The 278,994-nt window shown below is 47.5% G+C and overlaps 3 protein-coding genes, 2 long non-coding RNA genes, 2 other non-coding genes and 2 pseudogenes across 25 annotated transcripts, besides 39 other annotated features; 3 read left to right on the top strand and 6 right to left on the bottom strand.

Annotated features, from left to right (window-relative positions):
• Positions 1-17,026: 17,026 nt before the first annotated feature.
• On the bottom strand, positions 17,027-39,188 carry PARD6B (par-6 family cell polarity regulator beta). The gene is made up of 3 exons (NM_032521.3): positions 38,916-39,188; positions 32,689-32,911; positions 17,027-21,109 (listed from the first exon to the last, which is right to left on the bottom strand). Exons 1-3 carry the CDS (start codon positions 38,979-38,981, stop codon positions 20,280-20,282), a joined length of 1,119 nt encoding a protein of 372 aa, NP_115910.1. The 5' UTR covers positions 38,982-39,188; the 3' UTR covers positions 17,027-20,279.
• Positions 32,771-33,446: an enhancer, noted in NCBI's record as "NANOG-H3K27ac hESC enhancer chr20:49353859-49354534 (GRCh37/hg19 assembly coordinates)". NCBI's record gives its function as "activates a minimal SCP1, AML or CMV promoter by ChIP-STARR-seq in primed H9 embryonic stem cells {active_cell/tissue: H9 hESC(primed)}" and the evidence as "EXISTENCE:reporter gene assay evidence [ECO:0000049][PMID:30033119]".
• Positions 38,746-39,535: a silencer, noted in NCBI's record as "silent region_13025". NCBI's record gives its function as "represses an Ori minimal core promoter by ATAC-STARR-seq in GM12878 lymphoblastoid cells {active_cell/tissue: GM12878}" and the evidence as "EXISTENCE:reporter gene assay evidence [ECO:0000049][PMID:35858748]".
• Positions 39,636-39,845: a silencer, noted in NCBI's record as "silent region_13024". NCBI's record gives its function as "represses an Ori minimal core promoter by ATAC-STARR-seq in GM12878 lymphoblastoid cells {active_cell/tissue: GM12878}" and the evidence as "EXISTENCE:reporter gene assay evidence [ECO:0000049][PMID:35858748]".
• Positions 40,036-40,085: an enhancer, noted in NCBI's record as "active region_18094". NCBI's record gives its function as "activates an Ori minimal core promoter by ATAC-STARR-seq in GM12878 lymphoblastoid cells {active_cell/tissue: GM12878}" and the evidence as "EXISTENCE:reporter gene assay evidence [ECO:0000049][PMID:35858748]".
• Positions 41,038-42,237: an enhancer, noted in NCBI's record as "P300/CBP strongly-dependent group 1 enhancer chr20:49345068-49346267 (GRCh37/hg19 assembly coordinates)". NCBI's record gives its function as "activates an origin of replication core promoter dependent on BRD2, BRD4, P300/CBP, MED14 and CDK7 cofactors, with strong dependence on P300/CBP, by STARR-seq in HCT116 cells {active_cell/tissue: HCT116}" and the evidence as "EXISTENCE:reporter gene assay evidence [ECO:0000049][PMID:35650434]".
• Positions 43,194-43,303: a silencer, noted in NCBI's record as "silent region_13023". NCBI's record gives its function as "represses an Ori minimal core promoter by ATAC-STARR-seq in GM12878 lymphoblastoid cells {active_cell/tissue: GM12878}" and the evidence as "EXISTENCE:reporter gene assay evidence [ECO:0000049][PMID:35858748]".
• Positions 59,384-59,572: a transcriptional cis regulatory region, noted in NCBI's record as "candidate enhancer chr20.2420 targeted for multiplex CRISPR interference". NCBI's record gives its function as "positively regulates PARD6B gene expression with high confidence in K562 cells {active_cell/tissue: K562}" and the evidence as "EXISTENCE:mutant phenotype evidence [ECO:0000015][PMID:30612741]".
• Positions 66,061-66,560: an enhancer, noted in NCBI's record as "H3K4me1 hESC enhancer chr20:49320745-49321244 (GRCh37/hg19 assembly coordinates)". NCBI's record gives its function as "activates a minimal SCP1, AML or CMV promoter by ChIP-STARR-seq in naive H9 embryonic stem cells {active_cell/tissue: H9 hESC(naive)}" and the evidence as "EXISTENCE:reporter gene assay evidence [ECO:0000049][PMID:30033119]".
• Positions 66,561-67,062: an enhancer, noted in NCBI's record as "H3K4me1 hESC enhancer chr20:49320243-49320744 (GRCh37/hg19 assembly coordinates)". NCBI's record gives its function as "activates a minimal SCP1, AML or CMV promoter by ChIP-STARR-seq in naive H9 embryonic stem cells {active_cell/tissue: H9 hESC(naive)}" and the evidence as "EXISTENCE:reporter gene assay evidence [ECO:0000049][PMID:30033119]".
• Positions 73,380-73,541: a silencer, noted in NCBI's record as "fragment chr20:49313764-49313925 (GRCh37/hg19 assembly coordinates)". NCBI's record gives its function as "represses an EF-1alpha promoter that drives an FKBP-Casp9 reporter gene in an ReSE screen in K562 erythroleukemia cells {active_cell/tissue: K562}" and the evidence as "EXISTENCE:reporter gene assay evidence [ECO:0000049][PMID:32094911]".
• Positions 78,143-80,998: an enhancer, noted in NCBI's record as "VISTA enhancer hs1860". NCBI's record gives its function as "enhancer in: midbrain (mesencephalon)[5/5]" and the evidence as "EXISTENCE:transgenic organism evidence [ECO:0001131][PMID:17130149]".
• RIPOR3 (RIPOR family member 3) lies at positions 79,226-184,660 on the top strand. Of its 14 annotated transcripts, XM_011528579.3 has the most exons (23): positions 79,226-79,642; positions 80,945-81,047; positions 139,912-140,030; positions 150,636-150,782; positions 154,688-154,766; positions 159,564-159,587; positions 159,862-159,915; positions 161,046-161,195; positions 161,412-161,475; positions 161,813-161,856; positions 162,030-162,155; positions 162,234-162,379; positions 165,994-166,123; positions 168,124-168,696; positions 173,058-173,188; positions 174,505-174,628; positions 175,264-175,399; positions 176,054-176,215; positions 177,572-177,733; positions 178,222-178,424; positions 180,999-181,082; positions 182,876-182,966; positions 183,436-184,660. In XM_011528579.3, exons 3-23 carry the CDS (start codon positions 139,921-139,923, stop codon positions 183,534-183,536), a joined length of 2,841 nt encoding a protein of 946 aa, XP_011526881.1. In that variant the 5' UTR covers positions 79,226-79,642; positions 80,945-81,047; positions 139,912-139,920; the 3' UTR covers positions 183,537-184,660. The 14 variants fall into 14 exon arrangements, 11 of the variants coding, with proteins under 11 accessions (XP_011526881.1, XP_006723776.1, NP_001277197.1 ...); NR_110890.2 differs by lacking the exon at positions 80,945-81,047 and having other exon boundaries at positions 79,226-79,827; positions 175,290-175,399; XM_006723713.5 differs by lacking the exon at positions 80,945-81,047 and having other exon boundaries at positions 150,651-150,782.
• LOC105372659 (uncharacterized) lies at positions 96,348-103,555 on the bottom strand. 5 transcript variants are annotated; one of them, XR_007067644.1, is made up of 5 exons: positions 103,509-103,555; positions 102,914-103,008; positions 100,185-100,256; positions 97,660-97,867; positions 96,348-96,851 (listed from the first exon to the last, which is right to left on the bottom strand). It is a non-coding gene; the product is annotated as an uncharacterized LOC105372659 (long non-coding RNA). The 5 variants fall into 5 exon arrangements; XR_007067643.1 differs by lacking the exon at positions 103,509-103,555 and adding an exon at positions 103,132-103,248; XR_002958581.2 differs by lacking the exon at positions 103,509-103,555 and having other exon boundaries at positions 102,914-103,248.
• Positions 103,874-104,374: an enhancer, noted in NCBI's record as "H3K4me1 hESC enhancer chr20:49282931-49283431 (GRCh37/hg19 assembly coordinates)". NCBI's record gives its function as "activates a minimal SCP1, AML or CMV promoter by ChIP-STARR-seq in primed H9 embryonic stem cells {active_cell/tissue: H9 hESC(primed)}" and the evidence as "EXISTENCE:reporter gene assay evidence [ECO:0000049][PMID:30033119]".
• Positions 104,375-104,875: an enhancer, noted in NCBI's record as "H3K4me1 hESC enhancer chr20:49282430-49282930 (GRCh37/hg19 assembly coordinates)". NCBI's record gives its function as "activates a minimal SCP1, AML or CMV promoter by ChIP-STARR-seq in primed H9 embryonic stem cells {active_cell/tissue: H9 hESC(primed)}" and the evidence as "EXISTENCE:reporter gene assay evidence [ECO:0000049][PMID:30033119]".
• On the bottom strand, positions 110,477-125,297 carry RIPOR3-AS1 (RIPOR3 antisense RNA 1). The gene is made up of 3 exons (NR_111906.1): positions 125,275-125,297; positions 124,882-125,070; positions 110,477-110,902 (listed from the first exon to the last, which is right to left on the bottom strand). It is a non-coding gene; the product is annotated as an RIPOR3 antisense RNA 1 (long non-coding RNA).
• Positions 125,689-126,270: an enhancer, noted in NCBI's record as "NANOG-H3K27ac-H3K4me1 hESC enhancer chr20:49261035-49261616 (GRCh37/hg19 assembly coordinates)". NCBI's record gives its function as "activates a minimal SCP1, AML or CMV promoter by ChIP-STARR-seq in naive H9 embryonic stem cells {active_cell/tissue: H9 hESC(naive)}" and the evidence as "EXISTENCE:reporter gene assay evidence [ECO:0000049][PMID:30033119]".
• Positions 129,865-130,560: an enhancer, noted in NCBI's record as "H3K27ac-H3K4me1 hESC enhancer chr20:49256745-49257440 (GRCh37/hg19 assembly coordinates)". NCBI's record gives its function as "activates a minimal SCP1, AML or CMV promoter by ChIP-STARR-seq in naive H9 embryonic stem cells {active_cell/tissue: H9 hESC(naive)}" and the evidence as "EXISTENCE:reporter gene assay evidence [ECO:0000049][PMID:30033119]".
• Positions 141,330-141,927: an enhancer, noted in NCBI's record as "H3K4me1 hESC enhancer chr20:49245378-49245975 (GRCh37/hg19 assembly coordinates)". NCBI's record gives its function as "activates a minimal SCP1, AML or CMV promoter by ChIP-STARR-seq in primed H9 embryonic stem cells {active_cell/tissue: H9 hESC(primed)}" and the evidence as "EXISTENCE:reporter gene assay evidence [ECO:0000049][PMID:30033119]".
• Positions 144,803-145,764: an enhancer, noted in NCBI's record as "H3K27ac-H3K4me1 hESC enhancer chr20:49241541-49242502 (GRCh37/hg19 assembly coordinates)". NCBI's record gives its function as "activates a minimal SCP1, AML or CMV promoter by ChIP-STARR-seq in naive H9 embryonic stem cells {active_cell/tissue: H9 hESC(naive)}" and the evidence as "EXISTENCE:reporter gene assay evidence [ECO:0000049][PMID:30033119]".
• Positions 149,644-150,042, bottom strand: RPL36P2 (ribosomal protein L36 pseudogene 2; annotated as a pseudogene).
• Positions 153,268-153,768: an enhancer, noted in NCBI's record as "H3K4me1 hESC enhancer chr20:49233537-49234037 (GRCh37/hg19 assembly coordinates)". NCBI's record gives its function as "activates a minimal SCP1, AML or CMV promoter by ChIP-STARR-seq in primed H9 embryonic stem cells {active_cell/tissue: H9 hESC(primed)}" and the evidence as "EXISTENCE:reporter gene assay evidence [ECO:0000049][PMID:30033119]".
• On the top strand, positions 155,983-156,132 carry MIR1302-5 (microRNA 1302-5). The gene has a single exon (NR_031634.1). It is a non-coding gene; the product is annotated as a microRNA 1302-5 (primary transcript).
• Positions 159,741-160,241: an enhancer, noted in NCBI's record as "H3K4me1 hESC enhancer chr20:49227064-49227564 (GRCh37/hg19 assembly coordinates)". NCBI's record gives its function as "activates a minimal SCP1, AML or CMV promoter by ChIP-STARR-seq in primed H9 embryonic stem cells {active_cell/tissue: H9 hESC(primed)}" and the evidence as "EXISTENCE:reporter gene assay evidence [ECO:0000049][PMID:30033119]".
• Positions 168,314-168,814: an enhancer, noted in NCBI's record as "H3K4me1 hESC enhancer chr20:49218491-49218991 (GRCh37/hg19 assembly coordinates)". NCBI's record gives its function as "activates a minimal SCP1, AML or CMV promoter by ChIP-STARR-seq in naive H9 embryonic stem cells {active_cell/tissue: H9 hESC(naive)}" and the evidence as "EXISTENCE:reporter gene assay evidence [ECO:0000049][PMID:30033119]".
• Positions 182,342-182,636: a silencer, noted in NCBI's record as "tiled region #3633; K562 Repressive non-DNase unmatched - State 12:CtcfO". NCBI's record gives its function as "represses a minimal TATA promoter and a strong SV40 promoter by Sharpr-MPRA in K562 cells {active_cell/tissue: K562}" and the evidence as "EXISTENCE:reporter gene assay evidence [ECO:0000049][PMID:27701403]".
• Positions 182,545-182,604: an enhancer, noted in NCBI's record as "active region_18093". NCBI's record gives its function as "activates an Ori minimal core promoter by ATAC-STARR-seq in GM12878 lymphoblastoid cells {active_cell/tissue: GM12878}" and the evidence as "EXISTENCE:reporter gene assay evidence [ECO:0000049][PMID:35858748]".
• Positions 183,421-183,933: an enhancer, noted in NCBI's record as "H3K27ac-H3K4me1 hESC enhancer chr20:49203372-49203884 (GRCh37/hg19 assembly coordinates)". NCBI's record gives its function as "activates a minimal SCP1, AML or CMV promoter by ChIP-STARR-seq in primed H9 embryonic stem cells {active_cell/tissue: H9 hESC(primed)}" and the evidence as "EXISTENCE:reporter gene assay evidence [ECO:0000049][PMID:30033119]".
• Positions 183,934-184,447: an enhancer, noted in NCBI's record as "H3K27ac-H3K4me1 hESC enhancer chr20:49202858-49203371 (GRCh37/hg19 assembly coordinates)". NCBI's record gives its function as "activates a minimal SCP1, AML or CMV promoter by ChIP-STARR-seq in primed H9 embryonic stem cells {active_cell/tissue: H9 hESC(primed)}" and the evidence as "EXISTENCE:reporter gene assay evidence [ECO:0000049][PMID:30033119]".
• Positions 184,889-184,982, bottom strand: MIR645 (microRNA 645). The gene has a single exon (NR_030375.1). It is a non-coding gene; the product is annotated as a microRNA 645 (primary transcript).
• On the bottom strand, positions 185,527-260,385 carry PTPN1 (protein tyrosine phosphatase non-receptor type 1). 2 transcript variants are annotated; one of them, NM_002827.4, is made up of 10 exons: positions 260,178-260,385; positions 209,315-209,405; positions 205,699-205,799; positions 202,290-202,388; positions 196,114-196,251; positions 192,139-192,348; positions 191,439-191,600; positions 190,842-191,065; positions 189,308-189,503; positions 185,527-188,076 (listed from the first exon to the last, which is right to left on the bottom strand). In NM_002827.4, the coding sequence occupies exons 1-10, from the start codon at positions 260,238-260,240 to the stop codon at positions 188,053-188,055; spliced, it is 1,308 nt and encodes a 435-aa protein (NP_002818.1). In that variant the 5' UTR covers positions 260,241-260,385; the 3' UTR covers positions 185,527-188,052. The 2 variants fall into 2 exon arrangements, with proteins under 2 accessions (NP_002818.1, NP_001265547.1); NM_001278618.2 differs by lacking the exon at positions 209,315-209,405.
• Positions 208,496-209,695: an enhancer, noted in NCBI's record as "MED14-independent group 3 enhancer chr20:49177610-49178809 (GRCh37/hg19 assembly coordinates)". NCBI's record gives its function as "activates an origin of replication core promoter dependent on BRD2, BRD4, P300/CBP and CDK7 cofactors, and independent of MED14, by STARR-seq in HCT116 cells {active_cell/tissue: HCT116}" and the evidence as "EXISTENCE:reporter gene assay evidence [ECO:0000049][PMID:35650434]".
• RN7SL672P (RNA, 7SL, cytoplasmic 672, pseudogene) lies at positions 212,771-213,086 on the top strand (annotated as a pseudogene).
• Positions 216,262-216,556: a silencer, noted in NCBI's record as "tiled region #13607; HepG2 Repressive non-DNase unmatched - State 15:Elon". NCBI's record gives its function as "represses a minimal TATA promoter and a strong SV40 promoter by Sharpr-MPRA in HepG2 cells {active_cell/tissue: HepG2}" and the evidence as "EXISTENCE:reporter gene assay evidence [ECO:0000049][PMID:27701403]".
• Positions 228,686-229,186: an enhancer, noted in NCBI's record as "H3K27ac hESC enhancer chr20:49158119-49158619 (GRCh37/hg19 assembly coordinates)". NCBI's record gives its function as "activates a minimal SCP1, AML or CMV promoter by ChIP-STARR-seq in primed H9 embryonic stem cells {active_cell/tissue: H9 hESC(primed)}" and the evidence as "EXISTENCE:reporter gene assay evidence [ECO:0000049][PMID:30033119]".
• Positions 228,686-230,233: a biological region, named in NCBI's record as "BRD4-independent group 4 enhancer GRCh37_chr20:49157072-49158271".
• Positions 228,717-228,766: an enhancer, noted in NCBI's record as "active region_18092". NCBI's record gives its function as "activates an Ori minimal core promoter by ATAC-STARR-seq in GM12878 lymphoblastoid cells {active_cell/tissue: GM12878}" and the evidence as "EXISTENCE:reporter gene assay evidence [ECO:0000049][PMID:35858748]".
• Positions 229,034-230,233: an enhancer, noted in NCBI's record as "BRD4-independent group 4 enhancer chr20:49157072-49158271 (GRCh37/hg19 assembly coordinates)". NCBI's record gives its function as "activates an origin of replication core promoter dependent on BRD2, P300/CBP, MED14 and CDK7 cofactors, and independent of BRD4, by STARR-seq in HCT116 cells {active_cell/tissue: HCT116}" and the evidence as "EXISTENCE:reporter gene assay evidence [ECO:0000049][PMID:35650434]".
• Positions 229,187-229,687: an enhancer, noted in NCBI's record as "H3K27ac hESC enhancer chr20:49157618-49158118 (GRCh37/hg19 assembly coordinates)". NCBI's record gives its function as "activates a minimal SCP1, AML or CMV promoter by ChIP-STARR-seq in primed H9 embryonic stem cells {active_cell/tissue: H9 hESC(primed)}" and the evidence as "EXISTENCE:reporter gene assay evidence [ECO:0000049][PMID:30033119]".
• Positions 250,093-250,142: a silencer, noted in NCBI's record as "silent region_13022". NCBI's record gives its function as "represses an Ori minimal core promoter by ATAC-STARR-seq in GM12878 lymphoblastoid cells {active_cell/tissue: GM12878}" and the evidence as "EXISTENCE:reporter gene assay evidence [ECO:0000049][PMID:35858748]".
• Positions 260,312-260,411: an enhancer, noted in NCBI's record as "active region_18091". NCBI's record gives its function as "activates an Ori minimal core promoter by ATAC-STARR-seq in GM12878 lymphoblastoid cells {active_cell/tissue: GM12878}" and the evidence as "EXISTENCE:reporter gene assay evidence [ECO:0000049][PMID:35858748]".
• Positions 260,522-260,751: a silencer, noted in NCBI's record as "silent region_13021". NCBI's record gives its function as "represses an Ori minimal core promoter by ATAC-STARR-seq in GM12878 lymphoblastoid cells {active_cell/tissue: GM12878}" and the evidence as "EXISTENCE:reporter gene assay evidence [ECO:0000049][PMID:35858748]".
• Positions 260,522-261,211: a biological region, named in NCBI's record as "H3K27ac-H3K4me1 hESC enhancer GRCh37_chr20:49126094-49126681".
• Positions 260,624-261,211: an enhancer, noted in NCBI's record as "H3K27ac-H3K4me1 hESC enhancer chr20:49126094-49126681 (GRCh37/hg19 assembly coordinates)". NCBI's record gives its function as "activates a minimal SCP1, AML or CMV promoter by ChIP-STARR-seq in naive H9 embryonic stem cells {active_cell/tissue: H9 hESC(naive)}" and the evidence as "EXISTENCE:reporter gene assay evidence [ECO:0000049][PMID:30033119]".
• Positions 266,182-266,476: an enhancer, noted in NCBI's record as "tiled region #4283; K562 Activating DNase matched - State 5:Enh". NCBI's record gives its function as "activates a minimal TATA promoter and a strong SV40 promoter by Sharpr-MPRA in K562 cells {active_cell/tissue: K562}" and the evidence as "EXISTENCE:reporter gene assay evidence [ECO:0000049][PMID:27701403]".
• Positions 270,856-271,085: an enhancer, noted in NCBI's record as "active region_18090". NCBI's record gives its function as "activates an Ori minimal core promoter by ATAC-STARR-seq in GM12878 lymphoblastoid cells {active_cell/tissue: GM12878}" and the evidence as "EXISTENCE:reporter gene assay evidence [ECO:0000049][PMID:35858748]".
• Positions 272,248-272,317: an enhancer, noted in NCBI's record as "active region_18089". NCBI's record gives its function as "activates an Ori minimal core promoter by ATAC-STARR-seq in GM12878 lymphoblastoid cells {active_cell/tissue: GM12878}" and the evidence as "EXISTENCE:reporter gene assay evidence [ECO:0000049][PMID:35858748]".

Genomic DNA, 278,994 nt, shown 5'->3' with positions numbered 1-278,994 from the left:
GAGGCCGAGGTGGGTGGATAACTTGAGGTCAGGAGTTCAAGACCAGCCTGGTCAGTATGGTGAAACCCCATCTCTACTAAAAACACAGAAATTAGCCAGGTGTCGTGGTGCATGCCTGTAATCCCAGCTACTCGGGAAGCTGAGGCAGGAGAATTGTTTGAACCCAGGAGGCGGAGGTTGCGGTGAGCCAAGATGGCGCCACTGCACTCCATCCTGGGTGACAGAGCGAGGCTCTGACTCAAAAAACAAACAAACAAACAAACAAACAAACCTGAAAACAGCAATAATGTCAGTGGTACCCAACACGGCCACAGGACTTGTGCAGTGCCAGGCATTGCTCAAAGAATTCACTCATTGAATTGCTGGTACCCAGGAAGTCTGGCCTCAAGCCTGTGCTCTGCCCCCGCTGAGCAGACACCACTCTTTCTGAGTGACCCCGGACACTGGGCTGGACACACAGCCTCTCACTCACCCCCACAGCTCCCCGGGGGCAGGGCACTGTTACCATTGTACAGACCAGGAGGCTGAGGCTCTTCAGGATGGAGCCACCTGAAGTGGCAAGTTGGTAGCATTGTACCTCCAATGACTCACCTAAAATACCTGCATAAAAATCCAGGTGCAGTGGCACTCGCTTATAGTCCCAGATACCTGGGAGGCTGAGGCAGGAGGAGCACTTGAGCCCAGGAAGTTTGAGGCCAGCTTGGGCAACACAGTGAGCCAAAAATAAATAAATACAATACAGGTAAAGTGCTTGTATATAGGCAGTGTGGTGCAGGTGTGTGTACGCCTGACCTAGGTCCCAGGAGTGACTAAGGGACACGCAGAGTGGGGCTCTCCAATCAGAAGCCCTCACTCTGGAATTGGTTATGGGAGGGTCCCTGGACCTCAGCATGTAACGCTTTGCTGTGGAGGCTGTCCTGTGGGTTCAGCAGTGTCCCCACACCAGGAGCACAGCCTGTGACAGCCTGGCACATCTCCAGACACTGCCACACGTCCCTGTGCTAAAGGCATCTCTTCGGACCTGGGCTGGAGCGTTCATTAACCCGTATGGTGGCTTAGGCATAATTTTCCATGGGCGAAATGAGTAGTATTGAAGACACTATGGTATTTGGTTGGCTACAGTATTGCTCGGGCACCTTCCCCTCACACGAACAGGTGTGGGACTCTGGCAGACCACACAGCCTGACACCTATGGAGCGGCCCTGGGTCTGCGGCTCCCACAGGGCCTCTGCCACTCCAGCCGTGACACACACACATGCTGTCACCAGCCTAGGATGTGCACAAAGCCTGTAGGTCTGAGACCAAGGACATGAGCTTGGAGGAGCTGGCTGGATTCCTCAGACCTCTGGGGCCCGTTTGCCAGAGCAGAGCCGAGACCTGCCTGAGACCTGCCTTCATTGCAACCCTGGCCCTGTGGCACGGCTGCAAGGGAGGAGAGAGCGGGTGAAGGGCTGCTTCCCCTTTCCATCCAAAAACACACAAACAAAGACGCCTGAGCTTGGTGAACACACGCACTGGTCAGGCTCAGCTCCACACAGGGAGGATGTAGATTCAAACCCAGGTGGGCTGAACTCCAAAGCACTCTTCGGCCAACCACTGGTCACTGGAGTGAACTCTCCCCAACCCTCTGTCATCTTGGGGACACAGACCCTGCCCCCCTCCGCAGGGCTGGACAGCAGAGCAGCTTCCCTCTACAAAATGGTCAAAAAGGCAAAGAAAGACTTCCACACCCTGCCGCTGCCTGGGAGAACCCTGAGCTTCCTTTCTGCAGTGACCTCTCCATTAGACGCACAGGCCCACGCATGCGCCCACGAACACATGTGAATTACTTCTAGGATCAGAAGGCAAAAAAATGTTCTTTAGGTCAAATAAAATGTGTTATTATATAATAGTAATTATTCATTATTATACCAAGTTGTAATCTGCACTTCTTTTTTTTCTGAGAGAGAGACAGGGTCTTGCTCTATCACCCAGGCTGGAGTGCAGTTGTGGGATCACAGCTCACTGCAGCCTTGACTTCCTGGGTTCAAGCAATCCTCCCATCTCAGCCTCCTGAGTAGCTGGAACTACTCTGGCACTGCACCCGGCTAATTTTTTTTTTTTTAAGACGGAGTTTCGCTCTTGTTGCTCAGGCTGGAGTGCAATGGCGAGATCTCGGCTCACAGCAAACTCCGCCTCCCGGGTTCAAGCCATTCTCTTGCCTCAGCCTCCCAAGTAGCTGGGATTACAGGCATGCGCCACCATGCCCGGCTAATTTTGTATTTTTAGAAGAGACGGGGTTTCTCCATGTTGGTCAGGCTGGTCTCAAACTCCTGACCTCAGGTGATCCACCCGCCTCGGCCTCCCAAAGTGCTGGGATTACAGGCGTGAGCCACCGTGCCCGGCCGCACCCAGGTAATTTTTAAAAAATTTCTTTAGAGACAGGGTCTCTCTATGTGGCCCAGGCCAGGGTGCAGTGGTGTGATCATAGCTCACTGCAGCCTCCAACTCCTGGACTGAAGCAGTCCTCCCACCTCAGCCTCGTGAATAGCTGGGACTACAGGTGTGAGCCACCACACCAGGTCCTATTTCTTATTGGAAGGGCCCCTGCAGGCCAAGATGCTCACTGCCCAGGGAAGTTATAGCGCAGCCCTGCCCTTGACCCCTTCCAGCCCTCCTGAGAATCTGTCCCTAGCCACCTCCAGGCCACAGGCTACTTCCCCATCTCTTCCCCACCCAGGAGCTGTGTTACACAGATCACTTTAGCATTTCCCACGCTAAACCACTGAAACAGGGTTTTATCTCCCACTCTCCTTGCTCCCAGTTCCGCATGGCCACTGGGCCGGCTGAGACAGAGCCGCTGGAAGTGCCCTGCAGGACCTCGCACTTGACCTTCAGCCTCTTACTTAACCCTCGCAATGCAGGACGGTAGCCTCCACTGGGTCCTGTTCAGCCCCTACTCCTAGAAATGGTCTGGGGGGTAAGGGTGGGGCCCCCTGCAGAGCCCTTGGATGTGTGTTTGCGCCATGGCAGTAGTACACCCACCCCCTTCTGCTTCCGCAGAACCTGGCCGGCTCCTCCCCATCCCAGGGGGAGAGGCTCCTCCTGCTCCCACTTCCCTCCTTTACATTTGGCTACTACTCTTAGGGGTGGGCCTTTGTTTACTTTGCATTTTCCTGATTCCTAATGAGATTAAGCATATTGCCTTAGGTTTACCGGTTTCCCAGTCTCCTCTTCTGGGAATTATCAGTTCCTATTCCTTTGTGCAGTTATCTGTCTTCTTCTTCTTGATTGCTGGGAGCGGCTGATAAATCCTAGATGACCATCCTTTCTCAGTTTTCTCCCAGCCCCTCACCTTTTAATCTTAAATTGTTCTGTGTGTGTGTGTTTGTGTGTGTGTGTGTGAGAGACAGAGGGGAGGGGCGGGGGAGAGGGACAGAGAGAGAGAGAGAGAGAGAGAGAGAGAGAGACAGATACAAGCTTTAAATACTTATGTGGCCAAATCTGTCACGGGTTTTCCTTCTGTGTTTTAGAGTTTGGAAACCGCTTTCTCGTCTCTAAGTTGCTAATCTGTTAACCACTGGTGTTTAATTCCCTGGGGAAGAAGCTTGTCTTACCAGCCAGGCTGCAAAGTCCCTCAGGACAGGGCTCCATCTCCCTGCTGAAGAAGGCCTTGGTCAAGAGATTCCACTGCTCCTCAGAAATACCTTGAATTTGTCCACTCCTTCCCGCCTCCACCCCTGCTTGCCAGGACTAATCCCTGCCTCCCCCTCACCCTCTGCCCCACATGAATACCACAGTGATTTTTTTAAAAATATCCATCAGAGACCAGGCGCTGTGGCTCACGCCTGTTCCCAACACTTTGGGAGGCTGAGGCCGGTGGATCACTTGAGGTCAGGAGTTGGAAACCAGCCTGACCAACATGGAGAAACCCTGTCTCTACTAAAAATAAAAAATTAGCAGGGTGTGGTGACACATGCCTGTAATCCCAGCTACTCGGGAGGCTGAGGCAGGAGAATCGCTTGAACCCTGGAGGCAGAGGTTGCGGTTAGCTGAGATGTTGCCACTGCACTCCAGTCTGGGCGACGAGTGAAACTCCATCTCAAAACAGAAAACCAAACAGAAAAAACCTGATATAACCCAAAGGTCCAACAATAGGGGGTTGTTAAATAAATTAAATTGGTTACATATTATGAAGCTGTAACAAAGAATGGGTATGAAATGCGATGCAGTATTCTGGATTAGGTCTTGGGCCAGAAGAAGGACATTAGTGGAAAACTGGTGCTATCTAAATAAAGTCTAAAATGTAATCAATGGTGCGCTGGGCACAGTGGTTCACGCTTGTGATCCCAGCACTTTGGGAGGCTGAAGGGGAGGATCACTTGAAACCCAGAGTTAGAGACCACCCAGAGCAAAATGGCAAAACCCTGTCTCTACAAAAAAAGTTAGCTGGGTGTGTTGCTGCATGCCTGTAGTCTCAGCTGCTTGGGAGGCTGAGGTGGGAGGATCGCTTGAGCCAGAGAGGTCGAGGCTGCAGTGAACTGTGACTGTACTACTGCACTCCAGCCTGGGTGATGGAGCTGGATTATTTTGATGTCTCAAAATAATAATAGTAATAATAATAATAATAATAATAATAATAATAAAATCTGGTGTTTTCAAGGAGAAAAAGACACACATATCCCTGTAAGTGTGTACATTAGAGCAACGTTTCTGGAAGGAAATTGGATATATTCATAAACCACCCCCTCCCTTTCCAAAAAAATGTGTACACCTTGACCAAAGATTCCTTTTATCCTAAGGAAATAATTGGACAAGGAACAAAAGGATGTATTTACAAAGTTGTTCACCACAGCACTGTTCATAATGGCGAATGAATGAAAACAGCTCAGAATAAGGAATTGGTTTTACAAAATAATGGTGCATCTATACAGTGAAATACGATGAAGCCATTATAAATGATGCAGAGCCATACTGACAGAGAAAGGATAGGTGCAATATATTGTCCTCTAAAAAAAGCAAACTACAGAATAATTTTATAGGTCTAATATGAATATACATTTGATGTGCGCATATGCTGAAAAACTTGAGTGGTTATCTCTGAATAGTAATTATTTTTTCTAAAATTTCTCCTAAAATCACATATTACTTCTGTGGGCACACAGCTTCCTTAACTGATTTACTTTTCTTACACAATATTTATATGTACAAATATACATTTTTCCTTCCCAGTTATGTCTCTGAAGCTCTGAGTTAAACCTTAAGGCCCAGACATGAATACAAAAAGCCCTGGCCGGGCGCGGTGACTCACAGCTGTAATCCCAGCACTTTGGGAGGCTGAGGCAGGTGGATCACGAGGTCAGGAGTTCAAGACCAGCCTGGCCAAGATGGTGAAACACGATCTCTACTAAAAATACAAAAAATTGGCCAGGTGCAGTGGCTCACGCTTGTAATCTCAGCACTTTGGGAGGCCGGGGCGGGCAGATAATGAGGTCAGGAGTTCGAGACCAGCCTGACCAACACTGTGAAACCCCGTCTCTATTAAAAAATACAAAAATTAGCTAGGCATGGTAGTGGATGCCTGTAATCCCAGCTACTCGGGAGGCTGAGGCAAGAGAATCACTTGAACCTGGGAGGTGGAGGTTGCAGTGAGCCAAGATTGTGCCATTGCACTCCAGCCTGGGCAATAAGAGTGAAACTCCATCTAAAAAAAAAAAAAAAAAATTAGCCGGGCATGGTGGTGGGCACCTGTAGTAGTCCCAGCTACTTGGGAGGCTGAGGCAGAGAACTGTTTGAACCCGGGAGGTGGAGGTTGCAGTGAGCCGAGATGGCGCCACTGCACTCCAGCCTGGGCGACAGAGCGAGACTTCGTCTCAAAAAACGTACAAACAAAAAAAGTCCTGCCTATAATTTTTATTTTTGTTGCCTTTGATAAAAACATCTAGGAATGAGTACTCAACAAGGAAAAGGTAAAAACAATTAGCCTTAGGAAGAAAAGAGTAAAAATAAGCACAATGGCAGTCTACCAAGGAGACACGGTGGTTCCGTGTTCTGAGAACCCCTAATTGAGAGCGAACTGCTGGCCTGGAAATGGGTGTCGACTCAGGAATGAATTATGTATGACCACTGTTAAATATTTTATCCATCCTTTTTTTTGAGACTGAGTCTCGCTCTGTCACCCAGGCTGGAGTGCAATGGCGCGATCTCGGCTCACTGCAACCTCCGCCTCCCAGGTTCTAGCGATTCTCCTGCCTCAGCCTCTTGAGTAGCTAGGATTACAGGCATGCACCACCACACCCGGTTAATTTTATCTATCCTTAACCATTATTTGTCTTCACAAAGCAAATAAGGAAAGAAAAAGAAAATACCCACACCATAAGCATTATCAGCTTTGTCATCTCTCCTCCACTGCAAAACAGCCACACAAACTCTCCTGAAGAGGACAAACTCTAACCAGGTTTGAAATACGAGACCACTGTGGCACTACGACTGAGGAATGTCAAGGTGGCGTTGCCTCCTCTGTCAGGTTTGTCATCCTTCAAAATCATGAACATTTTGCTCTACAGAACCTGCTGGTCTAAAAACCACATGGGCAGGCACCGTGGCTTAAGCCTGTAATCCTAGCCTTTTGGGAAGCTTGAGCGCAGGAGTTCAAGACCAGCATAGGCAACATGGTGAGACCTGGTCTCTACAAAAAATTTAAAAATTAACCAGGCGGCCGGGCACGGTGACTCATACCTGTAATCCCAGCACTTTGGGAGGCCAAGGCTGGTGGATCACCTGAGGTCAGGAGTTCAAAACCAGCCTGACCAACAAGACGAAACCCCGTCTCTACTAAAAATACAAAAATTAGTCAGGCGTGGTGGCATGCGCCTGTAATCCCAGTTACTCGGGAGGCTGAGACAGAGAATTGCTTGAACCTAAGAGGCGGAGGTTGCAGTGATCTGAGATAGTGCCACTGCATTCCAGCCTGGGCAACAGAGTAAGACTCCATCTCCAAAAAAAAAAAAAAAAATTAGCCAGGCAGGGTGGCACATGCCTGTGGCACACGGCTACTCAGTAGGCTGAGGAGGAAAGATCGCTTGAGCGCAGGAGGTCGAGGCTGCAATGAGCCGTGTTATTTGTGCTGCACCCAGCCTGGGTGACAAAGCAAGACTATTTCAAAAAATAAAAATAGGCCAGGCACAGTGGCTCACGCCTCTAATTCCAGCACTTTGGGAGGCTGAGGTGAGTGGATTGCTTGAGCACAGGAGTTTGAGACCAGCCTGGCCAACATGGTGAAACCCCATCTCTACTAAAAATACAAAAATTAGCCGGGTGTGGTGGCAGGTGCCTGTAATCCCAGCTACTTGGGAGACTGAGGCGCGAGAATCACTTGAGCCCAGGAGGTGGACGCTGCAATGAGCCAAGGTCACGCCAGTGCACTCCAGCCTGGGCGACAGAGTGAGACTATCTAAAAAAATAAAATTAAATAAAAATAAAAATAAACTGCGTGGTTTATGGATTCTTGGTGACGCCCAGGCAAAGGGGGCTTGTATCCTCCTGGTATCCACACAGTGAGTGGTGAAGGACAGCTGGGATAGCTGAGGCCTGGTCAAGGGCTGATGTCGCCCATTCAGCCTCTCCCGTTTGGCCAGCTTCCCGGCCATTCTGCCTGCTCTCCTGGCGCGTCTCCCTTTACCGTTTATTTTCTCCCTCTCTGCTGGCCCTGTCTGCTCGGCTGTTGGAAACACATGCCAGCCCTACTGGGCATGGGCCCTGTGAACATGAGCCAAGGCACCCTGGGGGTGGAGGAAGGACACTGAGGCCAGCTCACCAGAAGAACCCTGATGTGTTGCAATTGAATTGCAGAGGTTTATAAACCTCTTGCCTTCAAAAGGGGACTGAAAAATTATTACAGTTTGTCATTTTCTAGTGGGATTTGTTTGTAATCACTGTTCCCATATTGTCTGGCGTTGTGTATATGCGTGTGCTCTAGAAGTTTAATTTCACATCTAGGCAGATCAGGTGTGTGTGTGTGTGTGTGTGTGTGTGTGTAAATGCATATGCCCAGTTTAAAATCAACTAGTAGAAAGTCATGTGGAGGCCAGGCACAGTGACTCACGCCTGTAATCCCAGCACTTTTGGGAGGCTGAGCCAGGCAGATTGCTTGAGCCCAGGAGTTTGAGACCAGACTGGGCAACATAGTGAAACCTCACCTTTACAAAAAATACAAAAATTAGCCAGGCGTGGTGACACATACCTGTAGTCCCAGCTACTCAGGAGGCTAAGGTGTGAGGTCACTTGGACTCAGGAGTTTGAGGCTGCAGTGAGCCATAATCACACCACTGCACTCCAGCCTGGGCGACAGAGCAGGACCTTATCTCAAAAAAAAAAAAAAAAAAATTGGGGTGAGGGGAAGAAAAGAAAAAAAGAAAATTAGCCGGGTGTGATGGCTCATGCCTGTAGTCCCAGCTACTTGGGAAGCTGAGGTGGGAGGATTGCCAGAATCCTTGAGTTCGAGGTTGCAGTGAGCCATGATCGCACCACCGCCCACGAGCCTGTGTGGGAGACGGCAAGCCCTTGTCCCTTTAAAAAAAAAAAAGTGTGTGGGTGTGTATTTTTAAAGTCAAGGAGCTTTTTCCACATTTTCTTGTTTCACCAGGTAAGGATTCAAACAATTGAAATCAGCATTCTTTGTAAATTACCCTATGTGGATTGTTGCTCCTGAGAATGACTGATTTGAGATTCTTGGTGATTCTAGGGTTCGTCACTGGTCCACCTGAGAAGTGACACCGTTCAGCGTTGCTGTACTCAGGCAGTCATCATCAGTGGCATTACTGGAAGGCCTATGTTCTAAGTCTCTCCTTGAATTCCTCCTTACCCGTGCATGTACTTACCAAGTTAATGATTTAGTTTCTGAGTCACTAAGCATACACATTTTTGCCTGAGTCATTTTGGGTTCATACCTGAGACAGCAGCTGAAGCCCTCTGGGAATGCAGGAGAAAACCTGATATGCAACTTACCTACCATTTATTGAAGGGTATCACATGCTGGCAGAGAAGCAGCCTGGGAACAAAACTCTTATGTTCTATAAGAACAGTGCTGGGTTTGAATGTAACCTGCTTCAGGTCTTAGAAACAATGGTATGAATGCTGTTTCCTTGTAGTTGCAAGCATTGCTAAGAGACTGAGTGAAAGAGGAATGCTGTGCTGATACAATCTGGGGGGTGGAACCATTAGTCAAATTCTAGCCTTTCTTGTCCTTTCTTCTGGTAGATAACCTAGCGCAAAAACTCCGCCTGGAGTTTTCAGACGCTCACTTTCTGCACACATAGAAGGATTTGTGTGAGGAGTTACTGGCTTTGATCAAAATTGCAATTCTGATGAATCAGATTTTACCAATTTAGGAAGGGGGATTCTCGGCCAGGAGCGGTGGCTCATGCCTGTAATCCCAGCACTTTGGGAGGCCGAGGTGGACGGATCACGAGATCAAGAGATTGAGACCATCCTGGCCAACATGGTGAAAGCCCGTCTCTACTAAAAATACAAAAATTAGCTGGGCGTGGTGGCACGTGCCTGTAGTCCCAGCTACTCGGGAGGCTGAGGCAGGAGAAGTGCTTGAACCCAGGAGGCAGAGGTTGCAGTGAGCCCAAGATCTTGCCACTGCACTCCAGCCAGGGCAGAAGAACGAGACTCCGTCTCAAAAAAAAAAAAAAAAAAAAAAAAGGACATTTCTTATGAAAATCTGGATAAGCAGGGCCGGGCGTGGTGGCTCACGCCTGTAATCCCAGCACTTTGGTAGGCTGAGGCAGGTGGATCACCTCAGGTCAGGAGTTCAAGACCAGCCTGGCCAACATGGTGAAATTCCATCTCTACTAAAAATACAAAAAATTAGCCGGGCATGGTTGCAGATGCCTGTAATCCCAGCTACTTGGGAGGCTGAGGCAGGAGAATCGCTTGAAGCTGGGAGGCAGAGGTTGCGGTGAGCCAAGATTGTGCCATTGCACTCCAGCCTGGGCAACAAGAGCAAAACTCAGTCTCAAAAAAAAAAAAAAAAAAGTTATAAGAGCTGACAACACTGGGCCCACACATACCCAAATGACAACCATCGAATGTGGTGGCCCCTGCCTTGCTGGGGGCGGGCATCTCCTGTTTACCAGCCCCACCTGCCCTGCCCCACTCTGGCCCTTTGGGCATTTGAATTTGCAACCTCCTCTCTGAGACCCATGGTCCTATCATTTCTATACTTTGAAAGTAATAGGATTTGAAACTGCCATTTCAGATTGAAGTTTATATTGCATTTATATATTCTTTATATATTCAATTTATGTCAGATTTATTTCATATATATATATTTTTTTCTTTTCTTTTCTTTTCTGTTTTTTAGAGACAAATCTTGCTCTGGCCCAGGCTGGATTGCAGTGGCATGATCATAGCTCACTGCAGCCTCAAACTCCAAGGCTCAAGCAATCCTCCTGTCTCAGTCAGCCTCCTGAGTAGCTGGGACTACAGGTGTGCACCACCATGCCTGGCTAATTTAAGAAATTTTTTGTAGAGATGAGGTCTTGCTATGTTGCTCAAACTCCTGGGCTCAAGTGATCTGCCCATCTCAGCAGATGTATTTAAAATAGAATCAAAATAAGCAATAACACTTGAAAACAGAAGTCCTAGTATAGTCGCTGTCAGGAGTTTTAAGTTTTTCCTTTAAAGGTAGAACACTGCCACTGGTCTCTGTATTTAATTTCCACCATTTTCCTTTGATAGAGCACTGCTCTCTGTCCCCAATTTACTTTGTGCAGGACATTTTATAAAAAATGTGTTCCCAAATACTCTAAATCTACAAGGCAGCAGGAGCATTGCTTGAGGCCAGGAGTTCGAGACTAGCCCAGGCAACATAGTGAGACCCTGTCTCTCCGAAAAATATTAGCTGAGTGTGGCGGCACGCATCCATAGTCCCAGATACTCAGGAGGCTGAGGTGGGAGGATTGCTTGAGCCCAGGAGTTTGAGGCTGCAGTGAGTTATGATTGCACCACTATACTTCAGCCTGGTAACAGAGCGAAGAAAAAAGAAAAAAAGCTGCAAGTGATACCCACTGTGTTCCCTCCCCTGTAGTTCTTCCTCTTTCTTGTGGTAACAGAACCCTGATCCCTGATTTTTTTTTTTTTTTTTTTTTGAGATGGAGTTTTGCTCTTGTTGCCCAGGCTGTAGGGCAGTGCTGCAATCTCGGCTCACTGCAAACTCTGCCTCCCGGGTTCAAACGATTCTCCTCCCTCAGCATCCCAAGTAGTTCGGATTACAGGCGTCCGCCACCATGCCTGACTAATTTTTGTATTTTTAGTAGAGACAGGATTTCACCATATTGGCCAGGCTGGTCTCAAACCCCTGACCTCAGGTGATCCACCTGCCTCAGCCTCCCAAAGTGCCGGGATTATAAGCGTGAGCCACTGCACCTGGCTGATCCCTGATTTTTCTTTAGGGGACCATCCCTCCCTCAATAGGTCCAGAATTGGGCCCATGACCCAGACTAGGACAATTAGGAGTTATAGGGATTGGGTTAGGGATGGGCACATGACTGAGACAGGGTCAGTGAGGGTGGTCTCTGGGCTTTGGCTGTCACCATGGGGGAAGACAGGCTCCCTGCCAGGTGGTTGGTAATGTGACGGAATGTTGCCAGGGTTGCTGGAGGCCATCTTTGCCACCATAAGGAGGGACTTGGCCTAAGGGAAAAAAGGTAACAGGGGAAAACAAAAGCAAGAAATGGAGAGGGATTCCAGTTTGTGCTGTAAAATAATACAGTAGCCACTGTCTACATGTGGCTATTAACATTTAAATTAATTAAAATGACATGTAATTTGAAATCCAGTTTCTCAGTTGCACTAGCCACACCTCAAGTATGCAGCAGCCACATGGGGGCTAGTGACTCCCCTCTGGACAAAGCAGAAAATTCTATCAGATGGCACTGTGTCCGATCTGTGCTGAAATCTTAGCCCTGATTTTTCAGTTACACGAGCCAATCCATTCCTTTGAATCTAAGTTAGACGTCAATTGGAGTTAGGTGTATTCACAAGCCAAAGAATCCCAAGGCAACATCCTCCCACTCTGAACACTCTGACTACTGACCAGCCCCATTAGTCACAGATTTAGGTATCATTTGGGTGCTTTCTTTTCATTCAGACCAATGCCAGAGAAAGTCATTACTGAGTTCAGAAATGTGGTTAAGCAAAGGACATTCGAGAATACTGGTGCCAGGTCACCATTTTCTATTGTTTCTTCAAAAGGAAAACAATCAAAGATGCGGAACACATGGATATAGAAAACACATGTCTTTCATCTGGATCCATTCAGGTTTTCTTTTTCTTTTTCTTTTTTTTTTTTGAGACAGAATCTAGCTCTGTCATCCAGGCTGGAGTGCGGTGGCACGATCTCGGCTCACTGCAACCTCCACATCCTGGGTTCAAGCAATTCTCCTACCTCAGCCTCTTGAGTAGCTGGGATTACAGAGGGCTGCCACCACAACCCAGCTAATTTTTCTATTTTAAGTAGAGACAGGGTTTCGCCGTGTTGGCCAGGCTGGTCTGGAACTCCTGACCTCAAGTGATCTGCCCCCCTCAGCCTCCCAAAGTGCTAGGATTACAGGTGTGAGTCACTGTACCTGGCTCCATTCACGTTTTTAATGAGCACAAGAATAATTAGAACATCTCATTTATTTTTTGAGACAGGGCTTTCTCTGTCACCCAGGCTGGAGTGCAGTGGCACTCATAGCTCACAGCTCACTGTAGCCTCGACCTCCTGGGCCCAAGCGATCCTCCCACCTCAGCCTCCTCAGTAGCTGGGACCACAGGTGCATGCCACCATGCCCAGCTAGTTTTTGTATTTTTTGTAGAGACGGGGTCTCCCTATGTTGCCCAGGCTGCTCTCGAACTTCTAGGCTCAAATGATCCTTCCACCTCAGCCTCCCGAAGTGCTGGGGTTACAAGCATGAGCCACCAGACCTGGCAATATATTTTATTTTATTTTTTCCAAATCACTTCTCACTTGATAAACCAATATTGAATCAAACTGATATGATGTACCTGTTGACATGGTGAAATAAAGATATAACATCACCTATGTAATATTCCTGATAAAAACGCATAACTTAAATCTATTTTTTTTTTTTCTTTGAGATGGAGTCTTGCTCTGTCATCCAGGCTGGAGTGCAGTGGTGTGATCCTGGCTCACTGCAATCTCCGCCTCCCGGGTTCAAGTGATTCTCCTGCCCCAGCCTCCCGAGTAGCTGGGATTACAGATGTCCACCACCAAGCCCAACTAAATTTTTTGTATTTTTAGTAGAGATGGGGTTTCACCATGTTGGGCAGGCTTTTCAACTCCCGACCTCAAGTGATCCACCCGCCCCGGCCTCCCAAAGTGCTGGGATTACAGGTGTGAACCACCACGCCCAGCCACTTGAATCTAATTATGAGGAAACAGATAAACCCCAACTGAGGGACAGTCTATGAAACAATTTATCTTTACTGTTCAGAAATGTCAATATTATGAAAGGCAAAGAAAAGCTGAAGAACTGCTCCAGATTAAAGGGGCCAAAAGAGATGAGACAACTCAATGTCTTATTCTGGGTTGGATCCTGGATAAAAGGAAAAAATTTCTGTAAAGGACATCACTAGGTCAATTGATGAGATTCTAGTATTGCTTATATATTAGATAATATTGTAGCAATGTTAACTTTTTTGAATTTGATAATTGGGGTTGTATAAGAAAAAATATAAGAGAATGTCCTTGTTCTTAGAAAATATATGCCTAAGTCTAAAGGGGATAAAAGGGGAGAATCTCTTTAACTAATTCTGAAGTGGTTCAGGAAAAAATACACAGATAGCAAATGAGGATATAACCTGGACAAAGGTTATGCTTTTCATGCAGCTCTTTTCTACGTTGGAAATTATTTCAAAACAAACAAACAAACAAAAAAGCTAGCAAGCAGATAATACAGTACCTTTATTCTCCTTTAGGGAAAAATATGATAGTCTTTCCCATGGCAAATATCTCAAGTGAAAAGTAAAGCACTTCACAGTGTTTTCAAACAGGGCATCCTGACATTGTTTTTGGAATGTTCCAATACACATCCTACAAAAGTGAAATAGAAAATCAGAGCATTTTTCATTACTGTATGAAAACATAGTGTGTGTGTCCTGGATTATAGTGTTCAATGCATTTCTTACTGTGTATTGCAGTTTTTTAAAAAAAATTTTGAGAGACCCTATAACAGGGTGACCCATATTGCAGTCTACCTGAGACAGATCTGGTCCGAGCCTGTTCTACTGGCATAGTTCGTGGCAAACCCATTCATTCTCAAAAGTGTCCCAATTTGGATTATAAATTATAGTCACTCTTATTTTAAGCCACAATTCCTTTTTGTAACAGAATATGGTATGGATAAATGTGCATGGTACTGCCAAAAGACTTTAGCTTTTTCTGTACTTTTTTTTAAATATGGAGAACGAATTTGCACATTATTTATATGACTGAAAATTATTTTTAAAAAGTTATCTTTACTTATGCTGTATTATCTTGTTATCCATCCCTTGGGATTATAATGAACTAGATAATAAGGGTATTAAATTTTCTTTATTTTCTATTACACAGAGAATACTGCTTTCAGAGTAAACTTAATTCCCAAAAGAGAGCTTTTATAAGTGGAAAAACACCTATAGTTTGTAAATAAAATACAAACTCCATTGAATTTTAATATTAACTTATAAAATACAATTGTGTTGTAAAGCAACTGGATAAACACATTAGCTTTTAAAATATTATCTAAGTCTTGTTTTTAGGGAAGAATTTGGTAGACATATTAAGGATCTTTTTTTTTTCTGAGATGGAGTCTCACTTTGTCACCCAGGCTGGGGTGCAGTGGCGCGATCTCGGCTCACTGCAAGCTCCGCCACCCAGGTTCACGCCATTCTCCTGCCTCAGCCTCCCGAGTAGCTGGGACTACAGGCGCCCGCCACCATGCCCGGCTAATATTTTTGTGTGTGTGTTTTTAGTAGAGACGGGGTTTCACCGTGTTAGCCAGGATGGTCTTGATCTCCTGACCTCGTGATCCGCCCGCCTCGGCCTCCCAAAGTGCTGGGATTACAGGCGTGAGCCACCACGCCCGGCATTAAGGATCTTTTAACCGATTAATTTCCTTTATATTTACCTTCTAATGCCCAGTTATCCACCCAATGACAGTCATTTGACTGCACATATACTTCGTTTGGGCAATGAAGACTTATTTTGGTTTCCAAAATATCTTTTCTGAGAGTACTTAAGTATTTAGCATGTTATGTGATCATAGCTAGGAGGCACTGGGTTTTGCTTTACCCTACAGATAACAGCCATCATCATCACGTGATATGCCATCACAAGATAAAAACAAAGGCTTTCCATGTTTAACAGCAAAACACTCCCAAAACTGTGCTTAGAACTCAGCTGCCAAGTCGCTGGTATACATACTTCCAATTTAAACCCCACATCAAACTAAAAGAAGGGAAACACAATCAGAAGTGGTTCTGTCAGTTGCTGTTAAACACTTGAGCACCTAAAGGCAGAACAGAGAGGTCTGGTTTTTGGTAAATTTTTGTAACTTTAGTTTTTCCTCAAAATCAAATTTAATCAAGCTCTTACTCAGCACTGGAAACTAGGAAGCAACAGTGATTTAAGATGCAAATTGCAAGGCTGGGCGCGGTGGCTCACGCCTGTAATCCCAGCACTTTGGGAGGCCAAGACGGGCGGATCACGAGGTCAGGAGATCGAGACCATCCTGGCTATCCTGGCTAACACGGTGAAACCCCGTCTCTACTAAAAATACAAACAAAATTAGCAGGGCGTGGTGGCGGGCGCCTGTAGTCCCAGCTTCTCGGGAGGCTGAGGCAGGAGAATGGCGAGAACCTGGGAGGCGGAGCTTGCAGTGAGCCGAGATAGTGCCACTGCACTCCAGCCTGGGCAACAGAGTGAGACTCCATCTCAAAAAAAGAAAAAAAACAAAGATGCAAATTGCATTGGGGTCATTTTTTGGGAATGAAAGGGATGTTTTAATTCTGCACCATTGTTTCACGGACTCAAAACCCAGAGATGAATATCGGGTACTGAATGCAACCCAATCAAAGGTGTGAAGAGTTCTGTGTGCACGATGTTCCATTTATACTCGGGATTTTTAGTGTTTTTAACTTGGAGGGAAGGAATTAGGATTGTCCTATTGTCCTCTAAACTTGTTGGCAGAAGAGTTAGTGCAATGACCAACTAAGCTGATGACAGGGTGGCTAATTTGGAATTAGAAATGGCTCAGGAAAGGTTGTTCTTTCTCTCAGACCTTTTTTTTTCTTTTTTTGAGATGGAGTCTCACCCTGTTGCCCAGGCTGGAGTGCAGTGGCGTGATCCTAGCTCACCAAAACCCTCGCCTCCCCGGTTCAAGCGATTCTCCTGCCTCAGCCTCCCAAGTAGCTGGGACTACAGGTGTGCGCCACCAAGCTCAGCTAATTTTTTTTTTATTTTTAGTAGAGACAGGGTTTCACTATGTTGGCCAGGCTGGTCTCCAACTCCTGACCTCATGATCCGCCTGCCTCAGACTCCCAAAGTGCTGGGATTACAGGCATGAGCCACCATGCCTGGCCTTTTTCTCAGACATTTTAAGTTTTTCAGTATAAATTGAATTCAATCAACATAGGCCATACTAGATAGATGGTAATATTAATTAAGTATAACTAAGTGAATTTGAATTTCAGAAGATAAGCTGTCACATTACAAACTAGTTTCAAATAATCTTAAAGATAACTTTGGGTGAATAGCTTGCATAACCTTTCACACTATCAGAATTAACCACATTTTAAAAGTTACCATCCAGCCCATAGCCATATGGTCATACACAGTTGCAAAAAGTGCACATACAATTTGGGGTCCATCTTTTAACAATTAAAAGTTAAGGAAGCAAGGATCTTGTTAAAACTCAAGGGTTTTCTCCCTACCTATTTTATATAATGGGCACCTGGTATTTGTGGGCAACTTTTCATATAATTTCAAACAAGAAAGTAGCCTTTATACAAGTCTATCTTTATTTGTAAAAAATAATATACAACTAAAGCTAATTTGATTTTTAAAATCGAAGTTCATTTAGTGATAATGTACACTTTATAATAAAATTGTAGTAAAATACTGACATTTGATAGTTATAAACAAAGTATCATTCATGTAAAAATCATGTTATAGCATGTAAAATTTAATTAGAAAATTCATAGCTCACAAAAGTACATATATTTTGTTGATAGCTCGAGAACATTATCATAAATTTACTTAAGATACAGAACAAAATTCACAGTTAGGCTTGACATTTAGTACTATAAAATTTTATGTTGGATCCACTGATACTTTTGTTAATAAGGTGCACTTGAAATAATTGATTCAGCCTACCAATGAGCTGATATTTTATCGTATAACCAGGATCTATTGGTTTTACAATATATCTAGTAATCAATTATTTCACCAATAATTTAAGAAACAGAGATCTACTTGAAAATACCATTGATAGATACCCTTAACAGGATAATTAAAATAAAAAGCAATAGCAGCTTTGATTTCCATTTCCATGAATGCGTACAAGATAAATCTGTATTTTACAGTTAAAATTTGTACAAAAAGTCAAGCCCTGAAGTAGTTTTTCCCCCAAAAGTTCTGATGTTAAAACTTTAAAAAAAAAAAGAGAGAGGTAGTGTGTAAAAATATTTTTACTTAAAATGTTGAACCCCTGCACCACTTATATTATAAATGAAAGTTAACCTTCTACATACTAACATTATTTTGCCATTCAAGAGTCAAATTTGTAAGACTCACAGAATGTTAAAGCCGGAATGCCATTAAAAATAGCATATAAATGGAAGAACTTCGGTGAATTCAACAAAAAGTACAACGTATTACATAATGTGCAGTCAGTTAATAGTTTACTGATAATATGCTTAGTGGTAATGTGAACAAAATACATTGAAGTATTCTGAGTCAAGTGATCTTCACGTAATCAAGACTTCTTCATATATATTTTACCATATAGAGAAAACATCCTTCAAAGCGGAGTCATTTGAATCTTCATTGTTGTAATAGCACACAATTGTTAAAAAGGTATTCATACTAGCCCTACCATAAAGTTAATTAATAAATAACTCTCCATAAGCCATAGGGAACTTATGTACTTCATAGTATTTTTAGTTTCTATATACAAGCATACCATTGTGCTTGTGCACACTGTACAATAAAATCAGGCAAGGAATTAAAGTTAGCAGCCTTACTCTTAGCTTGTTCTAAGTGGATGCATTGGAAAGTAATAAATAGCCTCATAAAATTAATAGTGATAAACTCTACCTGTCACAGGTGAATACTATGTAGTTTTCATAAAGTGTAGGCAGTGTTTCTAGAAATCCCATGAAGGAAAACCCAATTTTTTTTTTTTTTGGCATAAAAAGTGCACAAGTTTGTCCTATGTGTTAAAACATCTTAATTTGGATGTATTTTTTATCCAAAATGATGCATACTTGGATGCATTAAAAGCACACCAACAAAAATACACACACTAACAATAAAAGGAATGATTTCAAATGAGACTGGGAATGGGAACAAGAATAGGTTAAAGGAGAGACTTCCATATTTCCAAAGTCAAGAGAATTGCCTTTTAAAACATAAATTATATAGCCATACAGAATTAATTTGAAAATATGAAAGCTATAGGAAGGACAAACACCAATTTGAACAACTGTTGCAAAGTTTCATAACTCAAGAAAAGATAGCTTCCTGGCTAGGCGCTCATGCCTGCAATCCAGCACTTTGGGAGGAGATGGGCGGATCACTTGAGGTCAGGAGTTTGAGACCCACCTGACCAACATGGTGAAACTCCATCTCTACTAAAAATACAAAAAAATAAGCCAGACGTGTTGGCGCACACCTGTAATCTTAGCTACTCAGAAGGCTGAGGCAGGAGAATTGCTTGAACCCGGGAGCTGAGATTGCACCACTGCACTCCAGCCTGGGTGACAGAGACTCTGTCTCAAAAAAAAAAAAAAAAAGCTTCCTCAGCTTTATAACATGGGAAGTAACTCCTAAAAACAGCCAAGTGGTTTGATTCTTAGAAACCAGAAATGCACAACTGGGCGCGGTGGCTCACGCCTGTAATCCCAGCACTTTGGGAGGCCGAGGCGGGCGGATCAGGAGGTCAGGAGATTGAGACCTTCCTGGCTAACACTGCGAAACCCCGTCTCTACTAAAAATTAGCCAGGCATGGTGGCAGGCGCCTGTAGTCCCAGCTACTTGGGAGGCTGAGGCAGGAGAATGGTGTGAACCCAGGAGGTAGAGCTTGCAGTGAGCCAAGATCGCGCCACTGCACTCCAGCCTGGGCGATAGAGCGAGACTCCATCTCAAAAAAAAAAAAAAAAAAAAAAAGAAAGAAAAGAAAAGAAACTGGAAATGTACTTGAGAACATCATTTGTTACAATTTATTAGAAAGGAACATAAAAAAACAAAAATCAAAATAGGCTGGGCATGGTGGCTCTAATCCTAGCATTTTGGGAAGCCGAGGCAGGACTGCTTAAGCCCAGGAGTTCAAGACCAACTTGGGCAACATGGCGAAACCCTGTCTCTACAAAAAATACAAAAAGTAGACAGATGTGGTGGTATGTGCCTATGGTCCCAGCTACTCAGGAGGCTGAGGTGGGAGGACTGCTTGAGCCCAGGGGATTGAGGCTGCAGAGAGCTGTGATCATGCCACTGCATTCCAGTGTGGGCAACAGAGTGAGACCCAGTCACTAAAAAAAAAAAAAAAAAAAAAAAAAAAAAAAATCAAAATAAAATATTGGGAACATGAGACCTTTAAGAGCTGAGGTCCCCAATGTACCACAAGAGAGAATCAGACTTCACATTAGAATTTTAAAAATACAGTTAAAGGAAAAATTAACTGGGCTCTGCACAGCAGGTTAAATATGCAACCACTTCCAACAGAAATGATCTAGTCTTCTCACATAGTTCCAAGAATGTGCTTTAACATCTGATTCTCCACAGACAAAACAGCAAAAGCACGTAACTTCATCAGCAAAGGCCCCTTTGTTTTGGACTTAAATTCACCTCTGATCCACCAAAGTTTATATTAACAATTATCAAACTACTACTTTAATAATATTGTAAGCTTGCAACGTTACTCGTCTCATGCCTATTCCACGTCACTGGTCAGAGGTATATATGCTTTTAAACTAGCCAAATGTACAAGTCCTCATGGCATCCTCACTCTGAAAACATTCAAACCACGGTTTCATAATGTTATGATTGTTCCATCTTCTTCTAAGAGTTTTTGATCTGGAGCATGTGTTTCAAATTCCGTGTTTGAGCTGCTTGCTATGGCTGCTAAGCTCACTTCATTAGAGGGAATAAAGCCATTCTGTCCAGACTCAAAGCTTAGCTCTATCTGTGTTAATGACTCCAGGCTCTCAGTATTAGGAACAGCTTTTGGAATCTGCTGTGGCACTCCATTGTCTTCAATGATAATGTCATCTTCTTCGCTGTCTTCATCCTCTGGCTCAAAGCTTGGTTCAATCTGCTGTGGGTAGCCAAGAAGGCTGTTATCAGTAGACTGACCGGAACTGCCAGAAGTCCGACTGTTCCTCACAACATTATTCCTCTGGTTTGCCGGTCTCACTGTTATGATGAGGTTACGGCTATTTGCAATCATCATGTCTGTTACTTGATCAAGGCTCTTCCCTGAAACTTCTATGCCATTAACTTCTAAAACTTCATCATTAACAGCTAATAGTCCTGTACTTTGAGCCAGACCTCCTGGGACAAGCCTGGATATAAAGATCCCTGGAACCTTTTCTAAGCCATGTGGTGTTACCCTGACACTGGAGCCATCCCGGATGTAGAATCCTAGGGGTTTCTCCGTGCCGTATTTGTAAAGACGTACCCTACGATGCGTTTCTGGGAGAATATCCACGTCTATAATAGAAGACACAGGTCTAAAGTCTTGGGGCATACTAATGACTATATGTGGCTTTTTTCTATGGTTGTCAGGACGCAATACGTTGGTTAAAACATTCTTCTTCTTTATTAGCGTGTCTGTACCAAAGGCACTGTAGTCTGCTTCTTCTGTTTAAAAATAAAACAAAATAATTATAGAAATGCTGTAAAAATATCTATTCACTTGCAGCTGAATCTGTACAGAAAGGATAACTCAAAATATATTTGGTATATAAACAAACTAGCTAATAAGCTTATTCTAATCAGATCATAATCTAGTACAGTAGTAAAATGCCATACCAGAAAAAACCACTAGGTGGCCATCTCAAATACACATCACAAAATAAACCAATGTTGAAGTTAAATTTGATAGAGCTCATTCACTTTTAAACATTAAATATGGCAAATGAAACTATGATAGATCTTACATATTTTTTTTTTTTTTGAGATGGAGTCTCGCTCTGTCGACCAGGCTGGAGTGCAGTGGCGTGACCTCGGCTCACTGCAACCTCCGCCTCCCGGGTTCAAGCAATTCTCCTGCCTCACCCTCCCGAGTAGCTGGGACTACAGGTGTGTGCCACCAGGCCTGGCTAACTTTTTGTATTTTTAGTACAGATGGGGTTTCACCGTGTTAGCCAGGATGGTCTCGATTTCCTGACCTCATGATCCACCCACCTCGGCCTCCCAAAGTGCTGGAATTATAGGCGTGAGCCACCGCACCTGGCCAGATCTTACATATTCTTAAACATCATTAAATATATATGTATTTTTACTTTTTTTTGAATAGGGTCTTGCTATGTTGCCCAGGCTGGTTTTGAACTCCTGGCCTCAGGAGATCCTCCCGCCTCAGCCTCTCAATGTGCTAGGAGTACAGGTGAGAGCTACTGTGTCCGGCCTTAAAACATCATTTTAAACCAGTTACTTAAAATACATTTTTCCTTCACTTGTTTAAAAAACTTGTAATGTGGTTGGGCGTGGTGCCTCACGTCTATAATCCCAGTGCTTTTTTGGGAGGCCATGGTGAGTGGATCACTTGAGCCCAGCCTGGGCAACAGCGTGAGACCCTGTCTTTATGAAAAGTAAAAAAAAATTAGCCAGGTGTGGTAGGTAGCGTCTGCCTGGAGTCCCGGCTACTTGGGAGGCTGAGATGGGAGGATGGCTTCACTCCAGGATTCAGGTCTGCAGCGCACTATGATCACTGCACTCCAGCCTCGGTAACAAAACAAAAACACGCCTGCAATTTGCATGTTTATCATATTCAACTCAAATACTTGAAGTGGGATATTTGATTCTCAAGGTAAATCAGAGAGTAAAATCATATACCAATATCAGAGGCTGAGTGGGCAGATAATGTAATTGATGCTGATGCATATCAAACAAACACTTCGGAATTTTGGTATTCTGCAAATAAACACTCTCCCTCAGTTTTCTGTTGCTATTGTTTGAGACGGAGTCTCGCTCTGTCGTCCTGGCTGGAGTGCAGAGGCATGATCTCAGCTCACTGCCACCCCCGCCTCCCAGGTTCAAGCGATTCTCCTGCCTTAGCCTCCCAAGTGGCTTGGGATTACAGGCATGCGCCACTATGCCCAGATAATTTTTGTATTTTCAGTAGAGATGCGGTTTCACTATGTTGGCCAGGCTGGTCTTGATGGAACTCTTGACCTCAGGTGATCCACCTGCCTCAGCTTCCCAAAGTGCTGGGATTACAGGTGTGAGCCACCTCGCCCAGCAGGAATTCTTGATCTCTCATTTTCATTTTGAAAGAGGCAAAGGTGGAGTTTTAACTTTTTTCTTTACTGTGTGAAAAACTATGCATAAAGTTCAATGGTATTTTGTCCTCAGTGGTGGTGACACAGACAATAGGAAGTAGTAGGACTCTGGCAAACTGGAGAGCTCCTGCCTCATTTAGATGGCATAGCTGCTTCTCAGTTCCTCGCAGATTTTCTTCATGCCAGAAAGTCTTGTTTTTAGGCAAAATCTTGCGATCTTTAAATACTGCCGCCTAATTAAATAATAAACTAAAAGGGAAAACAGAACACCTAACACCAGATATGGTTAAATTATATGGCTGAAGGAAGATAGTCTATAAACAAAACATTTCATCAGAGAATGAGAGGTAAAACAGAAAATGAAACTAACAGCAGAAACAAAAGTTAAAATAGTATTTTCAAAAATAACTACAATGAGGATAAACTAAAAAGTGAAATTTACATGAATTAAAAAAAAAACACAACAACTTCAATAATGCCTCTCCCTGGTTTTCCAGTGGCTAGGCAAAAAAAAAAAAAAAAAAAAAAAGAAAGAAAGAAAAAAAGAAAAAGAAAAGAAAAGACAACAACAAAAAATAAATGGCTTCCCTCCTCCTCCACAAAATAGTTGAAAATCCTAGTCTCAGCTGCTGCCACAGAAAACACCAATCTCACCATCTTGCGTTTGTATAGCGCTTCAACTCATATTCTCTTGTTTAATCCTAAACCCCCTCATTGCTAAACTATTATCATCTTCACTTTATAACCAATAAATTAAGGGTACAACGTAAGTTACACAGAAAGAACTAGAGCCCAGGTTTTCTTACGAGGCTAGTATCTTCCAAGTCACAATAATGAATGCCAAGTATCAATTATGTCAGAGTATGGGGAGCTTTAGTATTCTTTTCTGATGCTGCGTGAACACTCTTCAAAACCTAGTTTCAGATAAATATATAAGGTTACGGGTATCTTATTTTTTTGGCATTTTTTTCCCCTTGGGGACACTTGTAATCATTTATAAGTATTTGCATTGGGCTCTTACAGAGACAGAAATGTATTTATAATATGGCTTTGGATATAAATCCATTGGTACAACAATCTTTTTGGCAAAAAAACCTATCAAGAATAGTCTTCTGGTAATGTGTTTTCTCAAAATCATACATATTTGTGTTTTAAAACAATCAATAAGGAAAGCCTATATAACATTTATAAGGGAAATTCCAGACCATATAAACTGAGAACAGTATTACGTTGCCTACATACCTACTCATGGGAAACCTAACCAAAATAAACTCCAAATCTGCATAATTTGGCATCACATCCAGACTCCATTTGAATGCTCTCTGCTAAATTCTCAAAAGCAATATGCCCCAGTACAAAGCCACCTTTGTTCTCCCATCTAGCTAATCAGTTTCCAGCCACTGGGAAAGAAAATATTTTGGCAGAAAGCCAGGGTTCAGGGTGTTAAAGTGTAAAGGTGAATGTCCACAAGGAATTGGAGTTGACTTTCTACCTGAACACTATCAGAGCATTAAACTCAGAATGAGATGGAAAGTTTGAAAACTTGATCATAGCAACTGTCCACTTGTATAAATTCACTTATGCAACAGTACATGATATGGGCTGATACAGCAGCACCGCATTTATCCCAAGCCTTTTCTTCAGCCAATGATCTCGGCTAACTGAACAGACAAGGATCCACCTAGAAGGCCTCCAAATAGTCAAACTGGATGTCTTACTTTCTTACACACAAATAGTGGCTGTTCTTCACTTATCCTGCAGGGCTTCCCTCTGAACCTCTTACTCTTTAAACATTAATTCTGAAAAGCCTAGTAATCTCATTCCTTTGCTCATAGAGGGTCATAAACCACACATTCAGAGCAAAGGGTAAGGATCCATTTGTGGGTGGCAGGCAGATGTAAGACATAAAAGCTTCACAGTGAGTAAAAAGCAAATCTAGAAAAAAAAAAAAACTTCTACATAAGCTCCATCAGTATCCCCATACAGTAACAAAACAGCAACCATTATAGTACAGCCATCAACAAAGTTCAAGATTATGCCCCACTTGAAGATCAGAGGAAGAAATCAAATAATGAAATAATGTTTTAAAATGTTCTAATCCAGGGGTTGACAACCGTTTTCTGTCAAGAGTCAGACAGTAAATGTCTAGGTATTACAGGCTATATAATCACTCTTGTAAAAGCAGCCACAGACAATCCATAAAATATTATGTGGCCAGGCATGATGGCTCATGCCTGTAATCCCAGCACTTTGGAAGGGCGAGGTGAGAGGACTGCTTCAGCTTAGTAGTTTAAGACCAGCCTGGGTAACATAGCAGGACCCTGTCTCTACAAAAATAATTTTAAAAATTAGCTGGGCATGGTGGTTTGTTTGTGCCTGTAGTCCAAGCTACTTGGGAGGCTGAAGTGGGAGGATCACTTGAGCCTGAGAGGTCGAAGCTGAAGTACGCTAAGATGGCACCACTGCACTCCAATCTGGGCAATGGTGAGACCCTGTTCCAAGAAAATTTTATATGCAAAAGCAGCCAACAGGCCTTAGTTTGCCAACTCTTGCTCTAATATAAAATGGTTAAATGAGATAGATCTGGCAACTTTTTTTTTTTTTTTTGAGACGGAGTTTCGCTCTAGAGTGCAATGACACGATCTCGGCTCACTGCAACCTCCACCTCCTGGGTTCAAGCGATTCTCCTTCCTCAGCCTCCCGAGTAGCTGGGATTACAAGCATGCACCACCATGCCCGGCTAATTTTTGTATTAGAGACAGGGTTTCACCATGTTGGTCAGGCTGGTGGCGAACTCCTGACGTTGGGCGATCCGCCCACCTTGGCCTCCCAAAGTGCTGGGATTACAGGCGTGAGCCACTGCGCCCAGCCAGATCTGGCAACTTTAAAAAGATTAAATATCACTTAAAGCAAATTAGATATTCAAATTTTGCAGACCCCTTCATTCCTAATACAGAAAAATTAATCACCAAATATTTAACGAACACTGACTATGTGCCAGGAATTGTGCTCTGTGGTACAGATTTGGTGAATAAAATAGGTATGGTGTCTACTTTCGTGGTGCTTACAATCTAAAAGAGGAGATGGCAACTAACAAATAATTTCAAATACTCTAAGTAAATTATAACAAAGGTGCTGAGAGCTATAAGCACACCATGCTGGGGAAGTATGTAAAGGGGACCTGGCCTGGCTTGTAGGAGTAAGGCAAGGCTTCTCCAGGGAAGTGATTCTGTGAGGAAAACCAGCCAGGGGCTAATAGTAGAAGGCAAGAAGAATGTTCCAGGCACAGGACTCGACAATATCCAGAAGAGGGAGGGCCAGACAAAGAAATCCAATACAGCTAGAACAGAGGGTGAAAAGCAGGAGGGAGGGAGGGAGGGAGGGAGTCAGGAGCTGAGTCAGAGGCAGCCAGGGGCCAAACAGACAAACAGGGCCTCCTGGGAAGTACCAAAGTTTACAGACTTTAGCCTAAGGGCAAAGGGAAGAAAATCAAGGATTTTAAGGGAAGACAGTGATAGTGAACTCATTTGGTTTTTCTACAAAGCTCACTCCGGCTGCAGGCTGGAGAAGGACGTGGAGGGGGAGGACAAGAAGCTACTGCAGCCAGCGCAGTGCAGTGGGTCACACTTGTAATCCCAGCACTTTGGCAGGCCGAGGTGGGCGGATTACCAGAGGTCGGGAGTTCGCAAGCAGCCTGACCAACATGGAGAAACCCCATCTCTACTAAAAATACACAATTAGCCAGGCATGGTGGCGCATGCCTGTAATCCCACCTACTCGGGAGGATGAGGCAGGAGACTCACTTGAACCCAGGAGGCGGAGGTTGCCGTGAGACGAGATCACGCCATTGCACTCCAGCCTGGGCAACAAGAGCGAGACTGCTTCTCAGAAAAAAAAAAAAAAAAAAAAAAAAGAAGCTACTTCAGTAAATTTGGATGGCACCTGGCCTGGAGCAGAGGACATGGAAATGGGGAGACAAATCTGAAAAATAACTAGAACACAGTTTTAATAGGCTTGGTGACTGACTAAAAAATAGGTATGTGTCAAAGGTGACACCCACGTTTCTGTTGTGAGTAACTGGTGTCACATACTGAGATGTTACTCCACAATTTCTTTTTTTTTTTTTTTTTGAGACGGAGTCTCGCTCTGTCGCCCAGGCTGGAGTGCAGTGGCGCGATCTAGGCTCACTGCAAGCTCCGCCTCCTGGGTTCATGCCATTCTCCTGCCTCAGCCTTCCGAGTAGCTGGGACTACAGGCGCCCACCACCAAGCCCGGCTAATTTTTTTGTATTTTTAGTAGAGACACGGTTTCACCATGCTAGCCAGGATGGTCTCGATCTCCTGATCTTGTGATTCGCCCGCCTCGGCCACCAAAAATGCTGGGATTACAGGCTGTAATTTATTTTTTTCATTTCTGGGCCATATCTTTTGTTAAAACTATAATTTACAATTTACTACTAAAATGTATATTCCTTAGACAACTTTAAACCCTGATTCATAAAAATGTAACCTTAAAAGACACCTACAAAATAATGTCCAATGCACAAAATCTAAGAGATGATTTAGATGCCCAGTTACCAGCATCTGGGCCACAAAGTCACATCTGTGTAAGGGCATGCCCTATGAGAGACAAAGTTTAAAGCAAAGCCTTTCTAGTGTTCCTAATAAAACGAGAATAAATCGAAGAGGTAAACATATGTGTCTGGTGTCAATCAAAAACAGACGGTGTTATAGCAAGAAGTCTGGATGTAGAGATTCTGACTAGATCTGGAGAGGGGTCTGTTCTGTAGCACATCAACAGATCCTCCACCTGGCTGATTATCAGGACTGGCTGGGAAGCTTTTAAAAATACACATTTCCCTGGCTGAATTCCAAACTGACAGGAATGACCTGAGTATTTTTAAAAGGCGCAAGCTTTAAATATTTTTTTAAAAATTTTTAGTGCACAGCAATAACCTCAACAATGAGAGCAGAAAGTCTATTCTGTACCTTCTCTTCCCCATCTCCCGAATCAATTAGGATAAACTCTAATACTCTTAACAGGGAATGGGGGATTGGGATCCTCTGCATGAAAATAACTTTTAAGATACCAGGTTTCTTGTGCTTTGTTTTTGCTCCCATGATAACTGCTCTAGGAATAGAGTATGGGGTTTTTCTTCTAACAATAAATTGTTATAAAAATTTTTCAAGATATCCAACAACACTATCTTAAACTTCAGACTATAAAGTAGTTTACACATTGAATTGTAAGCTTTCACTTTAAAGAAATTTTAGTAGAGTATCAGATGTTAAAAGATCACATAGTTTTAAATTTTAAAATGGTTTTGCAATTTGCTTTTCAAAAATCACTTGGGGGCCAGGCGCAGTGGCTCACACCTGTAATCCCAGCACTATGAGAGGCTGAGGAGGGTGGATCACCTGAGGTCAGGAGTTTGAGACCAGCCTGGCTAACGTCGTGAAACCGTGTCTCTACTGAAAACACAAAAATTAGCCGGGCATGGTAGCACACGCTTGTAGTCCCAGCTACTTGGGAGACTGAGGCAGGAGAATCGCTTGAGCCCAGGAGGTAGAGGCTGCAGTGAGCCGAGATCACACCACTGCACTCTAGCCTGGGCAACAGAGTAAGACTCTGTCTCAAAAAAAATAAAATAAAATAAAATAAAATAAATCACTTGGGGCCAGGCACGGCGGCTCCCACCTGTAAACCCAGCACTTTGGGAGGCCGAGGTGGGCGGATCACTTGAGGTCAGGAGTTTGAGAACAGTCTGGCCAACATGGCAAAACCCTGTCTCTACTAAAAATACAAAAATTAGCTGGGCGTGGTGGCACGCATCTGTAGTCCCAGCCACTCTGGAAGCTGAGGCACAAGAACCTGGGAGGCGGAGGTTGCAGTGAGTGGAGGTCACGCCCCTGCATTCCAGCCTGGGTGACAGAGCAAGACTTAAAACAAAACAAAACAAAACACCAGTACATATTAAGTGTAACTTCTGCCTTACTGATGCCTAACTGAAATCAAAAAGCAAACAGAAAATGTGCTGTAATCAAGCAGTAAAATGTAACTATACTTAATGTCATACTTTATATTAGTTCCTTGAATTAAATGTTCATTAAGGTTTACATAAAATCAGATTTCTAGTTAAGCATCTGCTCAACTTTGCTTAAAAGACAGAGTGCGGCCGGGCGCGGTGGCTCACGCCTGTAATCCCAGCACTTTGGGAGGCCGAGACGGGCGGATCACGAAGTCAGGAGATCGAGACCATCCTGGCTAACACAGTGAAATCCCGTCTCTACTAACAATACAAAAAAAAAAATTAGCCGGGTGTGTTGGCGGGCTCCTGTAGTCCCAGCTACTCAGAGGCTGAGGCAGGAGAATGGTGTGGAGCTTGCAGTGAGCCGAGATCGCGCCACTGCACTCCAGCCTGGGGGACAGAGCTAGACTCCGTCCCCACTCCACAAAAAAAAGAGTGCATGCATTATAGTACACTAAGTAAGTCTGCCAGATTTAGATGCTGCGACCTGATGGTAAACCAGACAGACAGGAAACAAGTTAACATATTCTTAAATAAGATATTTCCAGGTCTTCAGAGGATGATGTGGTAAAGGTGGGAAGGTGGAGGGCTTTAGTTAGGGTAGTCAGAAGAGACTCCTCTGACAAACTTATCTGAGCTAAGCAGGAGGAGGCAGACGTGGGAAGAACCGAGGGTGAAGTGTCCTTAAGAATAACCAAGCATAAGAGCACAGAAACAGAAACAAGCTAACGGCTGGGTGCAGTGGCTCACACCTGTAATCCCAGAACACTTCGAGGCCAAGACGGGTGGATCACCTGAGGTCAGGAGTTCGAGACCAGCCTGGCCAACATGGTGACACCCCATCTCTACTAAAAATACAAAAATTAGCCAGGCATGGTGGCATGCACCTGTAGTCTCAGCTACTCAGGAGGCTGAGGCAGGACAATCACTTGAACCTGGGAAGCAGAGGTTGCAGTGAGCCGAGATTGCACCACTGCACTCCAGCCTGGGTGACAGAGCAAGACTCCATCTCAAAAAAAAAAAAAAAAAGAAACAAGCTCATCAAGTCTGAGGAACAGGAAGGAAGCCAGTGTGGCTGACTGTGATGAGGGAGTGAGAGAATGAGGGAAGATGAGGTTGGGAAGTCCAAATCAGAAGGGATTTTATTCTGGTTGCAATGGGAAATCATCAGAGGGTTTTAAGCAGGAATGAACTGACTACCTACTTTCATTTTTGCTAAAGTCATATTTGTATTAAATTTATATTTTTAAAATCTAAAATATTTCTGTTGAATTGCCTATTTCTAAATCAAATTCTAAGGGCTATCAATTATATTGGACATTTTACCATTAATAAATAGAAAACATTTGCACATAGAAACATATTTCTAAGTTGTAATTCCTATGACAACAATAAAAACCATCAAAGGTCTCAATAAAAATTATACCACCAATAAATAAAAACTTAGAAAGGAAATAAAAGATAACTACCCTTAAAAGATGTTAGGATTAATTCCATAATCATGCAAGAGTATAATTCCATTAACAAAACATGTGGTGGTATAACTCAACTGTCATAATCTTTCTACCAAAGGGGATAATCCAACAAAATTCTGTCACATGGCAATACTTTAAAAACCCACTCTATATTTGAATGCACATCCAAACAGCAACTAACTTTTTAAAGAAAATTACAATTGCTAACAAGAAAGGCCTATTATTCAACCATAATTATTTAAATTCTTCCTCCTTTTCCAGCACTCTATATATAGCTTTCCAAGGTTCTATCCATGGTCTTCATCTCAGATAGCCTTTATGTCTACTCCCAAAATTTTAACTATCACTTTTCAAAAAGCTTGCAAATCTAACTAGTTTTTGGATTTCTACCCTGAACTTTTGTCTACCATTTCTAATCTTCTGAATGACTGGTTAAGATTATTTGTCCTAAGACAAAATTCATAATTTTCTTTTCCAAATCAATCTACTCTGCTTGTTCATGACACTGTCCCAGCTGTCAGACTCAAACCATCAAGATATGCTCTGCTGGACTCTCCTTCACTGCAAAGCAGCCACAGTGAGTGCAATGACTCCCAAGTATTTCCCCTCCTACCTTCCCGCCACTGCCTTCTCCCCTCCCCCCACCCTTCCCCTCTACTTCTAGGCCAGTCTCCTCACTTCTTTACCGCCTGCTCCTGGCTCTCTACTGTAAGACTGCTGCCCACTCCAATTCATCCTGAACAGCCAACTGAATCTTCCTAAGGTCATACTCTCATTATATCGCATTCCTGTTAATTACCTTTGAGATCCATCTCAGGAAACTTTGGGAACATTAATTTGTGTGTGAAAGTATTTTGTAAAATAGTCAAGTGATATAGGCAGAGGTTATCCTTGGAGGTTTATTTTGTTGGTGGACTTTAGTTCCTCCAAACCCAGGAAAGCAAAGATACATAATCAGTGGAATTCCAGAGCCCTGGGAGTGGTCTAATGCTTATCAACTGATTAGAAATAGTTTTCACCTTCAAAGATAATCCCCACCCATTCTCTCAAGCTACTTTCTTTTCAAAAAAATTTTTTTGAGGAGTCTTGCTCTGTTGCCCAGGCTGGAGTGCAGTGGTACGATCTCGGCTCACTGCAACCTCCACCTCCTGGCTGATTCTCCTGCCTCAGCCTCCTGAATAGCTGGGATTACAGACATGTGCCACCATGCCCAGCTAATTTTTGTATTTTTAGTAGAGATGGGGTTTCACCATGTTAGCCATGCTAGTCATGAACTTCTGACCTCAGATGATCCGCCCGCCTCCACCTCCCAAAGTGCTGGGATTACACACGTGAGCCACCAAGCCTGGCCGCTCTCAAGCTACTTTCTGGGTTGGCTTATAAATACCGTAAGTCTTTAATTTATCCCAATACCAGGCTTGATGCTCTCATGCTGGCTTCCCAAACCACTTCATTTACAATTGAGAAAGGAAAAAATGGTACATACCATAATAAGCCCTACCCTGCCTATCTGCAGACACACATACATACACACACAAAGGCTACGAGATTAAAAAAAAAAAGTTTTAGGACTCAAAATACATTTGAAAATTCTTGGCTGAGCATGGTGGCTCATGCCTATAATCCCAGCACTTTGAGAGGCAGGGACTGGAGGATCACCGGAGACCAGGCAACATAGTAAGACCCAGTCTTTACAAAAAAAGAAAGAAAGAAAGTTATTGCCAAATAGTGATTTCAATTTTTTTGGAAGACTAATTAATATCAGTGTTTACATCCTTCCACAATAGTAACTTCCCACCTCATTTTCCAGATAATTAACTAGTTTTATACAATTTCTTTAAAAAGTATCCTAAAAGTAAAAGAAAGAAAGTATTTACTGGGTGCTTACTATAAGCCAGGGCACTGCACTTAGCTCATTTAATCCTCATAGTAATTCTACAAAATATTATAATCTTTCTATAGGTGCAGACATTGAGACTCAGGAAGATTAAATGGCTTTGTTTCTGGTATTTATTAACTGGTAAATACAGCCTTTGAAAGTTGGTTGCCACCAAAAAACAGGAATGCTTTGGATTCCAAAGTCACACTCTTTTCACATTTTTCTGAGTGGAGAATAATCCATTTGATAAAGTGAAGATTCAATAAATTCCCAATATTCAATAAATTCCCAATTTCTACTTAAGGAAAAATAAAACCAAAGAGGTTAACACAAAAGTAACTAGAAATATAAATTTTCTAAAGTACACTTAGTGAAGCATAAAGATATTAATTAAACCAACAATATCACAAATGTTTTAACCCACATGTTAGTTAACATAAGAAGATTCACACAAAATGTTTATTCACTAAGTTTGTGGCAAAGTCTGGGTATCCTTTCAGTGGGGAAAATACACTATTTCTATTTCTAACACAATTTTTCTAAACAGTGATACTTACCCTTCTTTTGTATAAATATCCTAAGCAGTGGATTGGCCGTTGAAACAGCTTTGTGATAATTATCATCATTATTTATAGGTAGTAAGTCTCCATGGATGTCTGCATAGCCTACCAAAACGTCAACATTGGGGATCTTATGAACATGTTGTAGTAATCCATAAAACTCCTCAAATTTTCCAGGTTTTGATCTTTCCAGCGAAAACCGACGAAATTCAGCTCCAAACTATAAACGTAACAAACATATTACTTAAAAAAAAAAAAAAAAGTAAAAGGACCCAATTTGAAAATGCATGCCATAGAAAAATTAACGAGCAGAGCAAGTATTTTTAATTAAGGAAAGATTGTCTATTGTGAAGAACCTTACTATCAGGGATTTTAAAAAGCCTAAGAAAGGCACAAGAATGTGCCTCCTGACTGCTGTGTCTCTGAAGAGCATTCCTTTCAAGAGAGGCAGGCTCAACTCTATCTATCCCTGGGGTACCTAGGCCTTACTGCGGACTGTTCTGCATAGTGACTCAGCTCAAACCCTGTCTGGAGCCCAGACTCTGACGGCAATGCTCTCCTCAGGTGCATCATGGGGTACCAAAGACTTGTCCAAGTCCTTATTTTGACCAAAGGAAAGCATTTAAGTGTCCTCCCCCATAAATGGAACTAGGATTTCATGGTATGTGGTAAGAATCAACAGCAAAATATACAAAAAGAACTGTGAGCTACGTGGCGTTAAGGTATGATCTTCCCTATGTTAATGCAGAAAAAAATAAGCTTCAGTAATACATCAAATGTATGTCCTATAACTATCCAATTAACGCACAAAGTGTTTATGTGTTTGGCACAGTGCTAGGCCCTAGAGATTGAAAGCCTCGAGCCTGCTCCAGAAGCTCACCAATTAGTGGGTAAAGAGAATAATTACTTCAGGGAGGTATTAAGAGATCACACAAATGGGGCGGAATGGGGAGGAAGACAGCCTCCATCATGCCCAATACTTACCTTCACAGTTCTGATTCTGAAGTCTGTTTCCCTACACCTCTGTTTTCCCAATGTCAAATAATTAAAAGTGACTCTTATTCAACACTAAGAACTGAGGCCAGGCGCGATGGCTCACATCTGTAATCCCAGCACTTTGAGAGGCTGAGGCGGGAGGATCACAAGGTCAGGAGTTCAAAACCAGCCTAGCCAACATGGCAAAACCCGTCTCTACTAAAAATACAAAAATTAGCCAGGTGTGGTGGCACATGCCTGTAGTCCCAACTACTCAGGAGGCTGAGGCAGGAGACTCTCTTGAATCTGGGAGGCAGAGGTTGCAGTGAGTCGAGATCATGCCACTGTACTCCAGCCTGGGCAACAGAGCAAGACTCCGTCTCAAAAAAGAAAAAAAAAAAAAAAACCAAAACACTAAGGACTGGCTTCATCTAGTCCATGATAAACAGGATTTATAACACTGTGGGAATAACATGGCATTTCCTCAAACGTGGAAACCTAAGAAAAGTTAATCTGCCTTCCTCAAAAAGTGTCCCAGTCATGTAAGTTTGAGAAACGCTACATAATTATGCTCTTGGGAATCACTGCGGAGACCAGCACTTTAAAGGCTCATTTAAGCCCTATGTTGGTTTTTAAAAATATTTAAACGAACGTTTGCCTAATGTGTTTAACCACTGAACTCATATTTCTTCCACCTATCTATTACTAGCAAGAAATACTAATGTAAAAATATTATGTCCCAGAGAAAAAAGGAAAAGAGAAATACTGTTGGTACAGCCTTAAGCATCATGTAGAGAAAGCCCCTACCATAATAATTTGAGTTTACAAATATGTCACTTCATTTTCCCAAAGGTCCCATGGGACATCTGGATTCACTGGTTTTGCTCTATCTAAAGTTCACCTGCTCTGCTTACACCCATACTCCTCAGTGGTTTTAACATCAAAACTCACTAAAAACACCTCTTACCTCTAACAAAAATTAAAATAGTTCCCAAAACACATTCCTGAAACATAAACACTAACATCTGTCAAGAAAATAAGGTGACTCATACCTAAGGCTCTCAAAAAGTTTAGTCACACCTTCACATTTCAAAGTAAATAAAAACTCAGGGAACACCCTTCATATCAGTTAGTCTCATGATGTTATCAAAAGTCACAGTTTCTCCTCCATTTTCTTTATTCTGGTATCACAACATGAAGTTGCTAGTGCTTGCTGATTCATCCACAGGGTTTATCACTTCCCCTGATGTATGAATGGGAATAACATCTGATCATTTAACATTTTAGGGCTTCAATGTTTTTGTTAAAGCTTTTGGATGAAATTTCTTCGCTCAATATTTTCTCTTGCTTAACTGTTATGATAAAAACAATAAAAAATTGTATGGCTTCATGGTATATTTGCACTTTTGCCAATATTGGCATGGGAAAAAAAAACCCAAGAGAAATTGTTATGCTTCTTGCAACACAACAATAGGATTAAGGGAACTTTTTACATGAACAAAAACACTAAGAGACAAAATTAAGATTCAATCAGCAATTATTCACTTGTGAACCATTTACAACTGTTTCATAGCCTAGTTTGCCCTAGCCATCCAGAATGTGTATGGACTCCCTTCCCCCAGTGTCTGTTGGTACATTCTAGAAATGCAAACTTAATTTTCATAGTCTATTTGCCTATGAATAATAATTAGGAAATTTTATGACTCAAAGACTGTTCCAGGGTTATTAAAGGACATCATCAAGATTATTGATTAAGAATCTTCCCAACACTAGAGATACAATTAGGAAGATAAAACAGTTACCAAAGAAAAGTCACATACTAGCTGGTACCACAAATTGAACTATAGGTATATTTACATTCTCCATTCTTTTATCATTACTATTTTTCCCTTCCACGTGTGAAGATAATAATGTTGACACTACTGCTTTATTGCATTTTTTTATTTTTTTGAGACAGAGTCTCCCTCTGTCACCCAGGCTCTGAAGTGCAGTGGCGCAATCTCGGCTCACTGCAACCTCCGCCTCCCAGGTTCAAGCAATTCTCCTGCATCAGCCTCCGGAGTAGCTGGGATTACAGGCATATGCCATCACGCCCCACTAATTTTTATATTTTTAGTAGATACAGGGTTTCACCGTGTTGGCCAGGCTGGTCTTGAACTCCTGACCTCAGGTGATCCGCCCACCTTGCCCTCCCAAAGTGCTAGGATTACAGGTGTGAGCCACCATGCCTGGCCAACATTACTGTTTATATGAAGAAAAAGAGATCCTAAAAATGGACCGGAACCCAGTGTGGTGGCTAATGCCTATAATCCAAACACTTTGGGAGGCCTAGGTGGGAATATCACTTGAGCTCAGGAGTTAGAGACCAACATGACCAACATGGCAAAACCCTGTCTCTAAAAAGATAAAAAAAAATTGAAAATAGTAAGAGAAAAATGGACCAGCTAGGTGCAGTGGCTCACGCCTGTAGTCCCAGTACTTTGAGAGGTAGAGACGGGCGGATCACTAGAGCTCAGGTGTTCAAGATCAGACTGGGCAACATGGAGAGACCCCATCTCTACAAAATAAATAAATAAATAAATAAATAAATAAGCTGGGTGTAGTGGTGCACGCCTGTAGTCTTGCTACTCAGGAGGCTGAAATCGGAGAATCGCTTGAGCTCAGGAGGTTGAGGCTGCAGTGAGCCGTGATCGTGCCATTGTACTCCAGCCCGGGTGACAGAGCAAGATCCTGTCTCAAAAAAAAAAGGACCGGCACACTACCTAGTTTTGGTTATAAACTCTTAGCAATCAGTTTTGTAAAAAGCTGTGGTATCACTAAAGCAATGTCAAAGAAAATACTGTTTCAAAAACCCTTCCAAATATTTTTTAAATGGTTAAGGTGACAAATGTTTCAATCTACTGAAAATAAATGTATCAGCAATATATATTTGAAACATATAAGGTGTCATAGACATACTAGAAACACTCACTACCTATATCTTGCCTATTTGTCAACAGCTAGAATAGTGGGACCGACTTCATTCAGCACATGTTCCTAGAATCAGTGTATGATTCTATTTAAAAGACACAGTTAGCTGAAAGTGCAGTATGGCAGTTCAAATATACAACATGTAGTTTAGACAGAAGTAAGTGAAAGATTCACAAATCAGTTGACAAGAGAAAGGCAAAAAGCCTGAAATTCCAGTTTTAAAGCACTCAAGGTTTCTTAGTACTAGAGATAAATTACTATTTGATTGTATTTATCAGTATACTTAGAATTCCTACTCATTTTTTTCTGTGGAAAAAAATTAAAGACTTGCTACCAAGATTAGGGCTATAAACTTAAAATTTTAAGATTATGCAATATCACAAGTGTTTTTCTTTCCATAACCTCAACTCCCACAAATCCAAACTAAACTTATAACAAAAATGCCATAAGAAGGTTCAACCACTGGGCATGGAACCTCTACTGCCACCATACCGCTAAAGGAAAAGTTCTGCTATGTATTTTGGGTCATCTTAACGCTATAGCTCAAGCAAGTCACTTCAATTTGCTATGCTGTGCACAGAGGACACATGGACATGCACATTCCTTAAATTGCTGTAACTACACGTCTTTTCTTACTAATTCTGAAACTAGTGCCAATCCTCATGTAAGTGCCAAGCCGTTTTTGTTTTTGTTTTGTTTTGTTTTTTGAGATGGAGTTTTGCTCTTGTTGCCCAGGCTGGAGTGCAATGGTGCAAACTTGGCTCACTGCAACCTCCACCTCCCGGATTCAAGCGATTCTCCTGCCTCAGCCTCTCAAGTAGCTGGGATTACAGGCATGTGCCACCACGGCCGGCTAAAAATTTTTTGTATTTTTAGTAGAGATGGGGTTTCATCATGTTGGCCAGGCTGGTCTGGCACTCCTGACCTCAGGTGATCCACCCGCCTCGGCCTCCCAAAGTGCTGGGGTTACAGGCGTGAGCCACCGCGCCCAGACTCAAATCACATTTTTTAATGATGTTACAAACGAATGTCGATTTTCTCGATGTGATTCTCAGTTACAGAAACTTACAGAACTTTGCTTATCAACCCTAGACAATAAAACTATTCTACCTAGAGGCTCTAGGAAGCTTTCCTTACTCCACTGTACCTCACTCAAATCACTCCTTGATTTTACATACTCCTTAGTAGTCTTACCATCTATGATGCTCCATTACTTTTTTTTTTTGAAATTGATATACTTTCAATTTTCTCCTTTTCTGTGTTTTGGCCTTCTCAATTCTATTTTAAATGTTCTCAGGGCCCAGCCAGTGTCCTGTTTTGTATTCTGCAATGTCTAGAAGTTATTAAAAAGGCATGAAGGCTTTGCAAAAAAACAGCTTGAGGAAGTCATAACCTTTCTAAGCCTCAGTCTTCTCAGAGAATTGGGCTAGATTATCTAAGCTCCTTTTAACTCTTCAACTCAAGAAACGCTTGCTGAAAGTGTTCCCTTGGCTGCCGATCACCTTCAAATTCCAGCTCAAAACCCCCTTTGGAAGGCATTCCCTAACTAATCCCTCCCTACAGACTACCCTGCTCACTGAGCCTTGAGATTTAGAAATTCAGTGAATACCGAAGTAATTATCAGCAGATTGGCATACCGTTGGTCAAGGGGAAAAGCACTTGATGTGAGTAGGTAGCAGGATGGAATGAAAAGAGCATCTAGAGTCAAACTGTAAAGTGCTACTCCAACGTAAGGTGATAGTACTAATTTTACAGATTAAATGCATACCAAAGTTAGTGCTAGAAAGAGCGCCAGCAGGAAGCAAAGCGAACTTTTAAAGGGCTGTTTAGTTCACTGGGCTCTCTCCTTCGCCACTCGATGCGCCCCTTAACCACAGAAAGTGGGAACAACGGGGTGGTCCAGGGCCCTTTACTCACAGCCCAGCAGGCAGGATTCTCCTACACCTTTTGAGCAGCCTCGCATTTCACTCAGTGTGCGCCATCCTTGGATATACCTTGGCCCCTACTCCCGTCCGTGAACACGGGAATGAGATTTACGGAATGAGATTAAATGCTGGACTAGGTCTTCTTCCTGCCCGGGCCAGGGGCGGACACTAGCGCCCCCTGACCCCCGCCACCCCCTCCTCGGCAAGTTTATTACCCACAGTCTCCCGACCGCACCGTCCAGACCCCGGGGCAGCTCAGCCCGTCGCCTCCCCCGGCGCTCCGAGCCTGGCCCGGCCTCTCCCAGGCCCCGGCCCCCCAGGCCCGCCGCTCCGCCCAGCCCGGGCCCCGCGCACCTTGCTCTTCACCTCCATAGTGCCCAGGCAGCCGCTGCCCGCCCCGTGCCGGTGGCTGCGGTTCATGCTGAACGCCGAGCCCCGCGACGGCCTCCTCCGGCCGGGCGGCCCCTCAGGAGCGCGGGGAGCGAGTGCGCGACTGGGGATCTCGGAAAGCGGTTGCGGCCCGGGCGCCTCCTCACAGGCACCTGCAGAGGGGGCGGCCGCAGCTCCGGCGTCCGCGCTGAGCTCCACTCCACCAGCTGCTCACACGGCGGGACCGAGGGTCGGACTGGTGGCGCGGCAGGCGGGGAAGCAGCTCCCTCCCTCCGGGCCCCGGCGGCGACGGCGACAGCGCTGGAGGAGAGGAGGGGGCGGAGCGGAGGCCACAAGCGCCGCAACCTCTCCCTCTGCCGCCTCCCCCGCGAGCCCGCGCGCGCGCACCCGAGCGGACCACAGCCGCGGCGCGTGCGCGCGCTCACCTGCAGCCCCCGAAGATGCCGCAATCCCTCGCGTTCCGCCCACACCCAATAGAAAGCGCGCACCTGCGCCCGCGGCGCCAACCAATCGATACACGCCTCGCGCGGTGCGTGGGCGGGCTGCCTCCTCAAAACCCCGCCTACCACCGCACGATTGGTCCTGCGCTACGAGGGAGGGGCGGGATCACCTGAAGCCATGGCCCTCCGCCCCGCTTCAGGCCGGAGAGCCAGAAGGCGCATGCGCGGGTGCTGGAGTTTCCGCCCCGGGAAGGCACGCGGGGAGGCCGGCCGGAAGCGCGAGCGCACCTGAAGAAGGGCTCGGCTGGGTGGGCCTTTTGCGCACGCGCGAGCGCGCGCCTGGTTGCCCGGCTCCGCCGGGGCTCGCGCCGCTTAGCGCGCGCCAGTCACACGCACGGTCCAGGGGATTGGATGCGCCGCCCGTCCGGTTGCCGAGGCGCTGCGGGGCTATTCGGTTCCAGCCGGGCCCCCTTCCCGCTTCCACTTTGGGATGCTGCAGCCCCCAACGACGCCCCTCCACCGCCCCTTATCGTTGCTTAGGCGTCCCGCTGCAACTCTTGGTTGCAAAATTCAAGTTTTCCCGCCTCTGCAGCGGTTGCTGGGGGAGAAGCTTAGGGCTCTCTTGGCTTCATTTTGTCCGAAGAGACTCTGCACGCCTTAAGTCCGTCAGGTCGAGAGGGAAGGAAAGTGGGCTGAGGCGCGGGAAGGCTCCTTGCAGGCCCAGCCTCCCTGAGGATTTCTAGTCCAGTCTTTCAGGGCTTTTTTTTTTTTTCTTTAAAAGTCTTCCTTTTCCCTCCTCCCGCCATTCCTTGGCCATTCGCTGTTTCTACAAATGACAGCCTCTAGGTTGTGTTCGTTTCCCGGAGTGACCAAGCTGTGTCCCAGAGCAACAAAACGCTGAATCCTCCTCTCTGAACGTCCCAGAGCCCGGCCTCTCTTCACACAGACCCTGTGGGTCATGGGGAGGAGAGGAGAAGACTGAAGCTTTTGGCTGGAGGAGATTCCCAGGTCCCAAGGTCTCCCTGTGGGACCCGGGAATCCAAGAGCTGTTGAAACCTGCAAGCCAGGAAGGGGGCAGGGGAATGGAGGTGGAGGGGAAGGTCCAACCTGAGATTTGGCAAGAAGAGTGGTTAGGGTACCTTCCTCCCCTCATCTCCCTGCCCACCTCGGAGGCCTCCTAACACTTGTACCCCTGTTGCCCAGCACTTGTTACAAGTTACAGGTTTCCCATTTTTGTGTGCATCTGAGTTTTGTGAGTAATCTGCCACCAGCCTAGAATGAAAGCTCCCGAAGGCGCAGGGACGGCTTGTGCTTTGCTGGCATTGAGTGGCACAGAACCCGACTCCCAGCGGGTACTCAGATGGGTCTTTGCTGGGTGCTGCCACTGAGGGTGTCCCTTCTGCAGGCTCTTTGCCCCACTTGGGTTCAAAGGCGAGAAGCTCATTTTTTTCCCTCTGGAGGATTCAGGTAACCAGACGTTTTGTGGGAGGATTTAAGGTTTTTCTGGCCACCTGTGGCAGCACAGGTGGAAAGGACACCAATCCAAGCTGTATAATAAATAAGCAAGCTGCCTCCACCCCCTGTTTGAAAGCACATAGGAGGTGACTCAAGTTCAGCCGGAAATAAAGTGCATGTCAGGGCCTGTAACTCCCCTGTTTGGACTAGCACAGCAGTTCCCAACCTTTTTGTTTTCAAGACCCCTTTACACTATTAAAAATCATGGAGGACCCCAAAGTACTTTGTTTATGTGTAATGTCTTTCAATATTTATCTTAGAATTAAAACGGATGTGTCCAAAACATGGGAGTACACAAGCATGCATTCCAACAGTCATCAGAGTGATGATGTCATCACATGTCTTGTCCCTTCTGGAAAACTCCATTGTATACTCGTGAGACAATGGGAATGATGAGAACAAATGACATCTTAGTTTTGTGAAAGCAGTTTTGGCCTTGCAGAGACCCCCGTAAAGGGGTCTCAGGGACTCCCAGAGACCACACTCTGATCATGGCTGGACTAGATACCATGTCACCACCTTTAGAGAGCTCCGTTCTTAGGTCTCCTCCTCCTCTCCCTGATTGGCAAGGCCACACCCTGGGAGCAGCACCCCAGCTCTGTGTGAGTGAGTGTTGGGTGGTTGAGTTTTACTCCTGTTATCGGTACTGATTTATCAGGAAGTTCGTGGGTGCCAGTGCACCTGCGTGGGCCCTGCATTCCTGGAGGTGTCGTCACATCCTCTCTCCCTTCCCCAGGTGTGGCATCCCTCTTTACTTGGACTTTCCTTTCTAGAGGGAGGGCCAGGCCAGAGCTTCCTGGATTTCTTAAGGAAAATTATTTCAACCCGTGCGCCTGGGTTGTATAAGGAAGAAAAGTAGAAAATAGTTGGAATTTGATAAAGGTATTGTGAAGGAAGAAAATCCTTTCATTCTGAGAGATGTTAAGGCCACAAGTGTGTTCACTGGGCCTGAATTTCAGCCTTTCTTGAGAAGCATGATCAGCACAGACGAGGATTTTATATTCCCGTTTCTTCCATTTGAAGGCTAACCCTAACCTTATTTCTGTCCATCATCCCTCCCCACCCCCAAATCCTCAAGCTAAAGCTGATCAAGACTTACAAGTGGCCTAAAAAGCTAGTCCCCTGCCTGGGAGAATTAATACTCAGTGGGTTAGGGAGATAAGTAAGGTGAACATATGACATTATGGACTCTCTAAATTATAGGTTCACAGAATCGTTAGTCCAGAATGGGCTACCAGAGATAATCACGCCCATACACTGTCAGGCCTCTCCACTCTCTGAAAGAAGTTAGTGAAGGTTACACTCCTGCTTTCTGCTCCTTTTCAATACTGTCTGTGTCTTTAGGTTCTACAAATACCCTGTTGTGTTTGTTTGAAAGCTACCTTGTGAGGTGAAAGGAGTTTGTAATTTTCCACAATTAGTTTTCTTAATTCATTATTGTGTAATGATTCTTCTTCCTTTCCTTCTTCCTCTAACTCTTAGGAAAAAAAAAAAAGGTGGCAAGAAGTCATCTGTAATGCTGGTAAAAATTTTTTCAATAAATTTCTCTTGCCAGCTCTTTTTCTCCTTGATTGCACAAGTTCCAATTCTGATGGAGCTGGTTAATCATTCTTTGAGAAATAGTTGAAGTGTATATTTACGAATATCAGACTACTCACTGAAGCATTTTAAGCCCTTTAGCAGAGGTGGAATTAAGTCACATGATCTGTTTTCTGGTTAATAGCTTATAATACTGTACTGCTTTTTGCGCGGAGCTGGGGTGGTGGTGCTCACAGACAGAGAGACGAATGAATTGTTTTCTGTAGCCTTTAGGACGTGAGAGCCCTTTTAGGTAAAAACTCAGCTTTGCAGGAGGCAGTATGTGCCAGGCACGGTGCCTAAGCCTTGCCCTTGGCTTGGTCTGCCACGGGTTTGCTTTCTGACCCCTCTCTCGGACTCAATTTCTCCATCTGTAAATGCAGGACCTGATGAGATCATCTCCACAACCCCTTCCAGCTCATAACATTCTATGGTACTCCAGGGATAATGGAGATTGATCATTATTTCAACATTACCAGGGATGAACTGGAATGAAAATAATAATCTTTCCATCAGGGTCAACAGACAGGCTGCAGTCATCAGCCAAACTATTCCACTTCCCAGGAGGTGTTGATGAAGATAGTTGATAGTTAACATTTATGAGACCTACCAGGTGCCAGAAACTGGCTAAGCTGCTATTTACTTATTTGATTTTAAGTTGCATGAAATAACTTCATATTTGGAGGCATCAGATCTTTGTTTTTTAAACTGATAGACATTTATTTGAGTCGTTGCTCTGCTCCTTGCTGTCTGGGTGACCTTGACCCTGTTCACTTAACCACTCAGAGCCTCAGATTTCTCCTCTGTTCCTCTATAAACAGAAGTAGACAGCAATGCCTACCTCACCAGATTGTTGCAGGGCTCAGATGAGGAACCATACATGAAACTGCTCTGCAAACCATCAAGTCTGGTACAGATATTACTGGGTTTCATTTAGCAAATAATGTTGCCTACCAAAGCCTTTGAAAGGAGTTCCTTGAAATAAAATGGAAATGTGTAATAAATAAATGCTTCTTTTTGTTTTCACACCGGGTAACCTCTCAGTAGACATCCCTCAGAGAGGCCAAGAGCAATCATTAAGAGCATGACTCAAGCCAGATACATACAGTTGAGTCCTGCCTCTGCCATTTTCTAACTATGTGACCTTAGGCAAGTTCTTAACTTCTTTGAGCCTCTGTCTTCTCATCCGTAAAATGAGCATAATAAGACAATGAATTGTTTTAATTCATATACAAAGCACTTAGGATAGTGCCCAACGGAGAGTAAGGATGCCCTAAGTGTTACATATTATTGTCATTATTGCTGTCTAATTATTTTTATTACCTACTGTCATAATATAATTCATTAATGTAGCATGTATGTAATGAGCCCCAACTGTATGTATAACATTGTGCATGGAGATAAAGGAAAACAACAACGAAAGAATGACACTGTGATTGATTCCTGCCGTTGAGCACTGCACCTTCCATGGACAGACTGCTCCAACAAACGTTCCTGGAGCACCTACCATGGATCAGACAAAGAAACAGACATGAACGCGACAGAGTGCTTGCCTCCAAGGAACTCAGGGTCGAGCTGAGAAGTCAGACTCATGGAGAGGGAACCATAAACTCCCCTGGAGATGGTGGGCACAGCAGCTAAGGAGGCGGGCACTAGACTTGACCATTCAGGGGTCACATGCGGTTCTGCCACCACCCCGCTGTGGAACCCTGGACACTTGTCTCTCAATCTTTGTTTCCTCAGGTAAAATGAAGGTAGTAATAGTATCTACCTTCTTTGATTTAATTATTATTGATTGAGGCTGGGCGTGATGATTCATGCCTGTTTCCTAGCTCTTTGGGAGGCCGAGGCATGAGGATTGCTTCAGCTCAGTAGTTCGAGACCAGCCTGGGCAACATAGTGAGACTCTGTCTCTATTCTTTTTTTAAAACAAATTATTATTATAAGGCTTGGAGCAGTGGCTCACGCCTGTAATCCCAGCACTTTGGGAGGCCGAGGCGGGTGGATCACCTTAGGTCGGGGGTTCGAGACCAGCCTGACCAACATGGAGAAACCCCGTCTCCACTAAAAAATACAAAATTAGCCGGGTGTGGTGTTGCATGCCTGTAATCCCAGCTACTCGGAGGGCTGAGGCAGGAGAATTGCTTGAACCCGGGAGGCAGAGGTTTCAGTGAGCTGAGATCATACCATTGCACTCCAGCCTGGGCAACAAGAGTGAAACTCCATCTAAAAAAAAAAAAAATTATTACTGATTGAGTATCTATTATGTGCCAGGTACTAGTCTATTTTTTTTTCTTTTTTTTTTGAGACAGAGCCTCATTCTGTTGTCCAGGTTAGAGTGCCGTGGCATGATCACAGCTCACTGCAACCTCTGCCTCCCGGGCTCAAGTGATCCTCCTACCTCCAGCAAACGTTCCAGCTTCCCAAGTAGCTGGGACTACAGGTTCGCACCACTGCTCCTGGCTAATTTTTAAATTTTTGTAAAGACAGGGTCTCACTGAATGGCGTGAACCCGGGAGGCGGAGCTTGCGGTGAGCCGAGATGGCGCCACTGCACTCCAGCCGGGGGGACAGAGCAAGACTCCGTCTCAAAAAACAAAACAAAACACAACAAAACAAAAAAAGACAGGGTCTCACTATGTTGCCCAGACTGTTCTCGAACTCCTGGACTCAAGCAGTCCTCCCACCTTGGCTTCCCAAAGTGTTGGGATTACAGGCACGAGCCACTGCACCCGGCCCCATGTAGTATTCCAGATGTTAAGGAAATTGTAGTGTTAAAAAAAGACAAAATCCTGGAGCTGACATTTGCAAATAAATGAATTTAAGTATATAGTGTGTAAGTGATAAGAGCCATGGAGGAAAATAAAGCTGGGAAGTGGGATGGGAGGCCTGAGGTGGTGGAGTGAGGAGTGGAGGGAGAAAGAAAATTTAAAATAGGGTAGCAAGATGGCTTCTCTGGGACATTGGAGGTGAGAAAGTGATCCTTGTGTTTCTGCAGGTTTAGGGGGCCGGGACTCAGGATGGGGCGTGAGGATTAAGGGAGATAAAGCTCACTTGGTGCCTGGCACACAACAGGGCTCAGAAAGCACCAGCTGCTATTTTAAGCTATTACTCAGTGCTAAGGCCAGGGGATGAAAGGAGAAGAGTGGGAGCAGCAGAGAGAGAATGACTAAGTCAGCCCCGGGGCAGGGGGGGTCTGGAGTGTTTCACGGGTGAAGTGACTTAGTGCTAGGGCTGAAGAATGAGTAGGAGTTTGCTAGAGGCACGGAGGGGAGGAGGCATTCCAGGAGACAGAGCTTCACAGGCAGTGGTGTGGGGGCAGGGAAAGAACATGGTGTATTCCCCAGCCAGCGCGTAGAGCGTGGGTGTGCGCTGGGTGGGGGCCCTCTCTGGAGATTGGGACTGGAAAAGTAGGTGGGAAGCAGATTGAGAAGGGCCTCGGAGGCCATGGTGCAGAGTTTATGCTGGGAGACTCCACACATTTAAAACTGGGGAATGAAAGAATCAGATTTGTGTTTTAATAACATCTACTGAGGAGGCAGGCAGTGGGGCAGCAAATTAGTGAGACTTGCAAGGAAGGCTGTGATTAAATGGCCAAATAAGTGGTGTGGCCTGGGGGGTTTAGGGAGGAGGGAAGGCATCCATTCATGTATTTTTTCATTCATTCAGCACATATTTATTAAGGTGTAGCTAAGAGCCAGGCACAGGCTAAATGCCCAGGTTACAAGGGTGAGAGACAGTCAGCAAGTGCACCAATGTGGGGTGGAAGGAGAGGCTGGGTGGGGACTGCAGGGGACCAGAGCTTCCGCCCCGCAGAAGGGACTCACCTCCAGTCCATATGGCTCCAGCTGCGTGGGAAGGAGGGCTTTGAAGTGGGCAGATCTGATTCTTTAAGAGAGGCTGGATGGTTTTTGTTTGTTTTTTTCAGAGACAGGGTCTTGCTCTATTGCCCAGGCTGGAGTACAGCGGTGCAATCATAGCTCACTGCAGCCTTGAAACCCTGAACTCAAGCAATTCTCCCACCTCAGCTTCCTGAGCAGCCAGGACTACAGGCGTGTGCCACCATAACTGGCTAGTTTTTTATATTTTTTTGTAGAGATGAGATCTCACTATGTTGCCCAGGCTGGTCTGGAACTCCTGAGCTCAAGCGATCCTCCCTCCTCGGTCTCCCAAAATGCTGGCATTACAGGTATGAGCCACTGCATCCAGTTAGAGACTGGACGTTTTTATGTGAAACTTCTTGATTTTTAAATGTTGGCAACTAATCAAACAGGGTACAGTGAGTGAAATGAGTGGAGCAAGTGTGTGTGTGTGTGTGTTGTGTGTGTGCTTGTGTGTGTGCATCCATGCACGTGTACATGCCTTTGCTTAGACAGAGGCATGAGCCACTGTACCCGACCAGGCCTGGAGCTTGGAGTGAAGGAGAAGAATGGCTTAAAATGAGACTGAGGCCAGACATGGTGGCTTACGCCTATAATCCCAGCACTTTTGAGAGGCCGAGGAGGGCAGATCACTTGAGGTCAGGAGTTCGAGACCACCCTGGCCAACATGGTGAAACCCCATCTTTGCTAAAAATACAAAAATTAGCCGAGCGCGGTGGCACACACCTGTAATCCCAGCTTCTTGGGAGGCTGAGGTGGGAGGATTGCTTGAACCCGGGAGGTGGAGGTTGCAGTGAGCCGAGATTGTGCCACTGCACTCCAGCCTGGGTGACAGAGCAAGACTCCATCTCAAAAAAAAAAAAAAAAGAGAGAGAGAGAGACCGACCATGGCCAGATCATGCAGCCTCTTGCAGGCTATGACAAGGACATTGAATTTTATTCTGAGGTCATTGAGAAGCTATCTTGGAACAATTAGAAATAATTTTAAGATCTGTGGCATCTGAATCAGACCTAGATGATGGGAGAAAAGGAAGAGGTGTTCTGGGCAGGAGAATGGCAAGAACAAAGGTTTGAGCAGAGGTTGATCAAGGTGAGGACAGTGAGGCAGGCTGTTCACATGGAGGGATGTAAAGACAGTGGGAAGCCTTGGGAGATGACATTTGAATGGGGAGGCTGGCGCCATTTTATAGAGATCATCGAGGCAAGATCTTTAGTCTCTTCCAGATTTTATCTTGTAGGCCAGAGTGTCCCAAATGTGACTGAGGAAAAGAATTGTCTTGGGTGCTTATTAAAAATGCAGATTCCAAGCGCCTCTTCTGTGATCTCATGTCTGGTAGTCTGGAGCGGGGCCCAGGAAACCTATAATTATTATTATTTTTTGAGACAAGGTCTCACTCTGTCACCCAGGCTGGAGTGCAGTTGCACAATCACTACTCACTACAGTCTCGCCCTCCCAGGTTCAAGCAAGCCTCCTACCTCAGCCTCCTGAGTAGCTAGGACTACAGGTGTGCGCCTCCACACCGGGCTAATATTTTGTATTTTTTGTACAGATGGGGTTTCACCTTCTTGCCTAGGCTGGTCTCAAACCCGTGGGCTCAAGCAATCCACCTGCCTTGGCCTCCCAAAGTGTTAGAATTACAGACGTGAGCCACCACACCTAGCAGGGAACCTGTAATTTGGACTGTCATCCTGGTGATCCTTATCTCAAGCAACTTTAGGAAATACTGATGTAAGTATTCAGGTGTCATCGCAGGTTTTTGACCCGGGAGTCAGAAATTGGTGTGTTAAGACAGATTTGAGGAAAGAGAGCTGCAGGCAGGCCTGCATTTGAAGAGGCCCTTGGAAGAGGAACTTGCACAGAATGTGAAGGTCTGGACTTAGGCTGTGGAAGGGAACTGTATTTGTTTTTTGTGTGTGTTTTGTTTTGTTTTTGAGACAGAGTCTTGCTTTGTCGCACAAGCTGGAGTGCAGTGGCTTGATCTCAGCTCACTGGAACCTCTGCCTCCTGGGTTCAAGCAATTCTTGTGCCTCAGCCTCCTGAGTCGCTGGGATTACAGGCGTGCACCACCGCGCCTGACTAATTTTTGTATTTTTCGTAGAGAGAGTTTCACCATGTTGGCCAGGCTAGTCTCGAACTCCTGACCTCAAGTGATCTGCCTGCCTCGGCCCCGCAAAGTGCTGGGATTACAGACGTGAGCCACTGCGCCTGGCCAGGAAGTGTATTTGTTCACAAAGTACCACACGCTGGGTGGCTTAACACAACACAATTTTGCTGTCTCACAGTTCTGGAGGCCAGAAGTCTGAAATCTATGTATTGGCAAGGTTGGTTCCTTCTGGAGGCTCTGAGGGACAGGCTGTTCCGTGCCTCTCTCCCAGCCTCTGTGGCTGCCAGCAATCACTAGTGTTCCTTGACTGGCAGCCGAATCACTCTGAGCTCTGCCTCCATCATCACATGCATCACGTGGTGTTCTCTCTGTGTGTGTGTGTCTGTCTGTCTGTCTGTTTCTGTGTCTATTTTTATAAGGGCACCAGCGATTGGATTTAGGACTACTCTAATGACCTAATTTTAATTTTTTTTTTTTTTTTGAGGTGAAGTCTTGCTCTGTCGCCCAGGCTGGAATGCAGTGGCATGATCTCGGCTCACTGCAACCTCCACCTCCTGGGTTCAAGTGATTCTCCTGCCTCAGCCTCCTAAGTAGCTGGGACTGCAGGTGCTTGCTACCACACCCAGCTAAATTTTTGTGCTTTTAGTAGAGATGGGGTTTCGCCATGTTGGCCAGGCTGGTCTCGAACTCCTGACCTCAGGTGACCTACCCACCTTGGCCTCCCAAAGTGCTGGAATTACAGGTGTAAGCCACCATGCCAGGCCTGACCTCATTTTAGTTTTATTACATCTGCAAAGGCCCTATGTCCTAATAAGTTCTCACTCCCAGGTACTGGAGATTAAGACTTTAACCTATCTTTTTGGGGAACACAATTCAGTCTACAACAGGAACATACTGATGGAGTAATAATCAAAATTCTTCTATAATACTGATCACAGTGGCTGGGAACACTGTGCTATGCATTTCACAAGCGTTCCATCCTCACAACTATTTGGTGTTAATACACCATGTTTATATTGTTCAAAAAAAAGAAGAGCAGGCCGGGCACGGTGGCTCACGCCTGCAATCCCAGCACTTTGGGAGGCCAAGGCAGGCGGATCACGAGGTCAGGAGATCTAGACCATCCTGGCTAACACAGTGAAACCCCGTCTCCACTAAAAATACAAAACATTAGCTGGGCGTGGTGGCGGGCGCCTGCAGACCCAGCTACTCGGGAGGCTGAGGCAGGAGAATGGTGTGAACCCAGGAGGTGGAGCTTGTGGTGAGTCGAGATGGTGCCACTGTACTCCAGCCTGGGCAACAGAGCAAGACTCCATCTCAAAAAAAAAAAAAAAAAAAAAAGAAGAGCAGACTGAGTCTTGAAGAGGTGAGGCTTCCTGCTCAGAGCCTTGTCATCAAGGCAGAAACTTGTCCAGAAAGCACAGTTGAGGCAGGAGAAGGAAGAGGAAACAGAATAGTGAAATGCTTGGAGCAAGGACTCTGGAGTCATACTTGGGTTCAAGTCCTGATTCTGCCACTAGGGGAAGTGAGCTGGCCTTCCTGACTCAGTTTCTTCATCTGTAAAATGGGGATAATAATGGTACCTATTCCTTGGATTTTTCATAAGGATCCAATGAGATATTTTTAAGGGGTTTGATATAGTGCCTAGTATTATACATAGTAAGCTCTCAAAAAATTGTCACTATAATTCATATTATTCAACTATTTGGGTGTTTTTTTTTTTTTTTTTTTTTTAGAGACAGTCTCACTCTGTTGCCCAGACAGGAGTGCAGTGGCACAATCACAGCTCACTGCAGCCTTGACTTCCCAGGCCCAAGCGATCCTCTCACCTCAGCCCCCCAAAGTAGCTGGGACCCCAGGCATGTGCCACCATGTCCACCTAATTTTATTTATTTTTTTGTAGAGATGGAGTCTCACTATGTTGCCCAGGCTGGCCTCAGCTCCTGGGTTCAAGCGATCCACCTGCCTCTGCCTCCCACAGTGCTGGGATTACAGGCAGGAGCCACCACACCAGGCTCTTCAACTATTAAGAGACAGAGGAGGAGTGGACAGATAAGCAAAAACCATTGTGGGCATTCACGCAAGGGGAGGAGACTATTATCATCCCCATTTTAACCTTTAAGTTACGTGTCGCCTGAAAATTGAGGAAGAAGAAAAGTCTGAAGGATTTGTTGAAAAGCTCTTTGCCTGGCACTTAATAAATTCTCTTAATGGCTGTCCCGTGACTGGCCAGGACATGTATTTGGAACTTTGGGAAACAAGTCAGTGTAGTGATAGGAATAAAAGGCATATCATGGGCCCCTGCAGAGTGGATATTGAGGAAATGAGGACCATAGTTACAAATGGCAAGGAATCAACCATGGCTGGAGGCAGCCACGAATAGAAACAGAAAAGATGAAGGAGCATTAAAATGTGCAGGTGTTGGCCAGTCGTGGTGGCTCATACCTGTAATCCCAGCACTTTGGGAGGCTGAAGCAAGCAGATCACAAGGTCAGGAGTTCAAGACCAGCCTGGCCAATACAGTGAAACCCCGTCTGTACCAAAAATACAAAAAATTAGCCGGGCATGGTGGCAGGAGCCTGTAATCCCAGCTACTTGGGAGGCTGAGACAGGAGAATTATTTGAACCTGGGAGGTGGAGGTTGCAGTGAGCCAAGATCATGCCCGGGCGACAGTGGGAGACTCCGTCTAAAAAAAAAAAATGTGCAGGTGTTGTTTCTAAAGGTACATGTAGGCTGGGCTTGGTGGCTCATGCTTGTAATCCCAACACTTTGAGAGGCCAAAGTGGGAGGACTCCTTGAGCCTAGAGGTTCGAGACCAGCCTGGGCAACACAGTGAGACCCCATCTTAATTAATAAATAAAAAATTATTTTAAAATTAAAAACAGATAAATAAAATAAAGGTACATATACACTCTCATTTCATCTTTTTTTTTTTTTTTTTGAGATGGAGTCTAACTGTCACCCAGGCTGGAGTGCAGTAGTGCCATGTCGGCTCACTGCAACTCCCGCCTCCTAGGTTAAAGTGATTATTGTGCCTCAGCCTCCTGAGTAGCTGGGATTACAGGCACGTACCACCATGCCTAGCTAATTTTTATATTTTTTGGTAGAGACAGAGTTTCACTATGTTGGCCAGGCTGGTCTCGAACTCTTGACCTCAAGTGATCCGCCCACCTCGGCCTCCCAAAGTGCTGGGATTACAGGCACGAGCCACCACACCCGGCCTCTCATTTCATCTTAAGGTGATGGGCACATATCAGTTTGCTTGTGACTTTCCCAGTTATAGTCCTGAGAGTCCCAAGAAACCTTCCAGTCCCTTGTATACCCTATTTTATCTTCATCAAAACATATGGATTTAGGTACTGTTATCATCCTCAATTTATAGATTGGAAATAAAGGCACAGAGACGTTAAATAGCTTGGCCAGCATCACACAGATAAGTGGCAGAGCTGTGTGGTATTGAAACCCAAGCAGTTGGGTTCCAGAGTCCTTACCCTTTTATATTGCCTTTTTTATGGTCAAATGAATTTCTATTATTAGTTTAAAACTTTCTTCCTTCACGAAATACATCATTTTATTTGGGACCAGAAAGCTTGCCTGTGTCTTTTTCCTCCTGCCCCGAGATAATCCTACAGGTAAAAAGTCAGTTAAGAGTCAGGTTGCAATGCTTGTTGGCTTCCAGGAGCCTTCTAGAAACATGATATCCTCCCGGGGATCTGCCCCACAGCCCCAGCGTCTGATCCGAATTCCTCATGGGAATTTTTAAGGAGGAGGAAGAGTGGTTAACCATGGAGAAGAGTTTCCAAAATGAAAATAAACCAATAAACAACATGACTTGTTAACGGAGATCCAGTGACTTCGCCTTTTTAAGTTCAACACGAAGGCGGGGAGAACGAAATCATTTATAGAACTCTTATCTCCCCCAGGAGATATTTAAGAAGTGAACATATTTTCTGAAATTTAAAGGAATGCCAAGTTTATGTAAAATTATACCAATGATGACAGAAGCTTGAGAACAACAACAAAGCCAGCCAGAGTTGATGCCCACGCTTTCAGGCTGAGAAACACAGAAGAGGACAGAAGAGGGCAGCATGAACGTCATGCAAGTGGGGTGATGGGGAGCAAGGCAGGGAGTCTCTCTGAGCTGGGAGAGCTTGGACAGGGGACCTCACCTTTCTGGCTCTCTAAAATTAGATGCAGGGCCAGGCACAGTGGCTCACACCTGGAATCCCAGCACTCTGGGAGGTCAAGGTGGAAGGATCACTTGAGCCCAGGCGTTTGAGACTAGCCTAGGCCACATAGTGAGACCTCATCTCTGCAAAATTAGCCAGGTGTGGTAACACACACTTGTATTCCAAGCTCTTCGGGAAGCTTAGGTGGGAGGATCACTTGAGCTTGGGAGGTCGAGGCTGCAGTGAGCTGTGATCATGTCACTGCACTCCAGCGTGGGTGACAAGAGGGAGAGCCTGTCTCAAAAATAAATAAATAAAAAGTAAAATAAAATGAGACACTGAGAGTAGCTACTCCAAAGAGTTGTACTAAGAATTCTACCAAACTGGGTGTGGCGGCTCACACCTGGAATCCCAGCACTTTGGGAAGCTGAGGAGAGGATTGCTTGAGTTCAGGAGTTTGAGACCAGCCTGGGCAACATGGTGAAATCCCATCCCTACAAAAGATACAAAAATTAGCCAGGCGTGGTGTTGCATGACTGTAGTCCCAGCTAACTGGGAGGCTGAGGAAGGAGGATCACTTAAACCCAGGAGGTTGAGGCCACAGTGAGCTATGTTTGTGCCACTGCACTCCAGCCTGGACAACACAGTGAGACCCTGTCTCAAACAAACAAACAAAAAACACACACAGGAAAAAAAGAAAAAATGGAATTCCACTAGCGCTGGGCATGCTGGCTCATGTGTGTAATCCCAGCACTTTGAGGGGCTGGTGTGGGAGGATTGCTTGAGCCCAGAATTTTGAGGCTGCAGTGAGCTATGATTGTGCCACTGTAGTCCAGCCTGGGTGACAGAGCAAGACCCTGTTTCTTTCTTTCTCTTCCTTTCTTTCTTTCTTTTCTTTTCTTTCTCTTCTTTCCTTTCTTTCCTTTTTCTTTCTTTCTTTTTTTTTTTTTTTTTGAGACAGAATTTTGCTCTTGTCGCCCAGGCTGGAGTGTAATGGCACAATCTCTGCTCACTGCAACCTCTGCCTCCTGGGTTCAAGTGATTCTTCTGCCTCAGCCTCCCTAGTAGCTGGGATTACAGGTGCCTGCTACCACTCCCAGCTAATTTTTATATTTTTAGTAGAGATGGGGTTTCACCATGTTGGCCAGACTAGTCTCAAACTCCTGACCTCAAGTGATCCACCCACCTCAGCCTCCCAAAGTGCTGGGATTACAGGCATGAGCCACCACGCCCAGCCAACCCTGTTTCTTAAAAAAAAAAAAAAAGAAAAAAGAAAAGCATCCCAACAGCTAATAAAGATCTTAACACTGTTTCTGGCACATGGCACATGCTGAATAAATGGTATCTGTCACTGGTCCAGACTTCTCTGGGTTTCTATTTTGGCTTGTGATTAGAGACAGCCCCAAGCTTGTGTTCATCAAAGGCTCACTGTGTCAGGCCCAAGCTAAGGGTTCTACACACATTTTGCTATTTAATCCTCACCTTAATCCAGGTACTATTATTATTATGATCCCATTTGCAGATGTGAAATTGACACTTTAGAGGGGAGAATAAATAGGTTTGCCTAAAAGATTTATGCCAAGAAGAATGGGAGTAGCCTGGGATGAGGACTGAGGGCTACTCTGACATTGCTTTCTACTGCACAACTTTGCAGGAAAAAAAAATGCAATTTTCATATTCCAGGTGCCTTTTTTTTTTTTTTTTTTTGAGATGGAGTCTCACTCTGTCACCCAGGCTGGAGTGCAGTGGCACCATCTCGGCTCACTGCAATCTCCTCCTCCTGGGTTCAAGCGATTCTCCTGCCTCAACCTCCTAAGTAGCTGGGATTACAGGTGCGCACCACCATGCCCGGCTAATTTTTGTATTTTTACTAGAGACGGGGTTTCGCCATGTTGACCAGGCTGGTCTCAAACTCCTGACCTCAGGTGATCCGCCTGCCTCAGCCTCCTAAAGTGCTGGGATTACAGGCGTGAGCCACCGCACCTGGCCCCAGGTGCCTTTAAGTTTAAAGGGACCTACTTGTTTCTGGAAAGTGCCAGTGGGAATTTCCAAAACGGAGCAAGGTGTGCCTGGAACTTTTCTTGAGTGGGGCATCTTTGCTCCTGTTTAGAGGCAGAAACTTTAGGTGGAAGGTGTTTCCTGCACAGTTGAAGCACTTCAAGGTAGTTGAGGAACTTGTACCCTAGGGCTAAATCCTGCTCACTCTTCAGTTTCATCATCCCAGGGTAAGTGTGTTCAAAAGCCTCCACTTCAAACAGTAGTCCTTGACTGGATGTGGTGACTCACACCTGTAATCCCAATACTTTGGGAGGCTGAGGCAAGAGTGCAAGACCAGCCTGGGCAACCCCCTGTCTCTACAAAAAATTAAAAAATTAGCCAGGTGTGGTGGCATTCGACTGTCGTCCCAGCTACTCAGGAGGCTGAGATGGGAGGATTGCTTGAGCCAGGGAGGTTGAGGCTGCAATGAGCCATGACCGCACCACTGTACTCCAGTGAGACCCTGTCTCAAAACAAAACCCAAAAACCAGCAGTCCTTAAAATAGGATGTTTGTGCATATGGGCTGTGTTTTTCCTGTTACTTGGTGAAAATGGTAAGGAGAATGTTTATCTTAGTCTACTAACCTAGTCTGAGTTTTAAAATCACGAGCAGTAAATATTGCTTGTTATTTATATGTGGCTCTTTTTGGTATTTTTTTTTCTTTGTTGATCAGTTCTATGACTTGGGGGAGAAAGGTCTCCCACCTCCATCTTTAAAATCAGAAGGGTGCAGGTTTAGTGATGTGCATATCAAGTCTGGTGATGAACTTGACATCCTAAGCTCTCACCCTTTGAATGGCTCTAAATGAGAAACCTGGATTCTGGGCATTTTTCTTCATGTGGCTGATTCTCTCACACTCATACGTCATTCCTTCAGTGATGTATTCATTCATACACCAAACATGGAGGACCTGCCACACCTTATTTTTTCTTTAAATTCTTCTTTATTTAAACTTAAATAGAGATGGGGTTTTGCTATATTGTCCAGGCTGGTCTCGAACTCCTGGGCTCAAGCGATCTGCCCTCTTGGCCTCCCAAAGTGCTGGGATCCCAGGCGTGAGCCACCGCGCCTGGCTACCTTCCTCAGTTTAGACAACTCTTCTCTCTCCGGCAGCCCCGTGCCTCTCAGAGTGCTAAAGTACTGGTTTTTTAAATTGTCCAACTGTTGCAGGTGGATACTGCTGTAAAATATAATAAAAATAAATTACCAGAAAAATAAGATTTTAAAACCTCAAAGACATACAAAATACACACTTTAATTTTTTAGTTTAAGATTCGACAGAGGCTGGGCACGGTGGCTGATGCCTATAATCCCAGCACTTTGGGAGGCTGAGGCGGGTGGATCACTTGAGGTCAGGAGTTGGAGACCAGCCTGGCCAAGGTCTGGTGAAACCTCGTCTCTACTAAAGATACAAGAATTAGCCAGGCGTGGTGGCATGTGCCTGTAGTACCAGCTACTAGGGAGGCTGAGGCAAGAGAATTGCTTGAACCCAGGAGATGGAGGTTGCAGTGAGCTGAGGTCGGGACACTGCGCTCCAGCCTGAGCAACAGAGCGAGACTCTGTCTCAAAAACCAACCAACCAACCAACAAAAAAGAATCAACAGTAGCCGGGCGCGGTGGCTCACACCTATAATCCCAGTACTTTGGGAGGCCAAGGCGGGCTGATCACGCGGTCAGGAGATCGAGACCATCCTGGCTAACACGGTGAAACCCCGTCTTTACTAAAAATACAAAAAAAATTAGCCAGGCATGGTGGCGGGCACCTGTAGTCCCAGCTACTCAGGAGGCTGAGGCAGGAGAATGGTGTGAACCCGGGAGGCAGAGCTTGCAGTGAGCCGAGATCGCACCATTGCACTCCAGCCTGGGTGACTGAGCGAGACTCTATCTCAAAACAAAAAAACAAAAAAAAACAAACCTCTGTCCTTGAGATTGTATCTTCAAGTCCCTTGTCAAATCATCCTACAGCTACAGCTAGGTAGAGGGAGTGAAGCACAAGCTTTGAAGGCAGCCGCCTTGAGTTCCGATCTCAGCTCCGCTCTGGCTGTGATTGGGGCAGCTGCCTCAGTTTGCCCAGGTTGGACACAGTAACCTCACCAAGCAACTGCAAGGATAAAATGAGAACAATGTGTGTGAAAGGCTCCTGGGAGGTGTTTGTTTCCTTCTAGGTCCTTCTCGCCATGGAGTCGAGGACGGGGATTTGTGGTTGAGGTTTCCAACAGAGGGCACTGTCTGAGCTGCAAGTGGGGAATCAGAGACAGAGAAAGGAGCGTTAGTAAGAAACTCCAAAGGAGCTGGTGTATTCCTAGAATTTTGATTTAATTGAGGTCAGAGTCATTTTACTCATCACTGCTGCACAGTCTTTAGGGTGATATGGAAAGATAATGTTTCTGTGGGTTTGGAGGCTATTTAAGGACAAGAAGTGGCCATGTACCAAAATTCCATGGACACTCCCTACACTTTAATCCCTCTCTGAACTCTTTGTGTCCTAAGTATTATCATTTGTCTTCCACTGCTCTATCTCCCATGTAATCCATCTCTGATAACAGCACCACTATCTCTCCAGTCATCCAGGACTCTAACTTTATTTTGAACCCTCTTTCTCCGTCACTGTCCATATTCAAGTGGCTGCCTGATTCTAAACCTCTAACACAGGCAGGCGCAGTGGCTCATGCCTGTAATCCTGGCACTTTGAGAGGCTGAGGCAGGCGGATAGTTTGAGACCAGCCTGGGCAACATGGCGAAACCCTGTCTCTACAAAAAATACAAAAATTAACCAGCATGGTGGTGGATGCCTGCAGTCCCAGCTACTTGGGAGGCTGAGGCAGGAGGATCTCTTGAGCCCAGGGGGTGGAGGCTGCAATGAGCTATGATCATGCCACTGCACTCTAGCCTGGGCGATAGAGTGAGACCATGTCTCAAAACAACAAAACAAAGCAAAACAAAAAAACAACCTCTAACATGCTGGTCTTCCCCTGTTAGCATGTAACAGCATCCCCAGGTCAGACACTCATCACCTCCTGCCAGAACTAAAAGCCACATCCAGAGGAGTTACAGGAGGCCTCTGCTGAGGGCTACAGGGGCAGCAACCTGCCCTGCCCCCTCCCTTCCCCCTCCCTTAGCATAGTACTCAGTTCTTTCCAAGGTCTCCAGGCTCTGGCCCCAACCCCCCACCTTTGGTTTCCACAGCATTTCCCAAGAGGTGAAATGCTGTGCTTAGGGTCCCACAGTAAATGACAGAGGGCAGGTCTTTTGGACGTAAATCCAGTTCTCTTTCCGCTCTCCTCCACTCTCAGCACACCAAAGGAGGTCCAGAGATTGGTGACTAAATTGATCACGTTCAGATCCCCCATCTGTGGAGTGAAGTTTTGTTTTTTTTTTAGAGACCGGGTCTCACTAGTTGCCCTGGCTGGAGTGCAATGGCATGATCATGGCTTACTGCAACCTCAACTTCCCAGGCTTAAACGATCCTCCCACCTCAACTTGCAAGGTAGTTTGGACTATAGGCACATGCCACCATGCCTGGCTAATTTTTAAATTTTTTTTGTAGAGATACTATCTTGCTATGTTGCCCATGCTGGTCTTCAACTCTTGGATTCAAACGATCCTCCCACATCAGCCTCCCAAAGTGCTGGGATTACAAGCGTGAGCCATAGTGCCCAGCCAAGGAGTGAAGCTGTGATTGGCCCCCACTTCTGAATGCTGAGGACCTCCTTGTCCAAGCACCTCTTCTCTTCTTTGACTTCTTTTCCAGGTGATCTCATCCAGGTCATGGCTTTCAATACCACCTGTGTGCTGGTGGCCTTCACACTGATATTTCTGTCCCCAGCCTCTCCCCTGAACTCCATTCGTGCATATATAGTTGCCTACTCGGCCCTTCCATTATTTCTGTCTAGTAGGCATCTCACACTTAACATGGTCCACACTGAACTCCCCACCTCCCTCTTCATCAAGAAGCAGATCACAGCTCCATCTTTGCAGTTGTATCTTGCAGATGACTACCATTAGAATTATCCCCAGGCTGGGTGTGGTGGCTCACACCCCATAATCCCAACACTTTGGAAGGAGGATCACTTGAGCTCAAGAGTTCGAGACCAGCCTGGGTAGCATATGGAGGCCCTGTCTCAAAATCAATCAATCAATCAATCAGGCCTGGTGTGGCGGCTCATGCCTGTAATCCTAGCACTTTGGGAGGCCGAGGCAGGCAGATCACTTGAGGTCAGGAGTTTGAAACCGGCCTGGCCAACATGGTGAAACCCCGTCTCTACTGAAAATATAAAAAATTAGCCGGGCATGGTGGCAGGTGCCTGTAATCCCAGCTACCCAGGCAGGATAATCGCTTGAACCCGGGAGGCAGAGGTTGCAGTGAGCCGAGGTCATGCCATTGCACTCCAGCCTGGGCAATAAGAGCGAAACTCCGTCTCAAAAATAAATAAATAAATAAAATAAAATAAATAAAAATAAGTAAATAAATAAATCATAAAAATAATAAAGGAATTATCCCTGACTCCTTCACTTCTCTCAACCCTCAACATCCAGTCCTGTTGGCTTGACCTCCAAAATATACCGAGAATCCAACTATTTCTCACCACGTCCACATCTTCTACCCTGTTCCAAGCCACCACCATCTCACGCTTGGACTATTATAGTAGACTCTTCTCTGGTCTCTCCACATCTACCCTCCCCTCTCCAGTTGATTCTGCACAAGCCAGAAAGGATTCTGGTAAAACCTGTCTGATGGTGTCCCTCATCCGGTCAAAGCTTTTTGAAAGCTTCTTATCGCATTCAGAGTCAATGCTAAATTTACAATAGCCTTCCATCTCCTGTGATCTTTCCTCCTTTATGCAATCTAGCTCCCACACCCTTTCCCTCCTTCAGGTCCTTCGAAGTTGCCTCTGCCACTCCCTCAAGCCCCCAGCTCTCTGCTTCAGGACAGATTCTGGACATATTTACTTGCTTTGTCTGTCTTCCCCGCTAGAACCTAAGTTCCCCGAAGCCCTCTGTGAAAGACATACACTTAGTTTTTTTCCTGCTTTATTTCCAGTATCTAAAATAGTTTTGGTTGGGCTCAGTGGCTCACTCCTATAATCCCAGCACTTTGGGACCCCGAGGTGGGAGCATTGCTTGAGCCCAGGATTTCAAGACCAGCCTAAACAACTTAGAGGGACTCAGTCTCTGCAAAAAAATACAAAAATTAGCCACGCATGGTGGCATGCATCTGTAGTCCCAGCTACCCCGGAAGCTGAGGCAGGAGGATTGCTTAAGCCCAGGAGGTTGAGACAGCAGTGAGCCAAGGTTGTGTCACTGCTCTCCAGCCTGGGTGACACGACGAGCCCCTGTTTCAAAACAAAAACAAAATAGTTCTGGCATGTAGTCTGCACTTATGAGTGAATGGGGTGATCAGTCAAAATCTATATGGTTCTAAGAGGCCGAGACTACCTTGGCCCAGACCCAAGGCAGCACGACACAACTTTACCTTTATCTGGCAAAGAGGGAACCAACAAATGGCACTGGTGGTGTCAGCCACAAAAATAACACAGATTCCATGTTAAGGTTTGGTCAGGATGCAGAGTAGCCTGGGCGCCGTGGTTCATGGCTCTAATCCTAGCACTTTGGGAGGCTGAGACGAGAGGATCGCTTAAGCCCAGGAGGTCCAGGCTGCAGAAAGCCATATTCGAGCCACTTCATCCAGCCTGGGCAACAGAACAAGACCCTGTCTCAAAAAAACAAAAACAAAAACAAAACAACGACAACAAGAAACACAACAATCTCTCCTGGACATTTGGATTCACTGGGCCTGGGATGGGGCCCTTAAATCAGCCTTTTTATCTATTATTTTTTAAATTTATTTATTTATTTATTTATTTATCTATTTTTGAGACACAGTCTCACTCTGTCGCCCAGGCTGGAGGGCAGTGGCGAGTTCTTGGCTCACTGCAACCTCCACCTCCCGGGTTCAAGCAATTCCCTGCCTCAACCTCCCAAGAGTAGCTGGGATCACAGGGGAGTGCCACCACACCTGGCTAATTTTTTATTTTGGTATCTTTAGTAAAGACAGGGTTTCACCATGTTGGCCAGGCTGGTCTCGAACTCCTGACCTCAGGTGATCTGCCTGCCTCAGCCTCCCAAAGTGCTGGGATTACAGGTGTGAGCCGCCCACCCCCCGGCCTATTATTTATTTTTATTTTTTGAGACAAAGGTCTCACTCTATTGCCTACTAGAGTGCAGTGGTGCAAACATGGCTTACTGCAGCCCCTACCTCCTGGGCTCAAGCAATCCTGTCACCTCAGCCTCTTAAGTAGCTAGGACCACAAGTGTGTGCCACCACACCCAGCTAATTTTTAAATATTTTGTAGACACCAGGGAGGTCTCACCATGTTGCCCAGGCAGGTCTCGAACTCCTGAGCTCAAGTGATCCGCCTGTCTTGGCCTCCCAACGTGTTAGGATTGCAGGCATTAAGCCAACTGCACCCAGCCAGGACTTTTTCCATGGCTGTTAAAACCACAAGGTAAAGATTCAAATATTTTTTTAAAATGTATTATATAAAAAGGATTATATCTCAACAGCTGGAATGCAAACAGAATGAAACAAAAATTCAACGAATATGTATTTGTTTTTGATGGTTATTGCTCAGAGCAAAGTAAGGGAGGTTAAGCAGCAGAAAGAACCCACATCTCGTATTTAATATTAAGCAGCTGTCATCACCCCAATTGATATATTGTTCACAGATTATGGTTTCTCTGGCACCTAAAATATACATACTCTCCATCCCTACATATAAGTGTCAAGAGTCCTTAATCATCTCCTGTGTAGAGCAGATTACATTTCCCAAACAGTGAACACAATTTCTCCCTCAAGAAAACGTATTGAAAGATGAGAGAGATTGGAATGTGTAATACAAAACAGAGATGCAGAGAAGAGTGTTTTCTAGTTCAAGAGGAAGAATGACTTTATTAACTGTAAAAATAAGGTCTGCAAGCCACAAGTTGGCATGAACTCACCTGTGTACCTATTTTTCAAACAGACCTGAGATTAAAAACTGGCCAGCAGCCAGGTGCGGTGGCTCACGTTTGTAATCGCAGCACTTTGGGAGGCTAAGGCTGGAGGATCTCTTGATCCCAGGAGTTCGAGACCATCCTGGGCGACAGAGCCAGACTTCATCTCAAAAAAAAAAAAAAATTTTTTTTTGTGGAGATGGAATCTTGCTGTGTCACCCAGGTTGGAGTACAGTGGTGTGATCTCCAGCTGCCTCCTGGGTTCAAGCGATTCTCCTGCCTCAGCCTCCTGAGTAGCTGGGACTACAGGCGCATGCCACCATGCCTGGCTAATTTTTGTATTTTTGGTAGAGACAGGGTTTCACCAGGTTGTCCAGGCTGGTCTCAAATTCCTGACCTCAGGTGATCCACCTGTGTAGGCCTCCTAAAGTGTGGAGATTACAGCCATGAGCCACCGTGCCCAGCCCATCTTTACAAAAAAATTTTTTTAAACATTAGCTGGTGTTGTGGTGCATGCCTGTAATCCCTCTCCTCGTGAGGCTGAGGTGAGAAGATCACGTGAGCCTGGGGGGGTTGAGGCTGCAGTGAGTTATGATTACACCACTGTACTCCAGCATGGCCAAAAGAGCAAAACCGTGTCTCTTTTGTTTTTGAGACAGAGCCTTGCTCTGTTGCCCAGGTTAGAGTGCAGTGGTGCAATATCGGCTCACTGCAACCTCTGCCTCCTGGGTTCAAGCGATTCTCTTGTCTCAGCCTCCCGAGTAGCTGGTGTTACAGGCACCCACCATGACACCCGGGAAATTTTTGTATTTTTGTAGAGACAGGGTTTCGCCATGTTGGCCAGGCTGGTCTCGAACTCCTGACCTCAAGTGATCCACCCGCCTCGAGGAGAATAAATGGAAAGTGCTGGGATTACAGGCATGAGCCACTGCGCCCAGCCAACCCTGTCTCTTAAAATGGACAAATAAACAAAACTGGCCAGCCCCTTCATAGTTGTGTAACCTTAGGTATGTCACCTGGACTCCTTTGAATCTTGGCTCCTATTAAAAGATGCTACTGCCTCACAGAGAGGTTGTGAAAAATGGAAGGATATGCTTTTTGGTTAGTTTTGTTATCATAATTGTTGTTTCTCATCTTACCTGGCCAAACAATCCCAGCAGACCTGGGCATTTCCTAGCCCCCATACCTATGCTGGTGCAACTCATTCTTCCTAGGCTGCCCTTCGAATTTTTGTATGCCCTATGCTGACCTGCAAAGTTCTGCTTAAATGCCACCTCTTCCAAATGCCTTCCCGGATGCCAAAAGTCAGAAGTAATTTCTCCCAGCCGCAGCTCTTATCTTATCAACCCTGTATGTGATTGCACCTCTGTTACAGAAGTTAGTGCAAACTGCTCCCAACACGATGCTGCCAACATTCCTGTGAATGGCACCGCCTCCACCAGCTGCTCAAGCCCAAAGCCGGGCTTGTTCCAAATGCCTCACCCTTCATCACCATTTTTTTTTTTTTTTTTTGGTGGAGTCTCGCTCTGTCGCGCAGGCTGGAGTGCAATGGCGCGATCTCCGCTCACTGCAAGCTCCGCCTCCCGGGTTCACGCCATTCTCCTGCCCCAGCCTCCAGAGTAGCTGGGGCTACATGCGCCCGCCAACACGCCCGGCTAATTTTTTTGTATTTTTAGTAGAGACGGGGTTTCACCGTGTTAGCCAGAATGGTCTCGATCTCCTGACCTCATGATCTGCCCACCTCGGCCTCCCAAAGTGCTGGGATTACAGGCGTGAGCCACCTTGCCCGGCCCCCTTCGTCACCTTTTAAAGCTGTCTGTTTTTGCCCATCTCCAGTTCATCCTCCACAGTGATCCTTCTAAAACGCAAACCTGTATTGCCACTGTGATGCCTAAAGCCCTCAATGGCTCCAGATTAGCCTAGGTGTGCCCTCCTTATCTCTGCAGCTTCATCTTTGCTTTTTGACATATCATTCACGTGCCATAAAATTCACCCCTTTAAATTGTACAGTTCAGTGATTCCTCTTTTTTGTTTTCCTTTTTTTACAATTTTTTAAATTTACAGATGCACTTTTTGGTTTCGTATGTGTTTTTTTTTTTTTTTTTTTTTTTTTGAGACGGAGTCTCGCTCTGTCGCCCAGGCTGGAGTGCAGTGGTGCGATCTCCACTCACTGCAAGCTCTGCCTCCCAAGTTCACGCCATTTCCTATTTCCTGCCTCAGCTTCCCGAGTAGCTGGGACTACAGGTGACTGCCACCTTGCCCGGCTAATTTTTTTGTATTTTTAGTAGAGACGGGGTTTCACCGTGTTGGCCAGGATGGTCTTGATCTCCTGACCTCGTGATCCGCCTGCCTCGGCCTCCCAAAGTGCTGGGATTACAGGTGTGAGCTGTTTGTTCGTTTTAAGAGAGGATTTTGCTTTATTGCCCAGGCTGGGGTATAGTGGCTCGATAATGGCTCACTGCAGCCTCAACCTCCTAGACTCAAGTGATCCTCCCACCTCAGCCTCCCAAGTAGGTGGGACTACAGGTGCATGCCACCACACTCAGCTAATTTTTTAATTTTTTTGTAGAGATGGGGTCTTACTCTGTTGCCCAGGCTGGTTTCAAGGGATCCTCCCACCTCAGCCTCCCAAAGTGCTGGGATTAAAGGCATGAACCACCACGCCCAGCTTTGGATGTGGTTTTTAGATTCACAGAGTCCTACAACTATCATCACTATTTAATTCCAGAACATTTTCGTAACTTACAAAAGATGCCCCAGACCCACTGGCTATCATTCCCCACTATCCCCAGCCCTAGCCCCCGGCAGCCACCCCTCTACATTCTGTCTCTCTAGATTTGCCTATTCTGGACATTTCATATAATTGGAGTCTTACAAGAGGTGGACTTTTGTGTCTGGCTTCTGTTCTTACCAAAATGTTTTCAAGATTCATCCCCATTCATTGTAGCATGTATTAGTAGTTCATACTTTTTTTGTTGTTCGTTTGAGACACAGTCTCGTTCCCTCACCCAGGGTGGAGTGCAATGGCATGATCTCGGCTCACTTCAACCTCCGCCTCCCAGGTTCAAGTGATTCTTCTGCCTCAGCCTCCCAAGTAGCTGGAATTATAGGCACCTGCCATCATGCCTGGCTCATTTTTGTACTTTTGTAGAGACAGGGTTTCACCATGTTGGCCAGCCTGGTCTCAAACTCCTGACTTCAGGTGATCCACCCGCCTCAGCCTCCCAAAGTGCTGAGATTATACATGAGCCACCGTGCCCGGCCAGTAGTTCATACTTTGATGGCTGAATCACATCACATTGTACGGATGGACCATATTTTGTTTATTCGTTCCCTAGTTGATGAAGATTTTGGTTGTTTCCACTTTTTGGCTATTATGACTATGCTGCTATGAACATTTGTGTTCAAGCTTTTATGTGAACATATATTTTCATTTCTCTGGGGTATATACCTAGGAGTAGAATTGCTGGTTCAAACTGTATTCTATGGGCCGGGCGCAGTGGCTCACGCCTGTAATCCCAGCACTTTGGGAGACTGAGGCGGGTGGATCGCCTGAAGTCAGGAATTTGAGACCAGCCTGGCCAACATGGCAAAACCCCATCTCTACTAAAACAAAATACAAAAATTAGCTGGATGTGGTGGCAGATGCCTGTAATCCCCGCTACTCAGGAGGCTGAGGCAGGAGAATCACTTGAACCCGGGAGGCAGAGGTTGCAATGAGTGGAGACTGTCACTGCACTCCAGCCTGGGCGACAGCATGAGACTGTCTCAAAAAAAAAAAAAATTGTATTCTATGTTTAAACTTTTGAAAATCTGGAGACTATTTTTCATGGTGGCTGCATGGTTTTGCATCCCCACCAGCAGTGCATGAGGGCTCTGATTTCCCCACATCCTCCTCTGACATCATCTCCTGGCCCTCTGAGCTCTAACTCCATACCTCTTGTTAGTTCTTATGTCAGCCTGGTTCATCTTCTCACACAGCCAAAGGAGGTGCTTGAAGATGCCTGTGGTTTCAGCCCTACCAGACCTAGTGCCTCCTTGTCTACCCTGAAATGAAATTCATAAATAATATAACCTACATACTCAGATCATGAAAACATCTATGTGTAATTCTCAAACTATAAAATCGAGGAGATTAAATGGTAGGTCACTTATAATCAAATCAGATGTACTTTAATGCTGGAAGTTCTAATGAAGTATCCAGGTGCTTGAACTCACAGGTGGAAACACTTTGCAGGTGACAGCGACCATTGCAGAAAGATCCAGGTGTGGGGCATTGCGGCTGGGTGGAGTTGCTGCCAGGACTGTTACTCCAGAGCAGTGAACAGTGCTTGGTGAATTCCTGAACGAAGTTAAGCACAGGCCTCTCTCAATTTACATGGTCACTGCATTCCAGGAAAATTTAGTGTTTGTTAAAACTATGCAAAAAGTGCTCTGTATTTATATGTAAAATGGAGCCAGATTCTAGATTCCCCTAACCCCTCCTGGTAAGAACCACCTGTGCAGGTTCTTCCCCTCAGCCTCAAGCATTCTTCCCTCCTCTTGCAATGGGTCACTTCACCGGCTCTTTCAGCTCACACTTTTTTTTTTTTTTTTTTTTTTTTTTTTTTAGACAGAGTCTCGCTCTGTTGCCTAGGCTGGAGTGCAGTGGCTCAATCTCAGCTCAGTGCAACCTCCACCTCCCGAGTTCAAGTGATTCTCCTGCCTCAGCCTCCCAAGTAGCTTGGACCACAGGCATGCACCACCATGCCCGACTAATTTTTGTATTTTTAGTAGATATGGGGTTTCACCATGTTGGCCAGGCTGGTCTTGAACCCCTGGCCTCAGGTGAACTGCCTGCCTCGGCCTCCCAAAGCGCTGGGATTACAGGTGTGAGCCACCGTGCCCAGCCGGGCTTCCACCTTCCAGGAGGCTAGCCCAGCTTCTTTCCCATTTGTGGTCTTGAAGTTCCAATAAACAGGCCAGGCATGGTAGCTAATGCACTTTGGGAGGCTGAGGCAGGTGGATTGCTTGAGGCCAGGAGTTTGAGGCTGTAGTGAGCCATGGTCATGCCACTGCACTCCAGCCTGGGCAACAGAGCAATACCCCATCTGAAAAAAAAAAAAGAAAGAAAAAGAAAAGAAGAAATTCCAAAAAAAGTAAAAACAGAGGTGGAAGGTGCAAAGTGGAGGCCTGGTTCCAAAGTGGTGCACAGTCACTTCCACCTCATCTGTGTGTCAAAGCATGTCACAGTGCCAACCTGCTGCAGGTGGTTGGAGAGATAGGCTCACCTTTGATGAGAGAGGCAGCACTGGCACATGCACGGGTTCCAGGAGGCCTGTTTACTGGGACGCTGCTTGTAGTGATTCAGGCAGCAAGCTCCCTGGAATACGCTCTTCTGCCCCTTGTCCTGAAACCTGTGGCTCTTTCTTACAGATGGAGGATCCTCTGGGAGCCTGAGCCTCCCCTCTGGTCTTGGCATCTCTTTGTCTGGGCCTGAAGATGGAGGTGAAGAAGGTGAAGAAGATTAGGGTTTTGATGTTGTTGTTGTTTGTTTGTTTTTTTGAGCTGGAGTCTTGCTCTGTCACCCAGGCTGGAGTGCAGTGGCTCGATCCTGGCTCACTGCAACTTCTGTCTCCTGGGTTCAAGTGATTCTCCTGCCTCAGCATCTGAGTAGTTGGGACTGTAGTTGCATGTCACCATGCCCAGCTAATTTTTTGTATTTGTAGCAGAGATGGGGTTTCACCGTGTTGCCCAGGCTGGTGTTGAACTTCTGAGCTCAGGCGATCCGCCTGCCTCGGCCTCCCAAAGTGCTGGGATTACAGGTGTGTAATCCCACCGCGCCCGGCCCTTTTGGTTTTTTTTTGAGACAGAGTCTCTCTCTGTTGGCCAGGCTGGAGTGCAGTGATGCGATGACGGCTCACTGCAGCCTTGACCTTCTGGGCTCAAGCAACCCTCCTGCCTTAGCCTCTCAAATAGCTGGGACTACAGGCATGTGCCACCATGCCTGGCTAATTTTTAAATTTTTTGTAGAGATGGGGGTCTTGTTATGTTACCTGGGCTGGTCTCAAACTCCTGGCCTCAAGCAATCTCCTGCCTTGGCCTCCCCAAGTGCTAGGATTACAGGTGTGTGAGCCACTGCACTCAGGTGAATATGTTCTGTTCCAGATTTTGTTTTGGTCTTGTTTGGTTTCGTTTGGGAAGCATGATCTCATTTTGCTTTAGTGGTTATGATATTTTATTTTAAGCATGATATTTTATTTTCTTGCCACTTGCCTTATTTCTCTTCCAACTCAACTGCAATGAAAAGTCAAGGCAATGGAGCAATCCAGCTACTTATTCTGTAGATTTTGCTGCAAAAGCACCTAAGATTTGAGAGCATGGATTCTAGAGCAAGACCCTTTGAGTTAGAATCCTGGCTCTGTCACTTATAAGCTGTGGGACCTTGGGAAAGTGCCTCAGTTTCATCCTGATCATGGAGGAATCCCTGATCATGGGGATGCCATTGCTTGGGAGGGTGGTGAGGATGGAGTGAGGTAGTTGATGCAAGCCACTAAGAACAGTGGCTGGCCCCCCCGGGAAGCCCCCAAATGTTGGGTACCAGGACTATGCACAAAGTAGGCCCCTCCACAGGGCAGCAGGGAAAAGAGCCAGATCAGAGTGCTTGTGTAGAGGGCAGGCAGGCAGGCAGGGCACGGCCCCTGCCGCAGATGTTTCTCAGGGATGGAGGCGGCGGGTTGCGTGGGGGAATAAAGAGGATGGCTTAAATATTATAAAAAGCAGTTTGTCGGCTGGGCGCGGTGGCTCACGCCTGTAATCCCAGAACTTTGGGAGGTCAAGTTGGGCAGATCACTTGAGGTCAGGAGTTCCAGACCACCCTGACCAACATGGCAAAACGTCTCTACTAAAAATAAAAAAAAAAAAAAAAAAAAAAGCCGGGCGTGGTGGTATACACCTCTGTAATCCCAGCTACTCAGGAGGCTGAGACAGGAGAATTGCTTGAACCCAGGAGGCAGAGGTTGCAGTGAGCTGAGATTGTGCCACTGCACTCCAGCCTGGGTGACAGAGTGAGACTCCGTCTCCAAAAAAAAAAAGGCAGTTTGTAATCTCTTAGTGCATTCATGAAAGAACAAAGCCAGCATATATGGTGACTCCTGCCCATAACTGGGTCTCATTCTAGCCCTATTATGAGGTATTTGTGCTTTCAATATAAATTATAAATCTAAACAGATGCAGAGTTTGTTTTCCCCCCAAAGCAGATTCCAACCAGCATGAAACCAGCCAACACAAATAAATTGTGTGCTTAAGTCCATTGTTTCCAGCAACATGTAAACTGTTGGGTTACAGAAAGTCGCTTTGAAGGGGCGTCCCATTAGTGCTCCCAGCATGAGGGTTCAATTTAGGTGGTACATATTTGAACAGTGTGCTGGAAATTTGTGGCAAAGAAAGACACACATGGGATGGGGGCAGTGGGGCCAAGAGGCCCTTATCAAATCATACAGGATGCATTTAGGGGCTGTTGTCATAAAAGCACACAATAAATAAAGTGGCAGCCTTGAACTCAAGAAGAATTGTAGAATTCCTCAGCTGGCGGAATCATTTTGGGAATGCAAAGATCGCTTTCAATGTTGTGTTTGTAAGGAAATGACAGTCACCAAGTGGAGAATGTCAGGTCCTCTGAGGAACCCTGTGGGCACTCATGTGCAGAAACTATTTACTTAACTGGAATTGGTTTCTGAAAAAATTTGACTTTGCAGAGTCCCAAAGGGAGTGTGGCGAGTGTCTGGGATTTTCTTTCAGGTCAGGACTCGGCCTTTGCTAATCTCCAAAACTGATAAGGCCCCCAGATTTCAGGGCAGATTCATTCCTCGGCTGAACCAAGGTTTACGGTCCTTGTTGAGGCCAGAGGGAGAGCTTGTCATTCCAAAGGCCTCACCAGCTCCACAGAACCGACTTCTATCTGATAGATTAGTCACATGGGATCAAAGGGGCCTGAAATGAGGCTCAGGATGGGTGAAGATGAGAGTAGCGGAGACGCCTAGTAGTGATGGATTAGAATATTTATCTCCAGAAAGACTCCAGCAATCTGACCATTCTCATCAGGGCAGAAGGTAGATGGGGTTGATCATGGGGGAGAATTTTTGTGCCATTATCCTTAGGCAAATGATGGATTTTACCAAGTAGAATAGGTTTGGAGACTCTTCCTTCTGTTAAGCACCATCCCCTAATCCTCTCCCCAAACTCAGGCTCTGTCTCTGCTCTTCATCCAAAGGATGCTTGAGCATTGGGAAGTAATGAGTCCAAAAGGGCTCAGCCAAGAGTGATGTTGCCTGGTTCCAGTCTGGCTTTTCCATGTGAATTAGACAAATGACTTAAAATCACGCAGCGTTTATCAAGCTCCCCCTCCACTCTAGGCACAAGGATGCCGTGGTGCCCATGGCAGTCGTGACACAGAGTACTGTAGCCCTTGGTGGCAAGGTTTGCAGGCATTCATGTTCAGACCACTGGGATTGGTGATTCTCCTCTGACTAGGGCTGGCTTAAATGCTCCCTCTGTGGTCTTTCCTCTCAGGTGGAGGAGGATGAGAAAACAGGCAATACTGTGGGATGATGATGATGATGATGATAACAACAACATACATTTAATAGGAGCCAAGTATGTGTCAGGCAGTCTCAGTATTTTACATATAATGTTTCAGTGCTTGTCACATTTAACATGTATGTGAATCACTTAGAGATCCTGAGAAAATGCAGACGTCGGGCACAGCGGCTCATGCCTTTAATCCCAGCACTTTGGGAGGCTGAGGCGGGCAGATCACCTGAGGTCAGGAGTTTGAGACCAGCCTAACCAACATGGTGAAACTCTGTCTCTACTAAAAATACAAAAAAATTAGCCAGGCATGGTGGCATGTGCCTGTAATCCCAGCTACTCCTTGAGAGCTGAGACAGGAGAATTGCTTGAAGCTGGGAGGCAGAGGGTTGCAGTGAGCTGAGATCGCACCACTGCATTCTAGCCTGGGCAACAGAGTCAGACTCTGTCTCCAAAAAAAAAAAAAAAAATTGCAGAATCTGGTTCTGTAGTTCCGGGGTGGGGCCTGGGATGCTGCACCAGCAACCTCCCAGGGGATGCCCAATCTGCTGGTCTGTATACACATCGAGAAGCCAAGTATTATTTCACCTAATGCTCACAGCAGCGCAATGCGGCACTGTTGTCATCCCCATTTTACAGATGAGGAAATGGAGGCCCAGAGAGGCCAAGTTACTTGCCCAAAGTCATGCAGCTCAGAAGCGGAGAAGCCAGGATGGAACTCCAGGGTCCATGTGCTCACCCAGTTCTGCCCTGATGGGGCAGCCAGGATGCTTGGTAGAGGAGCACTGTGCCCAGAGTGGGGGCTTGGAGAAGGCTGTGGGAGATTGAGACTCCTTAGCTGGATTCCAGCGGGTTGAGTTAAGGTATTAACCAGGTGAAAGGCAAGGTGGGTGGGACCTACAGAGATCCAGGCTGGGGGAACCACAGGACACAGGAGAGAGGCTGGCACCTTAAAAGGACTGAGATTGTTCCAGTGGATTTGGGGTCAGAGACCAAAAGGCTCTGCAGGACCCTTAAGCTGCCGGGCATGGCCCTCCCTTGAGGGCCAGGTCAGAGTATCAATCTAGAAAGATCGGGGAAGCTTTCTGTTTTCTCATCCTTCAAGACCCTGTTGACATAATTTCCTGCGATACCCCCTTGGTCCTCAAAGGCAGAGGTCCATCCCCCTGCCTCTACTGCTCTGCCCCTGCACTGAGCACTTGGTTTTGTGGGTCCCTATTTTTTTTCTTTTTTTTTTGAGACAGGGTCTCACTCTGTTGTCCAGACTGGAGTGCAGTGGCGTGATCTCGGCTCACTGCAACCTTCGCCTCCTGGTTTCAAGCGATTCTCCTGCCCCAGCCTCCCAGTAGCTGGGATTACAGGCGCACACCACCACTGCCCGGCTAATTTTTATATTTTTTTAAGTAGAGACAGGGTTTCACCATGTTGGCCAGGCTGGTCTTGAACTCCTGACCTCAAATGATCCACCCGCCTCAGCCTCCCAAAGTGCTGGGATTACAGGTGTGAGACACTACACCTGGCCGTGGGTCCTTATTTATATGTCTGTCTCCCACTGGAGTATTTCTTCCTTTAAAAAATTTTTTTTGAGACGGGGTTTTGCCGTCACCCAGGCTACAGTGCATGGTTCCATCACAGCTCACTGCAGGCTCCACTCCTCAGGCTCAAGATTCTCTCACTTCAGCCTCCTGAGTAGCTGGGACCATAGGCACGTGCCACCATGCCTGGCTAATTTTTTTTTTTTTTTTTTTTTTTTGAGATGGAGTTTCCCTCATGTTGTCCAAACTGGAGTGCAGTGGCACGATCTCGGCTCACTGCAACCTCTGCCTCCCAGGTTCAAGCAATTCTGCCTCAGCCTCCCGAGTAACTGGGATTACAGGTGCGTGCCACCACCCCAGCTAAGTTTTTGTATTTTTAGTAGAAACGGGGTTTCACCATGTTAACCAGGCTGGCCTCGAACTCCCGACCTCACATGATCTGCCTGCCTCGGCCTCCCAAAGTGCTGGAATTACAGGTGTGAGCCACCGTGCTTGGCTGCCCGGCTAATTTTTAAAAAGTATTTGTTGAGATGGGGGTCTTGCTATGTTGCCCAGGCTGGTCTCAAACTCCTGGGCTCAAGTAATCTTCCTGCCTTGGCTTCCCAAAGTGCTGGGATTACAGGTGTTGGCCACTCTTGAGTATTTCTTCCTTGTTCTAGACTCTGGGATGAATATTCCTGCCCTCTTAACAGGATGAGAATGCTCTAGGATGAATAGAGGTGCAGAAATCATTTGACAGTGTGAGAAATGCTGCAGCATTTGGAGAGTGTATGCATGTGGAGGCTTGGGAGAGGGAGAGGGACTCTCTGGTTGTCAAGGGGTGGGAGATGAAAGTTGGTCCCTCGACTCACTACAAGGCTTACAGATGCTTTGAGCTCTTGAAATGCCCTCTGCACTCTCCAAGGACACCTATGTGGGGGAACCCTCATGGATGGTGAAGCTTCTGGGGTAATGGAGAGTGGGTGTGGGTGCTCAGGGACTTGCGAGGTCGTTTAATATCATCCCAGGCCAGGCACCACCTGTAATCCCAGCACTTTGGGAGGCCGAGGCAGAAGGATCACTTGAGGCCAGGAGTTTGAGACCAACTTGGGCAACATGGTGAGACTTCATCTCTAAAATATATATATAGTCCGGCCGGGGTGGCTCATGCCTGTAATCCCAACATTTTGGGAGGCTGAGGCAGGTGGATCACCTGGGGTCAGAAGTTCAAGACCAGCCTAGCCAACATGGCAAAACCCCGTCTCTACTAAAAGCCGGGTGTGGTGGTGGACGCCTGTAATCCCTGCTACTCAGGAGGCTGAGGCAGGAGAATCACTTGAACCTGGGAGGCAGAGATTGCAGTGAGCCAAGATCTCACCACTGCACTTCAGCCTGGGTGACAGAGCGAGATTCTGTCTCAAAAAAATAAAAAGAAGGCCGGGTGCAGTGGCTCACGTCTGTAATCCCAGCACTTTGGGAGGCCGAGGCAGGTGGATCACCTGAGGTCAGGAGTTCGAAGCCAGCTTGGCCAACACGGTGAAACCCCATCTCTACTAAAAATACAAAAAATGGCTGGGCCTGGTGGCAGACGCCTGTAATCTCAGCTACTTAGGAGACTGAGGCAGGAGAATTGCTGGAACCTGGGAGGTGGAGGTTGCAGTGAGCCAAGATCTCACCATTGCACCCCAGCCCGGGCCGACAACAGCGAGACTCCGTCTCTCTCTCTCTCTCTTTCTCTTTCTCTTTCTCTCTCTCTGTATATATATATATGTATATTTAAAATTAGCCAGGCACGGTGGTTTCAGCCTGTAGTCCCAGCTATTCAGGAGGCTGAGATGAGAGAATTACTTGAGCCAGGAGTTCAAGGACCCTGTCTCTTTAAAAAAAAAAAAAATCATTTCAGTTGTCCCTGCTATTTGCCAGGCTATCTTGTAGCCTAGGGTCCACCAAATGCCACCAACTCAGGTCCCACCTTCACAACTTTGGCCATATTCATTTGCAACCTGGGCTCTTATGTACTTAATATTTGTATTTAAATTGATTAACGTCCTCCCCCTACAATTTTTCATTTTGACAAATTTCAAACCTACAGGAAAATTGAAAGAATAGTGTGAAAAACATCCATATAGCCCCTTAGCTAGATTCACCAATTGTTAACATTTTTGCCACAATTTGCTTTTTCTTTTCTTTCTTCTTTTTTTTTTTTTTTTGAGACAGGGTCTTGCTCCGTTGCCCAGCAGACCCTGCACAGACACTGCCCAAGCTGGAGTGCAGTGGCACAATCATGGCTCACTGCAGCCTCAACCTCCCAGGTTCAACTGATCCTCCCACCTCAGCCTCCTAAGTAGCTGGAACTACACCTAAGTTTTTGTATTTTTTTTTTTAATAGAGGCAGGGTTTTTCCATTTTGCCCAGGCTGGTCTCAAACTCCAGGGACTCAAGAGAGCCTCCCTTGGTCTCCCAAAGTGCTGGTATTACAAGTGTGAGCCACCTCGCCTAGCTTACAATTTGCTTTCTCTTTATTTCTCTCCATATATACACTTAAAAAAAAACATAGATTTATGGTAGGGGGCACTAAAGGTACTTAAATAAGCTTTCTTTCTTTCTTTTATTTTTTTTTTTGAGAGGGAGTCTTGCTGTGTCACCCAGGCTGGAGTGCAGTGGCACGATATTGGCTCACTGCAACCTCTGCCTCCCAGGCTCAAGCAATTCTGCCTCAACCTCCCAAGTAGCTGGGCCCGCGCCATCACACCCGACTAAGTATTGTATTTTAAGTAGAGATGGGGGTTTCACCATGTTGGCCAGGTTGGTCTTGAACTCCTGACCTTAGGTGATCCACCTGCCTCGGTCTCCCAAAGTGCTGGGATTACAGGGGTGGGCCACTGCAACCAGGCTTAAATAAGCTTTCTATTTCAGAATAGTTTTAGATTTACAAAAAAGTTGCAAAGATAGTACAGAGGGCTCTATCCACCCTCTACGGATTTCTTATTGTTTTTCTTAACTGTTCATCGTACATTACTATGGTACATTTGTCAAGACCAATGAACCATTATAGTTACACTATTGTTAATTTAACTTTATACTTTATTAGGATTTTGTTAGCTTTTCCCTTATCTGGTGGATTCACTTTTAAACTGGAAAAAAAACAACACCAAAAAAATAGAATGTTCATGGAAAACCATGATCAATTGCCAAACACAGTTCTAGCTAGATGCTGTTAGCAGTGGAATGACCTAAGCGTGGGGCCGGCTTTCTCTTTGTTAAAAAGGGAGATTGGCCAATGTTAGGTGTTAAAGACAGGCTAGCTCAAGCTGAGACTTTCTCCCGGCCAAATGGCATTGAACCAGCATGGTCATAGGAGGGAAATGGCTTTCTCACTATGAGATTCAGTGTTTAGTGCCCAGTCTGTGTGTCATCTAAAGTCAGCTTGGGTGGCACCCCTTCGGGAGGCCCACTTTGAGAAACACTGAAAGGTCTGGCTGTGCCACATCCGAAGAAGGCTGGAAACCCAGACCTGAGGCTGCCGGGCTCCAAACCTGGAGCTTCCTTCTGCCCTGGAAGATGGGGTCAGGGCTGGGTGCCCTGATTGGTGGTGGTTGTGGGGGATGGGGGGCTGTGGGGAATATCATTTGTCTTGTCTAGTAACTCCCCTAGCTGTTTTCCCAAAGCTGGCAGGCGTTTAACAAGTGATGGACAGAAAAGAGCACACTGCAGAATTCTATCCACAGCTCCTTGTCATGAACACAAGGGCCATTTATTTGCCCGTCCTGTCGGTGAGATGCATGTGGCCATATATTTAGTCAGTGAGGGGGTGGGAAGTGGCTGAAATGAAATGGCTTTCTCAACTGCCCTTTGCATAATGTCTGAACTTGTTCATATTCATTCCTTGAAAATGCTTCAAAGTGGTTTTTGTGTTTTATTAGTTAGAGTAGGTGATATTGCTTCCTGAAACCAAATCTTTGCTTTCCAATATATATCTGCCGACCTCATTTCCAGGAGACTTCAGCCCACTACAAACTAACTCGATGGCTCTCCTACCCTGAAGGAATTTCACTCTGGAATAAGTCACTGTTGGCTCATGGGTCTGGACATCTAACCGGAGGTGATTCAAACTAGAATGTTTGCAGAATTTCTGGGTTCACCCCTAAGGATTGCTCTTTCTTCCTTATTTCCTTCCTTTCATTTTTTTCTTTTCTTTTCTTTTTTGTCTCTCGCTCTCTTTCTTTTCTTCCTTCCTTTCTTTCTTTCTTTCTTTTCTCTTTCTTTCTTTCTTTTTGGTGGGGGCTGGGGGTGTTCTTTGTTTTTTTTTTTGGGACGGGGTCTCACTCTGTCACCTAGGTTGGAGTATGGTGGTGGGATCTCACTGTGCCTGTAATCCCAGCTGTTCAGGAGGCTGAGCGGGGAGAATCGCTTGAACCCGGGAGGCAGATGTTGCAATGAGCTGAGATTGCACCACTGTACTCTGCCTCCTGAGCTCAAACAATCCTCCCACCTCAGCCCCCTCAAGTAGCTGGAGCTACAGGTGAAAGCCACCACGCTCAGCTAATTATTGCTTTGTACTTTTTTTTTTTTTTTTTGAGATGGAGTTTTGCTCCTGTTGCCCAGGCTGGAGTGCAATGGTGCAATCTCAGCATACTGCATCCCCCACCTCCTGGGTTCAAGAGATTCTCCTGCCTCAGCCTCCTGAGTAGCTGGGATTACAGGCATGTGCCACCACTCCCGGCTAATTTTGTATTTTTAGTAGAGACAGGGTTTCTCCATGTTGGCCAGGCTGATCTCGAACTCCCAACCTCAGGTGATCTGCCCTCCTCGGCCTCCCAAAGTGCTGGGATTACAGGCGTGAGCCACTGCGCCCGGCCTTTTTTTTGTACTTTTATTAAATATGGGGTTTCACCATGTTGCCCAGGCTGGTCTTGAACTCTTGAGGTTAAGCGATCCGTCTGCCTTGGCCTCCGAAAGTGCTAGGATTACAGGTGTGAGCCCCCATGCTCAGCCTGTTTCTTTCTTTCTTTTAATTATTATTATTTTATTTTATTAATTTAAAAAATAGAGACAGGGTCTCACTATGTTGCCCAGGCTGGTTTCAAACTCCTGCCCTCAAGCAGCCCTCTCACCTCAGGCTCCCAAAGTGCTGAGATTACAGGAGCATGAGCCACTGCTTCCTGCAGAATGCTGTTTATTTCTGACCTGACCTATGGTAGAATTATTTTAGTCCAAGGAAGCAAACGGTTGGGATGAAATTTTCTCCACATAGGGGTGCAATGTCCCCAAAGAAGATAGATGGGTCGGGTGCGGTGGCTTATGCCTGTAATCCCAGCACTTTGGGAGGCCAAGACAGGCAGATCACTTTAGGTCAGGGGTTAGAGACCAGCCTGGCCAACATGGTGAAAAGCAGTCTCTACTAAAAATACAAAAATTAGCCAGGCGTGGTGGCAGGCACCTGTAATCCCAGCTACTTGGGAAGCTGAGGCAGGAGAATTGCTTGAACCTGGGAGGTGGAGGTTGCAGTGAGCCAAGATCGTGCCACTGCACTCCAGCCTGGGAAACAGAGCGAGACTCCGTTTAAATAAAAAATAAAACACATTTTTTAAAAAGAAGGAAGATGGCTGGGACAAAAGTAACAGACCAATCTATTCTCACTTTTAGAAATGAAAGGATTACAGGTAAAAGCGTCACTCCCAAACTCTTTTCCCAGAGGTAGCAACTCAGTTTGGTTTACATCCTTCCAGCCTGTCTTGCTGTCTAAGTGTTTCCACAGTGTTTCATTTTATGTGTGTAAAGGGGGAATGTTACACAATCAGCATTCTACCAAATGTATCATGCTGACCCCCTTTTCACTCAGTAATATGTCTTGGAGATCCACCTCTGCTCTTCAATACAGACATAGCTCTTTTAAAACTGCTGGCTAAGCTGACACAGTGGCTCATGCCTGTAATCCTAGCACTTTAGGAGAACAAGATGAGAGGATCACATGAGGCCAAGAGTTTGAGTCCAGCCTGGTCAACATAGTGAGACACCATCTTTATTTTTAAAAATAAAAAAATAAGAAAAAAAAGTACCTTGCTGCCTCATCCCAACCTGGGAAACATGGCAAGACCCTGACTCTACAAAAAATGTTTTAAAAAAATTAGCCAGGCATGGTGGGTCACGTCTCTGGTCCCAGCTGCTTGGGAGGCTGAGGCAGGAGGATTGCTTGAGCCCAGCAGATGGAGGTTGCAGTGAGCTGAGATCACACCACTGTACTTCAGCCTGGATGACAGACAAGGCCCATTGTCAGGAAACAAAAAACAAAAAACCGCTGCCTGATGTACCATATCTTTCACATCTTGTTCAAGCAGTCATTATTGGATGAGCATTTCAGTTATTTCCCATCATTTCCTATGATAAGCAGCTCTCAGCAAGCATCTCTGTGCCTGTCTCCTGTGCACAGGCATAAGTAGTAGGAGACCCTCATCTCTGGTTTTCAGAGGTCTTTGCCAAATTACCCTTCAGAGTCTGTGTGTGTGCTTTAATGGGGAGGGGTGTCCGTTCCTGTTCTTTGGTGCTGTTTATTTCTGGTTTCTTTTCCACACTAGCTGCAGAGTGGAAAGGAGCCAAGGCGAGGGAGAGAAATCTGTCTCTAGGTGTTCCAAGGCCCTGGATGTGCCACAGGGCTGGCCTCCCCTCCGGAGGCGGTAAATGGCTGCTTTGTTCTTGGGTCCGTCCCTGAGCAGAATCAGGACGCAGAGATGTGTCAAGTGGACAAAAGAAATTGTGCACATCACCAAGCCTGGATCCCACCCCTTGACCTGGAGAAACTGTTAACTTTGTAGGAGTCGCACACACACCAGTGTGACTGGGCAAGGGGCGAGCGCCCACCCCGAACCCTGAAATAATTAAGTTATACAAAAGAAAAAAAAACATAACAAAAGAGCCTGACCCTCACTAATGGATGTAAAGGAAAGAACCAAGCTGACTCTCAATCTAGGAGAAGTGGGAGGCGCAAAGGGGGAAAGGGGCTTGGGGGAAACCCAGGACGGAAGGAAGGGGTGTGCAATGGATCAGATCTGGACTGAAGAGGCGGACAGATGGGAAAGGGGAAAGAAAGGAGGGAAAGGAGAAAGAGTGAGGAAGGGGCTGGAGGAAAGTGACAAGGTAAGAAGAGGAAGGAGAGGGCTGGAGGAGGGAGGGGGTGGCCAAGAGCAGTTTAGGAGGGGTAGGCTGCGTCCCAGTCTGTTTGTGATTAGCACGCAGCCTGGTGCAGAATGGAGTAAACAGAAACTTCCAGGCGTCCCCTCCGCCCCTCTCTGAGGCAAAGCAGAAATCAGATGCTCTGTGATTAATCGTGGAGGATTCAGGACACGACCACAAACGCTGTGCGGACTTGAAATTAGCTGCCTTTTCCCAGTCCCCTTGCCAAAATGGGAGTGGGGGGTGGGACGTGAAGGGGTGGGGGCCCCGCCTGCTGGGGGCCAGCATGGAATTCCCCCCGGCAGAGCTGGGAGTGACACTGACAAGCAATCGGCCGCGTCCAGAGCAGCAGGCGGCATCCGGGGGGAGCGGGGCCGGCTGGGGGGCCCCAGGAGGGCTTCCTGGAACCCCAGCTCCATGGCCGCCTGCACCCTGACACAGGCCAGATAAGAGTCCCGGCTGCATTATCAGAGCCCGGCAGGGCACCGGCCTCCCTGCACCAGAAGGAAGACTCGGGGCGCAGCAGGTCCTCAAGGCGATCTTCCCAGAGAGCGGGACCAGCGGCTGGTGGCCAGTGTGGATGGAATTTGCAGAGCCCTAGCTCGAGTCCGGGAGTCCCGGGCCAGATGGGAGCAGACGCTTGCTGGCGGCAATAGGGAAAGTGAGGCAGCTGCAAGGAGGGCGGCGGGACTGCACTCGAGTGTCCAGACCTGCTCGATGGTGAGTGTGAAGTGACTGCTCCCCATGTGTGCCGTGACGCCGCCTTGTGTGGACAGACTTCTGGAGCTGGGGGTGACAGGAGGAGGCAGCCGTTCCTCACAGGCCACCTGGAGCTCCCAAGGCCGGAGGAGGGAACCTGGGTTGAGGCTGAGATGGGATGGCGGTATCGTGCTGTGTGGCCTTAGGCAAGTTATTTGCCCTCTGCAGGCCTCCATTTGTCCGTTTCTAAAACAGTGGTTGAACTAGGTGATCTTTAAGAGATTCTCATGATGACAGCTATTCCTTGTGTATCTGCTATACGCCAGGCACTGTGTAGGCATTTTTGAAGCGTCGGCTCGGGAAATCCCGGTAAGCCCCCTGCAGGGTAAGTATTATTGGTGTCCTCATTGTACCCTGAGGAAACAGCAGCTGGGCGAAGTGAAGTGACTTGCTGAGGTCACACAGCCGGTCAGTGGCAGAAACGAAAAAAGACCTAGGTTTTTCTGACTTGCTTTGGCTAAACTCTCCTGTACACCCCCAGTATTCTGTATTCTGTGCTCCATGGTTCTGCAATTATCCCAAGCAGCAGGGGTGAAGGAGAAGGAGGTATGGATGGAGCATTACCTGCAGGAAGGAGGCAGAGGTGGGACAGAAGGAGTGACAGGCTGACACTGGCAAGCAGCCTTTTACTCTCTAAAGGATGTGTCAGCCCAGGGTGGAGGCTGGCTGCCCTGGGATGGGGCAGGGGCTCCAGGCTTGAACGAAGAGTGCCCAGTGCAATTTCCTAGATTTGCTGCCTTGTCGTAGGAGGCTCCTGGGGGCATGAGAGAAGAGGGTTAATATGTCAGAGGTGGAGAGAGCTGGGGGCAGGGAGACTGGCATATGCCTCAACTAGGTTTTGTTCCAATTTTATTTTGCCTTTGCAGAAAATCTGTTTCGAATCACTCTGGGCCCGTGCAGTGTTTTTGGATGAAACAGAATTGTGAAACGCATACAGCGCTTTCCACATGCCTCCCCTGGGGGGAATCACATATTAATATTATCGTAAGCTATTTGCATATATATCCCTGCAGCTGTGGCTGGCAGCAGCCAAGAGATAAGAGACAGATAAAGTCAGCTCGTGTCTCCCTGGCACGGAAAGGGAGGGTGCAGGTTACACTCAAGGGCCAGGAAACACACAGCAGGTGGGGAATCCCTGGGGTTCCAGGCATCGGGCCAGAGTGAAAGGTCCCAGCACCCAGATGTGGCCTTTTCTTTTTTCTTCCCTTGGAAAATTCCATCCCAAAGCAGCTCTGTACTGATCCAGGCCTCCTTTCCTTTCAGGGACTGGCTGTGAACCCCCCACCACCCACCTTGGGGACAAGTCAGCCCTGAGTTGTGGTCTCAGATCTGGGAGCAACTTGTCCAGAAGCCCCCCCAGTCCCAGGTAAACTGGGACAATTGGTCACCCTACCCAGTTCCACCCTGGATTTTCTCTGTGACCTTGAGCAAGTCACTTCCCTTCTCTCAGCTTCCTCGTCTTTAAAACAAAGGGACTATTTCAGGAAACCTCTAAAATCTCTCCGCAACCCTGAGATTCCATGAGTCTGGTTGAAGAGCGCTTAAGTTCCGAACTGAGAACTTAAGCGTCTGAGAGTAAGATGTCTGAGAGTAAGATCAAGTTTGGAGTGAGGCTGGGCGCGGTGGCTCACGCCTGTAATCTCAGCACTTTGAGAGGCCAAGGCAGGCGGATCACCTGAAGTCAGGTGTTTGAGACTAGCCTGGCCAACATGGTGAAACCTCATCTCTATTAAAAATACAAAAATTAGCTGGCCGTGGTGGTGCGTGCCTATAGTCCCAGCTACTTGGGAGGCTGAGGCAGGAGAATCACTTGAACTGGGGAGGGAGAGGTGCAGTGAGCTGAGATCGTGCCACTGCACTCCAGCCTGGCCAACAGAACGAGACTTCGTCTCAAAAAAAAAAAAAAAAAAAAAAGAAGTTTGGAGAGGAGTAAATCTCCCCACCACTTCCCTAGAGAAGTCCAGGATGGTACTGGAGGAGGCGGGAATGAAGGTGGACTTGGGGAAAAGGACTGATGGCCTGTGGTACCACCTGCATGGGTGTCGGTTGTAACAACCCTATGGCCCTGCAGCTTCTGAGGTGCCTAATGGGTTGTTGAAAGCGTATCATGATTTTGTGGCTCAGCGTTTGTGCTAAGTGATTTGGCCCAGATGCCCACTGGTTGCTGAGGTTTTCCCCATCAGAACCTCAGTGCTCCCCCCAGGGTCCCCCAGTTCATCCTGGGGAGCTCCAAAGGGGTATTTCGAGTGCCTTTGTGAACCAGTCTCTAGTTTTATTCATCCTTCCTGCTTCCTCTTTCCTCTGAGGCCATTTGGAGATGCTTCCCTGCCCAGCACAGCAGCGTCCATGGTGCCATCTCTGTAAACTCCCAAAGCTTCCCGCTGTTTAGTGCTTGAGATACCCTGGGTTCTGGGCAGATGTGAAGAGAATGGCTTCCTCCTCAGTTCGGTGATATTCTTTGCCATGTTGTCCCCAGACAGAGGTGTGCTGGAGGCAGCTTGTGCCAGCTTGTGAAAGCTGATTGTCAGATTTTCAGGAATTAGGTGAACGGGTTGCTAAACACACCATTGTTAAAAATTAAATTATATGAACTTACAATTCAATAAATTCTATGAAAAACAAAGGTAGTCAAGGCTGAGTGTGGTGACTCATGCATGTAATTCCAGCATTTTGGGAGGCTGAGACAGGAGGATCATTTGAGCCCAAGAGTTTGAGACCAGCCTGGGCAACATAACAAGACCCCATTTCTACAAATAATTTGAGAAAAAACTAGCCGAGTGTGGTGGTGCGTGCCTGTAGTCCTAGCTACTCAGGAGGCTGAGGTGGGAGGATTGCTTGAGCCCAAGAGGTTGAGGCTGCCATGAGCTGTGATCTCACCATTGCACTCCAGCCTGGGCCACAGAGCAAGACACTGTCTCAAAAAAATAAAAATACATAAACAAATAATTAGAAATTTTTTAGAAAGGAAAATATTAACTGGTATTTCTGAAGAATTACACTCCTTCATCAATTGTAACCATAGGTTGATTACAGATTTTGCTGGGGGCAAAAATCAACAAAACTGCTACCTGTGAGTGAAATGATTATATTACATTTATAAAAGAAAAGGTATTGTAAGTTTTATTTTTATTTGTAAATTGTGTGCTGCACATCATTTACATCAAAACAATTTTTTTTTTTTTTTGAGATGGAGTCACACTCTGTTGCCTAGGCTGGAGGACAGTGGCGTAATCATGGCTCACTGCAACTTCCGCCTCCCAGGTTCAAGCAATTCTCCTGTCTCACCTTCCCAAATAGCTAGGATTACAGGCACCCGCTACCATGCCTGGCTAGTTTTTTATATTTTTGGCAGAGACAGGGTTTCACCATGCTGGCCAGGCTGGTCTCGAACTCCTAACCTCAAGTGATCCACCTACCTCAGCCTCCCAAAGTGTTGGGATTACAGGCACGAGCCACTGCGCCCAGCCTACGTCAATACAATTTATAATAAACCGAAGTATATGTGTGTGTGGATATGCAAATATATGTACTCGCCCATGCACACTTGTGCACCACACACTCACTTTCCCTTGGAGAGCTGGTTGCTAAACCTTTGCCAGCATACCACTGGTTCCACAGCATCTATGGTTGTGTCTGGATTGTCAAAAATCGTCTCCTGAACAGTCCTCAGTCCTCTTCCAAAGGAATTCAGACCCCAGGCATGGGCCTTGGATGCAAATCTTTCAATTTCCCCATCTCACTTAAACCAGCAGCCAAACTCCTCTCTCTTGCCCGAAGCACTGGAGTGGATGCAGAGAGATCGGGTGGAGTAGAGATCCTGTCTACACTAGCGGCATGTGGGCCCCAGCTCCACCAGCGACACAGGCCCTGGTATGCACTCTCCATTGCGTCCACTGTGTCTGCATTTGCAGGGCATTTCTGGATTCTGTCCGCAGCGGCTCCCGATTAGTCCTCTTCCGTTTCTAGTCTGTCTCCTGCCATCCTTTGTTTTCATGCACAGCGAATGATGCCCTAACAGAAATGGCATCTTGGAACAAGTCAGAGGAACGGCTAAGCCAAACCTATAGGAAAAGTTCAGATAGCTTGCTATTTTTAGAAACTCTAGGAGCCAGGTGGGCCCTTTCCAGTTTTAAGGGCCTAAGCCAGCAAGCACGAGAGGAAAATATTTCTCATTCTCAAGTTCCGCTCTCTTATAGTCCAGGCCAAGGACAAGGCCCAGGTGGGACATTAGCTAAGAGAAACGCAACTGCAATACAAGAGGAGAACCATGCCCACAGCAGTTTAAAAGAGAACTAAAAAACGTGCACTTTTTTTTCTTTCTTTCTTTTTTTTTTTTTTAACAGAGTCTCGCTCTGTCGCCCAGGCTGGAGTGCAGTGGTGCGATCTCAGCTCACTGCAACCTCCGCCTCCTGGGTTCAAGTGATTCTCCTGTCTCAGGAGCTCCTGAGTAGCTGGGACTACAGGTGCCCACCACCACACCTGGCTAATTGTTGTATTTTTAGTAGAGATGGGGTTTCACCATATTGGTCAGGCTGGTCTCGAACTCCTGACCTCAGGTGATCTACCCGCGTAGGCCTCCAAAAGTGCTGGAATTACAGGCATGAACCACCATGCCCGGCCCCAAGCATGCGTGTTTTATTGTTTTGCGAGGTAGGAAGGGCGCGCCTGAGTTTAAACCTCAGTAGCTCCTATACTCACCCTGGGCCACCCCTGTTAAGAGCCCGTTGTCTTGGCCGGGCGCAGTGGCTCACACCTGTAATCCCAGCACTCTGGGAGGCCGAGGCGGGTGGATCACGAGGTCAGGAGATCGAGACCATCCTGGCTAACACAGTGAAACCCCGTCTCTACTAAAAATACAAAAAATTAGCTGGGCATGGTGGTGGGCGCCTGTAATCCCAGCCACTCGGGAGGCTGAGGCAGGAGAATGGCGTGAACCCGGGAGGCGGAGCTTGCAGTGAGCCGAGATTGCGCCACTGCACTCCAGCCTGGGGCAACAGAGCGAGACTCCTTCTTAAAAAAAACAAAGAAAGAGCCAGGCGTCTATGCTTTCAGGCCATTCATTCACTTCATTCCTATTTTTTTCTTTGTCACGTAATTTTAATTTTCAAAAATGGGATCATTCTATACATTTTATTCTGCATCTTCCTTCTTTCAACCAACAGGTGTCCTGGACATTTTTCCATGTGAGCCCATGAAGACCTAAAACATTCATTTTAATGCCCACATCACAGAAGTCCTAGAAGAGGAGGGTTTTTTTTTTTTTTTTTGAGACAGAGTCTCGTTCTGTCACCCAGGCTAGAGTGCAGTGGCGTGATCCTGCTCACTTCAACCTCTGCCTCCCAGGTTCAAGAAATTCTCCTGCCTCAGCCTCCCGAGTAGCTAGGATTACAGGCACATGCCACCATGCCTGATTTCTGTATTTTTAGTAGAGACGGGGGTTTCGCCATGTTGGCCAGGCTGGTCTCAAACTCCTGACCTCAGGTGATCCGCCCACCTTGGCCTCCCAAAATGCTGGGATTACAGGTGTGGGCCACCGTGCCCAGCCTATTTTTTAAAAAATTTTATCCCATCAGGCCAGGCGCAGTGGCTCATGCCTGTAATCCCAGCACTTTGGGAGGCCGAGGCACGTGGATCACGAGGTCAGGAGTTCAAGACAAGCCTGGCCAAGATGGTGAAACCCCGTCTCTACTAAAAATACAAAAATTAGCCAGGCGCAGTGGCGGGCTCCTGTAATCTCAGTTACTCGGGAGGCTGAGGCAGGAGAATCGCTTGAACTTGGGAGGCGGAGGTTGCAGTGAGCCGAGATCGCGCCACTGCACTGGGTGATAGAGCAAGACTCCATCTCAAAAAAAAAAAAAAAAAAATTCTATCCCATCATCAGCTCTCAAGAAGGGCTCAGTTTGGATGGCCATGTCTCTACTTTATAACCAGGTCTCAAACTTTCTTGACCCTTAAACACTTAAATAGAGCCCAGCCTCTCCCACTTTCCAGCAAAAAAGAAATTCTACACTGGACGTGGTGGCTCACACCTACAATCTCAGCACTTTGGGAGGCCAAGGCAGGAGGATCGCTTGAGACCAGGAGTTCAAGACCAGCCTGGTCAACATAGCAAGACCTTTGTCTCTACAAACATATTTTTAAAAATTAGCTGGGTGTGGTTGCATGCACCTGTGGTCCCAGGTACTCGGGAAACTGAGGTAGGAGGCTCACTTGAGCCCAGGAAGTTGAAGCTGCAATGAGCCATGTTTGTGCCACTGCAATCCAGCCTGAGTGACAGAATGAGACGCTGTCTCAAAAACAAAGAGGAACAGAAAAGAAATTCCGTTGGCTCCCCTGTCAACCTGCACCCAGAAGCTGACAGCTCTGTCACCTCCGCTCCCTCCACCCTGGTCCCAGCGGCCATGGTGTCTCTCTCTGGGCTATTGCAGTTGCCTCCCCACCAGTGTCTCTGCTTCTCCTCTTGCCTCCCTCCTGGTCTACTCTCCGTGTGCAGCCAGCAGGGTCCTGTTAAAATGAAATTAGATCCAGTTCCTTCTCTGTTCAGGACACCTCCTATCTCCAGCCCTGGTCCCACCTTGCCCAGAGCACAGGCAAAGTCCTCATCACGGCCCACAAGGCCTGCAGGGCCCAGGCCTCTCTAACCTTATCTCTCCTCCTTCCCACTCCCCACAATTGCTGTTCTTGAGGTCGGGCACAGTCCTGCCCCAGGACCTTTGCAATCGCTTTTCTCTATGCCTGGGTGCTCATTCTTCAGATATCCAAGTGGCCCACTTGTTCATATCGCGCAGGTCTTTACACAAACATCACCTTTGCAGCGAGGCCATCCTGACTCTCCATTTAAAATTACAGCTTCCTTCACTCCCTGGTCTTCTTCATCCCTTTTCTGGTTTATTTTTCTCCTTACCACACACGTCTCATCATCTAACATACATATATATTCTTATTTTCTTAAGTGTCCCCTGCTGGAATGTGAGTTTCCTGAAGGTAGGGATTTATTTTTTTTTTTGAGATGGAGCCTCACACTGTCGCCCAGGATGGAGTACAATGGTGTAATCTCGGCTCACTGCAACCTCTGCCTCCCGGGTTCAGGTGATTCTCCTGCCTCAGCCTCCCGAGTAGCTGGGATTATAGGTGCACACTACCACGCTTAACTAATTTTTGTATTTTTAGTAGAGACAGGGTTTTGCTATGTTGGCCACGTTGGTCTTGAACTACTGACTTCAGGTGATCCACCTGCCTTGGCCTCCCAAAGTTTCTGAGATTAGAGGTGTGAGACACTGCACCCGGCCTCCTCTAGAATTTTAAAAATGGACCTCAAGTAAGTAGAATTGACCAGGTGTGGTGGCTCACACCTGTAATCCCAGTACTTTGGGAGGCCGAGGCAGGTGGATCACCTGCAGTCAGGAGTTTGATACCAGTCTGACCAACAGGAGTAGAGACAGCCCGTCTCTACTAAAAATACAAAAATAAGACAGGTGTGGTGACATGAACCTGTAATCCCAGCTACTCGGGAGGCTGAGGCACAAGAATCACTTGAACCCAGGAGCTGGAGGTTGCAGCAAGCTGAGATCTCACCACTGCACTCCAACCTGGCCAATGGAGTGAGACTCCGTCTCAAAGAAAAAAAAAAAAGAAAAAGTAAGTAGGATTGAATGATTCATAATTCCATAATGACATACTGAAAGGGCACCTGAACAGCCCCACCTACACTTCCATCTAACAATCTCTTTATAGCTATTTATAAAATGATAAATGCCTGTGAACCCATGGTCCCACCTGCGTGCTGGAACTCAGACAACCATTTTATATCAACTTCCGAACTCTTTTCCCATCTTGCCTCCCTCCCTCTCTCACTGTGGTAGTAGCTGCTATCTTGAATTCTGTGTTTAGCTTTCCCTTGCCTTTCTAAAAATTGTGGATAGAATTTATCACTTTAGCCATTTTAAGGGTACAATTCAGCGGCATTACGCACATTCACAATGTTGGGCAATTATCAGCGCCATCCATTTCCAGAACATTTTCATCTTCTCAATTTCCCTTGCTTAAAAAAATAGTTTTATCACCAGGCACGGTGGCTCATGCCTGTAATCCCAGTACTTTGGGAGGCCAAGGCGGGCAGATCACCTGAGGTCAGGAGTTCGAGACCAGCCTGACCAACATGGAGAAACCCCGTCTCTACTAAAAATATAAAATTAGCCAGGTGTGGTGGTGCATGCCTGTAAACCCAGCTACTAGGGAGGCCGAGGCAGGAGAATTACTTGAACATGGCAGGCAGAGGTTGCGGTGAGCCAAGATTGCTCCACTGCACTCCAGCCTGGGCGATGAGTGCGAAACTCCGTCTCAAAAAAAAAAAAAGTTTTATCACTTACATGTATGCCAAAATAATATATCATTTACTTTTACTGCTGTTTGAACTTTACGTAAAGATATATCTTGTCTTCTGGCACATACATGCAGACACACACACACACACATATTTTGAGACAGGGTCTCACTCTGTCACCCAGGCTGGAGTGCAGTGGTGCAATCTCAGCTCACTGTAGCCTTGACTTCTTGGGCTCAGGTGATCCTCCCACCTCAGCCTCCCTGGTAGCTGGGACTACAGGCGTGCACCACCACACTTGGCTACGTTTTTGTAGAGACGGGGCTTTGCCATGTTGCATATTGCCCAGGCTGGCCTCAAACTCCTGGCCTCAAGCAATCAGCCTGCCTTAGCATCCCAAAGGGCTGGGATTACAGGTGTGAGCCATGGTGCCCAGCCCCTGCACTTACATTTTTATAAATCATTTTATTGCTAAAATTCGTTGATATAATTGCTTATCACTTGTTCATTCACTTTTCTCTGCTGTGTACTATTCCATGGCATACCAGCATTTATTTTTCCTGTCTATGACCATGTGGGTTGTTTCCATTTGTCAGTTTTGTTTGCTACATACACGGTTCTGCTTTGAGGGTTCTTGTACTGTCCTATTGCACACATACAGGAGTGTGTCTCAAGTTTGTACCTGGAAGTAGAATTGCTGGAATATGAAATCGTATGCTGAATTATCTTCTAATGGTTGTACCAATTCACAAGCCACCCTCTACACATGGCATTTGTCAAACATCTTACTTTTTGCCACCTGAATGGGTGGAATTTGCCCTAGATCTTGACTGACATCAAGGACGGGGCTGGAATGTCCAAAAGCCTTGAATGGGCTGCGTGTTTGTGACGTCCCACATCTTTGTGGCACAGCTTCTCCTGCAGGAGAGGCAAGCCTGGCAGCTGTGCTACAGAAAGGAACACATGGCGTAGGGATTACAGATCTGATAACATCAACTTTTCCTTCCTCCCCTCCACCTCCTTTTATTTGGTCTGGTTCTCAACGCGTGTGGGGAACGGTGTGGTGAGGAAGGGGCGAATCCTTGGTCCGTGACAGGCACTGTTGCATGCACTTTACAGATATTGCTGTTAATTATTTACCTCTCAGATCCTGCAAATGGAGGTGCCCTTAGAAGCCCCACTTTACAGATATGGAAACTGAGGAACAGAGAGGTTAAGTGACTTGCCTGAAATTACACAGGGAGTAAATGGCAGAACTGGGTTTGAATCCAGCTCTTCTGGCTTCGTCCAAGGTTTATGCTGCCTTTCAGTAGCGCCTGCAGTGAAGGGTTGCAAACTCCTCAGTCCTACAGACTTGGGTTCAAACCCTGGATCCCCTACCACCTCACTGTATACCTCTGAGCAGTTACATCACGTCTTTGAACCTCAATTTCTCTAAAATAAAAAGAGCTATCTTTTCCAGAAGCCTCATTATATGTTTTTTTTTTTCTAGTGCCTTATTGTTTCTTTTCTTTTCTTTTCTTTTTTTTTTTTTTTTTTGAGACAGAGTTTGGCTTTGTCGCCCAGGCTGGAGTGCAGTGGTGCAATCTTGGCTCACTGCAGCCTCCACCTCCTGGGCTCAAGCAGATCCTCCCATCTCAGCCTCCCAAGTAGCTGGGACTACAGGCATGCACCACCACGCCCAGCCAGTTTTTATTTTTTGCAGAGACTGGGGTCTCACTTTGTTGATCAGGCTGGTCTCAAACTCCTGAGCTGAAATAGATTCACCCGCCTTAGCCCCCCAAAGTCCTGGGATTAAGGTGTGAGCCACTGTGCCAGCTATTGTTTCTTGTTAGGTCATATGCCCCTTCTTGAAATTTCCCCGGAATATGTTCTTTGGCTTACGCCTGTCAGAGCTCATCTCTGGAGTTGAGGGGGTATCAATGCCACTCACACTTGTACCTGCAAATCAGGGTGCCCTCCCACCCCCCGACCCAACAAAAGCCAAAGGCTGTTCGTAGGAGCAGGAGATAGGTGCTGGGCATCAGGAAAGCAAGTGTCCACTCTGGTCTGGCTGGGCTGGTTTGGGCCACTGACCTTCATGACCATTGTATTGCGTAAGAGGCTGCTCTGGTTGAGCTGTAACCAGCACAGGCAGCCTTTGGCCAGGTCGGCGTGAGATTACCAGCCTCGCACAGGCGGCTGCACACGACACGTCTGCAATACCTATTCTGAAGGGTAATTCTCTGGGATAAAGCATGTTTATGTTTTTTAGGGAGGTGGGGAAGAAAATTCCATTTCTGTTGCCAATTAGTTCTGCTTGAGAACAGCTTTTCTCAACACCAACATATTGGCTGCCCAGACTTGAGTTCTGTTGATTAACTCAAAGTGGGGAAAAAAGTGATTTTTCTTTCCTTCCTCCACCCCCAACCGTGAAACCCGGCTGTTAGTGATGAAAGGGGTCCTGTGGATCATTTAGTTTTCCTTGTCATGACTCCAGGAAAGGCTATAAAAATAATCAGTGGGCCCCGCTGGCCGTAATTGACTGTAGAGAGAAGTTGGCTACCACAGCGCCTGAGTTATGAGAATCTGTTTCAGATGCAGGCTTCAGTTGAGCCTCGTCTAATGACACCTGCTCCCCAAGGCCAGCGGAGGGTGGGGGTGCTGACGCTTGTCTGCATGCTTCTCTTCCTTCCCGGGTTCCAGGGAGCTCCTGGCAGAGGGACCCAGGACAAAACAGAGATGCTGGGAGGAGAGGACCAAGCATGGATCTGGCCCTGCTGCTTGCACCAAATTCCAGGTCTACTGTTTGTTTGTCTGTTTGTTTTGAGACAGGATCTTACTCTGGTTGCCAGGCTGGAGCGCAGTGGTGTGATCTTGGCTCACTGCAGCCTCAACCTCCTGAGCTCGGGTGATCCTCCCACTTCAGCCTCCTGGGTAGCTGGGACTACAGGTGTATGCCGCCATGCCTGGCTAATTTTTGCAGTTTTTTAGTAGAGACGGTTTTTTTTTTTTTGAGACAGAGTCTCACTCTATTGCCCAGGCCCGAGTGCAGTGGCGCGATCTCGGCTCACTGCAACCTCTGCCTCCCAGGTTCAAGTGATTCTCCTGCCTCAGCCTCCCGAGTAGCTAGGACTACAGGTGAGCGCCACCACGCCCGGCTAATTTTTTTTTTTTTTTTTTGTATTTTTAGTAGAGACAGGGTTTCACCATGTTTGCCAGAATGGTCTCGATCTCCTGACCTTGTGATCTGCCCACCTCAGCCTCCCAAAGTGCTGGGATTACAGGCGTGAGCCACTGCACCAGTGGAGATGGGATCTTGCCATGTTGCCCAGGCTGGTCTCGAACTCCTGAACTCAAGCGATCCTCCCACCTCAGCCTCCCAAATTGCTGGGATTACAGGTGTGAGCCACCGTGCCCGGCCCAGTCCACTGTTTGTTGGCCATGAACCTGGGGCAAGAAACTTCACTTCTTGGTGCCTCTTTTTTAAATTTTATTCTTTTTTTTAACCATAAACTCAACCAAGTGGCACCCTCATTTTATATATTTTTAAATATTATATATATATTTTTTGAGGTATATATATTTTAAAATATTATATGTGTATCTCTCTCTCTCTGTGTGTGTGTGTGTGTATATATATATATATTTTTTTTTTTTTTTTTTTTTTTTTTTTTTTTGAGACAGGATCTTGCTTTGTCACCCAGGCTGGAGTGTAGTGGTGCAATCCTGGCTCACTGCAGCCTCGAATTCCTGGGCTCAAGCAATCCTCCCACCTTGGCTTCCTGAATAGCTAGTACTACAGGTGTGGATCACCAGGCTTGGCTAATTTTTTGAATTTTTTGTAGAGATGAAGTCTCACTTTGTTGCCCAGGCTGGTCTTGAACTCCTGAACTCAAGTGATCCTCCCACCTGGGCCTCCCAAAGTGCTGGGATTACAGGCATTTTAAACAGATAATAATGGTTCCTCCTCCTGGGGTGATGTAAGGATTGAATGAGTTAATAACATGCAAAGCACTTGCAAGGAGCCTCCACCATGTGCAAAGTCCTGTGTCAACGCCAGCTTTTGTTATTTATTCAAGACTCCCCCACTCTTCCTCCCTTGACACTTGAGTCGTATGTGGTTGTGCCAAAATATCTTAGTCCAGTCCCCTGATGATGGACGTGAGATCAGTTCCGATCTTTTGTGATCACGAATAGCACTGCATTGAATAACCTGTAGCTTGTGAGCCAACCCCTCCACCCACCCCTTAAGGTATGTGAACCCCATGATAACCTTGGCCTTGGACTTTCCTTCCCGGAGCCTGCAGAACGAGGAGAGATATGTGGGCATGTGGCCAACTCTGGCCTGGCATGCAAACAGGCCTGTGGGGTGGGGTGGGAGGTGGGGGTAGGCCCTCCCTGAGCCAGGTGGGACAGATTCCTGCTGTGTCCATCTGGTGAGTGAGGAGCCACAGGGTGAGTTTCAGAGGGTTGGGCCAAGGCCACCCAGCCCCCAGGTTCCTGGTGAATGCCCTTATGTGGACTGGAGAGAGGAAACCTGTACTGTGCCTTGTGGGCTCTGCCCATTTTTTGTGATCTTCCTCTAGGAAGCCCGCTGGGATCTCTGCTCCAACACACTTTGCTATATCAGCCACCGGTTTAGCACCCATGGTGGCTGGTTCTCTTCTTGGGGGGCAAAACCCATGATGATTGAGAAAATGAGATGGGGAGTCAGGAGGCTGATTTTGGTCCTGACTTCCCAGCACCTCCACCCTTGTAACTCCTGTGGCTCCGTGTCCTCATCTGAAAGCAGACTAAGAAGACGAATAATAAGGCCAGGCGCGGTGGCTCATGCCTATAATCCCAGCACTTTGGGAGGTCGGGACAGGTGCATCAGTTGAGGTTAGGAGTTCAAGACAAGCCTGGCCAACATGGTGAAACCCCGTCTCTACTAAAAATACAAAAATTAGCTGGGCGTGGTGGCACGTGCCTGTAATTCCAGGTACTTGAGAGGCTGAGGCAGGAGAATCACTTGAACCAGGGAGGCAGAGGTTGCAGTGAGCTGAGATCGCCCCACTGCACTCCAGCCTGGGTGACAGAGTGAGATCTTGTCTCAAAAAAAAAAAAAAAAGGCCAGGCGCGGTGGCTCACGCCTGTAATCCCAGCACTTTGGGAGGCCGAGGCAGGTGGATCACCTGAGGTCAGGCGTTTGAGACCAGCCTAACCAACATGGTGAAAACCCATTTTTACTAAAAATACAAAAATTAGCCAGGTGTGGTGGTGTGTGTCTGTCATCCCAGCTACTCAGGAGGCTGAGGCAGAAGAATCGCTCGAACCCGGGAGGTGGAGGTTGCATTGAGCCGAGATTGCGCCACTGCACCCAGGCCTGGGCAACAAGAGCAGAACTCGGTCTAAAAAAAAAAAAAAAAAAAAAAGTAAAACAAGAAAATAATAATAATAATGGTAACAAATTCACAGGAAGGTCTTGTGAAGTCTCAGAGACGTAATGCAAATGGGTTTGGACCCTGTGTCTGGCACAAGAAATATAAGCTGGTGTGAGAAAATGACCTATCTATGGGAATGTCTGGGCCACAGGCACTTGCAGCCACCTATGAAGGGAGTTAGTCCGAATTCCCAGGGCCTTGGCAAATCATCCACCCTCAGAACTGAGTTTTCTCTAGCAAATGAGGGTGCTAATGATATGTATCCCAAGGGTTTGATGTGAGAATTAAATGAGACCAGGCACATATTGCTTTGCATTTACACTGTGGTATTGTTGATATTATTAGTTATCTGTGTTGATAGTTGTGAGCATCCTTCCAGACATTGGCACAATGCGGTGCACGCAGCTGGTGCTTGGTGACTGCAAATGGATTGACGGACAGGGCCCAGTATCTGGGCTGGGTGTGGGTGGCTCACACCTGTAATCCTAGCACTTTGGGAGAATGAGGCAGGAGGATTGCTTGAGCCCAGGAGTTTGAAACCAGCCTGGGTATAAGCAAGACCTCTACTAAAAAAAAAAAAAAAAAAAAAGTAGAATCTGGAGGATGCACTGATAGAGAAACCCATTTCTGATGTTGTGGAGCCCTTAGGGAGAATAAAGGGGAAAAGCCTGATGTGACCTCACCTGTGGGTTTTTTTATTTTGTTTTGAGACTGAGTATTGCTCTGTGGCCCCAGCTGGAGTACAGTGGCATGATCACGGCTCACTGCAGCCTTGACCTCCTGGGCTCAAGTGATCCTCCTACCTCAGCCTCCAGAGTAGCTGGGACCACAGGCATGCACCACCATGTCTGGCTAATTTTTGTATTTTTAGTAGAGACGGGGTCTCTCTATGTTGCCCAGGATGGTCTTGAACTCTTGGGCTCCAGCGAACCTCCTGCCTTAGCATCCCAAAATTCTGGGATTACAGGCATGAGCCCCCACACCCAGCCCTCACCTGTGGTTTTATAGTCAGCTACAGCTTAATTCTGGGAGATGATGGGCCTCATCCCACACACCATGGCAAGTACGTGACACAGCAGGAGGCAGACCAACTTCCCCTGACTCTCAGGGCAGCAACCTTCACCCTGACCTTCAGCCCCATGCAGGAAGCAGCCCGTCGGGGTGAGACACAGTATCCATCTGTGGCCAGAGCCCTTGCACATTTTTGACATTTTTGTGTCTTGGGACAAAAGGCGAAGGAACTCAGATGAACTGGTTCTTGTTTCCTGGTGGAAAAACACTCCTGCCCTTATGGAATCTTCGCTGTTGTGTGGTTTTGCCTGTATTTGTGTCTCTCCCTCACTACCCTACAGTTCAGCAGTAGCTATTCTAGAAAACCCACATAAGGTAGACCCAGGAATGATTTCTGGGATTGTCTGAGGATATTTAAGGGGCCAGAGGGCTCCCTGCACCATCGATGCTGGCCCTGGATCTCCTGCCCCGTCTGCCGTTCGACTTGCCCTGAATGCGTGAACAAATGAATGAGCAGACATTTGCTGGACAGCTGCTGCCCTCCAGGCACTGGTGTGCTGGTGTTCCACAGCCCGGGGGCCGAGAGCCACTCAAAGCATTCATATTGGGAAGTTGGCAGGGATGGTCTGGTCAACAGCATGGGCGTTGGCATTGGAGTCAGATGAACCTGGCTTTGTCAGACCCTAAATAGGGTGGCCTTGGACAGACCTGCCTGAACCTGTTTCCTCAACTGCAAAATGTGAATAAAGATAGCACAGTGTGGTCGGTGAGGACTGAGCAAGGAAGTGGCTCTAGCACTTGGCATACACAGTTGGTCCTTAAAAGTGGGCTTTAGACCAGATAGACCAAATTCAAATCTAGATCCAGCTATGAGTCCCTTAACTTCTCTGAGTCTTGATCACTCTCTCTGTAACATGGTATAGTAACCTCTTACAGTTGTTGTGAGGATTTAGGTGAATTCACACATATGATGCATTTATAATGCAGAGAACCTAGTGCATGGTAACCACCTGTATTAGCTTCCTAGGACTGCTGTAATGAAGCACCTCCAACTAGGTGGCTTCAAACAACAGAAACTCGTTCTTTCACAGTTCTGGATGCTAGAAGTTTGAAATCAGGGTGTCAGCAGGGCCACTTTCCCTCTGAAGACTCTAAGGAAGAATCCTTTCTTGCCTCTTAGCTTCTGCTGGTGGTCAGGGATCCTTGTTGTTCCTCAGCTTGCGGCTGCACCATCTTTGCACCACCACTTCCTGTGTGTCCCATCTTGTTTTAGACAGGATCTCACTCTGTTGCTCAAGCTGGAGTGCAGTGGCCTGATCATAGCTCACTGCAGCCTCAAACTCCTGGGCTCAAGCAATCCTCCCACCATGGCTGGCTAATTTTTAAATTTTTTAAGTTTAATTTTATTTATTATTTATTTATTTTTTAATAGAGATGGGGTCTTGCTATGTTGCCCAGGCCGGTCTTGAACTCCTGGCCTCAAGTGATCCTCCTGTCTCAGCCTCCCAAAGTTCTAGGATTACAGATGTAAGCCACTGCACCTGGCTTTTAGTTTCTTTTTTAGAGACTGGATGGGTTTCAGTATGTTGTCCAGGCTGGTCTTGAACTTCTGGGCTCAAGCCATCCTCCTGTCTCAGCCTCCTAAAGCCCTGGGATTACAAGTGTGAACCACTGTGCCCAGCCCCTATCCTCTTCTAATAAGGACACCAGTCATTAGACTTAGGGCCTACCCTAATCTAGTATGACCTCATCTTAACTAATTACATTTGCAAAGACCCTATTTCCACAAATGGTCACATTCTGTGTCTCTGGGTGGACATGAATTTTGGGGGAACACTGTTCAACTCACAACACCACCTAATCAATAGTAGCTATTACTAATACTCCTCTTACTACGGAATTTGCTCAGTGCATACTATGTCCTGGGCACTTCTCCAAACTCCTTTTATTCCTCTTCCCATTTAATCCTCTCCATGACTGTGAAATAGGTCCCAGGATTATCTCTGTTGAGGGCCAGAGAGGTGAGCTGATTTGCCCAAGGTCACATTTGTTAGCAAATGATAAATCTGGGGTTGGGACTCTTTTCTCTCTGACTCCAAAGCTGGCAAGGTTTTGAGACCCTCCAATCCCATCCCAAGAGCTTGGAGTCGGCTGTACTTTCTGTCCTGGAATCCCAGGCATCAGACATATGCTCTTTCCTGGCCCACACCTCCTTCCAGACACATCTTACCCAGAGAGGCTATAAAAAGCGGGGGAAAAGGAATCTTGTCTTTATAATGGCCAACATGGAGTTCTGCTCCTGCCTTGGAACGCTCGTGTCCGGCTCTCCCGTGGATTGAAAGCAGCATGACTCCTGTGCATGGCAGAGCTTGCCAGGGGTGTATATTTCATGCCTGACATCTGGTAACATTTTGGGAGTCTTGACTTGGGGCTACAAATGGAAAAATGGTTCATGAAGGTGTGATTTATTCATCATCAAGATAATGCTATTAAATAAATGCTCGCAACGATTCGCTCCATTGGGTCAGAGAGCCCTGACTTCCCAGGCCGGGCCTGGCGAAGGCCCTGGCAGGACAAGGCTGTTTCTTTGACGCTGAGGAGAGCATGGAGGCGTGGTGAGGCCGGACTGGGGCCTGATAGGGGCAAACGGTCACGCTGCCAGATGATGAATGGCCGTTTACATTTTAACACGCCTGTGTCTTGGACGTGGAGTAATTGGCTTTGGCTGATCGGGGGTGGGTGCAGTTAGGAGCCTCTGACAGCCATGAGCTGGAGAAGGAAGGAGGGTCATTTCCAGAGACTGGGGCTTTGGGGCCAGGAAATAGTTGCTTTGTCAGCAGGGAGAGCCAGTGGGTGGGTTGGAGGCCCCTGAGAGAGATCAGAGGATCCTGAAGGACAAAGCCAGGCTGGCCACCTTTGCAGGGGGTAGCTGGCAAGGGTGTAGGAACCGGCCACGTGGCAGAGAGCAATGCCCCAAAGCCAGGCTGCCTGGGTTCAAATCCTACCTCCCTCACTGACCAGCTGGGCCTGGGACCGCCCCTCCCTAACGTAGGGACCATTACAGGGCCTACCTCAGAGGGGTCTGTGGGTATTGCATGGGCGCGTGGCACCTAGGGGTCTTCACTAAGTGTTAACTGCAGTTGTCATGGTGGTGATGGTATCTAGAGAAGAGTGGAGGCTGGGACGCAGACAGAAGCAGCCCTGCTGTCTTCTGGCTGTAGATCAAGGACAAGACTTACCTTGCCCTCTGCACAGCAGGTAGGAGCCTTCTCCTGGACCTGCCTCAGGGCAGTGGGGACATCCACCGGTCCAGCTCTCAGCACATTCAATGCTGGGGTTGGTTGCCACCCAGCTTGGGCAGCCCACATACTCAGCATCACTGGGTTTACCCCCAAATCTCCATGCGCTACAGGTGAGTTGCCATGGGTTGGCAAGCAGTCCCCGCACCTGTGGACATCAAGGATCTGTCTTCACATCCCCTTCTGCTCACATGGCTCCAGCCCAGGAGGAGATGGGAGGACAGGTGTGCGCCTCTATGGGCAGCCAAACCTGGGGTGGTGGGTGGGGAAGGTGTCAAGTCTGATGCATGTCTGTTAGGGTTCTGGGCACTGTGACGTGCATGCAGGTGGAAAGTCCATTCTCCTGACTTGGAGCTGGTATCTGTTACACCATGAGAGCTGGGGCCTGACCCTTCCCCTGTGTCCCTGTTGCCCCCAGGACTGGCCACTGACGGAGCCATGGTCAGGCTGTGGGACTCAGGCCAGCTGGCCGCGGCCTTCCCACAAGAGTCAGTTACTGGGGCTATCAGATGCTGTGGCTGTTGGTTGGTTTGTCTCTGTGGTGTCAAGCTGGGCCAGCTTTTGGGCAAGAGCAGCCTCATGGGGAACATAATCAATGAGAAAAGGATGGCAGAATCTAGCCTGGGGGTTGCTGGGTGGAGGGCAGAGGGTGCTGGGCTGCCTGGCCATGCCTCCTCTTCAGTACTGAGCTCAGCAGGGGGCCCCAACCCCTTTTACTGTAGGACTCTGCTGGCTTCTGACCAGAGGTAGCTCTAAGCACTGGTCCTTTGCAGCCCCAGGAGGAACGGGCTGCGGGTGAAGTGAGGACGGAGGTAGAGCTTCACCTTGGTGAGGGGCTTTCCTAGGGGGACAGCCAGGTGCTTAGCCTTGTGACAGCTGCTCAGTGAGGGTTATTCACAGCCCCATCGGGACTTACTGATTGGGCTTCACTTCCTGATTCTGTGATATTCACACGGCTCCAGCCAGTGGTTCCATCTATCCACCCATCCATCCTTCCATCCATCCAATCACCCACCCACCCACCTACCCATCCATCCATCCATCCATCCATCCATCCATCCATCCACGCACCCATCCACCTATCCACCTAACCATCTACTCATCCACCTATCCATCCATCCATCCATCCATCCATCTTTTCTTCCTTCCACCCATCCATCTATCCATCCACCAATTTACCCATCCCCACCCACTCACTCATCCACCCATCTACCCACTCATCCATCCATCCATCCATCTATCCATCCATCCATCCATCCATCCCTTCGCCCACCCATTCATCTATTCACCCACCCAACCATCCTTCCATCCATCTACCCATCTACCCATCCACCCATCCATTCATTTTCGTGGTCCTCACAATTAGCCTGTATGGTGGGGATGTGCTATTATGCCCATTTTCAGATGAGGGTACACACATACAGGTTAAGAACTGGTCTGAGGGCAGAGCTAATGAGTGGCTGTATTAGTTATCTATTGCTATTAGTTATCTATCTATTAGTGGCTGGAGGCTGATTTCAATTCTTTTCTATGTGGGTATCTCCAGCATGGCAGCTTGCTGTGTCAAAGCAAGAAAGCCAAGAAGTTATGTGTGTGTGTGTGTGTGTGTGTGTGTGTGTGCGCGCGCGCGTGCACGCGCGCGTGCTCATGTGAGAGAGAGGGAGAGAGAAAGGTGGAAGTCACTGTCTTTTATAACGTAATCTTGGAGGTGACATCCTGTCCCTTTTGCCATATTCTGCTCATTAGAAGTGCCTACCCATGGCTGGGCATGGTGGCTCATGCCTGTAATCCCAGAACTGTGGGAGGCTGAGGTGGGTGGATCACTTGAGGTCAGGAGTTTGAGATCAGCCTGGCCAACATGGTGAAACCCTAAACAACTAAAATACAACTAAAAATAACCCTAAACAACTAAAATACAACTAAAACAAATCCTAAACAACTAAAAATACAAAAATTAGCCAGGCATGGTGGTGCATGCCTTTGGTTCCAGCTACTTGGGAGGCTGAGGCAGGAGAATCACTTGAAGCCGGGAGGTGGAGGTTGCAGTGAGCGGAGATCACACCACTGCACTCCAGCCTGGGTGTCAGGGCAAGACTCTGTCTCAAAATAAATCAAATAAATAAATAAATAGCAGAAGTGTCCACCCACACTCAGGCCAGGAGGTGGGATCACTGGAGGCCATGCTAGAAGCTGCCTTGGCCAAGCCAAGGTTTGAACCCAGTCGGATCTGACTTAAAACCTGTCCTTCCAGAGGAAGCCAACTACATACAGAGCCTTGTTCTTCCCCAGTCCCAGAGACCAGCCACCTGTCTGCTGCCACGCAGGGTTGGAATTTAATCATACATTGACTCACTTCATGGGTGTTTACTGAGCGCCTACTAACACAATGCTCCACAGGACGGTGTGGTGCCTGCCTAGGGGAATGCACCGCTGGTGACGGATATCCATGCTGTACATTTACTCACCTGCCATGTGGGTCTGCAGAGAACATGTCTTTTCTTTATTTCCTGCAATGGATCTGATATTTCTCACAAAGCCTACTCATAGGGCAACAAGGAAAAAGAACTAGATTTAATTTAATCTGATCCAGTACTTTAGGCCTTTAGGTAATGCTTGGTCTCAAATTTCCTTCTGCTCCTCCCAGCTTTTCTCTAAGCTGGCACTGGGTGGGTGGGTGGGGGTGGGGGTGTCTGGGTGTTGATGACGAGACTTCCCAGGAGGAGAGGGATTTCTAGCCAAGTCCGATGCCCAAGATTGCTGCTTGGCTTTCTGGCATTTTGGCCGAAACCGGCAGTAGGTAAAACTCATGCTCTGGGCCTCCGCCTGCCTGGTTGACTTGGCTCTACCTTGGCTCAGAGCGCCCTCTTCTTTTTTTTTTTTTTTTTTTTTTGAGATGGAGTTTCTGCTCTTGTTGCCCAGGCTGGAGTGCAATGGTGCGATCTCAGCTCACTGCAACCTCCGCCTCCCGGGTTCAAGTGATTCTCTTGCTTCGGCCTCCTGAGTAGCTGGGATTACAGGCGCCTGCCACCACGCCCGGCTAATTTTTGTATTTTTAGTAGAGATGGGGTTTCGCCAGGTTGGCCAGGCTGGTCTTGAACTCCTGACCTCAGGTGATCCACCCGCCTTGGCCTCCCAAAGTACTGGGATTACAGGCATGAGCCACTGCGCCCAGCCTTTTTTTTTTTTTCAGAGCCCCCTCTTCTCTACTGCATCTGACCCCTACCTGAGCCATCTACTCCCAGACCCTTCTGCAGGTCCCTCTGCCCCTTGTCTTAATGAGGTGTCACCTACCTGAGCAAGAACACATTGAGCCCATCCTGGCCCGGAGGGGACCAGTGTGGCCAAGGAAAGCGAAACACCAGGGCTTCCTTCCTCTCAACTTGCTGCACCTCCAGGGGCCCCACCCCTAAGCTGCTGGAGGGTGGTCTCAGAGCACTTTCCTCCCAAGCCCCCAGAGGGTCAGTGCGCAGCGGTGACTTCTAAACCTACTGTCTCATAGCAAAGTCTGTGTTGATGATCAGGAACTAGATCTGCCATGGTCCTCTTTATTCCTTCTGTACAAATTCAAATATTTTCCAGGTAGCCAGGTGCCTCAGGCCTGAGAGGGGAAGGGCTACTTACCCAGAAAGGCCAAAGAGGAAAGCCCAGTAATATTTTTCGAGCTATTAATATTACCTGGTACCAAAATGATCACACATGTAATTAGTCACAATCGTGGTAAAAGTGCTGAAGAGAAAGCCTATGAGTAATGAGGGTGTCAGGAGAGTGGCCTGACCTAGCCTAGGGGTCAGGAGAGGTGGTCCTGAACCAGGGTTGGGTAAGGGGATCCAGAATGAATAGCGGGGTGGCTGGGTGAAGAGGGGAGTGTGTATGTGCATGTGTGAGCATGCATGTGTGGGTGTGTGAGTGTGCACCATGTGTGCACATGTGTGAGCATGCATGTATGGGTGTGTGCGCGCCATGTGTACATATGTGTATAATGTATATGTGAGTGTGCATGTGCATGCGTGTGTGTGCATGTGTGTGACTGTCCTGTGTGTGCATGTGAGCAGGTGCTGTGTGTGCATATGTGAACACATACATGCATGGGCATGTGTGCATGTGAATGCATGTCATGTGCATGCATGAGCCATGTGTGGTGTGTGCATGTGTGTGTGCAGCCTCATCATTTCCTGAATTTTTTTTTTTTTTTGAGATGGAGTCTCGCTCTGTTGCCCAGGCTGGAGGGCAGTGGCTTGATCTTGGCTCACTGCAACCTCTGCCATCCAGGTTCAAGTGATTCTCGCGCCTCAGCCTCCCAAGTAGCTGGGATTACAGGCACCCGCCACCACGCCCAGCTAATTTTTGTATTTTTAGGGGAGATGGAGTTTTGCCATGTTGGCCAGTCTGGCCTTGAACTCCTGACCTCAAGTGATCCGCCCGCCTTGACCTCCCAAAGTGCTGGGATTACAGGTGTGAGCCACTGTGCCCGGCCATTTCCCCTAATTTGAGGCACTCCATTCTCTGAGTCTGGATTGTTGTGTGGGTGTGTGTGGGAAAGGAACCGCACTGAGGAGGGAGAATCAGATTCTCTGAGGAGGAGGCGCAAAGGTTGGGGCCTCTGCAGGAAGCAGCTTTGCCTGTTCATGGGACTGAGAGGGGACTCAGCTTCTGGAGTCTGAGTGGTTGGCACCACCAGGGGACCACAGTGGTGGGAGCATCAGGGGCAGGAGGAGGAAGGTCACTGTGTCCCCCATTAGGAATGTCCTCCTCTCTTTCCTGCTGGTCTCAGAGCTGAGGACCAGGATACAGATGGCCAGGTGCCTCTGTCAACAGACTCAGGTGACTGGGCAGAGTCAGTTTCCCCACCTGTGCACAGCGAAAAAGAGATCTGTCTCTGCCGGGATGATGAGTGGACAGTTCTCCCGGGACTGGCAGAGCAAGCCTCAGACTGAGGGCAGCCAGGGAACAGCAGGTCATACTCCCATGGCAGAATGATGCTAAGGTTCCCAGGGTGTCCCAAACACCCTTCCCACCCCCTGCCCCAGTCTCATGAGAGGGCCATGGACGCTGACACTGTAACTATCCTCTGCTAGTCAGGCAGATGCTAGTCACAGCAGCATGGAATCTCAGAAACAGCCCTCACAGTGGGCAGTATTAGTATCCCCTTTCCACAGAAAGAGAAATGGAAGCTCAGAGAGGCTACGGAACTTACCCGTAATCACAAAGCAAGCACGTGTCCCAGGTCTATGTGATCTCAAAGCCTTTGCTACTCTGACTCCCACGGCTGCTGTGTGAATTTTCAGTTTCCTGAAGGGGAGAAGAAAACAATTTGCTCTAGGAAAAGCTTCAAGGGCCAGACTTCAGAAATGCCCAGAGCTGTGAGTTCAGTATCATGGCCCCTGCCCTCCCCTCTCTATGCAGGGGCCGTACAGTGAGCTGAGCCGCGGTGAGGACGTGTTAAGAACTTAAAGCAGCGGCCGGGCGCGGTGGCTCACGCCTGTAATCCCAGCACTTTGGGAGGCCGAGGCAGGCGGATCACGAGGTCAGGAATTTGAGACCAGCCTGACCAACATGGTGAAACCCCGTCTCTACTGAAAATACAAAAATTAGCTGGGCGTTGTGGCGGGTGCCTGTAATCACAGCTACTTGGGAGGTTGAGGCAGGAGAATCACTTGAACCCAGGAGGTGGAGGTTGCAGTGAGCCAAGATCGTGCCATTGCACTCCAGCCTGGGTAACAGAGCGAGACTCCCTCTCAAAAAAAAAAAAAAAAAAAAAAAAAGTAGTTTAAAGAACTTAAAGCAGAAACCCGATTTTGAAATGTTCAAGGACAAGGCCAGGGAGGCTCGTTTGGGGATGGGGTGGAGGTTTCAGTCCATTTAAGTGGGCTGGAGGGGAATTTTAACTTTGCCGGCTGATGGTTAATGTTCCCTTCCCAAGGTATTCATGATTTATGCTGATGCTTTAAAAAGAAAATTTAGCCAAGCTAGGTTCAGAGTCCAGGAAGCTAAGGACAAGGCATTCAGGAAAGCTTTGTTTGTAGGGGAGGTTAGGAGGGATAGAAGCATATTCCAGATACCTCGCCCGCTTTTTTACTCCACTCACCCAAAGGAGAGGTCACCTTATCACATAAGACCGTAAGATAGCTCCCCAGGAGGGATCATGCAGATAAGATGTTTCTTCCTATGTTTGAAGAAATAGGTGTCCTAGGCTGGTCGCGGTGACTCACGCCTGTAATCCCAGCACTTTGGGAGACTAAGGCAGTGGATCACTTGAGGCCAGGAGTTAGAGACCAGCCTGGCCAACATGGTGAAACCCCATTGCTACAAAAAATACAAAAATTAGCTGGGCATGGTGGCACACGCCTGTAGTCCCAGCTACTTGGGAGGCTGAGGAGGGAGAATCGCTTGAACCCAGCAGAGGTTGCAGTGAGCTGAGATGGCACCACCGCACTCCAGCCTAGGCAACAGAGTGAGACGCCGTCTCAAAAAAACAACAAACAACAACAAAAAACAAACAAAACAAACAAAGAAATGGGTGTCCTAGGCTGGGCGTGGTGACTCACGCCTGTAATCCCAGCACTTTCAGAGGTCGGGGCAGGTGGATCACCTGAGGTCAGGAATTCGAGACCAGCCTGAGCAACAGGCGAAACCCCATCTCTACTAAAAATACAAAATTTAGCTGGGTGTAGTGGCAGGCACCTGTAGTCCCAGCTACTTGGGAGGCTGAAGCAGGAGAATTGCTTGAACCCGGGAGACGGAGATTGCGGTGAGCCGAGATTGCGCCACTGCACTCCAGCAACAGAGCGTGACTCTGGGCAACAGAGCGTGACTCCGTCTCAAAAAAGAAAAGAAAAGAAAAGAAAAGAAAAGAAAAGAAAAGAAATGGGTGTCCTTTCTCTGTATTCTAGGCCTCTTGTCTTGGCTGAATTGAAGAAAAATGTATATAAGGCCCTAGATGTTCACTGTCATGTTAATAAACCCTTCCTTGGTCTTCATTCTGGGGCCTGAATGGAAAAACGAAAGGCCCAGAGTCTGGGCCTTGGGACTCAGCATTACAAGGGATGGGACCCTGATTTATACTGGCTTAAGCAAAGAAGGGAATTTACTGGCTCATAAAATTTAGATGTCTGGGATTCGGTTTGGCTTTAGGTATAGCTGGATACAGTGAGGTGCGTGGCGACGGGGGGCCTTAGGGCTGATTTTCCTTCACCTAGCTTGGAGCAGATTCCTTGGTTGAACCAGTCATGGTGGCCAAAAGAACGTGGAGGTGTGACTGTCTGTGTTCTACTCCATGTAACTACGTGCACTGAAAAGTGGTGTGGGATCATTCGCCATAAGAAACCCACCCGGCAGGCACAGTGGCTCATGCCTGTAGTCCCAGCACTTTGGGAGGCCAAGGCGGGTGGATCACAAGGTCAGGAGTTCGAGACCAGCCTGGCCAACATGAGGAAACCCCATCTCTACTAAAGATACAAAAAATTAGCCCAGTGTCGTGGTGCGTGCCTGTAATCCCAGCTACTCAGGAGGCTGAGGCAGGAGAATTGCTTGAACCCGGGAGGCGGAGGTTGCGGAGAGCCGAGATCACACCACTGCCCTCCAGCCTGGGCGACAGGGCGAGACTCCATCTCAAAAAAAAAAAAAAAAAGGAAGAGGGGGCTCTGAGCCAAGGTAGAGCCAAGTTAGCCAGACAGGCCTAGGCTCCAGCAATCTTCTTGCCTCAGCCTCCTGAGTAGCTGGGACCACAGTCACACATCACCACGTCCAGCATTTTTTTTTTTTTTTTGGTATTTTTAGTAGAGTCAGGGTTTTGCCATGTTGCTCAAGCTGGTCTTGAACTCTAGGGCTCAAGTGATCCTCCTGCCTCAGCCTCCCAAAAGGCTGGGATTACAGGCGTGAGCCACCGCACCCGGCCAGCACCATGGGGTTTTTTTGTTTGTTTTGTTTTGTTTTTTGGGTTTTATTTTTGAGACAGGGTCTCGCTCTGTCACCCAGGCTGGAATGCAGTGGCATGATCTTGGCTCACTGCAATCTCTGCCTCCTGGGTTCAAGTGATTCTCCTGTTTCAGCCTCCCAGGTAGCTGGGATTACAGGCATGCGCCACCATGCCTGGCTAATTTTTGTATTTTTAGTAGAGACAAGTTTTTGCCATGTTGGCCAGGCTGGTCTCAAACTCCTAACCTCAGGTGATCCTCCTGCCCCGGCCTCCCAAAGTGTTGGGATTACAGGTGTGAGCCACCGTGCCCAGCCGGGTTTCTTTTTTCTTCCCCCACCGATTTCCCACTTCATGGCAGACACAGCACCCTTTCCTAGTGAGCCCATACACAGCCTCAGAATCTATCTCAACACTATACCCAAAGCAACCAATATCTCCCACCTTGGCGTTGGAACCTGAGCTGAAACTCTTTGCAATTCCTGCTCCAAGCAGATGGAGATAAAAATGCGCAGCTCTGAGCGTTGAGTGATTTGCCCAATGTCACACGGGAACTCAGGCAGAGAACCCTCCTGACTCAGCCAGCCCCCTTTCCCGTGGGATCCTGCCTGATGTGAGCCTTGAAAGAAGGTCTGTCCCTCAGTGGAGATTTCCACTCCAGGCAGCGGCTGCACACACACATGGAAAAGAAATAGACTCGAGGTCAGAGCAAAGCCAACAGTGCGACTGCTGACCCAGCTCTCAGGAGTGGCGCACAGCATGGAGAGCAGACAGGCGGGAGGGCTCACAGCCTAGCAGCCACGCTGTTTGTCCACCACAGAGATCTCACTGGGCTTCACGGTGTCCTACCTTAAATATTAGGTTGGTGCAAAAGTAATTGCAGTTTTTGTCCTTGAAAGTAATATATTGGGGCCAGGTGCGGTGGCTCACGCCTATAGTGCCAGCACTTTGGGAGGTCGAGGCAGGTGGATCACCTGAAGCCAGGAGTTCGAGACCAGCCTGACCAACATGGTGAAACCCCGTCTCTACTAAAAATACAGAAATTAGCCAGGTGTAGTGGCGAGAGCCTGTAATCCCAGCAAGTCGGGAGGCTGAGGCAGGAGAATCGCTTGAAGCCGGGAGGCGGAGTTTGCAGTGAGCCGAGACCACGCCATTGCACTCCAGCCTGGGGAATAAGAATGAAACTCCATCTCAAAAAAAAAAAAAAAAAAGAGAGAGAGAGAGAAAGTAATATATTAGGTATTCAAGTATTAGATACAATTAAATCTAATAATGTGCTCGAGTTGACAGCCATTCTCAAATTGTGAGAGAGGTGAGGTGTTTTCCTTCTGGGGATGGGGATCAGGGTTGTCTTGGATGGGGGGACAAATGGCTGGCACCAATCTAGGGAAGCCAGAAAGTAGAGAGTAAATACTGATGTGGCCATTATTCTGCCAGCTCAGTCTTGCCCAATGAAGGGGAGAAAATAGGTGGCAGAGAACCAGCCGCTTGTTTGCCATAGAAAGGTACCGAAAGGCTGTCCTGACCTCTAGGGGCCTCTTGTGATATGAACTTCATCATTTTAGGGAGCTGACCTTGGGCTCATGTGCTCACAACGCCAAGACCTTCACATATGTTATCCTAATTAGTATTCACAGAATAGTCCTGTGAAGCAGGTAGAGTTATTCCCTATGATCAGACGCTGCACTGGGGCGCTTGGAGAGGTGGAGTCGCACTGCCTGACCCTGGCTAGTAGCCACTGTGCCATACTCCACGGGCTGGCAGACACTGTGAAGCCGAACAGAACAGGGTATGTGAGCCACCTGACAATCATTAAGCACGTTGTAGCCAGCAGTAGGTCTGGGTAAGGTGCTGATGGGAGGCAGCATGTGGCAGTCCCAGCCTCAGGTCACTTGCTGAAGGACAGAGGTGCACTGGAGAAAATGTGGCCTTGGAGGCAGAATCACGTCAGTGAATACCTGTGTGACTCACTCAGTTGAGCTCAGGGCCTACAAACAGGTGCAGTCAGCAGTTTGAAAACTTTTTTTTTTTTTTTTTTTTTTGAGACAGTCTCTCTCTGTCACCCGGGCTGGAGTACAGTGGTGAGATCTTGGCCCACTGCAACCTCCACCTCCCCGGTTCAAGTGATTCTCCTGGCTTCAGTCTCCCGAGTAACTGGGACTACAGGCATGCGCTATGACAATCTGGCTAATTTTTATATTTTTAGTAGAGATGAGGTTTCACCATGTTGGCCAGGCTGGTCTCGAACTCCTGACCTCAAGTGACCCACCCGCCTCGGCCTCCCCAAGTGTTGGGATTACAGGCGTGAGCCACTGTGTCCGTCCTGAAAACTTCTTGTCTAGCACAAACTCCCATTGTACAGGTGAGAAAGCTGAGGCTTGGAAAGAATTGACTTCCCCCGTGTCACCAGCCAGAGAGTGGTGGGGCCAGGACTGGGATCCTCCCTGGGGTCCTGGTCCAGTGGACACCCCTGTGGGTCCACGAGAGAAGGTATGAACTGTGATGGAAGGGCAGTGGTGGGCCACCCGAGAGGAGGGTCCTGGGTGGGCAGAGGCATCCAGGCACACCAGATGGAGAAATAGCTTAGGGCGCTGTGTCTCACTCTCTGCAACAACTCCCCATGGGAGGGATGACAGCAGTCACGGCTGCACCTATGAAGTCCACCACCTGGGCTCCAAGCTAGCCCTGCCACTCTCCAGCCAGTGGCTCTGGGTGAGTCATGTCACCTGCCTGAACCTCCCTGGACCTCAGCACCTTCCTCTGAGCGTGGCCGTAAGCCTCAAGTGACATTATCCCACAGCCCATTGCCTGGCCCTTAGTGCCCAATTTCACCAATGTGGCCAATTATGACTGCTTATTTATTTCCATTTGGAAATTGGCTTTTAATTCCTTTTGGCTTTTCCCTTCTTCTCTGAGGGCTCCTCCTTCAGAGGGTCCTGCCCTGGATAAAGACAAAAGCAGATGCTCCCAGGTAGTCTGGGTCACACCCACGCCTCCCGTGGGTCTGGAAGTGGCTGGAGGAGGAGTGAGTCTGCGGCTGATCCTTTTCCTCATCAGGAGTCAGCTCCTTGGAGCCTCCCAGGGATGTCTGGAGGGGCTGCTGATTGCAGAACCAGCTGGAAGGGAAATTCGAGGGCAGATGTGGCGACAACGGAGGCTGCAGCAGTCAGAGCTTCCCCGCACTGTAGTGGCACAGGTGCCACGCCTGGAGCCCATCAGCCCCATGTTCAAATCCCAGTGCCGCCACTGCCTGCCTGTCGAGTGAATGTGATTCCTCCCACGGTTGGCTGAACTGGCTATGGACAGCAGCTGTCCTGCGCGGGACCCCAGGGGAAATGGAAAACATATCTCTGCCCCAGGCCAGCTTCCCCTTCTCTCCCAGGCCCCGACCTGCCCTTTAGACTCAGGAGTCCTGGCTTCACCCTTTGTCCGGACCTTCAAGAGACAACACAACTCTGATAACAGCAGTTCCGAGGCTGAGAAGGGGTTGTCGTGGGGACAGCGTGTTCCTGCAGCTAAGCCTTAACCTCTTTGCCTCTCCTCAGAATGCTTCAGACCAGGAAAGGGGAACTTGTCACTTGGGACTTGCAGGGACACTGTTTTGAAAGTAAACTCTCCCAAAGAGCCTCTGCCTGCTTTAGGGAGGAATGTTTGTTTGGGTTCTATGAATCAGAAACCTACTCTACCAATTTCAGGTTAAAAAAGGATGTGTCACAAGGCTATGGAGATGTTTATTTTCTTTTGGTTATTAAAAACATGTTAGGCTGGGTGTGGTGGCTCATGCCTGTAATCCCAGCACTTTGGGAGGTAAAGACAGGAGGATTGCTTAAGCCCAGGAGTTGAAGACTGGCCTGGGCAACATAGTGAAACTGTGTCCCTACAATTTTTTTTTTTATTTTTTAAGACAGTCTCGTTCTGTTGCCCAGGCTGGAGTGCAGTGGCGTGATTTTGGCTCACTGCAACCTCCGCCTCCCGCGTTCAAGCGATTCTCCTGCCTCAGCCTCCCGAGTAGCTGGGATTACAGGCATGTGCCACCACGCCCAGCTAATTTTTGTATTTTTAATAGAGACAGGTTTTCACCATGTTGGTCAGGTTGGTCTTGTACTCCTGACCTCAGGTGATCCACTCACCTCGGCCTCCCAAAGTGCTGGGATTACAGGCATGAGACACCGCACCCGGCCTCTACAAAATTTTTTTTTTTTAATTAGCCAGGTGTGGTGGTTCCTGTAGTTCCAGCTACTTTGAGGGCATAGGTGGGGGGTGCTGAGGTGGGAGGATCCCTTGAGCCCAGGAGGTCGAGCCTACAGTGAGCTGTGTTTGTGCCACTACACTCTAGCCTGGGTGACAGAGCAAGACCCTGTCTCAAAAAAAAAAAAAAAAAAAAAAAGGTAAATCCCAGAAAACCCAATGACACTAATTTAAAGGAAGATTCTTTGGTTCGTGTAATGGAAAGTTCGGGGGTAGTGCTGTGATTTGGATAGGGGGTGTTTGTCTCCACCAAAACTCATGTTGCAATTTGATCTCCACTGTGGCAGTGTTGGGAGGCGGGGCCTAGTGGGAGGTGTTGGGCTATGGAGGTGAATCCCTCATGAATGGCTTGGAAGTGCTACCCTCTCACCAGTGAGTGAGTTCTTGCTGTCACTCTCGTGAGACTGAATTGGTTCTCCATCTAACTCATTGCTGTGAGAGTGGGTTATTATAAAGCTATGATGACCTTCAGGTTTTCCCCTTTTTTGCAGTCTCCCTTCTGTTTTCCCTTTTCCTGCGTGTGGTGATGCAACGTGCAAGCCCTTGCCAGAAGTCAAGGCCATCCCTTTAAATGTCTCAGACTGCAGAGCTATAAAATGAAATAAGTCTCTTTTCTTTATACATTACCCAGTTGCAGGTATTCTTTTATAGCAACACAAAATGGACTAAGACAAGTAGAGTGGGTTTCAGGTGAAGCTTGATCCAGCCACTTAGCTCTATCACTGGGATCCAGAATCCCACAGCACCTGCTCCTCTTTCTATATGGACGTACTCCCCAGAATGACCACCCCACATCCAGGTATCCATCACCTTTTAGCTCAAGTATCTGGACCAACAGGAACATCCTGTGTCTCTTGATTCACGTTTCTGAGGGAGGGAATCCAGTACCCAGGCTCATCCTTTTGGGGCATGTATCTGAACTCATGTTCGTGGCCAGTGAGTGAATGGTCTCTCCGGGGTCCGGTGTCCATAGCTTGTTCAGTCATCAGTGGCCAGACCATGTGGGTCACGTGCCTCCTCCACCTGATTGGAGATAGGGTGTCTGAGAAGGGGTCACAAACAGGTCAGTCACCCCAATACCTTCCCAGAGAAGTCAGGACTCAGCTGGTGATTATCCGAGGACCCCATAACTCCTCCCTGGCCTGGAAACCACCCAAAGAGGCCTATTTTGGTCTTAATTTGTAATTTTGGGAGAATTTTAAGTTTGGTTCTGGTTAGAATTTTTTTTTTTTTTTTTTTTTGAGACGGAGTTTCGCTCTTGTCACCTAGGCTGGAGTGCAATGGTGTGATCTCGGCTCACTGCAACCTCTGCTTCCAGGGTTCAAGTGATTCTTCCGCCTCAGCCTCCCGAGTAGCTGGGATTACAGGTGCCTGCCACCACGCCTGGCTAATTTTTGTATTTTTAGTAGAGATGGGGTTTTGTCATGTTAACCAGTCTGGTCTCAAACTCCTGACCTCAGGTGATCCACCCCCTTCAGCCTCCCAAAGTGCTGGGATTACAGTTGTGAGCCACCGCACCCGGCCCTGGTTAGAATTTTCATGCCTGGATATTTCCTGATGTTTTGTTTCTGGTTCATTCAGGAGGAGAAATTCAGACTTCGGTTCAGGAAATGGTTTTAATCACTGTCCCCAAGAAATCGGCCAACAAGCACATGTGTCCACCATCAGGTGGAAAACCCAGAATCATTTTCAGATGGCTGTTAACCAGCGGCAGGGTGGCTTCTGCAAGCAAATGCTGCATTATTATTTTTTTTCTTTCATACCAGGAAAAGGGTTTTATCTTCAAAACAATGTATCCACGTCACTAATCGGTCTGGAAGAACTTGTTTGGCCAAATTTAGAATCCACAATAAGGTCAGAGAGAATAAATTTAGAACTGAACTCTGAGCTCTCAGGGCCAACAGTTCCGTTTGGCACTGGGTACTTGCTAACTCCATCTGCCACCTAGAGCTTGATTGTATTTCCCCTTTACCTCCCAGGTCCACCAGAATTTGCAGGATAACGTAGCCTTGGAGAGTAAGACCTGGCATCTAAACCTGTCTTCACCATTTATAAGCTATGTGACTCTAGGAACGTGTTTCATCTCTCTGAGCCTTAGTTTCATCATCTTTTAAAGAAGGCTGGAGGGTAATAATAACATCTTATAAAATAACATGTAAAGATTGATTATAATTTTTTTTTTTTGAGACAGAATCTCGCTCTGTTTCCCAGGCTGCAGTGCAGTGGGGCAATTACAGCTCACTGTAACCTTGATCTCTTGAGTCTAATCAATCCTCCCACCTCAGCCTCCTGAGTAGTAGGCATATACCACCACACCTGGCTAATTTTTAAAAAGTTTTATTTTGTAGAGATAGGATCTCACTCTGTTGTCCAGGCTGGTCTCAAACTCCTGGGCTCGAGCGATCCTCCCACCGTGGTCTCCCAAAGTGCTGGGATTACAGGTGTGAGCCACCTCGCTCAGTCCAACCATTCTGATTTCTGTCTCTGAATTTGAGTATTCTAGGAACCTCATATAAAAGGATCATACATCACTTGTCCTTGTGTGATGGGCATATTTTCTTATCATAATGTCTTCATGGTTCATCCATGTTGTCGTATGGGTCAACATTTTCTTCCTTTTTAAGGCTGAATAATATCTCATTGCATATATACACACCACATTTTGTTTATCCATTCATCTGTCAATGGACATTTGGGTCTCTTGCACCTTTTTGCTATGATGAATAATGTGGCTATGAATATAGATGTACAAATATTTGTTAGAGTCCCTGCTTTCGCTTCTTTTGGGTACATACCCAGAAGTTTGATTAAAACATTTTATGGAGGCTGGGTATGGTGTCTCACACCTGTAATCCCAGTACTTTGGGAGGCCGAGGTAGGAGGAGCACTTGAGCCCAGGAGTTTGAGACCAGCCTGGGCAATATACCGAGGCCCTGTTACTACAAAAAAATAAAAATAAAAAAAAATTAGCCAGGCATGGTGGTGCACCTGGAGTCCTAGCTACTTAAGAGAGAGGCTGATGCAGAAAGATCCCTTGAGCCCAGGAGTTCAAGGCTGTAGTGAGGTATGATCGCATCACTGCACTCCAGCCTGGGCAACAGGCAAGACCCTGTCTCTCAAAAAAAAAAAAAAAAAAAAAAGTAAAAGACATTTACCCTATGCTTGGCATGTAGTAAACACTCAACACATTGTAGCCAATAAAACTAGTATTAGAAAAATACTGGGTGAAATTTTTTTAATGCAGATTTAAGAATGAGATGTCATTTTGCCTGTCAAATTAACAACAACTAAAAGGTAATAATCCTCAATGCAGCTGGGATGTGGTAAGATGGGTTCTCTCTCTCTTTCTCTCTTTTTTTTTCTGAGAAGAGTCTCACTCTGTTGCCCAGACTAAAGTGCAGTGGTGTGATCTCAGCTCACTGCAACCTCCACCTCCCAGGTTCAAGCAATTCTCCTGCCTCAGCCTCCCAAGTAGCTGGGATTACAGGCACATGCCACCAGGCCTGGCTAATTTTTGTATCTGTAGTAGAGATGAGGTTTTGCCATGTTGGCCAGGCTGGTCTCGAACTCCTGACCTCAAGTGATCCACCTGCCTAGGTCTCCTAAAGTGCTAGGATTATAGGTGTGAACCACCATGCCCAGCCTCTCTCTTTCTTTGTGTGTGTGGAGAGATGGGGTCTCACTATGTTGCCAAGGCTGGTCTTGAACTCCTGGGCTCAAGTGATCCTCCCACCTTGGCCTCCCAAAGTGTTGGGACTATAGGCATGAGCCACCTCGCTTGGCCACAGGGTTCTCTCATACACATCTGTAGGTAATCTTTCTCGAAAGCAACTTGCAGTGCTAAGTATGGTATATCAAGGCTCTTGGAAGTGATCATACTATTTGACCAACAATTTAACTTCTGAGAATTCATCCTAAAGACAGAGCCTCAAACATAGACCAAGATTTGAGTCTGGAGGTGTTTATCACAGCAATCTTTATAATATTTCGGAAGCAACTTCTATTTCCATCCATAGGAAACGGTTTAAAAACTAATGTAGGGATGGGCCCCCAATGGACTATTTTGCAGTCATTAGAAATGCTTGTGAGTTGGCCGGGCACGGTAGCTCACGCCTGTAATCCCAGCACTTTGGGAGGCCGAGGTGGGCGGATCATGAGGTCAGGAGTTCGAGACCAGCCTGACCAACACGATGAAACCCCGTCTCTACTAAAAGTACAAAAATTAGCCGGGCATGGTGGTGGGTGCCTGTAATCCCAGCTACTCAGGAGGCTGAGGCAGGAGGATCATTTGAGCACAGACAGGAGTTTGAGGCCAGCCTGGGCAACACAGCAAGACTCTGCCTCTAAAATGAGGCAGTGAAACAGGAAACTGTATACGCTATACTGTTTTATGAAAAAGAAGATAAAAAATTGTATATATTTCTCCTATAAAATAGGTACCATTTGCATTTATTGTTGCTGAACCTTCACTAAGCTCTATATATACTTTCTCTTGTTTACTCCTCCCAACAATCAAAGAGGCAGGCACTATTATTACACCATTTGACAGATGAGGAAACAGAGGTTCCAAGTGGTGACATGATTCTCAGGGTTACACAGCCAGCAAGTGGCAGAGCTAGGATTCAAACCCAGGCCCCTCGACTCCAAAGAGTAGAAAAGGAAAGGACAGCCTGGCCAACATGGTGAAACCCCGTCTCTACTAAAAATACAAAAATTAGCCGGGCATGGTGATGCGGGCCTGTAGTCCCAGCTGCTCAGGAGGCTGAGGCAGGAGAATCGCTTGAACCCAGGAGGTGGAGGTTGCAGTGAGCCAAGATCGCATGCTACTGCACTCCAGCCTGGGCAACAGTGAGACTCCGTCTCAAAAAAAAAGAAAAAAAGAAAAAAAAAGGAAACAATTCTGCAGTCAAGCCTAACCTAACCATAGGAGTGATTTTTACTTTCTTCTTCATACTTGTATTTTTTTCCCAAACTGGGAGGAGGTAGAGGGAGCAATTTACTAGATAAAAAGGGAAAGAAACAATTGCTAGTTTCAAGCAGGCATCTTTGAAGATAAAACATGAAGGTCTCGTGCCTCATGCCACGAACTCAGTTCGTGTTCATCTTTTTTCTGGTTAAAGAAGAGCAGAGTGTCCTGGCTGAGTCTTTTGGCTGATTGCTTAATAATGGGAGGGTGTGCTGTGGACACACACACACACACACACACACACACACACACAGCCCACGCTAACCGAGACAGGAGGGAGACAAAACCCAGCAGTAGCCAAAACTCTGCTAGATCGATGCAGACTGTTACAGGCGCAGCTTTCCAAAAAGCAGAGCTCAGTGAAATAAATATTTTTCCTGTGAGAAGAGGCTTAAGTCGGCGATCTTAACAACCCCCCAATTCATTCCAGATTCACTCGGTGCAGCTGTCGTCAGCGCGCCCATCTTGATACACTTAGGATTGCTTGGTAACTGCAGTGAGCCCGTGTGTCTGGCTGCTTTCACCCACTGGGCAGTGTGCCCTGGGGCGCTGGGCAGGGGGACAAGAAGGAGTTTGTCCCTGGGGAACCCTATTCCCACCCCGTCTCAGCTCCCCACAACTTCTGGGGGTTTGTCACTTTGTTTCCCCTTGTAAAACCACTATTTAATCTAAACTGGAGGCCTGAGAACGCAACCTCTTCTTGGCAAAAGGCTCCATTCTCTTAGTCCTGGAGACAATATGCAGGAAGAATGTACAGTCAGGGACTCAGGAAACATACAAATGAAAAGTCTGGGTTACCTCAAAAAGCGGGAGCTTCGCTACCCAGGGAGAAATTCGTTGATGAGTTCATTTACTTGCTCACTCAACAATGGTTGGCCGGGTGCAGTGGCTCACGCCCATAATCCCAGCACTCTGGGGGGCCTAGTTGGGCAAATGGATGGCTTGAGGCCAGGAGTTTGAGACCAGCCATGGCAACATGGTGAAACCCCATCTCTACTAAAAATACAAAAAGTAGCTGGTGTGGTGGTGCGTGCCTGTAGTCCCAGCTACTCGGGGAGTTGAGGTGGGAGAATCACCTGAGTTTGGGAAGTTGAGGCTGCAGTGAGTGGTGATGGCACCACTGTACACCAGCCTAGGCAAAAGATTGAGATGCTGTCTCAAAAAACAAAAAGACAAAAAAACAAAAAAACCCCACCAAACACACACAAAAAGCAATGTTTAATTGAATCACCTCCTAAGTGTAAGATGTGGAACAAAGCTGATATAAGAGAGGACAAAGCCACTGGAGATACAGATTCATTCATTCGTTCATGGATGTTTGCTGAGTGCCTCCTATGTGTTAGGTCCTGTCCTCTTAGTGCTGGGGACTTAGCAGTGAACCACGCAGACAAAAACTCTGCCTCCTGGGAGCTTGCAGTGAGCCGAGATTGCGCCACTGCACTCCAGCCTGGGTGACAGAGCAAGCCTCCATCTCAAAAAAAAAAAAAAAAAAAAAAAAAACTCTGCCTCCTGGGAGAGTCATGAGGTCAGGAGTTCGAGACCAGCCTGGCCAACGGAGTGAAACCCCATCTCTACTAAAAATACAAAAATTAGTTGGGCATGATGGCAGGCACCTGTAGTGCCAACTACTTGGGAGGCTGAGGCAGGAGAATCACTTGAACCCGGGAGGTGGAGGTTGCAGTGAACCGATATTGCGCCACTGTACTCCAGCCTGGGAGACAAGAGAGAAATTTCATCTCAAAAAAAAAGGAAAGAAAAAGAAAAAACCCTGCTTCCTAGTACTTGCCCCCTAGCACTTCTAGTTGGGGTGACAAACACCAGACAAGGACAAGGTAATGTTTGGAATGTCAGATGGTATTAAATGCTAAAGAGAAAAATAAAGCAGGAAGAGGGAATTGGGAGACGGGGTCCCGGTGGTCACACTTACAGATAAGGGGCCAGGAAAGGTCTCATGAGAGGGTATATTGAAGTCACAACCTGCAGGAGATGAGGAGAGCGCATTAAATAACAGTGACCTCTGGATCATGCAAGCCCCTTTTCAATGATCTTTCAGCACTGATTATGCCAGTGAGAAATATCCGAGGCGGATGGATTGTTTGACTCCAGGAGTTTGAGACCAGCCTGGGCAACATGGCAAAACCCTGTCTCTACAAAAAAATTCAAAAAGTAGCCAAGTGGGTGGTGCATGCCTGTAGTCCCACCTACTTGGGAGGCTGAGGTGGGAGAATTGCTCAAACCCGGGAGGCAGAGGTTTCAGTGAGCCAAGATGGCACCACTGCACTCTAGCATGGACAACAGAGGGAGACCCTGTCTCGAAAAAAAAAAAAATTAGCCAAGTGTGGTGGCATACGCCTGTAATCTCAGGAGGCTGAGGCAGGAAAATCGCTTGAACCCAGGAGGCAGAGGTTGCAGTGAGCCAAGATTGTGCCACTGCACTCCAGCCTGGGTAATAGAGGGAGGCTGTCTCAAAAAAAAAAAAAAGTATACAATTTAGTGTTTTTTTCTTTTTTTTGGCATATTCACAAAGCTGTGCAACCATCACCACTATCTAAATCCAGAGCAGTTTTACCCCAGAAAGAAACCCCATACCTATTAGTAATGACTCCCATTCTCCCCTCCCTCAACTTCTGGCAATGACTGATCCACTTTCTGTCTCTCTGGATTTGCCTGCTCTGGACTTGCTTGTCCGTGGAGCCATACCTTCTGTGGCCTGCTGGTTCTGGCTTCTTTCACTTAGCATACCGTTTTCAAGGTTCATCTGTCTCACAGCATGCATCAGGGCTTGGTCCCTTTTATATGGCCCTATAGTGTCCCTTTGTATGGCTGTCCCACATTTTGTTTACCCACTCATCAGCTGATAAATATTTGAGCTGTTTTTACTTCTTGGCTACTATGAGTAATGCTGCTCTGAATGTCTGTGTATGGGTTTTGCGTGGACATATGTTAACATTCCTCTTGGATGTATACTTAGGAGTGGAACTGCTGGGTCGTATTTACATTTAACCATTTGCTTAATTTCATACTTAACCATTTGAGGAACTGCCAAGCTGTTTTCCAAAGCAGCTGCGCCCTCTTACATGTCACCAGTAGCGTACCAGGGTTTCAGTTGCCCCACATCCTCTCCAGCGCTTGCTGTGGTCTGTCTTTTGGATGACGACCGCCCTCGTGTATGTGCAGTGGTATCTCCCCAGGGATTTGAGCTGCATGCTCAGCCGTCAGGACTTCGGTCAAGGCTGTGCTTATGGGTATAGAGAGGGCTTGGTGATTTCTTTTTTCTTTTCTTTTCTTTCTTTCTTTTCTTTTCTTTTCTTTTTTTTTTTTTTTTTTTTTTTGAGACAGAATCTCTCTCTGTCGCCCAGGCTGGAGTGCCGTGTTGCAATCTCGGCTCACTGCAACCTCCACCTCCCAGGCTCAAGCGATTCTATTGTCTCAGCCTCCCAAGTAGCTGGGATTACAGGCGCCCGCCACCACGCCTGGCTAATTTGTGTATTTTCAGTAGAGATGGGGTTTCACCATGTTGGCCAGGCTGGTCTTGAATTCCTGACCTCAAGTGATTCACCTGCCCCAGCCTCCCAAAGTGCTGGGATTATAGGCATGAACCACCATGCCCAGCCTCGGTGATTTCTTGAGTGACAGTCGGTGGGGCCTCAGGGTTTGGAGCCTGGGAGGACTTGGGGGTGGGATAGGCCTGGGGAGAGTACATGCCAGGGACAGAACTGGGAGACTGGACCCACCCTTTTCCTGGGCCCAGGGCCACCTCCTCCCTTACAGGTGTAAGGCCTTGGCCTCAGGCTTCATGTAGATCAAGAGAAAGAGGTTCCACAGCAGAACCCTAAATGCAAATGCTTCCTCAGGGAAGCCAGTGCAAAGGAAGTCTTGAGGAGGGAGCTCCACTCAGGCCTGTGCCAGACTCCGAGGGGGAGTTCAAAGACCTAAGGTCTTGTCTTTGCCCCGCCATGTCCACAATAACATAACACATGTACCATCTACTTTCCCTGAAGTTGTGGTTTTCTGTTCAGGTTCCTGATTCCCTAATTGGCCTGTAGCTCCCAGAGCAGCAGATCTGGGCTCCTCCCCCTCTTCTCTGGTGTGTAGGCAGTGCATTGAAGAACACAGGTGCATTGGTGTTAGTTCTCAGCTCGTTTCTAATGTTTAACATATACAGTGTTTCTTGAGCTATTACTATGTGTCCTTACGATGCATACCCTGCTCTGATGATTTCCATGCATTTTATTTCCACTGCTATTTCACAGATGAGGAAACCGAGGATATAAGAGGTGAGGAAGGGAGTGTGGACAACGTTCCACAGCCAGTGGATGGAATTGCCAAGATTCGAACACCGTTCCATCTGACTCCAGAGCCCTTGTCTCTAACCACCAGACTATAGTGGGAGGGTAGATTGAGTAGGGGCCTTCCATTCTCAGGCTTCCTTGACAGAGTATGTATTGGTTTTCTATTGCTGTGTAACAAATGATCCCAGACCCAGCAGCTTAAAACAATATCCATGTATGAGCTCACAGCTGTGTTGGTCCAGAGTCTGGCATGGCTGAGTTCTCTGCTCATCGCAAGGCTGAAATGCAAGATGTTGGTCCGGCTGAGTTCTTGTCTGGAGGATCTGGGGACAAATCCACTTCCAAGGTCATTCAGTTCCGTGTGGCCATAGGACTGAGGTCCCCATTTCCTTCCTAGCTGTCACTGGGGGGCTGCTTTCAGCTTCTAGAGGCCTCCTGTATTGGCCACCTTCACCTCCAAAGCCTGCAATGGAAAATCTCTCTCACGCTGAATCCCTCTCATACTTTGAATCTCCTTGGCCAGTAAGAGCCAACAGGAGGCTGAGGCAGGAGAACTGCTTGAACCCGGGAGGCAGAGGTTGCAGTGAGCTGAGATCATGCCACTGCACTCCAGTCTAGGTGACAGAGCGAGACTCGGTCTCAAAAAAAAAACAAAAAACAAAAAGCCAGTCCTGTTTGAGGGCTCTCTGATTAGGTCAGGCCCACCCAGGCTAATCTCCCTTTTGTCATATAAGGTAACCATGGCAGTCAGATCATAATATTCACAGGTTCTGCCCACAATCAAAGGGGTGGAACCTGTGAGTATTACGGGTTAGAGAAGTCGAGCGTCTTTGGGATCATCTTAATATTCCACTCACTGAGACTGGGGAAGGTCTTGGGTGCTGATAATAACAATAGCAATAGTGATATTGGTACTTCTTTTCCTTTGCTTAGAACTTTGTGGATTACAGACTGATTATACATCTGTAATCCTGCAGGAGACTGTGATGGACTGAATGTTTGGGTCACTCTAAAATTCATATGTTGAGGTTGGATGTGGTGTCTCACATCTGTAATCCCAACACTTTGGGAGGCCAACGTGGGCAAATCACTTAAGCTCAGGAGTTTGAGACCAATCTGAGCAACACGGTGAAATCTCGTCTCTACTAAAAGTACAAAAAGTTAGCCAGGTGTGGTGGTGCACACCTGTGGTCCCAGCTACTCAGGAGGCTGAGGTGGGAGGATTGTTTGAGCCCGGGAGGTGGAGGTTGCAGTGAGCAGAGATTGCGCCACTGCACTACAGCCTGGCAACACTGTGTGAGATGCCATCTCAAAAAAAAATTCCTATGTTGAACCCAAACCCCCGTGCTGTGATTAGGAGGTGGGGCCTTTGGGAGGTGAATAGATCTCGAGGGTGGAGGCCTGGTGAATGGGATTAATGGGATTAGTGCTCTTATAACTTCCAGAGTGTTCTCTTGCCTCTTCCCTCCACGTGGGGATGAAATGAGAGGACCATAGTCTGCAACCTGGAAGAGGGCCCTCACCAGAACCTTACCATGCAGTCACCCTGATCTCCAACTCCTCGCTTCCAGAACCATGAGAAATAACCCCCAGCCCCACTCCCCGACCCACCAGCTTATGGTTCTCTGTTACACACAGACTGCAGGCTATAAAGTATGTGCCTGTATCCCCATTTCACCCATGAGGGGAGTACAGCTCAGACAGGAGACTGCCTAGTTAGCCCGGCTGGGGCTGGAGCCCAGATCTTTTGACCCCAGGCCAGGGCTTTTGGCGCCCAGATCATCCCCTGCCCCCATTGGAAGCCTCAAACCTCATTACCGTCCTTGGAAGGGGGCAAAGTATCTGCTTCCAGCCAGCCTAGCCCTCAGGGAGCGCTTCCCTGTAAACTCACCCCATTGGGTCATCCAAATGGCTTTTACAGGAATTGCCACTGGGCTGAGCGAACCTCACCTCATTAAGCAGGAAAAGCAATAAAGCCTGAGGGCTGCAGAATCAGAATAGTTCCTGGGCAGGAAGGGCCCAGTCCCTGTGGGTGGGGGTGGGGGACAGGCAGGCTGGGCCAGGCCTGGCTGCATGGCCAAGACCAGGGGTCCATGCTCTCCAGAGGGAAAGTGTCAGGACTGTCACCATTGTCCCACCTCTGAGTGTGCCAGGCATCCTTCCCAGGGGCCTACATCTTTTCTTTTTTTTGAGATGGCTTGCTCTGTAGCCAGGTTGGAGTGCAATGGCATGATCTCAGCCCACTACAAACTCTGCCTCCTGGGTTTGAGCGATTCTCCTGCCTCAGCCTCCCGAGTAGCTGGGATTACAGGTACCCACCACCACCCCTGGCTAATGTTTGTATTTTTAGTAGAGACGGGGTTTCGCCATGTTGGCCAGGCTGGTCTCCAACTCCTAACCTCAGGTGATCTGTCCATCTTGGCCTCCCAAAGTGTTGGGATTACAGGTGTGAGCCATTGTGCCCTGCCTCTAATTCAATACCGTCATATCCTTATAAGAAGAGGAAGAGCTGTGAAGACAGAGACACTGGGAAGCACCATGGGACAACAGAAGCAGAGATTGGCGTCATGCAGCTACAAGACCAGAAATGCCAAGGATTGGTAGCCATCACCAGAAGCTAGGAAGAGGCAAGGAAGGATTCTTTCCTAGATCCTTTAGAGCAAGGGTTCCCAACCCCTGGGCCATGGACTTGTACTTGTCCATGGTCTGTTAGGAACTGGGCCACATAGCAGGAGGTTAGCAGCAGGCAGGTAAGCGAAGCTTCATCTGTATTTAGAACCACTCCCCATTGCTTGTGTTACCTCCTGTCTGATCAGTGGAGGCGTTCAATTCTCACAGGAGCACGAACCCTATTGTGAACTACGCATGCGAGGGATCTCGGCTGCATGCTCCTTATGAGAATCTAATGCCTGATGATCTGTCACTGTCTCCATCACCCCCAGATGGGACCATCTAGTTGCAGGAAAACAAGCTCAGGGCTCCCACTGATTCCACATTATGGAATGTGAGTTGTATAATTATTTCATTATATATTACAATGTAGTAGTAGAAATAAAGTGCACAATGAATGTAATGCACTTGAATCACCCCAAAACCACCCACCCAACCCCCACCCTGGTCAGTGGAAAAATTGTCTTCCACAAAACTTGTCCCTGGTGCCAAAAAGGTTGGGGACCGCTGCTTTAGAGGGAGCATGGCCCTGCCGACACCTTGATTTGGACTTCTAACCTCCAGAACTGCAAGACAATAAGTTTCCCTTGTTTGAAGCCACCCAGTTTGTAGTATTTTTTTTTTTTTTTACAGCAGCCCCAGGAAACCATAGAGTACCCTGGATTTTTTTCTTTCTTTTTTTTAGAGATGGAGTGTTGCTATTGTCACCCAGGCTGGAGTGCAGTGGCATGATCTCAGCTCACTGCAACCTCTGCCTCCCAGGTTCAGGCAATTCTCCTGCCTCAGTCTCCCGAGTAGCTGGGATTACAGGTGCCCACCAACACACCCAGCTAATTTTTATATTTTTAGTAGAGATGGGGTTTCTCCATGTTGGTGAGGCTGGTCTAAAACTCCTGACCTCAGGTGATCCACCCGTCTTGGCCTCCCAAAATGCTAGGATTGTAGGCATGAGCCACCGCGCCTGGCCACTACCCTGGATTTTAACCTTAGCAGCACAAAGTGGTAGGATAAGCTATAAATTATATTTTGTGTTTTCCTTTTAATGAAGAGAAAAAGAGCAAGTCCTCGCAACTGAAAGTAACTGTAAGATAATTTCAGTGGCTTCCAATGTATAGATGAGGAACTGGAGGCTCAAAGAGGATAAGTGACTTGTCCAAGGTCACATAGTGAGAATGAGGTGGCCGGGTGCGGTGGCTCATGCCTGTAATCCCAGCACTTTGGGAGGCCGAGGCGGGTGGATCACGAGGTCAGGAGATCGAGACCATCCTGGCTAACACGGTGAAACCCTGTCTCTACTAAAAATACAAAAAATTAGCCGGGCATGGTAGCGGGCGCCTGTAGTCCCAGCTACTTGGGAGGCTGAGGCAGGAGAATGGCGTGAACCCGGGAGGCGGAGCTTGCAGTGAGCCGAGATTGCGCCACTGCACTCCAGCCTGGGTGACAGAGCAAGACTCCATCTCAAAAAAAAAAAAAAAAAAAAAAGAGAATGAGGCAAAGGCTAGACTTGAACTTCTGTTGACTCCAAGGCCTCTGCTCACCTCTGTGTCAGTCTGTGGGTGTGTATCTCACAGGTTATTGGCATGTCTGCAAAGAGTCCCAAAATCCTGGTCCCCAGACGTCACTTTTCTTTTTTTTCTTTTGAGATGGAGTTTCGCTCTTGTCGCCTAGGCTGGAGTACAGTGATGCGATCCTGGCTCACTACAACCTCCGCCTCCCGGGTTCAAGTGATTCTCCTGCCTCAGCCTCCCAAGTAGCTGGGATTACAGGCGTCCGCCACCACGCCTGGCTAATTTTTGTATTTTTAATAGAGACAGGGTTTTGCCATGTTGGCCAAGCTGGTCTTGAACTCCTGACCTCAAGTGATCCGTCCGCCTCGGCCTCCGAAAGTGCGGATTACAGGTGTGAGCCACCACGCCCGGCCCCCTTTTCTTTTTCACATGAGCTCAAAACTTAGTACTGTCCTTTTTCTTATGGGAACTACCTATGCTAGCCACATTTCCTGTAATATGAGCCCCTATGAAGCAAGCCTTCTTTCCCTGGTGATCTTTATTACAAAATTGGAGATGCATTCCCAACGAAATCATCTCCCAGTAGACCCAAGCAAGAATGTTTGGCAAATAAGAAATTAATTAATAAACAGCTTGTAGTACACAAACTTTAGTGTCTGCCTGGAATATTTTGCAACACTTTTGGAAACTCTAGAATTACAATCCCAGCACAAGCTGTTTATTTCAGGCTGTTAGGCCACATACATATCTCATATGCTTGAGAATCTAGTGACTCCACTCTGAGCATCAGGAATGGAGCCCCTGTTCCTTTTGTGTGGGCATTTATAGTGGCTGGTAGAGCAGGGTTGCAATACCTGGGGAGACCAGGAGGGGGTCTGCTTCCAACAGGAAATGGATTTAAGGCTAAAGGTTCTTGAAATTCAAGGCTTTGGGTTCTAGAAAATAAGTCTGTTCCTTTGGGAGGAAATCCACTTTCCTCATGATGTAGGTTAACCATCTGACTTAAAGTTGCTCAGTCCTGGGCCACGCACAGTGGCTCCCACCTGTAATCCCAGCACTTTGGGAGGCCCAGGAGGGTGAATCGCTTGAGCTCAGGAGTTTGAGACCAGACTGGGCAACATCACAGCAAAACCCTTTCTCTAACCAAAGATACAAAAATTCCCCTGGCATGGTGGTACACACCTATGGTCCCGGCTACTCAGGAGGCTGAGGCAGGAGGATCACTGGAGCCTAGGACATTGAGGTTGCAGTGAGCTGTGACCGCACCACTGCACTCCAGCCTGGGCGACATAGTGAGAACCTGTCTATAAATAAATAAATAAATACATAAATACATGAAGTTGCTCAGTCCTGGGAATGGAACAAAGAAGATGTGAAAAAAAATCTGACTTTTCTGCCTCCCTGCATAGATCCTGCCCCAGGGAGGCGCTTTAGCTGGGGTCAGAGTGCCTGGAACAGTCTCCCTCTCCAATAGGCACCAGGATGAAAAAGAAACTGCATATTTCACTGTCAAAAGAAAAACCAGAACAGCAGGCCGGCTTGATGTGTCTCTTGTAAATTGTTTACCTCTGGAGGACCAGATGGCTCATCTCTTGTTGAACCCTTGACCACTTCCCGTGCTGTTAACAGCCTCCACTAGCAAACAGACCCGGCTCCACCGGCTCACGTGGCTGTGCGGGAGTCCCAAGGCCGGCTGGCCTGTGGGGAGTTGTGGGCATTCCAGAGGGTTGACTCAGCAGTCCTGGGCTCCGGATGCTTGAGGAAATGCAAGACAGGAAGGATCTAGGTTAGGCAAATGGTCAGGTGTGGCAGGGATGGACAGCAGCTGGAGGGAGCGGGGATGGGCTTGAACTGCGCATGCCCACAGGGTTCCCAGTGCCCTTAGGCTATGGCCCTAGCGCCTCACCCTTCTAACGTAGGGTCCTTCTAACGTAGTCCCCATTCACCTCACTCGCTCACCTCTTACCACTCAGATGCCTTTGAATGTCAGCCTCTCCCCCGGCCCCACCTCGCCCTGGCTACGTGTTGGGTGGAGTGGGAGAGGCCGCATCTCCCTGCTGCCTTACAGACCTGGGAGAATCCGCAGACACAGGATGGATTGCGAACAGGCTCTGTCCTATGACATGAGCTGGCTGTGATTTATTTTTGAGGGATAGGAACGGGACACAACGGTGCTCCTGCCTTCCTGGGCAGGGGTAGCGAGCTTTTGGCCGTCCCTGCCTGGGCTCCATCCTTAGACACCACAGAACAAGGCCTCTCTGGAGCTGGCTGCTGGGATTTTTTTGTAAACTACTGTATAATAAGAAATGGGGGCCAGGCGCAGTGGCTCATGCCTGTAATCCCAGCACTTTGGAAGGCTGAGGCAGGCGGATTGCCTGAGGTCAGGAGTTTGAGACCAGGCTGGTCAACATGATGAAACCCTGTCTCTACTAAAAATACAAAAAAATTAGCTGGGCTTGGTGGCGTGTGCTTGTAATCTCAGCTACTCGGGAGGCTGAGGCCGGGGAACTGCTTGAACCACGGAGGTGGAGGTTGCAATGAGCCAAGATTGCGCCCCTGCACTCCAGTCTGGGTGACAAGAGCGAAACTCCGTCTCAAAAAAAAAAAATAAAAAATAAAAAATAAATAAAAGGGCTGGGTGCAGTGGCTCACACCTGGAATCCCAACACTTCGGGAGGTTGAGGTTGAGGATCGCTTGAGCCCAGGAGTTTGAGAATAGTCTGGGCAACATGGTGAAACTCCGTCTCTACAAAAAAAAAAAAAAAAAAAAAAAAAAGCAAACAAAAAAAAACAAAACAGAAATTAGCCGGTCATGGTGGCACATGCCTGTAGTCCCAGCTACTCAGGAGACTGAGGTGGGAGGATTGCTTGAGCCCGGGAGGCAGAGGTAGCAGTGAGCCAAGATTGCACCACTGCACTCCAGCCTGGTGATAGGGCCAGATCTTGCCTCAAAGAAAAAAAAGAAAAGAAAAGAAATATGTACCAATCCAGGTTATAAAAAGTATTTCATGTTTATATTAAACAAATTAATGCATTTAACATGTATACATGTGCTCCTTGAGAAACTAAAGTGGTAATTTGTTTCTGTGCACAAGAAAAGACTAGAATTAACATATCTATTTTAGCAGTTATAAAATACTGTTTTTAGTGTCAAAAATGTGCCTTAAGAATTTTCGGTTGGGGTCAGGTGCAGTGGCTTATGCCTGTAATCCCGGCGCTTTGGGAGGCTGAGCTGGGAGGATTACATGAGGCCAGGAGTTCCAAACCAGCCTGGGCAATATAGTGACAAACTAAGGGACATTTTTATTTTTTATTTATTTTTAAATTTTTTTAGAGATGTGGTCTCATTCTGTTGCCCAGGCTGGAGTGCAGTGGCACAATCCTGGCTCACTGCAGCCTTGAACTCCTGGGCTCAAGAAATCCTCCTGCCTTAGCCTCCCAGCTGGGTGCGGTGGCTCACGCCTGTAATCCCAGCACCTTGGGAGGCTGAGGTGGGCGGATCACGAGGTCAGGAGATCGAGACCATCCTGGCTAACACGGTGAAACCCCATCTCTACTAAAAATACAAAAAATTAGCCGGGCACAGTGGCGGGCGCCTGTAGTCCCAGCTACTTGGGAGGCTGAGGCAGGAGAATGGCAGAATGGCGTGAACCCGGGAGGCGGAGCTTGCAGTGAGCCGAGATTGCACCACTGCACTCCAGCCTGGGCGACAGAGTGAGGCTCCATCTCAAAAAAAAAAAAAAAAAGAAAGAAAGAAAGAAATCCTCCTGCCTTAGCTGGGACTACAAGTACATACCACCATGCTCAGCTAATTTTTCAACATTTATTTTTAATTAAAACAATTTATTTATGAGTGACCATGACCCAAGACATAGCCTCAGGGGGTCCTGAGAACATGTGCCCAACTTTTTTTTTCACTTCTTGTAGAGATGGGTCTCTCTGTGTTGCCCAGGCTGGTCTCAAACTCCTGGCTTTAAGCGGTCTTCCCACCTCGGCCTCCCAAAGTGGTGGGATTTGGCCAGACATGGTGGCTCACAGCTGTAATCCCCACACTTTGGGAGGCCAAGGCGGGAGGATCACTTGAGGTCAGGAGTTTGAGACCAGCCTGGCCAAGATGGTGAAACCCCAACTCTACTAAAAAAAAAAAAAAAACACACACAAAAATTAGCCTGGCCTAGTGGTGCACACTTGTAGTCCTAGCTACTTGGGAGGCTGAGGCGGGAGAATCACTGGAGCCTGGAGGCAAAGGTTGCAGTGAGCCAAGATCCAGCCACTGCACTTCCGCCTGGGCGACAGAGCGAGACTCCATCTCAAAAAAAAAAAAAAAAGTGCTGAGATTACAGGCTTGAGCCACTGCATCCAGCCCTGATGGACATTTTTCTATTCTTTTTGGGTTTTTTTTTTGAGATGGAGTTTCGGTCTTGTTGCCCAGTCTGGAGTGCAATGGTGCAATCTCGGCTCACCGCAACCTCTGCCTCCCGGGTTCAAGCAATTCTCCTGCCTCAGCCTCCTGAGTAGCTGGGATTACAGGCATGTGCCACTACGCCCGGCTAATTTTGTATTTTTAGTAGAGACAGGGTTTCTCCATGTTGGTCAGGCTGGTCTCGAACTCCTGACCTCAGGTGATCTGCCCGCTTTGACCTCCCAAAGTGCTGGGGTTACAGGCGTGAGCCACAGCACCTGGCCTCTGATGGATTTTTTTTTTTTAAATCACTGTGGTAATCATGTGGGGCAGAGGGTGAGAGGGAGGCAGAGATTGGTCCTGGCGAGCAGGGGTGGAGGCAGGAAGGAGGGGACAAATTCACGGTATTTCTGAGGAGCAGTGGAATCTCTTGACTAAGGCCTCATGGGGGGAGGGGGGAGATGGAGACATACCCTGGGGGACTTTGCAGCCTGGCTGGGAAGACAAGCTTCTCCCCCAGGGAATTAAACACCAGTGGTTAACAGATTAGCAACTTAATCTTAGAGACCAGAAAGCAGTTTCCAAATTGTAAAACACAGAAGGAAAACCTGTGACGGATTTGGCCACATAAGTATTTGAAGCTTGTATCTCTCTCCCTGTTTCTCTCTCTCTCACACACACACACACACACACACACACACACACCCACAGAGAACAATTTAAGATTAAAAGGTGAGGGGCTGGGAGAAAACTGAGAAAGGATGGTCATCTAGGATTTATCAGCCGCTCCCAGCAATCAAGAAGAAGAAGGCAGATAACTGGACAAAGGAATAGGCACTGAAAATTCCCAGAAGAGGAGATTGGGAAGCCGGTAAACCTAAGGAAATGTGCTTAATCTCATTAGGAATCAGGAAAATGCAAAGTAAACAAAGCCCCACCCCTAAGAGTAGTAGCCAAATGTAAAGGAGGGAAGTGGGAGCAGGAGGAGCCTCTCCCCCTGGGATGGGGAGGAGCCGGCCAGGTTCTGCGGAAGCAGAAGGGGGTGGGTGTACTACTGCCATGGCGCAAACACACATCCAAGGGCTCTGCAGGGGGCCCCACCCTTACCCCCCAGACCATTTCTAGGAGTAGGGGCTGAACAGGACCCAGTGGAGGCTACCGCCCTGCATTGGGAGGGTTAAGTAAGAGGCTGAAGGTCAAGTGAGAGGTCCTGCCGGGCACTTCCAGCGGCTCTGTCTCAGCCAGGCCAGTGGCCATGCGGAACTGGGAGCAAGGAGAGTGGGAGATAAAACCCTCAGTTTCAGTGGTTTAGCGTGGGAAACGCTAAAGTGATCTGTGTAACACAGCTCCTGGGTGGGGAAGAGATGGGGAAGGAGCCTGTGGCCTGGAGGTGGCTGGGGACAGATTCCCAGGATGGCTGGAAGGGGTCAAGGGCAGGGCCGTGCTATGACTTCCCTGGGCACCGAGCATCTTGGCCTGCAGTGGCCCTTCCAATAAGAAATAGGACCAGGTGTGGGGCTCACACCTGTAGTCCCAGCTACTCATGAGGCTGAGGTGGGAGGACTGCTTCAGTCCAGGAGTTGGAGGCTGCAGTGAGCTATGATCACACCACTGCACCCTGGCCTGGGCCACATAGAGAGACCCTGTCTCTAAAGAAATTTTAAAAAAATTAGCCGGGTGCAGTGGCACATACCTGTAGTCCCAGCTACTCAGGAGGCGGAGATGGGAGGATCGCTTGAACCCAGGAGGTCAAGGCTGCAGTGAGCTGTGATCCCACCACTGCACTCCAGCCTGGGTGATAGAGTGAGCCCTGTCTCTCTCTCAGAAAAAAAAAGAAGTGAGCCGGACGTGGTGGCTCACGCCTGTAATCCCAGCACTTTGGGAGGCCGAGGCAGGCGGATTACCTGAGGTCAGGAGTTTGAGACCAGCCTGACCAACATGGAGAAAATCTGTCTCTACTAAAAATACAAAAAATTACCCAGGCGTGGTGGTGCATGCCTGTAATCCCAGCTACTCAGGAGGCTGAGGCAGGAGAATTGCTTGAACCCAGGAGGCAGATGTTGCGGTGAGCCGAGATTGCGCCATTGCACTCCAGCCTGGGCAAAAAGAGCAAAGCTCCGTCTCAAAAAAAAAAAAAAAAAAGAAGTGCATATTACAACTTGCTATAACAATGAATACATTACTCTTATATAATAACACATTTTCTTTGACCTAAAGAACATTTTTTTGCCTTCTGATCCTAGAAGTAATTCACATGTGTTCGTGGGCGCATGCGTGGGCCTGTGCGTCTAATGGAGAGGTCACTGCAGAAAGGAAGCTCAGGGTTCTCCCAGGCAGCGGCAGGGTGTGGAAGTCTTTCTTTGCCTTTTTGACCGTTTTGTAGAGGGAAGCTGCTCTGCTGTCCAGCCCTGCGGAGGGGGGCAGGGTCTGTGTCCCCGAGATGACAGAGGGTTGGGGGCAGTTCATTCCAGTGACCAGTGGTTGGCCGAAGAGTGCTTTGGAGTTCAGCCCACCTGGGTTTGAATTTACATCCTCCCCGCATGGAGCTAAGCCTGACCAGTGCGTGTGTTCACCAAGCTCAGGCGTCTTTTGTTTGTGTGTTTTTGGATGGAAAGGGGAAGCAGCCCTTCACCCGGTCTCTCCTCCCTTGCAGCCGTGCCACAGGGCCAGGGTTGCAATGAAGGCAGGTCTCAGGCAGGTCTCGGCTCTGCTCTGGCAAACGGGCCCCAGAGGTCTGAGGAATCCAGCCAGCTCCTCCAAGCTCATGTCCTTGGTCTCAGACCTACAGGCTTTGTGCACATCCTAGGCTGGTGACAGCATGTGTGTGTGTCACGGCTGGAGTGGCAGAGGCCCTGTGGGAGCCGCAGACCCAGGGCCGCTCCGTAGGTGTCAGGCTGTGTGGTCTGCCAGAGTCCCACACCTGTTCGTGTGAGGGGAAGGTGCCCGAGCAATACTGTAGCCAACCAAATACCATAGTGTCTTCAATACTACTCATTTCGCCCATGGAAAATTATGCCTAAGCCACCATACGGGTTAATGAACCCTCCAGCCCAGGTCCGAAGAGATGCCTTTAGCACAGGGACGTGTGGCAGTGTCTGGAGATGTGCCAGGCTGTCACAGGCTGTGCTCCTGGTGTGGGGACACTGCTGAACACACAGGACAGCCTCCACAGCAAAGCATTACATGCTGAGGTCCAGGGACCCTCCCATAACCAATTCCAGAGTGAGGGCTTCTGATTGGAGAGCCCCACTCTGCGTGTCCCTTAGTCACTCCTGGGACCTAGGTCAGGCGTACACACACCTGCACCACACTGCCTATACACAAGCACTTTACCTGTATTGTATTTATTTATTTTTGGCTCATGGTGTTGCCCAAGCTGGCCTCAAACTTCCTGGGCTCAAGTGCTCCTCCTGCCTCAGCCTCCCAGGTAGCTGGGACTACAGGTGAGTGCCACTGCACCTGGATTTTTATGCAGGCGTTTTGGTGAGTCATTGGAGGTACAATGCTACCAACTTGCCACTTCAGGTGGCTCCATCTCGAGCCTCAGCCTCCTGGTCTGTACAATGGTAACAGTGCCCTGCCCCCGGGGAGCTGTGGGGGTGAGTGAGAGGCTGTGTGTCCAGCCCAGTGTCCGGGGTTTAGAAAGAGGGGTTCTGCTCAGCGGGGGCAGAGCTCAGGCTTGAGGCCAGACTTCCTGGGTACCAGGAATTCAATGAGTGAATTCTTTGAGCAATGCCTGGCACTGCACAAGTCCTGTAGCCGTGTTGGGTACCACTGGCATTATTGCTGTTTTCAGGTTTTTTTTTTTTGAGTTGGAGTCTCGCTCTGTCACCCAGGCTAGAGTGCAGTGGCATAATCTTGGCTCACTGCAACCTCTGCCACCTGGGTTCAAGCAATTCTCCTGCCTCAGCTTCCCGAGTAGCTGGGATTACAGGCATGCACCACGACACCTGGCTAATTTCTGTGTTTTTAGTAGAGATGGGGTTTCACCATGTTGACCAGGCTGGTTTCAAACTCCTGACCTCAAGTTATCCACCCACCTTGGCCTCCCAAAGTGCTGGGATTATAGGCATGAGCCACTGCGCCCGGCCTGTTTCTAGTTTTTGACAGTTGAACAAAGGTGCTTGGCCTGGAATAGCCACCACCAGGTCACCTCACTCCCTCAGTGTCAGGGGTCTCTCTCCAGGCTCCAAATGCTCTCATCTCATCTCAGTCCCTCCTGCCTGTCCTCATCCTTATCACTGCTCCTACAGCTGGAGACCAGGGTGAGGCACGTTTGAGATGGGATTCCCAAGTCAGCCTGTGCTTCTTGGAGGCCCAGCTTCCCCCGCTCCCTCCCGCTACCCCATCTTTATCTTCCTTCATCCCCCACACCCCCACGCTCTCTTCCCTAGCCTGGGCAGGCCCCAGCTGCCTTCCCACCTGGCGCCCCGACACACAGCCACCCCACAGTGGCCTCAAAGGCTTCTTTCCCAAAGAGAGGCTTTGTCTTCAAGGTGACCCCTGGCTGACCCCTGGCATGGCTGGTGGGAGTGGTGACGAGGCAGTGATGGGGCCATTTGAATTAAAATGCCCTCTGGATAATTCAAAGAAATTCATGAGTCATCTTTATCTGGGAAAACCCCAATGGAGTGAGCTGGGACCCAGGGCTGCAGACTGATAGACAGAGGGAAGCGGCCTCCCTGGATCCCGGTCCTCACTCCCGTGCCTGCTGTTGACTATTCTGCGGTCAGGAGGCGTCCCTTTGCCTGCAGTCCTGGGACAGTGGAGCGCAGGGGACACTGGGGCTTCCCAAGGAGCTGCTTGTTCTTCTCTTAAATCACAAATCAGGGCACTCATTGTGTGTCTATCCGTCAGGCCGCTGTCCTCTGCAGAGACACCTTGGGTGTCCCCTCCTGGCTCCAGGTGGTTCTGGAGGATGGCAGAGCCAGGACCATGGGCTGCCCTGAAGCTGGTTCCAACCTGCTCTATTTAAACCAAGGGTCCTTTAAATTTGTCTCTTTTCATTTAAATATGCTCTTTAAAAACCAGCAGGCTGGGCATGGTGGCTCACACCATGTGGATCGCTTGAGGCCAGGAGTTTGAGACCAGCCTGGGTGACATAACAAGACCCATCTCTATAAAAATAATAATAATAATAATTTATGTATTTATTTATTTAAAAAAATTTTTTTTTGAGACGAAGTCTTGCTTTATCACCCAGGCTGGAGTGCAACGGTGTGATCTCAGCTAACTGCAACCTCCGCTTCCTGGGTTCAAGCAATTCTCCCGCTTCAGCCTCCTGAGTAGCTGGGATTACAGGAGCCCGCCACTACGCCTGGCTAATTTTTGTATTTTTAGTACAGATGGGGTTTCACCATGTTGGCCAGGCTGATCTTGAACTCCTGACCTCAGGTGATCCACCAGACTCAGCCTCCCAAAGTGCTGGGATTACAGGCGTGAGCCCATAATTATAGGAGTGTGCCTGGCCCCAAAAACTTTTTTTTAAAAAGACAGAAAAACCCCCTGCTCCCTGGAGCGAAGATTCTTGAGAAGCATACTTGATTAACTGATGAATAAGACAATCAGAACCATGAGTTATTTGAAGGATACGGGTGAGGGGCAAGTCCACGTTAGCCAAGGGGGTCAGGGAGGACCTCTCTGAGGAGGTGGCCTTGGTTGTGAGGCCTGCAAGCTGGGAGAGAGTGATAGGGAAGACCTGGGGGAAGGGAGGCGTGTGCCAGGCAGAGGACACAGCCAGGGCAAAGGCTGGAGGGGGGCTCCAGCTGAGGCCTGTGCTTTGGCAGGGAGGAGTAGTTTGGGTTCTTCTGGCTCTTCCAGTCGCCTTTGGGTGGTCCAGGCAAGTTGTGTGACCATCCTGGGCTTAGTCTTGACATCGGTAAAATGAGCGAGTTGGACTGTTGGACTCCACACTTTCTCGGGCCCCCTCTGGTACAGGCGAACTGGTTCCCAGAGAAGCCTCCTCGGGCGCCTGTCTGTCTTCTGTGTAAACTCACATTCCTCTTCCTGGGCTATTTTGCCATTTCCTTTCATGCGAAACCAAAGGAGCTATTTTGGAAACTCCTATAAACAAACTAAGCCCTAGCTGGCATTTGAGTGGATAAAAAGGAGCCCTAAGTGAGGGACTCAGGCATAAAAGCCACCCAGCCCCAAAAGCCCATAACGTTAAATTTAGATGTTTTACCTCTAAATGAGGTGAAATTGCAGGTTCCCTCTGGCTGGCGGTGGGGAGGAGACGCAGGGCAGCTTTGGCCAGCAGTGAGCGGACAGACTTAGCGGGAGTAGACTCTGCTTCCTCCAGCCACACCTTGGGGACGGAGGCCCAGGACAGTCCCCAGTGTCTGGGAGCATCTGGCTTCCTCTCCCTGCACACACCAGCCGGGTCTGAACGGCATCAGTTCTAAGTGCCAGGCCAGAGAGAGGCAGCGAGGGACACGGAGTAGAAGAGGCTGTCCTGTCTGCCACCAAAGGTTTGGGAACTGCATGACTCTGTGCCTCCCTTCTCTGCCCTGGGGCCCAGCAGGGTCTCTGCACTGTCTCTCATGCCTGCAGAGTGCTGGTTACCCAGGGCTGCCCTAAGCCACCCGAGCATTCCTCCTCTCTTCCTGATGCCTCCCCAGGGACCTCCTAGACCTGCCCACAATCCAGTAGCTAAAGGGTTAATGCCAGCCCCAGCAGGGGTGGTGACACATGGTGGGAGGGGACAGGGTCTTCAAGACCCTGCTCCAGCACCCAGCCTCCATTTGCTGCTGTGCCATTGCTTAAACATCAGGAATGTCACCCTTGGTCGCAGGTGACAAACTGGACTTGTCAGGAGCTGTCCGCTGAAGGCTCCTGAGATTGTGGGTCTCAGCCTGGCCATCCCATCCCCAATCATCCAGGGGGAGGTCTGTTTCTTTTACCACAAGAAACACTGCTTGGCTGGACTCCAAGTCAACGTCATGGATCAGCCCCACCAGGCCCAGCCGGGAGGGGGCGCAGCTGAGCTGCCTGGGAACTGTCGCGGTCCGCAGGCCCCAAGGGGGCCCACAGGGGCTGGGGCTGCAACACCCTGAAGCCAAAAGAGGTTGGGCTTGATTTTTCTCGGCCACCACCCAGGGCTATCTTTCTAGCTTGGCAGGTCCCCCTCCCAATCCTATTTCCATTCTGGGGCCTCTTCCCCGCTGGAGGAGGTCTGGCTCCTGGGAGGGGGGCGTGTCCTCAGCAGAGCTGCGGGAGCAAGCACAGCGGAGTCCCGAAGCCAGGCTTTGGAGTCCAGCGCGCCCCGGTCCAGTTTCAGCTCTGGCATTTCCTACCTGTGTGACCTCGGAGGACTCATTTCCGTCCTCTCTGAGCCTCGGTTTCCTTCTTTTCTTCCTTTCCTTTTTCCTTTCCTTCTTTCCTTCCTTTCCTTCTTTTGAGACAGGGTCTCACTGTGTTAGCCAGGCTGGAGTGGTGCAGTCTCAGCTCACTGCAGCCTCGACTTGCTGGGAGGTCTCTAATGATCCTCCCACCTCAGCCTGCCGCAGTAGCTCGACTACAGGTGCACGCCACCACATCTGGGTAATTTTTGTATTTTTTGTGGGGACCGGGTCTCACTATGAGACCCAGGCTGGTCTCGAACTCCTGGGCTCAAGTGATCCGCCCATCTCAGCCTCTCAAAGTGCTGGAATTATAGGCGTGAGTCGCCACGCCTGGCATGAGCCTCGGTTTCCTTATCTGCAAAATGGGGATAGTAATAGTACTTGTCTCATATGGTGTTGGGAGAATGAAATGAGAATTTTAAGTCCTCAGAGCAGGTAGCAGGCAGTGCTGGCTACCCAAGGGTCAGAGGCAGGGCCACCCATCATCCTCAACAGCTGCTGCAGCTTTTGTAAATAAAGTTTTACTGAAACACAGCCATGGCATAATTCCTTTACATAATGTCTGCAGCTGGTTTTGCTCTAAAATGCTAGAACTGAGTAGTTGTGACAAAAACTGTATGGCCTGAAAAACCAAAAATATCTACTATCTGGCTTTTTGTTTGTTTGTTTGTTTTTGAGATGGAGTCTAGCTCTGTTGTCCAGGCTGGAGTTTAGTGGCTTGATCTCGGCTCACTGCAACCTCTGCCTCCCGGATTCAGGTGATTCTCCTGCCTCAGCCTCCAGAGTAGCTGGGACTACAGGCATGCGCCACCACGCCCGGCTAATTTTTGTGTTTTTAGTAGAGACAGGGTTTCACCATGTTGTCCAGGCTGATCTTGAATTCTTGACCTCAGGTGATCCACCCACCTTGGCCTCCCAAAGTACTGGGATTACAGGTGTGAGCCACTGCGCTCAGCCTTTCTATCTGGCTTTTTACAGAAAACATTTGTCCATCTTTGCCTTAGAGTCTAGCACATAGTGGTTATTAGTATTAGTATTACTGTTATTATTCCAGCACCTTCCTCTTGGGCTGCACAGCCTGGTGAAGTAGGGGAAGCAGCGTCAACCTTTCCTTCATTGTTTTCTGGTTCAATAAAGATGTGTTATGAATCTTCCATGCACCTGGTCCCTGCCTGCAGGGAGCTCCCTGTCTAGGATGGAGAGATAGACAAGTCACCATTCACAGTCCACTATAACAGAGGAGGTCAGGGGCATCCAGAGGAAACACCAGACACAGCTAGGAGTGGGGAGGTGTCCAGGAAGGCTTCCTGGGGGAGGGGACATCTGGGCTGAAAGATGAGGAGGGTTTAGCCAGGAAGCCAATCCATGTGGCCATGGCACGTGGAAGAAGGAAGAGCCAGACTTCAGTTTGAAAAATGAGTGTCCTGGTCAGGCGCGGTGGCTCACGGCTATAATCCTAGCACTTTGGGAAGCTGAGGTGGGTGGATCGCTTGAGCTCAGGAGTTCGAGAACAGCCTGGACAACATGGCGAAACCCTATCTCTACAATGAATACAAAAATTAGCTGGGAATGGTGGTGTGTGCCTGTAGTCCCAGCCACGTGAAAGGCTGATGTGGGAGGATGGCTTGAGCCCAGCAGGTGGAGGTTGCAGTGAGCTGAGATCGTGTCACTGCACGCCAGCCTGGGCAATAGAGTCAGACCCTGTCTAAAAAAAAAAAAAAAAAAAAGAAAAGAAAGAAAGAAGGAAAAGGAAATAAAGAAAGAAATATGTGTGTCCCTGAGTCGCCTCTCACCTCTCAGAGCCTTTCTTTCCTCATATGAAAAATGGGGCCATTGAACCTCACAGTGCTATGAGTGATGAATCCGCTGTCAGGTTCTGCAGGTCTGCTCCGAGCCTTAGTTTCCCTCCTTCGTCGTCCTCTCTCTCACACTGAGCAGGAGGACCTGGGGCTTGTTTTGAGCTTTGCATCGGGAGGAACTGCTTAGCAATTGTCCTTCTCTCTGACCTTGAAGTGGAGTGACTGGGGTGAAGCTCCAGGAACGGCCCAGAAGGCTTCTGATGGGAAGGTGCAGAGGGAGGGGCCGGGGAAGCCCCTTCCGGCTCCAGTGCCCAGGCTGGCTCCGGAGTACGTCTCAACTACTCACCTTTGGGAATCCCTCCCTACTCCGTCCTTATTCTCTTGCCTGGCTTGGCTGGGGGGATCAAGCAGTTTGAGCAGCTTCTCAGGCCCTGCATAGGTGCTGATAGGGGTAACAGCAGTGAGGAGCTCATACGTGTTTAACAACCAGCAGACAGAAACCCTAACTTGTAGAACTTGCCGCTTTCTGTGGTGTAAATACGTTTACTGTGGCTGATTTCAAACCACCAACGTGATGTCAACAGGCTCACAAAATTCCTGAACATTTAACAATTGACTATTTTTTGTTTTTTGTTTTTTGTTTTTTTTAGTCAGAGTCTTGCTCTGTTGCCCAGGCTGGAGTGCAGTGGCATGATCTCAGCTCACTGCAACCTCCACCTCCCAGGTTCAAGTGATTCTCCTGCCTCAGCCTCCCGAGTAGCTGGGATTACAGGCGCCTGCCACCAAGCCTGGCTAATTTTTTGTATTTTAGTAGACGGGGCTTCACCATGTAGCCCAGGCTGGTCTTGAACTCCTGAGCTCAGGCAATCTGCCTGCTTCGGCCTCCCAAAGTGCTAGGATTACAGGTGTGAGCCACTGTGCCTGGCCCAGTTGACTGTTGGGAGCTGGTACAAGCTGGCTCAGCACAGCACAGGAGGGGACTGTAGGGGACCTCTTTATGGGGGCAGGGGCAAGGCCCCAGTGCAAGGCTCTCCTGACCGCAGGTAAGACAAGCTCTGACATCGGGCATCCTCGGGTTCTAAACCCAGTGCTCAGGTGCCCTGCTGGGGCTCCTGGGCTAGTCTCATCACCTCTCTGAGCCTCAGTTTCCTCATCTATGGAATTAGATCATCAAAAGCTCCTGCTCTTAAGAGGGTTGTATGGATTTCATAATTTACATAAAGCATTTAGTGCAGGGCCAGCTTAGTAATGAGCACTTGATGAATGATGCCTCAACTTCCCCATCTGTACACAGCACTGCTGGGCATGGGTTCATAGCTGTTCATGGATTCGTAGCCACTCATGGGGCACCAGGCTTGCCACACAGCGAGTGGTCAGCAAATGCTTGCCACCTTCCTCCATCCGGGCTAGAAGCCGCTCACTTCTCACTTGGCTCTCCCTGGGTCACCTGGCTTATCTGGGTCACCTGGCTCACCTGCAGAGCTGGGGTCTTAGCCAATTGCACAGAGACAGCCAGCTCTTCCGACATGTCTCTTGCACACTGTGGGCTCTCGGGACATGCTTTCCTTGGTCCTTCCAGCAGTCTCCGTGGGAGGTTCTTTCTGAATTCCCCTTTTACTCTTGTGATCACTGAGGCCCAGAGCCTGAGTGGCACAGTTGGGATTTGAGCCCAGGTCCACCTTCTTTGTTGCCAAGCTTTCCTATGTACGGCACATGTGGGGCTGTGGGGTGGGGGATATATGGGAGGAGGAGGCTTGTGGAGGCTGCACAGATCTGCCAGGAGGTGCAGTAGTAGATGCTGGGCAGATGTGGCTCGATACAGGAAGTTTTTCCAGGCAGAGACCCCCAAGTGAGCAGAGGTGTAGTGGGGTGGACTTGGCCCCTGGGGGAAAGAGATGTTGGAACATGGGGGTCTCATCGTGCAGGAAGATGAGGTGGACTGGAGCTTTTTCGTAGGTTTTGTCTGGGCAATGGGGTCCCTGGAATCCTTGGATTGACACCACCCTGGCAAAGGAGCAAAGTATGAAACTGTAGCAGCAGAGATTTAGGTTAGATATGAAGCAGAACTTTCCAGCTGCCCTTGCTGGAAGATGCTGACCTATATTCCCAAGGGATAGGGTGGCATTTTCTCAATCTAGAGATGGTTTGGAAAAAAGAGAAGACAGCCAGGGCTCGGGGTTGGCCCCATTGCAGGGCGGGTCGGAGACTGGGCAATGGATCGGGGTGGAAGCAGCCCTTGACACCAGCAGTCTGGCTTCATGTGAATTGGACTTTTCCACCCCCTGCTGAAAGCCCTCCCATGGCTCCCAGTCACCCTTGCCCCATTGTAAGGCCAAGCCCCTGCTTGGGGCTACCAATGCCTCTTGGGACCTGAGCCCTGCCGGCCTCTCTGACCTCGTCTTTAGCCCACTGAGCTTCTTGCTGTTTCTGGATGACACCAAGTCCCCTCATGCATCCTGGCCTTTGCCCAGGCTGTTCCCTCGGCCTTAGACACCCTTCCCCTTCACCCCACGTCAGCCTTCCTACTCAGCTCTTGGGCGCCTCTTCATGGCTGGGTCAGATTCCCCCTGGGACCCCCATAACTCCAGCATGGACTCTGTATCGTAACTGTTCGGCAGTAGGTGGGCCTCCCTGCTGGGCTGGAGCCCTTGAGGATGGGGGGACTTGGCCTGCCTTGCAGAGTTCACCTGTGTTAGGTGCTCAGGGAGGGCTGGAGGAGGGGAGAGGAGAAGCTCGGGGGGTGAGAGGGCTGTGTTCAGGAGGTGCTGTCCCCTTGCTCTGGGAGGCAGCATTGCCCGGCACTAAGGACCTGAGCACAGAGTGCAGAGTACAGACACCTGGGTTCGAATTCCATTCCCATCACTGTCCCCCATCAGGTCCCCTAACCTCATGGGACCTCAGCTTGCTGACCTGTGAGCTGGGCACAGTACCAGCCCCCACAACACTCTGGGGCCATTGTGAGGTCTGTAGGTGTTGGTGGAAGGTGGCTGGCCTGCGGACGGCACTCGCTGGATGGTGATGCCAGGCTGACTCTCCTGTCCTCTCCTTGCAGGTGACCACCATGTCGGTGAGGTTGCGGTTCCTGTCCCCTGGGGACACAGGGGCCGTGGGGGTCGTGGGCCGGAGCGCCTCCTTCGCAGGCTTCAGCAGTGCACAGAGCCGGAGGATCGCGTAAGTTCCCCCCGTGTCCTGTTTCGGGGTGCAGGGGTGGGGCTTGTTAATGGGCTGGGGAAGGGCAGGGTCATCCTCCTCCTGCTGCCAGAGACCCGAAGGCCCACTCTCAGGCCGGCTTGCAGCCCGAGAGAGACAGAGAGAGAGAGAGAGAGAGAGAGAGAGATTGAGATTGAGAGAGAGACAGAGAGACAGAGTTTCTTAGTGTTGGGATAAACCTATCATTTCCTTGAAACCTGAACAGTTATCATTTCAAAGTCTCCAGAAGTTGATCTGCCTGAGCTTAGCAGGTCCACTTGGCAGATAAAAAATCTGAGGCTCTGGCTGGGCACAGTGACTCACGCCTATAATCCCAGCACTTTGGGAGGCCGAGGCAGGAGGATCACTTGAGCCCAGGAACTCAAGACCAGCCTGGGCAACATAGCACAACCCAATCTCTACAAAAATTTTTTTGAAAAACCAGAAAATTGGGCTGGGCACGGTGGCTCATGCCTGTAATCCTAGCACTTTGGGAGTCCAAGGCGGGCGGATCACTTGAGGTCAGAAGTTGGAGACCACCCTGGCCAACACGGTGAAGCCCTGTCTCTACTAAAAATGCAAAAATTAGTTGGATGTGGTGGCACATGCCTGTAATCCCAGCTACTTGGAAAGCTGAGGTGGGAGGATTATTTGAACCCAGGAGGTGGAGGTTGCAGTGTACCGAGATCACACCACTGCACTCCAGCCTGGGTGACAGAGCAAGATGCCATCTCAAAAAAACCCACAAAAACACCAAAAAAGAAAAACCAAAAAACCAGAGGCTCAGATAGGTGGAGCCACTGGCCCAAGGTCACACAGCAAAACTGGCCCAGGGTTGGGTCTTCCACGGGCGGGGTTGGGAAGGAATGTTCTTCCTGTCTGGAAGACTAGGCAATGGGGCCACCTCTTCTGGCTCTGTGACCTGGGGCAAGTGACCTCACCTCTTCAGCCTTGTCTTCATCTGAACAATGGGAATTGTGGGTGCACCCTGCTCACGGGGCTGTCGGGAAGGAACCACGAGGGAGGCAGGGCCAGCAGCCGGTGCAGCTGGTGCTGTGGGGGGTTACCGGATGAGGGAGCAGGCTTGGCACAGATGGGCCTGGGGGGCAGCATTGACCCTGTGGCTGAGTTCCCTGGGGGTGCTGGCCGGGCCAGGCCCTGCCTGCTGCCCCGTCCTGTGTCTCCTCCGGCTTTAGGTACTAAGTCCCTGGGAGGAAGGTTGTTTCTGCTTCTGGAGGCCACAGCCCGATGAGCTCAGGCCTGCTGCCCCCTCGCTCCAGGGCCTCATGCCAGGCACTGTGCAAGCCCCCAGGGAACCATTTACGAGCAGGCAGGCCTGGGGACTGGGGCAGTTTATCGACATCCTGAAGGGGCCAAACCTCTGTCTGTCTGAGCCAACGGGGTGGACAGGTCGGGGTCCCCAGCCAGAGCAGAGTGCAGAACTCAGTAGGTCAGTGAGTCAGTCAACAATAAAATCCCACCATGCTCTTCCCCGACTTGAAACCCTGCAAAGATTCCCAACCTACTTAGAATAAACCCAGCGCCCTCCTGGCTAGAGGCCCCTGGGACCTGGCCCCAGCAGCCTACCTCCCTCCCCTCCCGGCCTCAGGGCCTCAGCACATGTGTGTCCTCCCGCTGGAGCTCCTACCCCACTCCTCCACCTCCAGTTCCCGTTGAATCACCTGCAGGCATTGGCTTCCTGCTAGGTCCTGGGGGAGGACCCCTGAGCTCCAGACCAGGCCAGGTCCCTCCTGTGTGTGCTCCCTGAGCTCCTTCCCAGGGGCATTTGCTGCGGGGATAGGACCCCACCTCCACCCCCCTGAGGTCAGCCCTCCCAGCTCACTAACCTTTCCCTGGGGGCTCCCTTCCCATGGGTGGTGGTGCCGGGACCCCAGGGTTAAGATCCTGGAGTGTCCCAGCTGGAAGCACCTTAGGAATCCCTGTTCACGCAGCAGATATTCACGGAGCACCTACTCTGGCCCTGTCCTGGGCTCTGGGGACAGACCCAGGCCCTGCTGTCCTGGGAGCTGATGGCAGCAAACAATAAGCCAGTGATAATTGAGACAGATCCAGCTGGTGGCAGTGCTGTGAGGGAACTGAACTGGGGGTGGGGGAGGGCACCCATGGTCTCCTGGGAGAGCCTGACGAGACAGGGGCATGGGGAGTGGAGGCAGGAAGGGACAGAAGAAGTGGATCTGCGCGTGTGCAGATGGGGGTGGGCCGGGAAGCCTTCGGCGGCGGGAGGCAGCTGCGAGTGCAGATGTCCTGGGTGGGAATGAGCTTTAAGGGACAGAAAGCAGGTGTGCGGCTGGCATGCGTGACAGCAGTCAGGGAGGGAGGAGGACCCTGCGGAGCCTCATGGGCTGCAGTGAGGCCTTGAGACACATTCTCAGTGGAGGGGAGCCTGGGAAGGGTTTAAGTTGATGCCCCAAGACGAGAAGAATTTGACCCAGGCTCCAGAGCAGTTAGTGCTCAGTGCCCCAACTCCAAGCCTCAGAGAACAGAAAGAGTGGGTGCTGCCTGAGAAAGGCACACAGCAGGCACTCCATAAGTGCTGCAAAGAGGGGGTTAAGTATAAACCGGCCAGGAAATGATGCTGTTTCTCAACTTAACCATTTCTGAGCTGCCTCTTCCTGGGCTTTATCAGAGTCCCCCACTTTCTTGCAGGGGTCTGTAATCAAGGCTGGGAAGGTCAGCTGTGCGGGTTACCTGGCCAGGGGGCCATCCGGCCCAGGTGACCCTCTCCCAGCTGTGTGCCCTGGAGTGGGGCTGGTCCACTGAAGCACTGTAGGGACCCTTGTGTGGTCTGGAAGGAGGGGTAGGGTCTGCAGACCCTGTACCCAAGGGCGGCTTCATGAGCGTGTAGCCTGTGCTCTGTACTTTGATTGAACGCTCTGCTGTTGTGCTCTAGAAATTTTTGTGGGTGTCATTCTGTCGCCCAGGTTGTAGTGCAGTGGTGCGATCTCGATTCACTGCAGCATTGACCTCCTTGGTTCAAATGATCCTCCCACCCCAGCCTCCCAAAATTTTTTTTTTTTTGAGACAGTTTCTCTCTCTCGCCCGGGCTGGAGTGCAATGGCGCGATCTTGGCTCACTGCAACCTCCGCCTCCCAGGTTCAAGTGATTCTCCTGCCTCAGCCTCCTGAGTAGCTGGGATTACAGGAGCGTGCCACCACGCCCGGCTAATTTTTGTATTTTTTTTTTTCTTTTGAGACAGAGTCTCGCTCTGTTGCCCAGGCTGGAGTGCAGTGGCATATTCTCGGCTCACTGCAACCTCCGCCTCCTGAGTTCAAGCAATTCTCCTGTCTCAGCCTCCTGAGTAGCTGGGATTACAGGTGTGCCTCACCATGCCAGTTAATTTTTTTTTTTTTTTGTATTTTTAGTAGAGACAGGGTTTCACCATATTGGTCAGGCTGGTCTCGAACTCCTGACCTCAGGTGATCCACCTGCCTCGGCCTCCCAGAATGCTGGGATTACAGGTGTGAGCCACTGTGCCTGGCACCAAATAGAAATTCTTAATACAATTTTTTTGTGTGTGTTTTGAGACAGAGTCTTGCTCTGTCACCCAGGTGTGCAGTGGTGCAATTTAGGCTCACTGCAAGCTCCACCTTCCAGGTTCAAGCAATTCTTCTGCCTCAGCCTCCTGAGTAGCTGGGACTACAGGCATGGGCCACCACACTGGCTATTTTTTTTTTTTTTTTTCTTGAGACGGACTTTTGCTCTTGTTGCCCAGGCTGGAGTGCAATGGCACAATCTCAGCTCACCATAACCTCCACTTGCCGGGTTCAAGTGATTCTCCTGCCTCAGCCTCCCGAGTAGCTGGGATCACAGGCATGTGCCACCATGCCCAGCTAATTTTTAGTAGAGACAGGGTTTCACCATGTTGGCCAGGCTGGTCTGGAACTCCTGACTTCAGGTGATCCACCCACCTCGGCCTCCCAAACTGCTGGGATTACAGACGTGAGCCACCGCGCCTGGCCCAAAATTCTTGATAAATTTTGAATAAAGAGCCTTGCATTTTTATTTCGCACTAGACCCCACAAATTTCACAACTGGCCCTGCCTGCAGCTCTCCTCCTGCCAGGCCTGTGGGGGCCTCTGAATGTCCTGCATCCATGGGACATGTCCCCTCAGGCCCTAGAGGGGAGCTCTGCCCAGAGAGTGCCCCCACGGTAGGCCTCTGCCTCTCGTTGGCCCCTTCCTGGATTCCTGGGATCAGCTCTTTGGGAGGAAGGAGGACAGAGGTGATCCATCCCCTTGACACCAGGGCTCGCTGGCCGTCAGCAAGGGTCCCACAGTGTCCAAGTCCTAGTCTAGGAAAGACAGCCCTGATGGCTCTAATATCTCAGACCCCTCCTGTCCCCCATCTGATTGTCAAGGATGCCAGAGGATGCTGGGCCTGGGCTGGTTCGGAGGTCCCTGGGCAGCCCCCACCTGGCCTTGGCCTCTGCCGCCCCCTTGTGTGAGGGCAAGGAAGAAGCTGCCCACACCGACGGGGAAGCGGTGCATCTATTTTTAACTTCCTGTCTCCGTCGAGCTCCCTGGGGTCTGAACCCTTGGAGCCAGGGCTGGAGCCTGATTGGGTTTCAGGCCCCACCTTCTGGCCTTGTTCCCTGGTAACCCGAGCAGGCCGAAGCGCAGCCGCACTGTCAAGGCAAACAACCTGGCAGGAGGGCAGGGCTCTGCATGGAGAGGGTGGGCTGATGCCCCTTCTCTTCCCATCACCACCTTGACCCCTACTCTGGCACCTTGAAACCCCTTTCACTATAGACAGGGATTTTTACTCCACAGTCAGATGGCTCACTTGGGGAAGTAACCTGGTGGGGAAATTTTATACTAAGGTGTGAATGATTGACATAATAAGGCCATTTCCCAAGAGCTGGACCTGGGGGGTGGGAGGATAGAGAGATGAGAGGATAAACAGTGAGGATGAAGGAGGAGAGGGCCAGGCCCCGATACTGTCCTACTCTGCCCCAGTTGACAGGCATGGTTGCCCTTCCCCCTTTCCTGCCCCTCCTCAGCCAGGTCTCCCTCCCCCAGGCAGTCAGGCAGGTACTCCCCGAGCCAGGAGCCACTGGGACATCCTCCTCAGCTTGGGAATTCCTCTGTTGGGATGGCTAAGAAGTGTGGGTGTGAAAACGAAATAGCAGCCATTAAGTTTCAAGGAGAGGAGGCTGGAGAAAGAGGCGGCTCATATCCAGCCCTGCCTGTGAAGCTGTCAAGCACACAGACTCTGGAGCCAGAGGCGAGTGATGCAAGTTCAGTTTCCTGGACGGTACCAGGGGGCCTGACCTCAAAGACTGTGTCAGGAGAAATGAGTCCATACATGTAAAGCACCAAGAGCAGGCCAGGCGGGCGTGGTGGCTCACGCCTGCAATCCCAGCACTTTGGGAGGCCAAGGCAGGCGGATCACTTGAGCTCAGGAATTCAAGACCAGCCTGGGCAACATGGTGAAACCCTGTCTCCACCAAAACTACAAAAAATTAGCCGAGTGTAATTGTGCACTCCTGTGGTCCCAGCTACTCAGGAGGCTGAGGTGGGAGGATCACTTGAGCCCAGGAGGCGGAGGCTACAGTGAGCTGAGATCACGCTACTGCATTCCAGCCTGGGAGACAGAGCAAGACCTTGTCTCAATTAAAAAAAAAAAAAACAAAAGCACTGAGAGCAGAATTTGAGCTTGGCAAGTGCCGAGTGCATGCCTGTCATCATCACCCAGTGGCCAGCACCGCCAGGCACCTGGGTAAATGGTTGGCTCACGTCCTTGTTGCATGGAGTCTTCACCTGAAGCCTGTGCAGTCAGTCCTATAATTGTCCCGCCTGGAGGCTGGGGGCAGGTGCAGGACTTGAGCCCGGCCCTGTCTGCCTCCAGAGCCTGCACTTGCAACAGCCGAGTACCAAGGCCTCTGCCAACCACACCAGGCAGAAGGACTGCTGTAGCAACCTCACGTGAGGGCTGGGGCCGGCAGGTTGCACGTGCCCGTCTGGAAGCTTGTCTGGCATGCCAGGGGCTGTTTAATATTTACTGAGTCCTCCCAGACCTGGTGAAACATCCGGCCCCAGAGGCTCTTCCTGCCCCGGCTTCTGTGACACCTGGGCCAGACATGCTGCCTGATTTGGCCATCTGGAGGCTGCATGTGCATCACCTTCCCCGGGTGGGCGGGCTCTCAGAGTGGCCACTGAGCCTGTCCTGTTAAACCTCACACAAGGAGCACTAGGCTCAGAGCTTTCCCGGGAGCAGGTGCATCCAGGTGTGGCTGCAGCAGCGAGGGTATAAGGTCCCCAGGTGGATGGAAGCGGGGCTGGGCCAACGGTGCACACCTGTTGGGGGCTGGAGGCAGGAGCTGGGAGTGAGCGAGCTCCTGCCCCACTGCCTGCTGCCCACCTGCCGGGGTCCCTAACCTCTCAGAAACCTGCCTTTTCCCGAGTCTGCAGCCCTGACCGTCTCTGCCAGCCTCAAGATGGCAAACTTGCGGAGGGCCCGGTTCAAGAGGTGGGTGATGGGGCCTCAGGGAGGGCAAGGGGAAGAGGGAGCACAGCCCCTGTGGGCTTTGGAAAGCATCACTTAACATTAAATATATACAAATGGCTGGGTGCAGTGGCTCATGCCTGCAATCCCAGTACTTTGGGAGGCCAAGGCGGGCAGATCACCTGAGGTCAGGAGTTCAAGACCAGCCTGGCCAACAAGGTGAAGCCCTGTCTCTACTAAAAAAAACAAAAATTACTGGACGTGGTAGCAGATGCCTGTAATCCCAGCTACTGGGTAGGCTGAGGCAGGAGAATCGCTTGAACCTGGGAGGCGGAGGTTGCAGTGAGCAGAGATCGTGCCACTGCACTCCAGCCTGTCGACAGAGCGAAATTTCATCTCAAAATAATAATAAGAATAATACCTGTCTCCTAGGGTGGTTGTGAAAGTCGAGATATTTCTATAAAGCCCTTAGCGAGCTCCTGGCGGCAGCAGGTGCCCCCAGTTACTTAGGCTCACGTGTTCTCACCAGGCTCCTGAGGCCCTTGGGCTTGTGGTGTCAGCTGTTCAGCAGCCCACTAGCCCTGGCCTGAGCTTAGTTTCTCTGCTCTACAGAGACATTACTTGTCATTGTAAAGGTGTTGGAAGCTGGACTTTCTCTGGGAGCTGCCCTTCTCCTCCTCTCACACATCCTGGGTCCCCAAAACTAGAGAGGCCCCAGGTCCAGGCCCCTCTGCAGACTCCCACTTCTGCCTGGGTCAAACCTTGCTCCTTGCATCCACTCCCAGAGCATACCAGGTCCCATTCTCCACCTTTGCTCCCTCTGTCTCCAGCTGGGAACACCCAGGGGTGCACTCGCTATCCCGCTCTGCCTGCAGGGGCCAGGTTCTCTGTTCTCTAATCCCCTTGGGATACTGTATTTTCCCCCGTTCAGCTGAGCTTAATATTTACCAAACTCCTAATATTTTCTTTTTTTTCTTTTTTTTTTTTTTTTTTTAAGGCAGAGTTTTGCTCTTGCTGCCCAGGCTGGAGTGAAGTGGCATGATCTCGGCTCACTGCAACCTCTGCCTCCCGGTTCAAGTGATTCTCCTGCCTCAGCCTCCCGAGTAGCTGGGATTACAGGTGTCCACCACCACGCCTGGCTAATTTTTTGTTTAGTAGAGACGGGGTTTCACCAGGTTGGTCAGGCTGGTCTTGAACTCCTGACCTCAGTTGATCCACCCACCTTGGCCTCCCGAAGTGCTGGGATTATAGGTGTGAGCCACAGTGCCTGGCCTGCACCTAATGTTTTCTAAGCTGTGAGCCAGGGGAAAGATACAGATAGGATGTGATGATTCTAACAACAGCTTGCATGTAAAAGGTCTCCTTTGTGCCACATTTTGGGCCTGGCATCTAATAGAATTCTCAGCACCATCCTCTGATGTATTACGTGGTCCCATTTTACCAGTGAAAAGACAGAGCCTTGGGTAGTGTGTTGTTAATGTAGAGGTGAAGTTGCTTTGATAAAAGGACCCCCAAAATGCAGGTGCTTACTTGAGATTGGTTATTCCTCTCTCTCTCTCTCTGCAGTCCAGAGCCAAGGGGTGGATGAGGGCATGTGTGTGTGTTGGGAGGTCTGCTTCACGAGGCTATTCAGGGCCTGTTCCTTCTCTCTTGTTGTTCAGCCAGCTTTTAGGGGTGGGTTGAAGCTGCTTCCAGCATACCGTTATTCCCGCCCCTGGGAAGAGGAGGAGTTGGAAGAGAAGGGCCAGTAGTCCCCTATAATAACTGATGCTGAGCCAGGCACGGTGGCTCACACCTGTAATCCTAGTACTTTGGGAGGCTGAGGCAGGTGGATCATTTGAGGTCAGGAGTTCGAGACCAGCCTGGACAACATGGTGAAACCCTGTCTCTACTAAAAATACAAAAATTATCCAGGTATGGTGGTGCATGCCTGTAATCTCAGCTACTTGGGAGGCTGAGGCAGGAGAATCGCTTGAACCCAGGAGGTGGAGGTTGCAGTGAGCCGAGATTGCACCATTGCACTCCAGGCTGGGTGACAGTGAGACTCCATCTCAAAAAAAAAAAAAAAAAGAGAACTGATGCCAAAGTTAGATCTAAGAGTCATTTCCACCATGTCTCTTTTGTGAGAATGTTGTCATTAAGTGATGCCTGGTGCCAGGGCGCCTGGCTGATGGCTTTAGAGGGCTAAGAGCAGAATTCAACACATCTGTTGGTGAGCAAAGGCTGCATCAGCCAGCCTCATGGATAAGTTATGGGATCCTGAGAAGAGGCTTAGATGCCAGGGAAACCAGCTCTGTGCTGTGATGAGGGTGCCCTGGCCTCGTACTCCTATAATCAGTCTTGAGATGCTGCTACATCTCTAAATGTTGAGGGACCCAGCCATCACCACTGAAAGGCAGTTTTTAGGATCATCCAGTCCACACTCCCAACTCCAGCTGGCTTAAGCTAAAAAAGAGAGCCAGTTGGCTCATGTAACTGCAAAGTCCACGGGCAGGTTCAGCTTTAGACATAGCTAGATCCAGGAACTCACTGTCATGGAGATTTGGTCTGACTCTGTTTGTTCCTCTCTGTGTTGGCCCCAGTTTCCCTACATGGTGGCAAAAGGAGGAGGCTGGAAGTCCCAGGTATATGTTCCCCAGGTTAGCAATGCCAGGGGAAAAAACACTTCTCCCTTCTGTGAATTCTGAACTCCTGGCTGGCTACTGGCCAGGCTTGATCCCCATACTTCTTGGCCCAGGGGAGCAGAATATGTTGACTAACGCAGGCCTGGAATGTGGATTTGCCAAACAATCCCGTGTGCATGTGTGCATGTGCAAATGTGTGTGTGCATGTTGATTAGTCAGGCTACCTTTCCCCCAAACCACAAGTATAAAAAGCAGAGCTGGGGAGGTGCCCCAGAGGAAAATTGAGGTGCTACTACTAGAGGGAGGGGATGGATGCTGGGCAGGTAAAGCCAACAGATGCTGCCCCAAGGGTAAAGCACAGGACTATGACTTGGCCTCCCACACGGCATTGCCTGCACAGGCAGAGCATGGTGATCAGAGAGCATTGGCATTTGGGCTACTTGACTGTATTTCTTCCTGTAAGTTCATTTCTGATACCAGATTTTTATTACTGTTCTTTTTTTTTTTTTTGTCAAGCTGTTCTATATTTCCGGGAGAGGGCAGGGGAGGGGGCTCAGTCTTTCCTGGCAGTGGCTTTCCTCATGGCGGCCAGGACATTGGCTCGGCTCCTCCTGCTTCCTCTTGGCGTGGATGTGTGTCCCCACCCTTTCCTTGATGAACTTGAGGGCCTGTTTGTCCTTGGAGACCTTCAGTAACTCCATAGCATGCTGCTTGTACAGGGCAAAGCCACACACCTCCCGGATCATGTCCCGCACAAACTCAGTGTATTTGGTCAGACACCCACTGCAGCGGCTGTGCCTGGGCTTGCTCACGTTCTTGGTCACCTTGTGGCCCTTGTTGAGGCCCATGGCCATAGGGTAGCGCAGAGCCATGGCTGCTGCTCTCCAGTGGCAGCCATGGTGGAAAAGCTTTATTACTCTTCTTTTAATCCTCAAATCTAGGCTCCTTATTTTTATTTATTTATTTATTTATTTATTTATTTATTTATTTATTTATTTATTTTTAAGACTGAGTCTCACTCTGTCACCCAGGTTGGAGTGCAGTGATGCAATCTCGGCTCACTGAAACCTCCACCTCCCGGGTTCAAGCGATTCTTGTGCCTCAGCCTCCGGAGTAAGTGGGATTACAGGCACGTACCACCACATCCGGCTAATTTTTGTATTTTTAGTAGAGACAGGGTTTCGCCATGTTGGCCAGACTGGTCTTGAACCCCTGATCTCAGGTGATCCACCCACCTCAGCTTCCCGAAGTGCTGGGATTACAAGTGTGAGCCACCGCACCTGGCCCAGGATCCTAATTTTACAGATGAGAAAGCAGAGACCCAGAGAGGCTCCATAACTTTCTGGAAACCACACTGCTTGGTGGTGATGGGGGTGGGACTGAGCCGGGTCTCCTGACTCCCTGTGGCTCTGGTCACTATTTCCAAAGTGCCTGCCCCTGGGGAGGGCTTTGTCAGGGCCCTTCTCTGACTTCTCTTGCCCTCCAACCCTTCTCACAGAAAGTCCATCAACAGGAACTCCGTGAGATCGCGAATGCCTGCAAAATCCTCCAAGATGTACGGCACGCTGCGGAAGGGGTCGGTCTGTGCAGACCCGAAGCCCCAGCAGGTGAAGAAGATCTTCGAAGCATTGAAAAGAGGCCTCAAGTAAGGCTGGGCTGTGTGCTGCCTTTAAGAAGTGCATTCCTCTACCTCGCCTCCTCTCTGTCTCTTCCTGGGGAAGCGTGGATGGGTCTTGTCTACAAGAGGTGACAGGTTAAGTTCCTGGTCATTCGTTTAGTAAGCAAGTATGTCAGGGTGCAGCCGCGTGCTCAGCCCGGTCCTTGGGCACTGGAAACCTGGCAGTGACTAAGGCAGGAGGACTCTGATCTTGTGGAGCACGCACTGCAGAGGGGCAGATTCAATGCAATCAATCAAGAAGCAATGCAATCAATCATAGAACTTCCACCTGTGCTGAGTGCAATGAAGAAAGGTAACAGAGAGACAGTGCGTCGAGGGCCTCGGCAGACAGGCAACAGTGTGGGCAAAGGCCCCACAGTAGGAGCCTGCACTGTGAGCCCACACACGCAAGAGGTCAGGGCGGTGGGTGTTTGAGTGAAGGACAGACTTGCTCAGAGACCAACTGATGAGCTGGGCCGAGGCCTGCACAAGAAGGATGAGTCACTCCACAAATTTTTTTTTTTTTTTTTTTTGAGATGGAGTCTCGCTCTGTTGCCCAGGCTCAAGTGCAGTGGCACAATCTCAGCTCACTGCAACCTCTGCCTCTTGGGTTCAAGCAATTCTCCTGCCTCAGCCTCCCAACTAGCTGGGACTGCAGGTACGCACCATCACACCTGGCTAATTTTTTTTTTTCTTTTTTTGAGACGGAGTTTTGCTCTTGTTGCCCAGGCTGGAGTGCAATGGTGTGATCTCAGCTCACTGCAACCTCCGCCTCCTGGGTTCAAGCGTGAGCCACTGCACCTGGCATAGCCTCCTTATTTTACAGATGAGAAAGCAGAGGCTGAGAGTAGCTCTTGCCTCAGCCTACCGAGTAGCTGGGATTACAGGCACCTGCCACCACGCCTGGCTAATTTTTTGTATTTTTAGTAGAGATAGGGTTTCACCACGTTGGCCAGGCTGGTCTCGAACTCCTGACCTCAGGTGATCTGTCCATCTCGGCCTCCCAGAGTGCTGAGATTACAGGTGTGAGCTACCGCGCCCAGCCAATATTTTGTATTTTTAGTAGAGACTGGGTTTCGCCATGTTGGCCAGGCTGGTCTTGAACTCCTGACTCAAGTGATCTGCCTGCCTTGGCCTCCCAAAGTGCTGGGATTACAGACATAAGCCACTGTGCCCAGCCCACAAATATTTATTGGGCTTACAGAGTGCCAGGCCAGGGGACAGAAGTAAACTAAACACACAAAATCCCTACCTCCTGTGGAGCTGACTCCTAGTGGGGGAGAGACAGACAATACACAATACAGAAAAGAAAAGTACAGAGAATATCAGATGGTAGTAAGGGCCACAGAGGAAAACAGGCCAGGGTAAGCAGGCAGAGGCAGGGAGGGTTCATTTTAAGTTGGGCAGTTGGAAGGAAGGCCTTGCTAAGAAGGTGACATTGGAGCACACTCCTGAAGGGGAAAAGAACATTCCAGGCCAGGGTAGCCACATACACAAAGGCCCTGGGGCGCAGCAAGGAGGCCAGCGTGGCTAGAGCCAAAGGAAAGAGGATGAGGTTATGGGGCAATGGGGACCAGATGACAGGGGGCCCTGTGGGCCAAAGAGTGGTTTCTGGAGTGATTTTCCCCAGATATAGTGGTACTTAGACCCTAAATTCTCTCCTACTTACGCCTTTTTTTTTTTTTTTTTTTTTTTTTTTTTTTGAGACGGAGTCTCACTCTGTCACCCAGGCTGGAGTGCGGTGGTGTGATCTCACTCAGCTCACCGCAACCTCTGCCTCCTGGGTTCAAGCTATTCTCCTGCCTCAGACTTCTGAGGAGCTGGGACTACAGGCATCTGCCACCACGCCCGGCTAATTTGTTTTTGTATTTTTAATAGAACGTGGTTTCACCATATTGGTCAGGATGGTCTTGAACTCCTGACCTTGTGATCCACCTGCTTTGGCTTCCCAAAGTGCTGGGATTACAGGCATAAGCCACCACGCCCAGCCCCTACATCTCTTATTTATAGATGGGGCACCCCAAAGAGGAACCAGAGTCAAGTAAAAGTTGAAACCAGGCCAGACGCAGTGGGCCTGTAATCTTAGCACTTTGGGAGGCGGAGGCAGGCGGATCACGAATTCAGGAGTTTGAGACCAGCGTGGCCAACATGGTGAAACCCCGTCTCTACTAAAAATACAAAATTAGCCGGCGTGGTGGGGCATGCCTGCAATCCCAGCTACTCGGGAGGCTGAGGCAGGAGAATCACTTGAACCCGGGAGGTGGGGGTTGTGGTGAGCCAAGATCGCGTTATTGCACTCCAGCCTAGGAGACAGAGCAAGACTCAAAAAAAAAAAAAAAAAAAAAGGGAAACCACCTTAGAATGAAATGGTTTTCAAAATAGACATCCTTGGCTGGGCACAGCGGTGGCTACCCTGTAATCCCAGCACTTTGGGGGGCCGAGGCAGGCAGATTCCTTGAGCCTAGGAGTTCAAGACCAGCATGGGAATATGGCAAAATCCTGTAGAGGTGGAGGCTGCAGCAAGCTGGGATTGTGCAGAGTGGGAGCTGGGATGTGCATGGACGATAGAGCATGTTTCTGAAGGACAGATTCTGTGTCCTTTAAGGACCACATGTTTGAGACTTGTCTGGGGCCAAGGCAGCCCCTTCTTCCCAGAGAGCTCAATACCTCAGTGAGTAGCAGTCTGGCAGAAGCTATCTTTTCCACATTTGAGGTGGTGTCAGTAGAGCCCAGAGAGTGTGAGTGACCTTCCTGGGATGACTCAGCAAATCCAGCAAGATGGGACTCCCTGCCTTGGCCCCCAAATCTAGACGCCCCCCACCTTCTTTGTTTTGGAATGAAGTCTCGCTCTGTTGCCCAGGTGGGGTGCAGTGGTGCAATCTCGGCTCACTGCAACCTCTGCCTCCCAGGTTCAAGCAATTCTCCTGCTTCAGCCTCCCGAGTAGCTGGGACTACAGGTGTGTGCCACCATGCCCGGCTAAGTTTTTGTATTTTTAGGAGAGATGGGGTTTCACTGTGTTAGCCAGGATGGTCTCGATTACCTGACCTTGTGATCCGCCCACCTCGGCCTCCCAAAGTGTTAGGATTACAGGCGTCAGCCACGGCGCCCGGCCTAGACCCTTGACCTTGAGGGAGGTGTGCCATGATGACCTCCCCATGAGCTGGGCCCCAGCTTGGGAGGGGGTATAACATGGGGATGAAGATTTTGGGCTCAGAAGGCCACTGTGTGGTTTCAGACGTGGGTTCAGCCTCTTCTCTGCTGTGTGACCGGGGCTGGGGTACTTGCTGCTTTCAAGGGTTGGTTTGTCTATCTTTAAAATGCATATACTAGGTTGGATGCGGTAGCTCACCCCTGTAATCCCAGCACTTTCGGAGGCCAAGGCAGACAGATCACCTGAGGTCAAGGAGTTCGAGACCAGCCTGGCCAACATAGTGAAACCCCATCTCTACTAAAAATACAAAAATCAGCCAGGTGTGGTGGCACACACCTGTAGTCCCAGCTGCTCAAGAGGCTGAGATATAAGAATCATTTGAACCCAGGAAGTAGAGGTTGCAGTGAGCTGTGATCACACCACTGCACTCCAGCCTGGGCGAGAGAGGGGGGACCTTGTCTCAAACAATAAATAAGTAAAGAAAGAAAGAAAATGCATATAATAACAGTAGAAGCTACTTGTGGGCCTGGTGGGGGAATTAACTAGGAACTTCCCTGTAACCAATTTTGTGTGGTGCTGGGCACACAGCCCCCAGTGTGAGGGAGCCTGGCTTCCTACCTGCCTCTGAGCCCCGCTGAGCCCCGTGTCTGCTCTCCACGTGGGGACATTGTCCATTTGGCCTACTTCCTTTCCCTTTCTTCTTCCTCTTCCATTTGAAACTCTTCCTTGCTTTCCTTGCAGGGAGTATCTGTGTGTGCAGCAGGCTGAGCTGGACCACCTGTCTGGACGCCACAAAGACACCAGGAGGAATTCCAGGCTGGTGAGACCCCTCCCTGCCTGCTTCCCACCCAGATAGCCTTGGCCAGGAGTAAAAGATGAACCCTGCGTTCCTTCTAGCCTATGTCACGGTGTGACTCTTTCTCAGAACTAGAGGTTTATGGAATAGCCTCTTCACGTTGCACTGAGTTAACTTCACTTTGGCACGTACAGCAGTTCACACGTTTTAGGCCCATGTCACACTGTCTCTCGGTTCTAGAAGTAATGCTAAGGTGGGCAGTGTATGGAGGTGCATTTCTTTTAGGTGGTCCTATTTTATAGACCTTGGCCATCAGGTGACCTGGACTTGGGATGGCTTCTGTAATGCCAGGAAAGTGGGTCAGGTGTCACATCTTGGGTATGTCACAGTGGCCTCTGCCGCTGTCCTTGATGAAGCCTGCGTGTTCCTTCAATGCCCAGCTGACAGGCAGCGTTTCCTGCCATCATCAGGGCAGTGTCTTTTTTTTTTTTTTTTTTTTTTGAGACAGGATTTCCCTTTGTTGTCCAGGCTGGAGTGCAGTGGCACAATCCCGGCTCACTGCAACCTCCACCTCCTGGGCTCAAACGATCCTTTTACCTCAGCCTCCCAAGTAACTGAGACTATAGGCATGCACCACCATGCCCAGCTAATTTTTTAAATTTTTTGTAGATACAGGGTCTCATCATGTTGCCTAGGCTGGTCTTGAACTCCTGGGCTCCAGCAATCCTCCTGTGTCGGCCTCCCAAAGTGCTGGGATTACAGGTGTGAGGCACTGTGCCAGCCAAGGCAGTGTCTTTCAGGCTGGCCCTGGGCCCTGTGTTGCCCAAGGCTCACCTGCTCTGGTTTTTTGCCTCTCCCTTAGCAGAGACCGACTTAGCAACACACACACACACACACACACACACACACACACACACTCACAAATAGCATGCCCCATTAAATTTGTTTGTTTTGTTTTGTTTTGTTTTTGAGATGGAGTCTCACTCTGTTGCCCAGGCTGGAGTGCAATGGTGTGATATCGGCTCCCTGCAACCTCTGCCTCCCAGATTCAAGCGATTGTCCTGCCTCAGCCTCCTGAGTAGCTGGGATAACAGGCACCCGCCACCACGCCCAGCTGTTTTTTCACATTTTTAGTAGAGACAAGGTTTCACGTTGGCCAAGCTGGTCTCAAACTCCTGACCTCAAGTGATTCGCTTGCCTCTGCCTCCCAAAGTTCTGGGATTACAGGCATGAGCCACTGTGCCCGGCCTCCCATTAAATTGGTTTTTCAGACAAATCACAAATTTGTTTAGGTATAAGTATATCCCATGTAATCTTTGGGACATACTTATGCTAAAATAATTGTTCCTTGTTGATTGGAAATTTTAATTTTAATTAGGTGTCCTGTATTTTATCTGGTGACACTGCTAGGATCCCATTGCTCAGGGACTTCATCCTTTCAGCAGGAGGATCTTCCTTTCATCTGGGAAGTCTCTCCGCTGCTGCCTTGAGAAAACCCCACATGTCCTTAATGAATTAGATTTGGAGACAAAAGCAAGGAGGCCTTGCTACTGTGGGATTCTCCTCCCAGCCAGTGTTTCCCAGAATCCCTCCTCCAAAGCACCAATGTGCAGAACAGGCCACCAGCTTGACTGAGGGACTGGGAAAGCGAGGAGGGGAGATGAGTTTTTCTACCAAAATAGCATCCAGTGGCTCAGCACAGTGGCTCACGCTTGTAGTCTCAGCACTTTGGGAGGCCAAGGCGGGTGGATCACTCGAGATCAGGAGTTTGAGACCAGCCTGGCCAACATGGTGAAACCCCATCTGTACTAAAAATACAAAAATTAGCCAGGCGTGGTGGCGGGTGCCTGTAGTCCCAGCTACTCGGGAGGCTGAGGCAGGAGAATAGCTTGAACCCAGGAGGCGGAGGATGCAGTGAGGTGAGATCGTACCACTGCACACCAGCCTGGACGATAGAGCCAGACTCTGTTTCAATGAATGAATGAATGAATGAATGAATGAAATAAGCAAGCAAACAAGCGGCCGTCTCTGTATCCTGGCTCCAGCAGAGAGGGCCTCGGGGTGGGCAGGGTAGGAGAGGCAAGGACCCAGCCTCATGTGTGTGCCAGGGACTTGGGGAGGGAAAGGCCTGCCAAGCTCAGCATGCCTCACCCTTAGTGGACAGTTGGGCGGGTGACCAGCAGCAGATGGTGGGAGAAGGTGCTGCCAAGATATCACCCAGCTCCAGCACCTGCCCCTCTTCTCACATGGGTACAGTGAGTCTCACCCCGTGGACTTCGTTTCCCATTCTTTCCATTCTAGAAGTAACTCTAAAGCAGGCAAGAGTATAAATACTTGTATGTTTTAGCTGCTCCCATGTCATAGATGGGCACACTGAGGCCAGGGCACAGTGACCGCACTGGAGCCACACAGCAAGATGCCCATGTCGAGTCCTGCTCCCATGACACTGCTGGTTCTCATTGAAACAAGATGTTGGTTTTTGAGACGTTGCTGGGTAGTCACTCTTCTTTTCAAAGGCTTGGGATCTTTCCTCTTTCTTTATTTATTTCTTTTCTTTTCTTTTCTTTTTTTTCGGGATGGATTCTCGCTCTGTCACCCAGGCTGGAGTCCAGTGTCACGATCTCCATTCACTGCAAACTCTGCCTCCCAGGTTCAAGTGATTCTCCTGCCTCAGCCTCCTGAGTAGCTAGGATTACAGGCGCGCACAATCATGCCAGGATAATTTTTGTATTTTTTATTTAGTAGAGAGGGGGTTTCACCATGTTGGCCAGGCTGGTCTCCAACTCCTGACCTCAGGTGATCCACTCACCTCGGCCTCCCAAAAGGCTAGGATTATAGGCATGAGCCACCACACCCATCCTGTTTCTTTATTTCTTAAATGGAGTTTTAATTGTTTCTTAATTTTAAAAAGATTTTATTTATTTATTCTTAAAGTGACAAGGTCTTACTCTGTCACCCAGGGTGAAGTGCAGTGGTACGATCATAGCTCTCCGTAACCTCAAACTCCTGGGCTCAAGCAATCCTCTTACCTCAGCCTCTCAAGTAGCTGGGACTACAGGTGTGTGCCACCATGCCCAGTTAATTTTTAAATTTTTTGTAGAGATGGGGTCTTGCTGTGTTGCCCAGACTGGTCTTGAATGCCTGGGCTCAGGTGATCCTCCTGCCTTGGCCTCCCAAAGTGCTAGGATTACAGGTGTGAGCCACTTCACCTGGCTTAAATGGAATTTTTATTTCATTATCGCATATGTACAATTCCACATAAATACATACATGGGACTTTTTGGGGTTGAATCCTTCTTTCTTTCTCGATTGACGCCCTCCTCTATTCAATCTTCCGTGTCCCATCCCGTTTAACCCTTGAGAACAATCTTTTATTGATCTTTCCATATTTTTCTCTCTGGTCACATAATCATGTAAATGTGTTTAGCAATTGTGAGTTAAAATTGTCTTACAAAAATGAAATGTCAATTTACATACTCTCCTACAGCTTACTTTTCCTCCCTGGTGGATCTACAACCCCATGGTAACCCCTCCAGACTCAGACATAGTGACTCTAATCTCCACTGGAAATTAACAGCCAGTGAAAATTAGAGTCACTATATTTTAAAATTAGAGTCACTTAAAAAACAAGAGTTTTTTTAAACACTTGTTTAAAAAAATGTTTCTTGACCACACTTGTTCATGTACATATTGTCTGTGGCTGCTTTCCCACTATGATGGCAGAGTTGCTTAGTTAGGACAAAACTTTGACCCTGATGAATTTAACCCCACAGGCAGGTACAGCACTTCCCATGTCTTAGGTCCACTTCACACTCTTTCTTGGTTCTAGAAGTAACTCTAAGGTAGGCAAAGGTGTGTATGTTTTAGATGGTCCTACTTTTTTTCTTTTTTTTTTTTTTTTGAGATGGAGTCTCGCTCTGTCACCCAGGCTGGAGTACAGTGGCACGGTCTTAGATCACTGCAACCTCCACCTCTGAGGTTCAAGTGATTCTCCTGCCTCAAGTCTGGCAAGTAGCTGGGATTACAGGCATGCACCACCACACCCAGCTACTTTTTATATTTTTAGTAGAGATGGGGTTTCGCCACGTTGGCCAGGCTGGACTTAAACTCCTGACCTCAAGTGATCTGACCACCTCAGCCTCCCAAAGTGCTGGGATTACAGGCGTGAGCCACTGCGCCTGGCCAGGATGGTCCTACTTTATAGATCTTGGCATGGGGCGCCGTGGCCTGCCAAGCCTGAAATATTTACTCTCTGGCCCTTTACAAACCTATAGAAAGGTTTGCCTGCCCTGATGATATATTATTTGTGTTGGTCGCACCCTGGCCCCTGGAATGGATAGACTTAGGAATTCACCATTAAGGCCTGAACTGCTGTGCCATGTGCCCCTCCCGCTTCCATCCCCCTCATGTTCTTTTGTCATGGCCGAGGCCATTCCTTCAATCTCAATGGTTCCCATTTTGTCAAGGGCCTACTGTGTCCTTTTTTCTCCCTGTGAGGTAGGCGCTTCTCCTACCCTGCTTTACATAGGAGGAAACGGAGGCCCAGAAAGGCTGAATGACTTGCCTGGGACACGCAGCTGGGAAATAGAAGAGCCAGACCTAGAACTGCCTCATCCCACGTGCATGTGTTTAATCAGTGCTGTCCTTGGCGTGGACAGCAGTCTGCCGTTGGCAGAGGAAGGAGTGGGTGGGGGTGGCTGTAGACATGGCTTTCTGTCCTCTGACTCTGAGCTCAGGCGCCGCCAGCATAGAGCCTCATAGGCCTTGGAGGAACATGTGGGACTCTGACAGCTTCTTCCGCCCTCCTTTCCTCCCTCACAGGCTTTCTATTATGACCTGGACAAGGTGAGTCTGCATACGGTGAGTGAGGTGGGCTGGGCCTGGCTGGATGAGAATGACTGTGCCTCATTGCATCTTCCTGGCTGCCTGATGGGCAGAAAACCTGGGTCTCCTCCCCATTTTAGGAATGGGAAGGCTGAGTCTCTGCGATGAGCCTTCCTCAGGGATGGTGAGGGGCCCCATTCTCTGAGTTAGGACCTGTAGGAGGGTGGCAGGGGCAAGCGGGGCAGGTGGGTGGCCCAGGCAACTTTGCAAACATCTTCCCTTTTTCCGGGAGAAGCAAACGCGCTGTGTGGAAAGGCACATTCGGAAGATGGAGTTTCACATCAGCAAGGTCAGCTGGCTCGTGGATGTTGCAGGGTGGGGTGGGGCAGTGCCAGCTTGCTGGGCCTCAGCTAGGTTAGCAGGAGCTGGGGAGGTGCCCTCGAAACAGGGATCAGGGCCTCTGGGTATGGGGCAGCTGCAGGAGGCTAAGGATGAGCAGGGGCCTCGGGCCAGTTGAAGGACAGCAGGGGCTCAGCCCTGAGGTGGGAGTCAGGGGGCTCAGCCCTGAGGTGGGACTCCCTGAGGACTGTGTGGGCTCTTTCTTCAGTTTATGCAGAAAGACCTCATGCTCAGTCTTAGATGGCTGGGAAGGTTGAGCCCTCCCAGCCCATTGTACAGTTGGAAAAGCAGAGGTCCAGAGATGAACATGGGTTGGCCCAAGGTCGCATAGCAGATCTGTAAGCTTTAGAGTCTGCAAACGGTTTCATGATCTTGCTTTACTCCCCACACTGCCCAGTGGGTGGCAGGTTATCACAAAGTCATCTCCCATTTCATTGTTGAAAAACCAGGCAGAGGAGGTGAAGGGACAGATTCCCTTGTCCCTTTCACTCATTTTTGCTGTGCACACTGTGTGCCAGTCGCTGCCAGGAGCTGGGTATGCAGCAGGTGAGGCAGGGGTGGCAGGAGAGGCAGGAGAGGCAGGTGAGACAGGGTTGGCAGGGGTGGCAGGAGAGGCAGGAGAGGCAGGTGAGACAGGGTTGGCAGGGGTGGCAGGTGAGGCCGGGGTGGCAGGTGAGGCCGGGGTGGCAGGTGAGGCAGGGGTGGCAGGTGAGGCAGGGGTGGCAGGTGAGGCAGGGGTGGCAGGGGAGGCAGGGGAGGCAGGGGTGGCAGGTGAGGCAGGGGTGGCAGGTGAGGCAGGGGTGGCAGGTGAGGCAGGGGTGGTAGGGGTGGCAGGTGAGGCAGTGGTGGCAGGTGAGGCAGGTGAGGCAGATGTGGTCCCTGCCTATGGGGGTTCATGTTCTACTGGGGCCAGGGGTGACTGCTTTGAATGGGACTGGACAGGTAGTGACTGTCACCATGGGCTGGGCTAGCGGGGTGCTTAGCTCAGGGAGGGCCTCTCCCAGAGAGGAGAAGTCGACAGGCAGGTGTGGGGCCGCCCCTCCGCGTGGGCAGCGCCACCAGCCCGTGTGCCCACCACAGGTGGATGAGCTGTACGAGGACTACTGCATCCAGTGCCGCCTGCGCGACGGCGCCTCCAGCATGCAGCGGGCCTTCGCCCGGTGCCCCCCGAGCCGCGCAGCCCGAGAGAGCCTGCAGGAGCTGGGCCGCAGCCTGCACGAGTGCGCCGAGGTGGGCCGGGCCAAGCTGGGCTGGGCAGCAGGGGCAGCAAGAGCTGGGCCGGGCAGTGGGGACATCGAGAGCTGGGCCAGTGGGGGCTGGAGGAGGTGTTCTGGGCCCCAAGGAGGCGTCTCTCTGCCTGTGGCCTCTGTCTGGCTGCAGGGATGGTTAGAGGCCCTCGTGGCCTAGCCCCAGGCAGCCAGCTGAGCCACCTCCGGGGCTTTGCAGGACATGTGGCTCATCGAGGGGGCCCTGGAGGTTCACCTGGGCGAGTTCCACATCAGGATGAAAGGTAACAGGGCTGAGAGGGGGTGGGCGGAGGCCTTTCTGGAGGCCCTGAGACTTCTGCTGAGGGGCACGGGAATTGGCCAGAATCCCAGGGGTCTGAGCCCAGCCCTGGCTTTTGCATCCATGTGACATGTGACTTCTGGCAAGTCCCACCCCTCTCTGAGCCTGGTGTGAGGGCCCAGCACCCTCTGTCCATTTTCCATCATGATGGTGTACCTCCCCCCCATCCTCACCCCACTGAAACTGAAAATCTATACTCGGGGGAACCCCAGAGAGGACCTGTGGTCCCAGGTCAGGGAGAGTGGAAGGCGGAGGGGAGACCGGCCATGTCTGTGTTCCAGGCTTGGTGGGCTACGCACGCCTCTGTCCCGGAGACCACTATGAGGTACGGCCACTCTCTGGGGTCAATCCTCAGGGCTCCCCGCCAGGTCTTTGGGGGACGGGAGCTGCTGGGAACCAGGGTTGCAGCTGGGGCTCTGCCTGGCAGGGAGGGCCCTGGGCGGACAGCAAGGGGACACCCACCTGGGCTGACGCGGCCCCTCTCGGGCTGGTTCACAGGTGCTCATGCGTCTGGGCCGCCAGCGTTGGAAGCTCAAGGGTCGGATCGAGTCAGATGACAGCCAGACCTGGGACGAAGAGGAGAAGGCCTTCATCCCCACGCTGCATGAGAACCTGGACATCAAGGTGGGGATGGGGCCCGGGGGCAGGGCTGGGGTGCCTGGGTGTTCGGCTCAGACACCACCCTCCAGCCCCCACCCCCAGGTGACGGAGTTGCGGGGCCTGGGCTCGCTGGCTGTGGGTGCAGTGACGTGTGACATCGCCGACTTCTTCACGACGCGGCCGCAGGTCATCGTGGTGGACATCACGGAGTTGGGTACCATCAAGCTGCAGCTGGAGGTGCAGTGGAAGTGAGTCCCGTCCAGCCTGGGGAGAGCGGAGGCCTGGCTGGCTGCCCCTGGTGGCCTGGCCACACTCTGGCCCTGGGTTCCTGCACCAGCCTCTGCCAAGGGTGTCCCTGCCCTCACGGGTCCTCATCTGTCCCTCACTCCCACCCCTCAGTCAGGTCGAGGCCTAGAACTTCTCTGTAGCCCCTGCCTGCCTTTCTGGTTTTGCTTCCCTTCTTGCTTCTGAACCCCTGACTATTAAAGCCACAGGGAAGGTTGGGGGGACACTTTCCGGGGCCTCCCGGGCTTGGCTCCTTGGAGGAGGCTCACCTCTCCAGGAAGGCCCTCCTTGCTGCTCCCACCCCCTCATTCCTGGCCGACCCTGGCTGCCCCCTTGGCCTGGGGCTGAGCGGTCACCTGCGTCCCCCTCTCGGCTGCAGACCCATGAAGCCCATGTCCATGAGATCACTCCCTGGACTGCATGCCCATGAGCGTGGAGGGCTCCAGAGCTCTCTGTTCTAAGGAAGCCTTGCATTTCCAGGGTGTTCCTTTCCTCCTCCTCAGCGCAGAGGCAGCAGAAGGGAGGGCTGAGGACACTCCTCTGCTCTGTGCTTGCTCTGGCCAGTCGGGGCTGGTCTCTCTCCTCTCTCCCTAGGGTGGGTGTCCGAGCTGGGGGTCACAAAGCTGCTGCCCTCTCCCTCGTGAGCTGGGTGAATTCTGTTGAGCGACCACCTGCACCCTCGGGGTCCTCACCTGTCTGGTAGGGCTGAGAATACCCCTCGCCCAGGGGCCCCTGAAGTGTACAGGGTGGCGGGCAGCTCAGTGCCATCCAAGCCTAGGACCCAGGGTGCCTGCGGGTCTGCAGACACCCTGGGCAGAGAAGTGGGCACTTGCAGAGCCTCTGAGCTCTAGGCCTTCTGGTCAGGCCAGGCCCAGGTGCCACGAGCCAGGCCTTTGTGCAAATAATTATAAGCAAGTTTCTTCGAGGCAAATGGATCTATGGGGACCTACCTACTCCGAGTGCAAGGCTGGACACAGGCCAGGCTGAGCATCACGGGCCAGGCTGAGCATCACTTGCCTCGGTGCTCCCATGCGCTCGCCTGGATTCCCACCCTTCCCTGTGCATGTTCCACATGGGGGTTCTTCTGTAAGCGCACCCCTTTTACAGACAAGGGGTCTGAACCGAGTGTCCCCTGCTCATCGGCTGAGCTTCTCAAAGGGGCCTCTAACTGGGGGTGTCCAGTTGTTACTGGTGGAGGGTCTTGACAATGAGTTGTCCAAGTCCCTGGCATTTTGAACAAAGACTTGAACAAAATGCAGAAAAGGAGCAGGGGAATGAAACGCAGGAATGAAGCAGCAGGACTTTATTAAAGCAAGAAAGCAGGTTGGGCGCGGTGGCTCACACCTATAATCCCAGCACTTTGAGAGGCGTAGGTGGGCAGATCACCCGAGGTCAGGAGTTCGAGACCAGCCTGGCCAACAAGGCGAAACCCCATCTCTACTAAAAACACAAAAATTAGCCAGGCGTGGTGGCACGGGCCTATAGTTTCAGCTACTTGGGAGGCTGAGGCAGGAGAATCGCTTGAACCGGGGAGGCGGAGGCTGCAGTGAGCCAAGATGGCGCCACCGCACTCCAGCCTGGGTGACAGAGCAAGACAGTCTCAGAGAAAAAGAAAAAAAAAAAAGGCAAGAAAGCACTCCACAGGGTGGGAGTGGGCCCGAGCATGTGGCTCAAGGGCATGGTTTCAAAGTTTCTGGGCTTTAAGTACCCTGTTTGAGGTTCCTATGGGCTGCCCCTTTTCTGGATAAAGGATTTGGTCTGTGGTTAGAGGCTGAGGTGGATGGCGCCCTATGCAGATAGAGGGATGGTCCCTGTTTCGCCAGCGGCCCATCCATACACCCTCCCTTTCCATCTGAGCCATGGTTGGAGGCAGGAGGGCTGTAGGGAGCGTTGCCTTTGATCCTTTACTACTCAGTGTGGGGAGACGGGGTTTTTCCTTTTGGGTTAGCTTTAGGAAGATTGCGTTAATTGGCCTTAGATTCCCTGTCCCTTCAGACCTTGGTGTCTTTCCTTGATTTAGCATGAATTGACCTGAGGTTTCCTGCCTCCAGATCCTGCTCTCCTGCTCACAGTCACTGTCCCTCACCATCTGGCTAAGGGCCCTCAGGGCGGTCAGAGTCTGAGAAAGGTTTCTTTTTTTCTTTTTGAGACAGAGTCTCGCTCTGTCGCCCAGGCTGGAGTGCAATGGCGCAATCTCGGCTCACTGCAACATCTGCCTCCCAGATTTAAGCGATTCCCCAGCCTCAGCCTCTCAAGTAGCTGGGATCACAGGTGCCTGCCACCATGCCCAGCTAATTTTTTTATGTTTTTAGGAGAGATGGGGTTTCGCCATGTTGGCCAGGCTGGTCTCGAACTCCTGACCTCAGGCGATCCACCCACCTTGGCCTCCCAAAGTGCTGGGATTACAGGCATGAGCCACCACGCCCAGCCTTGAGAAAGGTTTCTAAAGGGGTAGAGGTCATGTAACCTGGAGTTCCTAGGCTGCACCTGTGACCATGGGCAAGGCCCTGGACTTGGAGGCCCAAGCCTCCATTTCCTGTTTTATTTTGCTTTTTTTTTTTTTCTTTTTTTTTGAGATAGAGTCTTGCTCTGTTGCCCCAGACTGGAGAGCAGTGGCATGATCTCGGCTCACTGCAGCCTCCACCTCCCAGGCTCAGGTGCTCCTTCCACCTCTGCCTCCTGAGTAGCTGGGACTACAAGTGTCTGTTGGTCACCACATTAGCCCAGCTAATGTATTCATTTTTTGTAGAGACGGGGGTTTTGCCAGGTTATGGAGGCTGGTCTCGAACTCCTGAGCTCAAGTCATCTGCCTGCCTTGGCTTCCCGAAGTGTTGGGATTACAGGTGTGAGCCACAGCACCCAGCCCATTTCCTCTTAAATCCATTAAGTACAGTGATGTCTGAAGAGTAAGCATCACTCTTAGTGATCTTTAAGGCTTTGGGGTCAGAGAAAATCTGTGTGTGAATTCAGTTCCGTCTCGCGTGGTTGGTTGTGACACTGCCCTAAGCAAGTCACTCATCTCTCAGAGCCTTCCTTTCCTCCCCTGTAAATAATTCTCCAGGCCACAGAGGGTTGTCTTGGGGGTGGAAATAAGGATTTGTGTAAAGAGTTTAGTAGAGGCTGGGCTCAGTGGCTCATGGCCTGTAATCCCAGCACTTTGGGAGGCTGAGGCAGGAGGATTGCTTGAGCCCAGAAGTTCGAGACCAGCCTGGGCAACATGGCAAGACGCTGTCTTTACAAAAAATAAAAATAAATTTAAAAATTAGTCCAGCATGGTGGTACATGCCTGTGGTCATAGCTACACAGGAGGCTGAGGCAGGAGGATCGCTTGAACCCAGGAGTTCAAGGATGCAGTGAGCTGTGGTGGCACCACTGCATTCCAACCTGGGCATCACAGCAAGACCCTGTCTCAAAAACAAGCAACAGTTTAGAGCAGAGCTCCTCACACACCATCCATGCTATTGTATTGTAAGATGAAGACCATCTACCTGCATAACCTAAGAGCCCTGTGGGCCGTCTGGGCCTGAAATGGCCTCTGGGTGCCGATGGCATCCTGACCTTCTGTTCTCTCCTCCAGCCCGTTTGATACTGAGAGCTTCCTGGTGTCACCCAGCCCCACGGGCAAGTTTTCTATGGGCAGCAGGAAGGGCTCCTTGTACAACTGGACACCCCCGAGCACCCCCAGCTTCCGGGAGAGATACTACCTGGTGAGTGAGCCTTCCCGGGGCAGGGCCGCTGTGGTCACCCTGGGATGGGGGCAGCACGCAGGAGCTGGGCTGAGCAGTCTGGCCCTCCCAGACATGGCAAGCCTCGGGCTCAGCTTCCGTTTGAGGCGATCCTGGGTGTTTTCCTGTGCACTTTCTTCCTCTGCTGCCAGCCTCCAACCTAGCCTGGGTTCTGGGCTTGGCTGGTTCTTCAGGACATCTGCAGTGGGCTCTCTGGATGGTTCTAGCACCCCAGTCATGGCCTTGGCCTTAATATATACGTTTCTAGTAGTAGTACTTGACAGAGTGCCCAGTAAAACATCTTTCCTGTTGATCTCCATGGATCAGGGTCCCCTCCTTAATACCAACTCCTGTCATCAGTTTCTTCCATATTCTTCCAGAGACAGCAATCCATCTACCAGCAAGTGTATACGCCTTTTTTTTTCTTTGTTTTTTTTTTTTGAGACGGAGTTTCGCTCTTGTCTCCCAGGCTGGAGTGCAGTCACGCAATGTCAGCTCACTGCAACCTCCACCTCCTCCCAGGTTCAAGCGATTCTCCTGCCTCAGCCTCCCGAGTAGCTGGGATTACAGGCACACGCCACCACATCTGGCTAATTTTCGTATTTTTAGTAGAGACGGGGTTTCACCATGTTAGCCAGGCTGGTCTTGAACTCCTGACGTCAGGTGATCCACCCGCCTCGGCCTCCCAAAGTGCTGGGATTACAGGCATGAGCCACCGTGCCCAGCCCTCTCTGGACTTCAATTTCTGTATCAGAGAAGTGAGAATAACAGCACTGCCCTTATGGGATTACTGTGAGAGTTAACTGAGTTAATGAACATCAACCATTATCATTGGTTCAGCTGATGAGAGGTAAGGGTTCGTGTCCGTGTACCCAGATTCACACTGTGGCACTGTACTCACCACCCGTGTGGCCTAAGGACCTCTCCGAGGTTAGGGCAGTGCCACCCCCATGGGGTGTGGTGAGGGTAATGGGAAGGCCCTGGAATAGGGCCGGCAACCTCAGAATACTTAATGACAGCTGCTGCTGTTTCTATGGTGTGTTTGTCAGGCCCTTCATTCATTCATTCACTTCATTCATCCAAAACTAGGCTGGGTGCAGTGGCTCATGCCTGTAATCCCAGTACTTTGAGAGGCCGAGGCGGGTGGATCACCTGAGGTCAGGAGTTTGAGACCAGCCTGGCCAACATGGTGAAACCCCGTCTCTACTAAAAATACAAAAATTAGCCAGGCGTCATGGAGTGCCACTGTAATCCCAGCTACTCAGGAGGCTGAGGCAGGAGAATTGCTTGAGCCCAGGAGATGAAGGTTGTAGTGAGCCAAGATAGTGCCACTGCACTCCAGCCTGGGCAACAGAGCGAGACTATTTCAAAACAAAACAAAACAAAAACCGAAACTATATGCCAGCCTCTGCTCCAGGCCAGGCAAAGACTGTGCCCTCAGGGAGCTGAAATTCTACAGGGGAAACAGATGATATCAAAATCCGAGAAGTGCACAGCCAGCCCCAGGGGCATAAGGACTGTGGGAGACAGCAGGAAGGGAAGGGGCCCACTGGGGCCAGGTAGAAATTGCCACTTAAAAAAGGCTGTCCAGGACAGGGTTCTCAGGAGAGGTGACACCTATGTAAGGTCCTGAGGAGGCGAGGGCACAAGCCATGAAGGCACATGGGGAAGAGTGTTCTGACGAGAGCACAGTCAGTGCAAAGGCCCTGAGGCAGGAACGTGGGGCCCAGCCCACAGGGCATGAGCAATAGCCAGGAGGCTGTTGAGGTTGGGGGGAGTGAGTTGGAGGCGGGATGGGGGATAAGTGCAGAGAGGGGACAGGGTTTTTTCTGCACCTCTGGGATGCTGGTCACCTCGGCAGGCCTCAGTCATCCTGAGAACATGGGCATGCACAGCGGGTGTCTGTCAGGGGAAGCCCCTCTGGGGGACTTGCTGTGGTCCCTGGGGTGGCTGGTGAGGCCGCTCCCGTGTCCCCTCTCCAGTCTGTCCTACAGCAGCCAACACAGCAGGCCTTGCTGCTGGGTGGCCCAAGGGCCACCTCCATCCTCAGCTACCTGTCTGACAGCGACCTCCGGGGTCCCAGCCTAAGAAGCCAGAGTCAGGAGCTGCCTGAGATGGACTCCTTCAGCTCTGAGGACCCCCGAGACACGGAGACCAGCACGTCGGCGTCCACCTCAGATGTGGGCTTCCTGCCCTTGACCTTCGGTCCCCACGCCTCCATTGAAGAGGAGGCTCGGGAGGACCCCCTGCCCCCAGGTCTCCTGCCAGAGATGGCCCACCTCTCTGGAGGCCCGTTTGCAGAGCAGCCTGGCTGGAGGAACTTAGGAGGGGAGAGCCCCAGCCTGCCACAGGGCTCCCTGTTCCACAGCGGCACAGCCTCGAGTAGCCAGAACGGCCACGAGGAAGGGGCAACCGGGGACAGAGAGGACGGGCCTGGCGTGGCCCTCGAGGGGCCTCTGCAGGAGGTCCTGGAGTTGCTGAGGCCCACGGACTCCACCCAGCCCCAGCTCCGGGAGCTGGAGTACCAGGTCCTCGGCTTCCGGGACCGGCTGAAGGTATGGCCACCCCGCCCCGGGCGGTGGCCCTGCTTTGCTGATGGCATGATGACTGGGAGTCGGGGGCTCTGGGGCCACGCAGCCTGGGCCGACATCCTGGCCTCACCTCTGCGTGACCTGGGTGGGCCGTGTCTCTCTGGGCCTTGGTTTCCTCATCTGGCAAGCGGGGATAACAACAGCCCTCATGGGGCTCAGGAAGATTTTAAGAGTTCACAGTAGATAGGCTCATGCACATCCAGCCAGAAACTGGCCCCATCTCGCACCTTCTGACCTGGGTGGGCGGGGCTGTGGCTTGTGGCTACAAACCCAAACTTGGAGTGTTGTCAGGGTCGCAGCTGGCTCCATGGAAGGCCCCACACAGTTCCCTGTTTGCCTCATCCACGCACCCCGCACTGAACCTTCTCCACAGGGCTCATACCCCGGGGCTGTTCTCAGTTCACAGGAGGGCTTAGGTGGCAGGTGGCTTTCAGAGGTGCTGACCTAGGCAAATTATTACATTCTCCTCTCGTGTTTACACAAATTTGAATGTACATCAAAAAAATGTATACCACTAGTACCTACTAATACATCAATTAACTTAAGGGTGTCCTTCCCTGAACACGCTCTTTTATTTTTTATGTATTTATTTTTTGAGATGAAGTCTCGCTCTGTTGCCCAGGCTGGCAACAGAGTTGTAGCGGCGCCATCTCGGCTCACTGCAACCTCCTCCTCCCAGGTTCAAGCATTTCTCCTGCCTCAGCGTCCCGAGTAGCTGGGATTACAGGTGCACACCACCACGCCTGGCTAATTTTTGTATTTTTAGTAGAGATGGGGTTTCGCCATGTTGGCCAGGCTGGTCTCAAACTCCTGACCTCAAGTGATCCGCCTGCCTCAGCCTCCCAAAGTGCCGGGATTACAGGCGTGAGCCACTGCACCTGGCCTGGACACCCTCTTTTAAATGGCAACTCCCACCTGGCCCCGGCAGGCCCATCCCTTCCTGCTCTGTGTTCCCTCGGTCCTTATGCCCTCAGACTGGCTGTGCACTTCTCTGATTTTGCTGTTTTCTGTTTTCCCCTCTTTTGTGTAAGATACACTTTGGCACTGAAATAGTTAACAGCTCTCTTCAAACACATTTTATCGCCAACCACACCTCCAACAGGACAAATCAACATAGGGGAAAAAAAGTTTAATTTCTCATTTTACATCCATAACTTTAAAATATGTTCCGTTTACCACTACTATGGTTGTTAAAAAGGACCTGCCTGAAAATTTCCAGAAAAAAATTTAAGAAATAATGTCAACTTTTTGGTACTTCATGTTTTTCATTTTTCTGGAGACAGGGTCTCACTCTGTTGCCCAGGCTGGAGTTCAGTGGTGCAATCTTGGCTCACTGCAACCTCTGCCTCCTGGGATCACACGATCCTCCCCCCTCAGCCTCCTGACTAGTTGAGGCTACAGGCACACATCACCATGCCTGGCTAATTTTGTTTATTTTTTATAGAGACGAGTTCTCACTTTGTTGCCCAGGCTGGTCTCAAACTCCTGGACTCATGCAATCCTCGTGCCTCAGCCTCCCGAAGCGTTGGGATTACAGGCGTGAGCCATCGTGCCTGTACCTTTTTTGTACTTTTTAACAGCCTTTTTTTGTAGACTAATTTGAGTCGGCATGCACATTTGTCACATACTTGTATTTTGAAAAATTACACCCAATTTACATAAAAATGTTAATGCCGCAATAATGTAATCATTTTAAACGTCTTTAAGGAACTTTTCTTTTTTTGGCAAACGAAGTCAGAACAATGCAAATTGATTACAGACCGTGGTTTTTGGTTTGACTTTCTGGAGAGAAATTACACACACACACATTTATGCAAATCTATGTGTATATGATGGTGGGCGCAGTGGCTCACATCTGTAATCCCAGCACTTTGGGAGGCCAAGGCAGGTGGATTGCTTGAGGCTACGAGTTCAACAGCAGCCTGGCCAACATGGCAAAACCCCGTTTCTACTAAAAAGACAAAAGAATTAGCTGAGCATGGTAGCGTGCACCTGTAGTCCCAGCTACTTGGGAGGCTGAGGCAGGAGAATCACTTGAACCCGGGAGGCGGAGGTTACAGTGAGCCAAGATCGCACCAATGCACTCCAGCCTGGGCAACAGAGCGAGACTCTCTCTCTCAAAAGAAAAAAAAGTGTGTGTGTGAGCGCATACATACACACATACATATACATGATTTATCCTCATTATTTGTGGATTCTGCATTTTGGAATTTACTTACTTGCTAAAATTTATTTCTAACCCCCAAATCAATACTCGAGGCGATTCCAAAGTGGGTTTTGGGGCCGGGCAGAGTGATAGAAAATCTGAGCTGCTCAAAGCACACATTCCCAGCTGAGGTCAAGCGAGGCAATGCTTTGCCTTCCTGTTTCAATGCCCAAATGGTAAACAAGTGTCCTCATGGTCTATTTAATGCCATGTTTTTCAAGTTTTTGTGCTTTTTGTTGACAGTTTCACTGTTTAAATGCCTCCCAAGCCCAGAGCTTCAGTGCCGGCTGGTGTTCCTCAGTCCAGGAAGCCTGTGAAATACCTTACAGAGAAAATGTGTGTTAGATGAGCTTCCTTCAGGCATGAGTTGTAGCGATGCTGGCTGTTGAGTTCAATGTTAATGAATCAAAAATAGCTTTTTTTTTTCCTTTTTTTTTGGAGACGGAGTCTCACTCTGTTGTCCAGGCTGGAGTGCAGTGGCACGATCTCAGCTTACTGCAACCTCCACCTCCTGGGTTCAAGTGATTCTCTTGCCTCAGCCTCCCTAGTACCTGGGGTTACAGGCACGTACCATCATGCCCGGCTAATTTTTGTATTTTTAGTAGAGACAGGGTTTCACTATGTTGGCTAGGCTGGTCTTGAACTCCGGACATCAGGTGATCCACCTGCCTCGGCCTCCCAGAGTGCTGGGATTACAGGTGTGAGCCACCACACCCAGCCAACAATAGCTATTAAATAAGGTGTCTTTAAACCAAAAGACACATACAAAGTTCTGCATTGCTGAGTTGATAAAACTGCTGTGACCAGAGGTTCACAGGAACCTAACCCAGTAACTCCCTTAGGAGCAATGGTTCAGCTTTTGCTGATTCAGTTTTTTTGCTGTGATTTTATAGAACATAACCCCCTCCTTTTTTTTTTTTTTTCTGAGATGGAGTCTTGCTCTGTCGCTCAGGCTGGAGCGCAGTGGTGCAATCTTGGCTCACTGCAACCTCCGCCTCCCCGGGTCAAGCAATTCTCCTGCCTCAGCCTCCTGAGTAGCTGAGGCTACAGGTCTGTGCCACCACACCCGGCTAATTTTTGTATTTTTAGTAGAGATGCAGTTTCATCATGTTGGCCAGGCTGGTCTTGAACTCCTGACCTCAAGTGATCTGCCCGCCTTGGCCTCTAGAACATAACTACCTTGACTATTGAGAATCAGCAGTCTACATGCATGTGTGTATTGATACACACTTACATACACATGTATGCCTATATTTTTGTATTGGAAAATGTGATCTCTGCAACTAGCCTTGTTATTCCCTTCGTCCTCAAGATTTTCTCTTTGGCTCCGCAGTTAGGATCCTGGTTTGGTTTTATGGCTTCTGCTTGGGCTGTGCCTTGGCTGCAGTTTGTGTTGGACACAAGGCCTGGGTGGGGTGTGCTGGGAACGGGGGCAGGAACCAGCCCCAGAGCCAGCCACGAGTTGGGGACAAGACAGAAATCTCCAGGGAGGGAGCTGGCACTGGAGGCTCTGGTGACTTGACCAGTGGCGGGTTGGTGGCCCCAACACTCTCCCTTAATCTGTTGGGGAGAGAAACCCAACAGGGAGGAGGAACCTGGAGCCCACAGGCCTCTGAGCCTCGTGAAGAAGCGTTTGCCTGACCTACACCATGTATTTAAAATACTTTGAAATTTGTTGTTGGTATTTCAAAGCTGGGCAGTTTCCCATAAATATCCATGTTTTAGGGTTTTCTTAGAACTGGGCGATCTATGAGCGTGGCCCCCTCTTAGGGGAGGCACCTGCGCTCCTGCCTCCCTGGTCCCCGCTGGGGCAGCTCACTCACTCCTGCCATTGGCCTTGTCCCCGTGGGTGTCTGAGATACAGGGGAGGGTTTTCAGATCTGTCCCCCTCAAGATTCTGCTCCTACCTTGTCACAGGCCATTCAGGAGGGACTTTGGGGGGTGACACGCCCAGTGCCACGCCTTGGGCCAGCGGCTGGGCTTCTGCTGGGGGACGGTGTGTGGGATTGGGGCTTGGGACCGGGACATTGCCCAAGTCTGCCGTGAGGCCCCTGGCCAGTGTCCCAGTCGGGTGGGTGGGGCCCGGTGTTGCCCTCAGGTCTGGCCACTTCGTCCACAGCCCTGCAGAGCACGGCAGGAGCACACCTCGGCCGAGAGCCTGATGGAGTGCATCCTGGAGAGCTTCGCCTTCCTCAATGCCGACTTCGCCCTGGATGAGCTGTCCCTGTTTGGGGGCTCCCAGGGTCTCCGGTGAGTGCACCTCCTTCCAGCAGTGACCCAGTGGCCACCACTCCCACCGGGTGACCCGAGCTCCACGTTTCCTGCCAGCCTCCCCGTCTGTTTCTCCCACTGTCCTTGGCTCAGCTCTTGTCACTCTATCGTGCACCCTTCCCCATGCCATCCCCGCACATCCCCCACTTGCCTCAGAGCCGGTCCTCAGAGACCACGAAGTGGGTGAGATCACCCCAGCCTGCCCCTGAGCCTTCTGCTCCAAGGAACCAGCTTTTAGTATTATTTTTTAAACCTTAAAAATAATCACCAAGTATATAGTAGAAGTTCTTTGAGGCCAGGCACAGTGGCTCACGCCTGTAATCCCAACACTTTGGGAGGCCGAGGCAGGCGGATTACCTGAGGTCAGGAGTTCAAGACCAGCCTGGCCAACATGATGAAACCCCGTCTCTACTAAAAATACAAAAATTAGCTGGGCATGGTGGCAAGAGCCTGTAATCTCAGCTACTCAGGAGGCTGAGGCAGGAGAATCACTCGGACCCGGGAGGCGGAGGTTGCAGTGAGCCAAGATGGCACCACTACATTTCAGCCTGGGCGAAAGTAAGACTCTGTCTCAAAAAAAGAAAAAGAAAAAGAAAAAAAAAGCTCTTAGCCCCTAACCAAGGTGCAGCAGTATCCAGTGCTGTTCCCTCTGTCCCACCACAGGGCCCACACCTCTCATGACAGCTTCCCTCGAGGCTACGCAGCCTCACCTGCCCCAGCCCCCGAGGGCTTCTGCATCCGCATCTCACCACATGGAAGAGCAGAGGCTCAATTCCTTCTCCTCGCCTCTCACAATCCCACGGACGAGTGCGGTGTTTCGTGCCACACTTGCTTCCACCCTTCCTGAGTGGCTGAGTGGGTCGGGCAGCAGGTCTAGCCTCTACCACAGAGTGGACTTGGTGTGAGGCGCTCTTGCCCACCGTATTTCATGCACCCCTCACGGCCTTGAGTGTGGGGCTCCTGCCTCCCTTGATAGATGAGTCACCTGAGCCTTGGGGAGGCAGACTTGTCCAGCGTCACAGAGCTGGGATGAGTTGGAATTCTCTTCTACCTCCACGAGACATCCTGGAAGACGACTGCCCGCCCTGCCTTCCCCAGGCCCTTGGCCACACCTCCCAGCTCTGTTTCGAGTTGCTGCCACCCTTTGTTCCTTTCCCCTTCCTCTTCAGTTGAACTTCCTGGGACCTGGAGTGGGCCTCCTGACCTGGGGCTCGCTGGGAAGGGAGGGTTCCCCCACCCTCAGAGGGAGCTGAACTGCTAACTGGAATGGTCACCCAGTTCTCAATTCAACTCAGAAAGGACCGGCCCCTGCCCCCACCGTCATCACTGAAAGCGTCATCCAGGGAACTCACAGCCGGTGCCCCAGAGCTGGACGTGCTGCTGATGGTACACCTCCAAGTCTGCAAAGCTCTGCTGCAGGTGGCTGGGCTAGGGGACTTGTCAGGGAGGGGCAGACAGGGGTTTGGAGTCCTCTTTGCAAAGGCTCATCTTGAAGGTGGTGGGAAGCATGAAGGGGTGACAGACCTGCATCCTGGAAGCCCGTGAGACTGAAGCTATTCCCCAGTGGAAGAGAGGCAGACCAGGGTCTGGGTGAATACTCGTGTGGCTCTTACACAGGCCAAGCCCTAAACCAAAGGCTTTGGTGGTGACTCTCATTTATAGGTGCCAGAACCCTAATGCAAACTGGCTCAGCCAACAGGAAAATTTATCGGCTCATGGTACTGAAAGCCTCAGAGGTAGGCTTCAGGCTCGGCTGGATGCACGGGTTCAAATGCTATCAGGACTAGGTCTCTCTCAGTTCTGCTTTGCAATGTGGGTTGGCTTCACTTTCAGGCAGGTTGGTCCTCCTTCTGGGGGCAAAGGTGGTCCCTGGCAGCCCAGCCTGCATCCCATTAGCTCAGCCACCTTGGTGAAAGGGGAATCCCCAAATGACAGTCAGGGAGCTGCCCCCGGGACAGAAGAGATGGGCACAAGCAGGTGGGAGCCACAGCCGTAACAGCTGACCTCGGTGGGCATGTTCCATGCTAATCTGGAGCATCTGGGCTGCTTCCCAGAAACTGGCCTCCCCTAATTTATCAAGGCTGGTCCAGGAATGCCTCCTGGAAGAAGTGGCACAGCAAAAGCACGTTCTGGAGACACTTTCTGTCCTTGACTTTGAGAAGGTCGGCAAGGCAACATCCATTGAAGAGAGTAAGTAGCTGCCTGCCACCCAGGGGCTGCCTATGTGAGCGGCACGGGGACGGGATCAAAGCTCGGGGAGCCTCTTCTGCCTTCCTAATAGCCAGAGTTAATCGGGGCCCAGAGTGGAGGCTGTGGCTGGGCTGGGCTCAGAGATACACACTCTTTGTGGGGAGGTAAGGGAGACAAGTCCTGGAGTTGCAGCACACTCTTCAGTCAGCTGTGTGACTCTAGGCAAATGATTCACATCTCTGAGCCTCTGCTTCCCTATCTGCATAGGAGGAGGGCACTGCACGGGGTTCAGTGAGGTAACCCCAGGCCACATTCAAGGTGCAGAATGTGCCGTCAAACAGTAGCTGTGATCCCAGCTGTGCCTCTGCCCCGTGGGACCTCCCCTCAGAAGGCCAGGTTCCTTGTCTGTAAGGAGAGGCTGGTGACAGCAGCCCCTCCCAGGTTGTTGTGGGGACTGCAGGTGGTGGCCCTGGTAAGATGCTTAGAGCCAAAGTTGCTCACGTGTCACATGGGAATGCAGGGAAGGGACCTCGCATCAAGCCACACCGTCCCCTCCTCCCTACCCCCTCAGGTCCTAGTGGAGGGAAACCTTTCGGGTCCTTGTCATGTGCTCTCCCCGAGTCACCATTCAGGTTTCTGAACTGGGGCTTTCAGTCATCCCACAGGCCTCGCGGACGAAGGGGTGCCTGAAGCTGTGGAGAGGGTGCACAGGGCCTGGCAGGGTCCTGTCCTGCCCTGCCACGACGCTGCTGAACCAGCTCAAGAAAACCTTCCAGCACAGAGTCAGAGGGAAGTACCCAGGACAGCTGGAAATAGGTGGGTTCCCTTCTGTCCTGTCGTCCCCTCCCACAGAAAGGCTGTATTGAGTCTCCAGGGCCTTCAGGGTGGCCACAGCTGGCCTCATTTCAGCCCTGTCTTCACCTCTGTGTCTTCATGCCATCGGACGGAGGAGCTTTCTCAGCTTCAGTGCGAGTCACCGCCCTTTCACCGGGCGAGAAGGGGCCTCCACGTGGGGCCTTCTGAGCAGTCTGTGGAGCCCTGAAGCTGCGTGCAAACTTGGTGGGCCGGTGCATTTTTTTTTTTTTTTTTTTTTGAGATGGAGTCTCACTCTGTCGCCCAGGCTATAGTGCTGTGGCACAATCATGGCTCACTGCAACCTCTACCTCCCGGGTTCAAGCGATTCTTCTGCCTCAGCCTCCCGAGTAGCTGGGATTACAGGTGTGCACCACCACGCTTGGCTAATTTTCTTTTTTTGTATTTTTAGTAGAGACGGGGTTTCGCCATATTGGCCAGGCTGGTCTCGAACTCCTGACCTTGTGATTCGCCCGCCTCGGCCTCCCAAAGTGCTGGGATTACAGGCATGAGCCACTGCGCCCGGCCGCCAGAGCATTTTTCTGGGGACAGATTCCATGCCTCCCACCAGAGCCTGACGGGTAAAGAATGAACCTTATGGGAAGGGAGGCAGGCAGGGGCCCACGAGGGTATCTAGAAATGCTGGCTGGACTGCGTTCTTCCCCAGAATTTGCCTTTCTCTGTGGAGCAAGTGAAAGGTGACAGTCATGTTCCAAGCACCACCTGGACTGCTTGTTGACATGCATATTCCCAGGCCCTGCCTCCGGGATTTTGATCCAGGTGTGGTGTGGGGCCCAGGGCATGGGGATGAACCCAACACGGTCTGACTCAGGGTGAGTTGGAGTCACAGTCCTGACTCTAGCTGGGCACACTCCTCCCCTACAGCACAGGGAATGCAGTGAGGGACACCTGCCCTCGTGCCATCAGAAACCCTTTTTTTTTTTGAGATGGGGTTTCACTCATGGTTGCCCAGACTGGAATGCAGTGGCGCAATCTTGGCTCACTACAACCTCCACCTCCCGGGTTCAAGCGATTCTCCTGCCTCAGCCTCCAGAGTTGCTGGGAAACAGGCAGGCACCACCACACCCAGCTAATTTTGTATTTTTAGTAGAGATGGGGTTTCACCATGTTGGTCAGGCTGGTCTCGAACTCCTGACCTCAGGTGATCTGCCCACCTTGGCCTCCCAAAGTGCTGGGGTTACAGGTGCGAGCCACTGCGCCCGGCCCAGAAAGCCTTTTAGCTGACCAGGCTACTCCCAGCTGAGAAGCGTGGAGGGTCGAGGTCTCAGTTTCTCCTGATGTACTCTCCCCTTTGGCCAGCGTGCCGCAGGCTCCTGGAGCAGGTGGTCAGCTGTGGTGGGCTGCTCCCCGGAGCTGGGCTCCCAGAAGAACAGATCATTACCTGGTTCCAGTTTCACAGCTACCTGCAGAGGCAGAGCGTCTCTGACCTGGAGAAGCACTTCACCCAGCTCACCAAGGAAGGTAAGACTGGGGTGGGTGGCTGTCATAGCAGAGGAATATCCACGGAGCCCTGTCACATGCAGTTTCTCAGGTTATAATTCAGAACCACTACATCCATCCCCGCCAACTGTTCTTTTGGGAACCCCGATTTAATGAGATTCTGCGTTCAGCCGATGGGGGCTGATATTAGCTCCAAGGGAAGTCAGCTTTAAAAAGCACGGAACAGAGGTCAGAGCTGGGTAGGAGGGTGATCTTGGCTGGCCAGAGTCCCTGGAAGTGTGGGCTGTGGTTTTATTAATTTATGGAGCATATTTGACCCCTTGTTAAAAGGCCTTCCTGGAGATTCCAGGAGCTCCCTGTGAAATTAGTCCAGGCTGGGCCTTGGTGATCATCCCGGTGGGTCTGGGATTTGTTCCTCTGTGGCTACTGGCAGCAGCCAAGCAAACTTGCAGCTGTCCTGCCAAACTCCCATTCAGGGGACCTGGGCCCACCTCTTTCCTGTCTTCTAGTGACACTCATCGAGGAGCTTCACTGTGCGGGACAGGCCAAGGTGGTCCGGAAGCTGCAGGGGAAGCGGCTGGGCCAGCTCCAGCCTCTGCCCCAGACCTTAAGAGCCTGGGCGCTGCTCCAGCTGGACGGCACTCCGAGGGTGTGCAGGGCGGCCAGCGCTCGCCTGGCTGGTGCAGTCAGGAACAGAAGCTTCCGGGAAAAGGTACGTTGTCCAGGGCAGGTGGCAGACCCTGGCCACAGATGTGTGGGCATAGGTAAGCTGGTGTTCTCATGGAAAAGTACAAAGAAGTGAGTGCCAGGGGCTGCAGTAGCTGTGAGCTATTTTGATGGAGGGACCTGGGCTACGATCTAACACACATGAATGCACCTTGCTGCTTCCAAAGCAACACATCTGTTAGGCCTCTGAGATGTCACTTGCACGCTGAATGTTTTTCTTAGTGCGTTTTTTGTCTGTCTGTTTAGACAGAGTTCTGCTCTGTTGCCCAGGCTGGAGTCCAGTGCCACGATCTTGCAACCTCCACCTCCTGGGTTCAAGCAATTCTCCTGCCTCAGCCTCCTGAGTAGCTGGGATTACAGGCGCCCACCACCATACCCAGCTAATTTTTGTAATTTTAGTAGATACAGGGTTTCACCATGTTGGCCAGGCTGGTCTCAAACTCCTGACCCTGCGATCCGCCTGCCTTGGCTTCCCAAAGTGCTGGGATTACAGGCGTGAGCCACTGCGCCCAGCCTTTCTTAGTGTTTTGATAGTCATCCTTATTTACTTTCAATTAATATTCATGGCTACCTGGTAATGGGTCACTGTGTTCAGTCCATTTGAAAACCAAGAGAGTGGACCTCTCTGCTTTTTCACTCTTTGCCTGTAACTACTGTACGTTTAAGGCGCCACACCCTGAGGGGTTCAGGAAGGGTGACATCAAGGGCATAGTCTACACTGATGGTCTCAGCTCCAGACTAGAGAGGAAATCTCCAGTTCCATTGCCAATAGCCCTTCTTGGAGCCCATCCGCCTACTTTGTGGTTGTTTTTAACTCTTTATTTGGAGACTTTTGAACTTGCAAAAGTAGACAGAGCAATATAATGAATCCACCTGCACCCATAACCCAAGCCCAACCACCATCAACCCATGGCCAATCCTGCCCCTTTCCCCTCCACTCCCCTGTATCACTTTGAAGCAACCTGAGGCATCCTATTTGACCTTAAATAGTTAACTATATGTGTCAAAAGGTTAAGAATTCTTTCAAAAATCACAACTCTAACACCATTATCTTATCTAAAAAATTAACTATCAATTCCTTTATATCATATATCTTATGTTCAAATTTCCAAGCCTCAAGCATCCTGTTTTATTTTTTGTTAAAATAGTATCTACATAAGGACACACATTGTGATTGGCTGATGGCTTCCAATCAATCTAAAGGTTTTTTTCCCCGTTTCTTTCTCTGCTTGCAATTAATTTGATCGATCCCAGGTTGACCTAGACTATCTAGACTTTGCTGCTTGCAGGAAGTTTAACGGTAGTTTAATGTATTTCTCTGTCTTCTGTAGTTCCTGAAAACTAGTAGTTGGCTTCAAGGATCCACTGAAGTCAGGTGTATTTTGTTTTTTGGGTATGGGGGTATATAAACAAGGCCTCCATGGGAAGCAGAGGCTGCAGGGAGCCGAGATTGTGCTACTGCACCCCAGGCTGGGCAACGAAGTGAGACTCTGTCTCAAAAAAAAAAAAAAAAAGGGCCTTCATCTTCATGTGACAGACTTTAGAGAGTAGGAAACACTGAGGTGGGGGCCAACCCAGTGACAGATTGCTTGGCCTCAGATGAGGGTGCTGAGGAAGGAGTAGGCTGCCATGACCTGGGACCCTGGGGTTAGAGGCAGTGGGCAGTGTGACATTTCCACACCGATGTGGCCTCACAGCCTTCACCAGAGCCCTGTGTAGGAGGAGCGGGAGGACCCGATCCTACTCCCAGTCTGTCTTCCCAAAGCAGCAGACACTTTGGAGAGCCACCTGCAGATGGAAAGGCGGCCATTCTCTTTTGGCTCTGGGCCCAGGTCCCTGGAGCCAACTCTACACCTGGGCCCCTCCATCGCCCCACCCGTGCAGTTGAAGGTGCAGCCACTCGACTGAGTGAGGGCAAACCCACTCCTGGGTTTCCCTTTGCAGCCGCAGACGCTGGACTCCACTGCGGGCCGGGCATAACCCTGTGTGCTTTCTGACAAACCCTACAATAACACATGAAGCAAGTGCCAGCTTTGTTTTCAGCTGAGTCAAGTTAGGCCCAAAGACATGAACTGATGTGGCCATGGTCGTGAGACCGAAGAGGGCAGGGTCACCGCTGGGATTGGACAGGAGGGCTGAGGGGAATAGGCAGGTTTCCCTCTGGCCCAAGGCAGCAGCCTTGCCCGTTTTCAGCTGAAGAGGGCAACGCACATGGGATGATCAGTTCTTCTGTTGTTCTGAGCTGGGCATCTGATTTCTCTGATTCAGCATTTTATAGACAGCAGTTTCAGAATGCACTTCCGGAATATTATTAGACAAAAATAGCTTTCTTCATTGTATTAGCCCTGGCATCTGTTTTTAGGGATAAATTAAACACCACAGTATAGATCTTGTGACTGTGTACACAGGGCCCAAAGATGGACCGATCGTGTCCTGAACGTTGTTTAGAGAAAGATGGGCACAGCGTGCCTTACTGTCGGCACCTGGTGGCTGATGGACCCGGAACCATGGACTCCACTTCTGCTTACCCCTCCATTCACAGCCTCCTTACTCTCCCCAGGCTTTGCTGTTCTACACCAACGCCCTGGCAGAGAACGACGCAAGGCTCCAGCAGGCCGCATGCCTAGCGCTCAAACACCTCAAGGTGAGCCTGACGTTTCCCCATTAGTGGCTGATAGAAAAGCCTGCTTGTGGTTAGGGTTAAGGTTAGTTAACTTCAAAATGATTCCACTGGGGCTGGGCGTGATGGCTCACGCCTGTAATCTCAGCACTTTGGGAGGCCAAGGCAGGCAGATCACCTGAGGTCAGGAGTTTGAAACCAGCCTGGCCAACATGGCGAAACTCCATCTCTACTAATAATACACACACACAAAATTAGCTAGGCGTGGTGGCACATGCCTGTAGTCCCAGCTACTCGGGACTTGAACCCGGGAGGTGGAGGTTGCAGTGAGCCGAGATCGTGCCACTGCACTGCAGCCTGGGTGACAGAGCAAGACTCCATCTTAAAAAAAAAAAAAAAAAAGTTACAAAATACAGAGATAGAAAAGAAAGTTATCCATCATCCTAGAATGTAGCAGAAACAATGGTTGACATTCTGGTATGCTTCTTTTAAAAGTTTGTGGGTGTGTGTGAGCATTTAAAATTGTTGATCCAAACATAGTTTAAAAACAGTCAACAAAATAAGAACATTTTGTGTTAGACTGGCAGCACTTTAGCTTTTTTTTTTTTTTTTTTTTTTTTTTTTTCTTGAGATGGAGTCTTGTTCTGTCACCCAGGCTGGAGTGCAGTGGCGCGATCTCGGCTCACTGCAAGCTCTGCCTTCTGGGTTCACACCATTCTCCTGCCTCAGCCTCCCCAGCAACTGGGACTACAGGCGCCCACCACCACGCCCGGCTAATTTTTTTGTATTTTTAGTAGAGATGGGGTTTTACCTGTGTTAGCCAGGATGGTCTCGATCTCCTGACCTCGTGATCTGCCCGCCTCGGCCTCCCAAAGTGCTGGGATTACAGGCATGAGCCACCGCGCCCGGCCTAGAATTCTTTATTTGTGGTGTTTTTTTTCTTTTTTTTTTTTTTTTTTTCACTTGAGAATTCTTTATGAAGGGGCTATCAAGTGTATACCTTAATTTAACCTACTCAGCTGCTTTCATAGGAAAGTTTACTTCATCCAATTTTTATCATAAATCATGTCTTATGATCATGTTTGTGCATAAAGCTTTAAAAAAACATGGAGTTCTGAATTATTTCCTTAGGCTAGACCCAATTCTAGGACCGGAGAATATGAGCATTTTTGAGACTCTTGATACAACCCACACATAGATCCCATGGATGTGAGGGGATGCCCGCTTTCCCTCAACCTCACCTGCATTTGGAATTGCACAATTGCTAGATGAAAGATAATTCAGTACAGATTGAACTCCCATTCATTCTGGGATGGATCAGCAGGAAATTCTAAGAGGAGAAGCTGGTTAGGATCAGAAAACCAGCGAGGGCCAGGTGCCCAGTAGAGGGCGCTGCAGCGCATGCCGGTCCTTGGCCTGCAGGAGCAGCCAGGGGGCATGTGCCTGAGTTGGGCGAAGTACTGGCACAGGCTGTCCTGGAGAGTAGGGCAAGGAGAGCGTGAGGGAGGCAGGAAGGTCCAGAAAGCAGCAGGTCTCCTTTTCAATTCTAGCCTTTCAGCAGGCATCCAGGATGACGAGTTCTGCTAACAGCCTGGCTCCCTAGCGGGTGTAAGGGCTGAAGAGGCGAGACGCTTCCAGAGTCCAGAGGTGCCTCTCATGAACCTGAGGCCACCTAAAAAACCTGGAAGCCTGGAGAAAAGGAAGGGGCTGAGGCCCCAGAGACCATGCTAGGACTGGCCCTGCAGGGCCACTAAGTGGACTCTACCTGCTGTTGAGAAGGCCCCCTAAAGGGTTCTTTTTCTCCTAATCTCGAACAGGGCATTGAAAGCATCGACCAGACTGCCAGCCTGTGCCAGTCTGACCTGGAGGCCGTGCGGGCGGCAGCCCGGGAAACCACACTGTCGTTCGGTAAAAAGTGGCACAAACTGTGCAGCGCAGCGGGGTGCCTGGGGCCCTTAGAATCTGCGAGAGGCCACACCCAGCTCTCCCAGCAGGCAGAACAACTCTGGGGCACCTGGGATGGGCACCGTTAGCAGCCCTGGCACAGAGCCGACCTCCACCCTTTGTAGCATCCTGCCAAGGCAGGCCTCCTCCATGGCTGGGGTGGCAGGGAGTGTTCGCTGTCTTCTTAGACCTTTGGGATAGAAGCCAGAGGCAAGGCAGGGTTCCCATTCAGCGGAACATCCTAGAGGTAAAGACAAGGCCCCCAGGCCATGTGAGTCACCAGGTGGGGGCTCCCGCACATACTCCCTCCCCTGCCGCTTTGCAGAGACCACTGAGACCCACAGTCACTAAGCACTAGGGCCACCCTGGCCCAGGAGAGTTGGAAGTGCCAAGGCAGGATCCAACCCGCTGACAGGTCCCTTTGCTATTTCAGGTGAAAAAGGACGGTTAGCTTTTGAGAAGATGGACAAGCTCTGCTCAGAACAAAGAGAAGTCTTTTGCCAGGAGGCAGATGTTGAAATCACAATATTTTAAAAAATCCTGGCTGATGAGCACAAATCTCACATCGTTTTTTTTGCTGCTGCCCAGCCTGGACATAGCCTGCACTCTGGGTAATGGTGCTGTGCACTCCTCCAGGAGTGTGAGCTGCCCAGAGCTCTACCTGAGACTCCGGCCATTGACCCAGCCCCAGGGCATGGGCTGGTCTTTTGTACAGAGGCAGAAAAAAGCAAGGCAAAGGTACAGCATTCCAGGGGCTGCACGGCCTCAACAGAGCGCTCAACTTCTGGCTGAGGGTCTGTGTGACCTTCCCCGAGATGCAGAGCTGAGCCAAACTAGGTGGCCACCTACAAAAGGGCCAAGGCCAGGCAAGTTGAGGCCCTAAATAAAAGGCTCCAAGGCAAGTGTGTAGAACTCCAGGCCTCGCTGCCGGTCAGCTGCTCGGCACTTCTGCGTCAAGAGGCACTGGGGATGCAGCAGGCTGGCAGGTGGCTGGCCCTGCTAATGCAAGACTGCTCAGGCCATTTCAGCAGCAGCCAGGTGTCACCTTGGTGAGCTGGGGAAGGTGGGAAGGCACAAAGCCAGGGTTTCTACAACCACACTCTCAGCCCGACTGACTTGCTGCGAGTGCTGGTGGAGCTCACAGACGGCGGCTGGTGGATGGTGGACTGTGAACCTCACTTTCCCTATGTTCAGCAGCACAAAGGGAAGAAGCCACCACATCAGCCCAGGAGCCCTGAGCAGCACAGGCAGTAGGGCCACTCACTTTGGCCATCCGCACCCAAATGCAATCAATCAACCCAGCTTCGGAAGCTACCCTAGGATCTCGTCAATAAACTGCTAAGAAGCCATCAACTGGCCTAAAGAAAGAGTTCACTGAAGAACGCAATTGCTTTAAAGAAAGAAAAATTAGTTTCCTATTTAAGTCTTAAAAAAAAGCAAACCATGTCCTGAGATGTCTGTGTTAATAGTGCAGAGAGAACCTAGGGTTTGAGGTTGCTGTAGCAATGGCATTGGAGAACTTTAACTTGAACATTCTCATCGATACTTCCTGGACATATTTTGTGTTTTTAACTTACTTAGTATTTATTTGCCTTGTTCATATGTTCAATTTTCTGAAATTTCAATTAAACTATTGGTGTTTCACTTTTTACCCAAAAGAGTAGACAGCAGTTGTTTCCCCAAATACCTGCCAGTGAGGAGGTCACTCCTGTGGTCTTGTGGTGCGCTGTGGGGACACTTGGAGGGTGGCCTCAGGCAGCAGCTCCGGTAAATGCAGTCTCCAGGCTTCTCTGCATGCTCTCGAAGGCTCCAGGCGTGCTCTCCCCTATATGGGCACTCTGTGGCACGGCCTTTGCCCTTTTGTCCCATCTGATTTCTGGCAAACCCTCTCTTTTTAAGCATCAGCAGTACCAGCCTAGAGCAGGGGTCCTCAACCCCCAGGCCACAGACCGGTACTGGTCTGAGGCCTGTTAGGAACTGGACTGCATGGCAGGAGGTGAGTGGCGAGCGACTGAGCATGACCACCTGAGCTCCATCTCCTGTTAGATCAGCTGCAGCATCAGGTTCTCTTAGGAGCGTGAACCCTATTGTGAACTGAATGTGTGCAAGAGATCAGGTTGCAAGCTCCTTATGAGAATCTGATGCCTGATGATCTGAGGTGGAAGTTTCTATCCCAAAACCATCCCTCACCACCCCCAGGCCTGTGAAAAAATTGTCTTCCATGGAACCGGTTCCTGGTGCCAGAAAAGGTTGGGGACCGCTGCCCTAGAGCATCCTCCCTCTTCTTGAAAGCTTAGATGCCCTTTTTTATACCTGAAATGGTGGAAGCCACACTGACTTCTGCAGCCCCAGGCCCCTGTGGGTCCACATGACCACAGCCTGTCCTCTTCCCAGTCTCATGAGCCTGGGCCTGCAGCCAGCTTTGAAACAGTCGAGGAAACTTCGAGGGTACTGGGGAACTCTTCGTACTATTTTGGCAACATTTTGCAAGTCCAAAATTACTTCAAAAAGTCAAAAAAATCACTTTGGGGGGAATTTACATTGTTTAATTTTGTACACAAATGAAAAACTATACTAATCTGTCTTATTTCTAAGTCAATTCTATATCAAGTGGACTTTACGTACTGAGATGTGGTAACCATTGTGTCTTACAGGTAATTGGGTAAGGGATATGGTTTTGAGATTACAACTCAAAACACTGTTCTTCAAACAACACTGGTAAGTTTGTTAAGTTATCTGAGGGCCCTACACAGGCAAAGCGTCAATTTGGGAAGGAAATGGGCTGAGGCCTAAGGTGTTCAACAAGCTCACAGTCAAGGAAAGCGCTCCAGCCTGAGGGTGCTGGCAATGCAGGGATGCTGAGGTTAATTCTTAGAAGTGGAAAACTCTAACCCCAGCTGATTGACAACATCTGTTTCACATCAGCAGGGATAGAAAGAAACAGGAGTTACTCATCCTGGTTTAGCTCTATTAAGCAAAGAAAAAAATGGGAAGCACCCCAAATTCATGTTCTTTAGAAAAAAATTTTATTGTTGCAGCTAAAATGCAAACCCATCATGAATATGGCAAGTTGGAAAACTGTACAGTCTGACAGTTCTGTGAGGTCACAGAAGACCCTGAGACACTCCCCCCCACCCACCCGGTCATGCAGCCACGTATCCACACACACCTGAAAAGGTATTATACCAAAACACCTTGCTTTTTTTGTTTTTATTTTTGTAAAAATGGTTTATTCCATGGCCATTGTAAAAAATAATGACCTGATGAGTAAATATTGGCTTAAGGCATATAGCAGAGCAGCTCGCTACCTCTCTAACATAATGTGTAACAAGGTGGAGAGCCAGCTGCTCTCCAAGGATAGGAGGTTAAACCAGTACGTCCATTTTGAAATGCTACTATATATACACACCCAAACTACTACATACATATACAGGACTTAAAAACAACAAGCCCAGCTCAGAATGCTTACAGCCTGGCACCTAAGCCTTATCCACACCTCACCATAGCTCTGCAGGGTGACACCTCGAATGTTCCCACCACAGAATTTCTCTGTACTGGCTTCTACCACGAGAAAGGCAAAATGTGAAAATGCTGGCAAGAGAGTAGCTCGGGAGCTACAGCTGCCGTGTTTTTCATGTTAAAAAGCCACTTAATGTGGAGGTCTTCAGTTCCCTTTGCAGGAAGAGTCGTGAGCACCATCAGGCCCCACAGGGTTTGAGGGTGGGGCAGACGCGCCTCTCTCGGCAAGGTGAACCGGGACAGAGACGGCGGCAGGCTGCCTAAAGGACCGTCACCCAGGCTGTTTCAAGAAGTGTGGTTTCCAGCAGGTGCCTCTCTTCCAAATCACGGTCTGCTCAAGAAGAGTGTTGACTTGGAATGGCGGAGGCTGATCCCAAAGGTGGGGGGCGGGGGGTGTCCCTGCTTCCCTAAATCATGTCCAGAGCGTGAGGTGTGAATATGGCTTCCCATACCCTTGGAATGTCTGAGTTACAGCAAGACCCTGCTGTACCAGGACAGGCTGGGCCTCACCAGGAAGTCACTAGAGTGTCATGCCAGGAATTAGGCAAATGCCTATTCCTGGAAAACTGCACCCTATTGCTGAGCGACAATGACTTCAGCAACAGGCTTAGGAACCACAGCCATGTAATGATCAGGTCATGCACAGGCAGGTTGGACTTGGACATGGGGCACATTAGTAAGCAGAGATCAAAGTTTCTCATTTCAAGCACATATTTTTCATCAGGACACAAGAAGACCTTACATGCATTCTAATACACACGGGGGAGCAGTGATTGAGAACTAGATCTAGCAGATAACAGGGAGGAGAATAAGCGGGACAAAGTAATCTCACATCATGTTTCTTATTAAATACCCACGTGTTCATTATATATTATAGCATTGTTCTATCTTCTCACGTTACCCACAATATCACTAAATAACAACTGCTTACAACCGTCCTCCTTCCCAGTACTGGTCTGACGCAGCAGGCCCATGGCAAAGCCTTCCATTCCCAGTACTACCTGAGGATTTATTATTGTACTTTTTGATAAAGCCCTTGATGCAAGGCTGACATCAAAAAATTTTAATACATTATTGGTTCAAGAAAATGCTAGTGCACTATGGATGCCTTTGGGGAAAAAATTGTTTAAATAAATATGGAGTGGAGAGTTGCTCCCTGCAGATTCAAGGGGGGGGCTGTTGGCGTGCCGCCCGCCTGGGATGCTCCAGGAGGGAGCCCTGGGTGGGGCGAGCCCCAAGACGGGTGTAGGCCCCTTCCCTCTGCGCCGCCAGCATGGTACTCTCTTTCACTCTCCTCAAAAAATGGCTTGTGGATTTGGTACTCAAAGTGGAAGGGGCAAAAAGTAAAAGGATGAGGGGTGAGACACACATCCGGGGAAGATGGGTTTTAGTGCAGAACCAACGTCCGTCCGGGGCCCGGCTCTCTACGCGGTCCGGCGGCCCTTACCTACCGCGGCATGCCTGCTAGTCGGGCGTGGGCTCTGCGGGCAGAGGCGGACAGTGGGTGGAGGTGGAGTGGAGGAGGGTCAGGCTATGTGTTGCTGTTGAACAGGAACTGGAATGAAACCAAACAGTTCAGATGAGCCCAGACCCGCACCTGCAGAGCTGTCGCCTCATGCATGACCCCGGCCACACCCCCCGGCAACTTCAACCTCCGAGGGAGCAAAGGGGGTTTTGGTTTTATTTTTTACAGTAGCCCCCTCTCCCCAAAAATCATCCCCAAGGAAAAAATTGTTTGCATTTTGCAAAACCATCTGATGTACTCAGATGCCACCTGGAAAGAGGTAAAATATTTAAAACCACGAAAAAGTCTTAGGAGGTCATTTCCATGGCCAGAGCTCTGAGGCTAGTCCTCTCTCTTCCCCTTACTTAACAGCAACACACGTCTAACGTGTGAATTTCTGCTGAAATGGCACTTCTCCCAATGAGGTGGAGCCCACTTCTCTGAATTAACAGCGGGTTGACATGCCAATGGCCACCCTGTGGTGACCTCTGACCCCCAGGCAGAGGCCTCGAGGACACCCATTTATGGGGATGGGGTGATGAGGGCTGGTACATGAGCAAGATGGCTGTCACAGGAGGGAGCAATGGAGAAAGGACAATGGAAACCCAGCGGGGACACCCTGAGCAGAAGCAGAGGCAGGTTCTGTTTTTCTAGACGGCCTTTTGTTGCTGTTCTTCTTATAGTGGGAAAGCTCAAAGACCCTGTCCTGGCTCAGTGTGCACACAGCTGAGGGGGGCTTGAGCGCAACAGCGTCCTAACCCTCTTCTCCAAGGGAGTTTACATTCGTAAAAGTTTGGGATTCCTTCCCTGGGAAATCAAATATAAATTATATGGCTGATTACATCACCTAAGGGTATGAGAAAGTTTCATAAGTGCCTACTTTGTTTTTTTTTGTTCCAGAAATAACAAAAAGCTGCTTTTTATAAAGGTTAAAAACAACAATGTGTTGTAACTCTATTTTTTTCCAAAAACAAAGGAATAAAAAAAAAAAGAGAGAGAGAAACAGACGTATTTGGCATTTTCTCTACTTACTCCTGAATAGGTTAAGGCCCTGAGATTAGACTCTTATATTCTTGGGACCAGAGGGCTCCTTAAAACCCCAGTGCATCGATCCTTAATTCTCTTGTTAGCCCTTCCACAGTTCCAGACTTTAAAAACCTTTGATCTGTTTCTTCTGAGACTGGCTCAGATGCACCACAGAACTGAATCCTACCATCGGGCTAGCGGCCAGTGCTCTCTGCACACGAGCATCTCGCCAGCGCGTCTGTCAGTGGAAACATACCCTGTAGCAGAGGTAAGCGCCGGCCGTGAGGACCGTAGCCACGCACATGTTGACCAGGAAGGGCTTCCAGTAACTCAGTGCATGGTCCTCGTCCTTCTCGGGCAGTGACGGCTCCCCTTTGGCTGGGGAGGCAGCCTGGGCACCTCGAAGACTTCCCCCCACGACCCGACTTCTAACTTCAGTGTCTTGACTCATGCTGAGGAATCAGAGGGCAGAGATGGGTTACTCACTTTGGAGAAAATGAATGGCAAGGATGCTGCTATTGTGGCAGGAATTCTAGGAAAAAACAAGCCACGTGTAGACAGAGTTGGATGATGTTAACCTTCCAGCGAGCCAGCCCCCTCTGCTTGGAGGGAGGGCCAGGCCAGGGCCCACATCAGCCTGAAGTCCACTTGTCACCCCCTCCCCCAGGTACTTCAGATAGCACCCACACCCAGGGTAGGGTTCACAAGGTGCCTGGGCGACTGGTCACTGTGAGGATTTATCTGGCTGGAGGACTCACTGGTGTACACACTACTGTATGATTTGCCTTCTCATGTACTGCAATTGCAATGTCTGGCCACATCAGTACACCCAGATCTCATTCTTTAAGAGCTACAGAATATCCCAACACCGGGAGAGAACATAATTGATCAGGTCCCTGGTTATATCATTGGCCTGTCTCTAATTTTTCACTACTACAAACAATGCCACAACAAACACAACTACCTATACACATCTTTACACGCTTGTTTTGAGAGTTGCTGCAAAGTAAATTTCTCCATGTATACAACTGCTGGGTCAAGTATGCACACGTCTTAAAACTTCCCTCCAGAAAGCAGGTACCAAGGGCACAGCCGGCAGTCATCTCCAGCTGGAACTAACACCTGCTCATTCTGCAAACTTTCCGTGCACGGCCACCTACTGCAAGCAGCCTTCCCTGACCACCTCAGCGGACACCTCTATCACATCACTGTCCATGGGCCCCCACCAAAATATGCTTTGGGTCTGCCTTTTTCCCAGCAAGATGGTCTAGAACACAGACCAGGGGACATGTTCTAGTTAACTCAGTACACCACACATATCAATAGGTACTCAATAATGGTTGTTAACCTGCAAGGAAGTAAAATGGGATTTAATCAAGACCACATAAAAAAGGTTACATTCCCCAAAGGACCACTGTGGGGACTGAGGGCACTCAAGCCTGGACATCACATTTCAGGACTGTCCGGAAACCTGGGGGAGGGCGCTGTCGTCAGGGGGGGCAGAAAAACCCTACTCGGTGGCTCCGAGCCCCTCATTCCAACAAGCACCACAAGGTGGCACTAGAAGCCCACAGAAGTGGCTCATGTCCTGCGGCCACCCTGTGCCCAATACCGGACCTCCAGCAGCCAGGAGTGGAGTGGCTGTGGTCCACGCGCCCTGTTCCCCAAGGATGCGGAAGCGCTGCTTGCCAACAGGAGGCTGCATCCACAGGGTTTCAGTACCAGCGTGTGTTTCTAGAACAGAAAGTCATTTCCCCTCACCCCAACAAGCTGGGACCCAATCATATTACCTTTCGATGCCGTAGGGTGCGGCATTTAAGGGGCTTCCTTTTTCTTCCTTGATGGGGCAGTCTTTATCCTCCTGGGTCTCTTCCTTCACCCACTGGTGATTTGGGAAGAACTCCCTGCATTTCCCATTGTGTGGCTCCAGGATTCGTTTGGGTGGCCGGGGAGGTGGGGGGATATGCTCGGGTGGGGGCTCCAGGTCCTCGTGGGAAAGCTCCTTCCACTGATCCTTGAAAGAGCAGCAAGAGGAAGTCCTATTAGTGTTCACTTCGGCTGGTTTGTCAGGAAATCCCTTTGCATGAGCAGAGGTGACGGCTTGGCGAGGGGCTCTCGGCCTCTCAGGGCTGCAGCCATGTACTTGGAAGATGAAATCTTTTGAAAATAAAGTCTCGTCTTCCTATCAATGCTCTCTATGTGAGCACTTCAAAGGCACAAAGTGCAACATGGTGAACATTTTGACAACTTTCTAGCTATTTTAAACATGAAGGGTAGCTATTTCCCCTGACACCAGACGGTGTTTGAACTTTTACAACTGACAGCCTCCTTCAAAGACAAAAAAGTTAAAATGGTCACACCTGGATTCAAACAAAGGCAATGCTGACCTGCACGGAAGAGTCCCCCATGATGAATTTGGCACCTTCGATCACAGCCAGGTAGGAGAAGCGCAGCTGGTCGGCTGTCTGGATCAGCCCCATCCGAAACTTCCTCATTTCTAACAGCACTTTCTTGATATCAACGGAAGAAGGGTCTTTCCTCTTGTCCATCTGAAAGCCAGAGAGGAGATATAAGTCAGCCAGGTCCAATTCTCAAGGGCAACGTTAATAACACCGTTAGATGTCTGTCCCCTCCCAATCTCATGCTGAAATGTGATCCCTAGTGTTGGAGGTGGGGCTGGGTGGGAGGTGTCTGGGTCAGGGGGACAGGTCCCTCATGAAAGGCTTGGTGCCCTCCCTGAGGCAATGCATTCACAAGAGAGCTGGTTAAGAGTCTGGGACCTCCCCCATCTCTTGCTCCTGCTCCCCTTCACCTTCCACCATGACTGGAAGCTCCCTGAGGCCTCCCCAGGAGCCGAGCAGATGCTGGTGCCATGCTTGTACAGCCTGCAGAACCGGGAGCCAGTTAAACCTCTTTTCTTTACAAATTACCGAGTCTCAGGTACGCCTTTATTAGTAACGCAAAAACAGACTAACACAGTGAGTCTCTGTATTTTGGAAGAGGAGCGCTTCAGTTTCTACTTAGGAAAAAACATCACAGCAGAGCAGGTAGAGGAGCTCCCCAGGGCACCCGCGAGGGCCTCCTTACCAGCAAGAGGCAGGTATCAGCCAGACAGAAGGTTCCAGACCTGCCGATGCCTGCACTGCAGTGCACCACAACGGGCCCGTGCTCCGGGCTGAGTGACCCTGACTCTCGGACTTTGAAAAGAAAGTTCAAGAATGAGGCTGGTGATTCAGGGACTCCAAAGTCAGGCCATGTGGTATAGTGGAAATGTAAGATCTCTCGAGTTTCTTGGGTCTGAAAGAGAAAAATACTCATGATGATTCTAAAAGAATCATCTGTACAGAAATCACTAATTCCAAGTACACACAGAGTCACCTTCCACTCTCTACCTCTAAGAGGAACATTCATTCTCAGACTTTCTCCCAGGGTCCACACACCCAGTCAACAAATACCACACCCTGGGGCCAGGCCCTGGGCTTGACACTGAACCTGCAGGGTGCGCCTGCTTAGACTTCATTTCCCTTCGGATTGAAGAGTCCCCTCACCTCTTTTCTCCCTATCACTTCCACTGTCTACATGGTTACAACTGGTTTCTCTCTGTCTCACGAGTCACAATGATGCTGGGCAGCCACCCATAAAATCTTGTCATAAAGCCCTGCAAGGCCTCCCGTGAAAAAGTGAACAAGGAACAGCAGGTGAGGCACTGGCTCTGGGCAACTTTCAGACGGGGGCTTCAAGATGATCTGGAGGTTTCAGAGGATTGTCACTTTAGAGAAAAAAGTAGCAGACTTGGTCTCCAAAGACTGGTGACTCCAAGGTGTGGCTCAACACCCAGCTGAAGAGGCAGTCAATGCGAACGGCATCAGCCCATGAACCGAGTGTGTCCTACGTGCTGGCGCTGCGCTCTCCCACCAGCTGCTCCAGGCAGGCACTCCCATCCATTTTCCGATGAGGAGGTGGATGTTTGGAGGCAGAGAGTCCATGCTGAGAGCCTGCTGCAGACACGTTTGAAAGGTGGACCCCAGCCCTTGTCCCAGAATGTCTCTTCCGTGGCTGGGTCTGCCCCAGAGGAACAGAAGCAATGGCCTGGCGTCTGTTTCCAGCTCTGCTCCTTCCTTGAGGCTTCTGGCGGCTGTGATCAAAAGGCAGCCCTCACTGGGGGGAGTACGCAACATCTTCAATGACCTAAGAGCTCCTAGTAAATGGGAACCAGTCACTTGGTAAGCAAGGCCCTGAGAGGGAAAGGGCTCTGGAAGTGAAAGTCTCCTAACATGGGCCCGGGAAGACAGCCACAGACAGGAACCATACCAGCCTGGAGAGTTTCCCTGTGGCCCAGTGCCAGGGCCACCTGGCGAGCAGCTGATGGCAGAAGGATTCAGGCCAGAGATCTGCTCATGATGCCTTCCTTCACTTGACGAATGTCCACACTATGCCAATCATGTGCCAGTCACTGTGCCAGGGAGGCGGGGGCAAAGACACCACCTCACCCTCACAGAGCTCATGGCATAGTTACTAGGACCTCCCCCAACTCTGCTGGGATGAAAATAATACATATTTAACCCTGCCTCAGCCATTAAATACACTAGTAAATAATATTTAATGTTCATTAAATATTAAATACAGTATCTTGGCACAGAACAAGGAGAAATTTGTGTATGTTAGGATAATTGCTAGACTCACACTAGGCAATTCCATCATTCTTTCCTCTCTAGAAAATGGTATCCATATAACCTTAATGACATTAAAGAAGAAGAAATACCTCTTCTATTTGGTGGGTGGAGGCAGGTGGGGAAGAAAAGGACTTAAAATGTATTTTTAAAAAATTATTATTATTATTTTGAGACAGAGTCTTGCTCTGCCGCCCAGGCTGGAATGCAGTGGCATGATCTCGGCTCAATGCAACCTCCGCCTCCTGGGTTCAAGCAATTCTCTGCCTCAGCCTCCCGAGTAGCTGGGATTACAGGTGCCCGCCACCACGCCCGGCTAATTTTTTTTTTTTTTGTATTTTTAGTAGAGATGGGGTTTCACCATCTTGGCCAGGCTGGTCTTGAACCCCTGGCCTCGTGAACCACCCACCTCAGCCCCTCAAAGTGCTGGGATTACAGGTGTTAGCCACCGTGCCCGGCCGTTAAAATGTATTTTAAAATTGAATAAGAAGCAAGCATGCCAAATGCAAGTTTTCCTTTAATCCTTGAAGGTGTGGGTTACCGCCCACTGACACCCTCCCTCACACCTGCTCACCTCTTTCACAAGGAACTCATTCCAGCCTTGTGCTAGAACAGACAGCTATGGCTGAGAAAAGCCTTTTAAAAACAAAGTCTGTTGGAGCAAACAGATCCTAACATCAAAACCTCTGAGCTGGCTGTATTCACTCTGCCAAGCAAAAAGCGCACAGCTCTTCTGCTCTGTTGAAATTCAGTTTCCCTCAACAAGCAAATAGTTTCCCAGAAGTCACTCTTAATGTCAGGCTTGCAAATGCTAAAAAGCATTCTTTTAAAAGGCTACTGCATAAATCCTCTAGCACATTCCAACACACTGCCCATGTTACTCCTGAGAATCTTCCAGAAAGCACCTCCATCCACCGTACTCAGAACCCTCTGCCCCATCAGGGCTATGGCAGGGCTGGTGACTCCGGCGCGGTCACCACCAGAGGGCAGAAAGCACTCACATCAGCTGCACTGCTACCATCCTCAAGAGCCAGGCAGCCCGAACCCCTTGCCTACGTCCTGGTAACCTGTGCTACATTCTAGATCTTACTTCTACTATTTTTTTTATTTATTTATTTTTGAGACAGGGTCTTGCTCTGTCACCCAGGCTAGAGTGCAGTGGTGCAAGCATAGCTCACTGCAGCCTTGAACTCCCGGGCACAAGCAATCCTCCTGCCTCAGCCTCCTGAGTAGCTGGACTATAGGGGAGCACCACGATGTCTGACTAACTGTTTTTGTTTTTTTGTAGAGACGGGGGTCTCACTATGTTGCCCAAGCTGGTCTTGAACTCCTGGCCTCGAGTGATCCTCCTGGCCTCAGCCTCCCCAAGTGCTGGGATTAAAGACGTGAGCCACCGCACCTGGCTTACATCAACTATGAAATGAATGGCAGGAGCCATGATGATTAAAAAGTAGTACTTGAGAAGGGGAGGCATGGGGTAACCCAGAAGCAGATCCCTCCCCACCCACACAGCCCTGGAGCCCCACTCCACATGGTCTCCCTACGGCTCCACCTTCCCTTCAGATAAAGCCCGTGCTACACACCCATGGTAACTGCTAACCCTTCCCGTATAGGACCTCCCAGAACCCTCGCAAAACCTGAGTTTGACAGAAGAGGAAACGGAGACACTGTGATGAGCTAGTAAGGTGGGGCCAGGATTCGACCCCAGTTAGGTTCTAGAGGTTGGTGGCTGGCCACTCTTCACTGGTGCCCCCAGGTGCTGCCGCGCACTCCCTCCACTGTTCCCCAGAATGACATGAACACCCCCAAGTTACGGATCCAGGGGAATTATTCCAAAGCCCCAGGAGCAGCGCGTTCAGCGGCAGTGCTGCTTGCCACAATGCCTTGCCATGTTCCAAGACCAACTTTTACCAAGCAAGTAGCTGGTGTTATAAACTCTTCCCACAACAAAAAAACCCAAGACCTGGCCCAGAAAACTTTCACTAGCTATGAAACTGGAGTGAGCCCCTATACCCCTTCTTCCCTCTCTTCAGACTCGAAGACTGAGGACCACAAAGAAGGCAGCATGCTTCACTGGGACTTGCAGGCTGCCGCTCCAGTCCCTCTGCAGCTGCACAAGCAGGAACCAGTCTTTTGGGTAAGAAACTCTCCTTTCCCTAAGAACTGGTGTTAACTGTTGTTAAAGGTCAGAGAGAGCACTGTGGCCTCCACCCTCCCTGGGCACTTGGTAGGTACACAAGTAAGCTCCGCTCACCACAGTGCCCAAACCACATCTTGCTCGGGGTATACAAAAGCCAGGAACACTGACATTAGGTAATATCACCCAAGGGATAAAGGAAGAGGCATGTGAACCAGTAGCCGCCTGAAGTGCTGAAGTGTGTGCTATACTCACTGTAAGGTTTTCCAATTCTAGCTGTCGCACTGTATAATATGACTTGATATCTTCAGAGATCAATGTTAATTTCAAATTTGTGTCTTCAAAGATCATCTCTTTTTCTTCTTTTTGTGGCCAGTATTGTGCGCATTTTAACTGGGGAAACAAATAATAGTGAATTATTGTGAGCAATATGGCAGTTTTTCTATGGCAGGAGGCTTGGAGCACATCCCACAAGCTTCATGATAACTCAAAGGCCTGGGGGTTTCTGAACATGGAAGCCATGGTCAGCACAGATGCCTGCCTCATGGGGAGATGGGGGTGGGGGCACGAAGCTGCTGACCGGGGCAGGTTGTGCAGACAGGGCTCAGACTTCCAAACCCATCGGCTCCCCGGTCAAACGTGGCAACGGGATCCTGCAGGGCTCTGACGCTTTCTCACCGTCTACGAGGTGAAGCCAGATTGAACAAAAGGCTTTGAAACTCCTCTGTGTAGCCATTTCAAACATTACCCAGGACCTGATCAGGCTGCTGGCATAGAATGTAGGTGCCTTACCCTGCACAGAAAACTCACAGGCAATTAAAAATAAAACTGGGAGAGACAGCAGGTGAGGCCCTTTGGAGAGGCTGAGCAGTTATCACCAAATACAGACTCCCTTTCAGAGAAGGCTTGGAGACAGGCTCCCCAGGGCTTGCCCTTTCATTCTGGTTTGGTTCAGTTCATTCAGAAAAATACTTTTGATGTTCTATTTTGATAATCTCAGACACTATCTGATGTTCTCAGTTTAAATGTAGCTCATTAAATTTTTCTTTAAAACAAGAAAATTTATGAAAATTTGGTTTCATTTAGGGTCTAAGACAAAAACTGACTCGAATTTAGTGACATTTTACTTGAACTAAGTTTCTGCCTCAGTTACACAAATGTTTCTGCTCATGGATAACTGTTGTGGACAAAAATGGCAGGTCAGCAGGGGCAGAGCTACCGGGTCAGCCTGACCATGTGCCTGGACAGAGGGAAGCTCAAAGCCCTTATGATTTTCAGCAAAAGAAATGTCAGCGTGTGTCAACAGCTCTTTGGCAAATGACACTGGCAGTTCACGTGCACTGACCCACTCAATACCTCCTCTGGGGCAAAGGATGGTGTGGGTGAAGGGAACCACTTCAGGGCCAGCTGTCTGTCAGAAGACACTGCTGTGCCCAGCAGTGACAAGGTGGACTATGGGGGAGGGCTGAGGGGGAAATGCTACGGACATGCAGCAGGAATTCAGAAGAGGGAAATGTTTCAGGTCAGCCAAGGTTACAGAAAAGAGAGATCAGAGAAAGCTCTGTGCAAGAGGCAGGTTTTGAAGGATGACTAGGATTTCCTAGGCAGTGACTGCAAATAAGAGGCTGAAAAGAGCAGCTGGAGAAGGGGCCAGCAGAGGCCCAGATCACAGACGACTGGCAGCAGGCCCAGGGACCTGTGGCATCATCTGGGGGCAATGAGGAGCCAGGAAGCACGTGAGGAGGGTGAATATAGAACCACAAATGCCTATTGGTCCTGCTCTACTGGAGCTGGAAGCTGCCCAAAAGACAAAACCAAAGCAAAATGTGGGAGAAACAAATTAGGAAACACCAGGTTGTGGTGCCAGCATCACAGCAAACTTCACAGTGCCAGACCAGAAGCCAACAGAGCTTTCTCAAGAGTCTGGACACAAGCCTGTCTGAAGTCTTAGCCAGTTTCATCCATGTCACCTTCCTGGATCAATGATGAGTTGCCAAAAGTGAACTCTTGAATGGGGACAATCTGTCACCATTGAAGCAATTCTGCCACTTGGCATGGAGGCGCTAATTACATGGCAAGACCCCCACTTAGCCAAAGTGGGTGTGGCAGCTAAAAGCAGGAACTTAGAAGAATGTGAAAAGATGAATTAATCCCACACTTCTAACAACTAGATCTTATAATGCCTCAAGACCCCAGAAACAAGAGACTGATCTGACAGGTTCCACCCCACCCGTGCTGGGGTGGGCATTCCACAGAGTGAGCAGACAGAGAAGGAAGCGAAGAACAGAAATGCAGGAGGAAGAGGCCACCCTTCCTCATCTCATAAGCAGGGCAGACGAGTCTTAAAGCTCACCTCCAGACAGCAAGCACTCACTTTCAAAACCAAACCTAATGCTTAATAACCCTCTGTAATCTGGGTAAAGACTAAGACTTTGGAACTGTACAAGTGAGGAATTCTGTCATGCAACTAAGTGTCAATAACCCAATATTTATTTTTAAGGACTCTCAGGTGTCTACAGCAACAAGCTATGCTCTGTCATTTCCAATAGAAATTTTTGTTTTAAACACACAAAATTTTTAAAAGGCACAAGATCACATTTCCAGTTACCCTATTACATTGATATATACGGCCATGAAAAGTAGATGGATTTTTATTAGAACACAGTACTTCACCAGGCCTCAAATTGAGTCCTATCTTGGGCTGGTACCAGAGGAACATGGCAGTGCCAACATGCTAGCATCTCTCATAGTTGCTGTTTCCACCATGAAGGCAGATGTTAAACAGTCCTTGGGGCCTTCCCAAACAAGTGGGCAAGTGGTGTTTGGAAAACCTATGAAAGACATCTACAGTAACCCTGTGACGGGTAATTTGGTTTCGCCAAAAATTATTAACACAGAGAACTAAGTAAGTAATTCTTAACACAGAGAACTAAGTACGAGAGAAAAATGAATTATATGGACCCTGTGATACAAAATGCAGTGTCTTGTGCATGAAAGCACCTGAAAGCAAACGGCAGCTTTAGTGAGGATTTCAGGAGGGAGATACGGGTGAGATTCTGCAATGGCCAATTAAACTCACCTTGCTTACTTCCCCCTTCTAAACAACAATCCCAACCCTTACGCCATGGTGCAGCCTACACTGAGGTGTCTAAAGTCAATCCTTAAACAGAACCAGTGAGAACTCTAGCCATCTGGATGACCCCAGTCTAACACACACAATCATCTTCTGCATAACTGGTTTCCAGGAAGCCCAGGGTCCCAAAAGATAACAGGCATGTTTGCCAAAAATAAGAGGGAGCATCCTACACTATTTGGTGAAGGAAGGAAATCAGAAGACAAGTATGCATTAAATGAAAACTCCCCAAAAGCTGGTTTTACCACAAGCTGTGTGGATCATTTATAATTAGATTAGCTGAGCAAATAAGATACTGTAACTTCTCATGATTTCTCCCAGCCAGCCCTCTGGGAGGGATAATGCTGATACAGAATTGAAAATGTTGATCCCAAAGAAACTTTAACAATCTCAAACCATACATTGCTTTTCATGCCAATCTGCACGCCCAAGTAATCCTCCAGTGGAATGGGATACTTAACAAAGGAAAGCAGGGACTGCTGGCACAGTTATCACAGTAAACTACAGCAAAGCCAACCAGCCATGTTCTCGATGCCACCACAGTAACCCAAAGGGAAAGGTTGTCACAGTGGATCTGTGGGCCATTTGTGGTCAGTCTTGAGTGGGAGACAATGAAGCACAGGGCCTGGTGAGGCTGGAACACATAACTACAGCACTGGACACTGCTCAAATACATAACTACAGCGCTGGACACCACTCCTTGCTGTAATGTGACAACAATTGCTAAAGCAAACCTTGTGCTCACAGCAAAGAGGTTTTGCCAAACACTTAGCAACAAAGAAATAAATAAGAAGCAAATGCTACTATATCTGGTAATTTCTGAATAAATGTCTTGATTTAAAATTCCCAACCCTCAATACCATCTAGAGCGGTGGTTCTCAACCGGGGGCAATTTGGCCTACCAGGGGACGTTGGACAAAGTCTGGAGTCTAGACAGAAACACATCTGACTGCCACATCTGGGGAGGGGGTGCTACTGGCATCTGGTGGATAGAGGCCAGAGATGCTGCTAAACTTCCTACAGCGCCCAGCACAGCCACTCCCTGCCCGGATCCCTAGCAGACAATGATCCAGCCCAAGTGTCAGTAGTGCTGAGGGTCAGAAGCCTGCAGATGGAGCTATGCTGAAGGCTTCCACAGGCCACCAGGCTTCCCCTTCCCTCTAAGACAGTGTGTGCTGTGAGCACCTGATGCTTTGTTTCTTTACTCAAAATTGCTGACTAGTGGTGAAGGGTGGGGGTTTGCTTCACATTTGTAACTTCACATTTTACTAATCAAGCTACTAAGGAGGGAAGAAAAAATTTAAAAACCACCTTTCACTGAAAAAGTTTTTTTCTAAGACAAGATACATTATATCATCAACAGAACACTTAGGCAAGCTCCCTGTCTGTTATTGTTGGGCAAATAAACACTTTCATTTTTTAAAAAGTAGGCAAGGGTAAAAAACCCCCAAAAAACCCCAACCCCAAAACAAAACAAACCAAACCCCTATGATTTTAAACACGCGCTGTCCTAAGAGGAAGACTTTCTGCGAGTAACTAAAGCCGTTTCTTTGTGTGTGGTGGAGGCAGAGGCTTCGTGGTTAATGCTTCAAGTTTTCACTGCTGAAGTTTCCTTTGATGTGTTCCTTCTTAACACTTGGATTTTTTACATTCTAGGGCCATGACTGTGCTTTTTTTGGAAAGGTGGCCTCTCTGGAGCCCTCACCTTCTTCTGTGGCCGGAGGCAACCAGGACAGCTGTGAGAGCCGTGTCCTAGCTGAGCCTGGACCTGGCAAGGCCCAAGGACACCCAGTTCCCTGCTCCTGGGCCACACGCTCCTGCTGGTCTCCACGATCCTCAGCCCATCTCCTCCTGGACCCCGCAGCAGGGTTGGCAGTGTTGGGGAGCAGCGAGGGCAGGGAGGCCGAGGAGCCTGTGGCCCTGCTGAACACTGGCCTGCGCCTGCACAGGCAGATGGTCTAAATGGGATGGTCTACACAGGATGGTCTACACAGACAATCTACACAGGACGGTCTACAGAGACAGTCTACACAGGACAGTCTATACACGACGGTCTACAGAGACAGTCTACACAGGACAGTCTATACACGACGGTCTACAGAGACAGTCTACACAGACAATCTACACAGGACAGTCTACACAGGACAGTCTACACAGACAATCTACACAGGACAGTTTACATGGACAGTCTACACAGGACAGTCTACACAGACAATCTACACAGGACAGTCTACACAGACAATCTACACAGGACAGTCTACACAGGACAGTCTACACAGGAGGCCGGCTGCCCAGAAATCGGCTATTCTCAGCTATTCCAACAGAGTGAGGAGGGCAGGGGAGAATGCAGGCAGTTGGGGAGCTGGGGGCAGCCGTCCAGGGGTGCCTGCAAGTGGGATGAACGTGGGCACTGGGACTCCTCGGCCCAGAGAACATGGTAAGAAACTAAAAACAGAAAACTTTGTCCTGGCTAAAGTTCCAAGAGTGGTGAGAGGTCTGTGTCCAGGGGCCTAGGGCCAGACCTGCAGGGTTCCGTAAGCCACACCATGTATTATCCTGTGAGGCAAAGGGAACCGCACAAGGGTTTTCAGCTGGGAAGAACCGTGGTGAGACTTGGATTTGAGAAAGCTCATTCTGAAAGCATGGTACAAAATGAACTATGGTAAGTCAAGAAGGAGAGGTGGCTAGACCCAGATGCAAGAGGAGTGGTGGCCTGCACAAATGGACACCGTGCAGCCACACGCTAGCCCGAGGGGTGTTTGAAAAGTTGCAGGAACTTAGAATGACACACATCCTGAAGTCAATGCTCACTCCGAAGAGGTGTGGCAGGGCAAGAGTCTAGGTACTGAATGGAGGCAAATCTCATCTAGTCAGCCGCTCCCACAGCTCCGCAGAGGTAGCCACACTCTCACCAGCCAAAAAATCAGACACCATGAAGATGCACTAAGAACTTGCTTTTCAAGATAAAAGCAGGTCTCCATAACTCCACACACAACTCCACACTGTGATGAGAGCCGCACAGGCAGCACAGGTGGGCGGAGCGCCACACGCACCACACAGGAGAAGGCGGGGGCGAAGAGGTCCGTGCAGTTCTTCCGCCTCCTCCCTTTTATTCACTTCATTAACTGGTTGACAACCAACATGCATTTATATGCTGCTGTTTTAATTTTTTTAAATAAAAATACTACGTAAAGGAAATACAAAGGCAAGAAAAATAATTTAAAAATCTGGACGAAAATGGTAACTATATGGAGTGGTATGCATGATCACATACACAGCAAATGAAGCCGAGACTTACCGAACCTTTCTCCATCACTCTGTTGAGCATGACGACACCCCTGCTTTTCTGCTCCCACACCATCTCCCAAAAGTGACCGCATGTGTTAGGCAAAGGGCCCTGCAAAGACACAATAACACAACATGTGACATCTGAAACATAACATGCTACAGCGTGTGCTCACCTTCTGCAGTCAGCTAACGACAGCGCCCTCAGTCCCCACAGCTTAGGCAGAGTGGTGGCTGAGGCTGGGACAGGGACCCACCTCTCTCTGCCTGGTGGTCAGTAACTGCAGCTCCATTTTCTACCAGGCAGCGAAAGGCGATTTCCGCATCTCAGTTCAGGGCTGGGCCAACCAAGGACAGAAAAATGCCGATTCTGCTTTCTGGCTCAGGCAGGCCCGCTAAGGGCCTCCACTGAGATTCGTCCCCAAGGCCCTTGGGCTATGGGACAAAACTCCTTGGTGCAGATGAGAGGCAGTGTGGGGGCGTGGCCAACCACAACACTTCTCTTGGTTCCAATCACATCATCTTGTGACCTTGCGCAAGTCACTTCATCGCTCCCTGCCCCAGTTTCCCCATCGCTTACTTGACTAATAATAGTCCCTATTCATAAAACTGTGAAAATGAAGTATGTTCATTTCTATAAAGTACTTAGCACAGTCCCTAGAATACAGCAACATCCAATGAAACATCAGCAACTATTCCTACCATCAGCAATGAGGACCCTGACGGCAGACAGCCTCCATCCTTGGCCCAACAAACTTAGGAGATGTAGAAACATAAATGGTCAATGAGGTGGCCCAAGGGGAACAGAGTCACTGGGGCATGAGGGTGTCTGCTGAGCAGCTGGCCCATTTCAATCCAGCTCACCTGGCAATGGGCACAGATGTTTACTGGACACAGGGTATGAATGCCTTGAGTTTGTCTCAATTATTAGCAGTGGCTGGAAGAGACATTGCCTATCACCTCCACATCAGAACCTGTCATGTCCTTGGCCAGCATCACTTCTTCTCATGGTTTCCATTCTCATCTATTTTCACCTAACCTCTTTATTTTTTTTTAATTTTTTTTGAGGCAGAGTCTCGCTCCATCACCCAGGCTGGAGTACAGGGGCGCAATCCTGGCTCACTGCAACCTCTGCCTCCTGGGCTCAAGCGATTCTCCTGTCTCAGCCTCCCAAGTAGCTGGGATTACAGGTGCACACTACCACACCCAGCTAATTTCTGTATTTTTAGTAGAGACGGGGTTTCACCATGTTGGCCAGGCTGGCCTCGAACTCCTGACCCAAGTGATCCACCTGCTTCAGCCTCCCAAAGTGCTGGGATTACAGGCGTAAGCCACCGTCCCCGGCCCATAAGCTCCTTATTCTTTAAATCTTCTCCCTTTAAGTCCCATCACACTTGGCTCAACCACTAGCCCTCAGTGTCCTCTCACTTTCTTTCCTGAGCTCATCTTGAACTTACTACCTGAACAAGACAAGTCAGCACTCCCTGTGCTGAAGGGACTCGGAGAAAAGCAGACCACATTTAACTCTTCCCTCCCCAGTGAACAGATAAACAGCTCTTGGCAGCCAGAAATCCCGTGGCACATGGCTGGCCACCTGGGCCTTGCATTCTCCACCCTGGCATGAAGACCCCAGTCACTGCAGCTCTCCACTACTCCCTTCATGCCTTCCCTAACTCCCAGCACCACCCCAGTTTAGAATGGTCTGAAGGATCACAATCCCCTAAGATCTGCAAGGACACGCACCACACTTAGCTGACACTGCACGGGGGAGGTGAAGGAGGGCCCCTTGGACATTATTCTCTGCTCTTCTGTACTTCTGACTTTTAAAAAATGAGAAGAGAGACTTGTATTATTACATAATGAACACCACTGAAAAAAAAATGGGAAGGGTGTTCTTGGTTTGGGCACTGGGGAAATGTTTCGGTCATAGTGTCCAGGGGTGATGCTTTGGGGTCAGGCTGCCTCGACTCCTTTAGTAAATCCCCAGGGCAAAGGGAAACTGTGTAAACAGTTTCTCAACATCCCCAGTGCCACCTCACAAACCAGACAGAGCTTCTCATGTCCCAAGGAAGCGCTAGGATGCGGGGTAGGCAGGACAGTAGCACAAGGATACATGGTCATTTGCTAATGCAACACTTGACATGATACACCCGACAACAGGTATTTAAAGGGCTTCCTGACTCCATACCAGAGTTGAAGGGCTGAAATCAAGAAGTAGGAAATTTGACTTCTCCAAAAAGCAAAGTCCTCAAGAAGTCACTTTTGCCTCAACCTCATCCCCAGACATCTCCCGCCTTATCAACCCCCTCCCCCATCAGCCTCCCCTAAATACCCCAGAGGTGCTGGGAGGACCAGGGGCTCAGGGCCTGGTAAAGGCCTGCCCTGTATCCATGCACCAAGAACTTACTCAATGGCCCCATAGGACTGAACACAGCTGGGCTGATGCTCTGCATCCCAGATGACGAGAAGCATCTGGGCTGATTTTAGTCATAAATGGGGAGGAACTGGGACAAGACAAAAAGGCAGTGAAGAAAGGCCTCAGTTGAACGCGCCCTGACCTAGCTCCTTGCTCAAAGCAGCCTTTCTTCATAGAGCATTCTGTCTTCCCCAGAATTTTAATTTCCTAATTATTAAGCAAAATTACAAATGTTCAAAATCGCCCTGTGGCCTAAAGCCATATAAGACTGAAAGCTGACATGGAATGAGAAACAAAAATTATGATGAAAAACAAAATAAGAAACCCAGTCTTTTTAGACCAACTTACAGGTAACAAGTTAAGACTTGAGAAGATTAATTAAAAAGAAACTCTTTTTATCCTCTTTCCCAGATACCCTTTTGGTCACATGCCACTGAGTGTTTTACAAGAGGCTCAATTATTAAACCACTTTCAGGATTTTGTTTCCATAAAGATGCCAAAAGCCAACAGAAATTTTAAGTCATTTTTCATGCTTGTTCACATGATCCAATGATGCCTTTCTTCTGGCCAAAGAATGAGAACCATGCTGAGCTACTCTGAATGGCTCTGGACAGAGATTCCTGGTCTACTGCTAACGTTCTTAGATTTGCCATCACAAGTGCTCTACGACAAATACTTCTGGAAGCAACACAGGTACAGACCCTCCTCCAGCCATGGCTCTGCTGTCTCTGCCAACAGACCACACAGGCAACTCTGGCATTTTAATGTTGTTTTCTATAAGCTCTCATTTCCAGCAATGTCATCTTATGCTTCCCAGAAAAGATTAGCGTTCCTTATAACCAAACTGAACCTTTGAAGGATGATTTTTCCCCCTTCCTTGCTGCTTTTTGGTATGCTGAAATCCTGACCTTCTAAAGGATGTGGCAGATTTTATTTGAGGTGTGGATAACAGCACTCTCAAACTCTTAAATTGACATTAAATAGAAAATTCAGACAATCTGCTTACCTGGGTAAGAATGTAACTCCTTTGGGCTTCTTCCATTTTTATCAAACTAGCGTTGATATAGTCATTATCTTCTTGATGTAGTTTAATCCGACTATGGTCAACTGAAAGACAAACCAGAACTCAGAGGTTAATCCCGGAAAAGCTGAATGTGTACATACAGGTGCACACCCTACAGAAAAGCAAAGGTGAGTTGGTGGCATTAGTGGCATTCACACTGGCTGAAGCCCTGTTTTAGTTGAGATTAGTCATCAGTATGGGGCGACTGGGATTTTCTGAAAGGGTTTTCAGAAGTGTCTGAAGCTTCACACTATGAAGCAACAGCAGTAAGCCATATTAAAACATGGATCATGTCCTATCTGGGAAATCTGTTCTCAGGTCATATCTTGTTGTGATACTTATTACTCTCCCCCAAAAACCTTTCAGGGCAGAGGAGGGCATCAAAGGATCTGTTCTCTGATGCATAACTTTTTTTTTTGAGTCAAGAGTCTCACTCTGTCACCCAGGCTGGAGTGCAGTGGCATGTTCTCAGCTCACTGCAGCCTCCATCTCCCGGATTCAAATGTTTCTCCTGCCTCAGCCTCCCGAGTAGCTGGGATTACAGGCGCAGGCCACCATGCTCACCTAATTTTTCTATTTTTAGTAGAGATGGGGTTTCACCATGTTGGCCAGGCTGGTCTCGAACTCCTGGCCTCAAGTGATCCACCCACCTCAGCCTCCCCAAAGTGCTGGGATTACAAGTGTGAGCCACCCATGCCTGGCTGACATAAACTTTTAGAGGGCAGAAAATATGGTGGCTTCAATCTTTAAAAGGGAACAAAACCCACCATGAATTCCACCTAGTCCCTACAGCTGTTGCTGGTACAATGAGCTACAGTAGGTAGGATTTAAGATCGAACTTCAACCTAACCTCTATCCAGTGGTTTGAAGATTAAATGACCTAAGTACACAGCAGCATGAAGTCATACCTTGACCTTTATACGAGGTTTTTGTTTTTTTTTTTTAAAGTTCAAGTATAATGAACTTCAATGATTCTAAATTTTTAAAATTCAGAGCATATCACAAAGACACTTGAAAGAGAATTTAAGCCCAAACACTGAAAGTATATTAAATTTACCTTTTAGTTTTTAGAAATAAACTTTCATTTGGAAGTCCTGCCCCAGGTCACTAAAATTAAAAAGCCACTTTTTTTTTCTTGTATCATTTGTTTGTCACAAAAGCAGTAGCTCTCTGAGGGCCACTTTCCTTATCCTGTTAGTAGAGCTAATAAGAGCAGGTGGGGACCTTTATTTCTGGCACAGCACAAGGGACAATAAACTCAGGTGATCACCTATAAATAGTACCTTCTCCCTAGGTCCAAAGGGGATATGAATGGGGATAAGTGGTCTGGGGCTTTTTGTTCTAAAGAAGAATTCCAAAGAGAGATGTCTTTGAAAACTAGCCACCATCTGGAACACTGTTTCTCATTATGGAGGCTTAGTACAAATAAAGATACTTGGATAATTTTTAAGTGGATCACAGAGATAAAAGACCTCAAAAATTACATAATGGTATTGGTTGGTTATGTGAGTGGGTTCAAACAGCACTGGGTGACTCTGGGCAAACAACTCACCTCAGAGCCTTGGTTTTTTCATTTGCTAAATGGTAGGTGACAAGAGGGTTGTGGGAAGAGTCAATGAGCTGAGGTGTATACAGAGCCCCTCGTTCAGCAAGTGCCTGTAACTGTGGACTGCTGTCATCACCAGCAGCACTGTGAGCTGGGCAGCAGGTGACCTTCTACCTTGACTCATTCTCCCCCATAACCTTCACAGCAAATGACTGTTTCTACTGGAGGATAGGAGTAGGGGAGGAGGATAGGAGTACGGGAGGAGGATAGGAGTACGGGAGGAAGATAAGAGGAGTGAGATTGGGAGTGAAAAAGTTGGAGAATTGTTTCCCTGGAATAACTTTTTTTTTTTTTTTTTTTGGCTAGTCAAGTAAAGCAGTGGGGATGGAGAAGGAACAAAGAAATCTGTAACTGGTTGTGATCACATAGTTGTAAACACTACTGTACTTGGACCAGCCCCTGGAAGAATATTTTAAATACTGGTTTTTTTTCTCTGTAAAACTGATTCATAAAACCATTTAGATAAGAAATGTTAAAAAATGTAGCAAAGGAATATTAAAGACAAGATTATTCCCTAATTAGAGCAACTATAGCAAAAGCTAGAGATCCAGGGTATCCTGGCACCATGTCAAAGAGGTGAACGGTGATGGTTCTGTTGCGTGTTGATCAGCGGTCTGGAGGTTTCTGGCCAGGACTTCACAGCAGAATCACCAAGGTTTTTTGTTTTTGTTTTTAAACAAATATCAATGAGGTGCCTCAGCTGAGATGTGCTAAATCAAGAGTACCATGTGTTGGCGCCAATCATGTCACCTGATGACCTAGAAGTGCACTTCAGATGTTGGTGACAACCATCCCCACCACAGACAACATTTACTGAGCACTTATGTCTGCGTGAGGTACTGGGCGCTGGGCTAAGCAGCTTATGTTGCTTCATCTTCACACACTCCTATGAGAGAGAACAACTTGCCCGAAGCCACTCAGTTCTTAAGCGGCAGAGCTGACACACAAAACCAGGCAGGGAACCATGGTGGCAGGCCAAGAGGCACACGTTCTACACCAAGTCTAGGTCCATTTTTAGACCCCTTCCAGGAATCTGGGCGCCACATAAGTCAGGTCAGGATGCACTGCTAACCCTTCTGGCAGAGAACAATGACAGCCACCACTCCCAGCCATGGGCACAGGACCTGCAGGAAGTGCCCACTGGAGGAATGACTGGAGAATCTTCTGCATCCCTGGCAGAGCACGCTACCATGGAGACACTGGCAGCTACGACCCCTCACTGCCTGACAATGTCTAAAGACCTGGAAGGGGGTCAAAAAGGCCTCTGTGGCCTAGAGGAGATGGCGCAGTTCAAGTCCTGTACTCAGCTCCAGTTTTCCTTACTTTATGCAAATTCTAACATGTTAAGTTATTTACTTTTCAGCTACCGGCAGACTGACAGCCAATCACTCAGAAGGCGGACAGGGCTGCCACAGGCCAGCAGGCACACTGACAATCCTAGGAAGAACTAACAGCAGGAAAGAGGGAGAAAAATGATGAGGTTGGCGGGGGTGGAGGCGGTGGGGACTCCAGACAGAGCTGCCTTGCATATTCAGCGCAGGGGACGACAGTGCCCACCCCGAATGCCTGTGCGGGGCTTCATTACAGCGGAACACAGTGCTCATGCCCTAATGACGCTGCTGCTGAGTCATCCAGAAAAGGTTTTATTATGCCTGCTATACTCTGCTTCAGCTGGTAGGAAAATGATTCATCACAAAAACAGTCAAAGCTTAAGAAAAGTGCTTTGAACTTCACTGAATTTTCCAGAAACTGAAACCTGAGCCCTTCTATAATGGTGGAAAAATGAGCTATTACTATAAGTCTCTAATGCCTTTACTATAGGAAACAATCGCGTCATAAACCTCTGCTACATTGATTTATTATTATACTAAACCCTGAGGCGAAAGGAGTCTTGACTAAAAAGGCCTGCAGCAAAGGAAGAGCAAGACTGGTACCGGCCACGTGGATACTTACAGGGACTGACGTCTCTGTACCTATTTCGGTTTTTGTTCTTAGGAAGCTTGGCCACTCTACATGGGAAGTCACTGGCTTCATGTCGGATATCCTACAAAAAAGAATAAAGACATTTAACTGACCGTCAGACACTGAGGAAGACCCAGCAAAGAAACAGACATCAAAGAGAGCCGGGCAATATGGGAAATGCAAGGTGATAATTCAGAGGTATGTACCAGGCCATGGGGGAAAACCGAGGAGGAATGAGCACAGGCCTTGGGTAGGAGGCAGTGATGTGGGGCAGGAAGATGGAAAGACGAGGAAGAGGGCAGAGAGACAGACAGGAGGGACAATTCACTCTGGAACACCCTGCACAGCAAAGGCATGGGGGCTGGAGATCACATCTCATGCCAGGAACAGTGAGTGGGCAGTAGGAGGTGCGACAGACGGCTGGAGGACATGGGTGGGTAGCCCAGATCTCAGAGAGCCTTGAATGCCAGGCCTGGGAGTTCCAACTGCAATTTCTATAAAGCTACGATTATTAAAAATAGATAAAATGTACTTTTATGCCAACAAACTATCCAACTGCTTTCCTAGGAGGTGGTAAACAAATCCTATCACCCTGTTTCAACAGAAGACTACACCATGGCTCCTGATCACACCTAAAATTCCACGATAATCACATTAAACAATCTTTTATTTGTGTTTTATTACTTAAAAAATTTTATATTGTTTATTACTAAAAAAACAAATACACACAACGTGAATGTACTTACTGCCACTGAACTGTGTACCTAAAAATGGCTAAAATGGAACACTTTATGTTTTGTATGTTTTACCAAAATTAAAAAAAAAAAAAAAGACAGCCCCATCCCCTACGGTGGGAATAGGAGAGCAGACAACAGCAATAGAATTCTGGAAGCTGGAAATCAGGCTGATTAGTGGTTGGCAGTTGTGAGAAAGCAAAATTACAAGTGAACAGTAAGAAAGCCAGACCGCCCGAGATTTCCACTCCAGATTCCTCCCAAGGCTCTGGCTGTGCTCCCAGTCAGGAAGGAGGAGTGGGATTCCCTGCAGGGGATAAAGGTAGAGCCATCTGGGAAGACCTGGATTGCCATCTCATTCCCCAAGCTCCTTCCATGCTCCTCAGACTTCTGCAGAAATCTAAAGACATACTTTCTGGAAAAATGTAAACCAGAAGGTCTATGAACTGCAGCAAGACTGTTGGCACAGTGGAAGATGTGAGCGCTCCACCAAAAATGGGGTAAGCGGCCATACACAAGCCAAACACCAGGAACTCGAGTCCTTTTCCCCAAGAGACACTCACACCGCTGGCAGCTAGACCCTTCTCCTCCAGGTAGGAGGCAGAGCATCTCTAGATAATCTGACCAGACAAAAGGCACAACCAAAAGGTATCCTCAGAATGCACAACTGGCAGCCTCCCTAGAGGCCCTGAGGCCAGCGCAGTGTTGACAGGCTCCTTACACCTGCTCAAGGTTCTCATACTCCAATAAGCCCCTACTCTCCACCACATGCAGGTACCACTGATGACCAGATATAACAGGAAAGTCTCTAACATAAAAACAAAAAACAAAAACCAGAAAAAAAAAAAAACCCTTGGGGGAAACAAACTGCAGAGAATAGAAAGATTTCAAATACATATTAATATACTCAGAAAGAAAAGATCTTGCATCTATGTATTAAGAACAGAATGTTATATAAAACAAAGATGTCTCTCGAAACTTAAAAACAAGATAGCAAAAATGACAAGCTCAACTGAAGAATCAAATATAAGTAGAAGAAATCCCCCTGCCCAAGAAAGTAAACCAAGAAAAAAAAATAGAAAATTAGCAAACAAAAAAATACAAGGAAAGAAAACATCAAGAAGTAATTCAAGAAAACCTCCCGACCCATCCAGTACTCTTCATAATGATAAAAACAGACCCATTCTAAGGCACAGTAATTGCAATCCCAGAATTCTGCGGACAAAGAGAATGTTCTGTAAGTTTCTGGGAAGAAAAAACAGTTCACTTTCAAAGGATGAGGTGATTAGCACAGCTTCAGACTTTGCAAGAACACTGAAAGCTGGCCAGCAATGAAGCAATGCCTTCGAGATTCTAAGAACAATGATTCTGGAATTCTATACCTAGCCCAGCAGTCATGAAATGAGAAGGGACAATAAAAACATTCCGAGGTGGGTGGATTGCCTGAAGTAGGAGTTCAAGACCAGCCTGGCCAACACAGTGAAACCTCGTCTCTATTAAAAATACAAAAAATTAGCTGGGCGTGGTGGCGGGCACCTGTAATCCCAGCTACTCAGGAGGCTGAGGCAGGAGAATCACTTGAACCCAGGAGGTGGAGGTTGCAGTGAGCCGAGTTGGCGCCACTGCACTCCAACCTGGACAAGAGCAAAACTCCGTCTCAAAAAAAAAAAAAAAAAAAAATTCCCTGACGTGTAAGGTCTCAATACCTTTATCATCCATGCTCCCCCTTTTCCCAGTAATCCACTGGAGCATCTTTTCCACCTGAGTGATGAAATAAACCAAGAAAGAGAAAGATATAGGATACATGGGGGATGGGAGAGGAAGACCAAGAGTGAAGACAAAGGAAATTTCTGCAAAAACTGGAGGGAGAGATAGCAGGGTGACAACTACATGACAGACACGGGAAGCGAGCAGGCTGGATTGGAGGAGTATGACTCACGAGATAGCTGTGTGAACACGCTATCCCAACCATGCCATACCAACCATGACCTAACAAAACTACTAGAGGAAAATGAGAAGACCTGAAATCCAGGAAACTGAATATCCAATAGAGAAGAAAAGCAAAGAAAGTCTCAAGATGACAGCTGTGAGTGGCAAGTCTATAGACCAACCACCCAGATACATGGAGAATGGAAATTTCAAGTAGGATGTCTCCAAGGAAAAACTTGAAACTGAAACCACTCTGTCCAATACAGTAACCCTGAGCTACATGTGGCCAGTCTAAAAAGAGATGTTCTGTAAGTGTAAAATACACATTGGATTTTGAAGACTTAGTAACAAAAGAAATAAATAAAAGCAAAATATCTCAAGTATTTTAAATATTGACCATTTATTGAAATAACATTTTGAATGAACTGGGTTAAGTAAAAGATACTATTAATTTCATCTGCTTCTTTTGACCTTTTTTACTATGGCTACAAAAAAAGGTAAAATCATGTATGTGGGTTGTATTATATGTCTACTGGACAGCACTCACTGATCTTGTGGAAAATCATTCTGTAAGGCTATAAGAAGATATGGGAACATTAGCAAAAGCTACAAAGAAAATTATGCAAATTAAAAAAAAAGGCAATTATCATGGGGTGTGGTGGCATGCGTCTATAATCCCAGCTACTTGGGAAGCTGAGGCAGGAGGCTCACTTGAGCTGAGAAGTTTGAGATGAGTCTGGACAACATGGCAAAACCCCACCTCTACAAAAAACACAAAAATTAACCTGGTGTGGTGGCAAGTGTCTGTAGTCTCAGCTACGCGGGAGGCTTAGGTGGGAGGACTGCTTGAGCCCGGGAGGACTGCTTGAGCCCAGGAGTCCTGGGCTGCATGCGTTATGCCGATCGGGTGTCCGCACTAAGTTTGGCATCAATATGCTGACCTCCCGGGAATGGGGGACCACCAGGTTGCCTAAGAAGGGGTGAACTGGTCCAGGTTGGAAATGGAGCAGGTGGAAATTCCTGTACTGATCAGCAGTGGGATCATGCCCGCGAAGAGCCACTGAACTCTAGCCTGGGCAATATAGTAAGACCCCATCTCTTTAAAAAACAAAATAGGAAAAAAATTAAAAAGTCAATTATTAACAACAGAAATAATGTTTAAAAAAGAAACACAGTACAGTACAGTACAATACTATCTGTGACTATGTGCAGAGGCAAATAATGTAAACAATGAGTACTGATTTAACCAAAAGGTAAAACATTGGGAAAATGGGGGCGGTGAAGCAGAGGGGAGGAAAAGAAAGGGGATGGCTGTTTAAGAAAACTAAATCATCCACCTTAATAATGGTCTCGAATAATGTATCAAAAGATAAACATTTTGAGCTGGGCATGGTGGTATGTGCCTGTAGCGTAGTCTCAGCTACCTGAGAGGCGGAGGCAGGAAGACTGCTTGAGCCCAGGAGTTCGAGGCTACAGTGAGCTACGATGGTGCCACTGTACTCCAGCCTGGGCGACAGAGTTAAGACCCTGTCTCTGAAAAATAATAAAAAGAATTTATAAATTTAAAAAAGATAAACATTTTGCTTAGAAATATGGAGATATATACAAGCTGTAATCAATCAGCAGAACAAAGATTGGGAGTGGTGGTCAATGAGAAAGACCAGAGAAATGGTCTGAGGTGGGGACAGCAAACCACCATATTTTATTTTATTTTTTAAAAGATGGGGTTTTGCTCTTGTTGCCCAGGCTATTAATTTCATCTGCTTCTTTTGACCTTTTCTACTATGGCTACAAGAAAATGTAAAGTCATGTATGTGGGTTGTATTATATGTCTATTGGACAGCACTCACTGATCTTGTGGAAAATTGTTCTGAAATAATGCGATATCGGCTCACCACAACCTCTGCCTCCCGGGTTGAAGCAATTCTCCTGCCTCAGCCTCCCAAGTAGCTGGGATTACAGGCATGCACCACCATGCCCAGCTAATTTTGTATTTTAGTAGTTTCACCATGTAGGTCAGACTGGTCTCAAACTCCTGACTTCAGGTGATCCACCTGCCTCAGCCTCCCAAGGTGCTGGGATTACAAGTGTGAGCCACGACACCCAGCCAAACCACTGGATTTTATCATAAACCGATTACGGTACTATTTGACTCCTTGAGTCATGTGCATATTCAATTTGGATTTAAAAAATGTCCACATTCTGCTATTCTGCTTACTTATTTATAAAACTGTAAAAGGGCAGGTAAGAGTTTTTGACTCATACTAGAGAACAACTAATAACAGAATGATGGAGCTCGAGTGGTGGTTCACATCTGTAATCCCAGCACTTTGGGAGCCGAGGTGGGAGGATTGTTTGAGCCCAGGAGTTCAAGATCAGCCTTGGGCAAAAAAATGATGCCTCGTCTCTACAATACATTTAAAAAAATAGCCGGGTGTGGTGGCGTGCACCTGTGCTTCCATCTACACAAGGGGTTGAGGCAGGAAGATCACTTGAGCCCAGGAGATTGAATCTGCAGTGACCCATAAACACATCACTGCACTCTAGCCTCTCCAGCCTGGGCAGCAGAGTGAGACCCTGTCTCAAAACCAAAAACAAACCCACACAAAAAAACAACAGCATGATGACAGATTACAAACCTACCTAAGAGTAAATAAATTAATCCAATAGTAACACATCCACTGCATCACTTACAGATGAGATTAAGCTTTCAGGGAAATGCTATACAGCACAGAAAAAAAAAAAAAGACCTGAAAAAGTAAAAATCTAAGTCTTAAATTTGTTATTCTACGTATCATTTGGAAGCATTCAGCAGTGAGTACAAATTCTGCCCTTGAAGTGAAAAACAATCTGGTCAGTCCAGCTGGTGTGACTGGATGAAGATGTAAGAAATATCTGATACAGATAAACCACTCAGCTAACGAATATTTACCCGGAGCAAATAAGGGCCGAAATAACAGTTGCAACTGATTTTATTCAGCCAAAAGGATTATGCATATGTACTTTTTTTGGTGTGTGTGTGTGCATGCCTGAGAGACAGAGAAATAAAAAAAAAAAAATAGAGGTAAGAAGCAAAACGTGGAGATGTCATTTAATAAAGACATTGGGAAAATAAAAGGTATCTACATAATACTTTTTAAAAAACAGATTTTAAAATTAAGGTATACTCAGAGTAAAATGCAAAGATCTTAAGTATGTACTTGAATACATTTTTAAAACTGCTTTTGAGGTATATTTTACAAATAATAAAACATACCCACTTAAGTGTTCAGTGAGTTTTAAGCAATGTCTACAACCATTTAACTATCAATGCAACCAAGATACAAAACATTTCCATCACCCCAAAAAGTTCACTTGTGCTTCTGGTTCCAGTCAATTCAACCTTCCACTCCCACCCCGCTACTGCCACCAAAGGCAACCACAGTCTGCTTTGTATTGTTCACATTTTTTTCCATACCATCTAACTTATTGCATTTACTAGCATAAAGTTTGCATTACACTCCTTTGAATTCTCTGTTTTTCTTCCTGATACTGTTAATTTGTATGTCTTTTCTTTTTTCTTGGCCAGTTTAGCTAGAAATTTATCAATTTTACTGATCTTTACAAAGAACCAGCTTTTCATTTAATTGATTTTCTTTGCTCTTTGTTTTATACTTCACTAACTTCTACTCTATTTCCTTTCTTCTTACTTTGGATTTAATTTGTTCTTTTTCTAATTTCTTACAGACAGCATGTAGTTGGGTCATGCTTTTTCAATCTAATCTGACAATCTTCATCCTTTAATTCAGGTATTTAGAACATTTACATTTAATATAACTATTGACATGGCTAGATTTAAATCTGCCATATTGCTAGTTTAGCTGCTTTCTATTTGACTCATTTGATCTTTGTTCCTTTTTTCCTCTGTCTCTGCCTTCTTTTGAATGTTTTTCTTTTTTTGCATCTATCTTATCTCCACCATTGGCACATTAGCCATATCTCTTTATTTTCATTTTTTAGTGTTCTATTTGGTTTACAATATGCATCGAATTCACGATGGTCTACTTTCAAATAATAGTGCATTTTACCAAAAATACGACAACAGCATTTGTCCACTTATCCTTTATGCTATTATCATACATTTTTTATTTCTATGTTATAAATATGATGTATTTTTATTTTTGCTTTAAATAAATTTTAAAATAAAAATATATTTCATATTTATCTATGTATGTCACTTTTAGCAATCCTCATTCTTTAGTATATATCCAAATTTCCATCTTTTATCATTTCTCTTCTGTTTCAAGGACTTCCTTTTTTTTATGCTAGTCTGCTGGCAACAAATTCTCTGCCTTTATTTTTTCCCCAAATAAGTCGTTATTTCACTGCCTTTTGAGAGAGAGAGAGAGAGAGAGAGAGAGATGTGGTCTTGCTGTTGCCTAGGCTGGAGTGCAGTGATGCAGTCCTAGCTCACTCCAGCCTTGAACTACTGGGCTCAGGCAATCCTCCCTTCTTAGCCTCCAGGCTAGCTAGAGTTACAGGTGTGGACCTCCACATCCAGCTAATTTATTTCATTTTATTTTTTGTAGAGACAGGGTCTGGCTATGTTGCCCAAGCAGATCTCAAGCAATCCTCCTGACTCAGGCTCCCAAAGTGCTGGGATTGCAGGCATGAGACAGTGTGCCAGGCCTACTGTGGTTTTGTTTATTTTGCTGAAGGTTTGTTGAAATGCTTGAATCTGTAGGCTTATAGTTTTCATTAAACCTGGAAAAAACTTGAACCTTATTCCTTCAAGTATTTTGGGGGCAGACTTGTTTAATATTGTTCCATATGTCACTGAGGCACCCCCCAATCCACATTTTTTTCCTCTCTGTACTTCCCTTGGGTATATTCTCATATAGATGCTGTTTTTTTCTTCTGCAGTGCCTAAACTATTAATCCTATCCAGCTAAATTCTCATTTCAGATATTGTATTTTTCTTCTTTAGAAATGGTATTCGGTTGTTTTTCTTCCATTATCCTCATTATGTTGTTTTTCTTTAAATCTGCTAAGTTATTTATAATAGCTGTTTTAATGTCCTTATCTGCTAATTTATCATCTGTCATTTCTGGGCTTGCTTCTAATGTCTGATTTTTCTTCTAGCTATGCATCACATTGTTTACTTATTATTATTACTTTTTGCATATCTGATGGTTTTCGGTTGAATGTTTCTACCAAATATCCTACGTATTACAGAGGTCTGTCTCTCTCCGTTCTGGCCGATGCAAGCTTGAATGAGTGCTGGGAATTATCCACTCCCCAACAGTTGTTCTTTATCCAAGCTCATGAAGAGACACCCTACAAAGTGTACACTGTATCCAGCCAGACTCAAGGTGATCCCTTTGCAGATTTCTGGAGTTCTTTCTGTCATAGCCTGCTCATCCTTAGTACCCTGCTCTGCAAATCCTAGCCATTTCAGCCTCCTTTGAACCCCAATCTGCCTCCTAAATTCAGCAAGATCGCCAGGCAGAAAGTTCATCCTAGCGCTCATCCCTTTCCAGTCTACTAAGGTAATGCTTTTATTATCACTCTATAGTTTTCGTATTAGTCACCAGACAAAAATTAGATATCAGAGTGTCAACATTTATTCAACAAATATAAAGGGCCTACTGTGTGTCAGGCACTGTTTTGAATATTGGAGCTACAGCAAAGAACCAAACATAAAAATTCCTTCCTTTATAGAATTTACCTTCTATGAGAGACAGAGAGAGACAGAGAGACAAAATATATGTCAGCTGATAAGTACTAAATTGAAAAATCAAGTAGAGGAAATAAAAGGAGAAGGTTGGGCAGATTATTTTTTTATAATAAGTAGGATGGTCACAAAAGACCTTCCAGTAAAAGTGACACTGGAACAGAGATCTGATGAAGGTGAGGGAGTGAGCCATGGGAATGTTTGGAGGGGAATATTCCAGGTAGGAGGACGCACGGCATGTCTGAGGAAGAGAAGAAAGCCATTGTGGTGGGAGTGAGGGGCAAAGTGGTGGAGATGAAGCTGCAGGTCAGGGAGAGCATGCTGGATCCCAGAACAGGTATATTAGCACTATACCTGGCTAGTTAAAAAAAAAAAAAAAATTTTTTTTTTCCTGTTTGTAGAGATGAGGTCTCATTATATTACCCAGTTTGAGGCTGGTCTCAAACTCCTGGGCTCAAATAATTCTCCAGTCTCAGCCTCCCATAGTGCTGAGATTACAGGCATGAGCCACTGCACCTGGCTGAGGATTTCTGATCACAGCAGTAAGTGGATCCCTTCTGGCTGCTACGCGCAGATGGGATTGCAGGGATCAATGGTGTAAGGAAGGATACAGTCAGGAAACTAAGGTAACAATGCAGCAAAGGATGCTGTGGCTGAAACCACAGTGACAGTAACAGAAGAGGTGAGAAGGGGTCAGTTTCTGGATAATTTATTAGAAATCAGTTTCTGGCGAATCCCTCATCTTTCTCTACTTTAGAATGGTATATGGAAAACACACACATACTCTGAGTACAAGTCTTTATATTTCATTTTGTAAGATAAAATGCCAGGCTTAGAGTCTTAAAATTGAGGGGTGATAGGACCTACGCAATTAAAGGTAACTATAACATTAATGGTTTGGAAGAAAGTAAGTAGACTACCGTACCGTAACAGCAAAACGAGATTTCTGTATTCTACAACTGTATCACAGGGGAGCTACGTTTCCAACAGCTATAGAAAAAGCAGATTCATGACTAATGAACACATTTAACTAGCCTTCCACTGCAAGCAAAAAATGTCCCTAGAAGATCTTTTATTATGCTAACCAAAGATTAAATAACTACTTCTAATCTACTGAATGTGTAAAATTTCCACAGAGAAAACAAAATAAAATAAAAGCCTTTAAAACCGATTAAGATGACTGCTGGGTAAACTGATGAGCCAAACCAAAAGGGAATAATAAACTTGCCATGAAACAGATTCCCAGAAGAGTCCCCTGAACAAAAACACTAAAGATGTCAGGAGTCATTCAGTGTGTGCCTCAGCATTTCAGGGCTGGATCACACTAAATTAGAAATTTTACCAATGGGAAATAGTATCAACAGGTAACAAACAGGTTCTTTACGGATCTCTCCTTCCCCCAGTCCACACCTCAGTGGTTTTTTAAGAGCCTCCTTTCTCTTAGTGTAGATTTCAGAAATGTGATAGAATAAAACGCCACACATCATAGATGTCAAATGTGTACGGCTCTCCCAGAGTGCACGCCTGATCATGTGCTCCTGAAGCAGGCTTGGGTGTGCCCAAAGCTTACAGGTAAATGGTTTCCATTTCACTGTATCATTTTACATAGGCATCAGGCACACAAAGTGATCTGAATCATTTCTGTGGTAAACCATTGTCATGAGAGAAAAAAGCAAGTCCTTCCAAAGTTATGATTTAGCTAGGCTAGGAAGATTCACAAGCACTTGATCAAGTTTAAACAAAGCATCTGCTGAGCTGGAGATTTTAAAAGGGGCAAGGAGGGGCAGAAACCTTCTTCACCTGAATAGTTTTTATAGCTCTTCCTCATTTCCCATCCTTCCCCACTCATTTAAGAAGGTAACAGATGATCTCCCAATGAACACAAAGGGGTAACATGCTTACAAAACTCTGGTAACAGAATGAATTAGAGCCTGGAGTTAATTAATTTTTATATTTATTCAGGAAAGCTCATTATCCATTATTCAGACACCTCCCAAACTCAATTAGGCAAAAAGTCAAACTTGGGTGAAAAGCTGGCAATATTTGATTAGAGATTTCTATTTCTCCTGAAAACACACAGGCATAAAAGCCAGTTTATCCTTGCGGAAATATTTCCATGTTTATATTAAGCACTTCATCAAGTGAAACATCACAATCTGGGTTTAACACCCTTCTCCTCGGTCCACAACTGGGTGAATGTCTCTTACGGGCTCCATGGTAAAATGCATTACTCATTTTAAAGCTATCTGCTAAGTGAAGAAGTAGAGGCAGCAACCCATTAGCAGCCAGGAGTCTGAGAAGAAGTGCTTTGGACTCTCATCTTAGTGTCCCCTCCTAACACAGGCCCAGGCCCAGGGTAGGCACTCAACATAATTTTGTTAACTGAATCAATGGATACTTCAAAGGTTCCCAAAGCTTGAAGTGTCCTTAACAATATACCAACATTCTTTATAGAACAGAAGTGCTCCTGAAAGGGAATGTGTATAAGCAAATATCTGATCCAATCCTATTTTCTCAATTACTTGTTACAAAATGGAAATTACTGAAATCACATTTATTTTATTTATTTGCAGTTGACCCACACAGCCTTCTGACCAAACAGTGTCAAAATAGTTACTAAAACATGGATTCAAAGCAGAAAGAGTAATTTTTGAAAGTGATCTCTGTTTTAAAAGTCTGAAGGAATAAAAAATTCCAAGGGTACCTTTTACTCACTGGAACTTCAGGGAACTACAAAGTCCCTTAGCACCCATCACATCTTCTAAGATCTCCCGGAACCTCCATTCTACAAATGGTTATCTAATTTGATTGTTCGGGTTGTTACCTGGTTCTTCAGGGAAGCTACTGGCTTTCAGAAATGTACAGACAGAGCTAGATTGAAGGGAAATGCAGAAATATAGTAAAGGCAATGATTTAAAATGCAGTAAGTGAACACACAGTGTACATTTCCTGGAACTCTTGCAGTAGTCGCTGAATAGGGAGATATATATAGAAGGGGGGGTGGGGTAACTAGCATAAAATTTTAGAAACCAGATCTTCAAAGTAATGCATGTTGAACAAATTTTGTTAATCACAAATCTCATTATAAATGAGAAAATTTCTATGTAACAAAGTATACTCCGAGGAATATACAAATCATCAGAGGTTCAATGTCTTCCAGGTCAAAAGCAATGCTATATATGAAAGTTAATGAAACGATATAATTTACTACAAAAACCTTAGGAAAATATTTTTATTATATTTATGTGTACATTCATATAAGCAATATGAAATAAATCATATACTTAATATGAAATGCTAAGATAAACTACACTGTTTAATAATAAAGAAAAAGCTTAAAATTAAGCTAATCAGTACCAAGTCTGTTTTGGTTTAAATTTTAAAATGACTATGTACTGAATAAGAACACATACTAAAAAGCAAACCAGAATCTTTTGGTTTGGTGATAGTTGAATGAAAGACAGGGGTTGAGGGGAGGAAGGGGCAAAACTGGTCAGCATTGAAAAGGCAGCAGGATACCAAGTAACTGTCCCTGCCACAGCTGGAGGAAGCGTTGGGTCCGCTTGTACAGTGGTCTGGGGCAAGGTTAATAGATAATGGAGCTACAAGTCACTAACAGAACAATTATGTGCACTTGGAAAACTACGTGGAAAAAAAACAATCAACTGCTTTACAAACTCCCCACAAATCAAGGGATAAGGGCAGGAATGAGGGCATGAAAAATGCTTCGTGAAACTGGCATGGAGACCTTCTGGTGGAGAGGGTGGGGCTGCTTTCACACTCTGATGTACACCCACTGCTCCAAATATAAAACAATGGTCAATTAAATTTAGAGAAAACCATAAAGGCACAGCTAGGCTCAAAAACAGCATGAGAATAAAAACAAAACAAAAGGCTCCCAACTCAAAATGACCTAGAAGCAAGGTATCAAACACAGAAGACAACTAGTTAGTTCTACAAATGATAACCAACAAATCAACTAGAACAAAAATCCATTCCATATGCAATTTATTGTATAGCTTGTTGGGGACTTTAAAAATAAACATACTTGGGCCAAGCGTGGTGGCTCATGCCTGTAATCCCAGCACTTTGGGAGGCCAAGGCGGGCGGATCACTTCAGGTCACAAGTTCAAGACCAGCCTGGCCAACAGGGTAAAACCCCGCCTGTACTAAAAACACAAAAATTAGCTAGGTGTGGTGGCACGCAACTGTAACCCCAGGTACTCAGGAGGCTGAGGCAAGAGAATCGCATGAACCCAGGAGGCAGAGGTTGCAGTGAGCTGGGATTGTGCCACTGCACTACAGCCTGGGCACGACAGAGCGAGACTCCCTCTCAAATTAGAATAAATAAATAAACATACTTGGCCAGGTGCAGTGGTTCACACCTATAATCTCAGCACTTCAGGAGGCCAAGAAGGGCAGATCACATGAGCCCAGGAATTCAAGACCAGCCTGGGCAACATAGTAAGACAAATCAGCTGGGTGTGGCGGCTCTCACACCTGTATTCCTAGCTACCTGGGAGGCTGAGGTGGGAAGGTCGCTTGAGTCCAAGTAGTTGAGGCTGCAGTGAGCTATGACTATGTCACTGCACTCCGGCCTGGTGGCAGAGTAAGACCCTGTCTCAATAAAAAAAAAAAAGAATCAAATAAGCAATTAAATATACTTAAGATTAGAAATACATGAAGGAATCGTGTATAAAAAAGATGTTATGAATAAAAACAGGAAGAAGTAAAACCAGAACAAGGAGATGTGACTGAAGAAATGAGAAATCCTGGAAATAAATGAATAATCATGAAAATTTTTTAAAAAACCTTAAGAGATAGGATAAACGCTAGACTAAGCCCAGTCAAAGCATGAGCAAATTGAAAGCTACTACAGAGAAATGCGCCCAGGATGCAGCATGAAGAATTACGAAACACAAAACGGAGCAGTTCAGAGGCAAGGGGGACAGATGGACTCCAGTCCACACCTCAAAATAAGCAGCACTGAGACACGGAGGCAAACGGTCAAGCTGCAGGATGTTGAGAATAAAAAAAAATCTTCAAAGTAAATTACAATATTGTTTGGAAGCTTAATAGAGCATTAACATGGTCATTTACTTAATTTTTTTAAAACTCTACAGTTATGCAGCCATTTAAGATAAGAAACTCTTAAAAATACAATAAAAAGGGACCATTGTCATTGATGGTGACCCTAAATCGTTTATAAAGCAAAGCCACTTTATATGTGTGTGGCTAATAGCTAGTTTTGATTCCCTGAGGCCTGATGTAGTTTCAGAACTGAAAAATTATTTTCCAGCTAGAATGAGATTCATCTAGAAATGGGGTATCCTATCTTTAAGAAAATACTGTTGTCAGTGAAAGCAACATATTGACATAGTGGTCTACCACTGAAAAATTTTAACACGGCCGGGTGCAGTGGCTCACGCCTGTAATCCCAGCACTTTGGGAGGCCGAGGCAGGCGGATCACAAGGTCAGGAGTTTGAGACCAGCCTGACCAGCATAGTGAAACCCCGTCTCTACTAAAAATACAAAAATTAGCCGGGCGTGGTGGCGCACACCTATAATCCCAGCTACTCGGGAGGCTGAGGCAGGAGAATCGCTTGAACCCGGGAGGCAGAGGTTGCAGTGAGCCGAGATCATACCATTGCACTCTAGCCTGGGTGACAGAGCGAGACTCTCAAAAAAAAAAAAGTTAATGCAGATAAAATGAATTTGGGCCTTAAACCAGAATTTAGAAACAGCACACCAACTTCATTATAGTAAGCTTCTAGAGCCTTTGTTTATATTATTTATACAAAGAATCAGAATAGAATCGTTACCAAAGGTATAAAAATTGCTTTTTCAAGTGTCCCGACTTTAAATCTTATTTTTACCGTCCCTAATAGTGTCTGCTTTTAAAAAATCACTTATGCTTTCTGTTAAATGTCATGAATTTCACCTTGGGTAGAAATCAATAGGCAGAAAATGAATCAGACTTACAGTAATTGATGTCAATAAAACATATTGGAACCACTATTTTTTTTAAAATGCTGAGAACCACAAAACCATTCCTGTAAGAGAACAGTCTAAAAAATTAAATCTACTTTCACTTCTGTTTTGTTTACCTTCTGCTTTCCATAATGACAGCTTAAGAACTTCAGGCCCTGGGCTTCTGCTGTTTGCCGGAGGACAGTGGTACAGTTGACTAAGGACACATGTAGTTGGCAGACATCTGCAAGTGGAAGGCTCACAGCTTTCCTCACCGGGAATCAGACTATCAATCACCAGCTGCTGCCCTCCATGGTCCCAGGGAGAAAGGTATCATAGGAATCCACATGATACTCCTACCCTGAAGTATGGAGAACCATCCTCACAAAACTAGGATGATACTTTGGTGCACAATTTGGAGTGTGAATGGGAGGAAAATAGAACATCAAAATGAAACTGGCTTTGGTTAAGAATTTCGTTTGTATTCCAAGAGTGGCACAAGATTCTGCTACCAGGACCAAGGAAAAGGCATATGTATTATTATCAACCAAATGAGTTTATAAAGTACTTTCTAGATGTAGTGTACTTTTCTACATACCATCTGAGGGGTAAGGATGAAGAAGGAACAAAGAATAAAATACGACCAATGCCCAAAATTATTTGAAGTGAGAGTGCTTCAGTGAAGCCACAACAATAAAAAGACAATCTGGGGAAGAGAGGAAGCAGGCAACCAAGCTCCTCTGTGTGGCTTTCCAAAGAACTCCCCATATGCATTAAGAAAGCAAGGTTCAGATTCAATGCATTAATCCCTTCAATTCATCCAAATATCGACTGAGCATCAACTATGTGGCAAGCACTAAGCATATGAAGATTAACAAGAAAGACAAAAGACCTGCCCTCACAGAGCCTGCGCTTCAGGGGGGAAGACAGTCAAACAGATGTCTGAGCTAGGCGATGTTACATGCAACCCTCATAAACGCTACCATCCCTGCTGCCAACAAGTGTCCCAAACACAAGGGATCTAATCACTTTTTTTAATTCTTCTTCTTTCTTTTCGAGACAGGACCTGTCTCGCTCTGTCACCTAGAGTGGAGTGCAGTGGCACAATAAGGGCTCACTGAAGCCTCGACTTCTAGGGCTCAGGTGATCCTCCCACCTCAGCCAACTGGGTAGCTGAGACTACAGGCACCACGCACTACGTTCCACCATGCCTGGCTCATTGTTTCTATTTTTTTGTAGAGACGGGGGGAGGGGGGGTCTCGCTATGCTGCCTGGGCTGGTCTTGAACTCCTGGGCTCAAGCGATCTGCCTGCCTTGGCCTCCCAAAGTGCTGGGATTACAGGTGTGAGCCACCGAGCTCAGCCAGACCACTCTTATTAAGGCAGAATGAATCGTTCAAAGGCCACAACCTCTAGCTGCACCTCCATCTTTCTTTTTGCTTCTTCCTGGGTATTAAGAGTTCTGGCACTGAAATGTGCCTAAGAACAATGGTACCAGGCTGTACACGTAAAACCACGTGCATCATACATTATGAGCAGTTTAAGGATAACTTGGTCTACATACAGATTTCTCATCTTTTTCAGACTAATCCATGAGGGAGATGCAACTCCACTAACATAGCGCTAATTTAGGATATTGCTGAATAAACAGCAAAGATTTAAAATCATCAGTTCAGTGAGTGCTTACTATTTACTATGCCAAGATGGGTTATGCCTTGTCATGACGTTACAAGAAACACAACCCATTTTAGCCTACAGCCTGTGGTTTCCTATTGTCTTCCCCACTACGAAGGCATGCAATGTTCAGGGTGACTCGAAATTCCTACTCAAGAAAAAGTATCTGGGCCAGGTGCAGTGGCTGATGCCTGTAATCCCAACACTTTGGGGGGCTGACGTAGAAGGATCACTTGAGCTCAGGAGTTTGGAACCAGCCTAGACAACATAGGCAATATAAATAAAATAAATAAAATAAAAATAAAAAGACATTGTACCTCTTGATGGGAATCACACTCAGCAACTTGCAGAGAGGTGGGAGAAACCTGTGGCTACTTCTGCTAACAATCTAATGTTATTTTATTTATCATGATTATTATTACTTTTTGAGACAGAGTTTCACCCAGGCTGGAGTGCAGTGGTGCAATTTATGCTCACTGCAGCCTCTACCTCCTGGGCTCAAGCAATTCTCATGCCTCAGCCTTCCAAGTAGCTGGGATTACAGGTGTGTGCCACCACACCCAGCTAATTATTTCTAGTTTTAGTAGAGACGGGGTTTCACTGTGTTGGCCAGGCTAGTCTCGAACTCCTGACCTCAGGTGATCCGCCCACCTCAGCCTCCCAAAGTGTGAAAGAGATAAATACCCCAGCTCCTTGCTTCTCAGGTACGGCAATGTGAAGGCATGGCCCTTGCAGTCTCTCGGACGTCCCCAGTGGGTTTGAGCCCCGCTGGCCCAGTGGGAACCTGCTCCTTCATGTCCCTTCCCAGACATAGTGATTTGTTTCTTTCTGTCCTTTGCCTTCTAATCTTTTGGAATGTTAGTGTTTTTCTCATTCATATAAGCTCTTTACGTATTTTAAAACCATCAACTCTTTATCTTTATTGGAAATCACTTTTCCAACTTATCTGTTTGCACATTTAAAAAATCAGGCAGGGCGCAATGGCTTACACCTGTAATACCAGCACTTTGGGAGGCCAAGGGAGGAGGATTGCTTGGGCCCAGGAGTTCGAGACCAGCCTGGGCAACATGGTGAAACCTCATCTCTACAAAAATAAAAATAAAACAAGTAGCTGGGTGTGGTGGTACATGTCTGTGGTCCCAGCTACTCGGGACGCTGAGGTGGGAGGATCCCTTGAGGCCCAGAAGTCAAGGCTGCAGTTAGCCATGATTGGGCCACTGTACTTCAGCCTGGGCAACAGTAAGATCTTGTTTTAAAAAAAATTAATACTGAAACAATTTAGTCCAGGCGCGGTGGCTCATGCCTGTAATCCCAGCACTTTGGGAGGCCGAGGCAGGCGGATCACGAGGTCAGGAGTTTGAGATCAGCCTGGACAACATGGTGAAACCCTGTCTCTACTAAAAATACAAATATTAGCCAGGAGTGGTGGCCCATGCCTGTAATCCCAGCTACTCGGGAGGCTGAGGCAGGAGAATTGCTTGAACTCAGGAAGCGGAGGTTGTAGCGAGCCGAGATTGCACCATTGCACTCCAGCCTGGGTGACAGAGTGAGACTCTGTCTCAAAAAAAAAAAGTTTAAAAGTTTTTAATTTTTATGTATTCCAACCTATTGACCCTTTCCTCTGCAATTTCCTTTATTGCTTCTAAAAGTAGAAAGTCTTCTTCTTCGATATTGGAATACCACTTTTTTAAAAAAAGCATTTAACATTAAACCATCAGAGTCTATTTTCCTTCTACCATCTTCAACTATGCCCATTATATTGCCTTTACGTCTCATACTATGCTGAGAATAGGTGCTTCTTCTGGCTTGGTCAGCTTAACACAGTTCTACTATGCTTGGTGTCTTCTTTGTGTTTGTGTATTTCAGCAGCTCGAAAGGCTGCATCCTCCTCCCTCTCCCGAAATTCAAATAGTAACAAAATGCAGCTGCATCCGGTAGTTCTGATTTCAGAATGAACACATCACTATTTTTCAGAGATAGACAAACTATTATAATTAGATAGAGTTGGTTTTTAAGAAGATGATGCAGGTTACCTTCATTCTTTGCAACTATTTAGCAAATTAAAGGTCAAGAGGAACACAAGATATCAAAATATACGGAATTTTTAAAACCTACAATAGTATTTTTGTAGTTAAAATAAATACTGCTCCTTTGTCCTTCTGTAAGGAAAGAATGGGCAGGATGGCTCTGGTATAAACATTTCCCCCTTCCCCCATATTTATGTTGTGTATAAACTTGCAGTAAAATACAAGAAAATATTGAAAACATTAAATTGTTCCTGTTTATCATGTTCATAAGCAGATCTTTAAAACAAAGAAAGCATAGCTCTCCATGGCAGTTATCTGACTTCTAAACTCCAGGGGAAGCAAGTTGTATTTTATCAAATATATTTAATTAAGAAGCCATGTTCAGAGTACCTATTTCATATAATAGGCATAACAGAAAAATCTCAACAAATTAATATATCTTACCACTTCCTCAACATATTTAGTAAAATGGGATTTTAAAAAAGTATTCTTATCTCTTTCCTCTCTAGTCACAAGCCTTGGGCAACAGATGCAAGATCTTTTGGTCATCTGCCTTCTTAGAACGGAATACATAAAAAATAAATTGTCTATACAATGGAAGCAGGCAGTAAACCTTTGCTAATAACATATGATCAATTTTGAGAAGCTTTTGAAGGCTGAGGGATGCCAAATCCTTTCTTAAAAGGGCTTGCTCAATATCTCAAAGCCACAACTACAACTATATAGGAACCAAAATCCATATACCTATTGCTAGAAACAGATCCGGGGCCACTATTATTACATGAATAACTTAGGCCTTATAAACAACTATTGCAGAGATAATATCCTTTAAAGACATTACACAATTGGCTATACACTCTTCCTCCAAAGCTCATGAAATGACAACATCTAAGTTAGGTTAAGAGGAAAACAAAGCTTTCCCTAGGACCTGCAAAAATCAGGATGAACAAAGAACTTTAGGAACATTAAATCTAGTCAGATTTTCATGCAACAGCAGTACATAAACTCGGGGAAAAAAATCACTATTAGAATGTGTCTTTCCTACTGTGCTAAAAATCAATCTTCGCAAGATTACTCAAAGCAAACCATATAAAATTTCACTAAGATACATTCATCTTGTGCTCTTGTTTAAGAAGACAAGATAGCTAGAAGGCCAGAATTGTAAAACTCTTTTAAAGTAACTGGTTTTACCCAATCCCCTAGGTATATTAAGGCAATATGATGCCAAAGCCAAGTTTTAAGGATCACCTTCAGAGTGAAGACCACATTGTACTTGCAGCCAATTTTTGTCCTTGCATTTCAAGTTATGCCAAGTGTTGATGGGTCAGGTAGTAATGTCATGGTCCCTGTCCTCAATGAGTTCCCACTGTGGCCACAAATAGTGTTGAGTAGAAAGTACTGATCAGAGGGGAAGTCTATTCTACAGGAAGAAGGGAAAAACATCAAGGTTGGCTAGTAAAAACGAGAGTAGCAAATTTAGGAGTAATTGCAGAGCAGTCACATCTGGTGCAAAGGAAAGAGGAAGCTTCCAGGCACCACTGACCTGCTACCTCTCCTTGCCGACTTTGGTTGGCCTCAATGGGTGGTAATAAATCATACAGCTATGTCCAAGCTGCTTCCCCTAGTCTGTTCCGGCACTGTTGCTTCAAAGGAAACCTCAGCAATGAGGGCCAGGGTGGAGAAGGGACGGCCATTCTGAGGCTAGAGCAACCTCAGAAGCCTGCTGCTTGTGTCACTCTGCAGGTTCTTGCCATCACACAAAAGGTCAGAAAGGAGAGAGGAAGCTCACGCCATACTACGATGACCTGCGACCGGGTCTGGTTTGCCCAGGCTCTTAGAAAGGAACATGGGACACATGTACAACTGTTAAACATCTTGCCACTGTTCACCAAGCCTGGAGAGGCTTCCCAGAAGAGATGACAGAAGAGCTGTCCCGTACATCTCAAAGGAGCCGACACTCGTAGGTCTAGCTTGGTCATCAGCACAGCACAATTATGCAGACATTGGGCTCTCCATAAGGATTTACTGAATGAGTGTGCCAAACCGGTCAGAAAGAACCAAGGTGAAAGCAGTGGATTTGGATTGAGAAAATAGACATAGCATGATGATGACGATGGCAAACAAAATAAGAACCGCATAAGAAAGTACCAGTGACCAAGTCAACTTTGAGAACTTTCTCTGTTCTCTCCCTTGACCTCCTTAACAGAAGGCTCATGGGGCATTTTCTAGCAGTGAGTAATTTCCTGCTGATATCCAGGGAATGCTGGGTGTTGAGAGAAACATTTCTCGGAAGAATGTGCCTCTTCACCTCTACTTCTCCTGCAGGTCGCACTGTTTTCTGATGTGGTACATTCCTGAGACGGAATGTAGTACATTCTATCTGACACAGAATCTAGGCTCCCCACAGCCTCCTTGCAAACTAGGGACTGAGCAGGTGGATGGCTAGGATATCAAGAAGGTTTTCACATGGAGCCCTGAAACAAGCCAGATAGAGACCTAGTATAATCCACAGCATTCCCAGTGGCAGGAGGACCCAATCAAGACACAACAGAACTCTCTGTGCAAACACTATTCAGGCAGGGGTGGCAAGCACTGTCTTCCCAGCTCCCTGTGCCTCGAAGAGCTCACCATGATGATTAGCTCCCTAGAGGCTGGACTCTTGAGTACTTGGCAGGCTGATGGGCACCTCTGCTGAACCCTGGACGGTAGCAGCTTATTTCCTGGATATTTTGCCTTTCTACCTGAGTCCAAAGTATAGGTGGTACTTGCTCCTCCAATCCCTGAGTGACATGGTTTGTAGTTTTGCCCCCTCCAAATCTCACGTTGAAATGTGATCCCCAATGTTAAAAATGGACCTAGTAGGAGGTGTCTGGGTCACGGGGCCAGATCCTTCATGAACGGCTTGATGCCGTCCTCATGGTAATGAGTTATCACTCTATGAGTTCATGTAAGAGCTGGTTGTTTAAAAAAGCCTGGCACCACCCCCTTCTCTCTCATAATTTTTCTGTTAAGTTTAAATGTATGTTTTTAAAATTTTTAATAAGGCTGGGCACAGTGGCTCACGCCTGTAATCCCAGCACTTTGGGAGGCTGAGGCGGGCAGATCACGAGGTCAGGAGTTCAAGACCAGCCTGACCAACATGGAGAAACCCTGTCTCTACTAAAAATACAAAAAATTAGCTGGGCGTGGTGGCGCATGCCTGTAATCCCAGCTACTTGGGAGACTGAGGCAGGAGAATCACTTGAACCTGGGAGGCGGAGGTTGCAGTGAGCCGAGATCACGCCATTGCACTCCAGCCTGGGCAACAAGAGCGAAACTCTGTCTCGAAAAAAAAATTTTTTTTTAATAAATGAAGTTTAAAAAAGTGAGAGGAAGTGAAAGAAACAGACGACAGGCAAAGAAGATCAAACATACACATAACAGGCTGAGTTCCTGAAGAAGGAAACCCAAGCAATGTACCAGACGAAAAACGGAAAACTCTAATTCAAGATTTTCCTGAAATTAAAAAAAAAAGATTTAAAACTACATATTGAAAGAGCACATGGATTTTTGAGGGAGAACAACCCAAAACAGCCAACACCAAGACATGGTTGCATAAATGATGAGACTTTGAATTAAAAGGTTAAAAAAATCCTTTGTTCCTCAAGCCCAGGAGTTCAAAACTTCAGTAAGCTCTGACTGCCTCACTGCACTAAAGCCTGGGCAACAGGGTGAGATCCTGTCTGTTTAAAAAAAAAAAAAAAAAAAAAAAAAGAGAGAAAGAGGGAAAAAATCCTTTGGGCACATAGACAAAAAACCCTAAGTCACTTATAAGCAAAAGATAATTAGACTGTCAAACATTTACAGCAATGCTTTATACCAGAAGACAACAGAATAACATATTTACCTTAAAGAAAGAAAATGTGATCCAAACATTTTTATATACAGACCAAATGGCCTTAAAATAATAGGCTGCTGACAAACTATTATGAATATGTACTGTTGATTCACAGAAGATTGTTCCCACAAGCCCTTCCTGAGGAATCTAGTGCAGAAAGAGCTTCAGGAAGAATTGAGAGAAGAGGCTGGGCGCGGTGGCTCACGCCTGGAATCCCAGCACTTTGGAAGGCTGAGGCAGGTGGATCACCTGAGGTCGGGAGTTTGAGACCAGCCTGGCCAACATGGAAGAAACCTTGTCTCTACTAAAAATACAAAATTTGCCAGGGGTGGTGGCACGTGACTGTAATCCCAGCTACTCAGGAGGCTGAGGCAGGAGAGTCGCTTAAACCCAGAAGGTGGAGGTTGCGGTGAGCCGAAATCGTGCCGTTGCACTCCAGCCTGGGCAACAAGAGCGAAACTCTTTCTCAAAAAAAAAAAAAAAAAAAAAAAAAAGAATTGAGAAGAACTTAGAGTGAGCATTAATATTTACTAGTAGGTCTAAGATAGAAGGATGTAAGGGAGACAACACTCTATACTACAGCTATGTCCGAGGCAGAGGCACAGAACAGGACGAGTTTGTGAAAAGTAAAACAATCTTGCTTATTGCTTTTATAGGTAGCAGCTAGGAATACTTCAAATCAGACTCTGGAGGAGGGTGAAAGAAGGGAGAAGAAATGAATATTAGCTAACTTCAACACTGCTCACAAAAGGGAATCACAACAACAGCCAAACACTGAGAAGATGAAGGGCATATAATAAAGATAATAGTATAGAAGCAACTATTAGAAAACACAAATGTTCCTAAATGCCAAAAGATTTAATGATTTATAAAATTTCTTCTCATATTATACAAATAACATGTCCAGTGTATATAATACAAAGATATAACAATAACCTAACCAGTGTTCACAGTCTGGCAGTGCCTACTCTTCCCCACTCTTCTCCAAACACACGCAAACGTAAACAGCGAATTCTTACTGCTTGTTTTTACACAGAAAGGATCACACTGTACACATCACTCTGACAGTCACACCTAACTAGTTTTTCTTCTCAGGTCCTTGCTGTTTGCTTGTATAGCCCCTTGGCCGTTTTATCTCCTGTTTCTACATTTTTTTTCCAGCTGACTTTCTGGTCAGTGTGCTTGTAGCTACCCCATGCAACCTGACAACCAGCTTCTCTTCTGTCCTTTTCATGCTTTCTCAACTCCAAATACTCTAACACAACTTCCTTTTCACATTTCTGTTTTTTTTTTTTTAACTTTTTACAACACCCTCAAATCAAAACTCGGGATTGTTTTCTGATTATAAAGGTACTGTGTTTCCATTTAGAAAATTCAAGCAACACTGAAAACCAGGAAGTATAAATCAACTGACCACCTATGTACCAACCAGGGTGCTGAGTATCTTTTCGGTTATTTGTTCCCCAGAGAGGCAGCCAGTGGAGAAAGCTCGATGGCCTATTACCACCTGAGAACAACATCCACTCAAGATGAAGAGCAAAAGCTCAAAGCCTCCTCTGTTGCTGGAACTTTCCCCATGTTTATTCTTCTACTTACTCTACTCTGCTTAAATTACGGGCCATTTGACATGTACATTACTGTCAGGCCTTTTTCAGACATTGCTGATGCTTCAGTCCATTTTGAACGGCATTCAATGGTTCTCTGTTGGTTAGGTATCATCCAGCATACCTTTCAGCACCCAGGGTAACTATAAACTGGCTAAACCGTATCTAAACAATCAACAGGCTTATAAAGTACAAGCAGATTGGCAATTCTGTTTTCAATCTCATTTCTCTTACAGGTAGCTGCTTTCTTAAAACAGGTTTAAAGAAAACATACAAGGGTATGACGGAGATATGATTAGGAGAGGGAATGCTTTTTGAGGGCAGAACAAAACAACCTAGAATTGAATCACATTAAAAACAGCTTTATAATAAAAGAGTATTGAAAACACAATGCATACACACGTGGATACGAGTAACACTGGGGAAATATGAATAAGATGAGCAGACTGTATCAATGTCAGTATTGTGGTTGTGATACTGTACTGCAGTTCTGCAAAATGTTATGGGCAGTGGATGGGGGAACTAGGCAAAGCGCACATGGGATCTCTCTGTTTTATTTTTAAAGTTTATTTATTATTATTATTATTATTTTTGAGATGCAGTCTTGCTCTTGTTGCCCAGGCTGGAGTGGAATGGTACCATCTCGGCTCACTGCAACCTCTGCCTCCGGAGTTCAAACGATTCTCCTGCCTCAGCCTCCCAACTAGCTGGGATTACAGGTGCCCGCCACCACACCCAGCTAATTTTTGTATTTTTAGTAGAGACAGGGTTTCGCCATGTTGGCCAGTCTGGTCTCAAACTCCTGACCTCATGATCTGCCTGCCTCGGCCTCCCAAAGTGCTGGGATTACAGGCGTGAGCCACCGCGCTCAGCTCTGTATTATTTCTTTCAACTGCACAGGAATCTACAATTATGTCAACAACAATTTTAACTAAAATATATGATTGGCAAAATATAGATCAAAATGTTTAGAGTGCTTATAAGCTGCAGTGATAGGAATAAAGAAAAATTTTACTTTTTTTGTTTTCTACAGTAAACATGAAATATAGCATAAAAATAGAAAAGTAAGTATTTCTTAACAAGAGGTAAAAAGATATAATCAAGACTTGGGACATGTAAAAAATATTTTATAAAATCTCAAGGAATATAAGTAAAGGGAATACAGGACTGTTCAACAAATTACAGGATTCTAAGTTATTAAAAACATCCTTAAAATTAAAAAAATCTGGGTAAACAAAGGGGAGGGCCTATGTATAGTGGTAAAACATTAACTTAAGGAAATGGTATGTCAGGAGGCGATGTGCTCTAGGGACCAATGTTCTGGCCACACGCCTTCCCTGTGTTCTTTAGAATTGCTAAGCCACTTCTAATCACATCATTCTTTAAGCCTTGCTTAAGTGCCCAAGGACCACTTCAAACAAGCTCAAAGCTCCTTTGTAAACACTTGCATTGCATCTTTTATTTTTCTTTCCCAGCACTCCTCCACAATTAAAATTAATCATTTGTGTGACTGTTTCAGGTTGGTCTTCCTCTTATAATTATAAAAGAGGCCATTGGTACACGTTTCTGATCAGCACACCGCCTGGCAACTGCATTCACGGAATACATTTTTAAATGAAGTAAGCGCCAACATAAATTATATGAATATACAGATGGCTATCACACTGCCTTATAGGGAAAAGTAAGACTCTTCTGTTCAAGAATAACTGTTAGGTAGGTAGATGACTCTCAAGAGCTGAGTCTTCAATAAGGCTTTATTTAATTTCACAAACATTTCTGAAGGATTTATGGAGGTATCCCATCTTATGTGGTGACTAAATCCTACAGTTAGATATGAGGTAAAATTTGCACACAATCAAAATTAACCTCAGGAAAACATACCTTAAATTGCCAGCATCTAAGCCTTACACATTTTAATGCCTAGATTTTAACCTCTTTTCTCTTTTCAACTGATACCTCCCTTTCCCCAGAGGATATCAAGGTGTGGTTTGATACTGGCAATGTAGTATTCAAGGAATTTCTTTCTCTCTATTTGGGGGTGGGGGACGGGGACCAGTACATATGGTTTAATTAAGGAAGGCTAAATGTATATACGACACAAGACCACAGGGTGACTGAACATTAGGTACTGAGGATACAAAGATGTGAAAGGCAATCCCCATGTTCCTATAGGGTTCACATTCTAGCTAAAAAGAAAGTAATGTATAAGCAACCAAATAAAAATATTAATTCATATAAAATGTCTAAGCATTAAAAAGGAAAAGCATGTTGCAAAATCCTATTTTGCCTGTCAGAAGCTAAACACTGTTCTTTCTAGCAGCTTGCTTTCTGTAACCAAATCCTAACTTTCCCCTAAGCAGATGGAGTCCTAAGGCGAATTAGGGCAAAGTTAACGTGGTCACGGAGGCAACAGAGAAAAGAGTATTCATAATAAAATATTTCCCATACTACAAAAAAGAGGGGATTCAATAGAAAGGACAGCTCAGTGTAGGAAGAGGGAGGCACGTGCTCCGCTGAGGCAGGGGCTGTGAATAGAATGGTGGGTGGCTCCGCAGGCAGAAGACACAGCATCAGTAAAGACAGAATGTGGAGCATGCGCTGCAGGTGTACGGGGACCTGGCCAGGAGATCAAGGGAGTGCCTTTATCCAGGCATGCCTTCAGCACCTGTGTTAGGAATCTGGAGGTAACACCCTCATCAATGGGGAATGGAAGTTTTCAAGTAGGACAGTGATACATAACATGTCCTCCCATGAAAGATACAGCAGAAAGGAAGGACCTGAACCAGCTGAAGGCGACTTTGAAGACCACAGATGAGAAGGGCCTGAACTAAGGCTTGGGAAGGAAGTGAAGGAAAGAGTTTCAGACATACATCCCAAGAATAAAATTGGGCCTGTAATTCCAGCACTTTGGGAGGCCAATGCAGGAGGACCGCCTGAAGGCAGGAGTTCCGCCTGAAGGCAGGAGTTCAAGGCCAGCCTGAGCAACAGTGAGACTCTGTCTCTATAAAAAATAAAAATAAAAAGTTAGCTGGGCATGGTAGCAAGAGCCTGTAGCCCCAGCTACTCCAGAGGCTGACGTGGGAGGATCATTTGAGCCCAGGAATTTGAGGTTACAGTAAGCTATGATTGCACCACTGCACTCCAGCCTGGGTGACAAAGCAAGACTGCATCTCTTTAAAAAAAAAAGGATAAGGATTAAGTTGGAGGACTTGGCAGTCAACTGGATGTCAGAGTAAATTAGAGTTGAAGATTACTTTAGGTTTTGAGTTAGAGTAACTAAGGAATAGATACAAATATTAACTTATAAACATGCCACTGACTTTATAATTACTCAATGTATTTCTCAATACAGCAAAAGAAAAAAAAATTACAGTAAAAACAAAAATCAAGCTTACAAGCAGATAAAGCAGTCCTCTACGTTACAAAATACACCTTCCAAACAAAAGCAGCAGAAAGCTTACAGAATACATTAGAAAACATATAAAATCTTATGGTTACTGACTTCTAATATATTTTAAAATAATGCAGCATATTTTCACGGTAAAAAAATGGCGTAAGTGCTTGAGTGATTTTCTGGCAAAAATAATTAAATGTGTTTCAAGGAACTGCTGGTAAGTCAGAGCAAGAAAATCTAAAGTCTCATTTGGATTAAATTTGCTAAAAGCAGAAAGTGCTATTTAATATGACAGCTTCGGCCGGGTGCAGTGGCTAACACCTGTAATCCCAACACTTTGGGAGGCTGAGGTGGGCAGATCTTGAGGTCAGGAGTTCGAAACCAGACTGACCAACATGGTGAAACCCTGTCTCTAATACAAAAATCAGTCTGGCATGGTGGCGCATGCCTGTAATTCCCAGCTACTCAGGAGGCTGAGGCAGGAGAATCGCTTGAACTCGGGAGGCGGAGGTTGCAGTGAGCCGAGATCGCGCCATTGCACTTTAGCCTGGGCAAGAGAGAAAGACTCCATCTCAAAAACAAAAATAAAAAATAAGACAGCTTCTATAGCCAGACAATCTGCTCCTCTTCTGTGCTCATAACTATTAAGGAGAAAAAAAAATCACGGAAGCTTCCATCATTCTCTGCCAGAAGGCACTTGTGGAACAATCTGGAGTTCTAGCGAGCAGCCCTGTTCCACCTCCAGCCTCACCTGACCTATCTTCTTGGTTACAGTGATGCCCGACTGAACCTTTCGGAAGTGGTACATCAAATCTTCCTTTCTGGGGGGGGGCAAGGGTGTCCCTTTCTGCTGAGAAGTGAAACAGCAGCCACCAAGTCAGGGACAAAAAGCCTCATGTGAACAAGCAAGGGGCCTCCAGCTCTCGACGAGCCAGCTGAAAAGAGCGGGCTTCTACATGGAAATCCCTTAGTCTGCATCTTCACTGGCTAGCAATTGAAAGCTCTTGCATTTCAGCAGTGTTTGGCTGAGGACAGAAATGGGGTACAGGCTGAGTGCATCCAGGCTGGGGGCGGGGGGCAGGGGGCAGTGGGTAATGTGATGTCTCCCAGAGATGAGAGCTCCCAAGACAAGTTGGAAGCCCTCTGTACAGTTATGTACTGCCATGAAAAGGTCTTATCTGAAAACTAATCTTAAATAAGAAATATAGTCAAAGGAGGCAATGTAAACTCTAGAGGCTGTTATTTTCTGCAACATGATATACAATGGAGAATTAGATGGAAATGCGTGTATGGTTTACAAGATTAGTCATCTGGGATTCTACAACCTCTCATAGCAAAATTAGTATGTAATAACTCTGCCACAACATTTAGATTTAGAAATTCGCTAGAACACCTCAAAAAAACTATATATTTATTTCAAAATCAGGAGAGTCTGATAGGATATTCAGTTGTAGACCAGAGGCAAAAACCCTGGTCAAAAGCAGAAAAAAAAAAAAAGTGATATTAGAGGAACAAAACAGGGCAATACCTGCAGACCCCAGGAGAAAACAAAAGGGGATAATGAAGACAGCCAGGCCCAAAAAGTGTTCCTGGAAGCTACTGATCTCCAACCCAGCAATTCCAGCCTAATCCTATTTCTCAGGGCTCTAATCTATGCCCTGCATACCTGGACCCAGTCTGTACTCCAAAATTCATGGGAATGAAACTTAATTGGAAATGATAAAACCAATTCCAGTGCCAGGATTGCAGGAAAAGGGATCTATGAACACACACCCACCCACACATAGACAGACACACACACACACCCCATCATCCACATGGAGCCCAGAATGTTTTTTATTCATACAATCATTATTATGTATAATATTAAATACCATACATACAAATCATTAACATAGTTCTATGGGGGAATTACATATTAATTGGAATACTGCAGGTATATTGCAGATTATATAGGTTCTACGGACTCATTTGGGATTTAACCACCATTCACAACACGGATTCTACAGGACAATACAATCAGAGCTCCAGAGAACCAACTTTCCAACTTTTCAAGCATGACACATTTGTGCGTTAAGGACTGTCTGTACTTTCATGCTTGATTACCATTTTGACTCTATGTCAGCCAAAAAAGTCCATCTGAGCAACATTCGCTGAACCGACCCAAAGAAGATTTAAGGGGACACTCTGTAAATAATAAACTGTGAACCTCACAAGCTAGGTACTCCATGACATGTAAGACTAGCCATGGCTTTTACCCAAAGCCTCTCGATTTAAAACAGATTATATGAGGATATTTAAAAAACAAACTCATGGACACAAAGTTTTGCCACAAAAACCTGCTGTTCTATTTTGCAGGCCATTGTAGTTAGTTTTTCAGCTGTTTGTTAACATCTCTATCATCCATCCTCTTCAACTGGCATTGGTAGGTTACAGATCTCCCCTTAAATACAGAGGTAGAAAGTACAACTACAGACAGATTCCATACCAGAAGACGCAGTTTATTACTAGTCTGCAGCCAATCCCAGGTCACAAGGCGCACATGTGGAGAACCACAGGGCTACCATGGTTACCATGCGCGTAGCCAACACCACATGCCCTGCAGCCTTATAGGGAAGTAGCCCTAAGATCCCACATGTCAGTAATTGCTAGTGGTAGCCGTGGTACCACTAGCGGGGAGAGGATGGTAAGGAGAGAAGCAGGACGAAGAGTATGGCCGTGGATGGGGACTCAATAACACACAGAGAGCGACCGGGGGCCAGAGCAAGCACAGTGGAGCCCAGCATACTGGAATACAAAGGCTCACTACTTCCCACATTGTCCACGACAGCTTCTATAAGACTCCCTGCCAGGCACAGTGGCTCACGCCTGTAATCCCAGCACTTTGGGAGGCTGAGGCAGACAGATCACCTGAGGTCAGGAGTTTGAGACCAGCCTGGCCAACATGGTGAAACCCCGTTTCTACCAAAAATACAAAAATTAGCTGGGCATGGTGGCGGGAGCCTGAAATCCCAGCTACTAAGGAGGCTGAGGCAGGAGAATAGCTTGAACTCGGGAGGCGGAGGTTGCAGTGAGCTGAGATTGTGCCACTGCACTCCAGCCTGGGTGACAGAGCGAGACTCAGTCTCAAAAAACAAACAAACAAAAAAAGACTCCCACCAACAACCCCGCCTTGAAGGTTTTATTTCTACTTTGTCCTCAACTGTCCCACCTCTGGCCTTCAATCTCATTAAAAGGCATTTTTATGTTTAAAAACACTCAGTAAATAGAACTGAGGATTCAGAACCACAGTCTAAACGAGAGAAGCAGAATGAAAGCTGGTGAGTGTGGTGGTCTGGAGAGGAACTACCTACTCTGTTCAAACTCAGTTACTCTGATGACAGGCAATCAAAGGCTCCAGGAAAGTAGCCCATCAGAGGAAAGACGCTGGACCAGAAGAAAAGGGTTCCCTTCAGGTCCCAGGTCTGCTCTGGGACCACTAATAAGGCTGGGTCTCAGTTCACTTAAAAAACAATCCTTGGCCAGGTGCAGTGGCTTGTCCCTGTAATCCCAACATTTTGGGAGGTCAAGGCAGGAGGACTGCTTGAGCCCAAGAGTTGTAGACTAGCCTGGGCAAAATAGCGAGACCCTGTCCCTACAAAAAATAAAAAATAAAAAAACAATTAGCTGGGCACAGTGGTACATGCCTGTAGTCTCAGTTACTTGGGAGGCTGAGGCAGGAGGATCATTCGAGCCCAGGAGGTTAAGGCTGCCAGTGAGTTTTGACTGTGACACTGCACTCCAGCCTGGGTGACAGAGTGAAACTCTGTCTCAAAAAGAAAAAAAAAAAAAAAATTGGCCAGGCGTGGTGGCTCACGCTTGTAATCCCAGCACTTGTAATCCCAGCAGTTGTAATCCCAGCACTTTGGGAGGCCGAGGAGGGTGGATCACGGGGTCAAGAGATCAAGACCATCCTGACCAACATGGTGAAACCCTGTCTCTACTAAAAATACAAAAATTAGCTGGGCATGGTGGCATGTGCCTGTAGTCCCAGCTACTCAGGAGGCTGAGGCAGGAGATTCGCTTGAACCTAGGAGGCGGGGAGGCTGCAGTGAGCCAAGATCGCGCCACCATACTCCAGCCTGGTGACAGAGCAAGACTCCATCTCAAGAAAAGAAAAACAAATTAAAACATTTTTTAAAAAAGCAATCTTTGCTCCAAGTCATTTACTGCAAGGGGTTTTACTGTTAAAATAAGTAACAGAAAGTTCACTGCACACTGTGAAATTAAGTGCTTTTATTCTAAATTCAATTACATTCACGTAAAGTTCCAGTTAAAACAAACCTAAAAAAAAAAAAAAAAAAAAAATCAGCCAGGCACAGTGGCTAAGGCCTGTAATCCCAGCACTTTGGGAGGCCAAGGCAGGTGGATCACCTGAGGTCAGGAGTTCAAGACCAGCCTAGCCAACATGGTGAAACCTGTCTCTACTAAAAATACAAATATTAGCCAGGTGTAGTGGCACCCGCCTGTAATCCCAGCTACTCCAGAGGCTGAGGCACGAGAATCGCTTGAACCTGGGAGGCGGAGGTTGCACTGAGCCGAGATTGAGCCACTGCACTCCAGCCTGGGCGACAGAGCAAGACTCTGTCTCAAAAATAATGATAATGATAATAATAATAAATCAAATATAACAAGAAGCCAAACCAACACTAAAAATCCCTTTTTCACAAGAATAGACATGTCATCAGCTCAAAGCTATAAAGCCCAACTTGCCTAGTCAAGAACAAGTTTTTGACTAAGTTTATGTTTATATCTTCCTTCTCTATTCAATTAATACCATTCATTTCACAAAGATCCAGGAGATGGGGGGAAAGTTGAGATCCACAAATAACAGAATAATCTTCAGGGCTGAACTAAGGATAATATATTAAGAAAAAAGTTAAAAACAAAAACAATGATTTGGTTTCAGACGCAAAAGTGTCATCTGCTCAGAACTTTTGCTATAAACTTTCTGGCAAGATCAAAATCTCAGGAAATTCCAAACCAGTAAAAGTTTAAAGACAAATTACTTAGGAAAAATGATCTAACTTTGGAGACCCAAGCATGCTCCTCCCATTGTCATCCAGTTTTTACTTTTATATTGGACTACCAAACCCACCACAAAATCATAGCTAACAAGAGCTTTGCTTCCTGCAACTTGAAAAATCTCTGGCTTTTAATAAATGCCTCTATTTCCTGTCAGCACTGGTCAGTCCCAGCTACAAAACCTACGAAGTTTGAATGAGAGAGACTCTCTCATACCACTGATGTCTCTCATACTTGGCCAGCACACTGGAACATAAGACTAATAAGCCACAGGGAAACTACCTCTCCAGAGTGGCATGGTCTGTGCAGGGCATGGAGGCAGGGCCAGCTGATGAAGACATGGACTGCTTCGAGATAAGACTTAGCTCCATCGAGCATTAACATAACTGGGATCAGATCCACTGAAACGAAGTCCAATTCCATGCAAGGCACCATGAGGGAGCCACCAAGCATTACACACAGTTCTCGCTGAGAAATGGTATACAATCTCATGGGGGGAAAACACCACATACAGAAAATTACTATAAAAAGGAACAGAGAAAACAAAGTGTAAAATCTAAATTGATCCTGGGTAACACATGGTTCAACACAATACCATCAACTCAAAGCCTCCCTAGCAATCACGGTTTCCAATTCATGAACCTTCTAAACAGCATTCTCATCTATTCATTCAGGAACTACTTATTGGGTATTTTCTTTCTTTTTTCTTTTTTTTTTTTTTTAAGATGGAGTCTTTTTTTTTTTTAAGATGGAGTCTCACTCTGTCACCCAGGCTGGAGTGCAGTGGAGTGATCTCAGCTCACTGCAACCTCCACCTCCCCAGTTCAAGTGATTCTCCTGCCTCAGCCTCCCAAGTAGCTGGGACTACAGGCACCCGCCACCACGCCTGGCTAATTTTTGTATTTTTAGTAGAGACAGGGTTTCACCATGTTGGCCAGGCTGGTCTCAAACTCCTGACCTCAAGTGATCCGCCCACCTCAGCCTACCAAAGTGCTCGGATTACAGGTATGAGCCACTGCGACTGGCCTTGTTGGGTATTTTCTATATGCCAAACACTATATTGGGTACTAAGAGATACAAATGACTAGAACAAAAGCAGCCCCGCCCTTTATAAGACTTGATAGATTACTTGGCAATAGGTAAGTAAACAGGCTATTACAGAGCAATGCGTGTTATTACAGTATACTCAGACATGGTGCTATGAAAGGAGGCCTTCAGAGGGCCATGGGAGGACCTAGACAAGGCAGTTAACTTGGACCTGTGGAAAGGGGAAATCAGAGAAAGCTTCCCAGAAGAAATGTACAAAATGTGACTGGAAAGAAGAACGAGAATCAGTTAAGTAAAAGGTAGGATATTCCAGGCAGAGGAAACAGCATATGCAAGGCTCCATGAGAGGCAAAGACCACCACAATTTCAGGAACAAAGTGCCTCTGAAGGCTGTCCCATAGTGCACAGTGTATGTGTGCACACTGAATTCAAGGGCCGATGCTACATCCTGGGTGAGTGAATGAGATGGCTCAAAAAGAACAAAAGGGCTAAATGAAAGCAGCAGATTGGGTAAACCCTGTAGGAACTCCTCAAGTTGAGGAACAAACAGAGAAGACACCGATGAGTAAGGTCTAGGACTAGCTAGAGAAGCAGGAGATATAAAAGAAAAGGAAAAAATAGAGTTATTAAAACAGGGAAGGGAATATTCAATATGCAAATACAGGTCTACCACACTGAACTGCATTAAAATTAGGATGCAAAATATCCACTGTATTAGTAACAAGGAAGCAGATCTTGTCAAGAATTATTTCAGGCCAGGTGCGGTGGCTCACACCTGTAATCTCAGCACTTTGGGAGGCTGACGGGTGGATCACTTGAGGCTAGCCTGGCCAACATGGTCAACATGCCAACAAGCCTGGCCAACATGGTGAAGCCCCATCTCTACCAAAAATACAAAAAATTAGCCAGGCGTGATGACAGGCACCTGTAATCCCAGCTACTCAGGAGGCTGGGGCAGGAGAATCGCCTGAAGCCGGGAGGCAGAGGTTGCAGTGAGCCAAGACTGCGGCACTGCACTCCAGCCTGGGTGACAGAGCAAGACTCAGTCTGGAAAAAAAAAAAAATTATTTCAGTGGCTTGGTAGCATAGAGCCTCACTTCCCTGGAAGATAAACACACAGAGTGACTGGAAGATGAACGATGGGCAGAGTGACCTATTTACTTCAAAAATTTCAACCAGAGAAGGAGAGTATAAAGCAGTGGCTGGAGGGGCCGTCTCGGCTGGAGGAAGCTGAGAACGTTGAACTGGCATACATAAGATGATAATAGGGAGGGCCTGGGATCCATTCCTCGAGAGTCACCAACCCCTTATTGCAAGATGCCTTGAACAGGTGAGATGGGAAGGGGTCAGGAGCGCAGACTCTAGGAGCAAAGGCTCCTTTTCCCCTGTGAGAGAAATGAGGTGGAAAGGATGGCAGGTAAGCTTTAGATCTGATGGCCAGATGCTGGGGGAGACAGATTTGGGATTAAAGACTGGATTTCTAGGGGCTCAATACTGGGGGATTTTTTTTCCAGCAGCGCTTAGGAGCCTGGGCCCAGGAAGACAAAGACAGGGGAAGAGCCTGCTCCAGGGCTAGAGGTGGTAGGTAAGAAGATGGACACAAGTACAGTGGAGAGGCAGCATCTAAAGTGACTGACCACAGTCTCAGATGCATAAGGAGGGAAGTGAGGAGGCTGCGGTGGGGGGAGGAGAGAAACAGCTGGAAATCTGAATAAAGGAGAAAACCCAAACTAGAGAAAGCAACTGAGCGAGGGAATCTGGCAGCACAGAGGCTGTAACTAGAGAGCAGAAGGTCTGAGCTTAACAGTAGGTCAAAGGTAGAGACTATCTCAACTGCCAGGGAAGGAAATAGCTGGAAGAGAGGAACAGGAAGTTCCCTGGGACATGAGGTGATGATGCTGGGTGGGCTGCCCAAATGCACTGACATGGGCCAGGGGTGACAGAAGCCTTGATATGGAAAGACAGGTTGTGAGCCAGGTAAACTAAGGGGAGTAGGGAATGCTGCAAACAGGCCCATTTAAAATACAACTAAGCTGGGCATGGTGGCTCACACCTGTAATCCCAGCATTTTGGGAGCCCGAGGCGGGAGGATCACTTGAGTTTAGGAGTTCAAGACCAGCCTGGACAACATAGTTAAGACCCTGTACCCCACCAAAAAAATCATTAAAAATAAAATTAAATTAAATACAACAACAGAAGGCAAGCAATTAAGCAATTCCCCACTATGGCAATTTATTGACTAGAAAGCTTAAGTCCTAAGATACATACATGCATACAAATACATACAGTGAAAGAGAGAATCTGCACGCGCACACACACACACATACACCCTATGTGCTCCCCCGCACCCCTCAGGCATTTTCACTCTCCTCCGCAAATCAGAAAACAAAAGCATAATCAAACTGGGGTCTTCTGCAGAGTTTGGTCTTCTATCCAGGATGCCTTTTTATCACTCATTATTACTCATCCCCTTCTTCAAAACTGCTGCCTCCCCCTGCGACAGTGGCCATATAACGGCTACACTTCAGTGATTCTGTCAAGGAGCTTATGAACTATGGTTCTTTTACCCCATATATCTACTTCTGCCACATGTTCCATGGTATCCACTCAGTGACACATAAATGACTCCAAAAGAAAACAAGAAAGAGAAAAAAAAAACTCATCATTCAAAAAAATAGTCAAAATACCTTTTTATTCTCCTTTGTCATCCATTTTTAAGGAAAACCTTTCCCCTTTCAGACGTTTAAATGATTTGTAGTCAACAACTATCAAAAAACAATCATCAAAAAAAAAAAAAAATCAAATCCAGGACTACTTCTGTATATAATCCTCATAGCTAGAATTAGAAACAGGAAAAAAGGGGAGATGTTTTCACAATTTCAGTGGTTTGCAGACAGCTAGTTCTGTTATCTATATGGCATATATGGCAGAGAGACTGCTTCTATATGGCAAGCGAAGAATTTAATAAATGTGTGAATGGTAAACGGGGAGCAATCAGGAAATCATTCAGAATTAATCAACATAATTTTTGTATTTAAATTTAAGTAACCAGGCCAGGTGCGGTGGCTCACGCCTGTAATCCCAGCACTTTGGGAGGCCGAGGCGGGCGGATCGCCAGAGGTCAGAAGTGCGAGACCACCCTGGCCAACATGGTGAAACATTGTCTCTATTAAAAATAACAAAAATTAGCCGGCTGTAGTGGCGGGTGACTGTAATCCCAGCTACTCAGGAGGCTGAGGCAGGAGAATCGCTTGAACCTGGGAGGCGGAGGTTGCAGTGAGCCGAGATCGTGCCATTGCACTCCAGCCTAGGCAGCAAGAGCAAAACTCCATCTCAAAAATAAATAAATATAAATAACCATAAAAATATCAGAATCTGTAATCTGAAGTGTTACAGTACCTAAAAATTCAGTCTTATCACTTAGCCATTTAAAAGTAAGATAATTATCAGTACACTTGAGTTTTTTAATAAGGTACTTGACTTGAAAGAATCACTCAAAGCTATCTGTGTACTGAGAATTGCTAATAAGAGCACATAGGCTGGGCATGGTGGCTCACGCCTGTAATCCCAGCACTTTGGGAGGCTGAAGTGAGTGGATCATGAGGTCAGGAGTTCGAGACCAGCCTGACCAACATGGTGAAACCCTTCTCTACCAAAAATACCAAAAATTAGCTGGGCGTAGTGGCAGGCGCCTGTAATCCCAGCTACTTAGGAGGCTGAGACAGCAGAATCGCTTGAACCCGGGAGGCGGAGGTTGCAGTGAGTCGAGATTGCGCCACTGCACTCCAGCCTGGGTGACAGAGCGAGACTCCACCTCAAAAAAAAAAAAAAAAAAAAAAAAAGACCACATAATGGGATAAACCAGCCAACATCATTGAAAATATCCCTTAAAATTCACAACAACTAAATGAGACCTTTATTCTCATAGTGGCAGCTGCAAGTCAGTGAACTAGGCACATGTTTTCAATATATTCCTAGTGGGAAGGCTAAAACTTGAAGATTCTTTTAAAAAATCTTTACATATTAAAATATAATTTTTTTTGTACAAATCAAAGATTATCTGCATACATACTTGGATAAAAGTTATCACTTCACTTCAATGAATCCTGTACTGCCTGCCTACTAATTACTGTGCACTGTTGTTGGTGTTCTAGGGCTACAAAATTTACAATGAAACAAATATCACCCTCCTGGAGAAGACACCTACACAGATGCCTTCACTATCTGGTCGCATGAGCTCAAGGCCATGATGGAATAACCTCCACTAGGCTACCCTTCTGGAAGCGTTTAGAGGCCATATGGCAGTCGAGGTTAAAAGTAATGGCAGAGGAAACATGAAAAGGAAGAGAGGAAAAATATATACAATAAGAGAATAATGCATATGCATTGTGTGAGGGGGTAGCAGAGAAAGGTTAAGACCAAAGAGGAAGGAAGTGAAATATGATCTCACCCTTTCAAGCCTAGGTGACACTTAATATGAACAGAGACGGACAAGAAGTCAATCCCAGATTAGGGAGAGACTCAGAGAATATACAGGCTCACTCCTCCTTGCCCTTCAGAACTTCAACTAGATATTACCTTTATACACTATCCTTTATTTGTTTTGCCTGCTCCCAATCCCAATTAGATACCTTTTCCTGAGCATCCCCACAGCACCTGGAGCCTAGGCCTGTAAGAGCTCTTATCACTGTGAACTGAGATTATCTTTATTCAGCCACTTTGTCTGCTGGACTACTGAACTTCCTAAGGGCAGGGACCAAGTTTGTCTTCCTCACCACATATCCCAACTGCCCAGCACAGAGCCTGGTACCTAGTAGCTGTTCATGTATTATTTTTTGAATGACTGAATCAACAGACACTGGCTGCAAGGAGCTTACAATCTAGACGAGAAAAGCAAATGAAAGATTGACAAAAAGCTTCAGAGAAATTGGTCCTGAGTGGTTGGTTTTAATTTCACATACACAAAAAAGTATAAAGCAGCCATGCTGTCATGCCATATGATCCCGGAGTGCTAAAACACTGAGCTGGTTTTGTCCTTTTGGGAAGGGTTCTCTGAAGCTTCGGAGCATTCTCCGAATGTTCTATATTTAAACACCCCACCACCTACCAGATGCTTCCCTGGACGTCCTCTAACAACATGGTCACAACCAGATCACCATCTTCTTTGCACACGTTCCTTTTCCTGTGTCCCCACCTTGATGAGGGGCTGCATCTTCCATCTAGCTATTTCCCTAATCTGGAACATTCCTCCCGTTTCCTCTTCTTCCCCTTCCCCCACATTCGATAAATCACCAAATCCTCCTGATCTGAGACGGTAAGGCATAGAGACTAAAAATACAAATACCTGGCCGGAGGCAGTGGCTGATGCCTGTAATCCCAACACTTTGGGAGGCCGAGGTGGATGGATCACCTGAGGTCAGGAGTTCAAGACCAGCCTGGCCAACATGATGAAACCCCATCTCTACTAAAAATACAAAAAAAAAAAAAAAAATTAGCCGGGCATCGTGGCAGGCACCTGTAATCCCAGCTACTCGGGAGGCTGAGGCAGGAGAATCACTTGAACTCGGGAGGCGGATGTTACAGTGAGCTGAGATCGTGCCATTGCACCCCAGCCTGGGCAACAAGAGCAAAACTCTGCCTCAAAAATAAATAAATAAATACAAATACCTTTCCCTCTGGAGAAAGGTACAAAACTTAGGACAAAGACCTTGACTGGGTTATAATGGTAAAGAATCATCCTTATCTATTGCTTGTTCTAATTTGCCATACACAACATACCTCTATAGAGTAATAGGTGTTCAAGAAGGATCAAAGAAAAAGCATGTTCTACAACATAATATGTACTTTTGTTGCTAAAAGGGAGAGACCTTTAACAAGATACATTCCTCCCTGCAATGTATGTATTTATTTTATTTTATTATAGCTATGAGGATAAGGTAGAGCAACCATTTAGTCATGAAGTTGGACACATGACAAATGGTATCACTCCTGACCAAGTCACAAAGCAAGTCATTAAAAACCTTACTTCGTAGCCGTCTCAGTGCAAGCATATTTGGTCACCTCATTCTTTTATCAGCCCCCATTAGGCCCACCCAATGTAACTTCAAGTTGGTCATCAAAAATAGTTCCTGGAAATAACTGAACATGGGACAGAAATACAGCCACACTCAGTTGCCTGAGGTGGGAAAAAATGGTGGTGGCTTCTAACTTCCTCAAAATAGCAGAAGGAGGCTGAGGATAAAGAGAAAAGAGGAAGGGCGGGAAGGGAAGGAGTACCTGGCCAATGATTTTATCCTAGACTTTACTGTCAAGGGCACTCCCTCAGGCCACCAACCCTTTAGCCCTTTGCTTCAATTTTATCTAACGATAATATACCAAATACCTACAAGGCCAAGCATCACATAACATTAACATCAAGCTTGACGAGAAAACTCAGCTTGGGGTAGGGGTTGCAAACTCAAGTGCTAGGTAGTGTACACCGACAAGGACAGTGTGACCCACTGTGGGACTGTGGTAAACTCTGCAACGCACACATGTACATCCAAAAGGAGTTGTGTCCCTCAGTCCAGCAGACCACTGCCAGTGTAAGCTCAGACGGTGTGATTTTCAGATTTTTCAAGAGAGGCCAGAATCCAGAGTTGCATGTCATTTCTCCTGATTCATTTATAAACAATGGCACAAATTAAACTCTTCTCTTTTTTAAAAAGCATTGCGTGAAGCAAGCAAAATATGACTGTGGGTGGCCAATTTGTGACATCTAGGAAAGAGGTTAGAAAACTAGGCAAAGGTCAAAAACTACAAACTCTCTCCTCCTATGTCCTAATAAATCGGGGAGGCTTAGCACAATCCCCTGTCTCTCTTCACAGCCATGTATGTGGAAGCTGAAGCAGTGGCCACACTGCCATAGTGCTATTGTGAAGCTGAATCCAGGACACAGGAGAAGACTGAGGGTCTGGGACCTCATTGTCCTCCTGAAACATTTCCTGCTGTTATAGACCAATTGACAGTATATAATAAACAGCATTGCATGTAAAGGACTTTGCACAGTGCCTGAGGCACAACACAGAATTCAATAAATGTTAGCTATTAGTGGGTTTTATCCTGAACAAGGGTAGAACATGCAGCAGACTGTTTCTCTCTCAAATGGAAGATTTTTTAGTCCAATTACAAAATCCAACATTCCTCTTTAGACAAAAGAAGAATTTCAAAAGGAACTACATTCATCCATGTGGCATTCAGGAATTTTAAAATATAATGTGACTTATGCCCCCACAGGGCATTTTATTATTTTTAAGGAAATAATGGGTTTTTTTCAAGTTTTAATTTGAGTTAATATGAAATTTTAAAGTTCTGTCCCACTTTTAGATTAGGGGGATCAGGCACAGCCATATAATGCTACCATATCTAGCATGAGTAAGGCATGAAGCCCCAATTTTTCCAGAAAGATCACCCCACCCTCTGGTCTTCTCCTGTGACCATGTCTTTGTAGAAAGTTACATCTAGGTAATGCTATATGGCTGTCTAGTCTAGTCTAATGACTACATTTTACAGATCCTGTATGCAACTCCTCAAAATCCCACAACAGTCAAAGGCAGAGTCAGAACCCAAACCCAAGTCTTCTTCTTCCTGAGTCGTCTTCTTCCATGACCTCACATGTCCCCTCCTGTGAGTGCACATGCTCAGGGTGGCTGCTTCAGGGGAGCAGGGCAGCTTGAGACTAAAGCTCTGAAACACAACTGTTCTGTGTGAAACTAACCAGTACTGGAGACAGATACAGGCACCTACCCTTAGGAGCAAAATGTTCTATCAAGCAAGGGCACAGGCTGGGGAAGGTTTCCTATACACAGCCCAGCAAAGCCTTGCTTCAGTACATTGCAGGCGTGGTCATAATCTTTTACAAATCCTCTAATATCAACTGTGCCTTTTTAACCACTAGCTTGGAACAAGAATTTCATACCTGTATGAAAGAATATAATTTACTTGCTGGAAAAGTAGAAGTGTCACAAAGCAAAGAAATCACTTAATTTTTTTTTTTTTTTTGAGACAGAGTTTCACTCTTGTCCCCCAGGCTGTAGTGCAATGGTATGATCTCGGCTCAATGCAACCTCCGCCTCCCAGATTCAAGCGATTCTCCTGCCTCAGCCTCCTGAGTAGCTGGGATTACAGGCATGTACCACCACGCTCGGCTAATTTTGTATTTTTAGTAGAGACAGGGTTTCACCATGTTGGTCAGGCTGGTCCTGAACTCCGGACCTCAAGTGATCCACCCACCTCGGCCTCCCAAAGTGCTGGGATTACAGGCGTGAGCCACCATGCCCGGCCGGAATCAAAGATTTTTAAATACTGTCACTATGCTTCCAACTGTCCAACTTCCAAAGTACTGAGAAAATATTTTTTGAAATGTAGCCAAGTATAGAATATAGACTGTGTCCTACATTCAAAAGTTGTCTTTCTAGAAAGCATGTTTTAATGGCAAAGGATACAAAGCAAGCTGTAAAAAGAGACTAAAATTAGCTCAAACCACAAATAACCTAACATACTTATCACTTCCTTATGATCAACCTACAAAAATCAAACTTTAAAGGCACTTACAAAACTAAAGGTGGGAGGCCAACTGCACCCTTTAACTTCGCTATACCTTTCCTCCTTCTAACATGGACCCTGGCACATAAACACTGCCAAACGATGACACTGTGTTAACGTGAAGGCAAGCACCAGGGAAACTACGGGAGCACAGTTTTGCCCTGTAAATAAAACAGCATGTACCATGCAGTTCTTAAGTGGTTAGAAGGGTAACTACCTCCTCAAACTGAAGATGGGAAATGCAGATGAAGGCCCACACCCATCTTCAGCTGCATTTCACAGACAGCTAAGGACATACCACGCTCCCACTTCAAACAAAATATTCTTCCATCTTCTAAAGCCATCTATTTCCTACTTTCAAAAGCAACATCTTCCAAATCTATTGGGAAACCAAAAGTTTGTTACCATTCGAGTAGTGGAACAAGTTGCAAAATGAGGTTTAGTTGACAAATATGTATTCATGGGTAAAAAAAAGGCACTGGGTTTGTTAAACTACATCTACTTTTTCAGTGATTCTCTCTCTGAGTGTATTAACTATGTCTGATAAGTTTTGTGATAAATTTTTTGGAGAAACTTCAAGCTCACAAAGGATGAAAACAAGTGGTTAAGGATGAGTACAGAACCTACCAATACCACTGTGCACACTCCAATACTGTTACTCAAACTTTCAAAAGCATTTTCATTAGCAGGTAGAGAAATAGGGGCAAGTAGCAGACCTGGGTAGTTATTTGTGGTGTGAACAGACCAAACAAAATACTGATAATGGCACTAATATTCCTAAGATTTATTCAAGAAAAACTGTCAGTAAGACATGAAGGAATATTTAGAAATGCTCAGAAATGACACCATGATAGGTACATAAAGGGCCCATTGAAACCCAGCATTCTAGGGATGTGGATTCTCAAGGAATATTCAAGAGCAACCTTTAGGTGTGGCTAAACCAGGTTGTATTCTGGGGACTGCTCCAAAAATTTGGTTTTATGCTTGTATAAACCTGATGTAGCTTAATGTAACTTTCTGATCTTGGCCCCATTCTGCCTCACCCCACCTCGGAGCATGATCCTTAACACTATGGCAACAGGGAGGTGGCGTCCAGGTAGTAGAGAACAATAAGAGTAATGCTCTTAATTCAAAAGTGCTGTCAAGATACAGTTCAGTTCAGAGTAAAAACAACAAAGCAAAACAATGACAACAACAACAACAAACCAAAAAATGACATATTCTCTCCCTGCCCCGAAAAAAAAATTCACTGGGTACCTTCTTAGAGGCCTCTTTTCTCTGTGCAAAAGTTAGCCACAAAAATATTTATGACTCAGTGAAGGCGTATTTTCCCTTTATCCTTACAGAAGCAAACTAAGCCCTGACTATTTGAAAAGTGAAACAGTAGTTAACAGCGACAAATGTTCAAACATCAAGGAGAGTTAAAGCTAATTTACCATGTTATGCTAAATGCAGTTTGCTTATTTGTTCTCTTGAGTGAAGTTATATTCAGAAGTGACTTCATCCTTAGACATTTTTAAGTAACTCACGTTCTTAAGAGAACTCTATTTGGAATAATTACTTGATGTTCACTTTCCTGTAAGAAATTCGCAATAGTGTACAATCCTGTAACCGGGGCCCATCTGGATAAAAATTAGCTAAGCTGTTTGCTGTAATGTAACGTAGTGACTTTTAAGTAAGATTCTGCAAAAGGAAGAGAAGTGCCAATAAAAGATCCATTAAGAAAGGAAAAAAGTCGAAAAACGTTTCTTAACAGAGACAAGGGAAGAGTTTTCCTTTTCTAATCACTAAGAAATTTTTAAAAATTATTTTGAAAGCCTAGTTTTGCTATGCTCATCTTATCTTTGCAAGTGATGTTGCTCACCCACAAAAGCCACAAACACAGCCGAGGCTTCCTTCTTCATCTGTAAAAGTAAAATATACCTCAGTCTCTAGGAAGAAACATCTGAAAAGTAAAGAGAAGGAGACAGGGACACAAGCCTACTTGGGACCCAAAACTTTACTTCAAGTGGTTAATCCTCAAGAAGGATTTAGAATTTCCCAGCACTAGATTCAGAGTAGTAAAGAATACGTTTATTTCCCAGAGAAAATGCAGACCTTAAGTGTCCCTTTGCCATGTTTACTCTGAGTCCATATTACAGAGCTGACTTCAGAGCACTAATTCTATCTAATTACCATAGGGTATCCATAAAACCTTACTGCCTTAGTAAAACCATAAGCACTCAGTAAATCGAACGATGTCATACGTTTTTCTCTTAAAAAAAGGGCTGGGCCGGGCACAGTGGCTCACACCTGTAATCCCAACACTTTGGGAGCCTGAGGCAGACAGATGGCTTAAGCCCAGGAGTTCAAGACCAGCCTGGGCAACACAGCAAAATCCCATCTCTACTCCAAAAAAATACAAAAATTAGCTGGGCGTGATGGCACATGCCTGTAGTCTCAGCTACTTGGGAGCCTGAGGTGGGAGGATCACTTGAGCCCAGGAGGTGGAGGTTGCAGTGAGCCAAGATTGTGCCACTGCACTCCAGCCTGGACGACACAGCAAGACCCCATCTCAAAAAAAATATTAAAAAAATAAACTTTAAAAGGACTGAAAATCATTTATAAGTACTTGGTATTATTTTATTTGTAGTAGTGTGACTTGTACCAAAGCCCAGAGATCAATAGATTTGATGGCTACAGTTTTCTTTGGCTGTTTCAGGGCAGGAGGGAATCTTCCATGTGAAATGGTCTTATTTTCAGTTTTCATACAATCAAAATTTACAAGCTGTCAGCAAGATACTCATGATTATGTCAAGCTGCTTTGAAAAAGGAGAGGGCAGCAGCTATTAAACTCTAAAGACCATTTCTACACAAAGTAAAGCATTATTTCTAAAATGCTGGAGACTTAGGTACTTTCTTCTCAAATATGGCAGATGTGTAAACTATCATATTATTCAAATGAAACTTAGACCAGATGTAGGTTTCTTCCTAAAATTACAACATAAAGGGCAACTATTCTTTGCATACCTAGTTAGGGTTGAAGCTTTCGTAAATTCTCAAGAATCAGTTCCTCTATCTTTTACAGGAAAAGCCACCCAATTGCTACTTGAGAGAAAAACTGCAAAAGCATAGCGTACGTGTCAGGGCTACTCATTTTCCACATTACCAAGTCAAATGAACTCTATTTATCAAAAACATTTCATGCCCCTCGGGAAAAAACACCCCATTCTTTTGAGTTGTTAACTATACTCACAAAGCTCCTATAAACTTTTGAGCCTAATAGTACCCAACCACACCTTACAAAACTGAGTAACTGCTGCAGTTTTTACAAGGATTATTCAGGAACATTAAATTGTATTTGTGAGTACATTAAGGATTTTTATTACTTGACCTGAACTTAATGATCAGTTAGTCCAGGATCATTTTTACAAGGGAGAAACCAAAACCCAAAGAAAGTAAGGGACTCACTCAGCACTGTTAGTATGACAGCTGAGACTGCAACTATACCCAGACACAGGGGACACTAGAAAAAGCAAAACATGAAACTACTCTCTTGCCCCTAAGGGTGGTCTGATCAAAGGCCAAAGAATGTCATTACCATTTATAGTTTGAAAAAAAAAATCAAAGACTTGGTAACAGTCGTTATTTTATGGAGAACTATATTTTATATCCCAAAATCAAAAAGTATTTTATGAACCAACCACATGCAAAGGCCCGCTAGGCTTGTGAGAACCAGTCAGGAGGGATGAGGGAAGAGGAATTCAACAATTCTTAGAGAGACAAACATATTACCTCCAAGTTGCCTGTAAAGTTCACCGTAGGCCAAGCACAAATTTATTGTTATATTTAAAGCTTCTGTGAAACAAATCAGTGGTATCAGCTTCTACTGGCTAAGAATGCCAGCCTTTCTTCCAAAGCCACTGCAGCAGGCAATACTAAATTACCTCATTAGGCCATGACTCAAAATGTGGTGGGGGCCTTCTCCCAGAGTGACCTCTACTATTGGTACTAATGTGGGCTAATCTATTTGTTTCCATCATTGCCCCCCTAGAGTGGGAGCCAGGAACATGTTTTGTACATCTTTATACCATCAGGCTAGCAAAGTACTGACCATCAATTCAATCCCAACTCTTGTTAGGTACCTACTCTGTGCCAGGAGCAGAGGACTTCAAGATGAATGAGAAAGATACAACAGGTGGCCTCAGGAAGCTTGGGCTCCATTGGAGATAGACCTGGGATATAAAGTAGCAGCTACAGCTGGGCACAGTGTCTCATACCTATAATCCCAGCACTCTGGGAGGCCAAGGCAGGAGGATCACTTGAGCCCAGGAGTTTGAGACCAGCCTGGGCAATATAGTGAGACCTTGACTTTATAAAAATTTAAAAAAAAAATGTTTGTAAAGACGCAGCTACAATGACAGCAGGGCTTTAGAAGAGATATGTGCCAGCTTGTATGAAAACACACAGGTGACGGAACAAAACTCTGGTGCAAGGAAGCACACATTCGAGCTGGAAGATGCAAGCTAGATTGAACGGGAGAGGCATCCTCAACAAAGTGCTCAGCAATGGTATAGAGGAATGAAGGGCGAGGATGAGTTTGGAGAACGCTGCCCTTTCTTGTCTGGCTAGAATGGAAGCCACATAGGAGGGAAGGACTGGAAGCTGGCTGCCATGCTAAAGAGGAGTTTGGACTTTACAAGTGTTATGAAAGAATCAGAAGTAGTTGCAGAGGAGTGAGAGACTCAGATCTGGTTTTAGAACAATGAATTACTCTAGTGATGATGGGACCATATTAACGGGTAACCGGCTTCACTCATTTCTGCAGTGTGAAACTAGAAACCATTGCAGGCTCATAAGCAACATCTGAGAACCTAGACTACTAGTGTGGTGGAAAGGATGCCATAGTGACCAACCAGTGAAATGTGGCAGAGGGAATCACCAACTACTCCAAAGTCCCCAGCCCTCCTGGATACTCAAAATGTGAACATGGAATGGCTGGTGCCAAACTACATCATCTGGGAACAATGACCCAGCTAGAATTCCAATTTTCCTGAATATGGGCAGCATAAAGTAACATGCCCAGCCGATTTGCCAGTATTAGTTGTTACCAGAAACAAATCAGCATAAACACTGTAGGGAGGAATGCCAAATTGTGCAAAATATATATAGGCTCAGGCAGGCCTCAGAAAAAGTACCTGCTCACGCCTGCAATCCCAACTTCAGGAGGCCAAGGTGGGAGGATCGCTTGAAGCCAGGAGTTCAAGACCAACCTGGGCAACACAGCAAAACCCCATTTCTATTTAAAAGAAAGAAAGAAAGAAAAAGCAGTGCTAGGAACAGAAATTGCCAAAAGGATTCTGTAATCTACAAGATCACAAGACAGTTTTCTTTAACAAAGAGAAAAGGGAAAGAATCACACAACAAAAGGCCGTTATTTCAGTAGCTAAGTCAAAAAACCTCCACAGGAAATTTCTTATTCATTTCCACTGTGAAATTCAGTACACATTCAATTACATTATTCAATACCAGGTATTTTAATAGGTTTTGAGGAGCTATTCAAGATAAAATGCAAAATGGAGGAGAAGTAACGGCAGATAACTTGCAGCTAAGAAACAGCGGCATTACCATTATCCCCCAGCTGACTTTTTAGAACCACTGGTTGGTTTACTTACTTCCAAAAACACCAAAGTATTCCTATAAATATGCCAGTGATGTCAAATAACAATAGCAAAAAGTTCTTTCCTTCACTATTTCTACTTGTGCTCCCAGTTAATCTAATATCAGTCCAGACAATTACAAAGGCATTTACACCATTTCCAAAGTACTGATCAGACACCTAAATTTAGTTCACTCAAACCAGGGCTAAACAAGAACATTTAGATCTAATGGGTCACTCAAGATGACTAGAACTTCCCAGTCTCTCCATGTCATTTCCGTTAGTCTTTTTTTTTTTAAGTGAAGTGAGTCATAGTGTATAGATCTTTCTCCTTTGCATAAAATAGTTTTTTTTCCTCTGAAGAAAATAGTATTTAAATAAACATTATTGGCAAATTTTAATATTCATCTTTTTGGAATATAACAACATAAGCTGTATATCAGTAAGGAATTTTAGTGAACTATTGTTACAACATGGTTTTAACCTAGTCAGGCATTAGATTGTATTTCATAATGAAAACAGCTATAAAAACAAATGTCAATTGGAAGAGTGGCCCATTTTACAAAGCCTGCCTCTAACATGAATAAATCTTGCCTTCATGTCACAAGGTATTATTGCAGTCCCCTTTATCTGAAACAATCAAATCATTCACAATGAAATATAGTGAGTGGTGTCAGAGAATCAAAGAATTTACAGACGAGAAAACAAGCAAAACACCGGACCCAACCCCTCTTAAACTACAGATGGAGGGGAGCACATGAGCTATTCTTTTCATTCACTCAACCCTCTCTCCTCTCATTCTAGCTCAGTAAAATCAATCTCTTTTCCTCATCTGGGCTCATTCTCTCCTCTTAGACAGCTAGGCCCAATCAAGCAACCGGATGATTTGAAAGTGTTTAAATGCTAGAAAACAATGTTTAAAGCCATCTATATACACTATCAAAGCTGACTTTTTATAGACCTAGATGCTTATTAGCATCTATGCTATTCATTAGCATTAAAGATTAAAAATACGGTTATGCTCACTTTATCAAACTGACCTAGCAAAGAATCTCTGCCTAAAAAGTTTGTTTTCCAAGCTGCCACATTCCTCAGCACTCAAAAGTCCTCTTCACTCTTTGTTCTTTTCCCAATAGTTTTCAAGTTTTTACATCTTTTTGTTCTAATCAGAAAATAAGTTAGAATAACTGACCTGCTTACCAAGTTGTAAGCAAAAATTACATTATTCTCTGATCACAATAGGCTAGGCAAGCTCAAAGTATGACTTTGTATAAGGCTGCCCTCATTTCAACATGCTATAAAGTATTAATTTTTTTAAACTTCCATTTTCTATCAATTGTAAACACATTCTTTGAATCCTTGAAAAATAATGGTTTTGGTAAAGCGATACACACCTTGGAAAGTTAGCCACTTTAGACTCAAGGTCATCTGAACTCTGTTTCAGAAAACGCTACAGTTGTATGACAAAGAGCTACTTTTACACTTAGGAGAAAAGCTTCTGATTTCAAGATCTTAGAAAAGAAAAATATCCATACAGTGGAGGTGAGAAAAGCTGGCCCTGACAATTCTCTAAGACCAAAAGAAACTACCTCAGGGAATGTGGCAATCCATTAAGAAGCAGTGAAAATCTCAACACCTTGACTAACTTGTGGGGTTTAATTGTGGCAGAAAAACTTAAGAACAATGAAGGAAATGAATTGAAGACTGACACACTCCATGCTAGTTGCATGCTGAATACAATTTTAACCATGCTTGGGTGACAGGTCAACCCACTCTGGCTTAAAATTGTAAGAAATAAAATTCAACTAAGAACTAAGTTACAATACGTATTTCTTGTTGTCAACTCAGTCAATTTCAGTGGAAAAGACTTCTCTCCACAATGCTTCCACTGTGATGGGGTGTATCATAATCAACTCCAACACTTCAGACCAACAATTTTCATTTAAAGACATTTTAGACTCTACTGCATTAAACTGATGCAGAAAATTTGTCTACACAGTCTCAAAGTCCCTTATGGAATTCATTCAGCTAATTCAGAGACCAGATATGGCATACAAATTTTATATACTGATCAATCATACTTATTAGTATATAGATTACAGTGGTTAGAAATATTAGTCTAGCAGAAACTAATATACACACTACAGTCCAAATAAAAAGAATCCTGTCAAATAAGCTTGATGTAAATCCACATGAAAATCAAGGCTGCCAAAAAAAAAGGCTTTTGTTAGTCAAGCATACCAAAGAACTGCTTAAACCTTTTTTCCTTTCTAAGCGGAGCTCAAAATAGATTTTAATACTACAGCTGATGGATCTCACAATTTGCCTTTTGAGCCTATAAGCTGAAAACAGAATCATCTGCTGTCTCCCTTTACACAAGTAACAAAATCTCTCTATTCTGTATATCGCTTATTTAAGATACTGTGCAAGTGTGGTTTTAGTTAATCTTAACAACCCCCGCAATGACATTTAATTGGGAGTATGTATCTTATTCAGCTGCTTGTGAAAGGAAGAGCTCTTTGTGTTTTTAACTACTTGTTTTATAGATATATGAGAAACCCTCCTTTCCTAACTTTTTAACACACAAGGAGATGACTCCTAAGACAAGGTCATCTCTGCCACGACCAAAGACTAAGCTGCTCATTGAGGAAAGATGCTATTTTAGAGAGGGTTAAAACGTTAACCTTCCTGAGTCCCTGCCTGAAAGAATAATATCATGGCCCCAATGGAGTGGGTACCGCAGGCCTCCTGGCTAGAAGGTTCTTTAGCCCCATATTCTCACGGCTTTCTGCTCCTCTTGGTTCAGCTCACAAAGCAAATGTCTCCTCCTTTGACAGGCCTTCCCTGATCCCCTTCTCTAAGACAGCCGGCCTTCTATGCAGTCACCCTGTACCCCGTTAGGAAGTCGTTCTCTTCACAGCACCTGTCACTATCTGAAATTATTTGCTTTTGTGTTTGATTGCCCTATTCGACTCTAGGCCCCACTAAGGCTAGGATCTTGCCTGTCCTGATTAGCAAACACCACCTCCAATGCCTAAGCGGTGCCTAGCACAGAATAAGCTTGCCAACTCCTATCCAATAAATGAATGAACAGAAAGGGGAAAGGGGACTGTCATCTCTGGGACTCGACGCACACTGAGACTAGGGGAAAGGAAATGTGAAGGAGGGACGGGGGGAGTAACCTTTTCCCCCAGGGAGACAAAGGAAGAGAGTCTGAGGTGGTCCACTCCAGAAAAGGAAATAGTGGGGGTGCTAAATCACCCCAGGGGACAAAGAGTGGACAGGCAGGGGGCGGGGTCGGGGTGCGAGGGATTCGCGTTGAGAGCACAGACCGGCGGTCCCCCGGCTTGAGAGATCACCCGAGCTGGAGAACAGAAGGGAGGTGGGGGATCGAAGGGGGCTCCGACGCTGCGGCGAGAAACACGCCCGCCCCGGGGACAAAGGGTGGGGGGACGCAGTGCGTCGCTGTCCCATCGAATCCTCAAGCAGTAGGAGCGAGGCAGAGGGCAAGACCCAGAGGGAGTCTGGGGCCTGGAGGTCTGAGGGGATGTTCAAGCGGCCTAAGCGAAGGGCCCGCCACGCTCCGGGGCGCTCCCGCACCTGGTAAATGGCCGCCCAGCTCCCGGACTTGTCGATCTGCTCGAACTCCTTTTCCATCTCCATGACGGGCCAGGGCGGCTGCTGCGCCTCCTTCTCGGCCCACTGCGCCGTCTGCCGCTCTAGGCCGCGTCGCGCTCTTAGCCCCGAGGCCCGCTGCAATCCCCGACCCCTGCAGCTACCGCCGCCCTAGCCGCTGCTGCTTCTTCATGTCAACCGGCAGCCGGAACTACGCATCACGCCTGCCAGGGGCTCCGCCCCTGAAGCAGAAGGACCAATCAGCGATCGAGAATTTCGACAAGCACTTCCGCGGGGAGGAGCCGGGGGCGGTGCTAGGGGAAGTGGCCCCAGCACCGCGAGATATCTAATAGCGCGCGTTCCCTCCTCCGCTTTGGGGCTCTGGGCTCGGGCGCGGCGCGCGCCTGTTGCCTAGGCGACCCCGGGAGCCCCGCCCACGGCGCGTGGGCTCTCCAGGCCCGGGAGGGCATTGAGTTCCAGCCCCGACCCGGCCCGTTGAGTCACAGAGTGAGTGGCCTTAAAGTAGTCATGCACCTCCTTTCCTGCAGGGCCTGGGCCCCAGCCTCAGTAATCCAAGCTGGAGTATGGGAGGAGGGCACCGTGCTCTATTTCCTGCCTCCCAGCTCTGGCCAGATGTCTGCCCTTTTTTCATGAAACTCAGGAGTATCATGTTTCACTACGCTGCTGGGGAAGCCCACTGCTCTCTAAGGGTAGTGTCCCTGTCTGAAACGCAGAATTTCCACTTGGGTGCTGCAGGAATGAATGGATGGGGATGGAATGATTTTCAGTGTTTCCCGAAGTATCAAGGAACTCCTGCTCAGACTGAACTAAGCAGAGCACAAATTCCATGGTGCATTATGTTAAATAAAAATCATAGGAGCCCAGGCGCGGTGGCTTACATCTGTAATCCCAGCACTTTGGGAGGCAGAGGCAGGCGGATGTCTTGAGGCCAGGAGTTCCAGACCAGCCTGGGTAACAGAATCAGACCTCGTCACTACTAAAAGTTAAAAAATTAGCCGGTGTGGTGGGGCCCAGCTGCTGGGGAGGCTGAGGCAGGAAGATCACCTGAGCCCAGGAGGTGGAAGCTGCAGTGAGCTGTTTTGGCGCCACTGCACTCCACCTTGGGTGGCAGAGAGAGACCCTGTCTTGAAAAAAAAGGGCTGGGTGTGGTGGCTCACACCTGTAATCCCAGCACTTTGGGAGACCGACGCAGGTGGATCACCTGAGGTCAAGAGTCCGAGACCAGCCTGACCAACATGGTGAAACTCGGTTTCTGCTAAAAAAAAAAAAAAAAAAAAAAATTAGCCGGGCGTGGTGGCGCATGCCTGTAATCCCAGCTACTTGGGAGGCTGAGGCAGGAGAATCGCTTGAACCCTGGAGGCAGAGGTTGCAGTGAGCCAAGATAGCTCCACTGCACTCCAGCCTGGGCAACAAGAGCGAAACAAACAAACAAAAAAAGTTCTGGCATTAGGGTCTCAACAGACTAGACTAAAAATCAAAATGGAGTCACTCATGCTAAAGTTCTACATCATCAGACTGATAACCTTTCACAAAATCAGAAGAGAGATACACACCCTGATTTCCCAAGCAGACCGTTTTAATCAACATAATGAAGTTCCCTTTGCTTTAATCCTTACAACAAAAAGTAACCTGAAGTAACCCGATGCGACCAATCAGTTATTTCTCTCTTGTTCTGTTTCCCTGTTCCTGCCTTACAAGGAAAGTAACTTTGAAATGACCAATCTGCTTTTTGTTCTTTGTTTCTGCTTTTTTCAGCCCTTTTCTGTCTATAAAACCAACCTCCTCTGCTCAGCTCATTGGGACACTTGTGCTATTTTGAGGAATGAAGTCTTGCCCGATTCTAGAATCATGAATGAAGCCAATTAAGATGTTTAAGTTTGTTGTAATTTTGTCTTTTGACATTTACGGTCACCTGGGAAGTGTGTTGAATAATGCAGGTTCCTGGACCCATCGCCAAATGATTCAGATATCTTTGGTCTAGGGATGAGACCCGGAATCTGCATTTTCACCAACAACTCCAGCTGATTCTCGTACCTATGATCCTTAAAGCACCCATGAGCAGGTTGGTCAGGTTGCCTTCCTGCAGGCTCCAGTTTAAACCATCCCCCTCTGGGCCTGGCATGTCATGTGGACGTTGTGAATTCCAGGAGGTTTGAAAACCTGGAAGAGAGAATTGTCTTCATTCCGTGTTGCCCAGAGACACTGCCTGGTATTATCAGCTGAACTCCAGCTCATTCCTTGAGTGCTTGTGGCAGGCACTATGCCTGGAATTCTAAGTACACATTCCCATTCAATCTCCACAACAACCCTTCAATACAGGTGCTATTATTCCCATTTTATAAACGAGAAAACTGACTGGCTGTGGTGGCTCACGCCTGTAATCCCACCACTTTGGGAGGCCGTGGTGGGTGCATCACTTGAGGTCAGGAATTCGAGACCAGCCTGACAAGCATGGTGAAACCTCAACTCTACTAAAAATACAAAAATTAGCAGGGTGTGGTGGTGCATGCCTGTAATCCCAGCTACTCGGCAGGCTGAGGCACAAGAATCACTTCAACCTGGGAGGCAGAGGCTGCAGTGAGCTGAGATTGCACCACTGCACTCCAGCCTGGGCAACAGAGCAAGATCCTGTCTCAAAAAAAAAAAAAAAAATTAGCCGGCTGTGGTGGCGTGCACCTGTAGTCCCAGGTACTCAGGAGGCTGAGATGGGAGAATCACTTGAGCCTGGGAGATTGAGGCTGCAGTGAGCCATGATCATGTCACTGCACTCCAGCCTGGACGATAGAGTGAGACACTGTCTCAAAAAAAATAAATAAATAAAAATAGGCCAGGCCTGGTGGCTCACACCTGTAATCCTAGCACTTTGGGAGGCTGAGGCAGGTGGATCACCTAAGGTCAGGAGTTCAAGACCAGCCTGGCCAACATGGTGAAAGCCTGTCTCTACTAAAAACACAGAAAATAGATGGGTGTGGTGGTGCACACCTGTAATCCCAGCTAATTGGGAGGCTGAGGAAGGAGAATGGCTTGAACCTGGGAAGTGGAGGTTGCAGTGAGCCGAGATTGAACCACTGCACTCCAGCCTGTGCGACGGGAGAAAGATGCCATCTCAAAAAATAAATAAATAAATACAATAAATTAAATTAAAATAAAAATAAAAAATTAGATGAGGGGGGGACCGGGTGCGGTGACTCATGCCTGTAATCGCAGCACTTTGGGAGGCTAAGGCGGGTGATCGCCTGAGGTCAGGAGTTCGACACCAGCCTGATCAATATGGTGAAACCCCATCTCTACTAAAAATACAAAAAAATTAGCCAGCCATGGTGGCGTGTGATTGTAGACCCAGCTACTCGGGAGGCTGAGACAGGAGAATTGCTTGAACCTGGGAGGCAGAGGTTGCAGTGAGCCAAGATCACACCACTGCACTCGGGCCTGGGTGACAGAGCAAGACTCTGTCTTAAAAAAAAAAAATGGATGAGGAAACTGAAGCACAGAGAGACAAAATTACTTGTCCAGAGTAGCATTGCACATTGGTATGGAAACCTGCATTCTAGCCTGGTTTCCAGAGCCTGCTTTGGAGCCAGGCTTCGTGGGTCCAGGTTCCAGCTGAATAAATACTAGTGGTGCAAACTTGGGCAAATTTTCATTAGTCTCTGCTCTCCTTTGTAAAACAGAGATAATAAAAGTGCCCACCTCATAGGGCTGATGTGAAGGTTGGATGAGTACATATCATGCTCTTAGTATACTGAGTGGCTCAATAAATATTAACTGTCATTACTACATATCTTTAAATAATAGCAAATAAAGGAGATAAATGAAATGTTATTGAATACATGCAATTAGCTTGATCAGCAGTGTCTTTAGAAAGTGAGCATTCCATAGGGGAAAAATTAACAAAAATGCCCATTCCAGTGAAAACTGTGGGAGCTGCCACACTTGGAAGCTACCTAATTGAAGTCTTAGTTCCTTTAAGTGACTGTCCAGACTCCTGTGCTCCTCCCGCCCTTAAACCCTTATACTTTTTGGGTTCTGGTTTGTCTGGAACTCACAATCCTGAGAGCATCCTGGAACAAAAACAGGGCTGGTTCATTCCTGTCCCTGTATGTCAAGCTAAGTAAGTAAATAAATGCCCATCCCAAGCCCAAGTGGCCCTCACGCCTGCAGGGGGTGCTGCCCAGTGACTGGAGTAGCCTGTTTTGTTTTGTTTTGTTTTGTTTTGTTTTGTTTTGTTTTGTTTGAGTTAGAGTCTTGTTCTGTCACCCATGCTGGAGTGCAATGGCGTGATCTTGGCTCACTGCAACTTCCACCTCCCGGATTCAAGCGATTCTCCTGCCTCAGCCTTCTTAGTAGCTGAGGTTACAGGTGTGCGCCACCACGCCCAGCTGATTTTTGTACTTTTAGTAGAGATGGGGTTTTGCCATGTTGGCCAGGCTGATCTCGAACTCCTGACCTCAGGTGATCCGCGCGCCTCGGCCTCCCGAAGTGCTGGGATTACAGGTATGAGCCACTGCACCCAGCCTGGAGTAGCCTTTGAATGGGGCCGAAGCTATACACAGGGTCTTGGTGGGGGAGAGGGGAGTTGGAGGCAGCCTCAAGCAGGGTCCAAGTTTGGGCTGTTTAGAGGCTGTACTTGTTTCCAGTGGCTGCTGTAACAAATTACCACAAATTTGGTGGCTTCAAGTAACAGAAATTTATTCTCTCACAGTTCTTGAGGCCCAAAGTCCAAAATCAAGGTGTTGACAGTGCCGTGCTCCCTCTGAAGGCTCCAGGGGAGGGTCCTCCTTTGCATTCTCCAGCTTCTGGTAGCTCCAGTCATTACTTGGCTTGTGGCTGCCTCACTCTGATCCCTGCCTCTGTCTTGGCAGACTTTCTTCTCTGTATCTCCTGTTCTGCCTGCCCCATTTCCCTCTGCCCTGTTCCTACAAGGATGCCTCTCTTTGGATTCAGGGCTCATCCTATCCAGAACGATTTGGCAATCCCATCTCAAGATTCTTAAATTTATTACATGTGCAAAGACCCTTTTTCCAAATAGGTCACATTTACAGGTATGGGGACTTGGACATATCTTTTTGGAGGCCTCCACTCAATCTACTACAGTGGCAGAGAGTGAAACCTTGCCACAAATATTGATCCTGAACGAAACCCCTAATTTCAGGTACCAGCTAATTTGCCCTTCCATTCATTGTGTACATAGCTTTTAATATTTGGGTCATGAAACCCTCCTATGCAAAATCCTCCAACAGTTTCCCATCCTACTTAGAAGAAAACCCAAATCATGTCTAACCCTGGCCCACAAGGCCCACGTGACCTGGCCCGTCACTGTGTCCCCTCGCTTACTTCCCTGCAGTCTCAGGTCTATCTCCAAATATACGGGGCTGGCTCCCAACCCAGCATCTTTGCACCAGCTGTTCCTTCTGCCTGGATCACGCTTCTTGCAGATCTTCTCAGCTTTCAGGTCTCAGGTCAAACGTTACCTCCCCAAACAGGTCTCCCCTGACCACCTTCCCTAAAATAGTCCCCAGTCACTCTCTAGGGGAGGATCCTCCCTTTCCTGTTCTAGCTTCTGGTGGCTCCTAGCACTCATCTGTGTCTTATTTATTTGCTGGCTTGTTTCTTTCTCCTGCCCCTCAATGTCATGTTCTAGGAGGGCAGGGACCTCGACTTCTTGTCTGTTTCCTTGATATTTGGTTGAGAGGAGGAACTTAAGGTCTACTCCGACTCTCTGAGGCTTGGTGTTGATCTGCAAAGCTCTGGCACTTCCCTGCCAAGGCCTGGCCTAGAAGCAGCCATGCCCTGGGATCCTCCAGAGATGTGATGGTGGTGATTGGGAATCTTTAGTGATGACTGGTTAGAAATAGACAAATGATCATGTGACATGATGGCTAAAACCTTTTCCTGGCAGGCATGCCTGAGGAATGGTCTCACGCGGCTTCTCCAGCCTTTCCTTCGTGGATTTAGCTAATGGAGGAAATCAGCACTACAAATCAATGACCCATTAAACTTTTTTAAATGTCCTAAGAGTCGTCAGTGGAGAAGGATGGCTGTTTACCAAGCCTCCAACAGATCACTGACTCCTGACTTAGTGAGGTCAGCAAGTTTCCTGGAAAAATTGGTCCTGATCTTCTTCCTGGGAGATAGCACAGTTTTAAGAGCTTGTGATCCTGAATGAGCCCTACTGAGTCTCTAATGACATGTCACTTCCTCAGAGAGCCCCCTTCTGACCACTTCTAATAAACAGTGCTCTATCACTCTATTCCTTTTTCTTCTTGGCACTTAGCAGGCATTTAATGACTTATTTTTTCCCTAGTGTTACCATGTGATATGATGTTGTATATTTTTATGTGTTTATCATCTGTATCTGCCAGTAAATGTAAACTTCTTAAAGAAAGAGACTAAGTCGATTTGGTTCATTGCTGTTTCCCTGCAATACAGATCATTCCCAGAAGAGCATATCAGTTTTAGAAGGTTCTGGAAATGAACATAACAGGGCTTCTTTGTACATCATAGACTCAGAGTTCAAGAATCCTCAAGGTCATCTAGCTTCCTCCACTCACCACTGGGTACACATAGCCAGGAAGGAAGATGGCTCTTCCCCCCACAAGATTCACCCATGCTCGCCTAAGAGAGTTTGGGCACTTTGACTGGTTGGCTGACTTAGGGACAGCCAGAGACATCCCTGCAATGGAATAAGTAATGGGGAAAAGCCAAGGCCCAAGGCACTAGAAACTGGGTGCACAGAACTCCAACCTTCAGCCATAAACCATGCTAACTAATAGTGTTACCTTTTTTTTTTTTTTTGAGACAGGGTCTCACTTTGTTGCCCCAGGCTGGAGTGCACTGGTACAATCTCGGCTCACTGCAACCTCTGCCTCCCACGTTCAAGTGATTCTCCTACCTCAGCCTCCCAAGGAGCTGGGATTACAGGCACTTGCCACCACGCTTGGCTAATTTATTTTGTATTTTTAGTAAAGATGGAGTTTCACCATGTTGGCCAGGCTGGTCTCAAACTCCTGACCTCAAGTGATCTGCCCGCCTCAGCCTCCCAAAGTGCTGGGATTATAGGCGTGAGCCACCATGCCTGGCCTAAAAGCATTACTTTGAATTTTGTGTTTCCCAACAGCCCTGCAAGCCTGCTGTTTATCCACATTTGAGAGATGAGAAAATAGCTGCTCGGAGAGGCTAAAGAGGTGAAAGCAATGAACACCCAGTACAGAATGCTGGCTTGCATGCTGGATGACAGAGCACCGTGGTACAGAGCTAGGAGCTTCTAACCCCTGAGGCTGCTACTCACTAGCTTGCAGGCCTGGGTCAAGTTGCTAAATGGAAATCCTGGTGTCAGCCTGGATACTTTCCAGTGAGAAAAACCCAACTGAAAAGTGGCTTTCGCAAAACGGGGAATTTACTGGCTCATGAAATTGGGAAGTCCAAAGGAGGCTTCCTTGCTTCAGGCACCGCCAGATCCAGGGCCTCAAACGTCATTGTGACTCTCTCTCTCCCCAGCTCTTTTATGTTTCTTCCCCTGTGCTAGCTTCACTCTCGAGCAGGCTGTCCTCTAGAGCCCCAGCAGCCCCAGGCTCACAGCCTATCAGCTCAGCAGCTCCAGTGGGAAGAGCTTCTTTTCCCTGGTGGACCCTGAGTCCTGGCCTTGAGTCTCATTGATCCAACTGAAGCTCACATGCCATCTCTAATCCAATCCCTCTGCCCAGGGGAGAATTTGTCAATTGAGGAAACTGAGGCTCAGAGAGGCCAGTTATTTAACCAAGGTCATACAGCCAGTAGGTAGTCAAGTGGGATTTAAATCCCTGATTTAATCCCAGATGCAGCCTGATTTCAGCATCTATATTCTCAGCCATGAAGCTATACAGTCTCTCCAAGGACTCCCATGAGCTCTAAAAACAATAGTAATAACAATGAGGATAATAATAACGATAATCATTCATTAACACCACCACTCTGGAGCCTGTACTATTGTGATCTCCATTTGAACCGTGGCACAGAGAGGTTAAGCAACTTGCCCACAGTCACACAGATGAGAAATGGTGGAGTCAGGATTTGAACCCAGTTCAGCTCTATTTGCTGCTTCTAGTTCTGAAACTATATTAAATATATGAGTTCTGCACTATTTCAGAACTCACGGGAAGGTTAACAGCCCAGAATCTCCCACTCACGTCTCTACTGGGCTTCATTTTTACTGGGCTTCATTTTTAATGGGCGACTCCCCTGCCTCTCTACCACCCGGAAGACATTTTAAGCTTTACAGCAAGTCATTAAAAAGAAACAAAAATAAATGCGTAAACATAATCCCACGCTGCCTGTCTGGTAAGAGCAACTTCCCCGGTGGGGGAGGAGGAGGCATTCAGGGGGAACTAGGGGAATCACATGTGTTCTGAGAAAGGAGGGTCAGAGATGTGCGGGAAAGTTCAAGGAGGGAAGTTGGATCCAAAGATGGAAACCGGTCCCAGCTCCATGCTTTCAGCAAAGGAGGAGTCTGGGGAGGGTTTCCAGAGGCCCCTACAACATCCTCCACACTCTAGTTTGCAGGGCTGAGGCTTGCGGGGGCACTTTCACTGTACACATGGTGGTTCTGGGTGTGGGTTCTGGAATTAGGCTGAATTGGGCTCATGTGCCCTTGGGCAAGTTCCTTACCCTCTCCAATCCTTGGTTTTCCATCTTTTACAGAATGCAGGGATGTGATGATTAAATGAGAGTATGTGTGTAAAGCACTCAGCCTGGTCTCTAGTTCACAGCAAGGACTCAAAAATTTTGCTGTTGTTCTACAGTTGTGTAAGTTGCTGAGTGGAAAAAAGCAAGCTACCATCTGTCTTCAGAAGTTTTTCATAATATATATTGCAACCTGCAATTTTACAACCCTATTTTTTGTTCTGCTGCTGTAGGTGAACTTGGCTGGTTTCATGGGTGTGTGTGCAACCTGTGTGATTGCAGAGTCCCGAGCTCAGAAGGGGCCTGCACTTGTTTGCTCTGCTGTCTTTGTCTTGAAATTCTTTTGTTTGTTTGTTTGTTTCTTTGTTTTTGTTTGTTTTTGAGACTGAGTCTCGCTCTGTTGTCCAGGCTGGAGTGCAGTGGCGTGACCTTGGCTCTCTGCAACCTCTGCCTCTTGGGTTAAAGCAATTCTCCTGCCTCAGCCTCTCGAGTAGCTGGGATTACAGGCACCTGCCACCATGCCCGGCTAATTTTTTTTTTTTGTATTTTTAGTAGAGACGGGGTTTCACCATGTTGGCCAGGCTGGTTTTGAACTCCTGATCTCAAGTGATCTGCCCGCCTCGGCCTCCCAAATTGCTAGGATTACAGGTGTGAGCCACCGCACCCAGCCTTGAAATTCTTAATAATTTTTTTTTTTTTGAGATGGAGTCTTGCTCCGTTGCCCAGGCTGGAATGCAGTGGTGCAATCTTGGCTCACTGCAACCTCTGCCTCCCAGTTTCAAGAGATTCTCCTGCCTCAGCCTCCCGAGTGGCTGGGATTACAGGCACCCACCACCACGCCCGGCTAATTTTGGTGTTTTTAGTAGAGATGAGGTTTCACCATGTTGGCCAGGCTTGTCTCAAACTCCTGACCTCAGGAGATCCACCTGCCTCGGCCTCTGAAAGTGCAGGGATTACAGGCATGAGCGACTGTGCCTGGCCGAAACTCGCAATAATGTTTGAACAAGGAGCCCCGCATATTCATTCTGCATTGAGCTTATGTAACCAGTTCTGGAGGTGAAGTCTAGTTTTTCAAGTTTTTGAAGGGGATTTGGAGCCATTTTTGTCTTTGAAGATGAGAATGTTCTTCCATTATTCTGGGAGAAATCACTGCTCTTGGGGAGAATCCTAAGACAGTGATATTATCCAGATGCAGATTCCCCATGTTGAGTTGTTTCTTATTGTTTAATAATACTAGTTATGTTAGCTACATGTATTGGGCTTTGACGAAAGACTAGGCTCTGCACTAAGCTAGCACTTTACCTTTATCATCTCTCTACATCTTCCCAACAACCCTGTAAGAGAAACTGTCATTAACCTCATTTCACAGATGAGGAAACTGAGGCTTGGAGTGATACATGACTTGCCCACTGTTGCACACCAGCATTGTGATAATGCATGTAAGTTGGGTGGATCTGTACTAGGACCATAGCCTTTTAGAAAAGAGGAATGAATTTCTAAGCTTTGATTTAGCTAGAAGGGTTCCTGAAGTCCTTGGGAAAGATGTGTACCTTTTTGACCAAGTATTTGCTCCAGCAGTTTCTGTATTTGAAGATGAAACTGGTCTTCTGTTTGAGACTTGACTGTGCAGAGAAGAGGCGCTGACCTGAACTTTCCTTCCCCTTGTGCTGGTGGGAAGCCCTTGGAGAGGACTCTGATTTGGAATAACTGAAAGTGGAGGGACCCGGGCTTAGGGGATCGCACTTACAACTCTTGTGATGGCCTCATCCAGGCCACAGGGAAGTGAGCTGCAAGGGGAACCACATGGGGAATTGTACTTTCTTCAGGAGGACATGGATATTCCCACTGCCCATATCCTGGGGTAGGCAAGGAAGCCAGACTCACTGTGGGAAGGGGAGGGCCTTTTGCTTTACCTGGGGCAAAGAGGAGAAAGAGGGGGTCCTAAATTCTAGGGAGAAGAAGTTAGGCAGCCATCATCCACGGGAGGTAGGCTGGTTCTCACAGCATGACAGCATGCTAGAGAGAAAGGAGGGTGAAGACCAGCAGGAAGGAAAGCATGAAGCAGCTATATGGCCTCCAAACATGATTTATTTACAATTTCATTTTGCATTTCCCTTTTCTGCATTGTAATTCTCACCTGTTATCCCCAAGGCTTCAGTAAAATTTTGTTAACTGCTATGGGCTCATCTTAGCTGCTGGGTCAGATACTAATTGTCCCCAGTGTCAGTTCTCTGCTTTCATAGAAACAGGATTGTAACTGGGCACATGCCTGCCTGGCTAAAGACTACATTTCCCAACTTCCCTTGCAACTAGATGTGCCATATGACTGCATGCTGACCAATAGGACCTGAGTGGAAGTGACGTGCACCATTTCTAAATCATGCCTTTAAAGGCTTGGTTCAGGAACAGTGTGGGGTGGGGTCAGGGTCTTTCTTTTTTTTTTTTTTTTTTTTTGAGATGGAGTCTCGCTCTGTCGCCTGGCTGGAGTGCAGCGATGCCATCTCAGCTCACTGCAACCTCCGCCTCCCAGGCTCGAGCAATTCTCCTGCCTCAGCCTCCTGAGTAGCTGGGACTACAGGCGCGTGCCACCACACCCAGCTAATTTTTGTATTTTTAATAGAGATGGGGTTTCACCATGTTGGCCAGGATGGTCTTGATCTCTTGCCCTTGTGATCTGCCCACCTTGGCCTCCTAAAGTGCTGGGATTACAGGTGTGAGCCACCAAGCCCGGCTGGGTTGGGGTCTTTCTTTCACCTTTTCTTCCATAGTACTGCCTGGAATGTGACATGGTGGCACCAACTTGAACTGTGTGGACAAGAGCAACATGGAAGGGATGGAAGAAAACAAGATAGAAAAAGCCTGAGACTCTGACCCCATGGGCCAGCCCCATTAGCCCCAGACTGATCACACACACTGTTACATGAACAAGACATAAAAGGGCTGATATTCAGCTGATATGCACAGCTACAGTCATCCTGATTGCTTGTAGGTATCATTCTGACTGGTTAGAAATAAATTTCTGGGCTGGGCATGGTGGCTCACGCCTGTAATCCCAGCACTTTGGGAGGCCGAAGTGGGCAGATCATGAGGTCAGGAGTTCGAGACCAGCCTGACCAACATGGTGAAACCCCGTCTCTACTAAAACTACAAAAATTAGCCAGGTATTGTGGCAAATCCCTGTAGTCCCAATTACTTGGGAGGCTGAGGCAGGAGAAACACTTGAGCCCAGGAGGTTGCAGTGAGCCGAGATCACACCACTGCACTCTAGCCTGGGTGACACAGCGAAACCCAGTCTCAAAAAAAAAAAAAAAAAGTAATAAACTTCTGCTTTGTTTAAACCGCTGTTAATGAGGGTCTCAGTTACAGTAATTAAACCTATATTCTAATCAATCCAGCCATGTTTTGGGGGCTGTTAAGGAAGAGGGCTGGGTACTACTTTCAAGTTGAGATGGTGTTAGTGACAGGAGCACCATCCTGGTGCAGACAGTTAGGAGGTGGCAGACAAGGGCAGTAGATGCCCTGGGAGAAAGGGCTCACTGTGGTTGCCAAGCAATCACAAGCATGGTCCAGGGAACATGAGAACATCCCCCAGAGACTCTGAGTAATATCCTGCAGAAAGAACCTGATGAAAGTTCTGTCTTGTTAGGGTCATGGGGTTCCGATGTTAGATATTAAAGAGGAAGCTGGAAATCTGGGGGATGGCTGGGGTTATAAACAGGGCCCAGTGAATGTTAATTCCCTTCTGAGGCAGACACTGTTGGTTGCCTATCTATTCATCTTTCTCTTCCCCCTTCTTCTTGGCTGACAGTGCCAAGAAGAAAAAACTGGGAGGCCCCTTCAAAGCCTCCTTTGCATCAGGGCATGGGTATGGGACTCAATCCTGGCCAATGGCAGTATTGCAAAATCTGCCCAAGAGCTTCTGGGAAAGATTTTCCCTTCTTGTAAAGGAGACATATGGGGCCAGGCATGGTGGCTTACGCCTGTAATCCTAGCATTTTGGGAGGCCGAGGCGGGCGGATCACTTGAGGTCAGGAGTTCAAGACTAGCCTGGCCAACATGGTGAAACCCTGTCTCTACTAAAAATAGAAAAAATTAGCTGGGCGTGGTGGCGGGCACCTGTAGTCCCAGATACTCGGGAGGCTGAGGCAGGAGAATGGCATGAACCTGGGAGGCAGAGCTTGCAGTGAGCCGTGACTGCACCACTGCACTCCAGCCTGGGGGGACAGAGCGATGCTCCGTCTCAAAAAAAAAAAAAAAAAAAAAAAAAAGAGAGACATATGGGAGGAATTATTTTTTTTTAAAACCAGGCTAAGATAGAGGAGCAAAAATATAAAAAGCACTTAGGTCCTTGACATCACTGAGTTATCGAATTGTCCCTGGGACTGCCTAGCTCTGGACTTATTTGAAGACATCATAAACATTTTTACTACTTAAGCCACTTTGGGTTGGTTTTTTTGTTACCTGCAGCTGAGAGCATGCTAACTGATACAGGGTCTTTGTCTTCTGTCTCTACCTTCCTTTAGCCCTATGGGTCTCATGTTTAGACACATTCCTTCCCCAGAGCACCAGTTGTTTGGAAGTCAAGATCTTTTGGAAACTACCTGTATTAACTTATCATCACTGCCTGCTAAATAAGATTCTCTCTGGTCACTCCTTACTTCTTCATTTCAGGAGCGAAATTGGTATCTGGTGGGGTGAAAGCAGAACCTCGGCCTTCATGCAACTCTGTGTTTGGGTATGGAATGATCCTCTCATATTGGTCTTAGCAATCTGCACGTGTGTCTCTCTCAGCCCTCACAGTCGTGGATCCTGTAGTATTCATCTTGCTATGTCCCCAGGGCCTAGCCCAGGACCTGGGCGAGAAGAGGTGCTCCCTGAATGCTTGTCAAATAAATATATGAAGAATTAATCATCACATCCCATTTTATCACCTCCCTAAACAGAGTCATTTTCCCTCCCCACTGCCTTCCTGCATTCCTCTAGGGCAAGATGGTTCTTGCAGAGAGAGAGAGAGAGAGAGTGAGAATGAAGAAGAGGTTAACCCAATTGTCATTTCCAAAGCAGCTGTTAATCCCTGCCTTCTTAAATTACCCTTATTGTACCCACTTTCAGCCTCAATGTTGGGTCAGCACTGAGGCAACTCTGACTTTGGTCTCCTTTAAAAAAAAGGAAAAAGAAGGAAGGAGGGAGAGAAGGAAACTCTGCCTGTATTCAAACCATTTCAAGAAACATGGTTGAACTAAAGAGAGAAGCAATTTAAAGTGGGTGTTTTCACACGCAGAGCTGGAAGTTCTAGCATTGGAGGTAGGACATTTTTGTTGTTCTTATTTCTTTTTCTTATCACAAAAGGAATACTCATTTAATGAAGAAAACTTGAAAAGTGCATATAAAAGAGACACAACTTACTTTTTTTTTTTTTTTTTAAACGGAGTTTCACTCTTGCTACCCAGGCTGGAGTGCAATGGAGCGATCTTGGCTCACCGCAACCTCTGCCTCCCAGGTTCAAGCAATTCTCCTGCCTCAGCCTCCCTAGCAGCTGGGATTACAGGCACGCACCACCATGCCTGGATAATTTTGTATTTTTAGTAGAGACAGGGTTTCTCCATGTTGGTCAGGCTGGTCTCGAAATCCCGACCTCAGATGATCTGCCTGTCTCGGCCTCGCAAAGTGCTGGGATTACAGGCGTGAGCCACTGCGCCTGGCCCACAACTTACTTTTAACTCTTACTACCTGTGCTGGTCACTGCTCACGTGTTGTGTGTGTGTTTTTTGTTTTGTTTTGTTTTTGTTTGAGACGGAGTCTCACTCTGTCCCTCAGGCTGGAGTGCAGTGGTGCGATCTCGGCTCACTGCAAGCTCTGCCTCACGGGTTCACGCCATTCTCCTGCCTCAGCCTACCGAGTAGCTGGGACTACAGGCGCCCGCCACCATGCCCGGCTAATTTTTTTTTTGTATTTTTAGTAGAGACGGGGTTTCGCCGTGTTAGCCAGGACGGTCTCGATCTCCTGACCTTGTGATCTGCCCACCTCGGCCTCCCAAAGTGCTGGGATGACAGGCGTGAGCCACCGCGCCTGGCCACTGCTCACATTTTGGTAAGCACATTTTCACAAGTTCTTAGGTCTCTCTGTCACTTCATCTCGATCTTCATCCTCCCTTTATTCTAACCCCTCCCTTTCACTCTGTCTTTCTGAGGTCTCTGTCTCTCTCTTTCTCTTTTTATCAATTTTTTTTTTTTTTTTTTTTTTGGTGACAGAGTCTCACTCTGTTGCCCAGGCTGGAGTGGCACAATCTTGGCTCTTTGCAAGCTCTGTTTCCTGGGATCAAGTGATTCTCCTGCCTCAGCCTCCCAAGTAGCTGGGATTACAGGCATGTGCCACTACGCCCAGCTAACTTTTTGTATTTTTAGTAGAGACAGGGTTCACCATGTTGGCCAGGCTGGTCTTGAACTCCTGACCTCAGGTGATTCGCCCGCTCAGCCTCCCAAAGTGCGAAAGAGATAAATACCCCAGCTCCTTGCTTCTCAGGTATGGCAATGTGGAGGCATGGCCCTTACATGGGTGGGTTTGAGCCCCACTGGCCCACATGCTCATTCATGTCCCTTCCCAGACATTATTTGAAGACATTATTTGAAGACATCAGGAGCATTTTTACTGTTTAAGCCACTTTGGATTGGCTTGCTACTTGCAGTTGAGAGCATGCTAACTGGTACATGGTCTTTGTCTTCTGTCTCTATCTTCCTGTAGCCCTATGGGTCTGAAGTTCAGCCATATTCCTTCCCCAGAGCCCTAGTTGCCTTGGAAGTCAAGATCTTTTAGAAGCCACCTGCATCAACTTTTCACCACTGTCCTAAATCAGAAACTTCGTGGTCACTTCCCCACTCCTCACCTGCTGCCTCCAAGGATCTCCTCAGGAATAAATTACTTGCATTTAAATCCTTGTCTCAGAGTTGGCTTCTGGAGGAACTCAGATGAAGATGGCAGACTTATCACTTTTCCTTTTGTCTAACTAAAAGGCTTCAAATAGAAATCAATTATTCAACTGATTATGAATCCAAAAATTTCTGGCATATTTGAAAGAGCAGATCATCCCGACTTTTAGTCCTCAAGATATCAAAAATATTGCATCTCCATCTAGCACCTCCCCCCCCATTACACACCTGCTTTGTGCTAGGCACTTTACATGTGCAACAGGATGATGTTAGGGGTGCTCTGAGTCTCTTGGCCTAAGTTCAAAGGTCATTCAGCAGTTGGGGTCAGCCACCTTCCTTCACGGCTCGCTGTGGAGCCATTTCAGCAGAATGGCAGCCCATCCTTATGCCCATTCTACCGTGGGCGTCAAGGAGAAGGGGAAAGAGAGCACGTCTTGCTTCTCCTGCTCCCCCTACCCATTGTCCCAGCTCCAAGCCACTAGAATCATGAGTCTGGCTTGAACTGGGTGACATGGGGCCAGGGGATCTAAAAGAACTTTGAATCAGATCTGAGAATGAAGTTTTTTCCAAGGAAATTTATATTGAACTATAAAACACATACAGAAAAGTATATGTGTGTACATGCACACAGATATATCATAAGTGCACGGCTCAGTGAATTTCCCCAGACTAAACATGCTCACATAACCTGCACCCAGATCAAGATACAGAACTCTCCCAGCCCCTCAGAAAGCTACCTAGTAACCCTCCTAGTCACTACCCTTTGCCAAGGGTGACCACTATCCTGCTAACACCCTGGATTGCTTTTGCCTGTTTTTGAACTTCACATAAATGGAATCATGCCGTGCATGCTTTTTGGTGTCTGTCTTCGTTTGTTCGACATCATGACCATGAGACTGGGTCTCGTTGTGCTTCACTGGTTGAGACTGACATTCTAATTGGAGGAGATTTGGGTTTTAAGACCTGAAATAGACAGCTTTGGTAACCAAAGAGTCAGTCAGGCATGCTATGGAATTGTTGAGAGGCTGGTTGAGGAAGCCCATTCTTTAATAGCTCCGTGACTTTGGGCAACTCATTTAAGTTCTTTTTTCTCTATTTCTGTAAAATGGAGATAACTATTGGTCCCTACCTCAGAAGCTCATTGTGAAGATTTGGTGAGTAATATATGCCAAGAGCTTAGGCAAGTGCCTGGCACAGAGGCGGGGCCACCTGGGAGCTTGCCGCTACCTCTGCTCCTGCCTCTACTACCACTACTCTGTTATTCTGATCATTCCCCAGAGGGAAAAAGGAAATTTCAACAGAGACCATTTGGTAGCAATTATTGTAAAAATAAAGTGGTTTCGTAGTTACACCTCAACAAGTTGAGACGTACCCCTGAACCAGTTAGACATGTGTCACCTCAGTTAAAGTTCACATCAGCCCTGAGAAGTGAATGCTTGTTTGACAAATGAGGCAACTGAGGCTCAGAGGGAGAAGCAACGCACTCCCTCAACTCACTCCCACAGGGTTACAGAGCGAGCTGGTGGTGGAGCCAGGGTCTCTGTGACCCTGTGTGCTGTTCTCCTTGCCCTTTTACCTAATTCTCCTGCTGGAGCTGGTGGTCCTTAGGATGCACTGGGATGACCCCATTGGACTGCCTTTGGCATGACCTTCTAAAGCATGTGGTGCTGCTTTAGAACTTATCAAAATATTTTCTGTGTGGATTTCCCATCAGCCTGTTCACATGAGGCTTAATCTTTCTTGTGGGTCTCATAAGTAGCACTTTATGAAATACCAGGTGAGTCAGTCATACTCAGCAAACGAGTTTTATGATGACTAAGAATGTTGGGGCTTTTTGCTGAAATTAGCCAACTGAGGTAACAGAATTCTTCCATTGCATATCACAGAAATTGGTTCTGGTCAGGCCGGGTGTGGTGGCTCATGCCTATAATCCCAGCACTTTGGGAGGCCGAGGCAGGCGGATCTCCTGAGGTTAGGAGTTCAAGACCAGCCTGGCCAACATGGTGAAACCCCATCTCTACTAAAAACACAAAAAATTAGCTGGGCCTGGTGGCGGGCGCCTGTAATCCCAGCTACTCGGGAGGCTGAGACAGGAGAATCGGTTGAACCTGGGAGGTGGAGGTTGCAGTGAGCCGAGATGGCGCCACTGCACTCCAGCCTGGGCAACAAGGACGAAACTGCGTCTAAAAAAGAAAAGAAAGAAAGAAGGAAAAAGAAACTGGTTCTTACCAACAGAAACAGAAAAGGAATTTGTTAGAAGGATATAAGGTGCTTTTTAGAAATGGAGCAAGAAAGCTCTGAAACCAAGTTTAGAAAGAATTGGCCACATGATGCGCTGGGGGATCTTGCTGGCATCAACTCACGAGTGTGCTCTTCAGCTCTGAGGGTGCGGCACTCAGGACGCTTTGGCTGCAAGTAACAGAAAACTCAACTCAACCTGGCTTAAGCAGTAAGGGAGTTTATTGTAGGAAGGGCAACACCAAGGTTGGTTGATTCAGAGGTTCAAGAATGTAATTGAGATCCAGGGTTCTCTCTCTTTCTTCCCATTACTATCCATGTGTTGGCTTTATCTGAAAACTGGTTCCCTGTGGCTGCAAAACGGGGCACGCTGCCAGTAGTGATTATGACGGTAAGATCATTTGCTAAATCATCCAGTGCGAAAGAGAGGGAGTGTCTCCCCATAGCTCTCTCTTGAGAGTAAGGAAATGTTACTGCCAGAAGTCCCCAAGAAATCTATCCTGGTGTCTTTTTTTTTTTTTTTTTTTGAGGCAGGGTCTCACTGTGTTGCCCAGGCTGGAGTGTAGTGGCGTGATCATGGCTCACTGCAGCATCAACCTCCTGGGCTCAAGCAATCCTCCCACCTCAGCCTCCTGAATAGCTGGGACTACAGGAGTGCACCACCACACCCAGGTAATTAAAACTTTTTTTTTTTTTTTTTGTAGAGACAGGGTCTCACTATATTGTTCAGGCTGAACTTGAACTCCTGGCCTCAATGATCCTCCCACCTCAGCCTCCCAAAGTGCTGGAAATACAAGTGTAAGCCACTGCAGCCAGCTCCCCTGGTGTCCTATTGGGCAAAACTGGCTTGGGCCTGTTCACTCCTGAACCAATCATCAGCAAGAGGCACAAGGGATGATTTTGGCCCCCAGGGGACATTTGACAACGTGTGAAGACATTTTTGGTTATCATAACTAGGA

This window comes from Homo sapiens, chromosome 20, assembly GCF_000001405.40.
Source record: "Homo sapiens chromosome 20, GRCh38.p14 Primary Assembly".
NCBI lineage: Eukaryota > Metazoa > Chordata > Mammalia > Primates > Hominidae > Homo > Homo sapiens.
This window is presented reverse-complemented; position numbering and strand designations above follow the sequence as displayed.

What these genes read in the sequence shown, in the direction of transcription:
- RIPOR3 (NM_001290268.2), top strand. An exon ending in GCCTGCACGAGTGCGCCGAG is followed by an intron (nt 161,196 to 161,411) that starts GTGGGCCGGGCC and finishes GGGGCTTTGCAG; the next exon opens with GACATGTGGCTCATCGAGGG. An exon ending in GGCAACATCCATTGAAGAGA is followed by an intron (nt 175,400 to 176,053) that starts GTAAGTAGCTGC and finishes TGGGGCTTTCAG; the next exon opens with TCATCCCACAGGCCTCGCGG.
- PTPN1 (NM_002827.4), bottom strand. Translation starts at nt 260,240, where the DNA reads ATGGAGATGGAAAAGGAGTTCGAGCAGATCGACAAGTCCGGGAGCTGG. An exon ending in TGGGGGACTCTTCCGTGCAG is followed by an intron (nt 191,066 to 191,438) that starts GTCAGCATTGCC and finishes TGCTCTTTCAAG; the next exon opens with GATCAGTGGAAGGAGCTTTC. An exon ending in GCACCCTACGGCATCGAAAG is followed by an intron (nt 189,504 to 190,841) that starts GTAATATGATTG and finishes CTGATTCCTCAG; the next exon opens with CATGAGTCAAGACACTGAAG.
- PARD6B (NM_032521.3), bottom strand. Translation starts at nt 38,981, where the DNA reads ATGAACCGCAGCCACCGGCACGGGGCGGGCAGCGGCTGCCTGGGCACT. An exon ending in CTATGGAGGTGAAGAGCAAG is followed by an intron (nt 32,912 to 38,915) that starts GTGCGCGGGGCC and finishes TTACGTTTATAG; the next exon opens with TTTGGAGCTGAATTTCGTCG. An exon ending in GATATTTATACAAAAGAAGG is followed by an intron (nt 21,110 to 32,688) that starts GTAAGTATCACT and finishes ATTTTTAAACAG; the next exon opens with AAGAAGCAGACTACAGTGCC.